Genomic DNA, 265060 nt, shown 5'->3' on the forward strand with positions numbered 1-265060 from the left:
TTTATCCCAAAATGCTTAGCCATGATTATTTTAATATTTGGGGGCTTATGTCAAATCGTGCCATTAACCTGCCACCAGTATGCTTTGAAAAAGAGGGAGATTTTCTGGTATATTATATAAACACACAAAATGTACAAAAAATGTGGTCAAAAAAAAAAATCAACATAATCTAAAAGAAGAGGAAGAAAAAGGAGATAAAATAATGCAGGACTACAGTCTTCAGAGTGGAGGCGAGACAGGCAAGTGAGACAGGAAACAATGGTCGATGAATAAATCTGCCCACTACACTGAGTTGACTGATTGTTAACATAAATGTGGAAACAGTGTAAATGTTGATTCTGTCTGATATCGAGAAGGTCTTGCACCAAGTTGAGTGAGATTTTGAAGCCTCTCTTCACCTGTTTCATCCATTTTCAGCAGCAAACTGAGGTGATGCACGTCAGTCAGTGTTTGCCAGGTACCACGACACGTATACCACAAGTGCAAATATATTTCCGAGCCGGGGCGAGCTGGTCAGCAAGCTAACTTCAGTCGGCATCTCTTTCGCACAACAGCCTACGTAGACATCTTAAACCTGACATCAAAGCTGTTCTGTCCAAACAATATTTTCAACTAAATCCCTGGCAATTGCACCTTTAGCACATCTGTTAAAGCCAGCTTCACCATCACAGCATTACATAAGAGACTAATCCAACATACAGTTCAAGCGTTAAAGCAGCACCGTCTTCAATCTCAGCCCCTGTTTTATAACTCCCAAACTATCTTCCCGCATTAAAAAAAAAGCTCCTTAAACGTGGCCGTGTGATATGAATATGTAATAGAATTGGCTGAACTGGTTCTTTGGTCTTGCCCTCAAACACAGGCTTAGACATCCATGTCACATCTTTGTTTAAAAACATAATTACATATCAGTAGAAGAGGCCTTAATCCCACAAAACACTATAAAAGCCTCTTTAATACATTACAAAACCGAGGAGTCACCACCCCAACCACACACACACACACACACACACCAAAACATACATGGCTACAACACAAAGCACAGAGGGGTTACTGTGGCGTCTCAGAGTGAGAGAGGGGTGTACTGGTTAATGGGAGACTCCCCCCCGCCCGCCTCTGACGCAAATGAAGCGCTAGCCCCTCGTTTACACAGGGCAAGTGCAGTGGGCTAGCATGGAGGCCCGTGTGACAATGAGGGGTTTGTTTGGGGAGGAAGGCCGACAGCTGGGGTAGAAGATTGGGTTGGATGGGGGCCGCGCTCTGGCACACAGAGCCTGGCACTGAGGCCTCAACAGATGGCCGCTGAGCAGCGAGGCTGCAGGGAGACTCTCATAGTACATTCAGAATGGCTGTCAGTCAGAGAGCAGCGAGGGAGGAAAGGGACTGAGAGGAGGAGGACAAGAGGTGGAAGGCGACCAAATACTAGGTACAGTTACAGTGTGCTGCATTGCAGATTTTTGGGAATAGCGCTTCTTCGATTAGTCAATTTTGAAGAAAATTAATCGTCGCCCTTTTTGATAATCAATTCATCGTTTTAGTCATCCAAAAATCTCAAACGTTTGCGGGTTAAAGCTTTATAAATGTAAGGATTTGCTGATTTTAACTGTCAGTCATGAACGAAAATGAGGAGCCTTTGGACTGTTTGGGAAACAATAGCCGATTTCCGTGTCACTCATTCAAGCACTCCAGTATACATTCCCTTACATGCCCTTGATGAGGGCGACTGCGGAAGAAATACGCACCGGCTGCATTGGGATCAAACTATAGGAGCAACCCCTTCGATTAATAGTCGGGCTGCAGGTAATGATTATTTTAATAATCGATTAAACCAACAGTTATTTTCTGGATTAATCGTTTGGTCCATAAAACATCAGAAAACAGTTAAGATCACAGTATCTTTGAGATCAAGGTGACTTCATCAAGTGTGTTGTTTAGTCTGATCGATTAATCAACTTATCGCTACAGCTCTAATTACCAGCCAGCTTCTTTAACTGCCTGCAAATCTAACTACCATTACTTTACTGTAACGGAGAAAGATCAGTGCTCCACTACTGCACATGTCACAACGTCTCGCTATCAAGCTACACACAGGTCACACACCAGCACACACAGATACCATTTCCTTAATGCCACGGTCAAAAGGTAAGTCAGATGAAATCCAAGCATTTTACTAACAGAGCATTTCCGTCCAAGCGCTGCAGACATGCTGACCCTGTCGACTGTGTGGCTGAAAGCGATGAGTTAGTGCTGCATCTGGTTCAAGTAAATCCCCTGACCAGCAGAGAGGAGAAGTGAGAGGGAGGGAAAGCCTGGACTAATCCCTGAGGCCTGCCATAAGGTCCACTGCCAGCCAGCATTACTGTACTCTCACTCCACCGTACGCTGCATTTATACCTCCAACCTTGAGGCGTCTCTGCTTACCTTGTCATCCTTGCTTTTCAACAGTGTGTCCATGTGCTTGGACATCCTGGCATGGCACAGTGTGTGAAGTTAATGAAGACAAAGCATCAGCGCCACACCTGAGCTGCTCCTCGCTGGACATAATGCCCCAAGCGAGAGCACTTATTGCACGTCCTTATCAGCTTAATTCAACAGACTGCTGCTGGGGATCTGGCTAACAAGGTCACACAAACACTGTTTACACCCGTTAGCTGAGGTTAGTTACATGTGGCACTAATAATGCAAACAACTCACCTGGCCAGGGTCTTAACTCTGTGAAAAGCAAACAAGGAAATGCCAAGTGAACGGTTCTTGACACCATTTTCACTTGGATTTGCGAGATCTGTCAGTCTAGTTGCTAGTTTTTTGGTAATGGTATTTTTTAATTAACTTCCTATTGTGTTGCTTCTCTGCTCTCATACAGCTTTGTTGTCCCTTTCCTGATTAAACTAGCACAGCCTCTCCCACATCAACACTGGCAATAATTCTCACAGTGGACATCTCACCGTGTTCGCCTTCAAACTGCTCATCTCTCGTAACAGAAGAGACGCTATCATGGTGTAAACACAAATAAAACACTTTCAAAATTTACATGAGGGCAAAACGGATATATAAATGGCACAATCTCAGCCCAGACACCGCAACTGCTGATCATCTGAAGTTTTAATCCCTCAGATTTAGTGTCTTCTTTACTCTTAATGCTAAATATCTGCCATGAAAGTAAGATTATAAATCACATCCATCACCAAATTCATCAGATTAAAAGGACACACCTGAATATTTGGCTACTATAAAAGACTTTTGGAACCACAGATGAAACAAAGTACAAGCACACTAATGCCAAATATGAAACACATGTTGCTGTAAAAGCCTGTTAACATTTATAGGTTTGAATGATCACTGAAGGGAATAAAGTTTAAACGTACTGCAAGGATTTTTTAAGAGGTTATGAAACAGTCTCAATTTAATACTGATGCCTCTATAGGACAATACAAATATATCATCTGCATAAATCTTGCAAACATCTTCGTTTAAAAAAGTTTAAAAAATATTATTTAAAATATGTTGCGTCTTTCTTTCACTCGCACTCAAAACAAACGTACGCTCTAGACAGATCAAGAACTTTAGACCCGATGAGGTGGTGCTCATACCGCTTTTGTCCACAGGGGGCGCCAAAAACAAAACAATTAAAGTTCCTTATAGCTGCTTTAAAGTAACCACCAACTTTACATATTAAAGTTTGTTTACTGGTCATCGCTGGAATGCAGTATCCCCTGGAGCCACAAAAGGCTTTAAAGTACTTTTTGACATATGCAGTAGAACTCCTCAAAACCTGTAGAAACACACTTTAATGTGTAAAAGTGCCCTTTAAGTTTTGGAAATATGTCAACAAAGAGCGTGTGGAAGAGGATGACCTTCAGTAAGAAAGAGTGAATGAATCAGGGGAACTACTGAATGGCTACACAGATAGACGTTGTGTCTTCCTCTTTTATGTCTAATTAAGTTACAGCCACTAAAATATTCAACAAAAGATAAACTGTTCTTTGGCAACAACCAGAGTTTTTTGGCCAATTTGCAGAGCTGGTTACTCTTTGCTCGTGATTCGCATGATGTTCATGATTAGGAAGATTAGCCGTGTCAGCCTGGGCAACAAAACATATACAGTATGCACCATAGCGTAGACACATTATTATGATTAAATACCGGGTTCAAGACTTAAACATCGGTCTATTTTCAGTGAAAATATAAAGGATATTATGGGCATCGTGAGCACATGTTTTGTAAATAATGCATGAGCATTACACGTGCTCCAAGTACGGACACACTGCTCATAATACTGGACTCAAAAAAGAGCATCTAGTCCAGAAAAAATACAGGACTGAAGATTTCTTTTGCATAGAAACACTTTGACAGAAATGTTCAAAAAGGTGAAGTAAAAGCTTGACCCTTTTTTGTTTGTTGACAGATGCTGACATAAGACCTCACCACGACGATTTTATTAGTGCGTGAAACAATCCTAACCAAAATACTTTTCATGCTCTCTCCACTCCCACTCAACTCAGGAGCTGTGTTTACCCTCTGGTACTCCCATCCCCCCCCTTCCCTCCCTCATGGACGCTCACTCAGGCAACAGGAGCGAGGGAAAGCAAACACTGCACACACACACACACACACACACAGGACGCTGTGTGAGACATTTCACCTTGGTACCGAGGACAACATGAAGGGAAGAGCACACAGGAGAGAGCGAGAGTGGGGTGCAGAAGAGGAGTTCAGTGAGTGTAGCGCATGAGTCAGCAGTATTGAGGAGCTCTATGACAAGAGAAATATTTATCTAATAGAGAAACAGGACTCCCTCCTACACACCACAGGTTACAATTAAAAGATTTTTTAACCAATAGCTGCACAGTTGTGTCGCTTAATCAGAACATATCGCAACTCAATGAGTCCTCACATCCATTAAAACGACTTAAATCAGAAGGCGGTAAACGAGCCGCACGATGAAGTTCATGGGAAAATGCTGAACGTCAGCCAATCAGGAGTCAGGAGTCTTTCCTCACACTGCCCCACTTCATTTGCTTGTTGCCTAGTGGATCCTCGCAGCTGAGCAGCGGGGACTTCTTCCTTCCCTGCTGCTGCACGCTACATCCGACAGTCATACGGACGAGGACACCTGTCCGAAGCAGTAAATCTAACCAGTTCCTCTGCTTTCTGAATATGCTGTGAGCCGTAAACAACACTTGGACACAACATGCCGAGTTGAGCTTTTGTTGAACAGCGTGGAACGAGTGAGGCAAGGATACCTAGTTTTGAAATCAAAACAGTGTCTACTCTAGCTCTTATTAGCATATACGCTGCAGTATTAAAGGATAAGTTCACCCAAAAATGAAAAATCGGTCATTATCTACGGACCCTCAAGCCGATGGAAGCTGGAGCTTTCTCCTAAACAGCTGAAGTAGATTGGGACCTGTTTTATAAAATAAAATCAACGGCTGATAAAAAACATAAAACGGCTCCATGCGTCTCGTCCATTATGAACCACGTCTCTGGAGGCCCAGAGATCCCAAATTGATTTGAAAAGACTTTAATTACTCCTTTTTTAAAGCCTAAATCTTCGCTGTAGCTTCTAAGCTAAGGGCTTTAGCGCACACCCCGTCTGAAGAGGGTGCACAAGCTCGACCTGACGTCAAGAGTCCGAAAATCATCTTTTCAAATGTATTCAGGATCTCTGGGCTTCTGGAGACCTGGATCTTTTTTTCTGTCATTTTTTTTTAAAACAAGTCTCCATCTACTTCAGTTGTTTGGGGAAATGCTGCTTCGCCGTTTTGCTGTGAAGCTCCAGAAATGTTCTGTGGACCCGACTTTCCATCAGCATGAGGGTCAGTAGATAATGATTGATTTTTTGTTTTACATTTTTGTGTGAACTTTTAACCCTTTTTAAACATGTGAGGGGGACTAGCTAGAAGAAAAAAGATCTGATTATGATCACGTATAAAGAGGACAGACAGGCAGGCAGGTTTGTGAACAGCTCAGCTCCACCTCTTTGCTTACGCTTCAAAAGCAAATAAAACATTGACAGAGGAATATACACACCCAGCGTAGGAAACGCTCAGCCTATTACAGATAACAAAATACTGAAAGTGCTGTAAGTCTGAACTCCCAGGCAGCTGTTTCATAGTTTGTTTAGTTACTCAACCTCGTTTGAGTCTGAGACTGAGGCGTGTGCTTCACACAACAGCAACTTTCATGACCTGCTGGTTCGTCTTTAACCGGGTTTCAGGCATTTCAGTCAACAACACTGTCTACATAACAGTATCTCACTCGTGTACGATGGTGAAGAGCATGTTTAACTTCGCAGGTGACTGCAGTGAGGTAAGAGCCAGAAACCACAAAGCACCTGTTGTTGTAGGAAACAAACCTCATTCCTTCAGCACACACATTCAAAACCAGACCTCTTAGAGTAAAAAGTCACAGTTAAAGCTCTTTTTTACCCCCTGTTTTCCACATGGTATATCCCACAAGGAGGCTAGAAATGTTTAATGGAGGAAAGGTGGCCAAACAGGACGGACTAGATCAGCACGATGGACAGACTGAGGAATGAATGGTGTCACTATACAGAGCGTGGGACTGTTTGGACTTTATTACGCTCAAATGGTCAAATCTCTGAGAGGTGACCTTTTTAGGAGATGCTGATCTTTGAGACAGCCTCTGAGAGATGATGCTGACATTTATCCTGAAGTGGCTCATTTTCTAAAAATAAAAACACAGTTTCTGGTGTATACACATGTTTTAAAAACAGGGCATGCACATGTTGCCTTGTGATAAAGCTGGCTGGCTTAAACTGCCTTTTTTTTTTTTGAAGACACTCATTCATTCACATATCAAACAATTAGTCAACTTGGGTTAATTGGAGATGTGGCCTATGCGGTACACTGTGGCCACCGCACACACTCACGGTGCCACGGCAGGCCTGGATAAAGCGCAGGTTGTCTCAGTCCCCACATGCCAAATCATCCCTGCCTTTTATTCATTGTATTTTTTTTTACCTGCTGCTTGTCAAAATGCTCCCTCTCCGCTCCGAGGTTGGCCTCAGTCCGCCTGCTCTTCACCCGTGTGGGCACCTGTCTTATGCTGTTCATCCTCTAGTTTTTCACAATGACTGTTTCGGCAAGAATTAATCCCCCACTCTTAAAAAAAAAAAGAAAGAAGAAAACGTCCAGACGAGAGCAAAAATATCACAGGTTTCTATCTTCTATCCAGACTCGGGACTGTCTCTCTCCTGTGTGTTTCACCGACAGGCATCTCCAAACGGCGGCTTCATTACGCGGTGATGCGTCGCGGCTGAAGGAGGAAGAGCAAATGAGCGTGTTCGCCTCGTATTACGTGCTCGGATCCTCCCCCAAGGTGGAGGAAACCATCATCATCATCATGTCCTCTGCAGCCGACATCCTCCCACACCGCATGACAGCGTTTACCCCAGCTGCATGTATCACACCGAGAGGTATGACGAGTGTTTTTAAATCAGCTTCTCCTTTTTTTTTTCACGCCTCGTTTTCTTCTTCTTCTTCTTCTTCTTCTCTGCTCGGTCTCCTGTCTCAGCTACGCACGGTGACGTCACTTCAGTGAAATCATCAGGATTATTTCAGAGGTTTTTTTTTTCTTTTCGTCTTTTAATCCCGAGATTGCATCTGCTTTAACAATATACCAGCCAAGCACAGTGATGGCATGAACCAGGAAGTGAAGCTCAGAGGATGTGTCTTACATTTGGTTATACTGCTGTGACACAGGGAAATATGAGAGCCAGGCCATTCAGGAGCCTACAACTTTACAACTTTATGTAGGCTACTCATTTATTATTATTGGGTATGTATTAAAGGGGCACTATAAACTATCAGAAATATATTTAATTTTTCCCATAACTTAATAAACAAGCTGCTCAACAAGCTGGAAAGGTGGCAGGCTCTCAAAGATTTTCATGTAAATAAATATCACGTAAGTCACCGAATGAGATAACACAATGATGATTGAGTGTTTTATAGACTATGACTTACTTGACCTGACTTTCCAGCCGCATGGACGGTGAGTACATAATGACTGAATTTGTATTTTTGGGTGAACTGTTCCTTTAAGTTAAATTAGCAGTGTTCAAAATGCGATCGTAGTCTTTTAGGATAGCTCAGTGCGTTGGGTGTCACAGAAACAGGAGAGAGAAAGCTGATCAATGTGCGAAAATGGTAAAACATCGATTTTATAAATCTATAATTTGTTTTCACTTGAAGGAGCTCTGTGGAGTTTCTGCATTGTGCAGGAAGCCGGTCGTTAGTTTATCTGAGTGGACTCCATTTCTAAACTAACGCCAGCAGCTTTTACTGTTAGCTACTGCTGTCTCCCATCTCCTTCACAAAATAAATCCACAGTCCAGCAGCATTAAACAACAAAGGGAGAAGGAGATGGCCTTATTTTTCATGCCACATCACAATCCGCTCACATATGGCCAATGCAAAAAGTGAATACACGTTTTAAAAAAAGTTACATAGAGCCCCTTTAAGTGGCTACAAATGTCCCGTGTACTTTTCTCATAAATTCACTCAGCGACCTTTGACTTACATGAAACTGCAGCAGCTTTAAAAAAAAAGTCATTGATGGATCATCATTGTGATTCATCTGCTGCTGTTTATTTAAATCTTATTAAATCTTATTATTTAAAGACATCAACACATTATAATAGACTTTGCACTCAATTCACTTTATTTCTGTACATCATTAAGTCACCAGCCCCTGATATCCTTCTGTAATGGATCAGGGTTATTTTTACCATGCAGTGTCTCATGCTTTGCCCGACTTGGCCGAAGAACAATATGACCTGAGGTATGTGGACTCACTTGTTTTCTACGTCTCAATCACTTCCTCCCGTCTTTTGTCATCTTAAAACTTTGTTGTCCGTTCGAAAAGTGGTTGTGGTTTGATTTTACTTTATACTCATGGTGTTAAGTCAGGTATCAGCGTTGTTTCTCCTTGTTTTTCTGCAGCTTAGGTGAAGTTCTTCAGCTCCTCACCAAGCAACTGTTTGACAGCAGACCGGGATAAGAAAACTCACACTTCAGTTTTTTTTCTTACATTCATTAGCGTCTGTCTGTGTTTCCGTCCTCTTCAAGGTTGTACGACTGGAATTTCATGTTCGTTGCGCTGGGTGGAGTTTGCAACACATGATGTTTTGTTCCCAAGTATGCAGGTGAAGGAAACAAAAGGGCTGATGGGACAACAGGAGAAGGAAACAAAAGGATGTGTTTGCCCTGCGGGCCAAACTGGCTCTTTCACATTTTTCCACCCGGGTTCAGCACACCACACACATTCTCAACCAGCCTCTCGACTGGCACGGCCCAAGTCACATCCATGGATAACTTTCTGAGTGACAGCACAGACATGTGAAAAGATAATGACTGATGTAGTGACGTGAAGTCATGTGAGAGTGGCTCAGTGCACACTTGCGTAAGTCTATGGATAGAAATCAAAAAGGCAGATATGGAAAGTTTGTCCCCACAGTTGCTTTTGTGTGCAGTCTGTCAGTAGCTGTTGTAACCTTTTCGTATTGTTTCAAGGCTTTTGTGAAGCACCATGAGTGGCTTTTATATGAGAAGGGGCCCCACAAAAAGCTGGCCTGTCATTAAATCCTCTGTAGTGTTGTCCATATGTGTCTCACAGCCTTTTACAAAACACTAAAAGATACAGATATTCTTGTTCACGTCTCTCAGTGACATGTTTACACTCATTTCACGTTAAAATTAGCATCACTCCACAACTTCCCTGATGGTCACATTAAACAGAACGATCAGTCAAAGCTGGTGCTTCACGTGACACAGTTTTCAAAACACGACATAACCAGCATTTTCAAATGTTTTCCACTAGACAGCAGTAGAGGTTCACACACTGACGGTGACTGTGAGCTCCCTCATAAACAGTGGTGGGATGTAACTAGTACATTTCCTCAAGTATGATTTTGAGGTACTTGTAGTTTAATTGAGTATTTCCTTTGTACTTCTGCTCTCCTACATGGATGTGACAGCTTGAGTTACTATTACTTTAAATATTCCAATTACTTAAACAAATATAACCAACTAATACATTATGATGTATAATTATGGACAATGCCTCCCGGCAGCACAGGCTCATGTTAAATCTTTATGATTATTTCAATTAATACATTCCTATGATTTACACAACAGTTCACTTGTTTCATATGGAAAAACTGTATACATCATAATTAAAGGAGTCATTTGCAAGAAATGGGTACAATTCAAAGGCAGCTCCAACACTATAGGGGCAGCATAACCACTTACTGCTGCTATATACGCTGTAGGGATGACGTATTTTTGTAGGCTAATCGAGAAGCTGTATTATAATCTCTGTGGCAAACACAAGTTTGACACGCAGCAAGATAATCTTCACAGACTACTTTTGTGATTTTCAAAGCATAATTTTACATTTAAATTTACATTTGTCTGTCTACAAACAGACAACATTGCGGTTGCACGACTTAAACATCACAACCATATGAACAGATCAGTTTGCGACTCAAGTCCGCCTCAATCACAGTCGTCTTGGGGCGGTGCTAAACCCCAGGGTCAGGTCAGGCCAAATAATGTCAGGGGGCACTTGTCTTGCACATGGGGAGATGAGCCCGGGCATTAAAATGGCTTAATCCTGGCAAAAAAAAAGGTAAGATCTGCCATTAGATGTGACTTGCCATTTTCAGCGTACAGCTTGTAAGCTCGAAGGTTGTTGTTTCCTGTTACCATGACCGGCAACGTGGCTCAGCTCCATCTGACTCGGCTGCCTTCCAGTGAACACAGCTGGACACCGGACCGGGACTGAGCACAGCCTCTGAGACTGACGGAGGTGGGTTTGAAGACAGGGGGGTACGGTATGGATGTGATTTACAGTGACTCTGACCAGGACTTTTCTGAAAGTTTTAAACAAAAATTCTCGCCATATCTTACAAATTGCCTCTTTAAAATACATATCATGACCGTTACTTCTCATCATCTCTTCTTCATGTTCTCATCTTCTTCAAACATCACACTTCACAAACACAGAAAGGACCCAGGTCCACAGGGTCTCGATTTCTAAAATCTTGCTGACTTACATAACATGGTGTAGTTGGTTATCTGTACTGGACATTTGGTTTGCTGTTACTAGAGTTCAAACTGAGAGAATGACCTACGTTCCTCTATGCTTATGTGAACAAGTTATCTGAACAGTCATGCTGAAAATAAAATCTGCTGTGAACAACAGGATGCGATATGATTCTGCATGCGTGTAAAAAGTCACATCTGGTTCCACTGTGAAAGGAGCACAGTGTATAGTTCATATGCCTTACATCAGAGGTTACAAACGGCAACATATGAGCTCAAATAAATCATTAGTTCTCGTGTAGAATTGTGACCACAAACAAACAAAGAGGATAAAAAATAATAATTGTAAACCTTATACATCATCCACCTGCACAGACACTCTGCTTATAAAGACATCCTTGCAAGAAATCTACACATATGCACATGCAGTAAATTCATAGATGTAGTGTCTGTGGAACTTCATTGCTTTAAATGTCAGCGAGTGCAGTTAAAAATAAAATATTAGTTTCATTACTTTGTTTTACATTTGTATCTGCCTCGGCATTGCTGTTTCATAATGACTCCTGATACTGACGCTAGCCTTCCTGTGCAGGTTGTGAGTGATCGAATTCAGTAAAATATTCATGCATCTGACGAAAAGGTTCACTTCACACCTCTGCAGCATTCGTGCCACTGCTGTGTGACATTTCATTCACATATACTGTATCTATTACATATTCTGAGTTTTCAGATCCGTTAAATGTTATACCCACAAAATCAAAGAAACAAACACATTTTCAAAAGTACACTTTTTTTTTTACACAATGAGATAATTGATTGATATATCCAGACCCTTCTTTCAGTGATTTGTAGGATGGATGGAGCATGAGTTTGGACTTGGGCCGATAAATCAGTGACATTAAGAGACCAATGTCTCACTGTTGTATTTAAGGTTGCTCTTTACCGAAGGCTGAGGTGAGGAGCGGTACCTGTTTTTCCATAGTTGTAGCTCTTGTCATGCATCAATGAGATGAGCTTTTTTGTTGACCAGGCCACAGCATCCTGTGGTTTATTGCAGCTGCTGCATTTTCTCACAAGTCGTGGCTAAGAGATGCCAAGTTTCTTTCTCAGTTAATAATAGTTGCGACTGAAACAAGAGGTATAGTCAATCACACATCAAAAAAGAAAAAAAAAAAGTTCCTTGTTCTCAAAATGAGGAAGCTTTCTTCCTACACAATTACAAAAGGTCATTAACTCCCTGGTAATGGTCCTGCACTTGGATGGTGAGTCTTTATTCGATTGAAGCTTAATGAGAACTCATTAGTGTAACATTAACACATGCACAGGTATCGTGCCCCTCTGATAGGAAAGAGAGATATCCAACATCTTTAGGCAATGGTGCTAACTAAATTTCACACTAAAAGCAGAAGTCACATGCTTCTGAGAATACCACAAACCACAACCACTTTTCTCTCTAAAGAATGCACGCAGTCCTCGAGGCGTTATTTCATCGATCTGCAGCCAGCAAGGCAGCACCTAACTCAACATGCAATGCTATTTCAATGGGACTCTGCTGATCAGTGTGCTCCCTCCGCTGCTGGTGACAGAGTTTGTTTTGGGAATCCTTGGAAATGGTTTGGCTATTTGGATCTTCTGCTTCCACATGAAGCCGTGGAAGAGCAGCACGGTGTTACTCTTCAACCTGGCAGTGGCTGACTTTCTGCTCAACATGGCTTTGCCTTTCCGTGCCAGCTACTACATCTCTCAGATCAAGTGGAAGTTTGGAGGCGCTTTCTGCAACATCTGCCTCTTCATGTTGGCAATGAACCGCAGTGGAAGTACCATCTTCTTGATGGCTATCGCTGTGGACAGGTACATGCGTGTGGTGCATCCCCATCATTCCATCAACTTTTTGAGCGTGCCCAAAGCCATGTGTGGAGCACTTGCACTATGGATGCTCACCTTCTCAATGACAGCTCATGTCTTCACTTTGAAACACAACACAACCTACTGCGAGAGCTTCATGGTTGAGACTGAACCCCAACGTAATCTGAGCTGGCATAAGTTTGCGTTTCTCTTTTCCTTCTTTATTCCTCTGGTTGTGATTCTCTACTGCACGATCCACATTATTATGCACCTGAGAGGAAGACAGTTGGCCCAGCATGCAAAGATTAAGAAGGCTCTGTGCTTCATCACAGTAGTTGCGGTGCTCTTTGTCGTTTGCTTCCTCCCGAGCAACTTCATGCAGCTGCTGATTTGGATCAAGACCCAGCGACTAGCCAACAGCCTCCCCCCATCTGAAGTCTGCACTGCCCTGGAAGACCCGACCAACCTATTTTACATCACCATTAGCCTGACCTATCTCAACAGCGCGTTGGATCCTGTGGTCTACTATTTCTCCAGCCCTACCTTCAAGAACTTCTGCAGGAAAGCTCTTCATCTGGCAGTAGAACCTTCTGAAAGTACGGAGAGGAGAGTTCGAGAAACAGGCTCGCAGTCGCTCAGCCAGCTGTGATCACAAAGCAAAATAAAGGAAGTCATTGAGGCAGCGAACAGCTGTCCCAAAACTGTCATGCAAGTGCTACAACCAACATGATGCTATTTTACTTATCTCATATAGTAGTTATCCGCACTTTTCAAAAATTAATTGGGTTTATAAAAATTGTTTTCTTCTATATAAACTGCACTTTTCTCAATATTTCTTTTGCAAAACACATGAAGTAGTAAAAACTACTGATGTTGCTGCTGTGACCTCATATGAGTAAAATACAAAACATAATAACAATGTCTCATAGCTTTCTCAGGGGATATATGATCGTAATGATACATAGTCATATGTTTTTTTCTGTGTTAATTAAATGTCTTTGCTGCTGTAACAAGTAATAAATAGATTTATCCTCAATATGCGTGCTGTGACATCTTGGATTATTTCATTTGACTTCCAGTTGACACTAAGTTGATGCAAGCTCTTCGCAGACTCGGTACACAGAAGTAGCGGCATAAACCAAATACATCAAGAGTTCATATTTAAATACTTGCATCCTGCTAACACTGCATGACAGAAAAGTTTTGGCACTGTAATGTAATACAACATCAGATACAAATGTACAATATGCAGTCTTGGCCTTGTGTCTTACATATCGAATAAAAACCCACGAGTCAGTGAGGATATAAACTCTAAAAAGTGGATGCTTACTTGTTATATATGGACTTATTTAAATTAGTTTATAGTTTCTTCTAGGTAGAGGACAACCACTTGAAAGATTAGCTGTAAAAAAAAAAAAGGAATTCATTACAAACCAACTGAACGAGTGAACAGCAAAACACATAACTGTTTTATTTTTAGGAGTGAAACTTTTAGCAGTTTTAGCAGCTGTGTATGTGTTTGCCATCTAATAATGCCTATGACACAGTTAAAAGCACTCTGGTTTCCCTGAAATGTAGTTCATACCACAAACACCCCCGCCCCCGCTATTTAGGTGGGGCCACAAAAATTATGCAGGCAACCATCAGTTATTTCCTTCAATTACAAGTAAAGGAAACTGGCTTAATGTACATGTAATTACCTCAAGTAAGTAGCGGATAAATACAGACGTACTTAATCATATATCTCTGCTACACATACAAGCAATAGAGGAATAGAGAACACGTCGCAGGTTTTAAAAACACAAGTCTCTGCATAGGCTCTCTCAGACACATTTTGCGTAGATGGAGTGGCATGTTTCAGTAATGGGCATGAATTATATTGCTAAAGTTATACAGAAGCTACGCTGCCAGGTAATGAGCCGAAAATTATTTCCTCAGATAGGATTTTCTAGAAGTTACGCTAACACATCTCAGGCCGTACGATGCAGACATTTATTGATTACTTGCTTTCTAATTTAAAATAAAAAATGGATGCCTATTTTTTCCTTTAGGCTGGATTTTTATGCAGGCATGATGTAAAGTGTGTCAAAATTGCAAAAATTCATGTGAATTTGAAAAGGGAAGTAGGCACAGGCTGGTTTAGTAACGGTGTGGCAATGTCCTTATCTCAAGTGAGATTTCGCCCTTCTCCGTCTGTGAATCAAGCTGAAAACATCCTCTTGATGTATGCACAATGTGTGTGGTTCACCCACTACTCTCTAAGACATTTTCTATCTGTGAAAGAATCACTCAGTGATCATCCTCAACCTCAAATGTGACCAAGTTTTAGTTTCAACAACAAACTGCAGAGATATTTAGAGAGAAGTTAGTTAGTGTGGTTGACGGCTTCCTCGGAGAAATACCATGTGGGTACCTGTTTGACTCCATTAAGGGAAGTCTTCTGTGAGAATTGAAAATGATGTCAAAAAAGTAGCCCTCAGATGTGGTTACCAAATATGCACTCAAAAGGTTGTGATTTGTGGCCAAGCAGGACAAATGTTCTTGCAGCCCACGAACATTTTTATGCACTTTAATACTTAATTCTTCCATTAACTTCTGTGTAAGCACCATAACAATAAACTACCCAAGCATCTGTGAAATACAGTCAAATACGCAACAGCCGTCTAGATACTTCTGACATTAAAGTTATTTTATCTGGCGCACAAATACAGTATGAACACTATCCCGTCCATTCATAAAACCTATTTCTGCAACATGCCAGTAATCAGAAATACATACACATAACCATAAACAAGCCTGGAGGTAATTAAAAATAAAATAGATTAATAAATTGCTGATTATAGAAGTTTTCTTTCCCCCAAGAATTCCTCTACACAATCTATAATGAAAAGCATTTATTCAGATATTACATGAACAGTTTGAAGATAGATGTCAAGTGCAAATGTTGCATCTCAGCCCAGGACAGACCAAGTAAGAATACATAAATATGGCTGAAGAAATAGTGTCAGTTCATCCCGAAACTCCATTTTGCATGTTGAGAAACTCCTGAAAAACAAATTAAAGTAAAATCACAAGTCTGATTATTGATTTTTTTTAAAATACAGATGTCTTTTTCTTTTTAATAGCTTCAGTTACCTTCAGACAGCTTGGTGAAGGTAAGCCATTTGTCAGCGTTCGCCCTCTTTGATGCTCTCTGTGTTTCATGTACTCCAGTGCGAGTGAGTCAGCATCGTCCTGACTGAAGAGCAGATTAAAAAAATCTGATTTAAGAATTCAACTTTCACATTTGAAAAAGGTCAAACACATACGGTGGGCTTTTTGTGCAAGAGTTGAAAAATAAAAACATATCTGAACGTAATATATAAACAGGTAAAGAGCAGTATTGATTAATTAAAAACTCAAAATAGTTTGCCTGTTCCAAAGAAACCCAGGCTCTGCTGTCAGGTGATAAATCTGATGTAAAACTGTGTCCGGGCAAAAGTCTTTTGATTGGCCAACCCAAAGATCTTTCTCTCCAATTGAATACTTCAGCTTCAACAATATTAAATTATGTGGAGAAGGTCAGAGAATTTTAAAAATGTGTCCTGTTTTTGTTTACATGTGGTGTGCACATACCTACATACTGTATTTGTGCTACAGTATATCGACAGTGGACAGCTTAACAACCATTCACACCTGGGCTCACCCAGCCCTAGCAACCCAAATGAAGGCTGGTTGGGTCAACGACACACAAGTGTTCTCCATCTTATCACCAGTAATGGAAGATGAGGATTACAAGAGATATTTCTATCCTCCACATATACCAGTGTCCAGCTCACTGCTATGTCATTTATCAGTGTATTGTTTTTTGGCCTCACTAAAACAAAAAACACTTACCAGTTCTGGCTGATCAGGTAGTCCACCAGGTCTTTCACCTGGTTAGGTTGGCCATTCGACACAATGAGCTGCTTGAGATGCTGGAAGTGTTTGGTCTTCAACAGTTTCTGGTGCTGTCCGTTCTCACTAATAAATGTTAACACAGTCTCCCTGATCTGAGGAAACATGGAGGGAATGTCATTTCATCATTCGATACTGTATCACAGTACAATCAAAAGAAATAGCGAAAAAGTTGCAACAGTGCAGATATGTTTAAATGCACCAGAAAGACGTCCCTGTAGTCTACATTTATGTTTACACTTACAACCTTATCTTTAACACCATCACACTATCAGACCAATTTAACAGCTTCCTGTTTAACAGCTTCGCTGATGCTGAGACTGGCACCCAGACACCAAAAACACCAAAAACAAATTAAGGTCAACACGTTTTAACTACGAATATGTTTCTATAGCAACAGGAATAATTTACTGCAGCAACACTTAAAGAGGCGGAAATAGCAGTTTGAAGGGAAGTGCTGACAGAACATAAAGTTTCAGTTCAGGTGCAAGCACGAATGAGCATGTGAGTCATGAAGGATAAAAAATAGTATAAAGTCACGTCTAACCTGTGATGGTATTCCAGCCAGTTCCCCGGTGTTCATAAGGTCCTCCACCTGCTCGAGGACAGCGACTGGGTTACAGACGGACAGAAAGCCCTGGAAACAGCAAAAAGACAGTGATGGTCACTGACAATGTGATATCATTTAGGCAAAAGAGATGCAAATCTTCCAGACAGTTCCTTCTCACATGTTTTATTGCCATGTATGTACGCACCTGGATCTGCTGAGCCTTTTTATTGGCACATGGGATGAGAAGGAGAGTGCCTAGGGCAAAGGCTGGCAGATTGAACTGTGCGAAACGATTGGCAATTCCTATCAGGTCCAGATTCAACAGGAAAGGGCACCTTGAGAAGAAAGATGAGTGGCAGTAAAAATTAAGCGAATTTGACCTACACTGCCTTTTTTCATAAAGAAATGCCAACATTCAGCAAATAAACCTGGGTGCGTGAAACAGATTAAAAGGAAATGTGAAGATTAAAAAGAAAATGACGTACAATAATATAAAACATATTGATCTTTATTCTATTTTAAGGCCCTTGTGTTGACTTTAGACATAAAGTTTGAGGACATCTTAACACTGTTTGACTGCCAGGCTGCTTGGAAGCACAACAACAGAAAATTAATTTAATGTTAATATTAAAGCTCTTCATAGTACTAGCATGCAGGACAGCTGGCGGTAATTGGTTGAAGACGAGTAAAACGTACTTGAGGAGGAGAACAAAGGTCCTGTAGAGTGTTGCCTGTTGATCAGGACTCAGAGGAACAGAAGCTGTCACCAAGAAAACAGGCACAACAGTCAGGGCAGACTAAATAATAAAAACATGGATTTTAAAGTTGAGACATTTTGTAAAAACACTTTATAATTTTGTGCATTTATTGCAAGCTATGATCTCCATCTTCCCAGTATTAAACATACTTTGTACCTGAGACAAAAGGTGCCAGTATCATACTCCTCCAAGTCCTGGAAAAACTAGAAATCTGGGGAGAAAACAAAAGACGATTAACTTTGCAGCCCTCTCTTTATTACTACTGGTCATATTGTAGCAGTGATGCTTGGAGCTGATGTTATTTTTGGCTCAACACCTGCTCTCATGGGATGTCCGGTGGGTTAGTGGTTTAGTCGCATAACATTTGACAGCAACATGATTTGATGGTTTATACCTCTGCTGTATCTATTAAATAAAGTTAACTGGCCATCTATCTGAGTCATGGCTCTGGTGCAGGTTTATCATATACATTTTACAATACTTCTGAAAATGTACATGTTCTCAAGCAACAGAGGAACAACCACATTATTTTCATTTTGCATTACTTTAAATAAAAGCAATCAACGATATTACCTCCCACAGAGCAGGCACAGCCATGACAGCTTCTAGCACCCTCTGGAGGTGATTGATCTGAGGGGGAAAACACACATGCAAATATAAAACACACGACCAAGCTTTCTTTAATTTATGTATTCACGTGAGTGTGAGTGAGATACTGCTTTCAGCGTTCTCCTTATAGAATATGACTTCTTGAAATTCTGACTGAATAAAAAGATTTTTCTGATGCACGTCCTCTCACCAAGTTGAAGCCCAGCAGCTTCTGAAGCAGACTGTTCCACAGCTGAGGGTCGTACACCTGATACTCCAAGCACAGGTCTGCCACCAACCGCACCGCCTGAAAGGACAAAGGGTGCTTCAGTTTTCCTGCAACATAGTTCACTTAAAATGAAGTAACTAGCTGGAATAGTTTCAGTGTTTTCAGTTAGAAAGTACCTGTGGCTCATGACTGTGGTTCTTCCACAGCCCTTTAACCAAGCCCTCTTTTGGACTATTGAGGAAAGACTGCACTGTGTAAGGGATGTTCAATGCCTCCAGCTGAGACACAAAGATGTAGCACTTCAGGTAGTATCTGCATGGTGATATGAAACACAGAAGCATTTACACATCTTACAAACCCCTTAAACTAACTTTGCAATTACTACGTAAGTACGCAAACAAGGACTACATCAGTTGTCAGTGTATTTCTTGGCCTCTTACTGAATTTTGGTCCTGGGGATCTTTAACTGAGCCTCCAGCGTGGCTGCATCGGCGAGGCGGACGAGGCAAAGCAGCGCTCGAGTCCGATGACAGAAGGTCAGACGAGGGCCAGAAGTGCTGAGGGGCTACAGTGGGAGGTCCAAAAACAGACATCAGACACTTTCTCTGCACAATTTGTCGAATTTTGACGTGCTTCAGTTAATTACTTACCCAAGTTTCAGCAGATAGGATAGGGCGCAGAAGACGGACAGCATCATCCATGGGGCAAGACTGCAGCATGTACACCACCCTGAGAGCATCAAAAAACAACAATCAACATTGCTTTTAAACAGATTTAAAGTGCTGTAGGTGATAACACAACCTTCCTTTTTATTGACAATTAATGCAAAAATGCTGCAAAAAGTGACAGAGATGTCTCTACCTCATTAAGTCCGGGTCTTCCTCGATGTTGCTGACACATTCATAATTACCAATATCCTTTATTAAAGAAATAAATGCTTTGTTAAAATTCTACACATTGGAGTCTTAAATTTGATAAATGTAATTTAAGAATAGGAGACGAACCGAAACTGTGAATAACTATATAAAATAAGTGTAAGCTCAGAGTGACACACACCTTGGTAACAGCAGGGCCTGTTTTGCAGATCCATTTTTCCAACATCATGTTACGGATTTTAAGGAGATCCACGTTGTTTATGGTGGCGATTTCCTTAACCACTGCATGTATGTCTGCTCAGAGGGAAATGATCCAATTACAAAGAACGAACAATGTTGTTTACTTGGCTCCCAGTCGCAAAATATCAAACAATCTTAGCATGCATTGTGAAGGAGGATAGTGCAGTGTAAAGAAGAGGAAAATAATCTTCAGTGTCATGTTAAAGTAGTGGAAAGCAAAATGGAAGATATAACGCACTTATTTAGCAGCCTAAAAATAAAGTTGGTCTTAAAAGAGGAACCATGCCTCACTTTTACAGCAGACTGCTATGTCAAAGTGTGCTCACCAGGATAAGTTTGACCTCCTGTGTCTCTGTAGTGCTGCTCCACACTGCTGTGCTCATACAGGGCCACTACGAGCCTGGCTGGCAGCCCAGTCAGTTTCAGATTCTCTGGGCTGTTCAGCTGGCTTGTTATCAAGGTGTTCTCAGTAGCTGAGCGCTGGAACTGCAGCTTCAGCTTGGACAGAAACATCTCCCCTCTGGCCCGTGCTGCGTCCTGCTCATGAGCAGGAGGAAAGGAGTGAATAAAAAAACAGCATGTTTATGATAAAACTAACCAGATCTGGATGTGTGGAACTTTAAATGTATATTGTATAATTTAAATCACAGAAATACAGACCTCAAGGTTTGGATCCTTCAGCCAGGCCTCTCCAAGAGCCAAGCAGAACCTGAGTGACTGCGCCTTCTCATGGCCTGTAGTGGAGAACAGGAAACAATTCAGTACATGCATACACACACAAACAAGCAGTGTAGTGGCAGTGTCTCTCATCTGTCAGTCAGACCTGGTGGCAGCTCCTGGGTGATCTTGTGGGCTGTGGCAGCAGCCCACTCTGGGCTCTGAATACAGTGGATGAACTTCATCATGGTCTTAGCCACCTTGACAATCTCTTTATTGTAGCCATGACCCTGACCCTTTCTTTTCTGCTCCAACAGTAAAGGTTTCATCTTCTTCTCAAACACATGGTTTGCTGCTGACATGTATAACTTGTCAAGGCTCACCTGGACAGAGACAAAATCAATAACTTGATAAATATCAAACTTTACGGATAAACCTATCATTTTTGTGATTATACAGAGTAAGGCTACTTTTTAGATTAGTGTGCTTTACCTTCATCAGCTTGCTGATCAGAAGAAGTGTAGGGAAGGTCTCCTCGCTGAGCTCAGGAGCTAAACACAGAAATTTGTTTTAGTTTCCTTAGTCTGAACACGTCTCATTAACTCCTAATAACAACTCCTTGATGACAAACACAGCTACAAGTGTTTAAAGTTTCAGTTATCACCTGTCAAGAGAAATTACTTCCTTTTACATTACATCTGATACCAACAGGCAACCACCGCAGATATAATAAAATCAGAGTAGTCTGGGTTTTGTTAGCAGTAATACTGAAGGATGAAAATAAGACAGTGGCACTGGCTAACTTACAGATAATCTTCCAGAAATGTTTGGTCTGCATAAGCAAGTGGAAGGGCAGTCTGCTGTTGGACAGGGGGTGTGGCAGCAGGCTGTTTTCCAAAAGATACGTGTTCTCCACGTCTGAGGCAGGAGACACTCGCTTGTAGGACTTCAGGTGCTGAAGGAGGCCTGTTGCCTGCACAATAAAAGACATTGGTTGCTTCACAATACATTTTGAAGACGAGGAATTATTAAATTATAAACATGCTTTGTGTTTTTTTTCTTTTACCTGACTAGTAGAAAATGTTGTCACATTCTCGTCAGCAGCCTGTATGATCTTCAGCACTACTTCGATCCTCTCATAGTTGTAAGGGCTGAGCTGTATGAGAAAGGCATTTTGAAAGATTTATACCCTAAATCCTACACACTGGCCCTTTAAAGATCAGCTTCTCCTCGTTTGTCCCCCATGCACAAACCTTCACTATGGCAGCGCAGAGACTTTCTGTGAGCTCGCTGGTGCTGTGCAACATCGGGATAACCTGCAGGACTCTCTCCAAAGCATCTGCGTGACACAGAGGCTGCGTCTCTTCCTGACTTGCGCCCAGGTCACCTGCACCTTCCTCGTCCTCTTGGAGCAGCAGCAATGTGGTAATGTACTGGTTGATCACACGGTCACGGTCTAGACCAAAGGTGCTGCAGACGGAAGCAGACGGTGACTTTTAGCACAGGCAGAAAAACACTGTGACGGGCAGAGTCTGAACCCAAATGGAGCCGTATATTCCATATTGAAATAGATTGAAGAGTATGACACTACAGAGTGAGCAGCTAACCTGCAGTACTGGAGGATAATGTCTGGGGTGATCTTCCTGTTTTTCACCAGATCAGGGATCAGACTACTCTTCATCTCAGGTCGCTGACGGAACACTGGTTGGATGGATATCTGGGCCCGAAAATACAAGTAAATGTGAAGTCAGGAGAGACTTGTTTAGTATAATGTGAATATAATTATGAAGTGGTTTTCATCCACATACACACATACACACACACCTCAAGTTTGCTAAGCTTGATGCCCCATTCAGCATCAGTGATGACAGAGAGGAACTTCTCTTGTTCCTCTGCCTCACCATACAAGCAGCATAGATTGGCTCCAATCCTGGCCACAGCCTGAATAAAAAAAATCGAGCTTAGAGTTAGTGGCTGATTATATTTGCTGATGAAAACATGAATGGAAATGTGCAACCACATGTGTGTGAACTTTTCCTTGATCATTTGATGACATAATACCTTTCAAGGCTTCCCATTTCAGATAGATAAGTCAATCAGGTGTAGAGAGATGGTTTAAAATAACTTATTTGCTAAGTTCTGACGTCACAACAACATTAAAATCTACTGAACATGCCACAGAACTGTTTCCATGAGTTTCTAGTACCAGTATTTACCCTTTTGCCTGGATCTTTTTCATTCATTTCTATTTTTAAAACGCTAAAACAGTTTGACAAAGTACAGAAGAGCAGTGATCATATTGCCTACCAAGATTTTGTCATAGTTTTGCCAGGTGTTGTCAATAACCTTCCACAGTACTTTGTAGACTTGTGCTTTGGAGAGGAGTGTACAGAGTCCGATAGCCAGATCACAATCGACCACCCTCCAGTTGAACACCTGAAGTCGATAGAAAATAGAGACACAGTTATTTAGATATATACTAAAATGCAGTAAATGTAATACTACCCTCTCATGACATCAAACTCACCTTGTTCAAAAGAGCCACAGCAACAGCGTTCAGTGTTGAAGTAGTTGACTTTTGAAGATCCGCTAACCATATCTTGTACCTTTGAAGCGCTTGGGTATCATACAGCTGAAAGAAGAGTAAACATTTTACAGACATTTTTTAGTACAAACATTACCAAATGTTTTGCTCAACCTATGATAATTGTACCATTGTCTAATAAGTATACAAGGAAGTGGTACTGATAGCACCACTAGATATGTTGCAGCCATACCTGTACACTGAGCTTCATGTCCATTACATTAGAGGTGATGTGCTGCAGGCAGCTGCCGTATGAGTTGAGCAGCACCCTGAGGGCCAGCTCCAGCTGACTGCACTCCTGTAACATCTGTAACATGTTGGACAGGGGACCCAGGAGGGGCTGCAGGTAGTTTGAACCTGCATTTGGGTCAGGCAAGACACAAGGTAAACTTTCAAAAATTACAACTTCAAGAGGGGGAAAAAAAGAAAGTGATATATAAACTTAAGCACATACCATCTTCAAATGATGAGTGTGAGAGACAGGAGCAGTCAAGTGGGTACAGTTTAATATCTGCAAGATTGGGAATACATTAGCATAACAGCTGAGGGACTCGCTCCAGACCGCCCTAAGGTGATGAAATCCTTAATAGACATTAAATAGATTATAATTTGAGCATCTTACCGTGAGAAACAGGCAGCAAGCAGTTGGTAATTTCATATTGGACTGGAAGCACAGACACTGGGTCCAGAACAATGCAGTCTTCATTAAAGACATCCTGAAAACTCCACTGAGAATATGGATCTTTTTCAGCCTCCAAGGTCAAATCCTGTGACACGATTCAAATACAAATTTTTATTTGATGCATTTGGTTTATTTCACAACTTTGTAAAGGGGAGGTATTAATCAATGTTCATTTCCATCAACTTTTCTTGTTTGTTTCTTAAATGGAGGAATTTTTTTTAAAGTATTATTTTTTGGTTTGCCAATTTTAAAATATTCAAATCCAATAGGAACTGTTTTACTGCAATTGCACAAACTCTTGACTGAAAATGATTTCTTATCTAAATGCTCTTATTTGTAAACATGATGGCTGATTTACAACAGACAAATAACACATTAAGCACAAACTAGAACAAAATAAAGTAAATGTCATTCTATGGAAAAGAAAAGGCAAGATACTAACCTTGGCAATAAAGCCATAGTTGTCTGATAACTGACACTGATGATAGACATCCATAGCTATCCGTGTGCACTTGCAAAGCTCCAAACAATCAAGGAGTAGATCTGTAACAGTTGTTATAATATTGAATTTAAGGATTTAGCAACTTTGAAATTATTTGAAGCAAGAAAGAGCAGTCAGGCTAACTCAGATGTCACACAAAGAAACGTGTCCAATGTGAAATATTACGACGCCTTGAGGCGCTTTCAGATGTACAGTCACAACAAAACCATCATCATTTTTTACTGCAAGATCACAGCAAATTAATGAAGATAAACAGTATCTAGTCTAATGACTGCATTATAAATCTAGCTGTTTTCACAAACATAAAATGTTGTTGAACATCATTGATGTTTGCACGTTCTTCACCTGAATGGCACACAGTAATGGCCTGGCAGGCCAGATCATGGATGACTGCGGGCAAATCCATGTCATCAGGAAGCACCATGGGCACATCTGCCTCCAGCATCTGGCATAACGTCTTTGCAGCAGTGAACAAAACCTTCCCTGTGCTTGTGTTATAGTGGTGTTCATACAGTTCACTGATGACATGAAGGAAAGAGAACAGAGAAATATAAGAGATTTTCCATATGCCCCATCAGTTTCCCACCCCTGGATTCACACATACAGTACGGCACAACATCCAGACATACAAACCTGAGGATTTTGAGGGCCTTGTCCACTTTTCCCACTCGCAGCGCTCGCAGGGCCAAGTCAGACCAGAGCTCCTGTTCGGTGCGCTGCAGTTGCCTTCCTAGACGACGTAAGTCAGCTTCTGTGGAGATCGTCTTGGTCTTGCCATCAGGATCATTCGCCACAACTGGAGTAGTAGTAGCCTTTATCTTAGACGAATGGCGGCCACGTGTGTTTTCATAGGCTGTGATGTGATGCTCCTGGATTTGTTTTCTCATGTTTGGATCCTCATAGTTGGACGGGGTGAAGAAAACATCAAAGTCCTCCTGAAGAAAAGAAAAGAGACAGCAGGTTAAAAATAAAAGCTCAAATACAACTTAAAAACATTCACTGAATTAGACTCACCTGTAGGTGGGCGATCGCCTTGAACATGATGAGATTGTTTTCGCACTCCATGCTTTTAAGAGCATCATCTGCAGAGGGAAATAAAAACTGGTATCACTCTATGATGTTCAAGTGCATGTTTATAATTGTGACAAGTAAATACTTACGTTTTTGAATTATATGTAGGTATTTCAGAGCTTCCACCGACACCTGAGCGATGACCATCTGGTGTTTCTTGTGCTATCGAAGACAGGCCAAAACAAAGTTGAGATATACAAAATGCCAAAATGAATATAAAGTATGCTTACCCTGAGGCTGTTCTGCCATTAATGTTCAGATCTTAGGGGGGTGATAAATTCAAGTTTTATGTATGGTATTCTTTGAGGCTTGTTCTTGATGTTTTAGCTGTGTAGGCATCTAAATATGCAATCACAGGTGCCCGGAGAAAAGCACCCAGGCAGGGGACATTCTGGCATATCAGATCAGATTTCTGTCAGCAGCAGCAGCATCGGATATATCACGATAAAATGGCATCCAGCGCTCAGCAAGAACAAGTACTAATTCTTAAAATGCAGCAACACATGACCTTGGTGGTCTTGAAATTGCATCAAAATTGAGAATTGAATACAAATACATAAAATGACACATGACATCATCTCTCTCCTCACCTCATCAGATATGTGGTCTTTGTCCTGCAGCTGCAGCCTAGCCCAGGATGTGAGACGCTCGATCACACACTCTGCCTCTGCAGAGGACAGCTTCTTCAGGACAGTCATGCACTCCTCAGTCTGAAAGCAGCATGAAAGACTTCCTATCAGTAAATCGTGGATGCATTAAAGGAAACTATTTAAATTTGGTGATTTCATATTTCCACGGAGATGAGCATACCTTGCCTTGGCCAATCAGCTGAATGAGAAACAAGAAGTTTATCTGCGAGGTTGGAAGTTTGTAGGCTTCAGCTAATGTCAGGGAGTCTTCTAAAGACATTGGCAAATCTTGCTTCAGGATGTATCTAATCAGAGTCTGAGGAAGATGCACAGTATATATGAAAAAGGTTAATAGAGAGGCACAGCAGTGTTCATTTGTCACATAATTAACCAAATCCAAATTACCATAGTTTGAGTGGTGTTAGAGAGGTTGAAGTTGCGGATCCCATAGCCCCTCAGAAGTTTTCTGATCTCCATCAGCCGGTAGCTCTCCTTTAAAAGCTCTTGTCTGGGGAAAATATGAGTTTGAAAAAAATGATATAGAAACTGCTAATATGACCAATTATTATTATTATTTTTTTCATTTTTGAAGGAAAAAAAGGATCAGGGTGAGAACACTGTAAACATACTTTGGTCCATCCATCTTTAGGTACTGCTGAACCAGTTTTTCTACCACAATACTCCAGGGTACTACAGCTTTCTGCATGATCTCCAGCACTGCATCCACCATCAGCTGGCAGGAAATACAATAATGTGAGCTTTCACAAATCCTTATACAAACTTAACTATTTTTTTTACCACATTACTGACTGGCTTTACTGCAGCTGTTAAGACAGCTCATAAACCATAAGCATGTTACGAACTGTGTCCAAGTAGTGTTACAGGAACTTACATCGGTATCAGTCATGCAGCCTAACACAGCGACTGCTTTGGCTTCCCATTCTGTGAAAAGTGTTGTGGTCTGAGAACTGCAGCGCTCCAACAGATCCTAGTGAAGATTAGAGTGAGTGGAGAAACACTTCAAGCATTTGGACAATTAAATGTTTGTTTCCAGTGGGCTTGACAGTGGTGGAGATTTACCTTGATATACTGTAGAAGCAGCTCATCAAAAGGAATCTCATGCTCTTCCGCATAAGGCTGGATACTGCTCTCCACCGTGGCCGCAATCAACTCTGGAGCTGGCACTTTGTCTAGCATGAAGAACGCGACACGCCGTACGCTCCCCTTTCAAATTCAGAAGACAGATAACATTAGGAAACAGAAAAAAAACGTACAACCCACTCAAAATGTACCAAAATGTATCATCTTTATAATATATATATAGCAACAACACCATAATGTACCTAAAAGTTTTTTTTTTCTTTTTCATTTTCATAATGAATTAACATCTAAACCATAATATCTACAAAACAGAGCGATCTCTACAGTTCCCTGCTGACATCTACAGGCATAGATAAGCATAACCTCAGCCCCTACATGACATGTTTTTATGCATTTTAATACAATATTTTCTCGAAGCTCAAATGTAATAATATGTCACTAATAAGAGACGAACCTTCTCAAAGACTGAAAGTGAAAGTCTGCAGCTGTATTTCCGGTGCAGGTCCAGGAGCTGACGGAGGTTGGACACTAGGGTCTTGAGGTTCTCCACCTCTTCTGCACCATAATTATCATCCTTAAAAAAAGATGCATATAAATCATGAATCACACAATGTCACGATAATTAAGAAAAAAATGTATGCCTGCAGGTAGATCATGTGAAATAGAAAAATATGGCTAACTTACAGATTTCATCCATGCCCATAGAGAGGGCAGTCCAAGCACTGCCAAGTCCAACCCATTCTGGGGCCAAGCACTCTGAAACAAAATAATATATTTACATTCACTGGTTTAACGACTGTGACTGATACTCTTCGTTTTCCAGACTACTAATTGTGAGCAAGTGATGGAAGTCGCTTTTCCCACATTATCTATTGTTGAGATTTTAGCTTCCAATAGTTTCCTCAAATCATCAAAAACATTCAAAACTTCAGCAGCTGGCTTTACTTAACTTTCTGGTCAAGATAAAATTTTTCCTTTACCTTTTCTGTCAACTCCAGATTCCTTGCCCTCTGCTCGAGCCATCTCGCTAGGATTTTCTACATAAAGACAGAACTTTGACTCATGAAAACATAGCACCATACGGTGGAGATGTCAGTATTTTAAGCTTGAGATAATGTATCCTACCTGTCCTGTTGGAACCACTCTCCTCACAAAAGGTACAAGAACTGTCCTAAACCAAGGACAGAGGTCCTGGGACAGCAGGTCCTCTGGGATGGCTCCAAGCACAGCTTCAAGCTTGCTCTCATCAAACTCTGCTGCAATCTCTCCCTGCCACAAAAACGGAGCAGTAAACAACTTCAGAATTGACACCGACTCACAGAAAGTTTTTTTTGATTCATCATCATCATTTACTAGCACTAAATGCATGTGTGAGAAAATGCCTGCATTACAAGATAAGTTATTGATATATGACAAATGTTGGTTGAGTGCATGAAGCAGTTTCTTTACCTCACATCTGAGCCAAAGGAGTTGTGCACCCTTCATGTCCCCTTCTCTTAGGTGAGTCAGAATATCTCCTAAATTGTCATTGCTGTTCAGAAACTCAATCCAGGCGATCCCACTATGGATGACAGAATAACACACTAGAAAGATCACACATTCGTGAACGTCATGAACAAAACACAATATCGAAAGTTTACTGCACGACATGGGAGACCACTAAGAATTTGAAATTACTTGAAATTATCTGGGCCGTGCAGGCTGCAGAATGTTGCCAGCCTAGCCAAGGCCTCTTGGATCTGTAAGGAGGAGTATCGTGTAGCAGCATGGTTTAGCATCTTCTCTGCTGTCTCAAAGGTCGGCCACGGGGCCTTGAGGCAGTATTCCTCCACATACTGCTCATCCTAGGAAAAACACACAAAAAAGTGCTTCTATTAGAAAGGTGTTAACACTTGATAACAATTTTAATTTGCTAAGACTAACTCAAGAAGTCCAGTTTTAATTTTTGAACTCTAAATTAAAATCAAACTACTCAAAAGACAAAAACAGCATTGCAACACTGACTGTGATCTTTATCAGGTTGGTTTTGGCCTCCTCCACAAGTTCAGACCACGCATCCTGTCCATAGCCGCCAACTGATGCAGAGGCTAACTGTTCCAGAACAAAGTCAAGCTTCACCTTGTAAACAAGCTGAACAAAGAAAGGATGGTTAGTTGTGTATAGCCTCGATCAGAGTAATAATTTATATACAAATAGCAACAACCAAAAAAACCCCCGGCTCAGATAACATCTTTTATTCCACTGCCCACTGATGCCAAAGAACAAAAGTAAAAGAGTCTAGCCTACAACAGTTGCATAAATGTTACTTTTATTTACAAGACAGACGACACACTGACCTCCAAATCCAGCTCAAATGTGATTGCAAACTTTTCAGCCTCTTCAAACATGTGTTTGTGAAGAAGTCTACTAAGTCTGTGAGTGGAGAAAAGTCAAGTAAGTCAAATATTTCTGCCATCATACAGACTACTGTTACACAACCTACAACTATGCAGAAATATATCCAGTTAAAATGAGGTACCTGTTCTCTGGCAAAGCCTCTGTGAAGCACCTGACAACAACAGACGATATAGGCTCTCCTCGACTACTTGATGAAGAACACAGAAAGAGGACCAGGTCATATTTTTAAAAAACATTCAAATACTGGCTGAACTTTATTGTTGTCATACAAAAATATCCCACCTTTCTGGGTTCTCACAAATCCCCTCCACTAGATAAATCGTATCCTGAAATCAGAGGACAGAGGAATTGTTTTCAGAGCAGAGCAATTGACTTGAATGTGCAGATATATGAACATCTAGAAAGAGCTAATTTAATATCCATATAACAATTTAATAAACACTGATTGCTTACCATGTTTATTTTTGTCTGGACAAGACAGGAGACTGAGGAGACATCCAGAGAGTATCCAACAGTCATGGAGGGCAGGAATCGTATTTGCAGTGAGTTGATCTGTAAAACCAGCATATTGAGTTCAGAACAGGACTCTCAGTTATATTATAATAAATGACAGATAATCATCTATTATAGTTTCTTCAAAACTGCTACCTGGCTGTTGTCTTGCTTTGTCAGAGTAATCATCTTCATGCTGCCCTTGTCTTGGCTGTAATGCAAACAGAATAATTTACATTTTAAACATTGTTTCACTGAAGTCCCTCTGCATATTTATTGCTGCAGCAAGTAAAGCATTGATACATACGCCATCATGGAGGCAGAGCCACATTCTGTGGTGAGTTCAAAGTCATGAATGGCAACATCCGGCCAACAGTGAATCATGACAAGGAAATGTAGGTCCCAAAGACTCAGGGTATCCTGAGAAACGCAAAGCAAACCTCAAATACTTTTGATGGGACCTCATGCAATAGTTTATCAAACAACTACAGGTGATTCAACTCAACTCACCTCAGTGTCGAGAATATACAAGAGATTTTCCACCACAACCATCTTCCTCACACCTTTGAAGTAAACATTTAAGAATATATGTTACAGAATTTTAACCTTTTTCTTGTTTTATAAATAGTTCACATTGTGTTTCCATTTCTTATGTTCTCTATTGTTACTGGGTTTTACTATACACTATATTTATTACTACCTATGTCCCATAACGTGAGCACAAATATAAATCACTTGTCCAGCTTTACCTGGAATTAAGCTATTGTTGACAGAGTGAGCGAGGCACATCTTGGCCTGATGAGGGTCCATCGTCCAGTGAGTCACAACATTTTCCTGATCCCCCTGTGAAGATAATAATGTTGTAACAAGTTATACCATGCTTCATATAAAGAGTAACTACCATTCCCAGAAATGTTTTACACAAATATATTTACATATAATTTACATTAAATATTGCTAAATTATACTTTGTGATTTCTTAGCAAGCACTGTGATAGAATAAAAATCAATGAGAAATGAAATTCAGAAAAATGAGACATGCATACAGCATAGCATGAACAAAAAAATGAGCAATTAAAAGTACCACAGCCCATAAGTTGAAGAAAAATGCTTTCATTTGCATGTAACCAATGCATCATAACTGCAGGTGGTAAATAAATAAATTAAGCTTCTCTTGCAGACACTGACCCCAATCAGGAAGTGGATTTCATTGCCCAGGTTGAACATCACTGCTGTACTGCAGCCCTCGTCATGGTAATCCCTGGTGGAGCAGAAGTCTATCTTGATGAGAGACTGGAGCTGAGTAGAGAAAAGGTGTACTTTTATTTCTGCTCTTCTAAAAAATATATTTGGCTTTAGCATGGAAAGAAGAAAGCCTTAATTTACCTCTTTCAAAGCTCCCAAATCCATTTTTTCAATGGCTGTGAAGACAAACGAAGAATGAATGTTTAATAAGTCAACAAAATGGCTCCAACAAAACTTTAAGTATAGCTCATATGATGTTTGATACCTGTCTCGATCTTTGCCAGAGCAAGGTTTGTAATGTGGAAAAAACCATCCTTTACGAGAAGGAACACATGGTACATCCCTGTCAATAAATAAAAAAAGAAATGAACAGGACATCATTCAGAAATCAGATTAAAAAAATTAATCACCTGGAGAACACATTATAAATTGCGCCATGTTTCCAGTACAGATGACTCCCCACATATAGAAATGTTACCTAAGAATGCCTTGTCCTCCTCTGTGATGAGATAGCGGTATGTTTTCTTATCATCTCTGGATGGTTTTTCTACCAAAGCCTTGTAAACACAGAAAATGACACAAGATGTTAATGTACTGTACATAAGTGCAACTCATTTCAGAAAAAAGACACACGGTAATCAGAATTATTACAGCCGGTGCCATCCCCCATGTCCTCTCAAGTGTTGTAGGTGAAATAACACATTAACAGTGTAACATTTCATCAACCCTACACAAGAATACATTATAAAATATAAAAAAACACTTATACCCTGGTGAGAAGGATTCTCTTGTGTGGAACATAGATCAAATGAAGGTTTCCATTTCTTTCACAGACCACCAAAAACTGCCCATCCAGGCATACATCAATGGCATCCACATCAGTTTCTGAAAAATGAATCTTGGTATTAACATACAACAGCAACTGCGAAAGGTCAAACTGCATTGATAGGACACACATGAACTTTGGCATTTGACATCTGGCACGTGACTGAACCTGTACAGTATCTCAAACTGATTTTGCTTCGACTATACGGCCGGCCTTCAGTCATCTTAACAAATGCTTGGGCCGACTGATTAGGGATAAAGTCATATAGTGTAAGCCATCTCAGAGGACACAAGCTGACATCTGATCGATGGTAAATAGAAGATGAATTGACATTAAAAGAGTTGTATACCGAAGTGAAGAAGCAGCAGGATGGTCTGGTAGCTCTGGTCAAACAGGATGACTGTCTTGTCAGCAACAACAATGCTCCAGTTTGAACCACTGGAGGAGGAGAGACAGGGATCTGCCTGCACCTGCAAGAACCAGCATTCCCATCGTATCACTGATCAGTATTGTCACTAGCAGAGAGATAGACCATACTGAAAACATCCACTCCTAATTATTGTATTGTTATTACAAGAAGGAAGGGCCAATATTCATCCAGAGGGCCCAGAATTCCTCCTTGCTCCCCTGGATGTGAGTGTGTACTAAGTAAACTGATAAACAGTGACATAAGAGCATGTTTGGGTTTATATACTCCAAATACTGACATTCATTACCTCATTGGCAGTGGAGATTTTGACCAGTGTATCCACCTGATACAAGCCGCTACCATTTTCCTCCCTTGACACACTGCCGAAACGGACAGTGTTTGTATCTTCGTTGGTGAGAAGTTCAACGTCGCTCCACATCTCAATTCCGTGGTGCTACGTCACATGGAAGAAATAAAACCTTTTATTTATTATTGTTTTTAATCTAAGACTGCTTCAACAACGAGTTGTTTACTTGAAATGGGACACAGCTAGCCAACGTTAAGTTCACCTTAATGTTGTGATGATACTGCTAATGCTAGCTAGTAAGTCAGCTGAGAGTAAGAAGAAGAACAAGATTCAAGATTGAACTGCTGGTATCTATGGACATTGGCAGACTGGCACTTTACAATGTATTTACAGTTGATTGTAACTCACCAGTCTATTAAAATAATCTGACAGCGACAGCACACAGACTCGACATAACTCTGCAGTATTAGCTTTAGATTTGGCGGGTTGTTGTAAACTGACCGAGAAGTCCTGTGAATAATGAGTCTCTCGGTTTTGCCTTCCAGGTACAACTTCCGTTCTGAGGCTTCGTACAAATCACTCCTCCTTCATCAGGACTGGCAGAAATAAACTACAAACAACAGATTGAATTTTACTACTATCCACCTGTAATCCAAATCTGACCATATAAGTGTCAGAGTTTGCTTGGGATGTATACAGCCATGAATTAAGCACTACCTGACAGACTGTATTTAGGGGAAAGCAGCACCACGCTCCAAACAGTGGGGCGGGGCGTTGCAGGAAAGTCCGGAGAGCCTGCTTTGTGTTGCCAGGTTAGATACCTTCCAGTCGATTGCGGGGTCTGCTCAGCTACATTTACTGCAGTGTCTTAAAGATTAGAGGCGCTTTTGTTTTCATTCATCGGTAATGATGTATTTACAGAAGTAGAATCAATTGTAGTAATTAACATGACTTTTTTTTATTTTATTTTTTTACAGCGGGCTAATAAGAAAAAATACCAGCGCAACCCACTTTGGACCCACAGTGGTAAAATTGAATAACACGTATTTCGCGTAATTGCTTTATAACTACATATCATTGAATTGACTTCGTTAAAGCTGAAATACCTTATATACTTTGTACATACTTTTCTTGCTCCTGATCCTTGTTTGGTCCTCCCGGTTAGTGTTCAATAGCTCTGTTTGGGTTTTGGCTGAAAGTAGGGGATTCAAAAGGTAAAACCTGGCAACCTAGAACCAACTGGCTGAGCTAGACAACGGCTGTTCAGCAGCTAGCTACCTCTCCGTGCTCGTTTGCACAGTCAACAAAACAGCCGCGATATATATTACAGTGTGCTTCAGGATTATGTCGGTAAGTACCACTACACGAAGACAGACACGACACACATGGATGCAACAACTTTTAAATGACGTGTAGATAGGTTTACAATTCTATTTGGAAATCATTTTTCTTAAAGATGGCGGCTATTGGTAGCTAGCTTAGCTAAGTCGCTAAGCTAGCGCTAAAATCGCTCTCTGGAAGAATGAATGACGAACGTAGTGGTGATTTAGCCAATGTGGATAGCATATTGGCTAACTGTCTTGTTATTTTGAGTGCTGCCTCCTTAACAAGTATAGATTTGGGTCTAAAAAACGACACTCAAAAATCGATCGAATGTCGTATTAAGGAAGATGGTAATACATAAACATCAGTTGTAGCTATTTAACATTGTGATGACCTGTGAGGTGGGTTTAATTTTATTTAGTGATAAAGCAAGACTATCTCATTGATAGCATTTTCGAAAGCGCTGTTTCAGTATATGGTAACCACTGAACCATTAGCTAACTAACATATAATTATTTTTGCAATTCTTGTGTTTATCCATAACCGTCTGAACTGACTGAACTCTGTTGATTAAACAATCATCCAAGGAGGTCACATGTATACCACAGGATGTTTAGTGAATTAAAAAGTGATGAGTATCACAAGGCTGTGCAAAAGAAATAAAAAAAGATTGTGAGATTTAAATAGAAAGTTTCCATATAGAGAATGTGTGAACAAAAGGTTGTAACAATGCTTTTATAAAGACAAGCTGTATGACAATGGCTGCCAGTATTTAAAAAAAAACAAGGTAAGATATACCTTGTAGTTAAATCACTCTGCTCTCAAATAAGGAGGAGTTGTATTTAAAAACCTCTACATAAATTGAGTGTGTGTGTCTCATTTGCAGTTGTAATACTGAGCAACACGTCAAGCTCACAGTCATACCACTGATACTTAAAAGTCATTGTAACTCTCAGTTATGTCTCATGGTTTCCAATGGTGTATTCAACTAGGATAGGACCACAGGAACCACACAGATATGCCCCTTTGTGTGTTTTACTTCTGATTTCTTTCAGGCAAGTGACAATGACTCCGTCGACTTGACCAGAACAGGTTCTCCAGTTCATCACAGAAAAAAACATAACATGGAGTCGTCCAGATCTCCCAGAAGCTCCAAACACCACCATTCACGGTCAAGGTCACGCTCCAGGGACCGAAAACGTTAGTATTAGTAACAGCACCCAGGCAGTGTTGTATATGCCTGAAGCGTTAGTATAGGGTCATGGAATGACATTTGTTTTCAGTATACACTCATGAAGTGTATCAGTTGAATGTGTTGGAAGAAAACAGACACCCACTGACTTGTACACTAAAATAAATCTAGCTCATTTTCCTTTTTCTTGAGTCTGCTGAAAAGGTGATCTTGAAATGTATGTTTGTCAGCACTGTGCTCTCTGTTGTTTCCAGGTGACAGAAAATACAGACGGAGTCGAAGCAGGAGCAAAGAGGTAAATGAATAAATACATTTCTATGACTAGAAACACATATGATGTGATTTTGAAGGCCTTTAGTTGTAGTCCTTGTTAGTTGTAGGTTGAGGTGAGTATGTTTTATTAGATTAGATAATTTACAGTAACCAAAGTTAAGAGCAAAGACATAGATGGAGATGGCATTACTCACATGGAAAGGGTCCTTTTTTTTTTTTTTTTTTTTTACACTCCCTATATTGACATGTCTCAAAGGAAGCTTTCATCCTTGGATATCTGTCATTGTTTGTAACCATATTAAATGGTGAAGAGTAGCTTTTGTTTCCTTTTATTTTTTTGTTAAAACCTGTGTGTAGATCACATGATAACATTTCTACAATAAATCATACTCAGCGTGCTAATGCACGAAGAGACTGAACAGAAGACCCTGCTGACATAGCAAAATAATATGTCTTCTACTGGGACAGGTAACTATCTGCCATTCAAACTCTATTTGTCTCACAGTATTGGTAGAAAAAATGGAATTAACGTTTGCATCTCTTTCAGCCAGGGATGGGCATAATTAAACAAATTGATCCTGCAATGAACCCAAACAGAATCTCATGGTATTTTTTCATAGCCTATCTAATTATGCAGTTTTCTGTATAAAGAATAACAACTACCGTCCCCCTCTTTAGTGAACAAATTTAGGAATGAAGACCCATTCCAAAGTATGTTTACATGCGATAAACATGATGCGAGTCTGAAATGGGAAAGGTAACCCTGGCAAATAATAATTTTTAGAATTGCATCAATTGTATTCAGGAAGTTTACCCTTGTTTCATGTTAATTTGTCATTGTGTGTTATGTGATTTGGATGACATAAGTAGAGAAGCTGTAAAAAGTAAGTTGGATGCCCATCCCTACTTCCGTCTTTCAGTGGGTTCAAGTTCAAAGCATTTAGGTAACATTGAATTGTTTTTGTGCCTTAACTCACAAACCACATTTATTTCCTTTCCTGAGAATCATATCTAAAGGTTTGCACTATTAAAAGATTTGACAGGTCCCATACAAGCTGATTTGATTAATTCATATAATTATATCGAAATTGGTGCAGTCAAATTGATCTGTATCCCAGAACTGCCCACGCTTGCAATCATGTTCACTGAATGACATTCTGTATATGTTATGAGAGTGGATTTGAAATGACAAGGTTTTTTTTTCAACATTTCAAAATTTAATTAAATACCTTCTGCTCTAAGCCATGGTACTAACTCTTTTTGTTGCACTATTTTCCTGAAAGAGACAACTTCTTCTTAAAACAGGCACGAAAGAGAGATTCTCAGAAGCCATCCAAATCACACAGAAAAACAGATGAGCAGCAAGAGCCAGAGAGACTTTCAGCAGAGCATGGAGAGGAGCGATCCAGACGCAAAGACAGGAGGCCCTCCAAGGGACGGAGCTTGTCCAGGTCACACTCACGAGAGAGGTTAGTCTGGAAGAAAAGGCATAGAGAAATATGTTCAGCACATCATCTAACTTGTTCAATGACAGAGGAAAATTCTGGTTATTAAATACCACTCAGCATTTTTATATAAAGTATATTATCTATTCAAAATTTTTATCAAGAACAAAATTTTGGTTTCACTTTGATTCATGTCACTATTTTCTTTGACTCATGTTGATGGATATTATTTCTTTCAGGCGACATCACAGCAAAAGTAGGGACAAACGGAGATCACGATCGCGCAGCCGGGACAGGAAGAAGAAGGCCAGGTCTCGCTCAGGTTCAAGGACCAAACACCGTCATCATAGCAGAAGTCGCAGTAAAAGCAGGTAGGTTTAACTGAAATGTGAGAACTCTTGTCTTACATGATTGCCATTCTATATGCCATTAACAATTTGAAAACATTTTTTTTGGTTGTTCCATCAGAGATCGAAAGAAAAGGAGTGAGAAAGTGCGCAGAAAGAGTCGAAGCAGGTCTGTTAATCCACCTGCCTTCCGGGGCCGAAACACAGCTATGGATGCACAAGAGGCCCTGGCCAGAAGGCAAGGCAACAGCTTACAGGGCATTTACAGTCTACTGTAGATGGTTGGTCATACTGTTCTGGCCAGTTCTGAGCAATTAGCGGGCACTTATTGCATCTGCATAAGTGCATCTACAAAGCCTTTTATTTCTCATTTTACATACATATTCAACTTGTACTGCTCTATTGATGACATTTTAAGAAGATGATATGGTTAGAAGTTAAGCATAGATGAGTTTGCTGCAATCTGATTTTCTCATTCATGTTGCACTTACCAGAGAGCACTATTGTTCCTATAAGAAAATCACATTGGTAGGAAAGCAAGGAAAGATACAATTTTGATAGGTGGGTTGTACTGGTGGCCCAGATGTCTAAAACACTGACCATGTAATTATAGCATCCATAATTTTTAGTCTGGCCGGGGACCTTTGGTGCATGTTGCTTTTCCTTTTTTTCCACTCATTTAATTTCAAACCTTTACTGGCCCCCCATATAAAGAAAGGTACAAATGCTCAAAATGTACTTGAGGAGTTTTGCTTATAACTCTATTGTCACTTTTAGGTACACAGCAGTGAACATGATATGCTTTTAAACCAAACAGTAACGTGATCCCATTTTCGCTGCAGGCTGGAGAGAGCCAAGAAACTGCAGGAGCAGAAGGAGAAAGAAATGTTTGAGAAACAGCAGCAGCAACAGCAGGAGATAGCTGCAGGTGAAAGGCGCTCATTGTGCCAAGTTTTAAAACGTTGACCATTTGAGTCAGGTTTCAGTTACTTACTTATGCTGGTCTGTGTATTGTTTCCAGTGGCCGCCCCTATCGCTGTAGCTGCCGCTGCTGCTGCAGCAGCCTCCTCGAACCCTGGACTCAATGTGGCAGCCCTCCTGGCCTCTGGGACGCAGGTCACACCTCAGATTGCTATGGCAGCACAGATGGCAGCCCTTCAAGCAAAAACACTGGCAGAAACTGGTATTGCTGTGCCCAGCTACTATAACCCATCATCTGTAAACCCCATGAAGTTTGCGGAGCAGGAGAAAAAGAGGAAAATGCTATGGCAGGGAAAGAAAGATGGAGTAAGACTGGATTTAGATAAAAAATAGATATTGTGATGTTAAATCTTTATACATATTTATCATTACATGATGCTCATCATTTGTTTTCAATTTTTAAGGACAAGTCCCAGACAGCTGAGTTGTGGGAGAAGCTAAACTTTGGAAACAAGGACCAAAATGTTAAATTTCGCAAACTAATGGGTATTAAAGTAAGTATGAATATGGTAATCTGCTTAACGAATATGGGTTTAATTCCTCCAGTAAATCTCGAGTCCACCACATTTTTCTAACCTTTAACTTCCCTGAGTCAAAATTTATCTGGTGTCTTTACAGGGAGATGAAGAGGCCGAAGCTGCCAAACCAATTAACGATGAAGGCATGAAGACTCTTCAAAAGCAGGAGGAGATGTTTAGGAACCTTGATGTTCAGTACGAGATGGCAAGGTCTCAGACACACACCCAGAGGGGAATGGGCCTCGGCTTCTCCTCCTCATTCTCACGTGGAATGGATTCTATCTAGCGCCAAATATTGGCCGTCTTTGCCACTCATCTGATCATGTAGGACCACCAATTCATCGCCAGCCCTCAAGCTTGAGGATGCAGCTTGCATGGATGTTGCTCTGAATCTGTAATTTATTTATAGACAAACATTTTGCATATTGGAACATTACGTTGTAAATAGCCAGATGCTGAGTTTGTCTCAGTGTTGAATCTGTACATCTTCACAAAAAGGATGCATCAGCTTGACTGGTTGATACTGGTTAAAACTAGGTATTCGTTTGAACAATGTGGTAGCTTTTTTTTAAAACTCAAACATTTATTGATATGTAATTGTTTGAACATAAACTGAATATATTGTGGTTCAAGTGAGCACTGTTTACATCAATTTATTGAAAGGCATCTGGAGTCAATGTAGCATTAGAATCCTGTAGTTTTTTTCCCTTGATTGGGAAAAACAAAATGGGATTATAATACATATTGTCTTCAGGATCAAACCATGGATGAAGCTGGGCTTGAGGAGTAATCACACATTTCAAATGTTCTTGAAATAAATTAGTTTTGTGTTGAATATTTTTTTTTTTCACTATCATTTTTATTTTATGTGATATTTGTGTGAGTTATTAGCTCTTGGTTCAATTACAGTTTATGTTTAGGCCGAGCCTTAAGGATTAAATTAACATCAAAATAATCTCCCATGTCAATTTTTTTCAAAATCAAGGCAAAATCATACATGGTCAAATTGATGTGAAGTTAAATTAACTGTTGTACATTACAGCAGAAATCATCTTCACAAAATATCACTTCTTTTGGTATTTTTTAAACACAATCTGCTTGCAATCATTTAAGGGTAACCACTAATTTTACACATTTAAGTGTGTTTACAGGTCTAAGGGTGTACTAATGCATATGTGGAAAAATATCTGATAAATTGCTTCTAGGGATGTCACTCAGTGGCTAAGTTACATAGTGGGTTTTACCGGCAGTGCAATTTAGCCACTGAGTGACATCACTGGAGGCTGTGCACCAGATTACATGCAGCTTCTTCTGGAGCCACAAAAGGCTTTATAGTAATAATTGTTAAAATATGCAGTAGTACTCCGAATTTTGTAAAACCATTACATACATTGCTGTAATAATCCACAGGAAGTTGACAAAGTTGTCAACTGTCACCCAAGCCTAGTTATTACAAAAGTAATCTGTAACAAAAGATAGACTGCTCAAAGGAAGAAAGGACAACTTCACATACAAAAGTACAAATGTATTACAAGACAAGGCAAGTTCAGTTACGTTGCAATGATTTCTGATGATGCCTGGATGGAAATCCACATTTATTTACATATAAGACTTGAGTACAGTACATGAGCCACACCAGTGATGAGGTTGTGGTTGGCAAACTCAAGGATAAGGAGCAGGATTGGGAACTCGCTATGTCTCTTCTCCAGGGTGGACTCGTCACTTAAACCCATCCAATGAAGCAGCAGTGTTTGCATTGCTTCTGGGAACAGCTCCGTGGCCAGATCCTCAGCAGGTGGCAAGTCACTAATTCGCTCAATATGATGAACTTTAAAGCCCTCCACTTTCTGGCTGATGCTGCTGTTGGCTGCATGAAACTGCTGGCCAAGCCAACGTCCTATACAACTAAGCAGGTTACTGGAATACACACAGCCCCAGTCTTTGGCCTTTAGCAGGGCTAATACAGCTTCCGTCACATCCTTTTCTTCTAGATTCCCATTTATGCACTGACCAATGTTCTCCAAAAGTAGCAAGACAGTCTCAAGTTCTGAGCAGCTGAGAGTCTCAGAGGAGAGTTTGTCATCCAAGCTTTGCAATTTCTGTCTTACTGTGGATACCACTAGTTGGTTTTGCTCACTATGCAAGCTCTGCTTGGGAAAAGAACAATAGTCATGATCTGCTGATCTGTCACTGCCATATACATCCACTGATTCTCTGCCAACCTGGCAATGCTGAGGTTGTGATGAGGTTTCATTGCTTGATTCTGTGTCATGCAAACTGCTCGGTATAGCAAAGTCAAGCTGTACACTGAGGCTGTAACTCATTTTCAGAGGGCTGCCATTTATCTGTGATTTCCAGACATCCTGCAAAGGAAAGACAATAATATATGAAAAGATATATAGGGGTATACATACAACAAAACATTGATATCTTGCAGAGACAAGCATAATGTGAACTGCACTCTACCTGGAAGTTCTCAAGCACAGCCAGTTGCTCTTGCTTACTGTACATTTCAAAGGCTACTCGAAAAAGTCCTTGAACGCTGTAGAACCAGAGGCTGTTGTTTACAGTAGGTACCTTCAACCCATGGAACCTAAATGCTGCAACAGGAAGATTGTCAAGCGTCAGTGTTTGTGCACTGATGTAACATAAAGCAGTGTTATGTCTTTTGGTGCTACTCTATCATGCATTTTACCTGAGGAAAAAATTATTTTTGTTGCCAGTCCTTTCTTGGCAAACTTTGCGTGATGTCTGGGATGGTTCTCTGTACGGATGTCGGTGTTGGAGAAGAGATCAGCTCCTAAAAAGAGAGGAACAACTGAACTCTGAAACAGATAAAGAGATGATAGTGTATTAAGGCACCTCCTCTTGATTTTATATGAAAATTGGAATTATAAATACTAATTACTACTATCTATTCTGGGATTGGTTGGCAAAATGTTTTATATATAAACATATATATATATATATATGTTTCATTTTTTGATCAGGCATTCTGATTGGTCACATAACATGGAAACTATTGAAAAGAAATACTGAATTTTCATAATAAATCTTAATATAAAATATAAGAAGCATTAAAATGTAATAACAAACAGCTGTGTCTTATTTGTCCCATTTAGTAATATAATTCGGCCTTGTTTTGGAGTCACTGGGTCACATGACATGGAAGCTATTGAAAAGAAATGCTGAATTTTCAAAATAAATATTCATATAAAATAAAAGAAGCCGTAAAATGTATTAAAAACAGGTGTGTCTTATGTGACCTGTGTAGTAATACAATTCGGCATTGGTTTGGGGTCACTGGGTCACATGAGATGGAAGCTATTAAAAAGAAATGCTGAATTTTCAAAATAAATATTCATATAACATGAAAGAAGCAGTACAATGTAATAAAAAGAGGCTTATCTTAGCATTCTACCTACAAATCTACCACCGTCATCGGAGCTGCTCCTGCAGTGATGTTAACACTCACCTTGTCGGGACAGTCTGTCAGCCTGAACGATGTCTGATTCACCAAGTGAATAAAGCGAAGTTTGCGTGAGCCGCCGTCCCACTGCGGTAAAGTTAACGGGATAGTTAAGCTACCTGCCATTGCTTGAGGCAAATAAAGCTTCCCACTCAGTCACACTTGTGTCCTGTTCTGGAGAAAAATTCAATGTTTTACCAGGAAAAAAACGAAAGCAAGGAACTCACACGGATGCAACAAACCGAGCTCAGGCTCAGCTAAACAGAAACACCACTGAAGTATGATAAGCCCTCAACGCTGTCTTGCAGACTAAGTAAGCCACTATGTATAATATTGGTTTCTTTAGAAACAAAAACAAACAAACAATCAAAGCAATGGCACTTGAGCTAAGCATAATAGCTACTTCAACATTTCAGATTGTGAAGTTTTCGATTAAATCTAAACTTGAGCCTACATGTATAAATGGGTTGATCTTATTCGGGTGGCTCATTTCGTGTGTACAGACTACAGACTCACAGAAAGGTTACAACAGGTTTGTTGTGTGTTTTGTCTAATCCCGTGTTTAATTTCATGTAAGCAGCCCACAATGTGTTCCCTGCATGTAGGATTTATGGAACCCGTAAGACAAAACTGTGGGCCAACAAAACCCCTGCTACTGCTCACACCAAATATGGGTTCGTCCACGTACCACGTGACATAAAGAGGACCAATGAAAGCGAAGAGCAGTTGCTTTGACCTCTGAACTCCCGTCCTGCATCACTGAGCTGGGTAAAAAATGGCTGAAGTTGATTTCGGGGATAGTGAGCTCTTTCAGCAGCTCGATGACTCCGCGCCAACGTTACCAAAGCACATTCGCTTCACAGATGATGAGGAAGACCAGGAGGACACGGGCCAGCTTAGGAGCAGACTGGATGAGTGTGATGCCTACGTTCAGAGACTCACTGAAGAGAATATCCTTGTCGGGGGCGCCCAGTGTGTGCTAGCACAGTGGATGTAGCACTAGCTAACCGCTGCTAGCACAGTCAAACAGAAAACACACAACCCGAAAATGTATTTTTTTTTGCTATTATTTAATGTCTATGTCCTTAACTCATTGATCACATAAAGGTTTGAGAAGAAAACAGAACATCTTGACACGACCAAGGTAATCAGCTGACACTAGGTAATACGCATTTGAAATAAAAACGAAACTGATGAGTGACTAAAGCTAATTTTCCTCTAATTTTATAGCGGCATCACAATTGAAGACGTCAACATGGACGGGCCACTTCTTCAAATCCTTTATGCAAACAACAGTATTTCAAAGTAAGCAATGTTTTTCTTCTAAATCACGTTAAGTACATATACTTGCTCGCTCGCGATTGTATAGTACGTTTTGTCACCTCTGCCTTGGCTGATCCTGTCAGGATGAGCGTGTGATAATATATAAATATATTTTAACCATGTTAATGTTGGTGGTTAAATTACATGAAAGTGCAACATAGTACTCACCATTTAACTGCTGCTGAAACACGGTGTTGTAGCTAATGATAATTGATTAGAATAATAACAATAATAAATGTCTCCCCTTTAGGCAGTGTCGTCAAGAAATTGAAGATTGCATCTGCAGTGTCATTTTGAAGCACCAGGCTCCAAGCAATGAAAAGAAAAAGTCCTCTTTCCACGTGAAACCTCAGGTATTTACCCAAATTGCATTTAATTTTGCATAATATCAATATAGTTATACATTTGCTGGGGGAAAAAACATGTTCTACCTTCTATGAAGAACTCAGCTTTTGCTTTGGATGAAGATCCGCAGAAGTCGTCATCCAGTAGTGTAAGAACAACAACAGAAGCCTTTAAAGTGAGTATTTACTGCTATTAAAGTGATTTGCATATTACACAATTTCTTGCCACCGGGACAACAAAGTGGGATGTTTTCAAACAGTCTGATGTAGTTTTACAAACTATCGTCTTATTTTTCTGTCTTAGGTTGTCGGAAGCGTCTTGTATTTCACTTCTTTTAGTCTTGATAAACTTGGACAGCCTCTGGTGAATGAAAACCCCCAGCTGACAGATGGATGGGATGTTCCAGCGTATCTTTAAGATGGATAAATTCACACATCATCAAAATCAACAGTCTAGTCTGTTAGGTCATTTCTTTTGAACATGTGTTGCACAAGAAGAGGAAATGTAGAGAGCCATGGGATAAGAATTGTGTCTTTCAAGGAATGATGTCCTGATTTTGAATGAGCCAATCTATTTTAAAATACCCAGCATTTAAGTGGAACTTCTGTTAAGGTGTTGAAGAGACAAGATAATGACTTTGTGGATTTTGTTTTGCACCAACATGATAGTATTTCCTGAATTGTTGCAAAGCTATCACCAGGTTTTCAACCAGGTCATTGGCACAGATGGGCAGGAAATAGAAATGAAAGACAAAAGGTATGTCTGGGGTTATTAATTAAGCTTTATTAAGTTTCCAATCTCTTTTTATGACTGGCTTCCCTTTGTTCGCTTGTGGCATATAACTAAATAATGAGTCCATCACTGATCTCGTCATTGTAGACCCAAATCGATGTGTTTCAACTGTGGTTCAGGCGGTCATCAGCTGAGAGACTGTCCCAAGGTAAGAGCAAGTAATCATTATGATGGTATGAGCCCAAGTTAGAAATAAGAATACTCACAACCTGTTTCACCACATTTACAAATTATAACTCCCCCTAGCCTAAAGACATGGCTGCAATTAATGAGAGAAGAAAGGAGTTCAATCAGAGCAACAACCAGGCCATGCAGAGTAACCAGCGATACCATGCTGACGAAGTGGAGGAGCGCTTTGCCAAATACAAGCCTGGAGTCATGAGGCAGGAGACGGACACAAGCATAATTTAATCACATGCAATATCTTTTGTAACAAGTACACGATGGTCATTGAGTTTTTAACACTTTTTGCTTTTAAACAGTGAGGAACTGTTGTCAGCTCTGGGAATTGACAGCAACACCCTCCCTCCTCTGATTTATCGTATGAGGCAGCTAGGCTACCCTCCAGGCTGGCTCAAAGAGGCAGAGATGGAGAACTCTGGCTTAGCACTGTATGATGGAAATGGTATGTTTTCAATGAAATTGAAACCTGTGTAATTCCAGTGATTTTAATCCCCCCCCCCCTTAATATTTTTGAAATGTACAGAGGTTGAGCTGAAACTGTGTTTTTCTGTTTCCTAGTTTCAAACGATGGTAACATAACGGACAGTACCAACTCGCAAAACATCTCTTATGATGTTTCCAAACTGATAGATTTCCCAGGCTTCAATGTACCTGCTCCAAACAAAATGAAAGATGTAAGTCTTACAATATAATCTTTTCAAATGCCGTGCCTGAATATATCACTAGTTATGTGAGTCCAGGTATCTGACTTAGATTTCAGTTATACTAATATTTTGTTGTATTTGCAGCTTTTCTCAAAAATCACATAACATAAAAACTGGAAATCAAAACAATGTTCTGTGATTACTTAATTTTATCCACATTTTTCATTTGTTCCAGAATATTGAATTCTTTAATTTGAATTATATAATTACAGTATGTTTTTCTGTCACAAAATTAAGATGATTGATTTAAGCAAATAATGTAGCATGGAGTCACTGAGATATATTTGTGAATAAAATATTTTGTCGATCTAAAGGAATCGGCATCATAGTGGCAGTACACCGTCTATCAAGTAAAATATTTTGGTGCTTCTTGGTCGCAGGTCACAGTTGCACAGCTCACCTTTCTTTCTTATTTCTGACCTCCAGGAGTTCATGCAGTATGGTTCTGTTCCAATGCAGAGCAGTCACATGAAGCAAAACTATGCAGCCTACTTGTCCAACAACTTTCCTATGGTAATTATCTATCTATTATCTAATTAAGTCCCTCAAGTGTTTGGGTTTTTCCTCTCAAGACATGTAGTCCACACCTGCTGCCTGTAACAGCTTGACGATATGACAGTGTTGCATGCATTTTATTACTGCCAACACTTATGCAAACACCTGGAGTACTATTTATCAGGTCTGTACTGATTTTCCTCTCTGATTGAATTGAATTGAATTCTTAAAGGGGCTCGGTCGAACTTCTGTGTTGTGCTGGAGCCCAACTTGAGTCCTTCACAAAAAAATCCACTGCCCAGCAGCATTAAACAGCTTAAACAAATTGTCCACAGGCTTGTAAAGGCAACCAAGAGAGACATTTTTCATGTCACGTTACAATCTGCTCACATACAGCCAATAAAAAAAGTGATTACTACATGCAAATTACTACTAAGTTTTTACATAAAGCCCCTTTAATTACTTTAATTTCACATTTCATTCTTCCTGGCCAACAGCCTGGTGCCACCTGCAACAAGAGACGACATGAATCTGACTCATCTCCACAGCAAAGAAAAAGGACAAGGGCTAGTCCTGATACAAACTCGGATATGGATATTGAATCGGGTAACTCCTCATCTTATTCACTCTTTTCAGCAGGCACACCATTATACATTTTCAATGTTTGTCACAACTAACTGGTACACAATGTTGTATTTTACAACAAGCTAACAGTCAAAAATGTCAACAGTAATCTGTGATTTTCTTAAACTTGAAATCCAGTCTTTATTCCTATGATTTGATAGCTGAAATGCACAATAATTATACCTAGTAATACTTGAATCAACTGCCTCTTTGTTTGGTTTAAGTGTCACTTTCTAATCTATGAGGGACTTTATTCATGTCCTCCCTCAGACCCAGGAACGCCTTATCATGCACATGGCCCAGGTGACTTTCAGTTCCAACCTCCGCTTCCCCCTGGCTCGCCTTGCTTCAGTTCACCTCCTCCTTTACCCCATGGCACTCCTCCTGCTACACCCACTCCCCCACCTCTCCCTAAAGGTACACCTCCTCTTACACCCACCAACGGCTCTCCAGCTCTGCGAGGGCGTAACTGGGTAGCTGACGAGACTGTGGAGGGAGCAGAGGATGAGCTGACACTGGAGGAACTGGAAGAGCAGCAGAGGCTGATTTGGGCAGCTTTAGAAAATGCTGACACTGCCACTAATAGTGACTGTGAGACACCTGCAATGGGAACACCTGTACCCAGTTCATCAAGTGTGTCCACACCTGTGCATATAGACACAGAAACAGAAGAGGTTGACGAAGCGATGGACACAACGAAACATGCAGAAAGTTTTCATAGCAGTGAAAATCAAAAGGAACCAGGGGTTCAAGAGATTTGCTCTCAGAGCCCTGGACCAATCAAAGTCGAGGATGACAGTCCTCAGAGCCCGGAACCAGTCAAAGCACAAGATAACAGCACTCAGAGTCCTGGTCCAGTCAAAGCCGAAGATGACAGCCCTCAGAGTCCCGGTCCAGTTAAAGCCGAAGACGACAGCCCGCAGAGCCCTGATCCAATCAAGCGCCAGGTAGACATCCCACAGAGCCCCGATGCATTCAAATGCCAGGAAGACAACCCTCAGATCCCAGATGTATTCAAATGCCAGGAAGACAACCCACAGAGCCCAGTTCCAGATATCGGGGGGGCTGGAGATTGTGCTTCTCCTAAGAATGATGAGAAGATATCAGCCGTTCCTCATCGGAGCAACTTTGCAGCCGGCATTGTTCCATTTGAAGACACCCCAGAATACACTGAAGTTGCTGCAGCTACAGGGACGTACCTTAAAATCAGAGACTTGCTTAAAAGTTCCCCTCGAAGTTTGGCAAAGAAAAAATAAAAAATGACCCTCCTGATTTAGAACTGAGGATACATGGATATTTTTTAAACAAAAACTTATATTTTCATTTTCATGACCATCATATCGAGCTTGTTTTTTTTTGTTGTTTTTTTTAGCTTTTTATTGTTTTGTATGAAGTTGAATGTCAATGCTGTATATACATTTGATCTGTAAACATACGATAAGGGCATTGAGGGAATCCGTAACAGCAGTGGTTTGTAGATGTTGACCATTGTCTCAGTTTTTTTGTAGCAGTAGTGTTAATTATGCAATTTATTTTATTGTAATATTTGTAAAATGGTAATTTCCTGACATGTTTTAATTTTAATCTGGGGTTTAAACAGCTTTTTTTTAATTTTTTGCCCTCTTGAATTGTTCTAAATTCTTTAAGTAAACATGCTTTGCTTCAGTGCGTTATTTTGTCTGGTAGTCATGACTAAATGTGGGGTGGATTTCACTATTTTGCATGTTGACAGCACAGATGGCGAAATACGAGCTAACAGTATAAAGTTGAATGTTAGCGATCTTTAGCCGAGTTCCATGAACACATTGACCCTCTGTTGCTATAATCGGCTCCCTTGCTGATTTTGATACTCATTGCAAATGAAATTGCATAAAATTAAAACTGCACTACAACAATTCGCATTTTGTTCTGATGACATTCAAAAGCTTCGTGTATGTGTTCTACATGTTTCCTTTTTTGTACCATTCAAACAGATTCATATTACAGCTGAAATAAAGTTATTTCTCCCCTTTCAAACTGATTCACCAACAAGAACGCATCATAAAATGTTCAAATACAGATTTAACACAAACACGCAGTGTGCTATATTATAGTAATTAGCTCCACACCTAGGTACAATTCAGTCACGCTAGAGTTTAAATAAAATGGTTGCCTGGTGGGTTTTCTTTTCATAGAAAATAGGTTAAAAATACTATTTTTACAATTTCAGAGTACTCTAATGAAATTTGGAGCATGACAACTGTTATTTCTAATAATTTTAGCACTGCAATTGAGAATATGTATAGCAAACTCCTTCCACATTGTTTCAAAGTTAATAAAAGTCGATAGTATTTGTGAACAAAGTTAATGTTATGTCAGTGCACACAAAACACTTTGACTTGTGGATGACTTGCACATACATGCATACAGAATACTAACACACCCACATAGAGTCCATACTTATGCAAATGTACAGACATACAAAGGCTCGTGTATGCTGAGTTTATGTGAAAGACAATTACACAACCCTTGTAAAGCCATGTGAAATTATTCTCATAGGTTTTGTCATAAAGCTGTCACCTTTCAGCCAAAGGCTTTGAATTGAATTATGGATGATATTCTGTCTTTAAATTCAAAAATCAGAAATGTGAGTTAACTTGGAATTTAAACATCCTTTTTATTAGCACGTTTATTTGTATAGCACGATTCAGACACAAGGCAAATCAAAGTGCTTTACAGGGGCATTTAATTACATTTAAAGACAATAAAAATTGAATTTAAAATACATTAAATGCAAGTAGGAAGACATAAAGAAACAAAACATTAAAACAAGTTAAGAAATAGGAAAATAAGCTAAAATAGAATAGGTTTAGAAGAGACAAGACTTAAGAATAAAAGTCACAGTGCAGTTCAAAGCCTTAAAATTGCTCCAATGAAAGCCAGTGGCAAACAAAAGGTACGGAAACTCCTCTTATAGATCTGAGATTGATAAACCTTGTTTCTGACCTGGTCCAATCCTAAACATTGACTACACGCTGTATGGGGCTTATTCTCAGTTGCACCAACGTTACTTTGGCCAATGTGTTTTGCTTGAATAATACCTTCTATACTAACTTGTTTGACAATATCACAACATTTCAACATCATGCCAGCAAAGTAATCAGAGTCTTCTTTGATTTTCCTGATTGCAACGCTACAGTTTGGTGTCTGAAAGTTGTTTTGCGCTCTGAGACGCGAGGGAGTGTTCTATCTCACTGAACATATCATCTTTGGTCGGCACCTACCGTTGACGTTGTTCTCGGCAGTTGGACAGACAGCTCGAGCTCGTGCGCTGGGCTGTGCCTGCCTGTGTGTGATCCGAGCGGCAGTCGTCGTGGTTCTCCTTTTAGCTTGCTAGCTGTGTATTTTTTTTTTCTCCTCAGAAGACGTAGGCTGTACAGAAACATATCAGGTCAGTCTCATTAGCTACCTCACTCCGAGGTCATGTATTTCCGTAAACTTGCTTTTTCCGCTTGCGTCTACTAAACCGGGGAACTAAACGTAAGGTGAAAGTTGTCCAGGTAGTGTAGACGTTAGTTGAGGTGTTAGTTTAGCTAGCTAGCTAACCAGCCCTTCTCTTGGTCCGGACCACCGGTTCGCCCTAAAGCTCGGGCCTCGCCGCTAACGTTACAGAGGAACTAATCACGTCTATTCTTATCGTGATAACAGATTGAGATTCATTTAAGCCGGGGAGGTGACAGTGTCGTCATCTGGTTATTACAACGCCATTATATGGGAAGCTGTCTTTTCAGGTGATCTAATCTGATACAATGTGTTATGTTGACTCTTAACTTGAAGCAGCAGTGTGCCCTGCTGGAGCCACGGTGACATTGCGGAGACTTTTGGACTTGTGGAATTTGCGTCGGTCGTTATGCTGGAGAACAGTGTGTTGGTCGGTCAGTGGGTTATTCGGATGTTTGGACATGTGGATGTTACTATAACTCACGATAAACGGGATATTGTCTCAGCAGAGACGTAGAATTAGCCAGTAAGGTAAGTTAGCTGACATAGTATTTCATTACAGGCTTCACTCTTACCAGATGTGCCACCTCATCGACAGCTCTCAGTCCGTTAGCCATTGACAGAGGTTACAGGGCGAGGTAGGCCAATTGGTTGACCAGATCTCAGGATAACTCGTTTAACGGCACAGTCCAAACGAGTAATATGTCAGTGAAGCATATGTGCACTAGTCAAGTCTCGCATTAGACAATGTTACCGTTTAAAGGTGTGACCTAGGCATTTATGAGTACGCCTTTCTGTTTCAGACAAAAAGCAGTTTAACTTGTTTCGACTGACTGACATGACTAAAGCTTTGATGGGCTGCAGTCTAGGAATTGCAAAGGCAATACCACTTGAAATTCTGACATTGCTGTACTTGTTTTTCGAGCAGTCTTTGAGCTTCCCACTTTCGGATTTAGAGTGGGAGAAGCTTTCATTTGTGGGGAAGTCAGATAATTTAAAAGACTGATTATAAAATTGCTGATTTAGTTAGAGGGGCTCTTTTATTACTGGAAAGTCTGGATTTGACATTGGGCAGCAGTGGAAACCTTTACGCCTCCCCCATATATTTGATAATTTCTGGTCTTGTGTCTGTCAGGGTGCACTTGTAAGTGGACAAATCTGTTTGGGACAGGGCAGTGTTGGTATACACTAGCTGTAAGGCAGGTGTAATGTCCACTTGACTTGTCGACAATGAGGGTTTTAACTTGAAGACAGTTAAAACTGTATTCATTGACACTGAGGATGCAGGATGCTCCTAGCTCCCATTCTCTGCTTATGTCCTGTTAGTGCTTTTACACACCTTCCTCTGTCGGTGCTAGCAGGGCCCACGTAATCATCCCAGCAGATGTTTCCTCAAAAAGGAAGAACCAGAGGGGGTGTGGATTACGTCAGTGAATACACACTTCTGAATACACAAAGTCATACTTTGTTTTGTTGTGTAAATTAGTTTTGAGTTTACTGTATCGTGTATATGAAGAAGACATTGAGAGAGACAGTTGGACTTTCAAAGGGAACCTGATTCAAAATTCTTGATGTCAACCGCTAATATAATAGCTACTGAAAAACCATGTGGAATGAAAGCCCACTGGGTTGTGTAACCAATGACACCCTCCCATCAGTTAATAAACACTTGAGTGGCTGGAATGAATGTTGTTTCTTCTGTTGTAACTCAACTTGTAAGCAGATTCAGCTAACGTCTGTATCATAAGTGGTTTTGCACTCCTGTAGTCAGCAAGATATGCTCAACATAAGTGTGTGGGATGTTCTTACTATACCCTGGACAGTTAACATGTAGCAGTGTCATGAATTATTGTTAAAATTTTGTTTTTATTCTGTGGAAAGTTTTTTCCAACATGCTTTCAATGATTGAGGTCCATACTGTTCATATCCACTGCTTGGACAGACTGAGCTCAGAAACATTAGTCATTATCAATGCGGAAGCTGATTATGTCTAGGCTGTCATTTTGGGAAGTAGAGTGAATCTCAGTTCAGTTTTACAGGCTGCCAGCTACCCCATTTCTATTTGGTTATTTACATCAGAAAAAAATGAACCCAACTGGGATTTACAAATAGTCTAGGACTGAATAAGTCTAATAAATTTAAGAATTATACTTTTTAATACATCAGCATATTAATTCCCTTCAACTTTTGCAAAACATTGGTATTTGGCTTTCTTCCTAGGCACAGATTAGAGTGAGAGTCAGTGGCAAAAGATTAACATTACTGCAGTGGGAAACTCTCCAGACTAAGTGGATCATTTTCAGCTGACTGCTTCAGCGCACCAATCAGAGCTGACCCGCCCCTATAAATGCTCACAAGACTGTCATAGTAATGCCTGGTGGTGTTCTTCTAAGACATCATAATGCATATAATTTCTCTTGTCATATCCCGCAGGCTTATGGGTCAAACAGACTAGATATTGATAAAAGTTGTCCTTTTTATGCTTTGTCCAAAATGAATTACTAAAGATTTAAAAAGTCACATATAGGCTCCTTTTGTGTGACTTTCATTTTCACCATGTAGTTTAGAGCCATTGGTGCTTTCTTTCTCTGGCCTCCTCCTGACCTAAGGGCACTAATCAGTATCATTCAAAGACACAGCAGGAGAAAACTGGAGCGCTGCGTTTGAACTAGGTCGCTGCTTTCCAATGGCCCCATCTATTCTCTGCAGAGAAATATCTAGAAGGGTGTGTGTGACAGGGTTGTTTTGATGCACGCACATACTGTAGCTCTTAGGACCTTGATTGAAAGTTATGTGCGTGACAGTGTTTAACAAGTTCTGTATTACATTTCCTACCCTGTCTGAGGTCAAGCTTCTTGGCTGACTCAAAACTGACCTAAAGTAGTTTGACTTTGCAGGAGAATTGGGAAGGCACTTGGTTGAATGATTTGATATTTGATAGATTAAGGATTTCAGAATTGCCTTCACTTCCAATCATGCAAGGATTTACAAGCAATGATTGTGTTAATGACACAAATAATGAAACCATTCTTCATTCATGTTCTTGTCATTATCTAAGCCATTCTATATACTGCATTCTACTTGGTAGTGGTAGTAGTCATTATAAGCATAAGCTCAGCTTTGATGCATCAACATGCAGTGTGTAACAGAAAATTAATCATTTAACAGTTATAGTCACTCACCCTCATTAGGCCCCCTTATGGTGCTAGTGCAAATTCTAAGTACAGGATTTACACTAGTCCTAAATTTAACTAAAAGAGATGTTGTTCTCTGACAGACAGGTCAGCAGCGCATGGAATCCAATAACAACAATCAATAATATTGAAAAGTTATATATATATTGTCTAAGCTAGGCATATTTCAAACAACTGATTTCCCTGATGTTTAACTAGAAGTTTAAACGCACTTGCACCGTGCATAATGAACATTGCACATATTATTATTAGACAATAGTTGGCGGAGGCTTTGTAACTTCTTGCCTACGTTGTTACCATTAGGAACAGGTGATTTTATAAAGCAACCTTTGACTAGGAAGACATGACATGACAAATTATGTCAGTATGTTATCTAAATTTGTTATTTTACATTAATCAAACAGTATTTCTGGTGCCGTCTACTGAAGGTAGCAATACTTTATTGACTAGTAGAATAAACACCCATTCCTAATATGATTTATTTATTTTTGGTTGTAATAAGACTTCATGACAGAGGCAGGTTTGGACACATACACTTTGCAACAGTTGTGTTATGTTGTTGACAAAGCAGCTCATCCTGTTTTTATTGCTTGTGTGTAGTTCACACACATCGAGCATCAGACTTGGAACCCTCGACTTTCTGTGCACCTGTTCTGCATAGAGCCTGTTGGTAACCCTTCACTGAAATAGGATGAGGTGATCCAGATTTGACAGTAGATTGGCCTGAAACTCAAACCTTGTCAGATTGTTTTGCTCTAGTTTGATTTAATTAATCAAGTGTATTGGTTAGAAATCACGTCGACACTCAGTCATATTGTCAAACTACTTACCATAGGGGGACTGTGTTTGAATAGTACATTCAGCCAATCAGTTTCTGTGGTGAGGTAATCTGACAAACAGGATAATCTGCTGCTGCTGGTGGTCTTGTTTCTACACTAATCCTGTTTTAGAGAAAGCTGCCAGCCAGATTTACACCGTTTTTATTTGCCAGAATGATAGATTGAGTGAGAGACTGTGTTTGTAGTACTGTGCGTTTTGTGGTCAAGGTCACAGATGATGAGCTATTCAGAAGTTCATGAAGCAACATAGACTGCATATCGGCTGGCCTTTGACAGGGTATTTTTAGGTCTAACTGTGACGTGGTGTGTGCTGAGGAGCTGTTGTCATAACAGAAACAAAATGTCTCCATTAACAGAGCAGTTACAAAGTCAATGAACACGCCTGAAGGCATATCTGTACTCATATTTATTAGTTTATTCTAATTATTGCTGTGATTGCCACCCACAACAGAATCAGAGGCAGGAAAAGTCGATATATAGTACAGTTACCCAAATGATTAATGAACTTTACTAAATAATTTAATTCCTTCTTAATTATCTATCTCTGGTACTTTGAGTGGTTAGTAAAAATATAATTGAGCAAGTCAAGTAATGTCTCTTTTTTTGTTTTCTCCCTCCAACAGGGTCCTTTACGTGGGAAGCACTTTCCTCCCTTCTCCCTTTTCCTGTTTTTTCTTTTAGTTTAACAGTTTTTGTTATTTTTACTTTTTGTGAAATTGATTTGGGTGCAGAGAGGACAACTTCGCCATCACAGACCCTGCAAACAGTTGTTTTCATGGTCTGGCGTCAGTCTGTACCCACTGACGGACACAAACCTTGTGGGTGTCAGAGATCACAGGAGGAAACATGAGCACAGCCAAGCCCAGTGGGCTCAAAGTGCCCAGCAAGATAGCTAAGTCTACTGGGACAACAGCCCCCAAGACCAGCCCCAGCACAGGTAAGAATCTTCCCATGTGCAGCTTTTTCAGTACGTGGTGAACATGTGATGGTGCAGTGTTTGCCTTTTGAATGTTTTGTAGGGTTGTCTGCTTGATCAAATTGATGGAACAACTAGATTGTATTTATTTTCTGATTCTTATAGGGCTTGTGAATGTGACATCATGTGACATGTTGTACAGCACTTTCTCCAATTTTGGTGGCAGACCTGTTTAAAATTGTGCGTGGTCGTAGTTTATGCCATGAAGCATCTCAATTGTAGAACCTTGTGGCTATGGTTTGACCGTAATTTAACAGGCCCGTATTGACATTGGAGTAATGAAATCAGATAATGAAGTTTAAGTTTAGAGTAGTTCTACAATGATCTTCAAAAAATGCCAGGGAAACTATAAAGCTTTTTTATCAGTTAGCTTAGCATGGCAGTAATGGGTTTACATCCACATACGTGAGTCAAGTGACTATTTGGTACAGTGCATTGCAGATGGTATTAAGGAGATCTAGCCATCACAGCTTTTACACCAGTATCTTGACAAAAGTAATGAAGACCCTGACAATTGGAAGTCACGTAAGGTAGTAAGAGGACATATTTAAAGTGGCGCTATGTAACAATTTGTAGCAATTTACATGTTTTAATCACTTTGTTATTGGCCCCATGTGAGCAGATTGTAACATGACATGAAAAATGAGTCCTTCCCCCTCTTTCTCAGTTGCTTGTTCAATCCCGTTGACGATTTATTTATTTTTTAAAGTTGTTTAATGCTGCTGGACTATGGGTCCACTAACATAAGCTAATGGCAAACTTCCAGCACAACACAGGAATTCCATAGACTCCCTTATAAAAGAGAGAATAAATTCATACAGTATAATCTGGACATCAAATCAACTGACATTGCAATATTTTAAACAGCATTTTTTTTTTTTTTTGCATTAATCTTTCTCACATAGGTCAGTTAATCGATGGATTTTTAAAAACATCTCTTCTCTTCATTGATTTTTCAGCAGGAACTAAAGTTGCTGCGACAGACAAATCAGCTTCAAGTGCCAGTGGAGGAGATGCCCAGAGCACTGGGGAGAGCTTCCAGATTGGGGACCGAGTATGGGTGAATGGGAATAAACCAGGCTACATACAGTTTTTGGGAGAGACACAGTTTGCCCCAGGACAGTGGGCAGGGATTGTTTTAGATGAGCCAATTGGGAAAAATGACGGATCGGTGGCAGGGGTGCGCTACTTCCAGTGCGATGCTCTGCGAGGAATATTTACACGCCCATCCAAGTTGTCTCTCACAGAAGGGGAGGCTAATGGAACTCAGACGGCACCACCCTCTCGTGCTGCATCACCCACTCCTTCAGTTGGTAGTGTGGCCTCACATACACCCACTACAAAATCAGCTCTGCCTTCAACTACCACGACAGCGAAGAAGGCCGCCTCCACAACGCCAGCAACACCTTCTTCCAACCTTGCACGCACAAACAGTGAATCTGTCTCCAACCTCTCAGAGACTGGATCAGTCAAGAAGGGAGAAAGGGAACTGAAGATGGGTGATCGTGTATTGGTAAAGTTTGTCACATTATCTAAACGAAAAATAACTTTTTTGCCTTGATATTTCAGCAAAGTGACAGAACTCTAATATTCTACATTTGTATCTGAAATTAGCTAAATTAGGATAAACATTAACTTGTTTGGATTCACATGACAAATGTAACCCTTCTCTTCAGTCATTGTCCATGGAGTCCTAGTGCAGTGTTTGTATCTTAATGAGCCCTTTTCTTCCTGCTTAAGTCAGCTGCATGCTTCTTGCCTTGGGCTCAGCAAACATGCAAGCACACCCACAAACCTCCACAATTATGCAATTCTGGCCAACGTGTGGACCCAATGCTTGTTTGGCTAAAGGCGCAAGGCCTGCGTCCATGCAGAGTGTGTGCGGCTTCTTGTTGATAATTGGCCTAAAAATCAGATAACTATCCATATGTATAAAGACCAGACAGATATTTACGCAAGGAGATAATAGCAGATGTATTGCACAGTAGCAACACACAACCACTATATAAGTTATAACAAAGCACTGTCATGACTTTCTCCAACTAAGGAAATAGGCTTACCAATACTAAGTTATGTAAATCTTGCAGCTGTTTTTTTTAAGTAATTGAAAGGAAAAAAAACATGTTCAGTTTTATATGTTCACAGTTTGGCCTCATTCTGTTCAAAGCTGGTACATGTTTCCTTCTGTTGCTTTGATGGAATTATCTCACTCGGGATTTATTACCAGGCAAAGCTGATTACTCTTTAGGCCTCTCTTATCTGTTGAGGAGATTAAATGTTGGCTAATGTTTGGTGTTTTCTTCTCAGGTTGGTGGTACAAAGGCAGGAGTAGTACGTTTCCTTGGAGAAACCGATTTTGCCAAAGGCGAGTGGTGCGGTGTGGAATTGGATGAGCCTTTAGGGAAGAATGATGGAGCAGTGGCAGGCACAAGGTATAAAAGCCACTGATCTGTAAATAACTAAAAGAAAATATCGTACACTCGCTACCCACATGTATACTATAACTTCTATTATCATGATTATATCACATTATCTTTCCCCAGATATTTTCAGTGTCAACCCAAGTATGGCTTATTTGCTCCAGTACACAAAGTCACACGCATTGGCTTCCCTTCCACCACGCCAGCCAAAGCAAAAACAACAGTTCGGAAAGTAGTGGCCACACCATCAGGGCTAAAGCGAAGTCCTAGTGCTTCCTCCATCAGTACCATGAGCTCCGTGGCATCTTCCGTCAGCGCCAAGCCCAGTCGCACAGGCCTGGTTAGACATGGACACATTCCATTACAACAATACAAGTAACTTTTTTTAATGCTGTGCTTACTCATCAGTCAGACCATACTTCTCTCTTTCCACAGCTGACAGAGACATCATCACGGTATAATCGTAAGATTTCAGGCACCACAGCCCTGCAGGAAGCGTTGAAGGAGAAACAGCAGCATATTGAACAGCTTATGGCTGAGAGGGACATGGAGAGAGCTGAGGTTGCAAAGGCCACTGGCCATGTTGGAGAGATGGAGCAAGAAATTAGCCTGCTCAGAGATGATCAAGAGCAGGTCAGCTCAACCAGTGACACACATGTACCTATATTGATCATAAATTACTCCTAGAATTGCTTTAATTGCTTTGTCATCTGTGTTGATTTTTTTTTTTCCAATGAAAACCTTTCTGTTGAAGATGGAGACTAAGATGGACCAGTTACGTGCCTTGGTAGAAGCTGCAGACAAAGAAAAAGTTGATCTGATGAACCAGTTGGAGGAGGAGCGTAGGTAAGGATATTTGTTTTTTTAGTCGCACACTGACGAACTGTTATAAGTGACAGTATGTCATCTATTGGTGTAATATTATGGGGACAGTTTGTTGAGACAAAACATTAGAAAATGGCAGCTAAAATCATAGTGCTTCACTATTACAGTCTTATAAAGTCTTGAGAAAAGATCTGTGCCTGAGTTGGTTTAACCTTGCTCTTGATCATTGCAGTTAAAGGTCATTAGTTCCACAGATATGTTGAGACAACAACAAAGAAGCTCCAATGAGATTTTTTTCTTCTTCTTTTGAATAGGAAGGTGGAGGACCTTCAGTTCCGCGTAGAGGAAGCTTGTATTACCAAAGGAGACCTGGAGGTAACTGCACAACGCAGATCCTCACCAATGCAACCAACACATTTTATTGCATTTGTTTTTGAAAAACAAAACATCAATCATGCAATAATAATTGATACGACTCTAAATCAGACATTTTATTAACTAAAAAATTGCAAGGATATTTAATTCAACATTTATGTCGGTGGTTTAAAATCAAAATTTTAGCAGCAGGTACTTCAGTCACCCTGCATCCTGGTTCCATCACAGGATTCCACTTCACATAAACCTTGATATTTATCCATTAAAATTAAGTGATTTAGATTTTTGTTGACATCAGTGTTTTTCCTTGGGTGCAGGTCCAGTGCAACTTGAGATCACACAAAATTCACTGGTATCCCTATTAACAGAGCTAGAGTTGAGTCCAGACAGAGCATTTGCATTATCTCTTGTTTGAGTTAGCAGTAGAAACTACCCGCTATACAGCTCAGTAGACATGTTTGCATGAACAGTTTGTCACTGCCTTTATCTTACATTAGATGATGTGCTGTAAAATTCATCCAGTGGTGCAGGAAGTCTCTGGCGTTAGAAGACTATAGACTATACCCCAACCAGGAATAAATACATAACCAGGCTATATTAATAGGCATATTAATATTTTTGTACTAGGTTTAGCCTAGTGGAAGACCTAATTGAGAGAAAGACATTAAATGCTCACCTGAAAGGTGCTATTAATCTTTACCTATAATGGAGATATAACTTCTTTTTTTCCCCCTATTTAATTAAGCTAGGGAAATTTTGATGAGAGGTCCTGCATTTCGCTTTTCCCGTCACATGATACTTTAGTCATTTAATGAAATAGGCTCTGATTACTCATTGTCTTTTTCTCAAGTGAGTCATGTTCTCATCCCAATTAATGATATGCAAAGTATTGGGGCCCACTGGTATCTGTGTTCATATCTGATCAAAGGGTTTTTTTTGTATTCATTCCACAGTGCTACACAGGGGACCATCTCAATTACCTTGAAGGCATCCAAGCTCAAAATAGATGTATAAGATGAGGGCTACAGGGTTAGAATACCCCTTTATCTTCTCTTTAAACGTGTATACTAACTTTTTGTTACTTACTCACAGCTGTGGATATTTTAAAAACTTGCATGCAGCTTAAAATACACCAACAAACTCTCTAAATAGGCCAAACTCAAAAATGCTTTGTTGACCTCAAGCTGTTGAAGGTGTACTAATGTTGTGCTATAACCCTCAGTGCCTCCCTGTTCAGTGATGTGACGTTACTGCTTTTTTCCCCTCCCGTCCTCGTCTTTCATGTTGGTCCAGTGCTTAGCATGGAACCACAGGAGATGCTCCCTTGTCATTTCACTCCCCAGTCACAGACCTGCCCACTGCAACTAAGGGGGAATAACATTCAACTTAAGGATTCAAATGTAATGTTTGCTACATTGTAATCTATACCTAATCCACCAACACTGAAGAGTGGTTGCATTATCTTAGTATACTCTAATTTGAGGTCCCCAGAAAATGTCCAGTGAGCCCTGAAATGTATTTGTTAGTCACATTCTTTCTCCCTCATTCATTACATTTGAATGTGGTGTATCAGTTAATTATTTGGCCACGCCAGCTCGTTTTGTCAGATTGTGCCCATGGAAAACCTAATATTGTATGGCCTGGGATAGGCTGCTGGCATACTATTTACAAGTGGTGTTATTCCCCTTTTTAAAATGAAACTTTAGGTTAACATGTAAGATTAGAAGCACAGAATTGTACCAGGAAATGCTTTATTAAGTTGCCATAAAACCCTCATCCCTAGGACACAACTCCAAGAAGTCAAATAGGAATCCTTTCTGTTTTTCGATCCCAACATGCTTCTGTGTTACTGATTGATTTCTGTTAAGTTGGTCACGAATCCTGCACATGGTGGTCTGACTACTGGTGGTTTCTTATACAATACTTACGATAAACGGTGTGGACAATGACCTTATAACCAAAGAGAGAAAGCAGTGTGGGTATTGATAATGCTTCAGGCTTTATGAATTTACCTGAAAAAATGACCTGAAAATACAGTAAATGCAGAAGAATGTCTTTATTGTGACATTTTTAAGTCAATATGGCAATTCTACAACATTAGATATCCTCTGTATGATAAAATGCATTGACTTCATGTTCCAGGCTTAGTATAGGGGTCAGGAAACAACCATAACTGCTTTCTCTCAATGATGTGGTGAAGTCATTTTTACCTAATTTACTTGCTGGCTTGACACACATTATCAAAATTTCTCTGTATCATAACAATCAATGTGCTTTATTCACCAGGTGTCAATTTTGCATGGTTACTTCTAAACTGCCTCCATCAACATACTCATCCTGCACATCCATAACACACGCCCCCCTCTTTGCTGCTCGTCTTGTATTTGCCACAGTTCTTTCACAACACTCCCTGTGTGCAGCTGTCTATGGCACAGCCTGAAAGTTCTGCATGGGGTGTCTTCCCATTTCCACTCACCTACCACTCCCCATCCCCACCCAATACCCTGTCTCCAATCTGATACACAAAGACACATGCATACATACACCATCGACATTATCATTGTTCAAACCCCTCCATCCTCTCTCCTGTCTCCCTCCCTCTCTGTCTGCGTTGGGCTGGCATGTGATGGTGGCACTGGTGTGTTCTCTTCCTCTCCCCCTTGTTTACTAACAGACGCAGACCAGACTGGAGCATGCCCACATTAAGGAGCTTGAACAGAGCCTGCTCTTTGAAAAGACCAAAGCTGAGAAACTCCAAAGAGAGTTAGAAGACACTAGGGTAATGAATTCTGCTCTGCAGTGTGCTGCGCTGGAAAAGAGGGTCTGGGCCGGGGATAGTGGCCTCAAACTTTTCAAGGGGTACAGAGAGGTGCCGAGCAGTAACTGGAGCTTTGCTTTGTATGGACTTTTGGTGAATGTACCCCACAATTGCATTTTTTGGGCTTCACACAAGAAAAATAATACTCCTGTTTTAGAGCAAACAAATCAAATAATAAACTAATACATATATAAGGTTTATTTAAGTGCTTGAAGTAGTCTATTCTTTGTAAAGATAGTTGGGCAAATTCAGGATTCTAATTTGTGCCATCAGCTATAGATTTTATTTGTAACCGTTTTTGAAATATTAACTTCCCTATTCTTTGGATATAATTGATCCACTGAACAAAAACTGTGCTCTCCCATCCTGGTGATTGAAAAGTATAGATTTCTGTTGTAACTGTAAAAACAAACAAACACATTCATCTTTCAGCTGTCATGAGTGACAGCTCTTTTACTTGTACTATTTTTCAATCAGTTAAACAACCTGAACTCACTCTTGCTTTACTAGAATCACTGCTTAACCAGACAGACAAACTTCTCCCTGTCCCAGCTAATCATTTTCTCAGTTATCCTATGTTCTACTTCCCCAGTCCTTCCCAGCATCCATTTGTCCTGCTTATTTGGTGTCCCTGCGTTTTGCTAGTCTGAAACCCGCTCCACCTCCCAGACTATGCATCGCTGTGTTGCCCTAGGGCATTAAAGTCTATCAATACAAATCTAGTTGTATTGTTTTGTAAGGATGAGGGACATATTTTAGCAAGAAGGTGTTAATTTTGATCATTCACCTGTCCTAACTAACCTAATAGATATTAAGTTGAAGCAGCAAGAAGAGATCCATGTTTGAAAACATTGGAATAAATTATAGGTTTGGGACATAGGTGGATGAACACAAACATAATGGAACATGTCAGTGCAACCTAAGGGGTTTTTCTTAATTCATACCTCTCCTCAATCATGGCATCAATAATTCAATTAATTTTAAGTTATGATTTATAGTTAAACGGATGGTGGAAAATGTCAACACACTACTATAGCTCCATACATGCTTTCAGTGTTCACTTCCATTATTTGGACCATACCTTTTGTAGCCACAAGAGGTCAGTATAAGACCTTGTTTTGGAGATCAATGGTTTTTATACTGCCTTCATTAAGCAAGCAAACAATTCTACTATTACCAAGTGCTTTGTTATCTATTATTGCAGTTTAGCAATTGTTTTTTCATTTGTTCAATAACTGAATAGTATGATTTAGTCCCTAACATATTTCAGTTTTTACACAGTGCCTAAGTTTTTGAATGGGACACATTTTTGAATTTAAGATTTCTACTTTTAAAGGTTGCTACTGTCTCGGAAAGATCCCGTATTATGGAGCTTGAGAGGGACCTTTCACTGCGAACAAGAGAGGTAGCTGACCTGCAGCTCCGTCTTGGGGCCCAGCAGGGCTCTGAAGACTCAAACGCTACCCTTTCTCCCCTTCTGGAAGAGATCAACTCTCTGAGGGATCAGTTGGCTTCCCAGGAAGCCAAACAGCAAGAAGAGCTGTTGAAATACAAAGAGAAGCTAGAAGTTCAAGAGAAGACCCACAGTGAGGCAGTTGCCCAGCTTCAGGCTACATCTGTAAGGCTCTCTGGTGACAATGAGCAGATGCAGATGCGCTTAAGCCAGGCAGAGAAAGAGAATGCTGACATAATTGAACTTTGGCGTTCCAAGTTGGAGTCTGCCATTGCCTCACACCAGCAAGCCATGGAGGACCTGAAGGTATCCTTCAGCAAAGGTGCAGGTGCCCAGACAGAAGAACTTGTAGAAACCAAAAGTGCACTCGAAAGGCTAAAGTTGGAGCACAAGTTGGTTCTAGAGGAAGCTGGAGCCAAATATGAAGCTGATGCCAGAGTCTGGACTCGGGAGACACAGGAACTGAAGGAACAGTTGTCGTCTTTGGCTGAGGACAAGGAGCGATTGGAAGAATCACTACGGTCCAGCGTTGAAAAAGCAGAGGAGCAGCACCTTGTGGAAATGGAGGATGTTCTTGGAAAGCTTCATGCTGCTGAAGTTAGGATAAAGGAGCTTGAGGAGAAAGAACCAATCTTGGCACAACAAGCCCAAGACAAGGACAAAGAAACCAAAGAGCAGATGGCAGAAATAGTGGCACTCCGCAGCCAAGTAGCACAAGGCAACCAGGAGCTTGTAACACTGAAGAGTCAGTTAGAGGTGCTTCAGAGCCAAGGAAACGACCAGGGTACCAAGGTGGGTTCTCATTCACCGCCTGTCCATTTAAATGCTCACTTTTAAGTGTGTCTCATGTTTTAACAGAAGTGTCCCAAGGTCAGTGTGGCATTGTCAGACAATGATAGTCATTGTTTTGTTAATGTCATGTTGTGATATTTCTTTGTTGTTTGCCTTTGCCCTTTTGTCCACTGTATTTTTTTACTTGACATGTGCTACAGGTTAGTGAAATGAGCTCTCAGTTGGAGGGCAGACAGCAGGAAGTCCTCTCTTTACAACAGAGTCTGAACACTGTGCAGCAAGATAAGAACTCCTTGGAACAGCAGCTAGGAGGCCTGGTGAGGCTTATAGCTTAATTTTGGATGAAGAAACAGTACCTCATTTCCATCAGGATTGAAGTCACTGGTCTTATGCATGTTCACTGCTCTTTAATAAACAAATTCAAATGCTGTACAAACCAAACATTTTTTGTAAATTTGTCTATAGTAGAAAAATCATATACAAAATATTTGATACAAAAGTATTTTTCCCCACAGAAACAAAAGTTGGCTGAAAACACAGAGGAGCAGACAAAATCAGCAGAAACTATGCAAGGTAAATGATATAAGCAATTGTTCTATTTTCAGATATTTTCCCCGCCACCTTTTTCCCTATCACCTGCTACCATTTGGCCTTTTTTAGTTTACAAAGGTTTTAGGATCTAAAATGTAATATTTTTCTGTTTGCAGAAACACTTGAGAAGCTCAGCAAGAAGGAGGAGCAATGCTCATCCCTGACCACAGAATCAGAGTCTCTTAGAAGTCAACTTGCTGGTGAGGATATCTATACTGCATTATTTAATGTTGAATGTTTTGTAAATAGTATGCGAGTAGTGAACTTAAACCCTACAAACAAACTTGTCTTCACTCAGGGCTGGAGAGGAAGTTGAAGGCTGCAGATGACAGGCTTGAGCAGCTTTCAAAGGACAAAAGCAAGCTGGAAAATGATATTTCAGACATGATGAAGGCTTCTGGTGATAGTTCAGTACAGCTGACCAAAATGAATGAAGACCTCATACATAAAGAAAGGTACCACACTTTATCATTTCCTGCTCCTACAGTACTCCATCGCTCCCCTCAAAACAATCATACCAGAATATTATTTACATATGACATGTAATAATCAATATGTAAATCTTATTTTATTCCATGCTTAAGTTGATACATTGTTCAGTTATCTAATCTGTCACTGAATAGCTTCCTAAAACTTCCTCTTTTTTTGTTATTGTCATCACTCAGGAGGCTTGAGGAGTTGCAGAGTCAAATAGCGGAGGAGAAGGAGAAGGCAGCACACTTGAATGAACAACTTTTGCAGGAACAGTCCCGCAAAGAGCAGGAGCTGAAGGAGACCAGAGATGAACATCAGTCTCAAATAAGTAGCCTTCAAGAGAAGATTGCTAAATTGGTTAGTATGGTACATTGACTGTATAAAACTGAAGCCAAAACATCTTGAATGCCCTCTGGTGGCTGGCTGCGGTATAGATTATAAATCCAGCCTCCTCTGTTTAAGAAGATGGGACATGGGCCAAACTAAAAACTCAAAGTCAAATCAAATACTTGTGTGTTTTTTTAAAGATGGTTTCTGTCAATTTAGGTAGTTCTTATGCTGATGTATGTTCAAGTGTTCATTAACTTTGGCTTCAGTTAGTTATTTAATGCTATATAATTGGGGGGTAAAATGTCATGATTGACAGCTGAGCCCTGATCACAATTGAGTTGGGCAGGTGTATGGGTGGGAACTGATACTGCAACTCCACCATCCAATCACTACTGTGCAGACTCTTGCTCCAGTGCAACATGGCAGTAGTTGTATCTGGGATATTTTGGCTTCATTTTCTTACAGTGGGAGAAAGTACATTTGTAATACCTACTATACCTTGTAAAATATTTAATATCATCCACCAGTTTCTCTTGAGTGAATACTCTACTCACTGGCTGCTTCAAAACAAGTAGATAAATGCTTTAATGTGATAAGTTTTGGTCTTTCTAATTTCCTGTTTTCTAGGAGAAGACTGTTCAACAGGGTGAGACCTTGGTTGTGGAGTTGAAGGCCTCACAAGAGAAGTCCTTGTCTCAGGCCTCAGAGCTCCATGTGAAGGAACTTGAGGTGCTGCAGAGTCAGGTTGACAAGTTGAAACAGGACCTCTCGTCCTCCAAGGACAAATCCCAGGAGCTGGAAAAGTTGGTATCTGAGCTGCAGCCTTACAAGGACCAGGCCCAGGTAAGCACAAACCCTCCAACATACAGACACATTGGTTGAATCACCAAGTTTTTAATGTTCCAGGAACTTGTTTAATATAAAAAAAGGTCCTTAATGTATTATGAATTTTACTAATGTTTGAAATCATCAGGATAAATGTCACTTTTTTGTAGCTGAAAGTTGATATAATCCATCATATCATGATGTTTCAAAATGCATAAGTTTTAAAGCTGAAACAGAATGTGAAGCCTTACAACAAAGTTATGGGAGACCGTGTAAGAACCTCTGTCTTCATTAACATCAGTGATTAATGTATGCACTGTAAATTACATTTTCACTTTCAGTAACCGTCATACAAATTATTTGTAAGAAGTTGCTAATTTCTTCCCCTGAGGCTTAAAACCAATTTTTTCATTGTCATCTCAGCTCCATATCGGCTGGTGCCATTGACTATGTGCTTGCAGGGTTGCACTTAATAGAATTACATCTTGAATTTCTTCTGTAATGTATTTGGTATTTGAGTGCAGTTTATGGTTATTGAAAAAAATCGAAGACATTGTTTGCAGGAAAAAAAGATTTGACAAGTTGGAATTTAGTTGAGCTCAAGTTAAATAACTGTTTACCCATTTTACTGTATGTTTAACCATTGATTTAAAATGTATTTCTGATAAGGTTAGTTTTTTCAATGTAAACTGTAAACTTTTGCTACGTACCCCTGCTAGCATTGTTTGTCAGTCTGATATTTCATATTAGTAGAACATTTTCACTTGCCAACAAAAAATAGTTTTTTGCGTGCATTTTCCACAGTGCATTTTTCATTTTTATTCATTTATAAATAGTAGAATATACAATAATACACATATAAACTACTCATGCGATGTAGATACACATTATAATTAAAAGTAAATGATTGTAGTCGTTACACACTGGCAGCCAGCAGTCACTCCTTGTTTATCCACCTTATTCCTATTACATAATGGATGTGACTTCTGGCACGTCATGTCACTTCACTGGAACTGGTGTTTTCACTGGTAACAGGGTGCTAATTGTCTTTGCGTGATTGATATGGCGTATCATTCAATCCTGAAGACTTGGTAGTATTCAAACGATACCATCGCTAAACTAACACTATGATTGCTTATCTGATGCTTCTAAAGTCTTGAAGGTGCCACAGTTCACAAGGTGAATCTGTTATTATGATACTTTGTTAGTTACGCATGTTTTGACAAGCACTGGAAATATCACCTAAACTCCGTAACCCCCCAGTCACCTTCCCAGGAAACTTGTGGATATGCCAGTTAAATGTGTTGGCATCAGTTTGATTAATACATGTATTCAAATTAAGCAGGGAGTGAAAATGTTCTATCTATATATTTTTGAAAGTCATTGTGGTGTAAGTTGTGGTGTGATCTTTTGCCATTTTGATGCTTCTGCAGCTTAACCTTTCCAAATGCATATCACTTATGTCCATCTGCTTGGTTTATTTTTTGATTCATCTTACTCTTCCCTGTGTATATTCCCCTCCTTTTTTTCTTTCAACTTTATTTTTCCAGTGTCTTTCTGCTGAGCTTGACACCTACAAGCATGATGTTGAACATTTGTCCAAAAAACTGGAAAAGCAGACTCTAGATCTGGAAAATGTGTGTAAGGAAAGAGAGGATGTTAAGGCTGAGAAAGGCAAACTGGAGAAACAACTTTCAGATGTGCAGAGTAAGCTCTCTGCCCTTGAGATTGCTCACCAGGAGGTTTCAGTCCAGAATGAAGAACTGCTAAAAACCAGAGATCACCTTTCAAAAACTAAAGAGGAACTACTTGCCACCAACAAGCATTCGGATGAAGAAAGGATTTCATTGAACAAGGAGTTGGAGAAACTCGGCAATCTTCTTCAGGAAGTACAGACTGAAAACAAAAACCTCAAGCATACTAATAGTGAACACCAGGCCCAAATTGAGGAGCTTCGAAGACAAAATGCAGATAAGAACGACTTGCTCTTGCAGCATCAGCAGGACATCCAGCAAATTGAGACTAAAAAAAAGCAACTACTAGAGGATTATGAAAATGTCTGCAAAGAGAAGAACCAACTTGAAGACGACCTCAATGAAAGCAGGTCAAAGCTCACATGTGAGAAGGACAATCTGATTTTAGAGAGAGATTCTGCTAGGAATGCAAAAAAATCTCTTGATGCTAAGAATGCTGAGTTGCAGGCAAAACTTAAATCCTTGAACTTAGAAAAAGAAGATCTTACAATGAAGAATACCCAGCTGCAGGCCCTCACAGAAACATTGACAAAAGAGAAGGTGGAAATGTCCTCTGAAATCAGTGCTGTTGTGTTGGATAAAAAGAGCCTTGAGACAGTGAAGGAGGAGCTCCAGAATAAGCTCAGTGCTACAAAGAAAGACTTGGAGAGCTCTGTCCGTGAATGTGAAGAACTTAAAGCCTCAAAAATGAGTCTGGCCCAGATGCTGGAAGAGTTTAAGATGAGCAGTCAGGTGACTGATTCTGAGAAGCTTCACCTTCTGCAGGAGAAACAAGACTTACTCGCAATCCAAAGAAAAGACTGTAATGAGAAAGAAGAGCTCCTCAGAGAGATCGAAGAATTAAAGGAGAAGCTTCAAGTCTCAACAGAACAACTGTCTCAGTCCAACAAGAAATTTAAAGAAGCATTATCATCTTTTGAGCAAGAGAGGCAAGCGCTTCGCCTTCAGAATTCTGAAACTGAGATGGCTTTACATGATTTACGAAAAGAAAAGATGAGCCTGGATTCAGCAATAGAGCAGCAAAAAATGGATTATGAGCGTTTGGCAGCGGAGAAGGGAGAATTAGAAGAGAAGCACACAAAAGCCATATCCGAAAAAAATGCTCTGTCTCTAGAGCGTGATAAGCTAGCTAGTGATAGCCGAGCAACTAAGGACCAGTTAGATAGTTACACCAGAGATAATGCTCTCTTGATTCAAGATAAGTGTAATTTAACAACAGTGCTAGCGGACACCAAATGCCAAAAAGACAAGGTTGAAGCAGAGATGACATCATTGAAACTAGAAAAGGCTGACCTACAAAAGGAACAGCAGAAACATAAGTCTGATATTGAAATTCTTGAAAAGGAGAAAACTGAACTTGTTCATGGGCACAGTAAAGTAAAAATGGATATCGAAAAGGATAAATCAGAATATATTCAAAAGATTGATATCCTTACAAACGATTGTCAGCGTCTGCAATCATTGCAGACTGAGGCTGACAAAAAAGTGCAGTACTTGCAGAAGGAGAGTCAGGGGCTGCTTCAGCAGATCCAGGAGTTAAAATGTCAGACCGAGTCAATGTCAGAGGCCAAGAACCTTCTTGAGAGCCAGCTACAGGCTGAATCCAGTGAACGAAGTAAAGCAATATCTGAAAAGGATGATCTTTCCAAACAAATAGAGGAGCTGCAGCAAACATTGTCTAAAGTCGTACAAGAAAATAAAGAGATTTCTTCTAAACTTCAGAATTCTGATGAGGAAAATAAGTCTTCTATCATGGATATGGAGGCTTTGAAAACCCAACTGAAGCAGCAAGAGCAAGAAACTAGCCAGTTGACAGAAGATAAAGAACAGCTTTTATCCAAGCTTGAAGAAATGGGCAAACAAATGGCCCTCCTGACCACAGAGAAGGAAGACGTCTTAGCTTCACAATGTAAATTGGAACAGGACATTTCTTCTCTCCACACAAGCCAAGAAAGTTGGCTGGCAGAGCGGTCAAGACTCCTTGGAGAGTTAGACAAGTTGCACGCTAGCCAGAATCAACTAGAGGTTGATATCAAGAGCCTACAATCTGACAAAGAACTTTTGGAAAATCAATATAAGAAAGCCGTTGAGGATGTTTCAGCTTCCGCCACTGCAAAAGACGAGATTTCCACCAGCATCTCGAACCTAACAGCTCAGAAGGATTCCTTGCAGGTGGAGAGAGATGAAGCCACCCAGCGAGTCAGGCAGCTTGAGTCCCAACTAAAAAATGCCATTTCTAAGCAGCTTGAGGTATTCCTCCTCCAGTAGTAATCACTGTTACACATACTGTAGAGTGGCTGGGGCTTTGTCACCTACTCACTGCATGCTAGCTGGTTTGGTTCCTTTTCCCCTTCCCTTTAATTTTCGTGTCTAACTTTCATCTTCCATTTACTAACCGCTGGTAACTACCCTTTGCTCCCAGCCTTTGCCTGTGGGCTTATAACGTGATCTAACATTTAGGCAAATTCTTATGGGTTACATGATTATGTAGGTCTAAGGTGATCTTTATCCCGCTCACCATCTGATGGTGTGTCATATTTTATTTGATTATATAATTGTTAATAGACAATGAAAAAAGATGGATGTGGAGATTTCTCAACATATTTCTGTGTAATTATCTTTCATCACTTACAGTAATGCAAAAGGGTAACTATTATATTACAGCCCCGATAATCTGCTTGATCTGGCACATTACACGGGTAATGTGTTGTCAGTATCCGTTATGAGGCCACAGGTTGTAGAGTATTTTATACTATTTACTAATTATTTTCCTCCTTAGTGTAATATTCATGTTGTTAATTCTCAACCAGAATGAACTTGAAAATTGGAATGAACTGAGATTTGGATAACTGATGCAAAATCAATAATTAAGATGGCTAACTAATTAAGCATGCAGTTCATTTGTTAAACAGTATTAAAAGGGGATCAAGTCAACCTCAGAAGATGCATTATGTATAGCTTCATCAAATGAGCTACACATTTCTTATTCTGGTTGGTGTTTGGTTGATGTCATTAAGTGTAGATATCAACCAACCATTTTCTGCTCTTGATTTGAAACCATTGTTCTTAACAAATATCCTGATCACACTGTTTAGGCTACAGAGGCCTCTGGCAAGACTGCTGAGGCCCTCGAACAGCTGACGAAAGAGAAAGCCAGTTTGATGCAGGAGAAAAATGAAGCCCAATCTTTGTTGACAGAGCATCAGAGCGCTAAGCAGGAGATGGAGAGTGAGGTAAGAGATGGGTCTTTGCAGAGAAAATGCTAATGTGAGCTTTCAGACGCAATAATAATTATTTTGTTAACATTGTTTTTAGCTCAAAAAATTAAAGAAAGAGAATTCCAAGTACCAAGAAGATCTGAATGTATCCAAAGAGCAGCTTTGCACAGAATCTCAGAAAACTAAGAGTCTGTGCCAGGAAATGTGAGTACATCCTTAATTTTGGCTGTGGATATAGTATGTGTCTATATGAGCTGTCAGAATTTCTTGATGATGTTGCCATTTGTATTTTTTCAGTGAGGAGCTTAAAGAAGCTGATTCTGTGAAGATTAAGTCCCTGCAGATGCTGCAAGATGAGAACAATAAGCTGACTCAGGAGCTTGATAAAAATCACAAAGGCCAGAGTGATCTCTCGAAGGTGAAGCACATAATATCTTTATTTGACAAATTGTGTTTCGGCTGTTGATCTGCTGACCATTGCTGGATGAGAACTATGTTTTTGTTTTATCTTTTTTCCTAGCTCAAGGATGAGAACTCAAAACTCAAAAAGCAGTTCAAAGAGTTGAAGCAAAGGTAAGAGAATACACTATCATTTTATGATCCGGACATTTTCTAAAGCATGTTGCCTAAATGAGCACAAATGCTTTCAACTGTGAATCGTACATCATGCTGTTTTTTCCTCCAAAGCCTGCCGAATAATGCCTTCAGGTACTTCACACCTTTTAATATTATGTGTCATCATCATGTCATAGTAGAAACATTTTAACCACATATTTATTATCTGTAATCAGATAATTAGGAACAAGCAAGGTAACGTCACATGAGGTTTCCGTTCGAATTAAATTTTTTCCACACCCCAAAAAAGTATGTGTTGCCTGTTTCTGATGCGGGTAATAAATAAATATTGATCAGAGAAATCACAAAGTCTCAACAGAGCTTCTCAAATTCCAAACACGGTGCAGCAGTGTGCCTGTGCCAACCAAGCACATCCACTCAGAAAGCTGAACAGAGACGAACTCTGACCTGCAAATCCACCAGAGTCCGCGGGAGAGCGCACCAAAACAGGAAATGCATGCTTGAATTTTGTCTATCATATAGGTTTCAGTTTAAATGAATGGGGAAATATAACAAATAATGTGTTGGAGGGAAGTGTAATGTGACCATGAATTAAGGCAAAGCACTATCCATCCTGAGTTATGATTCAAAAGGTAATTTAACCTACAGCCTCATCCCACCTGCTTAACAGTTTCATATGTGTTGATGAAGGTTCTCAGTCATCCACGTCATGGTAAATCTAGGTGCTGTATCGTAGGCAACTGGACTTCTTTCAGTTTCTTCTGAAAAGGTGAAACGTCTTCAAGAAACTGAAACAAATCCAGTTATCTACGATACAGCATCTAGAGTTTCATATGTGTTTTCACTGCAGATTTTTTTTGTGTACCTCTCCTCAAATTTGTGTCTGTAGTGGCCCTACATCTCAGGTAAAAAGTTTAAAAGGTAAAAATCTGCTAAGAAACAATTTGGTAAATTGGTGCCATTTTCTTCTCTTCCTGGAGTGATTGTGTACTTTACCCCTGACATTTAGTTGGTATTGTATGTGTATTCAATAGTGAGAGCACCTTGAAGGAGCAGTTTGACAAGGAGAAGGCCACCCTCCAACAGTCCATCCATAAAAACAGTGCCTTAATTTCAGAAAAGGACCAGCAGGTGGAAAACCTGAGGAGTGAGGTGAGTATCTAATGCATGATGGTACTCTATTTTCAGTTGGTATGGCAGCTTATTGACTGTTGAGCTTGCAAAAAATTAATTTATTGAGTTTACACAGACAGACTTTGTGATCTTATGTACCCCAAGGTCGAAATCTCCTTACTGATTCCTTCAGCTGTTCCTTTGACAACAGGCTTTAACAGGATATGAATGTTAAAGCCCATGTGTACCTTTTTAAAGTCATTTCCTTTTCACAGTTGGCAAACAAATAAAATATAAGGGGAAAAAAACAATGGACCTTTCAGGGACATTTCTTGTATTGCTGTGTCTAACAGGATGCCATTTCTAGGCCACCTTTCATATTGAGTGTGCATGCAAGTGAGCATACAAACGTTGTCATCTTAAACTGCAACTTTGAAGATTGTGAGAAAATGTGCCCTCTTGGCAGTGACACATTTCTTACATGTTCAAAATATCTGTTATGCTTTAATCCTATTAAAGTATGTTTTGAATGTATAATCTCAAATCTGTACTTGTAAATTGGATAACTGCTCAAAGGAATTTATATTACTGTTAATAATCTGTCACTGAGTGAGTGATTTTGACTGTTGTCATAATATATTTTTAGAGTTTTGAGAAACATATTTGTCCCAATATTGAATAGCATGGGTTGGTCTTCACAGCTGACTGTACTGCGTGGGGAAAGTGCCTCAGTTAAGACACTGCAGGGTACAATTCAGGCCTTGGAGCATGACAAGGCTAATCTACAGGAGCGTGTTCAGAGACTGGAGAAGGATCTGGCTGCAGGCCCTGACACGATCAACAAGTCCTCAGGTAAGAGTGGCCTGAACATATGATCACAGCTAACATTACTGGCAGCACTAAGATCAGTTCTCTGTGAGGTAACCTCCAAACCTGTTGTACCTGTTGTTTCAAGGTGATGCAGTCTTGGACCAACTAAGGGAGGACAAGGAGACGGCAGAGAGTCAGGTATGTGTCTTTCCTCTCTACATTAATACCAATCATAGGCCTGGATGGGTTGAGGGTTCTTGCCATTCATATCTTCAGTGAGAAGATGCTTCCGTACGCTGGCCCATAGACTTTTCTGGTTTGCCAAAAACTAGGTCTCACTAGGCAGTTGTACGGAAGTAGTCTTACTGAATGCTGTTTGCAAAATGACTGTGCTGCTTACTCAGACATTTACTAACAAATACTACTTCTGATGAAGCAGTAGACTCTGAATTTTAAAGTTTATGATTCACTCATGTAGCCGTTACAGTATAATGTTTTAAAGAGGTGAAATGGATGTAAATTCATTTGAAATGATATTGATATTGAGCTTCTGACATAATCTCAGCTCTTTCGGGGGTGATTAACAGGACTGGAAGTGGTGGGATGATAACTTGTGTCATCTTTCTCGGAAACCTCTTACTTCTAAGCTCCAGCCTCTGTTAATTCTAAAATGTTATACTGTATTATTTGTCAGTGATGATTTGAGTGTGTTGTGTGGCAGTAAGTGGGTCCTAATTTGAATCTCAAATTTTTTTCTTTTCTCTTTCTTAAATCCGAACTCCTCTTCTCTGCCCTGTCTCTGATGTTGGCAATACTACACCACCATCAGGCAGCGGTTTGTTAATGTTTTTCATCAGCTTCACTTGTGCATGTTTGTCTGTCACTGTCACTGTGGCTCTTATGTTTCGCACATATGATCACATTATAGTTGGTGTCAAAACTACTAACGGTCTTCCAAAAATTAATCAAGCTTGATTTCTCAATACGTTAGCATTCATTAAGCATTTGATAAAATTCCAAGGGAAAATTACTGTTATCATTTATGCTTAGCAGACATCAGATCTCTTTAGAAACCTTTAACTCAGTAATACACAAATCATCAGTGGGTTTTTTACTGACTCATTCCAAGCTTCGATTTTCTTTGGCTGAAAGCTCACAGTAGTGATTCATCAACAAAGATTAGGTTTATTAGTTTTGGGGGTATGGCGAGGCATAGTTACCGTAATGTAAATAAAACAATGGATACGTTTCACAGGGAGATCCTTTGTCAATTTAAAATAAATATTGAGTAAGAAAATGTGTTGATAGATATTTACCATTCACCAGCAGAAGAACTGATGCCACTGTTGTCAATGTCCTTTACAGATTGAGTTCCTGAATTCGGTCATCGTTGACCTTCAGAGGAAGAATGAGGAACTCAAGGACAAATTGGAGAAAATGGCAGCCGCTGCTCTCAATGGGAATAATCCAAGTGAGCTGGATAATTATGATGGGTAAGTCCATTCATAGCAGACTTCCTCTAAAATAACACCAGCTGTGTGGCTGGATAACTCGGTTTTCTTTTTGCATCACTGGACAGTTAGTCTGACTAACCAGATCTAGACTATGGAACTAACAATGAAAATCTGGATACAACGTTGGAGGCAGAGCCCAGTTCATTCCTATGAAAGCTTCTCCAGTAGCACATGAAGCCAAAAAAGCTTCAAATTCGATCTTCCATCATGATGTAGAGCGTGGACACTTGAAACAGTTTAGCTCCTAGCTAACTTGATTAGGAATAAAAAGATTTAATCATGCAGCTCTTCTAGACTTTCCATATGTTATCAGACTGAATGGCTCAAATTATGGTAGTGAAGTCAATCATTTTGCATGAACTCACTCCTCCAGTTGAAAAACAATTTCCTCCCAACATTGTTTTGCAGGGGCATCTTGCATTGCTGCATACTGGGTTTAGTGCCACCCAAGACAATTATGATTAGTTTAAAGAAGAATAAACAATAAAAAAAAAAAACAATAATAAATAAAAATGTTACATATAAAATTGCTTTCTTTTTCTCTGCAGCCATGACAAGGAACCCATGAAGAAGAAGCCTCCACCAAGGCTGTTCTGTGACATCTGTGATTGCTTCGACCTCCACGACACCGAGGACTGTCCCACACAAATGCAGGCGCCCGACTCACCTCCACACACCACCTACCATGGCAGTAAGGGCGAAGAACGGCCCTACTGCGACATCTGTGAGGTCTTTGGCCACTGGACCGAATCCTGTAATGACGACCAGACCTTTTGAAGCCTATACCACCTTTGTTCGCACAATCACTATATTTGCACATCATGTTAGATTATGCGGTGCTTTTGGGGTTTTGGTTTGTATGTGTGTGCATTTTGTGTGCTTGTTTTTGCCAAGTGTCTTTAATGTCCACGCCAGTCCTTAAGCGCTCTTATAAGAGAATGGTCTCCTCAGAATCTCTTTCCAACAATTCAGATATCCAGAAAAATAATATACAGCAGTTAACAGTTTGTATTTGTAAATGTAAATGATTTTGGAGGAAAAATGTTTGATATCCTGGGTTTGTGTGAGTGAGAAGAAACTTGTTGGATGTGTCATTGTGGGAGAAGCGGTGGTCTTCTTCAGATCATTTAATTTATCAATATCCTAACATTGTTTGCACAGCTTGTTGGGGGATTGCAAAGATCATATAGTATCATAAAAGGTGTTATTTGAAACTGTAAATTACTTGATTGAAAAACAAATGTCAGTTTTCGCAAAAAAAATGGTGAGCTATAGTTTATTTTTTTATGCCTGGAAATAATATGTACTCTTTAAAGGTTTGATAGTATGTGTGTAATTTTGTGGGGGGGGGGGGTAATTATCACAGGGAGAGATTTGCTGCCTGACAGGAGCAGTGAAACCCAGTGCTGTTTGGCTTTAATGGGAACTTTTGTATGCTCTTTATGAAGGAACTGCTGGATGATTGGTAAAAAAAAAAGAGCATTGAAACTTCAAGCACTTCATACTTACTCTAACCCCTCATTTCCAGTAAAAGGGCCTTTCCAAAAAGTTTCTTTGCAATTAAAAGATCAATTATTGTATGAAACAATGAAAGATTTAGGCATTTCTTTGAAAAATGTTTTGAATATCTGTATAAAAATAAATGAAATTTATGTATGAATTGAAAATCAAAGATCTCTGTTGATTATTGTGGAAAGCACTAAGTGCAGTCTCTGTGCATTGTGTGTACCTTGTTGCTTTCTCACTGTATGCTCACTGCATATTGTATGACTAAAGTAATATTTTTCTAGAGCCACAGAAGCCAACACGCATTCCTAATGCCTCTGCCAGGTTTACTGTGTGTCAGTCAGTCAGTCTGTGGTCATTAGAAAAAACGTTACCACAAGAATATGTACAATGTAAGCATAGTGTAAGACTTTTCAGGCAGGACTCATCTTAAACCTCATATAATTTCAGACGATGATCTCTAGTGTTGCATATTTCAATACAGTCCGGTCATGTGACACTGTCTGAACCTAGAGCCATCAGGGCCTCATTCCTTAAGTTGTTGTTTTTTTAAGTAGTCCAGCAAAAGACTTCAAGGCACAGATCACATTAATTCACAATGAAGAAGACTAGAGAGAAATCTGATGTCCACAGCCACAGAGCGACACAGATTAAACAGTAGTATGAAGTAACTAGAGAAGGCAAGTCCTGAAGAACTTGCGGTTGTGAATGCACCCTGTTGAGAAGCTAACGCCAAATGCGGATTGCTGGCGTTGAAAACTTTGAATAATGTCCAGAATATATGAAATATGTTGAATATGTCAAGGTTTTTGAAGAGCTGATGCCAAATGCGGATTGCCGGCGTTGAAAACTTTGAATAATGTCCAGTATATATGAAATATATTGAATATTTTAATGTTTTTGAAGAGCTGACGCCAAATGCGGACTGCTGGCTTTGAAAACTTTGAATAATGTCCAGAATATCTAAAAACTGTGAAATAATTTAGGGTTTGTTGAAAAGCTAAGGCCAAACTGAATTGGTGGCTTGAATTTATTTGAAGTCTCGTCTGAAGACAATGAAGCTTCCTAATAGTTGGGTGAGAATGAAGGATTAAAAATAGAATATAAGCTGTGAGCCAAACAGGAGTATGAAGAGATGTTACAGTGAGAATGGATCAAATACTCTGAATGGGACTGAAAAGTTAAATAAATGTCAATGTGTCAGTGATTGGGAACATTTCAATATTTAGATAGAGATTCTGGCTTGAATGAATGAAAAGATAATAGTTAAATATAGTTGAAATGTTGGGAAATATACTCTGTAATACACTGGGTGTAGTAAACTGACTCATTGATAAATCTGTCTCTCTATCTCGGTTGCCACAGTGACGGTAACCAGGGTGGTCGCGGCAACGGACTGTGAGAGTTGATTTAATAGTGATTTCTGCTGAGGTTCACCTCACATTAACATGCTTCTCCCTCCAAAACAGTAACTGCTATCACTCAAATAATGATATGGTCGAAACTATGAGAGTCTTGTCAACATTTTGTGAAATTTTTGTGTGTGTGTGGTCAAAAATGTGTCTTGTGGAGCAGTTCAGAAAAGTGGATGTGTTTGCCTGCCTCCAGATTTTTTTCCTATCAATTACATGGGACTTGATGCGGCAGTTGGTCGGTATTGCTTTCAGTTAAACGCCCACTGAGCCAAGAGTTTTTGTCCGATTGGCTCAAGAGAACCACTCTAGAGACCGGCACAAATTTTCCTACAAGCTGATGTGGTTATTTTTCTGCTGGAGTGAAAATTGTGGATGCAAGCGCGAGTTGAAGACGAGATTTTCTGAATTTTTTTGAGGTGCTTCCCACTCTGTCAGTTGGCTCCTCCACTCTGGCTCTCAACATTCCACCCCATACACACCAATGCAAAAATCTGAAAGTGCCTGAAAAGTTACCGATGTTTGAACTGCGACTGTGCAAAAAGTATGAATGCTGTGAGAAAGATGAATACAGGCTTGAATGTAGACAAATAGTGGAATATTTCAGAGTTTGAATGGAGTTTCTATCTTGAAGTGTGAATGACTAGATGAGTTTTGAAAATGCTTGAAAAAGTGTGAAATTTGAGATTTTTTGAACATTCCGTAATCTGCTTGAATGGGAAAAAATGGCCGGAAAACGCTGAATATCTCGGAAATTATGAATGATATGAATGAGAAAAATAGACGCGGTCGATTCCCAATTGAGATGAATATTTTGGTTTTTGAATGGAGTGAATACGTTGAAAAATGTTGAAGGAGTTAAGGGCCAAAATTCCTGACCCGGAAGATATAATAATAAAAACTAGAGAAGGCAAGTCCTGAAGAACTTGCGGTTGTGAATGCACCCTGCTGAGAAGCTGACGCCAAATGCGGATTGCTGGTGTTGAAAACTTTGAATAATGTCCAGAATATATGAAATATGTTGAATATTTTAAGGTTTTTGAAGAGCTGACGCCAAATGCGGATTGCTGGCGTTGAAAACTTTGAATAATGTCCAGTATATATGAAATATGTTGAATATTTGAAGGTTTTTGAAGAGCTGAAACCAAATGTGGATTGCCGGCATTGAAAACTTTGAATAATGTCCAGAATATCTAAAAACTGTGAAATAATTTAGGGTTTGTTGAAAAGCTAAGGCCAAACTGAATTGGTGGCTTGAATTTATTTGAAGTCTCGTCTGAAGACAATGAAGCTTCCTAATAGTTGGGTGAGAATGAAGGATTAAAAATAGAATATAAGCTGTGAGCCAAACAGGAGTATGAAGAGATGTTACAGTGAGAATGGATCAAATACTCTGAATGGGACTGAAACGTTAAATAAATGTCAATGTGTCAGTGATTGGGAACATTTCAATATTTAGATGGCGATTCTGGCTTGAAAGAATGAAAAGATAATAGTTAAATATAGTTGAAATGTTGGGAAATATAGTCTGTAATACACTGGGTGTAGTAAACTGACTCATTGATAAATCTGTCTCTCTATCTCGGTTGCCACAGTGACGGTAACCAGGGTGGTCGCGGCAACGGACTGTGGGAGTTGATTTAATAGTGATTTCTGCTGAGGTTTACCTCACATTAACATGCTTCTCCCTCCAAAACAGTAACTGCTATCACTCAAATAATGATATGGTCGAAACTATGAGAGTCTTGTCAACATTTAGTGAAATTTTTGTGTGTGTGTGGTCAAAAATGTGTCTTGTGGAGCAGTTCAGAAAAGTGGATGTGTTTGCCTGCCTCCAGATATTTTTCCTATCAATTACATGGGACTTGATGCGGCAGTTGGTCGGTGTTGCTTTCAGTTAAACGCCCACTGAGCCAAGAGTTTTTGTCCGATTGGCTCCAGAGAACCACTCTAGCGACCGGCACGAATTTTCCTACAAGCTGATGTGGTTATTTTTCTGCTGGAGTGAAAATTGTGGATGCAAGCGCGAGTTGAAGACGAGATTTTCTGAATTTTTTTGAGGTGCTCCCCACTCTGTCAGTTGGCTCCTCCACTCTGGCTCTCAACATTCCACCCCATACACACCAATGCAAAAATCTGAAAGTGCCTGAAAAGTTACCGATGTTTGAACTGCGACTGTGCAAAAAGTATGAATGCTGTGAGAAAGATGAATACAGGCTTGAATGTAGACACATAGTTGAATATTTCAAAGTTTGAATGGAGTTTCTATCTGGAAGTGTGAATGATTAGCTGAGCTTTGAAAATGCTTGAAAAAGTGTGATCCACCCAATACACACCAATGCAAAAATCTGAAACGTTACCGATGTTTGAACTGCGACTGTGCAAAAAGTATGAATGCTGTGAGAAAGATGAATACAAGATTGAAAGTAGACAAATAGTGGAATATTTCAGAGTTTGAATGGAGTTTCTATCTTGAAGTGTGAATGACTAGATGAGTTTTGAAAATGCTTGAAAAAGTGTGAAATTTGAGATTTTTTGAACATTCCGTAATCTGCTTGAATGGGAAAAAATGGCCGGAAAACGCTGAATATCTCGGAAATTATGAATGATATGAATGAGAAAAATAGACGCGGTCGATTCCCAATTGAGATGAATATTTTGGTTTTTGAATGGAGTGAATACGTTGAAAAATGTTGAAGGAGTTAAGGGCCAAACTTTCTGACCCGGAAGATATAATAATAAAAAAAATAAAAATAAAAATAAAGAATTCCGTGCGTAGAAGAACATATGTTGTGAATGCCTCCTGCATTCACAACCAATAAAAAACTAGAGAAGGCAAGTCCTGAAGAACTTGCGGTTGTGAATGCACCCTGCTGAGAAGCTGACGCCAAATGCGGATTGCTGGCGTTGAAAACTTTGAATAATGTCCAGAATATATGAAATATGTTGAATATGTCAAGGTTTTTGAAGAGCTGACGCCAAATGCGCAATGGTGACGTTGAAAACTTTGAATAATGTCCAGAATATATGAAATATGTTGAATATTTTAAGGTTTTTGAAGAGCTGACGCCAAATGCGGATTGCTGGCTGTGAAAACTTTGAATAATGTCCAGAATATCTAAAAACTGTGAAATAATTTAGGGTTTGTTGAAAAGCTAAGGCCAAACTGAATTGGTGGCTTGAATTTATTTGAAGTCTCGTCTGAAGACAATGAAGCTTCCTAATAGTTGGGTGAGAATGAAGGATTAAAAATAGAATATAAGCTGTGAGCCAAACAGGAGTATGAAGAGATGTTACAGTGAGAATGGATCAAATACTCTGAATGGGACTGAAAAGTTAAATAAATGTCAATGTGTCAGTGATTGGGAACATTTCAATATTTAGATGGAGATTCTGGCTTGAATGAATGAAAAGATAATAGTTAAATATAGTTGAAATGTTGGGAAATATAGTCTGTAATACACTGGGTGTAGTAAACTGACTCATTGATAAATCTGTCTCTCTATCTCGGTTGCCACAGTGACGGTAACCAGGGTGGTCGCGGCAACGGACTGTGGGAGTTGATTTAATAGTGATTTCTGCTGAGGTTCACCTCACATTAACATGCTTCTCCCTCCAAAACAGTAACTGCTATCACTCAAATAATGATATGGTCGAAACTATGAGAGTCTTGTCAACATTTAGTGAAATTTTTGTGTGTGTGTGGTCAAAAATGTGTCTTGTGGAGCAGTTCAGAAAAGTGGATGTGTTTGCCTGCCTCCAGATATTTTTCCTATCAATTACATGGGACTTGATGCGGCAGTTGGTCGGTGTTGCTTTCAGTTAAACGCCCACTGAGCCAAGAGTTTTTGTCCGATTGGCTCCAGAGAACCACTCTAGCGACCGGCACGAATTTTCCTACAAGCTGATGTGGTTATTTTTCTGCTGGAGTGAAAATTGTGGATGCAAGCGCGAGTTGAAGACGAGATTTTCTGAATTTTTTTGAGGTGCTCCCCACTCTGTCAGTTGGCTCCTCCACTCTGGCTCTCAACATTCCACCCCATACACACCAATGCAAAAATCTGAAACTGCCTGAAAAGTTACCGATGTTTGAACTGCGACTGTGCAAAAAGTATGAATGCTGTGAGAAAGATGAATACAGGCTTGAATGTAGACACATAGTTGAATATTTCAAAGTTTGAATGGAGTTTCTATCTGGAAGTGTGAATGATTAGCTGAGCTTTGAAAATGCTTGAAAAAGTGTGATCCACCCAATACACACCAATGCAAAAATCTGAAACGTTACCGATGTTTGAACTGCGACTGTGCAAAAAGTATGAATGCTGTGAGAAAGATGAATACAAGATTGAAAGTAGACAAATAGTGAAATATTTCAGAGTTTGAATGGAGTTTCTATCTTGAAGTGTGAATGACTAGATGAGTTTTGAAAATGCTTGAAAAAGTGTGAAATTTGAGATTTTTTGAACATTCCGTAATCTGCTTGAATGGGAAAAAATGGCCGGAAAACGCTGAATATCTCGGAAATTATGAATGATATGAATGAGAAAAATAGACGCGGTCGATTCCCAATTGAGATGAATATTTTGGTTTTTGAATGGAGTGAATACGTTGAAAAATGTTGAAGGAGTTAAGGGCCAAACTTTCTGACCCGGAAGATATAATAATAAAAATAAAAAAAATAAAAATAAAGAATTCCGTGCGTAGAAGAACATATGTTGTGAATGCCTCCTGCATTCACAACCAACTAGAGAAGGCAAGTCCTGAAGAACTTGCGGTTGTGAATGCACCCTGTTGAGAAGCAAACGCCAAATGCGCAATGGTGACGTTGAAAACTTTGAATAATGTCCAGAATATATGAAATATGTTGAATATTTGAAGGTTTTTGAAGAGCTGACGCCAAATGCGCAATGGTGACGTTGAAAACTTTGAATAATGTCCAGAATATATGAAATATGTTGAATATTTTAAGGTTTTTGAAGAGCTGACGCCAAATGCGGACTGCTGGCTTTGAAAACTTTGAATAATGTCCAGAATATCTAAAAACTGTGAAATAATTTAGGGTTTGTTGAAAAGCTAAGGCCAAACTGAATTGGTGGCTTGAATTTATTTGAAGTCTCTTCTGAAGACAATGAAGCTTCCTAATAGTTGGGTGAGAATGAAGGATTAAAAATAGAATATAAGCTGTGAGCCAAACAGGAGTATGAAGAGATGTTACAGTGAGAATGGATCAAATACTCTGAATGGGACTGAAACGTTAAATAAATGTCAATGTGTCAGTGATTGGGAACATTTCAATATTTAGATGGAGATTCTGGCTTGAATTAATGAAAAGATAATAGTTAAATATAGTTGAAATGTTGGGAAATATACTCTGTAATACACTGGGTGTAGTAAACTGACTCATTGATAAATCTGTCTCTCTATCTCGGTTGCCACAGTGACGGTAACCAGGGTGGTCGCGGCAACGGACTGTGGGAGTTGATTTAATAGTGATTTCTGCTGAGGTTTACCTCACATTAACATGCTTCTCCCTCCAAAACAGTAACTGCTATCACTCAAATAATGATATGGTCAAAACTATGAGAGTCTTGTCAACATTTTGTGAAATTTTTGTGTGTGTGTGGTCAAAAATGTGTCTTCTGGAGCAGTTCAGAAAAGTGGATGTGTTTGCCTGCCTCCAGATTTTTTTCCTATCAATTACATGGGACTTGATGCGGCAGTTGGTCGGTGTTGCTTTCAGTTAAACGCCCACTGAGCCAAGAGTTTTTGTCCGATTGGCTCCAGAGAACCACTCTAGCGACCGGCATGAATTTTCCTACAAGCTGATGTGGTTATTTTTCTGCTGGAGTGAAAATTGTGGATGCAAGCGCGAGTTGAAGACGAGATTTTCTGAATTTTTTTGAGGTGCTTCCCACTCTGTCAGTTGGCTCCTCCACTCTGGCTCTCAACATTCCACCCCATACACACCAATGCAAAAATCTGAAAGTGCCTGAAAAGTTACCGATGTTTGAACTGCGACTGTGCAAAAAGTATGAATGCTGTGAGAAAGATGAATACAGGCTTGAATGTAGACAAATAGTTGAATATTTCAAAGTTTGAATGGAGTTTCTATCTGGAAGTGTGAATGATTAGCTGAGCTTTGAAAATGCTTGAAAAAGTGTGATCCACCCAATACACACCAATGCAAAAATCTGAAACGTTACCGATGTTTGAACTGCGACTGTGCAAAAAGTATGAATGCTGTGAGAAAGATGAATACAGGCTTGAATGTAGACAAATAGTGGAATATTTCAGAGTTTGAATGGAGTTTCTATCTTGAAGTGTGAATGACTAGATGAGTTTTGAAAATGCTTGAAAAAGTGTGAAATGTGGGATTTTTTGAACATTCCGTAATCTGCTTGAATGGGAAAAAATGGCCGGAAAACGCTGAATATCTCGGAAACTATGAATGATATGAATGAGAAAAATAGACGCGGTCGATTCCCAATTGAGATGAATATTTTGGTTTTTGAATGGAGTGAATACGTTGAAAAATGTTGAAGGAGTTAAGGGCCAAACTTTCTGACCCGGAAGATATAATAATAAAAAAAATAAAAATAAAGAATTCCGTGCGTAGAAGAACATATGTTGTGAATGCCTCCTGCATTCACAACCAATAAACAATGTCCTAAATAAAGCCATAAAGGTTTGGTTGATAGCATGCTTTGGACTAATTGTGAGCACATTTACAAGTAGATCTCCATGTTTCTTCAACTTACTGCAGTTCTCTCCTTATTGTTGGATCATCTTTTTTTTATTTTTTTTTTATAACTTTTATTTATCAATTGTCAGGCATGAAATACATAGGTACATACAAATAGTATTATTTCTTTTTCTTTTTTCTTTTTTACATTCAAGAACATAAATGAACATAAATGAACAATCCCTTAATTTAATCTTCTCCAACTTCAGGAGACCTAAAATGTCATGTAACCAGACTTTGATTGATGGTGGCTGAGGTGATTTCCATAGCAGCAGAATTCTTTTGCGGGCGATAAGAGAGGCAAAAGCAATAACGTTGTTTTGGATACCTGTGGTACGAAGGTTGTCTGGAGGTTTGCCAAATATAGCAATATGTGGAGTCGGAGTTAGATTTATGTCTAGTATATCTGAAATTGTTTTGAAAAATCGTAGCCAAAATTCAGACAACCTGGGGCATGCCCAGAACATATGGGTAAGGTTGCATGGAGTCTGAGAGCATCTGTTACATTTGTCATCAAATTTGTCCGGGTAAAGTTTTGACAATTTTTCTTTACTGTAGTGTAGTCTGTGAAATACTTTAAATTGTATTAATGAAAGTCTGGCACAGCTGGATGACGAATTAACGGCCCCTATAGCTCCCTCCCAGAAAGTCTCAGAGAAGCTCAGCTGGAGTTCTGACTCCCAGTTCATCTTAGTCTTATGTGAAAGGGATTCGCTGGATGGAGATAGTAAGTTATAAAAGTAGGAGATGTGGCCCTTTAGCAGGGCCTTGGCTTTAAGAGCCAAGTCCATTCCGTTGGGAGTCGGTATCTGTGGAAATGAAGTTGTGTGCGTCTTCGCAAAGTGACGCATTTGAAAGTACCGGAAAAAATCTGATTTATTAAGATTAAAGTTAGAAATTAATTGATTAAAACTTGCAAAAATACCATTGATGTATAAGTCGCCCAGACTACGAAGTCCCTTGTTTTCTAAGACAGAGAATCTTGGATCAGTCTCTGCTGGGATAAACAAATGATTGTTGCAAATCGGGGATGCCAAAGGGAGGGTGAGCCATCCAAAGTGGCGTCTTATTTGCGACCAAATTTTTAATGTTCCAATAACAACTGGGTTAGAAGAAAGACTAGACGGGGAAGACTGCAAGGCACTACATGCTACGGCGCGTAGCTATTGTTGGATCATCTTTAACTGGGTTTAGTCCCCTCTATAAATGTATCTCAATCATATGTGCAGAACATGAACTTGCAGAGTAGATTATAAGAACGGGAAAAATCTTGCATAACAGTGCATCAATATGGCATAGTCTAGGAATTACGAAAATACTTGGCATAAAATGCACAACAATGTTGAGCACACAAGTAGCAATTATACTTTTTGTACACCCTAAACTGAAGGCCACAGGTTATGCAATCCTAGAAAAGTACAGCCATTAAAAGTGATGGGGCCTGAAGCCTTCGTCAAATTGTATAACATGAATATGCAATTCAACTCTACAGTATGTTTACAGTCAGCAGTAACAAGGGAATGCAGGGAGGAACTTATAAGTTGTAAGATTTTTATTATTATTTTTGATGACTTTTTTTTTATTTTTATTGTTTTTTCTTTTTTAAAACTAACCTGGCCAACACTAGTTTAGAGGGATAACTTTCATTTGGTCAAACTGAAAAATAAAAATCCTGATTCTAAAATGTAAGCCGGGTTAAGGTGCTCAGATAAAACAGGTTATTTGCTTTAGGAGTTTTGGTGTGGGGGCAGAAGCTGACGAGCTTCAGATGCAGACTGCCATCTCTCCAGCTCCACCCTCAGCTCCACAGAGTTGACTGTGAGGACGTTCATCTCGAATTTCTTCCTTCCATCTTCTTTGCCTACAGAGGACAACATCAACCAGCATTCAGGATTTTAAGCAGACTGAAAATATTTTTTCATTTACATTGGACGCTGAATGCCACACATACTTTGCAGGCCAGCACATTGTGGACGTAAGTAACTCTAGAGTTATGTATTTATGTCAAAACCATTTTAAAAATAAAATGGCACTCAGCAGAGGGCATACCTCTAACGTGGTCCACCAGTCCCCTTTAATTTAACCAGGCGACCTACGTATAAAAATATATATCAAACTCTATAGCCCTGTATTTTTCTAAATTTGAAACCATATGCTTAACCAGAATTCAAGCTCACCACATCAGCATCAAATTGTACTCACTCACAGCCACATAAATTTTTGTCTTTCTCTGAGAAGTAAACGAAAATATAGAAAACCGCCCTATCTGATAATGTTAAAGAAAGTGAGAGAGAATTCCTGGATCCGTCCCTTTATTTGGATCCAAACCCAAACCTAAAGTTAATGGGTCCATTCTGTGCAGAGACTGATGACAAACAACCAACAAACAAACAAACGGACGAGAGTAAAACCTCCTGGATGAATAATCCCTGTACTCAATTGGACAGCTGAAAACATTATCTGATGCTGTGATCCAGACAATTAAACTAACCTTCTGAAGCTGCGGTATTCTTTTGCCCCGTACCACTGCCTCCTCTGCGCTTTGGTTGCTTGTCCTCCTTCTTCTTGTCCTCTTTGATTTTCTTTCTCAGAAAAAAACACATATAAACATGTAAGTTTGACAGTAAAGTCTGATTGGCTGTCCTTTCTGTTTCTTTTATACTCCGTATCACTCCTTTGGGCATTATAAATCTTGCCTCACTGTTTCCCAAGCCATTCCCTAATAACTCCAGTGAAGTGGACCAGATAAAGATTAATGATGGATGATCTTCATGAAGGGAGCTGGATCTTTATGGCTCTGTTCCTTTCTGAGAGCCGTTTAAAAGAATAGCAGGCAGGAGGGTGGCAGGCAGTGAAATTTGGGCACAACTACAAAGGGAACATCAGGTACGACTCCCTTTTCCTGCCTTCATACCAAAGAGCGATGGGAAAGAAATGGATTTGTCCTTAATATAACATTACTAATAATGATCATACTGTTTCAGCAGAGTGCTGGCTGTGTAAACACCTGTTCAGCATGTAAATGTACCTTGTCAAGTGTTTGCGTAGCCTCCACCTCAGACTCTACATGCAGGCTACCAAGGTCACAGAGGACATCGACCTTTTGACCTCCTTTGATGAGGCTTTGCAGGGGTACGTGGACTGCGCCAAGGAGTCTTCTGATGGGTGTGTCCTGTACCAGCTCGGGTACAGATTTCTTCTTTTTGTCTTTAGACTTGTCTTTGGTGGAACCAGATTTGACTGGAGACTGAGGAAAATACCAAGGACATGAAATAATTGAATTAAATTATTGTGGCGGTGAGGTACGACCTCCCCGGGGTGTTTAATGTTTCTGTTGAACTGTTCAGGAGAAAAAAAACTGCAACACCCTCGTCACAAAATGTCAAAATAATATAACATTATTAAATTCGTATCAGTCATTGACTCATCTGTGCCACCTGACTAAGGGGTGTGTATAGTCTGTGTTCCAGTGGGAATTAAAAGATAACCTCACCTCTTTCCTGCCTTTCTTTTCTTTAACAGTTTGGCTGGTTTTGGCCATTGTGACGTCTTCGGAAACTGCAGGCCATGACAGGACCTAAAATGTCAAGTGACAGAATATGAGCCCTCACACATTTTGCAAATGAAATTTTGCCCCCTCAAGCCTTAATTTTGGTACCTTTTCCTCCTCTATCCTCAGGTAAAATCCTTGATTGAGGACTCTCTTTAAGCCTCTGAGATCACTAATAATGTAGGTTTGTGTGTCGCTGAAGTCCATGCACTCTGACCATGACAGCTTTGAAGTGCTGTGTCTTGATACTGTAGAAAAGGAAATGACAAAAATACACAAGCGAAAGTTTAGCACACGGTGAATACTGCAGTGTTGTAAAAAGTACTCAAAAGTCATACCTAGTAAAACACAAGATATCGGACTAAAATAATACTTTGCCAAAAGTGACAGTCACCAATTCAAATAATGCTTGAGCAAAAGTCTAAAGGTATCTGATTTTAGATTCAGTTAAGTATAAAAAAAAGTAATAGTCAGGTAATAAATGTACTTAAGTATAAAAAGTAAAAGTAAAAGTAAAAATATGCATATATTTTTATGTCGACCGATTATCGGCCTGGCCGATTATTGGATCCGATGTTCAGCATTTTTCTGATTAGTGGAACCAGTGCTTTCTTTAATCCGATTTCCGATATGATGAATTAATTTAGAAAGGTGCCGCAAAGTACATGCAAAGTAATTCATAACTCAAGTTATCAAATAAAAGTATAATAAAAAGAAACAAGCCCGGCTTTCAGCAAGTCAGAGGCACAGTGGATAAGAAGAATGTATACAAACAAACTGATGTTGCTGAGCTGTATGTTAAGTGTACCATATAATAATAGTTGATAAATTATCAGCCTTATCATCTAGTTTCAGGGTGTGTTCAACCCTCCTCTGGCAGCTCTGACTGTACGCTTCTCGTCTGTGTAAATTCCAGAGAAACTGATAAGAAAAGTCAGACAGGATACGTTGCTAAGTTAAATCAATCAAAATTTCCAGACGCCTTGATACCACTGCACTGAAAGTCACGCACACGCAAGTTTATTATTGTTAGTATCTCTCTGTGCAGGTGAAATGATGGAAGTGTGATTACCATCATGGCAGCTTCCCTCTGTATACTCCTTCAAGTCACATGTGTCTGGTTTGACAAGTTCACAAGTTTTGTTTGATGTTAGGTCAGCATCACTGGAGCAGCCCTCTGTCACATGTGCTGTAGCTGCTGCGTCACTGTCGCATTTCTGTGAACAGCACCACAAAAAAAAAGAAAAGGCAAAAGTGCAGATTTAAACGATAGTGAAAGTCTCTTTTTTTCTGTGCAGTTCGTAATATATTCCATAATGTTCTTTTATGATTACCTTACAAAAACAGATCCTGTCTCTCCTTTCAGGTATGGAGATGCTTGGTTTTGACCACATTTTAACAATTATTGGATTTTGGTGATCTGCTCTTTATGAATGTACCAGACAAGTGCCTATTGAAGTTGGACACTGGCTATAATTGCTACTGCTAAATGGCCATCCCTGTATGTCTGCAGACGTTCACATTTCACATATTTTCACATATGAATCACCCCTGTAGCTGATTCCTCCTGTGTAAAAACCTAAATCAATATGGCCTGCACCCTTAAATATCGGGGCATTAACCTGGTTAAATAAAGAATCTATACAAAACAAGGCACATGTAAAACTGATGTATATTAGACTATAAGACTGTTGTGTGCATTGAACAAACAGAAGTTATTTAATAACCCTCCCCCATGAAAGATTACAGGTGGTCTTAAAAGGAAAAGATGAGCTGTTCCTGAAAGTTAGGTCACTTTTGCTAGATTATTTATCTGCAGGCGTGAAAAACCTACTTCTAAAGGGTACGCACTTCTCTGCGTTGAAGACCACTCTCGCGATATGAAGTGTGGATCGCTGAACTGATTGATTAGGGTGCTGATGAATGGCTACCTCTAAACTCTTAAATACACATAATGGGCTGGAAACAATACTTTATTTTATGAATAATTAACATACTTCCTGTTATCTGCACAGGTCAGGTCAGTGATTTTTTGTCATTTTTAATTTCAATTTTTTACTTGTTGTTGTGCACTTGTTTGTTTTTTTTAAATAAATATTAATCAATTTATTTTATCCAAGTATTTTTCTGTGTTTTTGTTTTTTGTCTTTTAGATTCTTACATGTGATACAAATATTTTCAGCACTTGGGAATAATTTATTAATTTAGCGTTTATAAAATTAACCTGAAAGCTGTCATAAGTTGTCAGAATACAATGGAAAGAAATCCCATTTTAAAGTCAAAATATGCCCCAAACCCATTTGCTTTAAATTCAGTTTTCACATGTGACAGTCTGGACAGTGTTAACCTGACAGAGATCTGAAGAGACTGAAAGGTGAGGGGAGGATACATTACTAGGTTAACAGGTGTTTGATGACTGAGGAACTCGTATGTGATGAAATATCTGTAGGTGACAACAGGGAAGTCTGGAGTGCTGTCATCAACACTCATCATGGGGTCGGGGATTCCCCTCATCTTGCCCACCCTCACTGTGGCCGAAGCCTGGTCCACTATCAGATCTGTACGAAAGAAACGGCTCTGAGTTACAAACTTTAATCACCCTCTAGATATGAATGAAATGACAGAGCTGCATAGGAAATTTGAAAGAAGCAAGAGCCCACATTCAGATGACTCTGATATACTAACTGACGGCTGTCCATAGTCTCACCACTCATCTTGGCCAAGCCCCTAAAACAATGTCTTTCCTCAGGGGAGATCCATGAGCCGTCCAGGTAGGAGAGCTGTGGGAGACTGTCCACAGTGAAGCCCGGGTAGCAGGATGCAAGAGTGAAGGGGTTTCCCTCCAGCACCAGCGTCCTGAGGCGGGGGAGCGTGCTCAAGGCGTTCAGCAGGGCCTGCTGGTCCTGAAACTCACAGTCACTCAGGTCCAGACACACTAGCTGTGGCCTAAAGTCATCCATAGAGTTCTGTTAAACCCTCCATTATTTTGGATATTTGAATGTTGTGTTGTTTAATTTATTCAACTGGTCATAAGATTTTGTAATTCTGATGGCAAAAGTTTTTTTTATTTTTTATTCAAAGTTTGGAAAGCTCCTCCACAGGATGTGAACTCATCATGATGAATAAACTGAACTTCACACGTAAAACTGATGTTTTTGGATATCTGCTATTCTTTTTAACTGATGATGATGTAGGACAGCTTAGGAAAGTCATTTTCCCCCATGGCTTACTAATATGATAACCATGTGAGATATAGTAAGCTGATAGTGACAGTGTTTCAAAGTATTTGTCTCCTGAAGTTTATCAGGAAATACAAGTAATTTTGTCGACACTAAAATAACAAATAAGTCTAAATTTAGTAGATTTGATTCTGTTAGGTTGGCTCAGCAAATTTTCTACCTAACAACCTCAAAAGCAGACAAGATGTCATTAAATACAAATCTGAAATCTGAAAAAACGTACAATGAAACACCAAAAACAACAGGATTACTTGAGTCTTTGGTTTGATCGTGCTTTGGTTTACCTCTTTAAAAACCAGCCCACTTCCTGTGTCTGTGTGTGTGCGTGTTTGTGGGTATTTGTGTTAGCTAACCAGTGTCTTCCTGTCAGATGAGAGATGTCTTCATGGGAACCAAGGCTGTTTGAACCAAGGCTGAGGTAGCGTAGGTGAGGAGGAGGTTGGCTGGTGAGTCTGTTTAGAGCAGACAGCTGATTGGCACGTAGCTCCAAAATCTTTCAAAGAGAGATATGTACAACCAAACAGTTAATCATCACCACATCTGTTACACAGAAAAAACTGTTGGGTAGTATGTCGCAAGCTGGTGATGTCACAGCAGGTTCTTCATCTTTGATGTAATGGAAGGAAAAGCAACATTTTTCTAGTCTGTATGATTCAATAATTAATCACCCTTAAATGGCAAACTTTTGCACAGATAACCGGCAAAATTTCACAATCTGAAAAGCTGAAGAGCAGGTGGTGCCGGACTGACTCACCTCCAAAGTGCTGGGAAGATTTTCTGCAGGGATTTCAGAGATTTTGTTAGCACTCAGCACTAATTCCTCCAGCTTTGAGAACTTCAACAGGCCGCTGTCGATGACTGACACCTGAACACAACAGAACAGAACACGCACAACTTTTCACAATCATGCAAAAGCATCAAGCATTAACTGACTTTGTTCTTTGTGCTTTAAACAAGGTCAGCTGCAGGGCTGTACAAAGGGGTGACATACTGGTTACTCAGAGCCCCTCAGCCATCAGAGGACCTCCAGACAAATTGAAAATGTGATTATGAATTCTGGGGGTGATATAACAAACTTTAAAAGGACAGTTCATCCTAAAATAAAAAAAACCCAACATATTTTGCATCTCACCTCTAGTGCTATTTATCCATCTAGATTGTTTTGGTGTTAGTTGCAGAGTTTTTGAGATATCGACCATAGAGATGCCTGAATTTTCTTGAATATAATGGAGCTAGATAGCACTCAACAGCGATGTCTCTTTCTGGAAATCATGACCCAGTTACTCAAGATAATCTACTGACATTTTTGAAAGAAGATTGATGTTGGAACTTTTTTCTCTCTACAGAATAACATCCGTCAACTGCTTCAGTACGGATACGGTTGGTTAGTTAGTTGGTTAGTTATACTCAAGAGAAGGTAGACATTTCTACCACGGACATCTCCAAAACTCTCATCAAAACAATCTAGACGGATAAACAGTACTACAGGTACGAGGAAAAATACTGTATGTATTTTGGAGTTTGGCTGATTATTGGGACGGCCTGACAAGTTTTGGGATTATACCAGATACCATATTGTAGCGTAGCTGCAATGGAAAGGTTAACAAACACCAGCTTTATTTTGTTCTGTTGTGTCTCCACCATTCCTCCAAATAATCTGTCGTTATTTCAGTAGTGAGATACCAAACCGTGAGTGTTGTAGATTTGGTAATGCGCCTACAGTAAGAAGTCATGAGGAGTCTCTTGTTTTGCTGATATAATAATAGACAATTTTGAAACCGGAAGCCTTTAATTACCGATTTCTAGCTTGCCATAAGGTTTTGGGGCCATTACATCAAATCATGGATTTGGGGCAGCTAAATGAATGTCAGGGATTTTATATAATATGTAATAGTAAACGTAATAATATGCTTTTTTTCCTGTACAAAACAGATCTTTATGTTCTACCAATTTGATCAAATCCAGTCAAAAGGCTTGTGGGCCTGGTCAGGTGAGAAACGGTGAGTGGCTTGAATCACATTTTAAAAACAACATTTGGGTGTATAGCAACAAAAAATCCTTACACTTACATCTTTGTCCACAATACGAAGTGTTGTAAAGTAACTGTAAAGGAAGGCACTGTGCAGGCGTTCAGGTGCGAGCACAGCCAGCTGTCTCAGGGCGGCAGCTTGAGGGCTCCATGATTCATCGTACATCCATGGAGAGTGAGGGCAGCTCAGCAGATCCAGAAGGGCATCTGTGTCCTCTGTCTCTGCTCCCTCTGTATTGTCCTTTGCCTTTCTCTGTGAACATAATCACGGTGCTTGTTGGTATCCTATACAAAAAGCATGCCACTGTATGCAGTGTTGAGAGTGCTTTAAATCAGAAAATAGAAATGATTGTATTTTACCATAATCTAGGAAGCGCTGCAATCAAGTTGCAACTGAAAAAAAGAAAAACTCACCCAGCTGCCATTTCCACAAGGAAAGTCATTCAGACATAGGCGGCGAATCTGCTTCTCTATCACAGCAGAAAGTGTTTTTGAGCTCATGTCTGCCAACAGTAGTCACTGCGTGACGTGTATAACATAGAAGAGAAAGTAGCTACAGCATGCACGTGTGGTCAGTCTATCGTTGGTCAGTCTACAGGGAAAAGGACCTTTGTGTTCATTGTTTACAAATGGTTGTCGGTTGCCTGGCAACAGCTGGGGCTCACTCCAGGACAAACACTGCATCAAGTCAGGAGCTCAGTGTCTGTGTAGGTGAAACAGTACATTGATTCAGCTCACCTGCTCAATGGTCTGTTTACCCAACTGCGGCCATCTAAGTGGCCCTCACTCACTGGCACCCTCTCATACTACAACACCAAATACACCACCGTCCCAAATGCTCCTGCTGTGCAGAGTAATTGTTACAACCTTTAAATAGTTTTCATCACCCCACTTATAGTAGCCTAAGTCCCTAGTCCCAGATCCTAAACTCTCAGTTTTGTGTTCCTGAACAAGTCATAATGCACTTTTCATCATATACACTGCCTGGCAAGAAGAAAAGAAAAAAGTCACCCCCCAGTTTTAGCTAAGCTAAATAGGTAAGACCCTTCCATTGGATCATTACTGCAGTTATTAATATGTTTCAGCTGGTAACAAGTTATTTAACTCGAACTGATGCATTGAGTAGCTTCTCAGTTCTTAAACAACCATGTCGGAAGACATATCTTGTTGTCGTGGAAAAGATGTTTCTCTGTTTCAGAAAGGTCAAACTATTGCCCTGCGTCAAGCAAAGAAAACAACCAAGGAGATTGCTGAAACTACTAAAACTGGATTAAGAACTGTTGAAGTAACCCATCAGTGAGGCTTGTCTGGGAAGAAAAGGCTTCAATTTGCTAGGGAGCATAAAGATTGGACTCTGGAGCAATTGAAAAGGTCATGTGGTCTGATGGGTCCAGATTTACCCTGGTCCAGAGTGATAGGTGCATCAGGGTCAGAAAAGAGGCGGGTCAAAAAATTAGGTCAGCTGACTACCTGAATATGCTGAATGACCAGGTTTTTCCATCAACGGATTTTTTCTTCCCTGATGGCACGGGCATATTGTGAAAGAGTGGTTCAGGGAACATGAGACATCATTTTCACACATGGATTGGCCACCACAGAGTCCACAGAATGTCATTTTTATAATATCAACCTCATTGTGGTACTAGAGTAAACGTAAAAGATCACCAAAGTCAGTAAGCCTCATGCATCAACGTCTGTAGATCTTGAGCAATTTATCCATTTATCTATTGCTATCTCAGCTTGCCATTAATCACGATACCTCACGGTGAAACAGAACAAACATCTTGCATATTAAGATGCTAACATCATGCTGTGCGTTATCCACAGTAAGTGTATCTCAAGGTAAAATATTCGTTTATTTATCATTGTACAGCCAAGGGTTGCATGACGAAATGTTAGTTGTTGTCCCTTCATGTCACTCACAAAGCAAAAAATGATAGAAAAGGTTGAAATAATAACAATACATAAAGTATTTTATAGTTGAGTGCAGAGAGTGAATTGAGGAGTCTCACGGCCCAAAGATAAGAAAATAAGCTGCTTTGTAATCTGGTGACATGGCAGTAGAAACCTCTGTACTGCTTGCAAGATGACAGCAACACCAACTGTAGGTGGGGTGGGTATTGACATGACTTTTAATTGAGCAGTGTACATCTACATGTACATCATTCTCTGAAAAACAATGACGTTTAATGATTTAGACAGGGTTGTGTGTCTGTGCCTGCTTTTCTCTAAAACCAACAATCAGCTCCTTGGTCTTGTAGACATTGAGATTTTTCTCTGTACAATACTCTGCAAGATTGTCCATTTCCTTCTAACATGAGTTATCGTTATTTGAAATCTGGCCGCAGGCGGTGTCGTCGTCCACAAAGTTCACGACAGAGTTCTCTCCATCGTCTAGGATTGCTGTATCAGAGGAAGGACTCGTGTTTCTTGGAAATCCCTTATCAAATAATGTATTTTCAATTTTTTTGCGTCATGGTAAAAACGTTGGTTACATCAATATGACTCAATAGATCAAATTCGAACATCCGTAATGTTGTCACAGATCTGTGGAAACAGGAATGCAATACTTGTGAGATATTCCACAAATAATAGAGTTAAAATTGGGTGAGTACATGAATTAGGCCAGGCTGCAGCCATACATTTAATTCTCCATAGATCCAATTAAATGTTGCATTCTCTTAAGATTTGATCAAAATTTCTAGAATACCTCTATACCTCTACAGTCTGTCAGGTCTGTGACAAAATGACAGTTGGAGCTTTACAGACAGCAGAGTTAACCCATTTCTTTTCATTCAATTGATAAACATCAGAGGCCTCCCCACATTAAACATCTGTGGTGAGCATTGCCCTAGAATTGCAAAATAGAAAGATTTACTACAAGATTTCTCTGGGCGATAATGCGTCAAAAGGCGTCACCAACGATTGGTAGCATGCAACAAAAAAAATCCCAAGTTTCGCTATAAAAGCACAGCGTGTGCCAGTTTAGGGGCATTCAGTCAACAGCGAAAAATCTAAGTACCAACATGTCTCTCTGTAAAGGTAAGCTGATTTTAAATTACAGTCGCTGGACTTTTCTGCTATTGCTATTGTGAAGGGAACATCTCTGAAGAGGCCAAAACTTCAGCAACAGCTGTAGCAAAAAGAATATTTAATTTAATTTGGTTGGCCCGTATGAAAGCTGGAGCGCACTGGCCTGACAGTAACTGTGTTTTTCACACCACAGTTGTTGCTGGACTTTTGACCTCATCAGTCTATTTTCCTCTCTCAGTAAAATCTTCAGTTTTGTCTTTCAGTGTAGATTCTCCTCAGACTTGAACAAGCGTCTGGTTGACTTGATATGCAGATGACAACATCATATTTTTTTGTGTATTACTTCCTGCAGAGCTCCTGCTTTCCTGCATTGTGATGATGCACATCTCCTTTATGGCTTCCCGACCAATTGAGCTAAATAACCTTCGGCGAAACCTGCAGACAATTTTGTGGCCTTGCCAGGATCTGAAGAGAGCAGAGAATAATTACGTAAGTAAACACATTGTTACTCATTATACAGTGCATCTGAAGTGACACTGAAGAACATAGTCTTGCTTTCACAACTTTTTCCGTATTTTTACAATCATTATCAATTCATTTTATTTGAGATGTATCCAGTGGTAAAAGCCTACATTTAACAGAACATCAAGGCACTACATATTCACGTTGCCTCTTCGCTGTAGATTGAGGGACCTTTTAAAACCGTAATTACCCTCCAGGCTCTGACTGTGCTCCATCATTGACTCTGTCATTATGACTCTCACCTCCTCTCTAGATCAAGAGCATGTTCCCTGAACAGCTACCACGTGGATTCAATTTTTCCATTAAGGGAATAACTATGGGAAACACCACCGAAGAAATCAACACCTCCATCTGTGCTATCAGCAAGTACCTCAACAACCACATAAGGAAAATCGTCAGTGATATTCCCGTCAGGGACACCAAGGAACAGATCCTCAATGCCACTAAGATGTTCACAATACAGTTTGAAGCAGCAGTTAAAGTCACCACAACACAGTGCAACATCACTGGACCTGGACTAGACGATTTCCAGAAGAAAATAACTGGCTGCAAAATCTTTTCCTCCATCAGACAATGGATGGAGCATTTCGCACACTACAAATGTGATATTTGAAAACACTGTGGACAACTTGTTTGTGTACTTATTTATCTATTTATGTACATATTTACTTATTTATATGGTTATTTATTTATTTATTTATTTATTTATTAGTGTGTTATGAAAGGTTTTCCATATTGATTTATAGCTACCAATATTTATTTTATTTATATGGAATGATGTTTTTCATAATGTCTGTCAGCCTTGTATTACTCCATTCTGACTGGATACTGTACTAAATTACTTTTTTCAAATGTAAATTGGCTAAAAAAAACAAAAAACACCTTTATTTATTAAAATATTCAATTCAAACCACTTGTACTTTTCTTAGACGACAATTTATGGGTTCATCCTCATCATCATCAACATCATCATCATCATCATCATCATCCTAAATCATGTTTCTATCACAGAGTACATTTGTGGTGTAACCCATCCTTCGGCAGGAAACGTAGACTAATGTGAAAGTAAAAGAACACACACACACACACACACGCACGCACGCACACACACACACACACACACAAACACACACACACACACACACACACACACACACACACAGACACACACACACACACACACAAAAAAAAAAAAACATGTAAACAGTTTTCTTTATTGTTAGCTAGTTCTATAATTTCCTAAAATGAAAGTTCAAGTACCTAATAAGCAGAAATAGCCCTCTGCAGAGTAACCACGGTGTGAAAATATGAATAAATGCTCATTGAGGCCTATTAATAACCTAAACTAGACTTTTTTTTGGCTGTGTTACCTTCATTACAAGGCTCAAAAATGTTTTGTTGCTCCAAATAGATTTTTTTTGGCAAGGGTGGGGGGCCAGAATGGTTCTTGTAATAGTAAATGTTGCAGATCCCTACCCCAGCCCCTAAGCCTAACCCCAACCATCCCTCATACCTGATCTCAATCTTACCTTCATTCAATCTATTCTCCCTCTAATACCCATGAGACCAGTGATGGAAGAAGTACTCAGATCCTTAAATGAAAATACTAATAACACGCTGTCAAGATACTCTACAAGTCCTGCATTCAAATGTGTTATCAGCAAAATGTACTTACTAAATTACTCATTCAGAAAAAAAAGTCCCTGTCTGTGTTTTGCTATTACTATATATGATGTTGTTGGATTAATATTACTGGTAGATTAATGTGTAGGTTTAGGGGGGTTAATCCATTGAGGAACACTAGTTGCATCCCACCACTGCATGGGGCCTGCGAGCAGAGCAGGGCTGAGCCTGAACGCATCGTCGAGGGGTGAACAGAATAATCACATAATGAATAGGAGAGGCTGCGGTCCTTGCTTAATTCCCTCACCACTATAAGCTTAATTATCTTATAAGTTCACCTGTGCCAGTGCACCTCGACCTTTAAACCACCTCCTTTTAAACCTAATTTTAACCTTAAAACCAAGTTTTAAATTGGCCCTTGCGAGGATTGAAACGCAATCATTTATGTTTTCAAAACATTTTACACTTTTAGGCCTACTTTTGTATTTTCATGAGTAATTAAAAACAGATAGAATAAATGAAGAAAGCAGTGTGGGGTTGTAGCAGCACAAACACACTCTGCTGGCAGCAGAGGGGCTCTTGAGGCCCTTAGTATAAAGTACATATGAGGTGTGATGAGCCAGTTTTTTAAAGCTCATCTGAAAATTCAAACACGCAGGGTCAAAAATGTAATATCAACTTTACAGGGGACAACTACATGACATTTTCCTGAAAGCAAATTCTGCAAGGGGGAGACACCAATATGCTCACTAACACTTTGCCTTCAGGAAAACTACATTATACATTTGCTGTAGTGCCAACACTGGTTATTGTCCTGTGGCTTGCAAACACACAACAGATCAGGTAAGCGCTGGTTTAGCCTATGTGCTTTACTCACAGGTGTTTGATTTGCCCAAGATATAAAGCGTACATTGCGCCACTTGCTATAACATTACTTAAGAGATAAGACAGGAGCCTCTCCTCCTCCTCCTCCTCTCCGCTTTTCACCTCTCCGCCGCAGTCTTTCTTTATTTCTGGAGCGGTGGTGCGCTGCTGCAAGGAGCATACAAGGGGAAACACCGAGAAACAATATTGTTGATTTTTAATGATGTAATCAGACATTTGGCTGACTGTAAGTTTTTACTAAGCCAGTCATTCCTGAGAAACCCCCAAAATGAATCCTGAACTTTTGACTGACTTTTTCTGTGACAGCAGCTAAAACGCTGGGGAAAATTTCAAGATGCTGATCTTTATCTAAGGAGTCTTAATAAAAGTGATCCTCGAAAGTCGAATCAGAGAAAGTGTCACATCAGAGAGCCCGCTGCTGACTAAAAAACCTCTTGGCGTCATGGATTCCCGCGTTGGTAAGCATCTCGGCGTGCGGTTCAGAGTCCCGCATGTGTCTGCTTCTGATCCAGGCAGTCCCACATCTTCAGCTTGTGCGAGCAAATATTACACAACGCTGAAACTCTGGTGGTGATTGCAAACCGTGCATCTGAGCGTGCATGTGCATGTGTGCGTGTATTCAAATCTAATGAATCTGCACTGTGTGCTTTTTTTTTTATGTCACACTTGCAGCCCTGCTGTTCCTGTGTGTGCTCATTGCACAAGCTGGCTGCGCATCCGTTCAAACCTGGGCCTTGAACGCAACCACTCGGATGATGAGGGAGGATATACGGACCGCTCTGGGCAACCTTGTAAGATTTTTTGTGTTTAATTAATTCTGTTTACTATTAAAAACAGCTCATGTGCTTATTTTAATCATGTCGGTGAATAGTTGTGGACTCCACTGTCCTTACTGAACCTTTTCCAATACATTAAGTGCTTTTAACAAGTATGTTGCTTTTATTTTCGATTAAGTGGCGTCAGCAGTGTTTGGGGTGTAATCATTATTAGTGATCAGTAATAATACAACATCACATTTGTATTATTACTGACATTATTACTGGGGATTACTCAAGTGGTGTGGGCACTTTACTCATCGAGTCCGTCTCTTGCAGACTGAAGCCGGAGTGACCCACGACATCTCCTGCGACTCCCTGAAAATCACGGAGCACGTGGGGTCGGAGCAGCAGCCCCTCACCGCTGACCACCTCTCCTACTTCCGCTGCTTCATTGAGAAGATGACCGGCCTGATCCCGGCGCTGCAGTCTCAGCTGACGAACATCAGTCAGTTAAGTGTGAGTATGGAGGACGTGATGCGCGGCGAGGCAGTGGATCAGAACTGCACCCTCCCCACTCCTGAACACGACATGGACCGCTACGTGCATGCCAGATGTGTGCTGGAGCTTCTGGACCAGAGAGTCAGCAAATTTGATTTTGTTGTCACTGCCTAGTGCGAATGTCATTGGATATTTATTTTTTAACAGCTTTAAATTATTAAAAAAAAGAAAAACAAGCTTTTGTAAACATTCTTATGAGAAAGTGAACTTTTTCTGGAAAGTTATTCAACTAATTATCAGTATCTGATAATGAAGTATCCTGATATTTATACACAACGAAGTGATATTTATTGAAAATAAAGTAATAAGTCATGATTTTCATTTGTGTTGCTTTTATTGTGATTTCCAATCATTTAAGGCATCTTAAAACTTTTTGCATGAAGACTTTTGGGAACTTTGGAAGAGAACAAAGAACACTCGGATGCAGCAGACGAAAATATCTTAAAACAAATTAAATACAATATTAAATGTGGGAGGGAATCAACTAAGGCATATCCTGTTTGCAATGATATATTGTACATAATCCAGTACAAAAATCCCCTCACAGAAACAAAGAAAGCAAACAAAAGTTGGAAATCCAACCCGGTATGACAAATATTTTGAAATCATAGGATGAGAGGAAAAAAAATAAAAATAAAATAAAATCACCACACAAATGCCAAGCTGCAGTGGAACATTGGGGCTTTCTGTCATAAGTTAAATCATATTTTAAGTCTAAAATTGAAAAGGGAAAAAAAACGAAAGCCAAAATCATGACACCCATAGCTGCATTTTCATTTTCTTACAGTAGTGCTAAATAAAACAAAATGTTACACTCGTTTAAAAAATAAGCATGTTTGTTTTTGCTGTAAAAAGGCTTCACTGCACACTGTAAAAGTGTGGAACTTTGCTACCAGGTAAAATGGTTTCCATCTTGTAAAAGAGTAACGTCTCTCATTAAAAAAATGTTTGCAATCCACAATAACAGACTGCAATGAAAAGCTGCACCATCGGCAAACTCAGTGGTGTGTTTTGCGATCGTAATAGTCAAGAGTAAACAAAGTTGTTACACAGAAAGAAAGTAAAAACACAAGTCTCAATGTCTGCCTGAGGAGTGCTAAACCACAAATCAAAAGAAAAAAACAAAAAAATCAACCTTAAGAGATCTTTATTTGACCTTCAGGCTGATGCACGTCAGACATGTTGTACTCTGTCAAACATGTTGCCAAAAACAGAGAAAAATGAATTGAACGGACGGTTGAAATACTCTTTTAAGGCTTTTGGTCTGTTTCTGTGTGCTTTGTCTTTTACCATAGCAGACCGATTGTTTTCTCCTGTGTCTGTCAATAGGACACGTTAGAAATTAGTGCAACTAAGTGCCGAAAAAAAAAAAAAACCCATCATAAAAATCAATCAAATCATAAATCAAATCATGTGATGCACCTGTACCCTTACAGATCTCATGTATTCCTGCTTGAGAGAGTTCAGACTTGCTTTGTTCATAGCAATGCAGCCCTGAGTGACCAACAAAGAAAAGACTGTATTAAGATTGTGTAACACTGTACATTTGAATGTTGTATATATATGATCTGTACTACTATTTTAGTTATGCTCCCTATGAGGGCTGTAAGTATTATTGCTCCATATTACTTTGACCTGCCCAGTAGAAATGCATGTATGTAACATACTGTATCTAAGATGACTGCTTTCAGGTCAAATTTGCAGTTGAACTGAATGGAAATAGGCACAGCAAGCAAGGTATGAAGGCAGATGTTCAGCATGGATGGAAAACCAACAGGAAACCACTATTGGTAACTGGCTAACTAACATTCACCTGAGTAAATGAGGGATGGGAAAATATGATAAAGCTCTTATCTTTCTTGTACTAATTACGCACAGACCAGCCCAAGAATGGTCAACTTGAACATATTTCAAGCAACCCCCTACATTCTGGTGTGAAGTCCTCCTCGGAGGTTTTTAGAGCCTCCAAAAAACAAAAACTATACTGCTAGCTAGTCCGACAAAAGTCCCATATTCATCTCATCTCCTTGTGAAAAAAGCATCATATCCATACACTTTATACATCTGAGAGAGAAAACATAAATGAACAATCACTCAATATTTCCCTTTTTAACACAACATTGTGTTTTTACACTATAAAAGTCATTTCAATTTAAATATTGTTATTCAGAAAGCAAACCACACGTACCACCTTCCAATAAAGTATTTAGAAGATCTTCACCTAAAATAGGTGAAGGCAGCAGTAGTTTCTGTCATTTAAATACAATACAATAAAAGCCATTTTTTGCACAATTGTTATAAATGTAATATCAAAAGGTTGGGCTCCCTCTGTGCCCATCCCCATGAATCAATGTACAACACAACAAATATGTGACCAATCGTCCATCATTTCAAATACCTTCCAAGAAAGTCGTGGCTCTGTGGAAGACCTTGCTGAATGGCTGTAAGGTTAACTAGTAACTGTCCTTTTTGATGATTGCTGTTAAGTTCAGGTGGCTTTTGGGTCATCTCATCTGTGAAATCAAGGCTACACATCTGCATGTGTGACGGCATTGATGGCTTCTTCAGGCAGCAGGGATGGATCGCTAAGAATGGACGTGGTCGTGCTCAGCTGGCGAAGGGTCCCCAGCACCACTGAAAAACATTAAACCGCAACTTAATAACCATAACCCGACTGTAAAACACAGCATTTTGAAGCTAACTGTCCTGGTATATATCCTTACAGAGTGCTGCATAGTGGGTGTGTACTTAAATTTACAATTTGAAACTTGCTATTAAAATAAAGTTATTATTATCATAAAGTTGATTGTGATTTAGCTGCTCAACTCCAATTTGAAACTAGATTTACACTCAGTAGAGCGGATACCTCTGCCTAATCCAATATTAAATAAAACAAATTTAAATCCCCCAGATCCGGATTTTTATTTGGATCCCCATCAAAACTCATTCATAGATAACAGCACCATAAATACCCCTGATTGTTTTTACATTAAGATCAATGCACTATTCCCTGAGAAATGAAATAGTTCAATAACACCCTACATCGCATAGTTAAAGAAAGTGAGGAAAACACTCCTGGATGAGAGAAGTCCTATAGAAATATGCTCACAAGTTTTTGTGCAATGCAGTAAAAACACCAACAAACAAACGGACAAGGGTAAAAACTTTAAAAACGTTAGGACACGCAGATAGCAGAAGAAAGAAGGGAATGACGGGCTTTATACCTACAGTCTACATTCAGTGAGCCAGACTAGTTACAAGGGCTTGTTACTACAAGCAAGGGCGGGGTGAGGTTCACCATTTTGTGAAAGTCATGATTACCTGTATATAAAAGGATATTACTAAATGGGCTCATTTTGTAAAACAGCTGCCAGCGAATACAGTTCTTTGCAAATGATTGCTTTCTGTATTATTACTGGGGCAGTGTTTGTAATAACTGGGCTGGAGGTGAGGCTTGGGGTCTAATGTAAAAAAAACTTTTTTGGGAAAGTGTTGATGTGCAACAAAATTCAATGTTCAGTGTTTTCCAGGACACGGTTGGCAAATGTGTCATTTACCAGGACTTTTTCGTGACAGCTGCATCAAACATGCATAAAAAAAACCCTGTGTGTCATGGTGAAGTCAGTGACTCAGGATCATCTGGCAACTAATGATTTGTTTGTAGGATCGATTCTTATCATTAATTGTACAAAAAAAAAAAAAAAAAGAGGGGACAACTCTACGCATGGAAAAAAAACCTACACATGGAATAAAAAGATGAGTCCGCAACAAAAGCGTAGTATTTCCATCAAGTGGGCGGAGAAAAAAATACTACCGGAAAGTGTGATCATCGCTCAATGAGATGCGGCGTTTCCTGTAATGTCATGGCTGATTGATAACAGAGGAAAAGGCAGGAAGAACCAAACAGAGATAACGACAGATAAAGAGTATAAAATCTTGCGTTAGTGAATTACATACAATGCATGCAGGTGAAAGGAAGTTGTCTCTGTGCTGCAAATGATCCACAACTTCTGATCCTTTCTGTTGCAGCTCTATAGGCTAGGTACCTTGATGAGGTTTGTGTCTTTTACTTACTGGGTCTGAGCACTGGCAGGGAGCAGTAACGATCGAGCCATTGCAAAGTAGTCTGATACAACTCTGCTTTGCTTGTAGTTGACACCATCCCATTGAATGACTCAAAGAGAGGCTTGATGATGATGCTGAACTAGAATGAATGATGGTCAAGGATCAAGTTTACTACAGAGCGAAACAATCATTTTTCTGCCTGATAGACTGTTTAAGCTCCAGACTAATGTGCATGTCTGTTGCTTTTGTTTTACCAAGTTGTGCTTAAAGGGTAACTCCACCAATTTCACACATTAAAGTGTGTTTAGATGACTTGGGGAGTACTACTTAATATGTAAAAAAACAAAAAAAAACAAAGTATAAACCCTTTTGCAGTGCCACAGGAAGCATGTAATCTGATAAATTGCCTCCGGTGATGTCACTAAGTTGCGTTGAGGGTAATGTGGGAACCAGGTTTGAAAAGCTTTCCACTGGTCTATAGCATTGCACTCCTATGACATGGTTGACTTTAAAAAAACGAATGATCACAATCACTACGGCAGAACCAGAGATTTCACCTTTTCTATTCAACACATTCGTTCTTAAAAACCTGGTGCCTACATTACCCACAATGCAACTTGGCCACTGAGTGACATCACTGGAAGCAATTGTTCAGTTTCCATGCAGCTTCATGCAGCAGAAAAGGCTTTATCACAGTTTTTTTTTTTAAATGCAGTGTCTGCATTGTTTTGCTATGGTGGGTTTACTACACACTGTATGTATCGCTAAAACATTAGGAGCTCTATTTGAGATCACAAATACATGGCATCTGAATCACTGGTGATTGCTGGATTTGCTCTTGGAGCGGCACAGTGTGTAGACCAGCTACGACTAGCGATTATTTTCAATATTTTTCATGATTAATCGCTTGATCATTTAGTCTAATATGTGTAAAAGAAATTGTGAAAAATGCTAATCACAATTTCCCGGAGCCCAAAGTGACATCTTCAAATTGTCCCTTTTGTCCAACCAACAATCAACAACCCAAAGACTCGTCGTTGAGTTATAGAGTTGGTAGATGATAAACAATGCAACTCGCCTTCTAAAAAACAGTATGACTTGAGTAGTTTGGCTTTCTTCAAGAGAAAGAGGAGCATTTTAAAAAGCTTAACAGATGTATGACCTTTACTTTCTATTAATTCTCCCTCTGATGTGAGTGGAACAGGATATGACCATTCAGTTATTTATCAGTCTGATCTGAAAGAGGAGCCTCTCAAGACACAAAAGCATTTCAGATCAAAATCATAATGCTGACACATTACTTTGTGTTATGACTAAGCAGCAAACAGTCAGTATAAGCTCTTTCATTAAAAGATACAATCCAAAACTTCCAGTTCTGAAGAGTGCGGTTCTTTACGTATTCGTTGAACTCTTGCATGTGGTCGAAGCGATGTCGCCTGACGGGGACCCCTGTGACGGGCAGCTGTTCCTGACACATGCTGTCGTTCAGCGGTGACAGGAAGGAAGAAAACAGTTGGGAGTTAATGTGTGATGTGTCTGTGCAACATTTTTTTTAATATCTCATGAAAGGTGTTATATATTCAGTGTTTTGACATACTTAATGGAGGCATTGAGCTCCTCTATCTCCTCTCGTAGCCTCCTGACCTCGTCCTGCATCTGCTGCCTCTCCTGCTGGAGTTTCCCAATGTGCTCCACTGTCTTCTGCAATGTGACTGCATTACTGGTCTAAATGCATGAAGTGTATGTATATGACAGGAAGGGAGAAAGCAAATTAAATATTTAGAACAGCAAATACTGGGCACAAACATGATCAAACATAGTGATGCCCTGAAATTATTATGGATGTTTTATGAAGACACAGATAGGAAGACTTACATTTAATTGTGACTTGAGCGTGGGAACCAGGTCACAGAGTGTTTTGAAGCCATTCTTTATGTTTGATCTCCTCTTTTGCTCAGCAGATATGTGTACTGTCCTCCGGCACTGTCAGACAACAGCAGTGGAAACATTACACAGAGGATTACTGAGAAAGTGTGTTATACATTACAGAGCAAAAGGCAATGTGCTACTGTTGTTATGAACAGGGTTGACATTTGTTAGGTCATTATATCCAGTCTGTGTTAATTCAGTTTTCCAAAATTGCCCACAAACACGGAGAAGAACAATTTATGTTGGAAAAACATGAAAGGCACACAAACACAAACCTGATTTTGTTCATTCTTGACCAAAAGTGCACTGCTGCTACTAATCAGTGACTGGGGACTTGGGACTTGATCTAAGCCACATGGTGAGCCTTGACCTGATCCTGGCTGACTGTGAACTGGAAAGAAAAAACAAACAAACTTGTAACAAGTGGTAGACTCTGAGTTATGATGCGCTTTCTGGGAAAAATGAGTTCTCACCAACAGTAGAAGAGGCTTTCTGGTTTTTGCGGCTGGAAGAATAAGACTTCTCCTTGGGGGCAATCGGCTGGTGAGACTTCTGTGTCTGAGACACAACATGAAATCCAGAGGCCTGAGATACATGAAAGGAGAAAAAATAGAAATCAAAAGGCAGATAACCGCAACGATGAAACATGATCTTTCTTAGCTTCCATCGCTCAAGCTCAAGCCACTGTGGTGTAAGAACAAAATGAGAAACTGACACTGACACTGACAGAACTGAAAACATACCCCTCCCAGGTGAGAAGGAGCAATGACCACTCCAGCATTAGGGACCACATCTGCTTTCAAAGGTGTTGGTGTAACAATCACAGCATTAGTATGACCTGGGAAAGGGGCTGAGAAGATGAACATTGACAGTAAGTATGTGCATTCATATGCGAGTCTCCATGAATGGTATGGTTTTTCCATTTATGCAGAAAATAAGCTAATAAGCTCTGTGGCTAATGTAAATTAACAGGTTTCATAATTTTGAACAGAATTCAGGCCCAAAAATGATTAATTTCATATCTTGAAAGACAAAGTGCTCTATTATCTTGCTCAAAATAAAATTTTAGAAAGATTATTTCCTTAATTTATCCAAATATCAAAACAGTTCCAGATATTTTCTTCTGTGCTTGCCAAAACAGTTTTCAGCAGTACAAGCTACAGTGACTCAGATATGCATACACAACTTTACATCACCATTGTTTTTAATCAACACGGCTGGATAAAAACAGCTTGAGCGCTATCTTGTGGTTATTAAATGACACAGCTCCATTGCCAGATCAACAATACTGAATGCACAACTTCTCCAAATGCAAAATTAATATACTGATCTTGAGAACAGACCTGTGAGGATGAGGTGGGAAGAGGGGAGAGTGTTAGCAAGAGCAATCCTTTGCACAGGGCGGTTTTTGTTGGCACTGGAGGACTGAAAGGGGCGAGGCAGGGCAAAAGTCTGAGGGTGCTGCACAGAAGTGGCAGGCAATGAAGCCAAGGGTTGGAGTTGAGATGAAGGAGGTGGAGGTTGTGTGGATATGGAGCTATAGTCTGAGCTGTGGCTGAAGGTGGTGGCTGCGTCGTTGGGGGTGACAGTAGAGGAGGCTGTGTGTGTAATCACAGTTGACGCTACAGTTTCCCCCAGCGCTGAAGTGTTGTCCAAGGGTGAGGGAACCATGGGTGCTGCTGAGGCCATGTCCTGACCTGAGAGGCACTGTCCCAGAGGATCATGGGATAATGGTTGAGAAACTGAGGAAACTACTGCTTGATCACTGGGTGCCACCTGCCCAGGAAACAGAGGCATGTAGTTTTGTACATAGGCAGCACCACCACCACCACCACCACCAGTTCCCCTGGTTTGATTGGCCATGGGAGAGGGGATGGGCAGGGGGCCAGGAGGGGAGATGTGGTTGGTTGTGAGCTGCATGGAGGACATTAACTGGGCCTGGCAAGAGATGACAAAGGAAAAGGGAACAAACACACTAAGTCCTTTCTTCTAGTGCAATATGATGAAGAGGAGACACAGTTCATGTATACATGCATATAATGTACATAATCCATCCACACCGTGTACGCATATTTATCCAGTATTTCTTTGCACCACTTTTATTCCTTCTTTGTTTACAACATATAGAACAGCTGACTTGTATACAGACTTTTATGGTGTCGGCCATGGTGTTTTTAAAATACTGTACACACAACTGACCATTCACCATTCTTTATTATTTATCATTCATTCCTTATTTGTTCAATTTTTGCTGTCTTTGTTCCTCGCTCTATGTCTGTTCTTGTGTAGAGCAATGTAAACCGAAGTCAGATACCTTGTTTGTGCACACTTACTTGGCCAATAAAGCTGATTGGGAATTTAGCTGGAAATATTCTATTTCGTTCTGGTCAAGATTGTGACAGTAAAAAGGCAGTCTTACTACATATTATAAATCTTTAACATGGTTTATCTATTTGTCAGCAATGAAAATGTCATAGGTGGAAGAATTATTCCCTCAAATATCAATTAACAATTGACATGGTTTGTACATCTTTTAAAAGTAAAATTCAGACACTTTTCAAGCACTTTCAAGGTACCTAAATCAACATTTTCAAGACTCTCAAAGCCTTTATTGTCACATCTAAATTGTTACTATAAATGCAATCGCAAAATATAATGATACAGAATTGCTTCACACCTGGAGCAACCGATGCATATTGTCACTTGGTTTGTTTTGCCAGCTGTTCATATTAACGTTGATTATATGCTATATTGATCTTGATTAATTAATTCTTGCTAATTTCAATGCCAGGAGACAATAAATTAATAAGAAGACAGATGTTTCATTCAAATATCAGACGTTTACATGATGAAACATACATTGTTTGCAAGTAACTGTGTGGATGAAACGACACATTTCGTTATAAATCATGCAGTTTTCAATGATTTCAAGACAACGTTGACTGCAACAGATTTTAACTTTCCAAATCTGACTCTTTAACGAGAGAGGAGGGTAGAGACGGGAGAATTGTGGACACATCTTTATCAAATAAGCTACATTTATATCTGTCTTTCTATTAACCCTGTTCAGGCAGATACATAATGCATATTTATTTCCCTATATTGTACCTATATTCAAAAGGCTTCAAAAAAGAAAAAAGACGCTGTTAAGATTGGAGCAAATAAAAGTGGCCACATCGCTCCTTTTTTTAAGGTCACTCCACTCCCTTCTTGCACATTGAATAAGAGTTTTAAGATACTTTTACCTGTTTAAAAACTGTACACGAACATGACCTTAACTACACTGACATGCTGCAGAAATGTGTCTTTGGCATGCCTCTCAGATACAGTTACTATTATCTTTTTGTAACTAGATGTCAGACAACAACCTATGGGAAAGCTGCATTTATAGAACCAATGGAAAATAGGAAATGTACTTTCACAAAAATATGGCTAAATAGATTAAATAGATAAATAGATAATAGATATTTAGCCATATTTATAGTGATTCTCACAAGAATATAAATTTAATGTTAAGCAGTTTGAGCAGCAAGTCATGTATGAAGAGTGCTTTGTAAATAAAGTTTAGTAATATTATTATGTTACATAGATTTTTTTGTGTGTAACTACAGTAAGACAGAAATGTGGTAGAAGATGTGGTGGAAACCTTTGCAAGTTGACTAAAAAGACTAAATGTCTTCAATCTAGGAAAAGTAACAGTCCTTGCACAAACTCTCAACATGATGGTGTGTGTTAGGGACTGTGCCTGGGGTTGGTGTTTACCTGTGACTGAGAGCTGCTGCTGGGTAGAGGGGTGACAGATGATGCAGTGGGGGAAACAGAGGGGAAGGTGGACTGACGGAGGCTGTGAAATAAGTCTGGAACAAGAGTCTCTATGTTAGCTCGATGTTAGTAAAACCACACTACTTTTTGTGTTAGGCTAAGCAAACTGCTATAGCAGAGTTACAAGAACATGTGCGCATGATTACTGTAAAATGTATAAAATTAGTCTGTGTGTGCAATACTACTGCAGATATGGGTGGTGCCCAACGGCTACCTTGTAGTGGATCAAAGGAGTCCATGAAGTCGAGGTTGGGTTGTAAGGGGATGAGTCCCGGTTGGATCATGTCTGCATTGCCTGCGTGAGCTGTGGAAGGCAAAGAGGCAGAGGTCAGGAAGACAATCCAGCCCCGAGCAGAGCTCATGTTCAGATGGTACATAATTTAGAGAAGTTTGTTAACCATCTCAAATGTAGTGAAAACAATCAACAGAGGACAAAAGTTGGAGTTTAGCTAAATGTTTTATTATAAAGGTCCAGTGTGTAGGATTTATAGAGGTTTATCAGAATAAATGGAATATGTATTCATAATTTTGTTTTCATTAGCATATAATCATCTGAAATAGGGCTGGACAATACATTGATAGTATATCACTATCATGATATGAGACTTGGATATCGTTATAACCAATATACGGCATCATAAATGTTGTCTTTTCCTGCTTTTAAAGGCTGCATTACGTTAAATGTATCGAACCTATTGACTGTTCTACTTGTTCTAAGTTGCCTTTACCCATTTAGTCGTTATATCCACATTACTTATAATCACTCATCAAAAATCAGTGTGTTAATATTTTGTTGAAGTACCAATAGTCATCTCTTACATCACTTGTATTAATGAAGAGCTTTTGAGGAGATTCAAGGTCATATCACTCAGCCCCAACCTGAAGAGGGGAATTGTTGTGTTTTTGTTACCTTATGATGAGCCTTTTATATCTACTGAGGGAGCGGAGCGGGGAAACCAAACACTGGCTCTGCAGAGGGCCTTTCACAATTTTAGCATTCTTAATGGAGGCTGAGATTAGGGGTGATTAGTTGGTTGAAATCTGCAACCAAACCACTAGATGCCATTACAGTATATCCTACGCGCTAGTTCTTTAAATCAAAGATACTAAAGATGCTACCAATATAATTATGATATCTCTGCTGATTTAATGAAACAGACAACTAATGATTTTCTCACCAATCTCCCTCGGATTGGGCCAGGCTATGGGCTGGTGCGAGGCCAACGTAGAGAACAACGTGTCTGAAAACTCAGACATCAGAACATCCATGTCAAAGAGGGGGTCCATCTCCATAGGGGCAGGTGTTTCAATATGCTTACGAGTCACACGGCGTGCTGCAGTCTCTTCATCCTGATAAAAGGAGACACGGAGCATGTCTGGAGAGACTTCCCCAAACAGCGAGAACTGCTCCTCTGGGCCCTTTGAATATTCAAAATGCAACCACCAAGCCAGTTAATGACACACAAGCATGCAGTGTTGAGTACAGCCAACATGGGATGATTTCCTTCCACAGTTCATGCACTAAGCTTAAAAAATAATTCAACTTACTTATAGTGTATATATATATGTTGTGCAATTAGAAGCTACATTAGGTGCAAGCAGTCAAAAGCACTTTGCATAGTCAAAGATGCAAAGTAAAAAGTATATGTGAGCGTGACTTGGCGGATTAATGGATTAATTTCATCAGTGTCAACAAGTGTTTGAACAGATGCTGATAGTGATGTCCATTTTGATTATATCAGCACTTTGGTGAGTTGAGCATGATGCAAATTCTGCATACCTTTAGCAAGCTTGAGAGGTCCTCGTCTTTGTGCTTCTGTAACTATAAAAAAGGTAGTGAGTGCCACATTAAACAAATATCAATGTTTTCTATCAAATCAAACAAACAGGATACATCAACAAAATGTCCAGTCAAAAACTAAAGTATTAAACGTAAAAAAAAAATTAACATTACAATACCCTTTTCTTAAAGTATGTTCTCCACTTGTGGTATTCTCTAATGACAATTTCAATTCTTCTTTTCCAGCATTTCCCCTCTGTGGCAGCGCCCTGCAGAGGAAAGACGGAGATGGAAAATAAAAACAAAGTCCACCAGCACAAAGAGGAAGTAACAAAGGAAACATAAAACTATATGACGTGTTTAAAAGACCGAACATAAAATGATTCATGGGAGGATTTCAGTACATTATGTGCTATTCGTACGCCACATGATGATCATATTTTTTTGTCTTACATCAGCAGGACGATGAATGTCCAAGTCCATACTTCCATCCAGGGGAGTCACAAAATGACAAACGGGATTATCCCTTCTCTCCACATCTGGGGGTAGAAAAACAACCTCAAGGTCAACCCTCAGCTGTAATAGACAGTCCCTCTTTACCTACCAATGAATCCTATTTACAATATAATAAAAACATAAATCAGCATCTTATAGCACTAATTGCTTAACCGTATGAAGTTATCAATAGTGATTAAAGAGACATTTCACTTTTGCTGCACTTTATAAGCATGCAAACATCCTCACCATCCAGGCTTTATTGTTTTGTTGCTTATTTTGTGTCATAAACATAAAAGTGGGTGTACAGGACACCCTACAAGTGTCCCAAAAGATCTTTACACAACATAAAATAATGTAGATTATTACATAGAAACTCTATATTGTAAAATATCTACGTCCAACATCTGACTTTTTTCCCTGGTAAGTTTTCACTGACATCTCCAAATACTTTCCTACTATGAGAAATCCTGTTTTCTTACATCATGTTTGCAGACTACAACTTCACAAGGTCATGCCAACACGAGCAGCTTCAGGTGGAAGGTCATCGCTCAGCTCATAGCTCATGAAAAGGTTGACCTAGTTTGTGTTTATTTTTGAAACATGAATGAGAGTTGCTGTTTGTCACTGTCACTAAACTGCTCATGGCATGTAAACAAACTGTTACTACTGCAGGTTGTTGCAAAGACCGTGCCAATGTTTATCTTGAAATAAAAAACATTTTAAAAAATGCGCAACATGCTGCAGCTTCATGTAAGAAGTGTTAAAGTTACTTTAAGCTAAACACTCAACAATACGGTCTACACTCTATTGATACAACATGAAAGGGACGGTGCAGGACTCTTACACTGCATATACCAGGCTCTCCATATGGCGTTGTTGAGGCGGATCTTGTCTCTCCAAAGCAGCTTTAGACCTTTGAAGTTCTTCCATTTGGGGGATACCAACTTACCACTGAAAAGACAATAAAATTAACAGTTAAGTAATTATAAGGAGATGAGAAACACGAGACAGTCTATGCAACACATATGGTGGCTTAACATAGGTAGAAAGAGATCATAGTTTGTTGTGTTATCAGCAGAACAGGATCAAAACTGAATTCCACAAAGTGCCAGCTCTTTCTTCTACCCCACAATAACACAACACGGGACCAGTTTGTCTTATCATGAATCTATACTGTAATACATGTTGTCTCTGTTAGACGCTTTTAAAACGTTACCTGACAAACCTGATTTTGACATTAATACTGATGCTTGACCCCAATCCTTCATACCTAAGAGTGATGCTTGCTCACTGTCACACTGTGCTCGCATCCTTCGATCAGTAAGTTTAAGGTGCGAATACACCATGTGGTGACAGGAGCTACATGTCTGATGAATGACTGTTTCACTAAGGGATTAGCCTAAAGTTGACTCCTAATGCCAACGCAGGCTCTGGAACAATGTGTTTATTTTAAAAATGACAGAAAGGGTAAATTGTCTCTTGCCACAGGAACAGAAAGAAAAACTCAACCCCGAGAATCCAAGTGGAAAAATGTTTAAAAAGACAAAAAGGTACGGGTCAACTTGACCACTGTACTGAAAAGACCTCAAGAAATAAAGCAAGCGAAACAAACGAGCAGGAATCTGCCAAGGTCAAGCTCAAGTTAGAGTGACGATTACAACTGTGATATGGAGACAGGGAGCCAAACAAACCAAGAGGAAACAACACGTGTGCACTACAAAACAAAAACGTATCGATCGATGTACGATCCATTTAATCACAATCACAATGCACAATGTACATTTTAATATTTTTCTCCATTTTGAAATGCCCTCTAGACTTTTTCTGTAGTTTCCACCATTACAACACAACACTTCATTAAAGATAGTTCTAGTTCCTCATCCGACGTGCCGCCTGCTATAACTCATGTTGCATTATTTACAATATGTCACCCGAGGAAGAGCCACTTAAAGTCATTCGTTCAGTCAACACAGCTATCTAGTTGGCCACGTCTCTCTATTGGTATGTATATGCACCGACTTGGTCAAATGTTTTTTAAAAGGTCAAATGGCACAAGAGAAGTTTGTGTTTTATTTAACAGAACAGTTGTGACGATGAGCGATCTGTCTCTGCGTTGACTCAAAAATGCTGATCGTCAACCAACCAGGTTGAACTCAAAGTTTCTCTCTTTCCTTCCTTCCTGTCCACTCTCCTTTTTCCTGTTTTTTTTGTGCTTGCTTTCCATATGAGGCCTTTGGAGTAGAAAAGGCTGTTTCAGTTAATAGACAGGTCCAGCTTGGTGCCATAAAGAAAGACGAGGGAGTCGTATTAAAAAGGAGAACTTTGCAGATCCACTAACACTCTTGTTGTAGGTAAAAGCCCTCTCATGCATATAAATACTCATCACTTCTCCCTTTCAGATGAATGACAACAGCAGAACAGTAACTTGGAGTGGTGCTTTCCTGATCTATAAATAGTCTTCCCAATGAATCCATGTCAGTGCCATTTGCAAACTGAGAGGGAATCCTCCGAGCAGCTGGCTCTGCACCAGCACTACAGTAGCACTACAGATGTTAACGGAGGACCACGGGTAACGTGAGCCCAGCATTTTTATTCACAAACTCACTCATTTGACGTGTTGGGAATGAGACTCAAGAAACAACTTTTCTTACAAATAGAAGTGTTATGATATTAGGTGGTGGACCCAGCATAGTTTAATGATCATGCAGCCAGGCCAGTTAAAAAAAGCACATGTGGGATTTGTAATGACTGACTGCTCCCTTTCTCCGAAGAAGAACTTGGACTGATGACAGAAACAATTGTGACTGAAATGCCACTAAACAGGATTAATCTGTTCTCACCAATCACTTTCAACCACAGGTGATGTCAGCTCATATCCAGCATTACAAACAACTCCTTCACACTGACACTCACTGAAAGGTCTCGTACATTAACACCATTTGTCAGAGGATTCTGGTCCAATTTTCCCCTTTATGCAAACACATCAGAGTAATTTGGCGTTCACCGTCTTGCTCAAAGACAACAAGATAAGGCCAGAATCAAACCACCGACTCTACCACCTGACCCACAGCCGCTCAGCAAGAACATCATGTAATCCATATGTCACTACGACTATTTTATTTAAAAATAACTGAACAAGTCTGGAGCTGTGTCTCCCCGTGTTCCCTCTCATCGAATAAACAATGGTGACAGATCCGTCTAATACAATTTAAGACTTGCATAGCCAGTGGCAACTCAGGCAAGACGCGGCGAAGCACTCCTTATTTTTGGCCCAGTACCGTTGAAGGATTACAGCTTGTTGCTGGTTGCCTGTTTCCACCGTTCCTCCCCGAGTTAAAACAAAGACCTTTCTTTCAAGAGCAACGAGAGCGGGATCTGAGTTGATCAGCTCCTGTCCTCAAAACTCATGTCTCAACAGAGTCTAAACCAGTGATGGAAAATTTAGTTTAAGTGTTGCTCACTACATTTTGTGCTACTTTATACGTCTAATCTACTATATTTCAGAGCGACGGTGCGGCAGGGCCGTGCTGGGAGTCCTATCGTCATCGCTCAGATTTTAGGGCCCTAAGCTCTGTATTTAAAAGTGGTGACTGATGCAGGTGAAACTGTCACGGCTGGAGGAGAACCGGGCATGTACCTGAGACAACAAAAGTCACACACGTGATAAAAGAAAGTGTTTTAGCCGTTAACGTCCACATTGCACGTCACACATTTCAAAACTTTAAATGAGAGAGTTCCCCTGAATTCAGCTGAATCGGGGTCGGGGTCCGAGCCTGATGGGGCCGGGAGCCACACTGCTGAAGATCACTGAGTTGGTGTAAATCTGAACAAGGGGTGACCTGAATTTTGGACCCGTTAACTAACTAGTTTGACTGATAACAAAAAAAAGAAAAGAAAAAAGAATATATAAAAGATTTTACAACAAAATCATGTGATGCACTAATAAAAATACAGAGCATTATTTATTATTACACCAGTGGTTTCCAACATTTTTGGCTTGGTACCCCAGCCAAATGATTTTTTTTAGCATTTCTAGTAGAAATTTCAGTCCAAAAATGTATTAATAATAACAATGTGATAATGTTTTAATGCATTAGTCACACAGGGGGTATTACTTCTGCAGATTATGCTGATAATATCTCTAAAGAGAGTAGAAATTTGAATATAGACATATTTTAATATGTGGTATTGTTACTCCTATTGAAGTAAAGAGACTTCTTTGTTCAACATTGCACTAAAAATGACGACAATGAGCGGCCAAGCAGGAAGTTACATAAAAATAGAGGACTCGTGACTCCGATTTGACACCAGAGAAAGGACCGGAGAGAAGCTCAACATGGACTGTGTGAGGGGCTTCAGTGAAAACCAACGATGAGAAGGTGTGTCGCCACTTACCTGTAGGCAAGAGTCATGCACTCAAATAGTTTGGTAAGGGAAGCGTCTATGGACAGGTGAGACATGCTCGCCTTGCCAAAGTGATACGTCTGACAGGTTTGTTTGTTGACAGTGTCGAAGTCGTAGCCTTTCTTCGGGGGGTGCTCGCTGTGGGGCGAGGACACCATGAAGTGTCCACTGTGGATGATCTGAGACTCCAGCCCGTCCGATCTCCTCAGACCCAGGTGAGTCTCCTCAGCGTCCGAGTCGTCCTCCTGCTCCTGCTTTACGCTCGCCTGCGGACCACGGCACTTCTGCCTTAAAGACATCTTTGTAGTAGTCATGTCGGTGCCACACCACACAAATAGCTAACGTTAGCCAACAAGCTAGGACAATAAAACTCCCTTTCATGAGGCTTGCGAGCAGCGGTGGTAAGACACGGTTAAGGTTGTCGGTTGAAGTTTGTCAACTCGGTGCCGTCCAGTCCAACTTCCTCGGTTCGCTCATGTTTTAAGCCTGCCGTTGGTAATTAACGGTCCAAGTGAACTTGTTGTTGTCTTGTGAGATAGTTGACGTAAAGTCGGAGCGACCAGCTGACAAAAAACAGCTCGTAGGCTCCTCTCTGTCCGAAGCAGGAAGTTCCTGTGCAGCCGCGTCTCTGATTGGTCGAGGTCAGAGCCCCACCCACCGAGCCTCTCAAAATAAACCTGCAGCGCTGGTGCAGACATCAGCCCTCTTTGTGGACTAATTAATAAAACAAACTGTCCTAGATGTGTGTCAACATCATCTTCACCTCACAGACTAGTGAACATTAATGTTTAAGTGTTATTTAGTTTAGTTCAGTATCAACACCACAAAAAAAACACTGATTTTTGAAAGATCTTTCTCACTTCCTGTCAAAATGTTTCTATTACTCCTCTTAAAAAATTCAGTAGGAAAAATGATAAGCTGATGCAGCATGTTCCCATCCTTTATTTGAGCAATACCACAACATACTTGCTTACAAGTTAAAGTTCTGCATACTAAATTTCACTTAAGTGAAAAGAAGTTTTCCTCAAATGTCAAACAGAAAATACAGTTCAATTGGTTCATCTGTAATTTTTTTCTGACAAAATACAGTGTATTTTTAAGTAGTTTGTGACAAAGTTGAACATGAAAATCTAACTTAATATTCATATTTATTCATCATTTTAAAAAATCCAGCCTCTCCGTTCGGGACGCAGGCTGAGAGCGGCTGTGCTTGCAATTATTTTTTTAATGCCATTATCTTGAGATCAAGACAATTATTTCATTATCTCTAAAAAAAAAAATGCATGCTTTGTAATCTCGACAAAACAAAAGGCTGTTTCCTCTTCTTACGTATGTTTATTAGAGACCAGCAGTGCCATACAAGCATGTGAAGATGGTGTACTTACAAGTGCAGCAACTGATTTAAGGTGAAAACATCCAATAAAGGAGTACCAATTATTGATCAATGCATCAGACTCTACCTCAGTCTTATTAATCTCGATCTCGAGAAATCTTAACAAAATAATTAACTTTGTGATAAAGGCATTAAAAAAATCATTGATGAGGCTCTTCATCAACACAACTTCTCCTAGACTAGCAGACAGTTTATTGCTTTTATCACTCCGGAGGTGAGGACCTGCCACTCTGCTCTGCTGAGGACGGGAAGCCCAGGATGTAACCTGTAAACGTCTCCATCGATATCTCAGCTGGGATCGTGAACTCCAGTGAATATTTTGAATTTCCACCTGGATAAAAACACACATCGAAAATTGGTGATGTTTTCAGCTGTTATGTAAATTTAAGTTGTGGTTTGTGAGTGAGATTTTCTTTCACATACTGTCAGATTTAGAAATGTCCTGCTCAGAACGCTCTCCTCCTCCTCTTGCTCCTTCTTCTTCTTCTTCTTCCTCTTCATTGAGGCCTAAAAGTATTGTGAAACACTCTGCCACATCCTCCTCTGTCATGTGTTCTCCTGTCACAGACAATATAAAAAAACGCACATGTTGGCGAGTGTGTCACGTTGACAATGTAACATAAACATTTTTTGTCGAAACTGGAACAGAGAATCAAGATTTTTTTAAGAAATGTGACAGTAATAAATCTAAAAACGGCCAAAATGAAATGATCATTTTCTGACTGAATGGCCGGCAGTGTACCTCGAGCCTGTAGAAGTTCTAGCAGCTCATGTTTCTGCAGAACAAGCTGTCCTGTACTATCACGTCCACCAAGGACATGAAAAGTTCGAGCAAGCTCATCACTAGAGATGCCGAAGGCAGGTCGATGGTTGACATACAGTTTGATAAACTCCTCCAGGTCGATGTCCGTCACATAGTTTCCTGTTTCGGCATACTTGCTGAACTTGACCTCGTTATGCATGTCTTCTATCTGGTAAAAAAATAATAAAGTAAATTGTAAATAGGTCTGAGATAGATTTTTTAAGATTGCAGTCCCCCGTTCAAAGAAATCAAAATGTTGCTTCATTTACACATATTATACCTCTTGCTCAGTAGGGAAGTAGGCCAAAGCCCTCATTAGAGAGGGTACGTCTGACAGGTGGATTTTGGTCGACGTTTGTCGTTTCTCCATGGAGTCAGTACCTTGACTGCGGATTACGCAGTAATAGAAAAAGTCCTCCATCTCCTAAAGACAAAAGAGCTCAGAAAACTGAGAATCTATGGTTAAAATGGTAGCAGAAAGGTCTACAACTCCCGACTGGAGGAGGAATGAAAAGTAAAAAATTGGTATCATAATCTTGTGGCTTTCAAGTTTTCAAGCTAAGTCAATCAGCATGCAAAATATTATAATGCATAAAGATGCTCAGTTTCTGAGTGCAACACCACTGTGGTAAATACAAAGTGATATAATGTTGCTTTCATGGATTAACACTCAGTGGCTGTAGGGAAGCAACAACAACAACAATTAACTCACTCTGTAGAACTTTCCATCTCTTCCTCCCTCCAGAAGATTGTAAAAGGGTACCATGTCCTTCCCTCCCAAGGCAGCTGCTGCCTCCAATGCGCTGCATTCGCAACAAGAGGGAGGATTAACTCCTGAATACATAATTGCGCTGCTCATGCATTCCCTCTGGTTTTCAGGTTGGAACTATCAAACCTTACTTTGTGCTTATCTCCCAGGACATGACAGTGCAGTCAGATCCCCCTGCAGTGAAAACAAATCGACCGTCGTGGGAGCAGGCTAAAGCAGACACCCCTGTCGGATGGCAGATCAAAGCATTGGACTTGTAGGGGTTCCCATCCAGAGGCAAAATCTGCAGACCCACCTGGAAATACAATACTCTCAATGGTTATATAAATAATGGTAATCACTGTTTCTTTTTACAAAAACACAACAGAGATAAAAAAAAAAAAACAAACTAAATTTAGATGTGGTTGAAAAGCCCATGGGTCTGTCTCACAAAGCAGGATAACATATTCATATGATAAGTTTGTAAGTTAGGTTTCAGATGATTTCAGATGAAAACGTCTTCAAGAAACTTAGAAACTAAAGTAAAGCAGATTACTTAACAAAATACTGCAGAGATAAATCCGGCACTGACCTTGTCCTCTGTGATGTATGCTAGGTAACGTGAGGTCGTCCCGGGTTCAACCGACATGGGTAGTACCACTACTTTCTTGATGGGAGAGCCATATGTTGGACCGAGGACAGTCTTTCTGTAACACATGTATACTGTTTTCCAGTATTTGCACTGACATATGATATGTGACATATAAATAGTATAATAGAGTATCATAAATACTCTTGTTACAGTATTTCAGACCTGCACATCTTGGTAGTGCTGTTGAAAAGCTTCATCTTGTATTGGTCCGAGGCAACAAGAAGAAACTGCTCTGCACTGAAGGGAGGATACCAAGTCATGCACAGTGGCACGGCACTTTGCTCGATGCGCTCTGAGCTCAAAATGAGAAGCTTATCCACGTCACTGTTTTCCAGGTCATACTCCACCTATTAATCAGTCGCACACAAGCACAAAGAGGGGTGTGTGCTAAACATTTGGCATAAAAAAAAGTATCATAAAACACCAAACTAGTCCACAGTCCTGAGACTTTGATAAAGCTGACTAACCAGTCGATGGTCCATTCCCAGAGAGAGCAGTCTGGGTTGGGTGCTGTCCAGGTGAATCCCAAAAAGAAGGTCTTTGATGGGCTTGTAGTGGGAGTGGTACCTGCCCATAAACGTCCAACGAGGCACAGAGCCGTTACTGGTCTGCAAGCGAAACACCGTCACTGCTTTTCCAGCATCCTAACAGTGAACAAGGAAATAAAACCTACACGTCACACAAGAATGTTAAAGCATAGAGGTATACATTTACCATCAGGAATCATAACCACAGACTTCCTCTCCTTTATAATCACAGTTTCAACAAAACGACACCATTCTTTTGTAAATTCGAGTCCAGAAACACTTTTGCTAATAACTAAGTTCAGACATATTACTGCTCACCGCAGTGGCAAGATACTTTGAGTCTGAGGAGAAAGTGATGTGTTGAATGCTGTCATTAGTGTAATGGAAACACTCCTCCGGATCGCTTTGCAAAGTGCTGGGATTCAGGATGTGAACAGCTCCACTGCCGAAGCCAACCGCCAGGTATAATCCTGTTCAGAGACAAAAAGGCAGCTCTTTAAGTCACAGCATGTAATGACAAATTGAATATTCCCGCAGCAGCTGGGTATAAATGCAACATAACATACCATACAAAGACAATGACTGACACAGACAAAGTCAGTAAGCATGTTGGCTTACCTTGAGGGTCAAAAGTGACACACTGAATCTGCTTCTCCGTCTCAAAGACCCTGCTGCTGATAATCACTTTGTTGTCACAGTCCCACACTTTTAACATCCCCCTTTGGTTTCCCATGGCCACAGCAGGCTGTCTGGGGTGGCAGGCCACTGCATGTACAGGCTCACAATCCTCATGTAGGAGGATTTGAGAGGTGCCCTTCTGTGCATTCACATGCACTATTGAACTGACTGTGGACACAACAAAGTTCCTGCAGAAAAAGAGACCAGAAAGAGACCAGCTTGGCTAAAATCCACATAACAGTTTAGACTGAAGACATAATAGATCGTATTTCCTCTACCTGATGATTAAGGGTTTTGCCTCCGGACTGCAGTCCTCCTGATATCCCTCAGTACACTCTTTGGAAAAGGAAATGGAAAGAATAGCGTCCAGATTGAATTTACTGTACAAGGTGAGAAACAGGAATTCTCCATCGTAAAAACGAATTTGGCCTCGAGTGTCACCAGTCACGATACAGCTGTGATATCAAATGACACACAAACAAAGAGAGATTAGAGACCAACAAAAACATGCCGCGTTTATAAAACAATAACGATAAATACTTCTGCTGCTGGCTACCTGTCAGTTACAGCGAGAGCCGTGATTGGGTCTTCCTGAACGCTAATGAGCTTGATTCTGTATTCGGGGAGGCTTTGGTTCGCAGCAAAGTCTTCCATCACATTCCACACCACGAGGCTGCCTGCTGTAGTCGCTGTTACGATCTGAGGCTTTCTCCAGTGAAACACAGACTGGCTGAATGACCCGCCAGCCAGTTCGGACTGTAGACAGTTTCACAAGTGTCAGGAGAGGGCTGAGTTAATACAACAGCATAAATATTTACCAACAATGCCATAAAAGACAGAAATATTTCTGACAATGTCTCTATGATTATCTTTACCTCCCTAAGCTTCAGGGCAAAGTATTGCAGACTTCCCAGGGCCTGAAAAAAGCAGCTGTTGCAATAAAAAATACACATCACAGCTGTATTATGTATTCAAATGAAAAGCAAAGTTGGACTCACCCTGCTGTAAATCAACACATGTTTTTCACTGGTGCTGAGCAGCTGAGTGCTATCATTTGGATTAAAAATGATGTTATCCTGAAAATCAATTCAACACGTGAACATTGATGTCCTGAATGCCATATCCATAAAGTTAGGTGACATTTAAATATCAAAAGGTTTACTTACGTGAAAACCATGTTTAGGACTGAGTTCAGTAAACCACAAAGGCTTTTCTGTTTCATTTGTCCAATCCCAAATACACACACACTGTGAAAAGATGGTGGTTAGATTGTAAATGGCATTTTTACTCTATAAATTACTGTTTCATACTGCCTGATCCAGTATGAATCAGTAATGACCCGAGTGCTGTTCTGAGATATTGATCAATTAATAAGAAGTCACACGCTTTATATTCTTTACATTTTTTTAACGTAAAGTGGTTGTGAGGTAAAAATACTCTCTACAGTCTGGATTTATTAAAAGAAATGTTTCATTCAATCTTTCTACCATGCTGTCATACTCACTTGAACCTCCGCAGCCCCGAGGGTAACCAGATATTTTGTGTCTCCTGAAAAGGCCATTGCAGTGACAACCCCTTCAGAGTGGCAATCGAACAATGTTTGAACAGGAATGCTGGAACATTTAACATGTATGTAGTTACAATGAGGGGCAAAGGTTGATACATGAAAATGCATTAGTACAAGGAGAATCAAGGGCTACCCGGAGTAGGAGTCCCATATCATCACCGTGCTGGTCGGCCCCTGGTCAGCTGTTGCAATCCAGCGTCTGTCTTCGCTCACACACATACATGAGATGGGGCGGCAGTGACCCTGCAGGATGGAGGTTGTACTGTAGGCTTTGTAAACTGACACTGCACCCTGCATGTTACTGACATCAAAAGATACCTGTAGCTAAACAGTTTATTCATACCACTCATTTAGTCTGCAGGACTCTGTCTCATCTTCTTTTTTATTACAGAGCTCTCAACAAGTCGAAAACCTAGAACTGTTTTTTTACTAGGGGTGTAACGATACATCGATCCCGATCAATGTATCGATTCAATGATCAACGGTCCAATAGCATCGATGCAAAGTGAACTGATTCATATCGCTGCCATCGTTAAGACACGCCTTCATTTTGAAATTCCCATGGCACGTCTGTGTCACTGTTTAGAAAGGACAACGCCTTTCTAAACAGTGCTAGACAGCACCTGGAGGAAAAAGGCGAGCAGCCAAGAAAAAGACAATGAGGATAATATTAACTCACCTCTCAGCAGCAGTCATAAATGTTCATAATTGAAAGGTCAACAAGGGCTCTTTAAGTTAACTGAAACATTTGCATTTAAGAAATGTGGCACTTCATAGTAAACAGAAGATCTATTATTTTTCTTTTTTATTAAAAAGAATATTGTTTTCCATTTAAATGTCTTTGTCTAAATTGTGTTAAATGGGCATATGATATCGTCTCATACCAATCGCAGGCCCCTGTATCGAATAAAATCGTATCGTGGCAGACTCTGTGATATCGGCAAATATCGTATCGTTGTCCAAAGAATCGATATAATATCGTGATGAAACTTGCGATTTACAGCCCTAGTCTTTACCTGAAGTATGTGCTGGGAATTTGTGGTGTGATTGTATATGATCCCAACGTGCGCTCCAGCATAGAGGACCACCAGCTGGTCGTGGTCTTGCAGACTGAAGGCAGGAAGAGCAGGATTCATCCCAAACACCCATTCTAGTGCCTGAACAAAGAGCACAGTTACAGTATTGTTATGAGCCAGAGACATCCCTCGTTTGAGGGGAATATTTTACTTGAAACTTTCTTTAATACAAGAAAATAGTACACATTTTGTAAAAAATATAAAAAATAAAATACATTTAAAAAAACCTTCCACAAGACACAGATACTCACTAATGGATGTGCTCCAGTCTGAGGTATCTGATTTGAGAAAAGTGTGTCTCTGGTTGCAGAGTAGACTTGAGACTCTGTTTCTCCTCTAGGTCCTGCACTCTTCCTGCAGTCATCCTCAGCTCCAGCCGCTGACATTATATCTGACCACGCTTCACGTATTTAAAGATTATTCTCTCTTTTAACCACTTCATGGAGCCTTTTCCCCTCCTCTTGTCGAGATGATGCCGCTACCCCTCAGTCTCTGCTAACGGCAAACGTGCTTAACCGTCATGCTAAGTTAGCCGAAGAGCAACGTTAACGTGAGGCTGTGAACGAAATTATATTAACCGAAAGAAAAAATGTGTCTAAACTACTGTCAGTTCTTGTCCAATTTGCCGTATTCAAATATTTAAAGCTGTATGTTAAAAAAAGTTGTATTTAGCCTTTGCTAGCCTTCTACATCAAAACATTTCTAAACGTTAGCTCCTGTGAAGCGTCTCGTTGCTTAGTTACCGCTGAGAGGAGGGTGAGTAAAGCGTGTCAAGACAAAATACAGACATTCCGGTCATACATTTCAAATTAAAAGCACGATGAAGCATATAAAAAACCCGAATCAGCTTTGTTTGCCAAGTATGGAATTTGACTCCGGTCAAGTTTGCCCTCAATGTACAGGGAAAAGTTTTTCAAATATTAAATAAGAAAATAAATAATAAAAAAATAAGACTAATGTGTACAAGGTAGTGCAGTTGTAAGGAGTGCAGGATTTCAGCAGTATTCATATAGTAAAAAACAGTGGCAGAATTTCCAAGAGTATTTACATAAGAAAAAAAAAAACAGTGTGCAAAGATGCATGGAGATCAGGGGTTGTTGCACTGTTTATGTTTAGTTTTACAAGATTATCAAGTGAGCATACTTGACCACTGCCACAGGGCCCAGATGATCTGGAGCCCAGGTGTCCTCAGGTTATCTATGTGGCATGTAGTTTGTACACAATCCATTTCACATGCATTCAGTATACTGATGTACTACATCAGCTAAAGTAGAGTAAAGAAGTCCCACTCCAGTGTGTTTTGGCATTTTTATAATATTTCATATTTTGAGTGCTTTCCAGACAATGTTGATATATTATGATATATTTTTTAGCAATTAATTTCATTTTGTGCTCAAAGTTAAGAAATTTAAGCAATTGCTAGAATCGAACAATGACGTGTGACTGCAGTGAAATCTGTGGTTCATTCATCAAAGCTGTACCATTAACTATGGAGAGCTCTAAGGCAGAAAACTGACCTTGATTCAGGGAGTTTTATCTGGTGAATATTTCTAGAAGTGAAAGGCACATTTTAAGACTGTGTCGTTATATTTTGGAAATGGGATAACAGAAGCAATGTCTGTTAGATTTTGTATGTCTTTATTAACACTGTTAACTACTTCTATAAATGGATAGGCAGAATATTATATTTTTGAGAACTTTTTTCTGTCCCAACAAGTACACATTCACTGCACTGAGAAAAGGTCATCAAAGTTGCAGACATAAAAAACAAACAACTCTTTTTATTTTAGGTTTTATCTTTGCCTTAAAATGATCTCCATAACGGGGGTCACTACCTGCTCATACTGCTCACTGAATACCTGTGATTTTCGGCCAGCTATTCTTAAATTTGTCATATCTGTCGAATCTGTCTGTTTTCTTTTCTTTCTTTTTTTCCCCTTTGCTTATTACATTGTGCCTTATTTTGAAAGTACCTATAGGAAGTTCTGGTATACCTATATGGCACAATTGACGGCACTTGACGAATCAAACTTTTGTTGCAGTTCCTCAGAGTGACCACTGGAGGGCAGCAAAACCCTGCGATTCTGACCCATTTTAACAAATGTTGTGCTGCAGGGAAATGACGAAAGCGCGTTTGAATACTTGAATACTTGTTATTTGGGCAAATTTAAACTATACGGAATTATTCTCAGCCAAAGAAAATCAACCTTCACACAATCATTTACGATAATATGAATGTATTAAGCAAAAAACACGTAAAATAAGGCATTGGCCTATGTTTTAGTGGAAAGACTGAAAGAGACCAGCTGAGATTAAAGGATAAGTACCGTTTTTTACAACCTGGACCTTATTTCTGGCAAAAGATATGGTCATTTACTCACCCAGATAACTTTGGTGTCATTCGGCGTCGTTCGGACGAAATTAGATCCAGTGTAGCGGCGATATATCCATATAATGGGAGTAACGGGGCATCGACACACAGCCTCTATATAACACATTATCTGCCACGAAACTAGTTCATTTCATCAATATTTTGTTACGATATGCTAGCGCTATTAGCCTCTGAGTCCGGGCTCGTCTATTGTCAACATCCGGGGTCTGTAGGCTGATCTACTACCTCTGACCTGGAAGATGTCGTCTCTGAGCTGCGCGCGCACCCGCGACAGCGCGCCTTGTTTACCTGTAGCTGCTGCTGCTAGTTTGACCCCGGATGTTGATAACGGACGAGCCCGGACTCAGAGGCTAATAGCGCTAGCATATCGTAACAAAATATTGATGAAATGAACTAGTTTCGTGGCAGATAATGCATTATATAGAGGCTGTGTGTCGATGCCCCGTTACTCCCATTATATGGATATATCGCCGCTACACTGGATCTAATTTCGTCCGAACGACGCCGAATGACACCAAAGTTATCTGGGTGAGTAAATGACCATATCTTTTGCCAGAAATAAGGTCCAGGTTGTAAAAAACGGTACTTATCCTTTAACTGATATCTATCTGAACAGATGACATGAAGACAACAGAAATAGAAGAACACAACAGTCAGCAGGAGTCCAGTGGACATCACCAATCATTTTGTAGTGAAAACCCCCAAAAGGAACAAATATGCTGGAGAAAATGGCAGTTTAATAACAAAGTGCGCAATAAACAGACACTTACTAATAACATGACAATGATATAAACGAAGGTTGTGTAGTCTCAATCTGTGAACACACCATTTCAAGATTTTCCTTTGGGAATAGTTCATTTTATTTGATTAGACAACAGTTTGCATGAGGATTAAAAGTTTTACGAGTTCGAAATTTTTCAGTTTAGTCACTTTATTTTGATATTATTCACCGGAAGTATTGCCGTGTCTTCATTGCCGTTAACTTAATGAACAAGTGTGTTGCAGTTCTTCACTTTGACCACTGGATGGCAGCAGATGCTCATTATTTTAATGCATTTTTAGCAAAATGCTAACTGTGCTTTATCTAAATCACAGAAATAGTTGAAAACTTGAGTTTCGGGGTGGAGCGGGAGGGCACGACAAGACTGAATTATAGAGGAAATTGAGACAATATTTTTCAAAAATATTATCAGCAAAATTAATAGCTGAGACATATTTTTTGACTTTGGGAAAGTAGTTGTGATATTTACATACTAAATTCATCATATCAAAAATTACTTTAAAGATTATTTTCGTTGTGAACAACAATGACTTGTGTAAACTATTAATACAGATACAGATTATTAACTTGTACGAGCATGATCATGACAAAACGTACTGATACCTTCAAATCATATTGACAATAATGGTTGCTTCTGCCCTCTTGTGGTCACAGTGAGTAAGTACAACTGGGCGCCTATAGCATCAAGTTAGAATCAATATTAAAGACATACTTCCGGTATCAACATTCAAAATAAAACTTGTATAACTGTGACCACTGTATGGTCATGTTTTGTATACAGTGTTCGGGGTCACGCGTTACAAAAGCAACGCTTTGCAGTAATGCATTACTACGAGTAATGTAACGCGTTAAAGGGATTTTTGTCTTATCACGTCATTATAGGCTACAATATAGAAGGTATAGGTGTTTCATATGACTGAGCCTACAATTAAAAATATTTATTCCTATCTCATAATATGAGTAGAAGCCTAACTAAAAAGCAGTGCAATGAGTAATTTAGACAGTAATATTGTAACGTACTAAATTACCTTAATATGACGGTAGGCTAACTACTAGTAATGTGTAATTTATTGCATTTTAAAAGTAACTTGCCCAACAATGATTATATACCATGACTATATGTCACGGGACTCTCACGACGATGATGAAAAATATGAACACTTAAAATAAAACTTTTTAAATGTCGCTCGTGTTGTGCACGTGATTCTGACATGTTGGATACAGCGGGTAGATGGTACATCTCGCCACGATGCTTTTACTTTGAAAGTTGACACCGTGTCGACACGTCACTTGTTTCCGGACCGTTTTTCCTGTTGCACAGGTTTGAAAGCAGCTGACTTTTAATCTGCTCGTCGTGCTCTAAACTTTTCTTTTGGGGTACTGTTTCATACTTTTTGAACAATATCTCGTTGATCGAGGTCTGACGGATTATCATTGTCGTTGAAGAAGTTATTATGAGTTTGTGACGGTTAATAAAACATCAGAGGGTGAAAAAAACACCCACTCCGACGAGGAAGCGGCTAGTTATGATTTCACCAGTTGACAGGTGAGGAGGCATTTTAATAATTGGGACTTTATCATTGTGGATATTTGCTTTTTTTTTTAACTGAGAGACAAGTTAAACTAGTCGAAACATTTTACGGAATTATGTCAGTGAGTTAGCTGTGAGCTTTAGCCACTCGGTGCTAGCTAACATTAGCCGTTGGTTCTTATCTCCAATCCCCTCAGCTGACAGTCAGCCGAGCTTTTAACCTGTTAGCTAACAACATTAGCCAGCACACAACTCTCATTAACTGGCTGCCTTAATAACTTTAAGCTGAGGTTCAACAGTAAACTGTAGTCCAGCTTCTTTTAGGCTATTTGCTCTTTGCTGTAACTTTAGATTTTGTGTGTTAAAAGAGCTTAAACGGTCATTAGCCAGTCACATGCAGGGCTAACGACTATGTTAGAAAATAAAGTGGGTGTTAACATTTTCCACTTGTTTGTCATTTTCATTATTTTATTTTAAGTTAGTTGTTTTCTCTATCTTGTATTTCCAAACATGAACGTCTAAACACTATAATGCTGTTTCAAAATCTTCATTTATTGCCCTTAAAGTAGTCACATTTAAATGTATAGTGTCTACTTATAGTGTCATCAGAATACAAATCACGTGTACATTTTTAGTTGTTAATATAATCTCTGCACAGGTTGCCAACACCACAAATTCCCAGAATAGTCCACACCGAAAAGTAGTCAAATATGTACACATTGAGTCTAAAATCATGTAATGAAGTACCCATCAGATGCAAGCTTTTAACTGATCCTTGGACAGCATTTTCTTGAAAAAAATTCAACTGTGTGCATAAACAGGGCTCAAATGAAGGATCCTGCGGTTAAGTGCCATGTTTAGCACAGTCGGGCTGTAGTGAACACTAAGCTTGTAAGATTTAAGCCCTTGCGGTGGAGAGCACAGGACTCACTCACAGTTTTCCTCTAAATGTGTTAATTTAAGAGTATATTGAAAAAGTTTTTTGTGTTTGAAGTATTTATGTCATGTCCAATAGGTGGGAGTAGTATTTGAGAGAGCTCAACCATGTGGACAGATAAGCAAAGAGGAATCAGAGTTTCTCAGGAGGAGCTGCTCTGCAAGAACGCCTGCGGGTATTATGGAAACCCCGCGTGGCAAGGCTTCTGCTCCAAGTGCTGGAGAGAGCGAGCACGTGCAGCTGGAGCCCAGAGACAAGACACAAGGTGAACACACCGCTGATAACAACCACACAGACTCAAGGGAGCACTTAGATCTGAACATTTTTGTCAGCTGTAATGTCACTGGTACGACATCATCACGGCGGTGTGCAGATGGATTTAATGTTTTAGCATCTTGAAAAGCAACAAATGATAGAAACCTTAAAAGTTGCACCATTGATGATTACCTGAATAGACACTGGGGGACACATTTGTATGAATGCTTCGTTAATGTAACAGTTTTGTGACTATCAGCTTGAGGCAACTTAAGTGCTTTTGGTGTCAACAGGGTTTTGTTTGGATGTTTAATGTTGTCGTTCCTCGCAGGCCGAGCAATGATGGCACTCCTCTCACCTTCTCCAAATTTGAGGAGAAGAAAAACACGGAGAAAGGTCGTCGGATTAACACAATGAGGAGACTCTTCTGGGGCAGCCCATCGCCTCCAAAACGACAAGGTAGTAATGTTTAGTGTTGCAACTTCCAGCAAGTCAAAAAACATATTTCCAAAAATGTTTGAAATGTTTGGTCTTGTTGGCTCCATTTGCTGCTTCACCACATTGTAGACACCAAACTAGTGCCTAAGAATCTGAATGAAAAAGTTGTTGAACAGCGGCAACAAAAGCCCTAAAATCATGAAATTATTATAATGTTGCAGCTCTTTATCTATTTATGTGGAATAACGTCCACTTGTGTCCCCTTAGAGTCTTCTGAAAGCTACACAAATGTGTTAAGAGCCTACCAGAGCCTTGAGCCCGGGGACTTCACTGGCTTCCTAAAGCTACTTCGGAGCCCTTCCTCCCAGCGTTTGCAGTCCAGATGTACAGCTTTCCTCAACACAATGGAGGCTTACCATGTAATTATATTTTCACACATTTAACATTACACTTCTTATACAGTAGCCTCCCTTTGGTATGTCAGAGCTGAACGTAGATTCTCCTCATCTTTACAGGATCTACCGGTACAGAAGCAGTCGGATCTTGTGCAAGATTTCTACCAGTCTTTTGCTGAATATTTCAGCAGTGAGTAAAGATCAGTTCAACACCATCTGGGCTGTTTATTCTGAAAACATGACAATAATAAATTACTTTGAGTTGTTGTTTTGATTTTCAGGTTTTCCTGAGGCTCAGGTCACTCAGATAATGGAGCATGTGGAGAAGTTAATAATGACACGTTTGCACAAGTGGGTTTTCTGCCACGACAGCTGTGATGATGAACAGAAGGACCTGGCACTCCAGAGAAGAATACGGTAACCTTTATATACTGTACAAGTCGCTTATGTTGTCTTTAATCAAAACCTCCAAACTAAAACCTTGTTTGACACTAATGTTTTTACATTGCAGCTCCTTAAACTGGGTTACTCCACAGATGCTGAGCGTACCTTTTCCTGATAAAAAGACTGCAGTCACAGCCGACCCCTTTCTGCCTGCTATAACAGGTGATTCACAGCTTCAGTACGGAAATGAATAGTTTGTCTTTTTGGGAAATGTGCTTATTTGCCTTCTGGAAAAGAGTTTGATGACAAAATCAATATTACTCTCAAGTCTCACTGTTGAATATAAGGCTACATAATCCACCGTAAAGATGTGCATTACAGTCTTAATGAGGTGCTAGTAGACAGCTTTTGAACAAAGCTAGGCTAGCTTTATCCTGTCTTTAGCTAACTGGCTGCTAGCTGTAGCCTTATATTTAATGGACATACATGAGAGTGGTTTTGGTCGTCTCATCTTACTCTCAACATTATATTTCCCTTAAAAGGTATTAAATGTTAGTCGTTTACATTTTGTCCTACCCTCTGTTTTTTTTTGACAGCCATAATTGAGATGGATGCCAAACGGGCACCTCAGGACAAACTTACATGTGTGTCCAAATGCAGTCAGCATGTCTTTGAGGCGCTCTCCAGCTCGAACAGTGAGCCCGCTAATGCCGACGACTTCCTGTCAGGCCTCATTTATGTGGTGCTGAAGGCCAACCCACCTCGCCTTCACTCCAACATGCAGTATGTGATTCGATTTGGTCTCCCTCACAGTCTGATGGCAGGAGAGAGCGGCTACTATTTCACAAATTTAGTAAGTTAATCGGCGTCTGCCGTACACCACAGAATACTGTGCAACGAGGTCGGCTCATCACTCATTGCCTTTGTCCCTGTCCCCTGTTTTAGTCTTGTGCAGTGGCCTTCATTGAAAAACTGGATGGACCAGCACTCAACCTCAGTCCAGATGAGTTTGAGGGCTACATGCTGCGTCAGCGTGCTCCTGCTGCAGGAAACAAGAGGCGTCAGGTTGCCAGAGACACACAACACCTGTTAGAGGAGCTTAAAGGCCGACAGGAGAAACTGGACCAAGGGATGGATGCTCTCAACGTGGAGCTTAATAAATGGGTCCAGGCAGTTAATTCACAGCTGGATGAGGCAACGAGCCAGTTTTCTCTGGTACAGAAGGAGATAACAGCTCAGGTTGAGTTCTCACAGGTTTCTTCAACCTCATCTCCTGATGCATCACTACAAGGGGATGACAAAGACCAGTCAGTGCAGGTGCTTACAGATCAACACGCAGCTCCAGAAGATACAGACTGTTAGCTATATTAACAAAACACCTTATCTGGTACTTGACCCTTTTTAATGATCATCACTAATTTATGTAGGTTTCAAAACAAACACTGATTTATATTCCAATGCCACATTTGCACAAGTTCCAACCACAGAAATCTGGGATTTGTGAGCCAGTTGAACATGAAGGAAAACTTTGTGAAGGAAACTTTTTGCATTGTGTATCACAGGGCACTAGGAGGTATTTTATAACAACTTTGTTAAAAAATTATTTGCACTTGTATCCTGTTTGAAGATGAAGGCCACTAGAAATACATTAATAGTAACAGATGTTATCCAAATTAACATTTAAGCACTCAGGGGAAACACAGCACTTAGAGATTTCACCTAACACTTTAAGAGTGCTTATTTAATATTCACTTTTGTAAAAGTAAATACCGTTGTGCCTTAATGTAGACAACTGTGAAATATACTACAGGAGAAAATGTTAGTGACAGTTAACCACTACAAGTCACACCATGTTTTCTAGAGTTTTGTGACTGTTCTCAACAAGCTGCCTAACTGTCTGTACGAAGATGAATTACCTGGTGTAAAACAATTAATAACATGCGAGTGTACAGAAGGTACATGTCATTTAATACTGTTGAATGTTTCTGAAGAATATAGAGGGTTTTATGTTATGTTACATGATTGTACTCATTATATTAAAGTTGGCTTTTACGATGCAAAATGTGTTTTTGTGTTTTCACTTTTTACATTTTTAAGCAGGAAATTTACTGTACATTTGATGTAAATTTAATTACTGAAAGGAAAAACTTAAGAATAAACTTTATTTTGAACATTCTTTGAAGGACTAATGGTTAAAGAAAATGTTTGTATTACATGTTATTTATGCAACGCAGGAGATGAATACTTTGAACATAGCCTACTATATATTAATAATGTGACAAATAAAAGCAGTAATATATATATTATCTGTCAAATTTATACAATTTTTCTTTAACAACAATATTTTTTTAGTTAATGAAGGGTTGTGAATTATTTCTTGTTTCATCGACCAGTTGGGGGCAGTAAAGCACCCACACTGAATATACATGAATATATCAGAGAGAAGAAGAAGAAGAAGGCGTAATGCGATGTTGATTGATTGTAAAATTTTAAAAAATTTTGTATCCCCTATACAACATATACTGTATATCTTAAATTCTTAAATAAAAAATAAATACATTTTAAAAAAGTAGAAGAAGAAGAAGAAGAAGAAGAAGGAGGCCCTTTTTTTATACGTCACACAGAACATGCTGCGTCACGGCCTTACACCGGAAGTGCCATCCTTGTGTTGTCGGTGTTGCAGCCATGAAGACGACAGGGGAAAACTACTCTGGAGAGTCAGAAATAACAATGGCGGATGTACAGAACCTTGTTAAAAAGAAAGATGAAATTGAAGAGCAGATTAAAGCTTATTACGACGTTTTGGATGACGTAAGTTTGTCAGATAATCAGTTAGCTAGACATACATCCAGCTTCAAGCTAACCACAGCGTTGTTGACATTAGCTAAAGGTGCCCGTCTGTCTTTATTCTGTTTTCAGCAAGGTGTCGGAGTTGAAGAGCCCTTGATTGACGAAGAGGGCTACCCGCGATCAGATGTTAATTTATACCAGATCAGGACAGCGAGACACAGCATTTCATGTAAGCAGCAGGGTGTTTGTTGTTGTTGTTGACGTTTGGGTGACTTCGTCTGTGAGCCACTGTTTGACGTGAAGCAACACAACTTCTAGTAATCCACCTGTTAACTAAATGTGAAAGTCTGTCAAGGTAATTCAGGAAGTGTATCTAAATGTAAATATTTGTCAGGACATACTGCCAGTAAAATAAATGACATAACCTCAGCTCCACACCTGGCCAGAGACTGGCAGCTTATAATACTGGTGCAACTTTTTGAAGATGACACGAACTGATACTTATAAGCATTAGGACTGCATGATATATATCGGCTGGATATTGGTAAATTTATAATATTTGCTATTTATCAGTATTGGTTAAATTCTAGCTGATAAATAAAGCCGATAATATGAAGCCAAATTGCTTCCATTGACATTGAATCTATTGTTATTTTAAGGGTAATGCTTTGATCTTTTCTGTCAGGCCTGCAGAACGATCACAAGGCCATCATGGTGGAGATAGAAGAAGCCCTGCACAAGCTGCATGCTCGAGAGAAAGCGAAGCGGGAACAGGATGAGACAGAGGCCCAGGAGGAGGCGATGGAGCAGCAGGTCACTCTTCCTCCTCCATTTGCACGAGTGGATGCTGTGACACAAGGCTCACCTGCCTGTGGAGCTGTGAGTAATGTGAACTATACTTTTGTGTCTGGCTGTAGATTTTGATAAATAATCACTATTCTTTGAAGTAAAGATGTAAAAAAAGTAGCTGTTTTTGTTCCTGTGATTGTAGTCATTGGATGTTTCTTTCCAAAGGGGCTCAGAGTCGGTGATGAACTTATTGAGTTTGGTTCTGTGAACACGGGGAACTTTCAGAACCTCCAGAATATTGCCTCTGTGGTACAACACAGTGAAGGGGTAAGATACTAACTTAATGCACAGCTGCTTTTTTGGTTCAGTAAAACTTATTTTAGTGTTTGTCATTCGGCACCATAATTATGTTGTGATAATTGTTTAATTTTAATGCAGTTTGATCTATCATTAGGTCTAAATTAGCACTGGAAAGATAATAATACTAAAGCAGAATTAGGATTTATTAAATCCCAGAAATGGCAGCTTAAATTTTTTTAAGTTTAATTATCAGATCTTTTGTTGGCATTAGAAAAAAAGTCTACTAGTTATCACAGCTTTTTCTTTCCAAACCAAAGGGTACATTTTGCTGAATGCAGGTAATATCTGGAGTGTAAACAGCAATGTTATGTCCTTTTACAGAAACCATTACGTGTCACAGTCATCCGGGATGGCCAGAAAGCTCAGATGAGCCTGACTCCACAGCGATGGTCAGGCAGAGGTCTGCTGGGGTGAGTGCTACAGACACAGATCCATGTATTTGGATTGTCACAGATTTATCATTTGAGTGTCCAGTAGAGCAACTGATCCTCAGAAGCAAAGAAAGCTTTGAAGCTCACAGGAACAAAGCTGCTGAAAAGAGTAGTGAGCAGAGCAATTATGTTGATCTTACTGCATGTTTTAAATTGACAAAATACTCTTAAAAACATCCACCGAGATGTATGATTAATGATTTTAATAGCGGTTTGTTGGTATTAGCGGGTATAACGCTGTTCATATGAGTCACTGGCCTGTCTTTTTTCTCTTTTTCAGATGCAACATTGTTCCAATCCATCGATGATCACCTTGACTTTGTGCAGAATTTAAATTGTGAAATCCTTTCCTCATCTTATGATACCCCTGGGTGGATTCAAATGGACTTTGTACACACTGCAGACACTTCCTCTTTCACTTCTCCTTTAGAGAAGTCATGTTGAGTTTGCTGAACGATAGCTAAAAAACATCACTACCTTACAATGCTCTGATTAGAATCCTACATGTTCAAACAACTGACTGTTTCAATTAAAAGTTGAGAGTTACTCATGGGAACAAAGATGCATGTAGCAAATGGCATTGCAATTGTTTTATTGATCTAGATCTAGTGTGCAAGTAGTAATGTTGGTGTAAGACTACCACTAAAAAAATAATAGGATTAACCAAGGGTATCCATTACACAAGTCTATGTAAATCTGGAGTAGCTTTTGAGATATCTTCTACTAATCTGAAATGATGAACAGACACTAAAAAGCAAAAACTGGCGACTTTGAAAAATAATTGATTTCCTTTACTGCCATCATTAATAAAAGACATATTTCAACTCTTTGGGAAGAGATGACCCATCAAATGTTCTGCAACAGCAAATTGAATCTTGTTAAGGTGATGAATCATTACAGAAATGTTTATTCCACATGTAATTAAAGATTTTATTTTGAGTGAACTTTTATTTTGGTTGAATATACCTTCTTCACCTGTTTGAAGCTGCACACTGTTCTCATTAAGTAAATTATTTCCAGCTCTACACCTCATGATTGTTTCAGCAAAACAGTGGAAGTCTGAACAATTAAGTCAACATAATAATGAAAAAAGGCTTTGACAAACATTTTTATTATAAAAAAAAGTTTTTTTTCCAAAAGCAGTTACCACATTTAGTGGATTAAGCTTTCCCAACACAAAGAACTGCTAAAAGCTGTTGTGTGCCAATTGTTTATATCAATATGAACAGACCAATCATGATGAAATTAAGACTTGTGTGAACAAAATACATAGGACACATGTTTGAATGCCTATTTTATATGTAAAATATTTGCATCTATACTTAACCCAAATTTGTCAGGAAACAATTGTTTCTACAAAGAGGATATATTTGGGAGGATTGGAGTTGGGGTGAACATGAAACTCTCGAGATGGGACTGGAATTATTAAGTATTATTTTGAGAAATGCTGAGTCATTATGTTCATATGGCCTTAACTGCCTCCAAGACATTTCTAGGATATCACTGATGTTTGTTACAAAACTATACCAAACAAAATGGTATATTTAAATATCAAAAAGGAAACTAACTATATATACCACATTAGTACAAAAATCACGTAGACTGCTTGAGTTTCTTCTTTTTGGGCTTGACCATCTGTGGCAGTTGGATTTTGAAGGCAGTCCTAAAAAAATAATAAGATTTTAGATTATAGATGATTTTAGATTATTGACAGTGTTGAGTGAAGGTGAAATCACATTACAGAATTTCAGAAATTCAGATGAAATAGGTATTGCTGCAGCTTCAAGATATTGCTTAATTAAAAAACTGAAAAAAGACTCACTCGCAAGTTGTACAGATGGGGCTGAAGTTGCAGAATACTTAAAAAGAAGACAAAGGAAAGCATTAACGTGGAAACACTAACTGTGGCTTATGCCAGATATATAAAACCTGTTGCCGTGCAATTTTAACCGGGAATCGAACTTACTTGACAGACAAACTGAGCACACATAACCGATCTCAATGAGATTACGGTGGCAGAAACATGCAGCTCTGTAGTCCACATGTGCAGGCGGCGGCAGCACCAGCTGTGCACGCTGCTCAGAGTCTGGCAGGAACACCCACTGTTCACAAAACATTATCATCAACACAAAGCAGGTCTTTCTATAAATGGATGAGACTTTTACAAATGTGGAAATCTGTACTGCACACTCACCAAAAGGTATTGTGCCAGGGCAATTTTCTGTGGTATCTTGAGGTACAATCCTCCAGTTATATCACAAGCCTACAAAATAAATGAATAAATAATAAATATCTGAAGGTAAAAAAATGGGTATCTATACAATATATAGTTTATGTTACGACAGCAAAAATATAGTCAAAGTATTACAACACCAAACTCTGGGTAAATCTTATGCTGATGATATTCATATAAAATATAACTTATATTGTTTTAAGTGTTATATTATATAACACTTAAAACAATATAAACAAGACAAAGTGATGTGAGAGCAACTCGCCTTGATTGTTTGTTTTACTATAACTGTTCCACAAACTATTTAATATCAATGCATGACAAGCTTGCTTTTCTCAGGATAGGTTTTGGATTGTACTTGACATCATGATACAGGTTGTAGTGCTGACATAGTAACAGTTTTTGGGTTTTTTTGCAGTTTACCTTTACCCAGCCTACATTTTTAAAACAAATACAATGACTATCTGAATCCCTATATTGAAAACTGAATACCAACCCAACAAATGAATATCCTTATAGTCAAATATTTGGCATCCGCCCTACCGTCAATATCCTTACAAATCCAGAAAAACGTACCTGCTGAAGGAGACCTGAGTCAGAGTCCAACACACAGGCATCTATCAGGATGTTCTGTTTTAAAATACAAAACAAATCAAGTTTTTTATTTAAATAAATATACAAGTTACAAGACATAAACAGAAGGCATAAGTAAACTCAATGTTTTACCTGCTTCTGGGCTGCAAAAATAACATTCATGAAGTTCATGTACTGCCGGGCACAGTCCTCGGCTGCTTTTATCACCTATCAAATAAGTTACAGAAGCTTTGTTCAAGGTCAAGGAAAATAAAACAAAAGAACTCAAAAGAAATAATTGGACCATTTAGGGCTTACCAATATTCTTGATTTTACCTCCTGTCCAACTAAAAAAAGAAAAGGCAACATTAATAAGTATCGAAAAGAAAAACAGTGACTATTAGAGAGCATTATCAAGCTTGATAATAAAAACTTTTGACTACCTTCCACATCTTTGGAGACCCTGTGAATATCTGAATATCAAAAGATTAGGAAATACACAGTGTAGAGGAAGAAAGTTTAAAAAACAAACAAAAAAATGTGTTATAAAAACAATAACCTTACAACAAAAACAGTATGAGAACAGAAACTTTAAGAATAGAGGGTGTTGCATGCTGTATACATTGTTAATACCCTTAACTCAAAATTTTAAAAGTGAAAGGATACAGCAGAGAGCTTTGGCAAGGGATCCAGCCAACAGCGTATCAGTTGAATTTCCCCTCACTTCAGCTGCAATAACACAAGACACGTAGTAAATTTTATCAAGTCACCGACACTGTAGAACGTTTTTAAAAACATGAAAATAAAGCTGTAAATAACCACAGTAACCATTTTCTTTTTTGCTTTTAGTATGTTGAGAAAGCCTGGCTACTTAAATCTGCTGTATATATTTCAAAGTTCATTTTACTCACACAGAAACAGGCTTGTACTTACTTTTTGTCATAACATTCCTGATCTCTTCGGCAATAAGGTTGTTGGCAACTGACAGGAGTTCATATTTTCCATCCCCGCTGGAGGACGCATCATCTCCACCGTTGTCCCCACCTCTCCAGTTCTTGCCTGGATACAGGAAGTGACTGAAATAAAATAAGCAGGAAACATTTGAATACGTTAAGCAGCAACAAATGCAAAAAATATTACAGTCACCAAGACAGTAGTCCACCCTCAATCCTGGAAACTATTATTGAAGTATAAGCATAGGCACCACCATGTAAAAATACAAGTAAAGGTCCTGCATTTAAACCTTTCTTCCCCCGCCCCACCCCACCCCCAAGTATTTTTTTTTGGCCTTTATGGCTTCATTTTTACAGGACAGCTCAGAGAGGTGACAGGAAATGGGATGAGAGAGAGAGGGGACTCGAACCCTGGACCACTCCAGTGAGGACAGGACCTCAGAAGTGTTTGCAGTAAATTGTACTTTTGCTGCAAATACTTCTGTACTTTTGCTGCTTTTGCACAACAAAGGCCTGTGTGGGTGATTTATAATTATATGACATTTTTAGATTGTTAAAACTGTTGCATTCAGTGGTAGGTAGCATTTAAATTAGCTTTATTAACTATTTCAAATACTCATGACATCTGAAATGTGGCAAGGGGACCTAAATACTTTTTTTGCAGGGGTCACTAGCCAAAAACAAGAGGAAGTGAAAAAGTCAGGTTGCTAGGGAAGTAACTAGGAAATATTGCTGTGAAATAAAAGTAGTTGAGTAAAATACAGAACATTTCCCTCTGAGCTGTAGCTGAACTGAAGTATAAAATATGTACTTAAGTATAACCTTTCAGTAAAGGTACATTGGAAATGGTTACACATAGTTACCTGTCTTGACAGTGACTAGCGATGATAGCCAGCTTGTTTGTCCTGGTCATGGCCATGTGGGAGTTCCCTAACACCATGGCTGCATCCAGACACTTTGACAGGGTGAACTGGGCAGATACAAGAACACGGATGTGTTTTACAGCCTAAGCAACATTTAATTCACAAGTCAAAATAATATCCGACTTATGACTTATTATACTACCTCTGGTTCACGTTGAGCTTGCTGTCCCCACCATATCGGATTCACATCCACGACGATGACCAGCAGGTTGATTTCATCCTCTGAGGAAAATTAGGCAATAAATTAATAACCGCGAACAACATGACCTGAATTATCTGTACCAGTCAGGCTAAGCAAGACATACCTGAAGCCATCACGGCAAAATATTTGTTTGAAACGAAAGAGAGACCAGAAAGTGATGGCTTCACTGTTATTGTCCTGGAGCTTTATCTTCTGTTAGCGGCCATGTTTGATCTGAAACTTCACACAATAGACACAAAACTGAGTGAGTTTTAAATCTGGGTAGTCCTACAATGTTTAGTTAAGTAGAAACTGTGCCAATTATGAAAATACAGCCAGTTTCGCTTCTTGTGTTACCCACAATATCTGTGCGAGCACCATATTGTGGCGTCTCTGACGTCATCAGGCTGCGACCCGATATACTTTTCGACCACACGGCGCGCTGCTGCCACCTAGCGTCTGTTTTGAACAGCCACGTGATTGTTATATGACAGGCCTACTATCTGCTAGTTATTATTCATGATGCAGTTGAAAAATCTTGATCATCAAAGTAATTTGTATACATAGACATAAAGGGGTAAATTACAAATTGCATTGTCCCTCTGAAATATAGGGGCGTACAAGTATTAAGTAACAGGAAGGCCTGCGTCCTTCATAATAATACTTAACTGAATTTACTGTGTAGGCATGTACAAACTGTGCTTGATTAGCATCCATTCAGGTCTCTTGTTAGTCCTCCAACAATTTAAAATACTTTAATGGGGCTGCATCTAAGTATTATTTAAATGATCATGTAGTATCTGTCAATTTTTTTTATTTTTTTTTTACTGATCAATCGATAATGAGTTGGTCTATAAAAGGTCAGAAATTAAACAAAACTCACAATCACAATTTCCCCATACCAAGACTGATGTCTTCGAATTAATTGTTTTTTGACCAACAGCCTCAAACTCAAATGTATTTTAATTTTAAAATGATATAAAACAGAGGAAAGCTGCAAATCCTCACATTTCAGAAGCTGAAACCAGTTAATGTTAATAATGGCAAAAATATTTGATCAATTATCATAATACTTGTCGATTAGTTATCTGTCAGTCAACTAATGAACCTAATCTCAACCGTGTAATTTCACTGCAAAACACATCGGTGGAATTTAAGTTACAGTTAAAGCCTCAACAATCCTTCTGAATGTGAAAATTTGCAGCTAAATGTAATAAAATCTGATCAGATCTTTATTTCCATAGAGGATCTTCAAATTCAACTTTATTTGTCCCTGAAGGGAAATTGGTTTTGCAGCAAGGCATAAAAACAGGAAACAGATAAACAAACAAAATCTAAAATGTACCAAAAGTCACAAGAATCTTTTGTTGTTTTTAAGTATTTTTGTATTGTTCTTGACTTGTGTTGAATTATGTTCAGAAGAATTTAGCTGTGTGTAAATTGACAAATGACACAAATGACTGCTAATAATATTCTGCACATCATTTACCATGACAATGGGACACAAAAATAATTTCATAAATGCTAAATACATCATATACATCATACCCGTAGGGCATTACAGCTGAGCCCAGTGTCTGCAGTAGTGCCCTGTTTCTGTCCTAACTGTCTCCATCAGACCAAGAGCAAATTACTGAAAGTGTATGCTAAGCAAATAAAACTCAATATTTCTCTGGAGCCAGACAAAAATACACTGCAACGACACACATCCTGCAACTACAGGATAAATGTCATTCATTTTACCTTGATTGACTCATAGAAGTCTTACAGGCTTTCTGGCTTACACACGAATCAACAGTTTTTTGATAATAATTATTATTATTGTGACAGACAGATTCTGAAAGCTTTTGATATACTTTCTAGTGGAAGACAACAAAACATCCCAAACAGTCCCAAACAACTGTAAGAAATCCTTGAGCTATTTGTTGGTCTTGGGTTTTGGCTGGGCATTGAGTAAGGCAGTCCTATATCTCTCAGTTTGGTAGACATCTGAATCAACAGCCTCGCTGGAGTCGTTCAGTGTTACGTATACATCCGTGTTGACCTCGGTGACCTTGTGAATCCTCTGTTTGACACCCTTGGAGCGCCAGTATGTTCTCAGGGGTTTGGCTGTAGGGTCCTCCACAGCTTGGTAAAGCCCTTCCCCCTCTGCGAGTGTGATCTTGTACTTGTGCCATGGACACACGATGCACATCTGCCCATTAAACTCCTGATGTTGACGCAGCATGAAGGCGATTAGAGAGACCAGATAGTAGCAGCTTTAATGGCAGTCTTACAAGAAAACACACAGGGAAGCTTGGGCAAGAGATTTGCAATGAACTGACCAAAAAATAAATGGTCTTAAATATTAGAATTATGCTCAACATACCTCGATGTCTCCGTACTGTAATGCACCGCCTGAATCTGTGAGTGGAAAAACAAGTGTCATTACAGACAGCAGTGTCAAGTCCACGCTTCAAAAACAGGATGTCATGAAGATGATGAATGTTGTCTTGGCTATTTGTAGTCTTCATTATTTTATCTTTATCTTAACTTTCTTCTTCTTATAATCATATCATATGGACAATATGAGACTTCTTTGCGCCTTGAGTCGACTCGTTGGCAACACCAACAGTAAAATAAATGTGTTGCTTTACTGTCCACTCATTTTTACTCATTTGAACACAAGGGTAGGCTTTGGAAGCTGCACAGGACGACCACAGATCCACACAAGTCCACTTAAAAACCCTGTCACTGTTCTCTACAAAATTATACCATACAACTAAATAAAAAAACACTTTTTGCCAGTTCCAAGTGGTGCTTACAAATGTAAACATATTTATAAATGTTTCAACAGGAAAACAAAAAACTACAGGTGAGGACAGCCTTTACAATTACAGCATTATGCATTATTTTAACAAAAAAAAACGACATCCACACACAAAGAGCTTACGGTAGCAGCGCATGTCCATTGCATGAAGCTGCCCCTGGTGGTGCAGGACCAGTACATCTCTGCATCCATTCACAAGCTTGGTCACTCGCCCAGCCTTGACAATGTCCTCCTTCTTCCCGACGAAATGGGAGGCAGGGGGAGGAGAGGAGCAGGAGGAGGAGGGAGGAGGAGAAGAGGAAGAAGAGGATGTCTGAGAAGTCTCCTCCTCAGATGACATGTTGATCACTTCTTACAGCAGATTTCCTGGTATGAATAAGAATATGGTTTACATAATGTAAGTTTCAAGGACATGAGTAATAACAAAATAGATTCACAATAATGAATTTTGTTTTTAGGCAGATCTATTAGATAGAGCCTGACTGATATATTGGTAGGCCAATATTATTGGCATATATCGGCCTATCATAGATACTGAGATCGACTTATATGTTACCCTTTCGATATGAAAACTCATTATATATAATTATTATAATACAAAAAATATGCTCAGAGGGGATGTTAATGATTAATGGTTAATTGATTAATTGCTGTTAAGCGTTTAAATGACTAAAAATGTATTAAAAGATGTGAGATGGGCAAAAATGGGCAAAAATACATCTAAAAGTATTTTGTTACAAATAACAAATACTAAAAATAAAATAAAATACAGAATACTGATATGAGAAAATACATTCAATGAAAGTAATTAAAGGTTAGTAATTTGTCGTTCACAAAAATACAAAAAGATGAACTGTGTAAAAAATGTGTAAATCAAACAAACAATGGGGTAATTTATTGATGGTCCCTAAGTCAGCGGTTCTGGGAGGCGAGCTAACCGTCCTCCTGCTGCCAACACTGGGGGGAACTGAGGAAGAGGCTCCGCTGGAGTCTCCGGAGTGAATGTCTGTCCAATATCCAACCTAAAACTAACTTCACCTCGGTGTCAAACAACAGGGCTCAGTCCTGTGAGTCTACAGTACAGTGCTGCAGTGAGTCAGAGAGAATAAGATGCTGCTGCAAGATGTTCCAGATGTTTTGAACATATTTACTTTCATAGACCTTTAAAAAGAGGAACAGATGACAAGCTGCATGAATAAAAAGTCAAACATTTAGAGTGGTAGTTCCTCTTTAATTCAGCTCGTAGATGTTTATTATTTATTAAGCCAACTCACCTTTTGTGTCTCCAGTTCACATCTCTGACACTGAGCGTCACCTTTAAGTTGTGCAGTTTGTTGCCATGGCAGTCTTTCTCACAGATGGTCTGGCAACTGCTCACTGCTGATGCTACTTTGGGTCCATGTGGGCGGAACGTTTCATTTTATCTCCCGAACATTACACGCACGGATGTTCTGGTGCTTTATCTGCATCACACAGACCGGCTGTATTTATTTGGACTCGTGTCAAATCATAAAAATGGAAGATAAACCCTCGTTAGCGTTTCAAGACAACCGTAGATGCGGCGGGTTTGAGGAAGAGCCAATGTTGTGTGTTACATCAAATGTCGTCCCCAGTGAAACACGGGCAGATGAACGAGATTGCATGGCTTCTTTCACCTTTATGGTTTAAAGATTGTTTCCCCATAATGTCTTAACATTTATAAACTAAATTGCAAACAGAGGATGTGCCAAGTATACCTAAAGTACGCATGCATGTATTAGCTGTTGTTGTATATATAATATGAAGTGTAAAGGATTATGGCAGAGACTTGTGAGGGTAAAATAATCATAATAAAAATAATAGAAATATCACAAGTGTCATTATAAAATAAAATAAAAGCACACATTTAATATTTTAGTTAGTTTTTTTATATTTTCACATCATGTTTTTCTATAACCTTGGAAAATGTCACATCATGTTTTTGTTTTATCTGTTTTCTTTTTATTTGTTTTCTTTTTATTTTCCCGAGTCGGATCCTACATTGTACAACATAAGGGGGTAAACATAATTACCACTTTATAATTATGCTTCACTGTAGAATAGAGCATAGGTTGGTTATGTTATCTATAACCATGCTCTCTCTGCAATATATTAGCTATAGCTTGTGTAATTTTTCTAGTTATAACACTAATAATAATGTGTTTTATCATTATTAATATCAGAAAATACATCTATCAATACATCTTCTCAGCTCTGCTTGTAACTCTTGTGGGGCAAATGTTTCAGTGGTTTAGTCTGAGAAGGCTTTTTGTCTTAGCAGGTTTGTTGGTGGGCATTAAGCCCTCTGAGGGATTATCTGTCTCTATCATGCTGAACTGAGCGTAATTTGACCGGCTGTCTTTCTGCGTTTACGTTTGATAACATGTCTAATAATTTCTGCCCCCTGCGGACCTGACTGCCCGTCCAGGAGCTGCTCCTCTCACCCACAGCGGGGACACGAAGCGCCCTCCCCTGAAACCGTTTTCGTCGTTATGGAGACCCACTCTGTGTACGGAAATAGTGATACTGCTCAAGCGGGCAAGTTTGTGAAAAATTAATGCATTCAGTTTGTTCCTTCAAATAAACCGTCGTGTTCACTCATTTGTCTATCGATGCTGAAAAGTCTGGAGTGAGGTGAGTTTCTGTTTGTTCAAACTTCACAGCCTTACAGTTAACCATCTCATAGATCTCATGTCCTGCAAGGGACAGATGTCACTTTACCCTTAATCTATGCTCTACAGTCAGAGAGGGAATGTATAAGTGAATACATTTACTCAAGCACTGTACTTAAGTGAAGTCTTGATACATACTTTGGTACTTGTACTTCACTTGTGTACCATTTTCTGCTACTTTATACCTCCACTCTACTATATTTGGAGGCAAATATTGTACTTTTTATCCACTACATTAATTCAATGACTTTTATTACTTTGCGGATTAAATGTTGCATCAGAGCCAAAGTTGCACATTTTAAATTAATTGATTTTATCGGCAGTCTGATTAACAAAGACCCACTGATCCTGATAATCGGAACAATGCTGAATATCAGATCCGATAATCCGCCAGACTGATATTTGGTTGACCCAGAGTGTACACAGTAAAAACACCCATGTTTTATAAACTTTCACTTTTGATACTTAAGTATATTTAATATCAGATACTTTAAGACTGTTACTCAGGTACTACTCGTATGCTATTTGTGATTTTTTTACTTTTACCACAGTAATACTTTAACATGATATCTTCACTTTTTACTCAAGCATGACTTTTGGGTACATTTTGCAACACTATCTATTGCTAAATTGGCCATATATATAATTTAAACTGCAATCTTTGCAGGATTAACAATAGCTGACACTTAAATCCAGACATGTGTGTACTGTAGGCACTGTAGCTCAGCCTAAGGGGAAATATGGACCTCAGTTGAAGCAGTGTACTGTTTCATAAACACAGTAATGAACAGCACTCTCAGCACCTTATGCACGCATATGAGGATGGTGTCACTCGAGTGCCACACAGCAGGACTATAGCAGCTGTCAGCTAATCTACTGTAGAAGTCAAGGAAGCAACAGTTGCATGCCTGTGTCTGCTATATTTATCATATTTGCTATGTTACAGAAATGTGTGACATGACTGCACCGTGCTGCCCCGGCTCCATCCTGACCAAGTGTCAAGTTTCAGCATCATACAGAGTCCTGTGCTTTGCTTGCCACCATAACAGTGCAGTGTGGTAGTAAAGACACAGTGACCGAGCAGACCATTGGCCATCAGTCTCAATGCAATTCAAGTTTGTAGTTGTTCTGAGTTATTTTCTGCACAAGTTTAGCCTGTTGTCATAGAGTTACTCTTGTTGTACAGTAAGGTCTTGTAGGATTTGCATTGTGTGATGGAGAGACTGAAGCGTCATGTTTGCCACTCGCAGGGCAGGTGGAGTGAAGTAAAAGAAAAAGAGAGAGAAAAGAAGGAAATGACACTTTGCTTGTACGAGTGTCTGAAAGCGGCTGGGCTGCAGCGTCACTATGCCAGGTAAGCTTACTCACTCACAGCACATCCAAATTCACATTTTGCTGTTTCCTCTCCTCCTCTGACCATCTGCCTCCTGTTATTCAGGTTTACCTCAGTGGGTGTTCATCGTGCAGTGCACCTTTCAGGGCTGACCATGGAGGACTATCCCATCTTGGGAATCCGCTCTATGGAGGACAGGACTCAACTCTTTCATCTGGTCCAAATGCTCAAAACTCTTGACCTCGAAAGCCCAGAATATTTAGATCTTGATGATTATGAAACGGATGGTGCTGATGAGGGCTATGCTGTGGTGGACAGTAGCAGTACTAATGATGTTTGTGGAGATCCTGATGAAGATGTATATGAGGATGAGGATGAGATGGATGCTGCTGTGAGTAAGCTGAATGCAGCCAGTTTTTCCAAACCATCATGTGTTCGCAGACGGCTTGATTTCAGTTGTGAAACCATCGATCATCATCAGAAGCTGTTTTCTCATCCAGTAGGCAGTGAAAGTTATAATAGACATAGTGAGCCAGGCCAAGGAAAAGGATCAGCCATACCTGTGCAGCATGGCAATGGAAGTGCTGTGGTATGTGGCTGCAAAGGAAACAACAACCACAAGCTGGAGGTCCATAGTCATCAATCTGATCATCACATAGGAGCAAACGCCAAACAAGACATTATGGAGGAACTTTCCATTAACAACTCTCACACCAGATTTTCACCAAAGTGTTCCTTGTCCCACAAACTAAAACCCAGGCCTGCAACAGTGGCATCGAGGAAGTTCAACGACAAACCAGTTGGGTGCAAAGATAGAAAAGGAATATCAAGGAAGGAAATGAGCAGCAACATTGCTTCTGAACACATGTCCAAGGCAACACCTGTTTATGAATCAAAGAGAGCAGCTGGCTACAACTACGGACTACCACTGAGTTCCCCGCTTGCCCAAAACAAAAAGTGAGTGCTGGTGGTTTGTATTTTCCTCACTGCTTCCTCCTTGCAAATTAATATCTTTGTGAAGACAGCTACAGTGTGCGAAATACATTTATTGAACATCGCAGACATTCAGAAAGTAATATACCCAAATAGCTTCAACACTTGTATCAAGGGAAGGTTTCCTATGCATGCACAACCTTTGTGATTGTGTCTCTTCAAAATCATGTGCATTATTTCCTTTGGACAGGATCATCCTGATTTTCATTGTCTGCCGTCCATGATGGGTGTGTGTGTTTGTGTGTGCGTGTTGCAGGCAACCTGGGGGCCAGCGGATCAGTGTGTGTGTGAGGAAAAGACCTCTGACACGCACAGAGCGCAGGACTGGAGAGACAGATGTTGTGACGACTCTGAGTGGAGAGTGTGTGATCGTTCATGAAAACAAAGAGGCTGTGGATCTCACAGATTACATACTACAGGTAGATAAAATGTCTAGAGAGGGGACAGTGACAAATCAAAGGTTTGTCGTGTATCTTTACTGTCGGTACGACTAAAGATACAAATGGCAGTGTCTCCAAATAAACAAACTTAGTATCAACCTGTGATGATGTTACATAAAGAATTTTTGTCAGATCAATGTGCTGTTGTTCCTGTTTGTTTTGTTTATTGAATGCTTTGCCCCGTGCTCTTTTGTCCCTGCAGCACAGGTTCTACTTTGACCAGGTTTTCGGGGAGGAAAGCTCCAATGAGGAAGTGTATAGAAGAACAGCATATCCTCTGGTGCAGCACATGCTCAATGGGTAGGATAGCACTGATGTATGGAGGTGTGCATATTGTCACTGTCGCATATTTTCCATCGGAGTCCAAATGAATCAGCTTTGAGGCTTGAAGTACACAGTTGTAGGTGTTTAGGCTCTATTCTGTTTCTGTGAATCAGTGCTTCCTAACTCTCAATGTTGTTGTGTGTGTGTCAATAGAGGCAAGGCGACCTGCTTTGCATATGGCCAGACAGGTGCTGGGAAGACTCACACCATGTTGGGATCATCTCCTGGGAGACCGGGGTTGTATGCACTGGCTGTCCGGGACATTTTTGCTCACCTCTCCACCACACACACGCACACACCCTCGCTGGTGTACGTCAGTTTCTTTGAAATCTACTGTGGTCAGCTGTATGACCTGTTGGACCACAGAAAAAGGTGTGTTTGCATCAGTGTTTTGTTGTGTTAAAAGAGGCTAAGAATGTTTGAGGTGGAGCTTGCACTAGATGAACAATAAGAAGTTGATCATATAGCAGTTGATCAAAAATAGATGAATAATGTATTTTGCAGGCACTTGGTGTAAAATGTGAAAATATTTGTCAAATAATCAATTGCATATTTGTGTTACATAGTCACTCAATTCTATAGAATAAATATGATTTTTTAATTACATCATTGTCAAAGTGAACCAGGATACTTGCATTTATGATAAACCTTGATTTTCTTAATCTCATTTTAATAAATGTACTTTTATTCATTCTTTTATTAGGTTATTTGCCAGGGAAGATGGACAGAAGGTGGTTCACATCGCTGGGCTGCGTGATGTCAGAGTGGACTCAGTCAGCTCACTGCTGGAGGTTTGCCCTATTCTTTAAAGAAAAGCCTCGTCCATACTGTGCTGTCCAGAGCTGGTGTTCTGATTAGCACCCCATTTGTTAGAATATTTTAGATAGAGGCTTGGATGCCAAAATGACATTGTACAATCTCTTTCAACATGTCTTGTCTTTTTCTTTCTCTTATGCATCTCCTCCTAATATCTTTGCAACAGGTGATTTCACAGGGTACAGAGGAGCGCACACAGGGGATGAGTGGAGTAAATCCACTCTCCTCTCGTTCCCATGCCTTGCTTCAGATTCAGCTAAGAAGTCTAAACCAGCAGACAGCTGGTAGGTGAGTTATAGCAAGTTTTATTTTATTCTTTTTCAAACAGTTTTGTCCTTTCGAGGATTCAAAGGCTTTGCTGTCATATGTGGAAATAACCAAGTTATCAGTGCAATTAAATTCTTAGTCAAAGGTTTGCACCTACTGTAAAGCACTAGGGCTGTTATGTTGTGCGTCAAGTAAGACACTTTGTATTGTTTGAATGCAATTTAATTAATTAACTCAGATGGGTGTGTGCGTTTGTGTGTCTGTGCCAGCAGAATGTGGTTTGTGGACCTGGCAGGAAGTGAGAGGGCATCAGATACCAAAGAACCAGACAGGCAGAGTCGTATGGAGGGAGCAGAGATCAATCAGAGTCTGTTGGCCGTAAGCTACACACACCACGCTCACACACACTCAGAGATTGTACTTAAAGTCGAAGACATTTTTGCAGATATGGATATTGTTCCTCATGTATAAGTTTGTGTTTTCTTTTTCTCAGCTTAAAGAATGTATCCGGTCTCTTGATCAAGAGCAGTCGCACACACCTTTCAGACAGAGCAAACTTACTCAGGTACAAAAACTTTGTAACTTGATTGTGTGTATTTGTGATACAAGTGTGCATAAATGTCATGGCTTATTTTTATTCCAGTTTGATCAGTAAACTGTCCTGTGCTTTGGATTACATTGTTCTTGTTCTAGGTTTTGAAAGACTCATTTGTTGGGGACTCAATGACATGCATGATTGCCAACATTTCACCTGGTCACTTGGCAACTGAACACACACTTAATACACTGAGATACGCAGACCGGTAAGTGTGTGTGTGTCTTTGTGTGTGTGTGTGTGTGTGTGTGTGTGTGTATGTGTGTGTGTGTTTGTATACAATATATGTGAGATATTTAATATGGGATATTTGTGTCTAGAAAGATTTTTTTTTTCTTAAAGCCCGATTTCATAATAACATATTTTTAATTTTAAAGAAGTGTCAGGGGCTGTAGAGGCAATGATTAGTGGCTATTTGCAATGACATCACATTTATCTGACTTTTCATAGGGTGAAGGAGTTGAGGGGACAGGGAGGACTAAGAGGAGGAAGAAGAGGCAAGACAATACCCTCTCCAAAACGTAACCTGTCCAACGGCAACAGCTGCAGCGGAGCAAGCAGTACTGGCGCTCGAGGAAAAAGTCCCCCTAAAAAGCCAAAGTTAGGGAGACCAAGAGAGGCTTTTGGCCCCTCCACACCTACCTCGAGGGTGGCCACAGGGGGCTCAATTCTCTGCTCCACACCCAAGAACAGCAGATGGGGAGAAGAAACAAGTGCAAGAGGAAGAAAGGAGATTGGACTTGAACAAATTACACCAATCAGGGGTATGCTGGGAACAGCTGAAAAAAGGGAGAGGAGGGAGAAATCATGTGGGAGGGTAGGTAGAAGAGAAACATATGGAGGTCCTGACAGTGCAGATCATGCAAATGGTGACCAAAACATCGGGGCAGGGCTGGTCCTGGGACGAGCAACTGATGAGCAGCTTCACTTATGGGAGGCACAAAGGGAATCTGTATTCTACCACAGAGAAAAAGAGACCCAGCAAAGCACTTTGCAAGGAGGGAGAGAAGGAGAAAGAAGATCGATAGAACGGAGAAGACAAGTGGAAAGCAGTAGAGACACATGTAGTGAAGTAGAAAGGCAAAGGGAAAGAGATTTAGAAAAGGTTGATGAAAGGGATACGGAGAGAGGGAGGCATTTGAGACAGTATCACCAGCAGCTACAGCAGTTTATGCCCTCATCTGCTTCATCTGCTTCATCTTCCTCCAACCAGGCCTCTCTCTCTTCCTCTGTCTCCCCATCATCCTGTTCCTGTTCCAGGGTTGAGGTTAGGACTGTTGGTAACAGAGAACAGAAATTACTTTCCTTCCCCAGTACGGAGAATTTCTTACAAACCAAGACCTCTCCAAGCTACAGTAAAAATAAGGGTGAGGTGGGTCATGGTGACTTGAGCGAAGTTTGGAGGGTATCTTTGGAAGGAACAGGATCAGGATTTGGGCAAGGAAGAGGTAAAAGTGAGAAAAGGAGGTCACCGAAGGCAACAGGTGAAGGAGAGGTCAGCGTAAGAAGGGAGGACTTGAGGCCAGCTGGGGTGGAAAGAGGAGGAGAGAGGAAGTGGGCTTGGGTCGCAACAACAGGGACAGAGCAGACAGGCAGGAGGACAGGTGCAGAGGCAGCTGATTTAGAGGCACTAGGGTCTCACAACTGTGATTCAGAAGTGGGCGAGGAAGGATTAGATGCCTCAAATGACTCAGCCACTGGAGTTTGGAGTAATGAGGAGCGAGAAGGAGCTGATGGCTACAGTTTAGCATTCACCCACAGCAGCAATGGCAGCAACAGCCTCTTTAATCACCCCTCTGTTGATTCACCCCATCAGAGAGCTCCAGCAGAACGACCCCTCTCCCCAGCCTGCGAGCATAGCAACACACTCCTGACCCCTGATAAACTCAGTGATCTCTCCCTTAAATTAAAACATACCAGATACACCTCAAACACCATGCCTCTACCGTGGCAAAATGCCCAACAGGGAGTGCCCTCAAGCAGCTGTAGACAGACAGAACCATTGTTTGCTGCTAATGCCAATAGAAGAGAGCTTTCAAATGCTGAATCACCCACACTACCTCACACCACCCCCATAACACAGAATGGATGTAAATTAACTTACGATCCTCTGAACATAATATCTGAAAATACAGCTCACACTCAGGTACACAACCATGTGGAGGTCAAAGCCAAAACGTCTCTATTAGCTCAAGGAGTGACTTCTACTGATTCTCTCAGCTATACCATGGACCCCCTCAGCATATCCTTGCTTCAAGTGGACCAGCAGGTCACCACAGCATCGTTTCTCCGAGGGGAACAGAACAACATCCGTCCGCTTGAGAACGAAAGGGGAGAACATAAGGGAAGGGAAGATGAAGAAGAGTGCCTCACATGTGCGAAGATAGCAGGGAAAGTTGTCGAGGACGAGGACGCAGAATTTCACCTGTCTCTTTTGGAGCTTCCCCATGCAAACACCCACTGCCCTCCCACCCCTGACACTGCGACAGCTGCTAATCACTCTGAGCAGAGAAAAGACATGTGTTTTGCCACATACAAACATCGTGGAATAGGTAAGTGTGAGTTCTTTATGTGTGTGTACTAACTATTTCATAAAAAATGGGTATGTGAACATTTTTTTGGTGTTTTCCAGGTATGATGAAGCGTCCTATCCCGGAGGTTATGTTGAGCTCTCTCCGGGACCCAGAGTACAATCAGAAACCCCAAACCACACCAGCTGTTGATGTCGTGAACAACAAAGACCCTGCAACCCACCTTAAATCCTCTACGTGTGCTTCTGTGGAAACTTCTCTCATGCAGTCCATCTCATCCTTGGTCCAGCACTCTAGGAAAACTGGCTCACAAAATCTAATGACACCCAAAATGCCACCAGAGTATGCACATAAAATGCACAACAAACTTGCTTTTCCCATTTCAACACCGCAGTCACTCCAACCAAATGCTCCCACAGAATCAAATAGTGAAAAGAAAACCAGCAATCTGCAAATTAGACCCATAGTCCATCTGTCTACCTTGGAAGATGTATATCACAGCCAGTAAGTCCCAGTAATCTCAGAAATTTTGCTTCCACAACCATCCAAAATGAATGTTACAGCCCCTGTTCATAAGAGATCTCTGCACTATAACAAGACTCAACCATTATGAGACTCATATATTACTGTTTTTCTTTAGGTGGCATGTTGTCCAGGCCCACTGGGAGCAGCTAGAAGAGATGGAAACTTTATGCCGTAAAGATGGAAGGCTTCTGGGCCAGCAGCCTGATATGGTCAGAATAACTCAAAATCACGTGTTCACTCCTTCCTTTTTGTAAATTTTACAATGATTATGCACTTTTGTCTGTCTTCACTCTATGTTCCTATTTGAACAGGCATTTGGGGAGTATGTCCACAAGCTGGGGGAGATCATGGAGAGAAAGGCTCGGTGTGTCCACAGCATGATAGCTCAGCTGCAGCCGTACCTAAAGACCAATCATTCTAACCAACCACGCAACCAAGGAGAGGATAATGATGATCAAATTACTTGAATGAGCTAAAAAACTGAAGTTCATAATCACTGTTTTTCTCATTTATAAGAGTAGCCTGTACACTGAAGATATGTCAAAATGTCAAAAACCGTGTGCACTAAATACAGTACATGTTGATATTAGTATTTCTAGATTTTTCTGTAAATGTTTAAGTGGCTTTAAGAGTTAAGAGGACATTGGACAAATATCACTTGATATGTGTGACATGATATTTCTTTGGGGTAACTCACCAAGACAATGAAAATCACAGCATATGATCATTTTGGGACATGACTTTAATATAGGTTTGATCTTGGCTTTCAGTTTCCCTTGTTTTAATGTGTGCTTTATCTGCACCACCACCAGACTGTCTGGACAAAGACCAGTACCAGCCTGATTCGGGTTTGGCAATGGTCCTGACTAAAATTCTGACTCTGGAATAATGAGACACTGAACCAAGGATACACTGATTCCAACTTTTGCTCAGTTCGTCTACTGAGTTGTTTACTTGGCGCTAAAGTATTTTCGAATGCTACATTTTATTTATTTATTTATTAGCATAAACTGTGTTTTTGTTTGTTTGTTTTGTTTGTGATACTTCCATTTCATTTTCAGGCATTGAGGCCACTTATTAAATTAAATTTGCTTGATGATCAGATGATGGTTTCTGTGTTTTTTAGGCAGCAAGTAATTTGTTTCTTATTTATGGGATAGTGTGCAGATGTGTTGTTTGTTTTCCCAGCCTGCTTGCAAAATCCTTTTTACTGTGAAAATATTCCACAGAGAGTTGAGGGTGAGAGGGTTAACTAGCAGAGAAGAATCCAGTCTATAAGCTGCACTTTTTAGAGGTTCGCCTCAGCTTGTTTTTCAACATCATCATAAAAACTTGCAAAACCTGTTGTGGGTCAAGAAAAAAACGCAGATTTTTTTTTTCTTTTTTTAACTCTAACGTGGACACAAAAAAATAAAGCATAACCCATGACATTGACATCTGCTCTTGGTTTGGAAGTCATATATGTGCTGACACTGGCTAGATAGGGGGAAGAAATCACTTCATAAAGTCTTTGTACAGAACTTTTCCCCGATATCTGGCCCCTGAAACATACAGCGAAGCGCGCTCCCACGCAGACGGGAGCGCGTACGTCAGGGCACGCTGTTAAACCACCTGACCGGCTCGGCGGGTTTCGGTTGGCAGGTTCGGCTTCACAACGTTGAACAACGGCGCGGTGGGTCACGTGACAGCATCTGCTGCTGCTGGCTGAGCGAAGCGTGTTAGCAGGTAAAAGAAAGAATAAACATTTATTACCTTAATGTTACCTTTTTTAAAGTCGTTTGAACTACTTTAGCGTCTGATCGTACAAGTATTTGAATACGTTTGAGAAAAAGCGATCGACCGATCCAGAGGAACCGTTTGTTCCGTTCGGTGGTTCGCTAACTAACTAGCTAGCTAGCTAGCTAACAACCCAGCGCTGTAGTGCTGCATTGTATGCGGACGGGCCGTTCACATGCCGGGGCAGCTAGCCTGCTGCTCTTATTTGTCGTAGCTGAACATTAACATGCCACGCGTTTTTCGACAACTTTTCTCCCCCTCACATCCGTTCTCCCTTCCTAGTACTAAAGTATTGGACAGAGACGGTTGTTAACGTTCGGGTAACATGCGGTGTTTTCCCTTTTAGTTTCAGTTATGTTATCATGCTGCTAACGTTAGCTAAGTCTGCCACTGGTGTTAGTTAGCCATAAAGTGACTTACGTTAGCTTTTCTCTTGGTTTACACAAAAGGGTACATCTTCGTAGTTTACATTTGTTTATCTTTTTTGTTCCTGATTCGGTGGGGCAATACGAACAGCAATAACACAGGCGGAAAGATTAAATAATAGTATGGTCGATCTGCTCATATCTTTCCACTTGAATGTGGCATTTTCATCGGCAGGGATCGAATTTGTATCGCACACGGAACAAAGACGAGCGGTTAGCCAGGCTAACCGCTAGCGCGAGCTAGACGACCTAACGCTAATGTGAACGCTAGCCAGTGCGGCTCATATTTCCGTCGAGCTTCTTTTAACATGCTATATAAGATCATGATCAGTCATCACTTACGTTAGGTACGGGTGACTAAAAACACGATAACAGTAGACAACTATATTAAACAGCTATCGTCAACATTGCCTTGCTGTCTGTTTTTCTGGCAGCCAACATGTTCAGACAATAGTAACATTAGGATTCCTGCCGGTGGATCTCTTTTGTTATGTCCCCCACGACTGTGTGTCAGCTCGTAGTATTATTAGCTAACAACCAGTTACTATATGTAATATAATCCACCCCAAGGTAGTCCTATGCCTTCGATTTCCTTTGACGCTGCTCAGCTTGACGTAAAGCCCAGGCTTCGTTATGGTTACTTAATGCGTACTATAAAATGTCAAGTGCCATTTGCCGTCGTTGATGAGGAAAAGTGTTATAATTCATACTACCCATTACATATGCTGGTGCATACTCATGTTTTTCTGTGTGTGAGACTGAGTAAATTGACACCAGGACAGCCCCCTCTTGGCTGGCTAAATTTAACCTGGGAGGCGGGGGGCGACAGATGGGGTTATAGTCTTACATGGTATACTTAACCGTGAGTCTAAGTCTGTTTATAATCCGTATATCATACTATATCATTTCACTGTGCCCTTATCTCCAATGTTTTCTTCTTTCTCCCCCAGATTTTTCTATTTTGTACATACATTGTTTTGTATATACTGTATATGATGACTTCAGTGGTCAGCAATCAGGCCCGAGGGACTCGGGACAGAACGCTGCCCAGCACCACACAAACAACACAGCCACAGAAACAGATACAGGTGGGTTTTTACCACTTCACATAACAACTTTCACACAAACCAAATCCAGCTCAATTGTATTATAGTCTAATTTTTATTTGTTCAGTACCAAATAATATCATGCTGATATAAAAAGAAAATATACAATGAATGTAAAATGTAATTTTACGGTCTTAAAGATTTTCTAGGCAACTGTGTCCAACATGGTGTTTTTCACCAGCACTGTAAAAGTGAATATAATCAAGTATCTTGCGCTACAGGTGCGGCTGCTTCGATAACTTTGATAACTATGTTTTGGGCAGAACCGTATGGTGCATCTGTGAAGCAGGGCCGCATGCGCAACCGGGCAATCATGTTTAATTTATAGAAAAAAATGCGACCTGCCTTGCACTGAAAAGTTAAATATATGTCAACTTATTTCATTAGATAATTTCAATGTTTTTAACTGAAAAATGAGACACATGGCAGCCTTACCATGGGAAAACAATGGTTTTCCTGGCAACACTTGTCTAGCAACATGCCTCGGTGTGATCAGCCTTTTAATATATTATATGAATACGAAAATGAGGCCAGGTACTGTGTTCCTGTTGTAATGTTTCTTACTTAACTCTGTTTGTTCCCCAGGCCACAGCAGAACAGATTCGTTTAGCCCAAGTGATCTATGACAAAAATGATGCTGACTTTGAAGACAAGGTCAAACAGGTAATGTGTTTTGTGCATATACACTTGTATAGACAAATTATATTCAGGAAGACCAACATACCTTCCTGGGTTCTTGGACACGAGGACCCTCATTGCGTAACATGATGATTGAATTTAATGCCCTGTGTTTCTGGCATGCTCACAGCTGATTGAGGTAACTGGGAAGACTCAAGATGAGTGCATGGTAGCCCTCCATGACTGCAACGAAGATGTAAACAGAGCCATTAATTTCCTGCTGGAGAGCACCTCTGACACAGTAAGTCTATATACACATGCACAACCCATATTCATATGCACATTGTATGGCAATTCCTCTTGGCTTTTGCAAAATTTTAATCACAATGTAGATTTGATATTGGTCATATAGTCAACCTTGTTTTTTGATTACCTCAGAACTCCTGGGAGACTGTGGGGAAAAAGCGGAGCCTTGGGAAAGAAGGAGGACCCTCGGAGATAAAGGAAAGCAGGGAGAAGAAAGGAGGAGAGAGGGAGGCCAGTCGTGGACGTGGAGGGTCCAACAGGAGGGGCAGAGGCATCAGCAGAGGGCGTGAAGGTAAGAAAGGGGTGCACGTTGTTTGTCCTGTCTAAGGCCAGAATCGGACGTTGCGACATTTAGCAGCAGGGTTGTGTGGCAGTGTCATTCCATTGTCCGTTTTGCATTTTGTATACATGCATCCATGGACACAGTATAGTGAGAGAGGGAGTCGCCCCTCTTTCTCTCTTGAGAGTGAGAGGCAATCAAACTGTCTAAACTAGGAACTATAAACCAAGATTCTGTTATTATACTGCTTATTTCATGCCTAAAATGCTTTTAGAAACATATTTAAGCTTACTGTTTAGCTGCAGTTGAGAAAAACCATGAACCAGAAGAAATCAGAAACATTTTCGTGAACAGTTTAGATACAATATTGTTTGTTACTAGATGACTGCCTTACTATTTCCTTTTTTAAGACGGACTGAGCCAAAACTAAGCACTGCCCAACTCGCAGTATGTCGCCCATTAGTGGGTTATTTCAGTTTTGGCCTATTAGATATAATCAATATTTATATATTTATTGTAGGATTAAAATTGTATTGAATATACCTTTGTGCACCACCCTTAAAGAATGGAAGACAATAACTATTTAATTTACTCACTTATATATAAGATAAGAGTATAAGATAAGATCTTATACTCTTATATATAAGATAAGAGTATAAGATAAGATCTTATACTAAGATATACATTTTGAAGTGTGATTAATGAATAGATTATTAGCTACAACCAACCATTTAACAGATAATATACCACAAGCTAGTAAAATTCGAATTTCTGGTACCTTTCTGTATTTTGTCGTGATGTACTCAAGTTGAGAGTTTTGCACACAGTCCAACCGATCACCAGTAATAAGTTGGTGCTGCTTGTGTTTTCTACGTGCTACAATACCTTACTACAAAGCCTATATTTGATCCCGTTCCATTCGTCCTGTTAAAGTTACTGCATTACTCTGTTAATACAAACTCAACACTTCATGTATCTGTTGGAAATTAAAGCCTGTTCAGCAATTAAGTGGACAATAACCCATCATATCTTGAAAAGGCTTTTATCATGAAAAATTTATACGGCTGACTTGTCTTAATTGACCTGCAAAGTTTCCATATGCATTTGAAATGTAGCTATCTTTTCTCAAGCTGCACAAGGCTGAATCTTATTTTAATCAGTCTTTCAATGTTAAACTTTAGAAGAAAGTTTAAGCTGAATGGTTGTTCTGAGAAATAAAAACGCGATCCTTGGCATGTTGCTTTGTTCGCTGGCGATCTTTCAATTATGGATTTCCATGGGGCAGGTCAGAGGAAAACCGGTTGCTCCTTTTGTTCACCTTGCCAAGTTACCGGCTTTGCATGGACCTGTTTTTGTTGCTTGTAAAGTTAGCTGGCAGACTTTGTAGCACAGTTGCTGGACCTAACTAAACATGTTAACACCCGGATTAGCAGTGTCTACTTAACTAACCAGGATTGTTAGGCAGGCTCTCACATTGCTGCTGTAGAAAAGAGTTGAATGTGTCTGTACTGGGCAGACCCCACAGAGGTCAGAGAGCCATCTAAGGGGATCTGTCGTTTTGTTTACCTGGTCGGAGATGATATCCAGGGATATCAGGTTACAGTTGAAGGAGGTGGTTGGAGGAGAGGTGCAACTATATATACATAAATTATGGGCATTATAAAAGTTCAGTTTCAGTTTAACATGGAAAGACTTGATCCATGGGATTTCCATTTTACCTATAATTGTTAGTCTGTTAAAATGCTGTTTTAAACAATGTTTGATGCATCTTTGACATTGACTTTTTATTATTAGTCTTCTGTTGCTAAAAGAACAGAGTGTATGGAGCTATCAACTTTGCTCTGATTTGTTTAGCTTTTATTTCTCCAAGATAAGTATTAATGAAGATTTTTAATGTCTTAATTTCCTTGTCCTTTTGTTTCTTGTTGGATTCCAGGTCGGTTAGAGGAGAATGGGTTTGAGGTGACTCCTGGAGAGAGAGGGGGAGACCGTGGACGCAGGGGGCGAGGTAGAGGTGAGTGATACAGAAACTATATTTTAATATACCTTCAATAATACAGTTGGCATTTTGAAAGTAAACATGAAGCTCATCTGATAAACCAAAACTTTTTAAGGCAAATCAGGTTTACATATTACTCTGGTAGAAATTTAAGGACCCTTGCTCTATAGGTTTCATACTTGGATTTCTATTTTGGGCAATCCTACAGTCCCCTATTAGCACAAAGATGTCCATGAATTTAGGCAAATTATAATATCCTGTTTTTTTTTAACTGGGATCTTTAGCTATAGACTTTGCTCAGATGTTATTGTACATGTTTTGGTGATGTAGCTGGCAGCATATCTATTTATGTCTGCAGGCATTTAGAATATTATAGCACTCAGCGTGTGGGGAATGTGCTCAGTCCCTGCAGCTGCGCGTGTGTGTGTGTGTTTGTGTGGTGAGCAGGGGGGTCGTCGATAAAAGGTAGAAAGTGGCTGAATCTGACTGGACTTGAAGGCTTTCTTTATAACAACAGATGATCTAAGAATGGTGTGGTGAAATAGGAGCCTGATTCAGAAGAAACTGATTCAAATTCCCGGTTATAATTAAACAGCAGAGAAATGCATGTGTTCTCCTGGCTGTTTACCTGTTAAATGTCTTAAGTTTAAAACCTTGAACCAAAAATAAAACTTCACTACAATGGTCTACGATAGTCTTTGGCCAAAAAAAGGCCTGAGGTTATTTAGACTTAAGACATGCCCATGTTTTTATTTTTTTACTTTAAACTAAAATGGTTTGATATTATTCCTATGACAGTCTGCCATTCGTCTGAAAAACAATGAGAGATTCAATGCAACGTATGGTTTTAATCTAGAGAAAATTAAAATATTGTCCCATTTCTGACAAAGATCAGTGAATGTAATGGTCACTGTGCGCAGCAGTTTGATGTGTCTTTTAAGAAAGCTTAATGAAGTGTTGAGGTTGAAAAGGACCAGTCAGCAGAGGTCATCTGTTGTTTTGTGTGTCCCCCCCCAGGGGTAGGAGGTCGTGGTAGAGGAAGAGCAGCTGCTGGCAACAGGTTCTCCTCCCAGGGAATGGGGTAAGAACATGTGTTTAGTTTAATCTTGGATGAGGAAGTAGTGTTAACTTAAAGTAGACACAAGAACTTGAAAACAATATATGACAAAACATATCTCAATCTCCCCGTTCTGTAGCATTAACAGAAGCAATTAGTTGCAACAATAGATCAGACAGTTTTCTCTTCAATTTCCTTTATTGGCTCACCTTCCCAACCTTTTTTCTTTCTACTCATCTTCTTTTCAGCACCTTTAATCCTGCTGACTACACAGCCAACTCTGGAACTCGCCAGGAGGCGTGGGAAGGGGACGGCAACGAACCTGCTGAGGGAACTGGTAAGGAAATTGATAGAACATAAGGTGTCAAGCAGTTTCATACCTTTCTATGGACTGGCTTAATTCAACTGGCTAATTGTATTCAGTTTAAAGGTATCCTCGTCTAGAGTTCACTTGCCCTAAATTGAGTAGTTCCAATTTCTGGCTACTAGGTGCCTAATAAAAGCAGAAACAAGCACAAATGTAAAAAAATAATCAGTCACTTGTACATTTAGTGTTGAATTAAAGCATTCATTATTTTTTTTTATGTATATCTTTTAGGACCTTGGGGAGGCAATCTGGAAGACTGGACTGCAGAAGAGTGGAATGAAGATGTAAGGCAGCACTTTTTTAATGACCTGAAAGGGATTTGCAATGCTTCAGTTTGAGGGCTTATAGAAAGTTTATGTACACTGTTGTAAATCTGCACTGGCCCGCCTAATGTCTAGTATCATTGGCTACTGCCGTTTAGTCAGTAAAATACCAATGGTCAAGATTCAGTGATTTTTATGTGGTGTAACAATATTAATGTGACTCTGGCTGGTTGTTAATTTTCGGTACAGCTCATATTCTTATATTAATCTGATGGATGACTGTTTTTACTTCCTGTTCTTTCTCACAGTTGTCTGAGACCAAAGTATTCACTGCCTCCTCTGCTCCAGCAAACCACAAGTAAGCCATTCTACCAGTCGAGTCATCATAAAACACCACAGAGAGGCCCTATTTTGGAGAATACATTTTAGTTAATCTTTACAGATATCTTGTCCTTGTCGAACGTCTGTCCGAAACGTTCCTCTCTTCACCCCTACCACTCTTTTCTCTTTCTTCTCCTTAGTGTGGACCTGGCTGGCCTACTGCCTAAGGCTGGAGTGGCTGTAGGGGGTTCTATGGAGACTGACTTGGGGGCGATAGTCGATGGCCCCTCAGCCGAGGACTTAGGCCAAAGCCTGGTGTTTACCAATTCTCACCACAATGGACGCACTGCAACACACAGTTACGCACACGCCACAGCCAACAGCTATGCTCATGCCGCCTCTGCTGGTACCATCTACGCGCATGCTGCACTGGTACAGACAGCCACACGTGCAAGCACCTACATATGTCTTTATGTAACTTCACCCTGATATCTGGCATGAGTGTATTTAGTTCTTGTTTTGCTTCTCTAATCCTTGCAGTCCTCAGTTCTGGGTTCTGGTTTTGGGTCCCTGAATGCACCTAAGCAGACACCTGCCTCTGACATGAGGACACCAGAGCAGCTTAACGGGCCTCGGCTTGGTCAGAGAGCAAGTCAGACGTTGGCCACCACCAGCAACAGTAATGTTTCCAAAGATGCAGGGCCATCTCCAATACAGAACCCTGCTCCTGCCTCCTCTCCTTCTGTAGAGGTCAAGGCTCAGAGAGTTGAGAATGGCCCTCTTACTGCCCAACACTGTAAGTCTATCTCAAAGTAAAGCTAAAAATCCAACCGAGAAATTTAACACGACTATTACATTTTAGTAGTTCCTCTTGATGACAACCATAGAAAAGTTAGAGTGCACTGAAGTACAATAGCTGAATGAATATGTATATATTTATCCCCATTCTCTTCAGTGGAGATGAAGCTTCAGCCAGAGCCATCAGCAGTGCTCAGCCAGCTTGCTCAGAGACAACAGTCCTCCATCCTCCCCACCACAGAGCCTCTGGGCCTGTCTCAGTTGCATGCTCCACAGGTCCCTACACCGCCAGGTAGGACTGCAGAACGGTATCATACTATGCCACTAGAGGTTTGGAAGTCTGCATAGTTGACAATACCTTGAGCTGTTTAATATCCACAATGGCAGGAATGCAAGCAAATCCTAAAATGTGCTTCTGCCTTGGCTGTGGACTGGTGAGCAATCAAAACCTTATCTTGTGACTGAGACTGCTTCTTTCAATCTTCTTCAGGTCATGAATCCTCTGTCCCTCCTGTGAGAGATGGAGCTTCTCCAGGAGTGAAGCTACAAGGCATTGAGCCTCCCAACACAGAAGCCCCTCAGCGGCAGCTAAAGATACAAAGACGCAGAGTCCCACCTCCCTCAAAGGTAAGCTCTTCAGATATCTGAACCTTTTATCACACAAAGTGTACAACTCCATGTTAACATTACAAAAGAGCAGTACTACTTGCAAGGCTGGATAGAAACTGAAAGTCTTACCAATCATTTATTTGCTTTCATGGTTGACATGACAAGCCAGCTGGCTGATTGGCTATGTGGTAGGGACAGACTGAATGAAGTATCAGAAAGCTGAAAACCCCCCACTTTTGTGACTTTACCTGCTATAATCATCCATAAAATCTTGTTAAACAAACGCAGATGATGTAGATAGGTATACAGTCCTTTTTCGGTATATCTGCTGTACCTTATACAAGTGTTTGTTACCAGAGCCTGCTCTTCTGCTGCAGAATTTATGGCAGTTTATACTCCACCACATTCAAGTAGCAATTCACATGAATGTCTTGACTAAACACATTTCGTTTTTGACCAAAAATAACTTATTTCTGCATATTTTAAATTGAAACCTGTATTTTGAATATTTAACAAAGTACGGAAATACACTACAAGTAATCAAATTGACCCATGCATCGGCCCTCTTTTACTCAATTCACTCTTTGTTTACTCAGATCCCGTCATCAGCAGTGGAGATGCCAGGCTCAGCAGATATATCTGGCTTGAATGTTCAGTTTGGAGCTCTTGATTTTGGGTCTGAGGCTGGTAGTGGAGCGGTAGACATGGCACAAACAGAGTTGGCCAGTGAGCAAGCCCCAGCTCAGGCTCCAGCTCCGGCACCCTTGACTGTCCCTACAGCTGTTCCCACACAGCAGCCACAGAGCAGCCTGTTCTCCAAGCCTGGATCTATGAGGTGGGTATATGTGTGAGTTATGAGTTGGTATGAGGCACATGTTGGTCTGTTTCTGTGATAAATGTCTTTTTCTTTTTAAATTATGTTGTACATGTTTTTATTAGTGCAATGCAAAGAGTAGAACTTTCATAGAAGCCATGGGCACAACATATTATCAATGCACTAAAAAGGGTTTAGAGATCATGTCTTCATTTTAGCTCAGTTACAGCTAGGAACGCCTCTTCTGGCATATTCTTGGAGTGTTTATTTTATGTTTATCTTTGCCCATCTTTTTCTCTGTCCTTCGAACAGTGAACACATGAGCAGCATACCCACCTTACCCTCAGCCGTGTCGGATCCCAGCTTCCCCTCACCATCACTGGGCTTACCCAGTGCCACGCCCTCCCCCTCCCTGGGTCTTCCCAGTGCAGCCACTCCACCCTCTTCTACAGCCCCTACTGCAGTCAGCCGTGTGGAGAGCAGTGGGCAAAGGTCCCTGCCACCTCACCTGGGCTTCTCTCAGAGCAAAGATGTCCCCTCACCTGCTGCTCTCACGGTGAGGAGAAACCATTTTCTTTGTGTATGTATTGGGGACAAAAGGATTAGGACCACTACTGAGTTTACTGTTTGTGAAAGCTATGTCTGACACCAAAACAAGTAAAATGATAATACTAAGACTTCCATCATTTCTTTTCATAGAATGGCTACAGCAGCATGAAGATGCAGAGCACACAGGACAGTAAGTACTCTCAGCATCGTCAGTTCAAGTGAACTGCACTGGAGTGGCCAATGAAATACAGTATAATGAATATTGATTGCTAAATGCATCTAATAGGGGAAGTGAAAGGGAGTCCTTACAGTGAAAGTAGAGGAGAATTGATAAAGACCAGGATATACCCAACCCATCAATCTTATTCAACGTACTTTAATTTATTCAATAAATATGTTCAGTCACTTTTATTCCTCCTCACAATCAGTTTGTAACATCAACACACAAAAATGACATTGAAATCTCTCATTCTTCTTTTAAACCAGCCACGTCATCATCTAGAACAGTGAAAACTGAGTCTCCTATTATGACGAGTGACAGTGGGCCTAGCCACCATATTCCTTCTCCTGCAGTTACACCCTCCCACTCGACACCCATCCCCTCGCTCAGCAGGTAAGGCGTGGTTAATTTTATAGTGCACATTATTTCTGGTGTGTGTGTGTTTCTTTGTTTGTCTGTGTGTTTGTTGGGAGATAATGATGGATTTAAGCACATATCTCAATACTAAATGTAGAGAAAACGTTGTCTGAATCTCCCATCCTTCTGCTCATGCTTCCTGGGTGAAGTATTTTTGTTGCTTCATCAGATTTAAGCAGGCTGACTGATTCATTCATTCTCTTTTTCTAGTCATGTGACCAATACGCACTCTTCTGGATCAGCCCTTGCCACAAGCTCATCCCTCACTGTAAGTTTGTAGTGTATTTGCTGACACTTAATGTGCAGTTTTTTTTATTTTCTGTCCAAAGCTGAGACTTTTAGAAAAACATGGTTTTACTTACAAGGACATCCATGCCTTGACTTTAGACAGTCTGTGGTTCTCGCCTCACACATCTTCTCCTCTCTTGTCCTGTTCCATCAGATAAATAATGAGGACAGCAGCAGTAGTGGCAACCTCCATGCCTATTCATCGTCGTCATCCAGCCAAGCTGTCAATCCCAGTCCTTCAGTTCCCATGGCTGTCAGCAGCTCAACCACAAATGGCCTGCACCAATCTGGAGCGCCTGGTTTAACTCCTAATGGCACAAACACCACACTCTCAGCTGCAGGCAGCCGCGTGGCTCCCCTGCTTACCAACACCTCCGGTAGGCTCATAGGTTTACACAAGAATCATGCCGCCGTCCCATGCAACTACTTTACAAAAGGTTCTTAAAATGAAAAAAGTGTAATCTTCTTCAAATACAATTGTTTACTACCTTCATTGGCTATCTGTTTTGACACTGAACGAGGGTAGTAAAACTGTACACATGTATCTGAATTATGTACAAATATAAATCACTTTACTTTATTAAAAATTTAGTTACTCTTGCACCTTTTTAAAGTCGGTTCAAAAACTCCTTGCATTTCTCTTTGCCAGGTAAAGCTCCTCCCAACTTGGCCCAAGGAGTGCCACCTCTCCTGGCCAACCAGTACATCATGGGCCCTGGTGGCTTGCTCCCTGCTTACCCGGTAACAATATGCTGTCATAATCATTTATTTACTTCTTTGTGTATTAATTAGTCCCCTGGGGTTTTTTTTGTTTTTTTTAAAGGGCAAGAACGGTTGTTTCATTAAAATTAGATACATGACTGTTAGTTGGGAGATAATGATGGATTTAAGCACATATCTCAATACTAAATGTAGAGAAAACATTGTCTGAATCTCCCATCCTTCTGCTCATGCATAGATAGGTGTTGGTGTCTTTCTTAAGGAACTAACCTACACAGACCTGTTTAGCGTCTTCATTCTGTCATCAATCTATTTAAGTTTCATGTCAGAGAGCCCTGCAATTTACCGTGAGTGGTACATTGCATTGACCAGTTATAGCAGTGAGCTTACTCCACAGTTTATGGAGTTTTTCAATGTTGGTGAGGATGTTTTTAGAAGGTTCTGATCAAAAATGACATGGATTGCAGCCAACAATGAGATTTTGTAGTCTTAAAATGGTATTAAATAATCACCTTTCCTTCCCTCCATGATCTTTATTTCAACAGCAAATCTATGGATATGAAGACTTGCAAATGCTGCAGTCTCGCCTTCCTATGGTGAGTCCCTTGTTGTTTTCTCTGTCATGTACTCTTTGGCATATTACTTGGTTCTAGATTTTTTTTAATCAGAAATTGGTTCTTTAGATGTGTTTTCCTGTGTATTTAAATCTTGCTAGCCTTAGAAAAGTAAAGACATTGCATGTCAGTACCACCAAATTTTCAAAGTAGCAGTCTGAGACGTACAGATAGAAAAGAGAAAAAAAATAGGGAGGACTATGTTTCACATTTTAATTATGGTATTATTCTTTTTTCACAGGACTATTATGGTGTAACATTCCCTGGTACAACAGCTGCAATGCCTGGAAGAGATGCCCTGGCCAATAATCTATATTCTGGTGAGTGAAATTTTATGTTGAACTGGTTTGTGAGTCTGTGCTGATCTTGTAATGTTTCTAGCTAAGTTAACTTGCACTGACACAGAACACTTGACACAATTAACCCAATTTCATATAACTACATATGTCTGTTCATACCACATTTCAGTTATAGTGATTTTTGTGCTTGAGCATATTAAGTTGATTGGTTTACATCAACATGGTGATTTTGATTTATTAGCAACTGAGGTGAAGTACTTTGATTTCTTAATTTGATGCCTTTGCTAATTCATGTATCTGTTTAACAGACCGGCAAAAGAATTTTATATTTTGTCAACTTCAATTTTGTCTTTCAATATTTTTCTGTCTAGGTGAAGCGACAAAGTTTGGCAGGAATGACTCTTCATCTCCAGCTCCCCCAACCAGCCTGTCTACAGCAGGGGTACAGTCACAGCCCCAGCAGGCTCCACAGGCAGGAACACAGGGACAGGGCCAGGGACAGAGCCAGGGTCAGCAAACACAGAACCAGGCCTTCCTCAACCCCCCTCTGCCCCCTGGCTACGGATACACTGGTAAAGCAAAATTATTTTTTAAGTTTAATTATGTCGATTGTATAGCAATTTGCATTATTTTTCTAACTAACCATCTTACAGGTCTGCCGTACTATGCTGGTGTGCCTGGGGTTCCCTCAGCCTTCCAGTACGGCCCCACCGTCTTTGTGCCTCCTGCTTCGGCCAAGCAACCTACAATGGGCCTGGCTAACCCCTCCAATCAGTACCACCAACAGCATCAGCCCAGCTATGGACAGCATGCATATGGCACAGGTGAGACCAGGACAGAAGAAGGAGGATCTGGCTGATGTTGTTTCTACGATAAACAAAGCACATTGTTTTAGAGACCTTTTTGAAGACTTTGTCCAGCAGTTTGAATTCAGCTTTTGAATTCATATAAATTACTTAAACTTGTGCTTGTTTGAACTATGACAGCACAGGTTTAGCTTAGATTATATGTAATTAATTATTACAGTACCACAATCTGTCAATGCCACAAAAAAATAGTTAAGAGGATTACTAGATCAACTTTAACAGTTGGACTGGGTTATCTGGCTACTTACTTCTGTCTCTGTTTTTATGCTCAAAAGTACACAAGCCTACTCTCTTGTCTTACAGCACTATGTAACTGTCAGACAATTTTTGGTGTCATGTATAGTAACAGTTTGGTACAGCTGTATTTACGATTACAAGTATTGTGACAGAATGTGTGTTTAAAGAGACCTTGGCATAATTAGGTGTGTAGAGAAAAGGCAAAAGAAAATTCAGTTTCCAAGCTTTTATACATGTACACCAAATGCTGCATGTGCGTGTGGAATTGGGCCTGTGGGTGTGTTTTTTGCTTGTGCTGCATGCATAGCTTAAACCCCCTGCTGAAGTTGGACACGGCTCAATGTAGACACCGCTGCCATTCTAGTCAGGTTACCTTACTGCCTCTCTCTCCCCCGCCCCCCTCACCTCTCTTCCCATCTTTTTTCTTCCTCTTTCCTTCTCTTCACTTCATCTGTTCCCCTTCTCCTTTCTCTTCCTACCTCCTCCCTCTCTTCTGCTCGCTCTGCCTCCTGTCTTCTTCTGAACTCCTCCTCATCCTCCTTCAGCCTTTGATGACCTGTCTCAAGCCCACGGGGAGTACAGTAAGGGAGGGTACGGAGGCTCGGCCCAGTCACAGGCCAAGTCAGCGGGCAGCGGCCCAGGGAAAGGTACACACACAAAACATGTGCGCACACTCTAACAACAGACACAAAGTCAGTGGGCATTTTCCTGTGGGAAAAATGGATGTACTCACAATTACAGATGATTCTGCAGTCAAGAGTGTTCTGGAGAAAGGTGTGTATATGCACGTGTGTGATTGCACTTTGATGTGCACATTAATGGATACCCGCAAAGGGGTGAAAAAAAGTGAGAAACATGCCTCTGCACTTCCTCAGTTAATATGCTTCTTCCTACTGGCTGCCCCCTCCTACTAACAGTGGAAATGAACATTCAGTGCTTAATATTCACTCATCAGTGAAGTGACACAGTTGTTCTTCAGCCCACTTAACCCCTTGATTTCCCCTCTCTTCTTTATTGTTCCCTTCTTCCCTTTCTTTCCTCCCTTCCCTCTTGAATTCCAATCTTTTTCTTTATCCCTTTCCTTCGCACTCTTTTCCTCCTTCTCTCAGCACCAGGACTGTCGGGGTCAGGTACCAGTGGAGGAGTACCTGATATGGGAGGTTCAATCTACAGCAAAACTCAGGTGAGTGACTTGCTTGACCTGTTCTGCAAATAATTTTCTTGATTACAACCAGAAAATGTGCAGCACATTATCTTGAATGACCTATTAACTAAAGTTGTAAAATAAGCAAGGATACAGAAATGTCTGTATGGACGAGTTATTTTTAGAAGGCTAGATAAATTGTGCATGATGTGCATTTAATTTATTATTAAACCTTTTATACATACATGCATGTGCTTAATCAATTTGGCCTGTATATGCGCTTTTAAACCTCTTCTTTCTTCTCTGTTCCCTTTAGTCATTTGACAAGCAGGGCTTCCACACAGGGACACCTCCACCCTTCAGCCTGCCTTCGGCACTGGGGGGAACAGGGCCCCTGAACCCTGGTGGTGCTCCTGGTTACGCTCCTGCTCCCTTCCTGCACATCCTGCCACCACATCAACAGCCCCACTCCCAGCTGCTGCACCATCACCTCACACAGGACGGACAGGTAAACTGAAATTTCTATACACATGTCACATTTTTGCCCAGCCAGAATTTCACAAAAGTTTGCATCACAGTATGTTTTAATCTAGGTGTTAATTTATTATTTTGTCCATTGTGTTAAGACAACCAAGTTTCCTGAATAGTTTTGTATGGTATTGAGTTAGCTGTCAGAGGTGAGCAACCAAACAAGACTGCTCCTTTGTGCATTAACCTGCATCTCTGCAGTTTTCAGTTTTCAGCAACTTAATAGACCTTTTTGATCAAATAGTCCCAGGATAATTTTTGCCCAAGAACTAAAAAGTCAGGCAATAAATCCTGGATCTATAGGTTCCTTCTGGTTGCGCTATTGAAGTGTCCATTTAAAAGTTCCCGATGATGTTCCTTTAGCTAGAAGAGGCCAGTGATCCACGTGGGAAATTAAATAAACCTTTTAAGTAGTTACTTGGTCTGAAACATGGTTGACTGAATTGAATTGTTCTTGCAGGGTGGTGCTGGTCAGCGCAGTCAGTCCAGCAGCATGCAGCAGAAGACCCAAGGCAGCAAGTCCAGCTACGGCAGCTCCCCCTACTGGGCCAACTGAGGAATGCTTCCAACTCCCCTCCTCCCCAAAAGGCTGTGTGTGTGCGCGAGCGAGTTTGTGTAAAGCTAAACAAAAAATAGCAAACAGAAAGACACACTACCCTCACAATGAGCAACCTTGGGCTCCCTTGCCCTGCTCCCCCCACCTCCACAGGTCCTCATAAGTCTTTTGGGTTCTCTCTTTCCCCCCCTTTTCAAAATTGGTTGTACATGTAAGATATTTATGTATGTATTTATATATATATACTGTATATGTAATAGTAGAACATGAAATGTGGTTGCTGCATTTTATTTTTGAAGGACTTTTGTTTACTTTTTTCAAAACTGCAGGAAAAAGATGTTACATTAAGACAGAATGAGAAGATGATTATGATGGTGAGAGCGAGTGGAAAAGATGATCTAAAACTTCCTGTAAGAAACCAGAAAAAGGAAATGGAGAGAGCTATAGCACTGATTGCATATGAGGACATTTCAGATGGGGGTGGGGTTTATAATAACTAACTGCATCTGTCTCGTCTTTTTCTTTTTTTTATACATAACTTCCTGAATGACCAGGCTCATTCCCCAAACTTCATTTTGTAGCTTCCTGTCTTTCCCCTCCTGCCTCTCGACCTTCTTTTGGAGAGCTGCCTACTCTCCTCGTGTCAACACCTTCCCTTTAAAGACAGACCTGTCCATCTAAATTTTATATTTTAATTTAATTTTAACCCTGATTTCCCTCGAAATAAAAGTTCTGAGCAGTTGGAACTCTGACTTGTCTGAGTCTTTTTTTACTTGTGTTTTTCATATGGGTGTTTCTTGAGTTCAAACTTGAGTTTTCTGATTTAATTGTGCTGTGATAGAGATGACAACTATTTACACAAATGTACAGCTAATTCTGTATCATAGAAAGGCCCTTGCCAGATGTTTTCACATTCAGTCCTCTGTGTAAAAAAGTTTGAAACAAAAAACCTGGTAACACGCAGAAGGCAGAAGATGTCATTTATATTAAATAAAATAATCACTACAGACACCTGAGGTGATATAAAACTGATGAAGCATTTAATTTATAGTTATTTTAGACAGTTTGGGTACACATGGGTCAATGACTTTGTACAGAGTCAGATTGAGTTTTTGTTTAAAATTTAGGTAAAAATAAAAAATGGAGAACACACTCAGCCCAAATCTGTAAATGAAGGCAAAATAGAACAGCAATTTGTTTGTTCATTTTCATTTAATGAAAAATGTACCTTCTGTTGTTTTGACCTGTAGAAAATTGCTCTATTTAATGCAAAATTGCGTGAAATGAATCAAACAACCTATTTCAAAAACCAAAATTAACATTTTCTGTCACCTGGTTGCCGTAACTGTGTTATCTCGAATAGTATTTTAAGCCGGTTGGCCATATGGTGGCCCAGCTTGAGCGAGACACAGGTGGCTCTGATTACAGTGAATCCATCATAAGACACCTCCTTTTCCCATGAAATGCATATTCTATGATGCTATTAATAAACAAAAAGGTACCACAGAAACAAAGGAAGGAGCCTGAAATTAATTAGTATTTTGCATTAACTTGTTCCTTGGCTCATGACTCTGCACAGCACAAACTTTTTAGTTTAAATATGAAAAGAAGAAACGGGACAACTGAAAAATGTGAATGTGCTGAATTTCCTGCCATTATTCAATTTATAATCAGACACTGTTCACCTGTTTACCCAACATCACCTGTGTTTGTGATTGGTGGTCAAATTTGAAGCTGGGGATCAAGGCCTCTTCTGAATAAACACTAGCTGTTGAATTGACAGATAAACACAACATAATCTGTTAACCAGTCAAAACAAAAAAACTGGACCATGACTTCCTCCTGATTTTACACACCTATCTGAGAACATCACATGCATTCCCAGTTATACTAATGCATTATGGGTGTTCTTTACATGATGTTTGATTTATCTCAAGGATGTTTGAAGGTCCATAAAGGGGGAAGAATGTTTCTGTCAATACTGTGCAATAAGATCTTCTATACTAAATACAGTGGTGATACCAATTATGAATGGGTTGAAGAGTTGGGCAAAGTTTTGGTTACTTTGATTTGAAATGCAATCCAGTAAAGGCTAAAAACAGTGACCCTCTTAGCTTAGCTTTTAAATTGCTTTTATATTTGATGTGTTTAGTGTCTTATCTTTCTCATTTTTGCTGTATTTTTTAATAATGTCAAGCACATTGAATTGCTTTGATGTATAAAATGTGCTATACAAATAAAATTGCTTTGCCTAATTCTCCTCCACCTGGGTGAGAAAAGGTACATGAACGTGAAAATATTGACAGAGTTCAACTTCAATCCATCTATGTATGGTCTTACCATTTACCACCAGATGGCAACATAGCTATGTCTTCTATAGCCAATTCCTTGAGCCACAGGAGTGCAGTTTTTGACACAGGTGGCCAGACCAGGTGGGTCACAGCTCACTGGACCACCGCAAAAAAAAGATCCTCTGATTTAGAAGATATCCTTCCATATTTAAACTGCATAACAATGACCTGGGCACTGGTGAAATGCATAGTTGGGTGTCATATTTGGGACACAAGATGAAAACACAGGAAATTAATACATAAATGAAAAGAAATCAGGCAAAGTAATCAAATAAATATGTGTTGACCTCTGAGTGAGATTGCCTGTTCTCACATTACTTGTTTTGATCTCTGTGTTTTAATTGATAACCCCTTACCATACCGACAGATACCATCAAGACTAAAATTATCATTCCTCATGGATGCAGGACACCAACGTTTCGCTTTTCTATAGCACGCTCTGTGTCTCCCCCTTCTTCCACCTCTCTCCACTGAATGTAAAGAGTGTGTGTGTGCTCTGAGAATAGCCTATATAGCCCTGGTATGTGCCTGACAAAGGAAAGAGGGAAGAGAAGAAGGGAAGGGTGGTGATGGGAGGGTGGGATGCAGAGCAGAGAGGATGGAAAGTTGGTGAGTGGCAGGTGCTATTGTGGCCTAAGTGCAGGAGCCCACAACAACAAGGTCAAAGGTCAAAGTGAAGTTGAAAGGTCAGCCTGAACTCCCAGGAAGCCCACCCAGTGAGAGATATAGATAAGGGGGGTCAGAGAGTGCAATGGGCTCCAGGATATATATCTGACAGAAAGAAGGTACATAAAGAGGATTAAAAACAAGACGTAGGTCAAATGAATAATAAAAACCCCATTCAGGTGACCCAAAAAAAGAATGGATGAAGATCCGTTAGAGACAGATGATGCAGACTAAAAAGGAGAACATCTGGAAAGGAAAATCAAAGCAAATGATGGAACAGGAAGGAAAGGCCATGATGGGTGAAGATGAAGACGTGAGAGGTATAGAGAAGCAGTGGTATGTGGCTAATTGCACGATGCATTTGAATGCAAGAGAGTCGCACACGTTTGATAACGCCCCGAGAAAATCATGTGGGAGGTTCCCTCCTGTAGATGTTGGACTTGATACTGAATGAACAAATTAGCTGTGTCTTTGGTGAATAAAGCTTGTTGGCCAAAGTTTCCTGTTGGGGCCTTCCATTGTGTTGTGTGTGGAGCTTTTTTTTTTTTTAAAGTTGTGTTTGGCTGAAACACACGATGCACCATGTTATTTCATTGAAGAGGCACAGGAATGCACACAGGAATGCCCCTCAGAGTGTTTGTTGACACGCATGATCATGGCCCTCAGATGTTGACAAAGACGTTTTGTTGGGGTTCACTCGGTTCACTCCCCGGAGACACTCGGGTAGCTGTGAGGCTGTCGCGCAGGATATCGCGACATTTTAGATCTGAATGTAAATCGGGGGCCCTGGTGCTCAAGGTGGCTTCGTGACCTGGGTACTTGATTGGGATCTTCAAATCAATTTCTGCTGTGTTTCGTCTCCTCTCCTTTTTTTTTCCTTTAAATTACAAGCCCTTCCATCTGGCTGAATGGAGAACGATCACTGGGTGTTTTTTTTTCCCCCTCTATTCCCTTTCATCTCCATCTGGGGGACCATGAGATGTTCTTGTCCCCTCGCTTGTTGTGAGATGTGACAGCGGGGTCCATTCAGAGAGAAATTGGCTGCAATTAGTGCAATTATGCTGATTTTCACTTGTGTCCCATGCAGAACAGAGTTTTCGCTGTGCACAGAGACATCCCCGGAAAACTGCTGCAAAACAAAAACCCATCAATCAACAAAGGCCTTGAATGAAAGGCTCAACTGCAGATAATACCGGGCACATTCCATAATGACAGCGTTTAGTCAGCTGTGACCTGTGCTGCGATGGGGGGCATGACATGTAGAGCTTCACTGATTAAGGGGAAATATGCAGGAGAGCCAAGGGCAGAAGGCCTACATGGCAGCGGTGGACATGTAACTCAGTCATACAGTAAGGTTATCTGGGAAGTACTGTTACAGTATGACATTGTTAACACACCTGAGTTCAGCTCGTTTCCAGAGATTTGTTATCAAATTACCGGCATTTTAACGTAAGATATATTCTAAGCAATCCACGCTATTCAAACAAAATCATGACAATCAAAACAACAAAAGGATCGCTGATAAACGGATAAAGTGTAAAGAAGGTTGGGTGCTTTATGTTATTTTTCTGAATATATAATCATTTTTTTTTATGTCTGTGGCTGTTTTCCATTGGATGATGACTGAGGTGGAGGTCATAGTTTACCCAACTTTACATTGGTATGTCTATGTCAATACTGCCCAGGAGACTGACAAGGCTTGCATTCAACAGCAGATTTCAAGGTGTAGGAAGGGGGAGCAGTATCCAAAATGTATTGCATCCATTTGTTAACTGGTGGACTTTTTAAAGGTAAATCCAAAACACAACGTAAACACCGCTGGCATTCATCTACCGCTGTTTGTATCAGCTATTAAAGCACGACACACTCGCAAACACTGAAATCAGTGTCCCTCACTGAAAAGTTGCACAATTGCCGACAGTTAGAAAACTGCTGTCTCAGTTAAAAAAAAAAAGGAAAAAGAAAGACTCCTCCTGAAGGCAATATAGACCCAACTCCTCTGGCATTGTCTCATGGCCTACAAACAAAATGAAGACGTGCTCTAATCATCTAAATTCTCGACACATTTTCAAGATGTTTCAAAGCAAACGACACATTCTTAAAAGTGCAGCATGTTACACGAGGTTAAACCAAATATTTCATCGTCTCAACGTGTTAAAAAGAGAAAAAGAAGATGCCTGGCTGCTCTATGTGACACAATGCAGTCAAAAAATTGTGTGGAGTGCACTTGGAAAACGGGAAAAGATTACCAGAGGCTATCCAGGCACTCCAAACGAGAAAAAGTATCAAAAGGAAGGAAATATTTCTCGTTTTGATACTTTTTTCTTTTTTGGAGAGCCTGGATTGCCTCTGGTCATTATTATTTATGATAAAAAATGTGTTTGATCTTGACTGTGTTCTCTTCCTTGTACTTGTTATATCTCATATCTCATATCTGGGGTTATGAATAATGTTGAGGTTAAACAGGGTCAGGGTGAAACATGCGGTCTGGATTATAGACTCAGTGGTGTTGTAACTTTTGAGTTCAGTTATTTCCTAAAGCTTAATTTGCTGTGAAAGTAGCCACACAGAACTATTGAATACAGGCAACACACTGTCCATCTCTTTTGTAAATTGAGAATTATGACAATGAAAATAAATAATAATTCTTAAATATTGTGTCAGTAGGATAACTTAGAGCTAGTTTCCCTTGTCAGTATATATCATTCTTCATGTAACCCAAGGGGCCCTCCTGGAGGAAGCCCTTGAAGGTGGCCCCTGCGTGGCTCCCTGGCCGCCAGTTTGACCCCCCCCTCGTGCTGTGTCTGGCGTCCGGGCGGTCAGCGGTGGATCCGAGAAAGAGTGTCTTTAAGACCCAGCGGAGCTCGGCAGGGAAACCCCGCGGCTTTAGTTGTTTCTACTCTCCAGAGTGTCAGCTAGTTATTTGTGGGGAGGCGCTGTAGCCATTTCGCCACATGAAAGCCCGATGAGCTGAACGACCGACATCCGAGTTGCTCGTGGAGAAGAGGAATCAGCTTTGAGGAGCTCCGCGCGCACACAGGCGTACACGAACTCGCGCGCAAAGACGCACGGCGCGCAGACACGTACACTTCCTCCTCCTCCTCCGCGGTGGAAAAAAGAGAGAGAGAGGAACAGGGAGAGGGCACACGAAACGCAAACTTCCAACTCTCCCATGTGGAAAGCAGAGGTTTGAGGATAAGGTATATATTTACCCCTTCGGAGCTCCGTTCCTTCCCCCCTCTCTCCCTCTCTTTCTCTCCCTCTCTCAGTGTTTTTGCCGGGATAGTTGTGTTTCTATGAGAGTCTTGCTCCGCGACAAGAGAAGTTTGGTTGTTTGCCTGTCGGCTGAGGAGGAGGAGGAGGAGAAGAGTCGGGTTAAAAGTGGGGGAAGATGGTCCGCAACGCCGCTTGGAGAAGAAGCTTGCTGTGCGTCCTGGCGCTCAGTCTCGGCTTTGCGTCCCCGCCGTGCAACGCTCGGATTTACACCAACCACTGGGCAGTCAGGATAGGCGGTGGACCCGATGTGGCCGAGCGGATAGCGGAAAAATATGGCTATAGGAACATGGGACAGGTAGGTCACTCATTGCTCTCTCAAAAGTTGCCTCTCATTGTTTTGTCTCCTTTGTCGTCTTGTTTTAGTCAACTCTTAAAAGTGAGCCGTGCCACGGTGGTTAATATTCCGTTACCACTAGACAAACGATACGGGGTCAAACGCCAAAGGTTTGAAGTCCAAACCCAAGCCATGAACCTTCTCTGGGGAGCTCAGTCCTTCTTCCTGTAGCTCGCTGTCAAGGAGAAAGAAGTGTGATGTACAGGGAACAAAATAAAGAAGAGCAAAGCAGGATGGCACAACAGGTGCCTGCTCGCTGGGTTTCCGCGGATCATGTTCAGTCTGCAGGCTGGAGCCACAGGGAGCTCACTATCAGCCTCACAGCCTCAGCAGTCTCATGTGCTTTGGTCCATTTGACACACAAGTGAGACAGTTAGTGCTGTTTGGTTTATGGTCTTGGGACTGACATCAAAAGGTCCACAGTCAAACTGATTCTCATGTAGTATTTGTGTCATTTAAAAGGATTATTTTAAGTCAGAACCTCCCCTGTACGTCCCTAGTTTACTCGACAACATGAACATTTTCACTGAAAAACTTGCCAACATTTTTTTAACATTACATGTAGTGAGAGTCGGAGATTTGAGTCTTGCACCAAAGCGAAGTATTCCCAGTGAGTGCAATCTGGACTCAGTTCCCGAGTAGGTCAACTGCTATAAAACACTGCTGCTGAGCTCTGTTTACATGTGCCAGGAAGTCTTGAGGGGATGCTCCCATAGTTTTTGTCAGTGTTGTCAAGGGGTAAATCTGTGTTTCTGCAGGGTAATGATGAAGCACAGCTACCAGAGGAGATGTAAAAAGGAAGCATGTCATAACTCACCAGAAAAATCCGAGCCATTATTTTACAGCGTGCATTTTTAAATCCGGAAGCATAAATACCAGCTTCTACAGTGTAAGACCCCAGAATTTTCATTAGAGCTGGTACTTAGCAAGGTCTAGAATAAATCCCAAACCACAGCTGTGAAAGGTATACATAAGGAGGAGGTTTGAGATTTGTCTGACTCTTCACATGATGTCATTCTGATGATCAACACAAGTCTGCACAGGTCCAGGAGGACGGCTTTAATTGGTCACTTGAAGATGTGTTTTGACAATGTTTAAAGAGAAATCCTGTGTCCTTCGCGGACAAAAGAAATACGCCACACAAACGTGGACCCCACACATACTCCAGGGTATCGTGACCGAAATACGTGGGCAGTTCAAGTCTACACTTGCCAGCACTCAACGTGAAGACGGCGTGGAACAGAGGGGGGCATTCTGACAGGTTGTTGTGGGGTAGCCTAGTCAACAGCTATTGAACCCCCCCCCCCTCCTCCCTCCTCGCCTTATCCAGCCCGCCCACCCACTATACTCCCCAGAGAGCAGGCCTTAATGGCCTCGTTTATCCCCTCTCTTTGACGGGAACTAATGCGTGGAGTCCTCCCCCCCTTTCCATACCAGCCCCCAATAGGAATTCCCCTGTGGAGTGCAGTGTCGCCCCCAACCCCCACCATTCGCCCTAATTTCCATCTCAATATGGAGCGTTCATTGGACTTTGACACCTCATAGACAAGAGTTTTACTTCACTTCCTGGTTTTGGGGTCAGCTGAAAGCCTCTCCCATGGGAGCGATAACAGCACACTCTGATTTCCTAATGTGAACTTTGACATCCCCCCATCATCAACCCCCTGCCTTTGATATCAGTGCAACACTTATGTATCTGGAGAATTAAACTAAACTCATCAAGTGAGATGACCTAACGACATTTTTTGGCGGTTTGATGATGCTGTAGATTGCCAAGAGTTACAGTACAAGTGTTTTTAATTAAATGTACGTAGACTTTTCAGGAGAATTTGACTGTGATTAATTATTTGGGGATATGACGGCTAAACGGGAAGAGGTTTTAAGTTGTGAAAGGAAGCAAAGTAGTTAAAGAGAGAAAAGGGGGGATGGGTAGGGGAAACATGTGACAGAGAGACAATATAGTCTTCCTGACAGGGGTGGAAAGAGGAGTACAGACAAAGATAACTGCACACTGGGAGATGGAAGCAGGACGGAGCGAGAGAAGGGACGATAGATGGACGGATGGATGAAAAGAGTTGGCATGGAGTGAGAGAGCACCTCGTTGGGGAATTCTGGGTAATCCTCTTAACCATGGAGCCCCCTTCCCAGACTAAGACACTGGTCCAAATTGAGTCAAAATCAGCTGACAAGGTCCTAGATGGGGATATCTGTTCAAACTGGTGTTTCTGAAGAGATGGGGGAGGATTTGGAGAGGGAGGGTTATGATCGGAAGCCAGACGGTAACAAGTTATGAGCAGGTTGTACTGATGCATCAGTCCCTTAAGGCATCAGGCAAACAGGGTGTTGTTGTTGGAAGTGTTTTGCATGCTTAAGTAAGCCAACAAGAGTTACATTCATACTTCACAGATACCTTCCCCGATGCTGATAATGTTCATCAGAGGCAGTCATCCAAAAGCTGGATGAATAACGGATTGTTGTAATCGCATCGCAGAGACTTACTTTCTTGATTATGCCGGAGTTAATAATTTTAATTCTTATTCTGGTCCACTTGCTGTAAGGGTTATGAGGTTAGGGGGATATGGATGAATGTGAATGTTGATTATTCTGTGGCGTGACACTGCTGAACATTGTAGAACAGAATACAGAAAATCACCTGCACATATCTATCCACGTTTGCCTGCAAATGAAAACAAGTGAAATAAATCTCAGCATTATTCTTGATGTAACATCAAAAATGTGGCTGTAATATGACGACAGATTGTGCACCACGTAGAAAGAAGTTTGAAAACATGTATTTTGTCATCCTCTTCACTCTTCTGGAGACGCACGGGATTTTTATTTTGCGATGGCAGAAATCTGCTGTGCGTGAGAGCGCTCATCTTTTTACGTGAAGCCAGTTGTCCGTTGTTAAATGTCGACAGCAAACATGTATATGAACCACACGTATTTAGCTTATGTCAGCTATGACACACTCGGAATAATTTCTATGGCAAAGGTCTTATCGCCTTTTAGCAAAAACAGAAAGTCTGTGGTGCAAGACTTCATGAATCACTGAAGTGAGTGTGGTTTCGCTTCACAAATATGTTTCGACATATTTCCCAGTAACTGTAGGTTATGTCGAAGTTGTGATTCTCTATGCGGGTTATTTAATCACAACAGTACACAAGAAACAGGTTAACAAATTGCATATCGAATGTGAGAGTACCAGCTGAAGAGTGTTAAAGGTATGATAAAGGTTGTGAATTTGAAAAAGTCACACTGAAATGTGTGATTTTTGAAAAAAGGCAGACTCTAGATGGATTCAAACATTGCAGTGCAGCAGAAGTTTAGACCCGGGCTTCAGTTTTTTTTTTTTTAATTCTCTGTGTGTAGAGCTTTTCCAGCAGCTCCCCTTTTTCAGACACTCCTAGAGGGAAGGTTGGCCTGCTTAATGGCAGTGCAGATGTTGGGTAGATTAAATAGGCAGTGGAAGCACGATATGTTCAGACCTGTTTACACTATGAGAAGCATCCAAAGTGGTAGCCGCCTATAATGGAAGCGCATTTCGTTAGTATGTAGAATGCTTTTTAATCTGGTTACCCAAGACCTCTGATGTGTGCTGCGTGTTGAGCTAATGTTTAGTGTTTGCTGAAAGATGATCCAGCTAGGGCTATTGGCACTGTCTTGTTTCTTATCCTATCAGTCTGGGAGTTGCAGAATGTGTGTATATGCATGAGCATTGAGCTGAAAGCTGATCTAATGGGCTCTGTGGTGGTGGAGCTCAGCCATGGATCAGTGACGCACCATAGGACCCTTGGCAGCCATGACAGTCATCTGAGGGATTGTATGGTCTTTATCAATTATTAAAACTAATCACCGTCCAGCAGCTTGCCGTCTGTCTGTCATTGTCTGTGTGTGGATCCTCTGGCCTCCCCATCTCTCATCACTCAAAGTCATTGTCTGTTTGTGCGTGTCTGTACATTTGTCTGACTTTCAGCCTGTCTCTTTTTGTCTTTCTGTTTCTCTCCTTGTCTACCTGACTCATCTACCCATCTCACCTTTTAGTCCATGTCCCTTTCTCTTTTTCTCTGAGCGTTGTAAAGTGTTCAACAAAACTTTTGACATTAACGTAACAGTGTAGAAAAGTTGTCACTTTACTGCTTTAAAGAACAAAATGTAACTTTTATAACTACACAAATGAGTTATGGTGAGATAGAAAGAGTTATGGAATGAATTAATACTTTCTTAAGTCTGTATTTGTGTTTTGCAGATTGGGGATCTCAAAGACCACTATCACTTCTTCCATAGTCGGACCATCAAGAGGTCGACTTTGTCCAGCCGTGGTCGCCATAGTTTCATCTCCATGGAGCCCAAAGTAAGCCTGTTGTACTGTTTTGTAAATTTAGTCCACGTTTCTTCTGCATTTAAATGATACTGAACACAGTTTAACAAAACAAGCGTAACTCACACATATTAGCTTTTCCTGGGTACCATCAATGGATACATTTTGCTCCGTTGTCATCACTTGACCTACATGTGGAGCTCCATCTCTTGATGAGGGGTATGTGAGAGTCCTGGAAAAAGCGAGCTAGTGCACCTCGAGTTACGCTTATTTTGTCAAACTACTATTTCCATGGTATAAAATGAACTTAAACACATATAGAAGACAAGCTGGGTATTTCTGACAATATGCTGTTTTCAGGCCTGAACAATGTGTGAAATACACTTGTCACACCAACTTAGTTAACTCTGCTCTCTTGCCCTTGTTGTTGCCGACAAGACCTGCACACAAATGGGTTTATTGCAGTGATAGTGTTTATGAGTAGGAAAACTACTACAGTTCAGGGAAATCTCAGTTTTTCTATCATTTCATGCCGTACTGATCACAGTCCTGAACAATGCATTGTGATAAATGAGGCCTCATTGTGCTACTTTTCTATTCCCCAAACCCAGCAACTTCAGGTTTGATGGATGAATGGATATATGTTTGAGATAAAGCATTGTTTGTATATACTTTTCCTTAAAAAAGGGCAAAAATCAGCCCTGCCAACAACTTCTAACTGCTGCTTTGTTTCACTGCACAATCCCAAAGAGTTGCACAAAACAAATATAGTGTTGAATTAGCTGTTTTTGCTGGTGTGTTTCTTCTTCATTGATTTTTGTAACCATCATTGTGGGTCTACCTGACTGCCTTTATCGTGCCAGAGAGGTGCAAGGTACACAAGGCCGCTTGGTGGACAGGGTAGCGTCCCAGAAATCAGGACTTTACCAGTTTATAGAATCAACCAAATGGAATTCTGGGAAATCCCAGATTCCCGATTCCAAGTACACGGGTCACAGATAAGCCCTGTCCTCCCATGGCAGCTGATTCCCTGAAAATAACCTGCCTTATGGCCGGTTAACCTGTTTTAACCAAAGGCACCAGGCTGTGTTTCAGAATTAAACTCTCAACCAGGGCTGGGCAGGACTAGTGCCACAGCCTTTCTACCAGAATGATCCAGAATACACTTTCCACAGCATTTGTTCATCATATTATACTACAGCCACAAGTCAGAGCATGTGAGAAAGATTTATTTATTTGTTTCTACTTCACCAAAGGCATCACTGCCCTCTTAAATATAAAATACAGCTTTGCAAATCTTCTTTGTCCACTTACCAATATGTTTTTTGTCAGTTTGAGTGACCTGGCCCATCCAACAAGTGTTTGACCTAAGGTACACCCTGCTTCCTCCCTGGTCACTTCTCCTCCCATTACTGCACCAGGTCACTAAACCCTGGCTGGGTTATTAATGAAGCCTGAACTTCACACCAGTTTCAGAACAAGTTGCTAAATCAATCTTTGGGAGCACATGGTGGAGCCTTTTTCCTTTACTGATGCACTGGATAGCTTCAAATGGGGTTCAAGGACAGGACCGTTTGTGGAAACGTCTCATTCTTGACATGCGAAAATGTTTTGCCCCTAGAAGTTTTTTTTTTTTCCTCATATTGTATCTGGTACAAACTGTACTTGTTGAGGTGGGTCACTTTATCAAACAGACAAGACAAAACTCCACAGATCCGGTGAAACTTAACATTTTCCGTTCATGTCAGTTTTGAAAAATGTAGACTCTTTGGAGATTCAAAGTGTTTCATCCAGCAGCAATGGCTTTGTTTGTATGTGTGTGTGCATGTGAGTGTGTGTTTTGAACCGTGGATTCAAGAGCATGTAAGATTTTACATGAAGTTTGTTTGTGTCTGTGCATGCACATGAATGCGTGCAGACCGCTGAGGAATGATATTGATTTACATCAGTGATAACTAGTGATTATAAAAAGATTGAAATAGGAAGAAGGAATCGTGAGCGAAACATAAAGAAAATAGAAGACAGTGACTTTCACCTTCCATTATCCACTTATCTTGTTGTCTACTATCTCTTTTTACAATTTATTGTCCTCTCTGTACTTGTTTTTGGTCCACTCAGCTTGTTCCGTCCACCTACTGTCCTTACCTGTCATCCCTTTTCTTTCCCCCTCCCCGGCGTCCCTCTCCTTCCTCCTTTTATCACTGTAGCTTTCAGCATACTCATCTCCCTCCCTCCATCTTTGGTTCTCTTCCTCTCTCGGGCCTGACACTGTGCCATGGTGGAAGAAGGTTTGTGTCCTGATGCCAGCTGGCTGAGAGACTGAGATTTTAGAAGACTAGATCAGAGAGGAGAGGTTAAGGACAGAAAAAGGAAAAGGAGCTATTACAACAGAAGGAGAGTGAAGAGGAGCTGGAAAGAAGGGAAGAGGGGAAAGATGGATTAGAGAATCCAAATAAAGGAAAAGCGGAGTGGAGAGGAATGGAGCTGTCAGTGTTTTCCCCAGACTGGCTTTGGTTTCAGCGTAATCTGCGGACCTGTCTGTGGGTTTGGGATCCACATGACAACTACTTTGGCACCAGCACAGTCTGGCATACTGCTAATGATGTTTTGCAATCAGGTTTTGTAATAATGACAGCCGTGTGTGTTTGTGTGTGAGTGAGTCAGATGGGTGTAGCGGTGCCATGAAAGGCGCACCCTGCCATCCACAGTACTCATTGGCACGCATGTTACCATGGTGATGCAGTACAGCACAGATTACCGCTTTATGGCATCTGCCTAACTGCAGTGTCACTTGCCTCTCAGGTCAAAGACCACTTATTCTTCGAGGCTGTTAAATGACTCATCCAAGGCCATTGGCCTAGAGAGAACGTGTCTTCACGATGGCTGCACGTCTCGAACTGTCTGAGTAGACGGTGAAGGTCAAACTATTTTTATAGTCTTAAGATAATAAATGAAGTTGTAATTTATCATTTAAACTAATAATCTTCACATTCCAGGATAGATATCCAATAATTATTCTCTTTAGGTATGTGATGTAACTAAAAAAACAATTAAATCTTAAATGTACATTTGCAGTTTGTGTTTCGCTTTCCCTTTGTGTATCACAATCATTCTTAAACAGTTTGAGATAGACAAAGTGATGAAATATGCTGTGGCGGCAATTAAAACGGCATATAAAAACCTGTTTGTTACGATAGCTTCTCTTTGTGTCTTATGCAGCATTCAGCTTGCACCTTGCACAGCTATGCTGACGTACGCCCATGACTCATTCATACTGGGAGTTCCAGGAGAATTTGGACAGCCGCAGACTTTTTTGTTGTAGCTCCCGCACTGTTATTCGTTTTTGGTGTGAAATGAGTTCAAGTACACTAAGTCTGAAATCTATTTCCAGCAATTCCAAGTTTACTGTAAACAACAATTACAGTACTACAGTGGTTGCTTCTCTTTTCTTTTTTATGATGTCCTTTTGAAGTCTTTGCTAGTAGAGAGAAACAACTTCTGAACGCCTCCGTGGCTGTCTGTCCGCGGTGCTCTGTTGCAGAAGCATGGAGTTTCCAGCCGGATTCACTTATCGAGACTCTTGTTTACTTCAAGTCATTTATCCAGACATGCAGGGAAACTAAGAGCCAGGTGTGGTCTGCAGCTGAATTCTCACTGGGATACACTGAAATGCAAAATGGCTGTGACGACAAAATTAAATTACCGTGTTTTTTGGTATTTATGAGTTGCAGGCTTCTAGAAGTAATCCCACATAGGGGATATATTTGACCAGAGAGTAAATCTATTTCAATGAGCTCATACACAATTATTAGAAAGTTAAAACAGTTGAAGTCTGCTCAGTATATATTCATTACGACTCATGGTTTTATTTTTTTAAAATCCAACTGCCTTTAGAGCTCACTGTATTCATGAACATGTGTGGATGACAAGGACACTCGCAGCATCAAGGTGGCAACGCAGACGGAGCTTGTGTACCTGTGGGGACCTTTGAGGGAATTTGCATACGCACAGATATTGTGAGACTCCACAGTGTCCCATGTACAGATTTCCATAAAGTCAGGATGCTTGTGTGACAGTCTGCCATAGAATTTGTTTTTGCCTTGAATTTGTTTAACAGATGAACCATTAGTCGACGCCCTGAGACGAACACCTACAGCTGGCCAGCACAGCACCACAGGGCTCAAACCATCTGTGAAAAGTTGTGCGACTGTGTGCTGTGTTTGGGCCGAGGCTCTGAATTGCACTTAAGAGAGCAGCAGAACTGGCTTCTTGTCCAAAGGTTGTTATGGGTGTTCTGCTACGCTAGCCTTTGACCTTTTTTAAAACTCGCAGCTTCAGTTCTTTTGCCTGAAACTCGACGGCGTCGCTAAAAAAAACAGCAGTGAAAGTGGATCAATTTGTTCCCATTTGTTCTATTGAAGTGAACTCTTCCCCAGTTTCCCCTGGTTACTGACCCAGCCAGCAAGAGCCACCTGCAAACCCTTACACAGAGAGCAAATGAGAGAGAGAGGGAGGAAGGGGGTTGGAGTGGGAACGAGAGAGAAAGACAGCTGATCTCAGAGAAAAATGGGCATCTGCAGAGAGAGAGGAAGACCTGAAATGCAACGAAAGAGAGGAAGAAGCAGAAGAGGGAGAGAGACAGGAAAAATATCAGAGTGGGAAAGGAGAGGGAGTCGGAGAAAAGGACTAAAGGAGGGTGACAGAGGTACAGGTGCTGATCAGCAGATCATTCCTCTGCTCCACCAAGCTGGAGTTAAATGAATGGAGCAGATCCAAATCGTCATGCCTCAGAGCCCGGCAGCGAATTGGCATTGAAACAAAGGCAGTGATACATGGGCAAGTTTTAGAGGCAATAATAGAGGGCAATATTGTCTTTGTTGGGAAAGGGACTGGCAGACGTGACACAATTGATGTGGATAACTGAAAGCTGTTACCAGTGAGTGATTTTTAGCAGGGACAACAAAGGCTGGCATTGCCCTTGATAGCTTTAGAAAAAGCTGTTGAAATTTCATTTACCTGCCTCGGGTCATCTTTCAAATGGAGGACAAAAGTGTACTTTTTGTAAAGGATGGAATGCAAAGCCTCCTGTGTAAGCAGTAGCAGTATGAAGATAAAAGGTACTGAACCAATTTAAATGCAAAAAGAAATGACTTTTTCAGGCTATTAATAATGCAAGTGCAAAACACCTGTTTGGATCATTCAACAGGTAAACAGGTTAATTGGTAACAGGTGATAGTATCGGGATTGGATATGAAAAGAGCATCCTCCAGGCTCAGTAGTTCACAAGCAAGGATGAGGCGAAATAAAAGGATATTACTCGGACTGCACGGGCTCGGGAACACTTCATAAAACACAGCTGGTTTGCAAATGATTTCATTCTGTTTTTATTTACGTTTCAGACAGCGTCTCAATTCTTTTGGATGCTGGTTTGTATTATTATTTGACTATGCTCTTTTTGAACACGATCTACTGTGTGTTGCTAGAAAAATCAATAAAAGTAAATTATCAGCCCCTCTGAGAGCAGAGGCTGAGTTGTTTATATATATAAACACCAGCAGAGTTGTTTGGACAGCGTGATATTAATGTCAGCACTGCAGCATCGCCCACATTCCCAGTGAAACCTCTGACATAGGCCTATTTATTTTTCCTTTACCTTTATATTCATATTGATATTATTGGTCAGTGGTTTTAATAATTTTCTTTTGCCTGAAGAAGTTTTCCTCTCCTCTTCTGAAACAGAAAATGTGCAGTTGTGAGAACGAGAGATGTGGAAATGAGGACATTGATGGTCAAACTACTTTAGATGTAGCCTGAAGACGGCATCTTTCTGGTCTACAGATTTAAAATCTAACTTTTTATTAATGGGACTCAGAATAGTTTTCAGTCCGTAGACCTTTGAAAGTAATCAGATGTAAAACCTGAAAAAAAGAATAATTTTTTGGTTGAACAATGAGTGAGATCAGGCAGAACACCGTCATCTGGACTAAACTGCATGAGGTAGATAAACTCTGTAACGTTTCTGCTGCAGATAAAACAAATGCATTTCAAGTGCTTTATGACCCTTTTTTATAACACCAAATCATTATGTAGGATATGAAGTATACAGCAATAATAAAACCTGACGATCCAGTCATCCAAATCTGTTCACTAGGGCTGACCCAAATGCCAGTTGTAGTGGGTGTTGGACTGCGCCAGAGTTGTCACTTGTCTCCGATCCTGTTTGTGATATTCATTGACAAATCTCAAGGCGCAGCGGCGGTGAGGAGAGTGTCTAGTTTGGGAACCTCAGAATTGCGTGTCAGCTTTTTGCCGATGACATGGTTACCCTGGCTTCTTCTGTCGGTGACTTCCAGCAGGCACTGGGGCGGTTTGCAGCTGAGTGTGAAGCGGTTGGGGTGACAGTCAGCACCTCCAAGTCTGAGGCCATGGTCCCCTGCCGGAAAATGGTAGATTGCCCGCCTCGGTTTGAGGGGAGAGCTCCTGCCCCAAACACAGGAGATGAAGTATCTCGGGATCTTGTCCACGAGTGACAGGAAATTAGTGTGTGAGATGGAATAGCGGTGGAGTGACAGTTAGTATTGCAGGCAAGTCGGAAAGTGAAGCTTTCGATTTACCAGTTGATCTACGTTCCAACCCTGGACGAGCCCCCAATTATGATACGAACCCACCCCCTTTAAGTGAGGTCCAACACAAGATAAACCAACAAGTTGTAGTTTAAAGAAAGATAAATGTATTAAATAATCAGCAAACAAACAAATTAACTGATGGGCCGGCCAAAATAAACAAAAGAAGGGCAGCCACCCAGACCAACCCACCAGGGCTGTCAGATCTGGGGGCTAACCCTCTACCCTACAAAAGGATCAACTAAACCTACTTGAAATAAAGCTGCGAAAACTAGACTGCCGTACCCATCAGATAAACAAACAAGAGGCTGACTGACTGCATCCCTCGTCAGCATCAGGTGGAATGAAGTAAGAGCATGAGCAAGCGAGACCAGAGCCTAGTGCCCTACCCCCTCTTATTGGATTTTACCAATCAGCCAGACTGCTATCACCTGACAAGTCAAGAGGTCAATCACCAGCCACAGTGACACATCCTGGCCACAGAGAGGGAGCATGTAACAAACCCTCACCCTGGTCATGAGCTTTGCGTAGTTATCAAACCTTGAGGCTCATAGGTTGATGTCCTTTTGTTCATTAGGCAAGTTCAGCAAAGTGTTCTGAAATCCTTTAAATTCGTGGGTCTTGTCAGAGACATCTGAGGTGAACTACACTCTAATTGGAATCCAGCTTAGGCAAAAAGTTTCTTTTTTTGCTATCCGTAAAGTCTTTGCTCTATCTTGTCAGCTTGTAGAAGCGTTAATGGTTGAGAGGATCGGTGGCGAGATGAGAGTCAGTGATGCATTCATCGTCAGACTCTAGGAATTACCAAGTTAAGGACGAGAGCAGTTAAGAGTTACACTGCTGATCAAGATTGCAGTTGAAGCTATGCTAATGTATGCAAATTGCAATGATACACCAGTGGTTTTGCACAGACACACGCATGCACAATTCCTGATGACAGTGTTGTTTTGAGGCTAATGGCGTGTGTAAACGGTTGCTTTGAAGTTGATGGTCCTGACAGAACTTGGAGTGAAATGAGCTGAGACCTCAGCAGACGGAGGAGCACCAGGCTAAAACAAAATATCTCACATGGATTTTTACCCTTTACCATTTGCCGTTTCTCTTTCTCCCATATCTTGCTGTCTTAAAAGTGAGGTCTACGCTCTTGAGTTATTAAATTACGTCACCTGCAAAATCATTTTTTTCCTCTCCCTCCTTTCGCGATCTATAAAGAGCTGCATACTTGAGTTATTAAATCAATGTTATTTATAAAATCAATCTTCCTATCCTCAGTTGCTGTCTTTTAGTCTCAGTCTCTGTTTGTTTTCATTTCTCTCCTCTTGCAGCTCAGTCTTTTTTTATTGACTCTCCTGGGACTTGTTCTCTTCAGCTCTTTATCACCTCCCCTTCTCTCGTCTTATCTTGTCTCGTTGCCTCCCTCTCCAACTCTCTGGAGAGCCTGGCAGATTGTTTCAGTGCATGAGACCAGATAATCACTCTGCAGTCATTTTCTGTCAGCTTTTCTCTCTTCTCCTCTCCTCTCTGTCTGCTGTAGCCTGTATTGATGTGAAGAAACGCTTCGTCTTTGCAGTTGGAGTGGACATTGTTCACCAAAGCCTCAGACTTCTTGATCCAGCAAACCGAGCAACAAAACAAAAACACTTATTCTGTGTGAAATTATTCTATTGATTATCTGTTATGCACAGAGTGTCTTTGTCTGTACATCGTGCATACAGCTCGACACTTTTAGTTCACAGTAAGATGGTTTGGCGATCATTTCAGGAGGATTGCACACTTTGCAAAAATAAGCAGTAGCTCCACAACATTTCATCTGTACATGCTCTATTCCTAGAGTAAATTAAAAGGATCTTTATGTAGTCTGTGTAAGCTACAATTAATAAAAATGCTACATGTTAATATATTACAGAAATATTTACATCTCTGAATCTCTCTGCCAGTTGTATTTCAGTTTTGTGTTGTCATCACTGCTGGTACGTGAAAACTTCTTATGGAGTCTTTTCAGACAGATGAAGTCTGCGGGGCTTCAGCTAGACTAAACACAAGATTTCAGGGTTGTAAAAAGAGGTGACCAGGGCCAAGCAAGTGGGTCCAGCCCTCCCAATTCAGATCCAACAATGCTGATTTTGAAATCGGAAAAATTCCGTCTGAAAGTGGAGTGAGACTCCTGCCAAGGAATGCCTCGCGCCTTGAAGCAAGCCCATAACATTTGAGAGATTGATGTTACCTGAGAGACATTTATGTCTTTGCAGCATATGTGTGTGTATTAGTCTGTCCATTTTGCAGACAGGGAGAAATGAACTGATGGAGAGAAAAAAAATTGTGTCTACTGTAAAAACTCTTATAGGCCAACACTAAAATGATTAGAACATGCAACTTTTAGGTGGCTAAGCGGATACTTAATGTCTTTTAAAAAATGTAGTTGCCTTATTTTGTTTAACTTTGCCACATTTAAACGAGGGGCTGCAACTATTGTCGTTTACATCTTAGATTAATCTGCTGATCTATCTCTATAAATGTCTATAAATGTCCAAAAATTGTGACAAAAGCTTATTACAAGTGCCCAGAGCTCAAAGTGACGTCTTCAAATAGCTTCTTTGTTGATTCAACTGTCAACTTCATTTGCTGTCATAAATAACTAGAACCAGCAAACGTTTGATGTTTTTGTTTGAAAAAATCTTTGAAACGATTAAGCGATGATAAAAAATAGTTTGCGATGAATTTTCTTTCAATCAGTTAATCAACTAATCACTGCGGCTCTAATTTAAAATGGGGAGACTTCAAGAAAAAAAGTGCTGACGTTCTTCACAGATTATCCGTATCACTGAAATGACTTCACGGCTGCAAAGTTTAAAAATGTCATCCGGGCTCATGGGCTTACCCACAGCATCAATTCAGTTCTCCTCTGCTGCTTTCTATTTTCTTGTCTGTCTGTGATGGTCAGGCGTGATGGTATACAAACTATTTATATTTTCCCGAGGTGGTCTGTATTCATGCGTGAGAGAGTTCATCACTTAAGGCACAGAAGAGGAATTTTAAAGGGTGAAATTCCACCTGTTGACTGATTGTACTATGAGTGAAGCAATATTACTACTGTGTGATATTATTGGATCCCTTACTCAGTTTCTGCTATCTCCTGTCTGTGCTTGTGTGTTTCAGGTGGAGTGGATACAGCAGCAGGTGGTGAAGAGGAGGATCAAGAGGGATTACAAGCCAGACCTGCCCCTTTCTCTGTCAAGCCCCGCCCAAAGCAGCCCTGCCCAGAACAACATATTCTATAATGACGCCAAGTGGAGCAGTATGTGGTACATTGTGAGTACACTGTATATCCAGACCAGAACATCTTTCTCTGTTTCACCACGAGTTCCCAGAGCAATAGAGCCCAATATAGTATATGTAGTTTAGTCTCATCTATGCTGTGTTCATCTATTCTTCTCAGAGAGTTGTGCACTGTGTTATTTGCCCAGATTTATCCAGTTTGTGGGTCAAAGGTCAGCCGAGGTTGTGGCATGATCCTGATTACTGCAGGGTCAGTGGAGCTGAGGGATTTGTGTGTGTGTGTTTTTACTGAATGAAAGAATAGAAGAGCCATAGTGATGAAATCTTTGCCTTTCCTCAATTTGCAAAAAGATCATTTAGGGTCAAGGTAACAAGACATTTCTACATTTATTCAGAAACAGGAAAGTCCACAGAGGTAGAAATACACAACTTTGCGTTCCTGTATTTCGAAATCGTTTCTCTGTGATGGGCAGTGTCCTGCATGCACTCGTCCTAGCGCGCGCGCACACACACACATACACACACACACACACACACACACACACACAGTCACAGTGCACTCAAATGCGCATTGCAGAGATTTGCATGCTTATCACAAGTGTTTGCTTTCTCTCTCAGATCATTGCTCTTTTAGTTATGTATTTGCGTGTGTGCGTGTGTGTGTGTGGTTGAATGTCCTCAGCTCTGTCAATTGTTAACTTTGTATAGATAACTCCTAGTACTTTGACCAGAGGCTTTAAACGTATTTTTCTAGCTTTAGGACAGAACTCTCTGAACTTGATGTGTGTGTTTCATGTCCAAGAGAAGGAAAAGTTTCCTCTGGTCATCAAGTCACCTGACATAGCCTTACAGTTTGAACATTTCGTTATTGACATGTTTTTGTCAGGTTGTCCATTTGTATACTATTTGTATGTAACGATGATTCGACGGGCTTATTTTAGTACTAATGCCAAGGAAGTTATGTTTTCATCCTTATCCATTTTGTGGTTGGTTGGTTTGTCAGCAGGATTACACAAAAACTCCTGAACAAATGTCCATGAAACTTAATTTCTCAGAGAATAATTCATTCAGATCAAATCAGGTGTATTTAGGTGGCTGGTGTCTATGAGTGAGTACACTTTGATGCGGATCCTGGTGAGCTTAAGTTATGATGAAGCAGTTATGAGTGGTTTAAAATTTAATGATACAGTTTGATATTGGATTAGGGCTCGGTTGAATTAAAGGGGGCTGTTGGGCCTTGGCGGAGGTATGCAGAGTTACTCAGACATGAATTTGACACACTGAAGGTCCATACAGATTGTCAGATACAACTTGGATTGTAGAGATTTATGAGTTTGATTCTGTAGTAAAGAGACTCAAAAATCAAATTCATTATATTTGAGGTGGATGGCTGTGTATCTAAATGTCTGTCTGGCATGCAAACCAACAGTTTGATGCACATACAAAGCATTTGAAAAGCATTCATAGTTAAAGATATTGGATTGCCAACACTCGGCTTAAGAACATGTAAAGATAGATCAGCTGTAGCACAAGTACTCCATTTTTGTAGGGAACGTTTACACATCTTGTGACTGGTTGAGAGCCAGCTGAGTAAAAGTTGGCTCCTTTGGTTATGGACCAGTGAAGGGGAACCTGGGACAATTTGAAAAGGATTAAATTAAAGAAACTAATTTGTTGTTTCCTCTCTCTGATCGCAGATGTTGATGAGATTTTCATTAAGCTCATTAAGTGTGTCCAATTTTGTTGAACAATTAAACAGACTTATGGATTTCATATCTAACGATTCATTTTTTTCCAACATGGGCTCTATATTTGCACGGGTACATATGAAAGCTGTCTGAGATCTCACTTTTTTAAACACCTTGAGACTTGTCTTTAACTTGTTTGGACTGGTTTATGTCTGACTGTTCCCTCAGACTTGCTGTAAGTTAAGTGGAAATTTTGACACGCTCATTGAGTTTAAGATTTTGCATCTGGGAGACCCTGATGAATTTTGTTTTTTGTTTGTTTTGTTCTCCTCATCATATCTCCTCATCTCCTGTCACAATCTCTCCAGCACTGCAACGACGACGTCCATAACTGCCAGTCCGACATGAACATCATGGGGGCCTGGAAGATGGGTTACACGGGTAAAGACGTGGTGGTGACCATATTGGATGACGGCATTGAGAGGAACCACCCAGACCTCATTCAGAACTACGTGAGTGTGTATGTATGCGCATGTAGGGCGGCTATGAGCGGCTGTGTGTGTGTGTGGGTTAGGGTTAGAGTTAAAGGATATATAGGGAAATAGGGATATTTCACCCAAAATCAAGATAAGTTTCTCGAGATAAACCACATATCTTGTTGTGAGCCCTTTCATGTTGGAACTGAAGGATCTCACGGCACACAAGCAAAGATGCATCTACTCATGGCTGGCAAGCTACGTCCCACACTGTCACGTACACAAGCTTCCATGAATAGATGCATGTTTCCTTCTGAGCGGTGAAATGGAAAAAACATTAAACTGCATCAAACTGTACACAACAAGGTCTGTGGATTACCTCGAGTAACCAGGTCATGATTTCTGGAAAGAGACATTGCTGCTGAGCTTATCAAATGTACTAAAAAGCAGAGTGCCATCGAGTCAACTCAACAAAACAATCCAGATGGATGAATGGCGCTACAGATGTGAGGGAAAATATGTATGTTTTATTATGATGTGAACTGTTCCTTTTTAAAAGTCATGTTACAGAAAGAAAGCAACAACTTAATGTAAACTGTGATACTGTACTTTGGATCAGATGATCATGAGTCATGAATTACATCCCAGAGGGAAGCTTCCCTCTGGAATGTGCAGGTATGCTGTGTGTGTACGTGTTTACTTGTCTATATTGACGAGCTTGATGTGCATGCCAAGGTATGTCTACCACAGACCAAGGCCAGATAGTTAGAGCATCTTCTTGCCCCGAGGCAGCAGGTACGGCCATCTATCAACTGTGCAGATAAAGTGATTCACACCCTGTTTGACAGCGCCTGCATTGCTGTTATTAGCTACTCTTAATGCTCTGGATTTGTTTATGCCGAAGGGTGAGAAGTGCAGCAGATTGAGTTAGCTCTGATTGCATTCGATTTACAAAACTGTTGTGAGTGACGCTAATGTGAACTGTTTGATTGGGCTAGAGACGTTTTTTGGCATTATATGGGTCTATTAACACACACACCTGCACACGGGTAGTGTTGGACCTACTTTCCAAATGAATTTAACCTGCTGGATGTTTTCTCTGCACTGATCATTATTACAACTTTCATTTTGGTTTTTGATGTGCCTGCTTTGACCTCCGTGTCTCCTCCAGGACGCTCAAGCTAGCTTTGATGTCAACGGCAACGATATGGATCCCATGCCTCGATATGACGCGACCAACGAGAACAAGTAAGACAAAAAAATCTATTCCACATCTAATGAGAGAATGAAATGTAACACTAGAGTTCAGGTAATAATAATAAAAAGAAGAAGAAGAAGTAAGAATAATTGCTTTGATTGTGGAAAATGGGGACCTGGGGAAATTCGTCTTTTGACTCTGATTAATAATTTGTACACATGCACAGGTCTGAGCACACATACAAACCATATAAACAAGCAATTGAAGTGGAGAGATGTCAAAGTGATGTATCCGCACGTAGCACAGCACCCAGAGGGGTCAGGGGATAGATGCCTTGCTCAAGGACACCTTGTCAGGGCACCAGAGGTGAACTGGCACCTCTCCAGCTACCAGTCCACCTCTGTGTTGACTGGTCCACGCTGGACTCTGAACTGCCACCCTCCAGTCCCAAAATCCTTGAGCAAATAACTGAGCAAATTAGGATGTGGCTTCAGTGTTTTGGGCTCACAATCAGCCAAACACTCCTCTGTGCGTCAGTGGGTTTCTGATTGATTTTTACCAGAAGCTCTGTGCCTCAAGATGTTTGTATTTGCTGAGCCCTGACCTTGTTGTGGGTGCGATGAGTTACATTAGTGTACTTGATTGTGACATTTGTGGGTGGGTTGTGGTTTCTCTGTTGGTAAGAGTTGGTGTTTATATGTGTATGTGTGTAAGAGGAAAAAAGGGGGACTCGCTTGTCCAGGCACTTGTCTTGTGCCAGTTTGGCTTAGTGAGTGATTTTTGGTGTGTGTATGTGTGTTTGGCTGCAGCAGCCCAAGTGTCTTGGCAGTGGTTCAGTCCCTGCTGGTAATGCATTGTCTTAAAGAGACATGAGGCCTACAGATGCAGCTTAATGAGCTGGTTTCCTTTTAAGGCTGAACTCATAGTTGACTATGATGTCAACAGAAAGTGTTGATTGAAAAAACGTCGTTGCCATCTTTGACTTTTCATATTACCACTCACATTATTGCTTTCTATATATACTACAACAAATTCTCATATGGGATTTGCAAACTAGAGATCATTGTAGTCTAATCAAAACGCAACAGTAACGTCTCCCGATTAGCTGATTAGATATGAAAGCTTGTTGTGATGTGGTCGGCAAGTTAAAACCACAGTCTGTCAAATTTCTCAGGAATAACGCTAACTTTAGCTACATCTGGCAAACTGCAGAGTGTTGTCAAACTTTGTTGTATAGCAACGAGAGTGACGTAATGGTCGTGGATTTTAAACTGCTGTTGTCAATGTGTACACGCAGCACTAACAGCTGTGCTTCGAATGTGAGCAAGAGAAAGAAAGCAATAACCTTATCACTGCATCAATCTCCCATACAGCTTTCTGAAGTACGCATATGGATGAACCAGCATCTGTTGTTCTACTTAATGAAGTTCTTTGTGTCTGCTGACTTTCAAATGTAGTCCACAGATGATCCGTCACACCTAACACAGGTTTAAAAGGACAATATTTTGTAATCTAGTGCTCGTGTTTTTGGATTTTTGTGTTTCTCTATTTGTTATTTGAATCCAGCAGAACTACTAGCACATATACAGATGTTATAGAACAAATCTTAATGTTTGCTTGGCATAACTTGCAGATAGAAAACCCCAGCAGTTACTCCGAGATAATGCTGTGGTTAGATATCAAAAGCAAAGCAAAACAGTACATGAAATAAGCACAGCAGAAACCTCAGATAAGTCATATCATCGTTTTTTACTATATATTTTTTAAATATTACATTTACGGCTGAAAATGACAACAGAAATGAACAACCTTGCCAGATTGTCATATCTCTGAAATGCAAATTAACTGTCAGTTGTCTACCTATAAGTGACTGTTGTTGTTAGTCACAGTGATTGGGACCATAGATGGATCTAAAAAATCTGAAATTGTTGTATGCCTGATTCCCAATGAACCAATAAATATACGATTTTGACTATGCTTGTTAAAGCAGGATCCAAACACACAGCTAAAACAAATCAGATGTCTATCACAGAGATTTTAATTATGAGTATAAGTGGCTGTATCCTTTGAACGTTTCAGAAAGTTAATTGTATGTGTTTGCATTTGAATAATTACTGTGTTTGTGAGTGCGTTTTCTTCCCACTGACAATTATCCATAGCACAAACGTTATACAGTTTTGGTTGAAACGCAGAGATGCCTGAGTGACTGTGACAGAGAAGTGTAGAAAATGGATAATACAGGTAAGCACAAAGACTGGAAAGACGCCAGACAGACGATTTTATGGATTAGTGGAGTGAAATGAACTGAGTGCAGACTGTTGAAGCGTTTTGAAAGAGGGAGCCAGCAGTTTGGCTCATTAATTGTCACTAAGGGGCCTATCACTGATTTGTAGCCATTTAATATGTTTAACTTTAACCCACACAGTTAGATTTGTGTTAACTTTTCTGTAAACTTGTGAGGTCATTTCAGCTCTACAGAGGACAAAACAAAGGTTCCCACAACTCTACTAACTGTGTATACGTCTAATGTGTAGAATGTATTTGAATTTTAAATAAATGTAAAGATCGTTGTTGAGTACGTTCAGCCTATCTTAGAAATGTGAACACAGTTGTTAATTAAAGGGAATAGTTCAAAAATAGTATTCAAAGTACACCAAATGGCGTATTTTGTGCATTTTACTGTGCTTTTGTTGAGTATTTCGCCTAAGTGAGAGATAAAAAATAACTACTTATGAGCACGTTTTAAATAGTAGCAGAAAAAGATGCGACGGATGGCCATTTTCGATGAAGTTGAAGCATGGATGTTGCAGTATACACCTCGGATATGTGAGAAAAGTGATGCCTCAGTACTTTTTTTGAAGCCTTTGATCGTGTTGTTCAATAAGTGTTAATCTGAAATCATCAGGTTTGTGTGAAACAGATTTTCCTCACTCTGAGTGCTTCCCTGGACTTATAAAAAGTCTCCATGTCTTCCCTCGGGGTTTCGATAGCTAGATGCTGGGTTTCCATGGCAGCGGTCAGAGCCGTTTCCGGGGGGTGTTGTGATGCAGATGTTCTCTGCAGGAGGTGCGTGCGTGTGTGTGTGTGTGTGTTTGTGCCGATCCAGAAAGTGGTGTTTCTGAGGAGGCGGCGGACGTAAACACACTATGTTTGTTTACGCTGGTCGCTGACCCAGGCCGATTGTCACCACTGCAGTTACTGGTGGAATGTTACCCTGTTGTGTGTGCGTGTGTGTTTCTAGTTGTTAGAGTTGTGCGAGTAGTCGTACTTATCACTGATGTTGGAGGTTGTTTTAGCTATTATTGTTTTTTTGTGTGTGTCTATGTGGGCTTGGGGAGTACAGTGCACTTTGCTTGCTGCACTCAGAAATTGTCAAAAGGGTCCAACCTGTGCCTCTGTTTGTGTGTGTTTGTACGTTCGGGGATCATTGGCCTCGGGGAACTCCAAACACATTTGTCCTTAGGGCATGACAAATGTTAAACAACCTCTCCCTCATTATCTAACAAGCCCGATGAGGAAAAAGCAAGTAAACTGTTGAAATATTTATAGTGTGTGTGCTTCATTTGTAACACTTACTACACTTTAAATAATTTTGTTTAGGATTGCTTCAACAGCTATACACACATTTATCTGTGAAAATGTGTGTTTACATGTCAGTGTCCTTGCTCTCCACTTCAAAAGCTGCATGTTTATCTGGTAGTTTGTGTGCGCTCTCCTGCCTGTGTATACACATGTGTTCTATTTCGTGTTATAAACTGATCTTTCCCGCTCGTTCCTCAGACACGGGACACGGTGTGCGGGCGAAGTTGCTGCAACCGCAAACAACTCCGACTGCATTGTGGGAATTGCCTACAATGCCAGAATAGGAGGTGAGTGATTGATCGTATTCGTCTGGTATTTATCACAGTTTTTGCCATGATTCAATTTATTCAGCAGAGGTATAGAAGTATGTGTTTGTAAGTGTAATTAAGGCTTGATGAACATCCATTTATGGCATTTAAAACGACTCTGAAAGAGAATTAATTAAAAAAAAAGCTGGAGGGACCTTGCTGCAAAAATGAGCATATTAGAATGCAGAAAAAAAGAGATTTAACAATGTCAGGTTTTAATAAAAACGTATTACAGCAATTTAATACCCTCAGGTTCACATAAGCTACATGAAAGGAACTTCTTTTTAAATTTGAAAATATAAAATTATAGGATATCTTATCAGTATTGGCCATGAGAAACGGGTAGTAATTGCTTTCGGCGGAAATAAATCCATATCGTCATCCCTATCTTCAGACAACCAGGTACTCAGTGAGACAAGCATACTGACATGGTAATACTTGCTCAATAATTTATTGATTAGCCTAATGAATGACTTGAGTTGCCTTTGGTTATTCTGTGTAAATAAAAAGGAGATGGATTTCAACTTTCCCTTGTGCATTTATTATTTCTGTGTTTGTGTATCAGGTGTGCGAATGCTGGATGGCGATGTAACGGATATGGTGGAGGCCAAGTCTCTGAGCCTCCAGCCGCAGCACATTGACATCTACAGTGCCAGCTGGGGACCTGACGACGATGGAAAGACTGTGGATGGACCAGCGTCTCTGGCCAGGCAGGCCTTTGAGAATGGCATCCGCATGGTAGGCACATGCATGCATGCATACACATTTACACACAGAGACGTGTACAAATGAACATGTGCTTTATTGTGTAGCCAAGACTTTGACATTGGTATTCAAATGGTGAGAAAAGATATAAACACATACTTCAAGCAGATGTGTGTATGTGTGTGTTCCACGCTCATATACTCATATCCCAAAGTCCTGCCTGGCTATCTCTACCTGTGAAGCTCCTCCAGACATTAGAGAGCAGCCCTGGCCTATTAGCATATATTCATTTACATATTCATAGCTTATTTTGCATAACGACAAGCTGGTGCTGTGTTGTGGAGTGAAAAAGCTATAACCGAGGTTAAGAGGGGTGAAGTCATTTACTGGTCTCGTCTCAAACACAAATACATTCACACGTTCACAAAGTTTGCCACAGCTGGCTTTCTGCCATTCAGTTAAGCAGATGTAGACCTTTGAGGAGGTGAGACAGAAAACTGAAAACTTGACTGGGAGGATGAGGACGTGTTTAAAAAAAGAGAAAAGAGAGGGGAAAAAAAAAATAGGGACGGACAGGTAGGGAGTGTGGGTAAAGGAGAGTCTTTGTCGCTCCTGACAGGCTGGCCTTTTAAGATGACAGAGGTGAGGGAGATATCTGTCCAGCTAGTGCAAGCTATGTGTATGTGCTGGCATGCCCCCCTGCTGTTGTGTGTGTGTGTGTGTGTGTGTGTGTGTGGGTGTTGGTGAAGCTGAGTGGAGATGGCATGCTTGTGATTATAACATGTACCTATGTGACACTCTGAAGAGACAGTTTATCATGGAGAGCTGAGGTGTTAGAGATACCACTGACAGCTGTGGAGAGTGTTGTAGTCTGGCTTGTGTAGCTGTGTCTATGAATGAGTCGAATACGTATCTCCGTGTCTGTCATGTTTTTTTTTTTCCGTTTCCTGGCTATATTTTGTGCTACTTACAAAATATGAAAGAAAAAGAGACATTTGTCTATCTTTATTATGTGTGCACAACATTTTTCCTCTAAGTGTTTTTTAAATGGCTCTCAGTCATATTAGAAACGTCCATCAACATATTTCTTAACTTAAATCTGACTTTCAGTGAGTTTTTGTTGTTTTTAAATTACAACTAAGGATTCTATTCATCATTTATTAATCGATGTTTCTATTCCTGTTCAAGCACTCGGCAAAATCTCAGACTTGAGAAGCTTAAAATCTGTGAATAGTTTTAGACAAATTTTCTGACAGTCATCGAGTTCATTCATTGCCAATTCGTTTTGAACAATAAATAATTTTTCCTTTTTTTTTTTTCTTCTCTCTCTTTCAGTAACTTGATGATGAATGTCTGTCCATCAGTTTCACATTGTGTTTCACCTCTCTCCCATCATCTTCTCTGCCCTCTGTTTCCTCTCCCTCTCCGTCTTGGTCCTCTCCCTTGTTTTGCTAACTGCTCTTCAAAGGGCTCTCCATCACTCTCATCTGTCAGCGTTTGCTGTTGTCTGATCCCCCTCTCACTCAGAGGGGCTCCACTCGCTTATCGCTGCCTGACAGAAGCCCCCTTTTGAAGAACTCCATTCCACCTTTTATTCCTTTATATCCGTGTGTGTGTGTATGTGTGCTTCTGCGTGTGTGCACAAGCGTTATGAGTGTGTGTCTTGACAAACAGCATGAACTGCAGTGTCAGTCAGTTTGTCAGATGACTTTCTCTCTGACTCCTGGCTGAACTTTGCCTTAATAACTCTGTTGGTCATCTGCAGCACCGTAACTCCTTCAGTGTGTCTCCACCATGCCTGGGTTTAGATCTTTTTCAGCTTGGCCAATTCTGGAAATACAATGTCTAATTAAAAAGTAAAAGGCGTGAGATGGCTTCAGAGGGTTTCCAATGAAAAATAATCGATGTATTAGTAAATTAATTGGTGTCTTCTTTTACACTTTGAGTTCATGTGAAGCTCACACTTTGAATGTCTCAATTAGCGAGATCCTCTGAATACATTTGGGATGTTTTTTTTTTAAGAAAGCACTGTGTAAGCTCTTTTCGAACTTAGATTTGGATATTAAACTGCTGCCTCGCTGCACATGTAGTGGGCGTCAGTCATTTGCGCATACACTCACATAAAATCACTCCTAAAACTACATAAAAGTACAAAGAAATGATTTGCTACCTGCATATATTGTGGAAAACAGACTCTTGTCTTGACGGGCATGTTTGTGACTTTATTGCTTTGCTTTCTTTCATTTTCCTGTACAATCACATCAGTTCTAATGTGGGTATTTTGTGGTCGTTTGATGCTTTGCTGTCACGCTTAAAATACAGATAATACAATTGTTTACATAACATCTTCAAAATAAAGTTACAAAATTAAAAGGGTTGAGCAAAACAGCCACACAGACACGTAAACGCAATGTCCCCACCACAAGGATGTAACAAAAATACAATATTGAATGAAAAAAACAGAACTGACTTGTTGTCGGACAGCAATAATAGCACAATATAATGATAAATAAACAAATAACAGGCAAAGATGAGAAAGTGTCCTCACAGTAAGAATAAATTTCAAGATTATGCAGCCATCTCCTTTCAACAATTAAAATAAATAAAAGGATCATCAAATGTTATGCAATGAAATGTACCATTTACAAAAACAAACATCTTTATCAGAAATGTCCTTTATCTGACTTGTTACTTATTATTTTGACAGTAGTGATTCTGGTAATACATTAAATCTGGTGTCAGTCACTAAATGAACTCTCCTCTGCAGCATGGGAAAAACTCACTAACACAGCGTGGTACTCGGCTATGCCAACTTTTAAAAAGAAGAAAAAAAAATACTACTTTTGCCCAGTTGAAACATAATGATTGCTGAAGTTGGATCAAATCACATCAGATCTTTTGCCAGACACTAACAGGACTGCTGAAGACTTGCACTGTCTCTGCAGTCTGCTGATCTTTTCCAATTCTTTTCATGCTGCTAGTGTTGATCTTTTCTTCCTTTTGCAGTGATTTCTGTTTCAGAGCCTGTTACTCCCCTCCGGTCAGCCATTAAAAGAACATTTAAAACATTTAAGCCAAAACAAAGTCTGGTGAGCAGTAATTACCCGTGAAGTATTAAGACAAATCTGCAAGCTCTTAATATATCCTCTCTGCTTCTTCTCTTGTCAGGGGAGGAAGGGACGCGGCTCCATCTTCGTGTGGGCTTCGGGCAACGGTGGGCGCAGCAGAGACCACTGCTCCTGCGACGGCTACACCAACTCCATATACACCATCTCCATCTCGAGCACAGCTGAGAGTGGACGCAAGCCGTGGTACCTGGAGGAATGCTCGTCCACACTGACCACCACCTACAGCAGCGGGGAGAACTATGACCGAAAGATTGTAAGGATTGAAGTGTGTGTGTGTGTGTGTGTGTGTGTGTGTGGTAGATTTTACGAAGTGCTGCTGAACGTGCACACACATAAGCGCATTAGTTCTTGAAAGGAGCCCGAGTGCCCGTGGCCTAATTTTACTGCATGGCCAGAATGCTTGTTACTTCCTTCCTGGTGTAGAAGTTGTATCTGTGGCGCTTTAAGTGGAGACACTACACTTGAATACGGTAAAAATAGACGTCACTATAAAACTATCCCATTTGATTACTAACATTAGGATTAGTGCTGCTCAATTAATCGCTAAATAATTGAAAACGCAGTATGACTAAGTGCAATATCCAAATTGCACGAACTGCAATTATTTTATAAAGGCAAAATGTGCCACAGGACAGCGCTTTAATTAAATTGTGTAGTGCTGCAGAGATGCTCTGGCTTACAAAGCTTTTTTCTCCAGATGTAATAAACATGTTTGTTTGGCAGAGACCAGGAAAAATGCAATGGCAAAATAATCGCATTATCGCTTTTTGACTATATCATGCAGCACTAATTAGGAGAATCACTTATTTGTATTTCTGATATTTTATCTTTAAAATATACACACAAGGTTATCTGATTTGGTATGTGCTAGTTTTCTGACATTTCCAGAACAGGAATCTGGACCGACATAAAGACCTAAATGTGTACTTTGGACATTTTCTTTTAACCAGTCTGAAAAACAGCATGTTGGCGACCAGTACGTGAGAAAACAATGTCATTTTACCTGTAATGTCTCTCCTTAAATGTGTGACTTGAATCTAAGAAAACCCCTAAGGTGCGTCTACCTTCCTAGACAACCATTAATTTCCATGGACTGCTGTGCATATTTTGATTTGGGCATTTAAAAATGAAAAGAATTGAAAACAATTAGTACACCATGATGCAATTTGGCATTAGCTTGACTTTGTGTGTACTGTATGTGCTCGTGGGACCAGTAGTGTGGCCTGGTTTGACCCAAGTTGGCCAAATCACTCCTATGATCCACTCAGATGGACAGTGACAGTTGTCCACTGTGAGCTCGCTTGTCTGGCAGGGTCTTGCTACATTCCTCGTACTGATGCCACTCACACACAACACAGAGATACACACACACACGCACACGCACATGGACGCACACACACACACATACACATGTGCACATCCTTCACAGTTTCCCTCCGGCTTTGTACACTTACAGTAGAACCTCATTTATCTGAATGTCAGTCTAATCTACTCGAGCAGACACTGTCCTGTCTACTTAAACAGTACTGGACCACTTTTACTTCTTACTAAACCATTTAAGATTCTGTGTGTGTGTGTGTGTGTGTCTTCGGATAATCCCTAAAACTTTTTGGTCCAGGAAAGGTCCTTTGATGAGGAATCGGACTGGAAGTTGGCCAAGCTTTTCTTGGCTGACTCACTGTTAGCTGACTGACTGTTTGGCTGTCTAAAGTCCATACAATCAGCACGGACATACAGAGCTTAAACAACATGTTTTCCACTTTTTTTTGTCTTTTTTAATTCCGTCTTATTCTTTATCCTTTGTTTCTCCTTGGGCATTGAATTGATTTCCTTAAATTCTTGGGGAAACTGGTGATTTGTGTACTCGTGTGTGTTATCTATAGTGAGGCAGTGTATCAAAGCTGGAATGTGAGTTTCAGGAGTTTCAGGTGTGTCTAAATCCTCCTGATCCTCATGACTTCAATCCCTCTCTGTCTGTCTGTCTGTCTGTCTGTCTGTTTGGCTTTCTCTCTCCTCACCTTCCCATCACTGTCACAATTTTCTCTGGTCTTCCTCTAACTGTAATGTTCGTCTCTTCATCTCCATCTGTTTTACTTTTCACTTAATTTTTTTCAATTTGCCTCTTTTTCCCCTTTCCATCTCCTCTTTGCCCTTTTTCTCTTTCTTCATTCCTATAATTCCTCTTCATCTCTCTTTCATCCCCCTCTGACTCTGCCCTCACTCCTCTTCTCTCCTCCTCTGTTTACAGATCACAACAGACCTGAGACATCGGTGTACAGACAGTCACACAGGGACATCGGCCTCGGCTCCCATGGCTGCTGCCATTATTGCTCTGGCCCTGGAGGCAAAGTAAGATCCACTTAACCTCATCCCTTCACTTCATCCTTTTGCCCCTTGCTCACCCTCTAATGCTCTCTTGTCCTCTGGCCTCGGTGATCTATAAGGCTAACACGTGAAGCATTTTCTCACAGACTCATCTCTGTCAAGTCAGCGGTGGGGATGCATTTAACTATTTTAAAAGCTATCTTCTTTTTAGTCAGTTAATCCCAGCAGCATTTTAACAGAGACGTACCAGAGACGTACATGGCTTCAAGGCATTCTGGAAAACTGGACACTCCTGCAGGACATACATGCTTACTATCAGTTGGAGCAGCAAGCAAGTGTTAATGTAATGCAGAATAATGGGCTTGAGATTGTAAGGGTTACAACAAGTTTTCTCTCTTCAGTACAATGGACACCTGCATCTGGTCAGTTCAGAGTTTCAGATTTTACATGCAATTGACCTGCAGCCACGTAGTCATGTATTCACATTTACTGCTATTTCATCCGCAGCTCAGTACACATACCTTGTCTTGAAGGTCTGTATACATACAGGACTCCTTCTAGTTCCTAAAAGCAGGTTTAAGTGTCACAAAAACCGTTTTAACAGCTGAATGCCAGTGTGGATGGTAAAATTGAAATGGATGGAGAAACTTTGATGAATTCTGGCCCCCAGGGCAACTTTTGAGATCGTTTTAGGCAAGTTTGGGTCCCTTTAGGTGTGTAAATGCACTATGCTGAGACCTTTTTCAGTAAATGATGAAGTGTATATGTACTCTACTTTAGTAGTCAGTGCTCGACAGGTGTGCACTCCTTCAAAGGTGAACTGTGCCTGAACTCCGGTTACAACCTTATGCAGCGTCAAATGTGTACATACTGTATCCACTGGGATATACGATTTTATACCACAATACATTTCATTAACATCTCTTCTCAAACCTTCACACAATGTTGCCTTGGGCCCTTGAGACAGGTTTGTGTGGTCTGAGAGGGATAAGTTATGTACTTTGGTGCAAAGCGTTTCATCTCAGCTGTCTATGAAACTGAAGGCTCTTAAATAAAATTAAATAAAATAAAATTACAAAATAGATATTCTACAAAAATTTACGTAGAATATGACCAATTACTACAAGTTTTTTGTTTCAGTTTTAAGGGTATGTTTTCATCTTCGTTAACACAAAAATTGTATTGTGTTGCAGAGGCTTTAGACGTCTAAAGTATATATTTTATAACAAACTCCCGATCAATGTCAGGACAGCAGAATCACTCGCCATCTTCCGCAAAAGACTGCTAAATGTAAATGTTATTGCAGAATCACCTATGTTGTGATGGCCCCGTTATTGTGCGCAAAATATTGGCTATTGATTTCAAACCCAGTGTTGCCCTATTTTGTTTCTTTTAGCCATTGAAACTATTTAGACGTCCTTGTTGGCAGAATTTCATGCTGTCTGCAACACAGACATTTTGGGGCCAGGTGCTTTCAGGCCAAACATTTCTGCTAGAAGGGACGAGAGTGCCAATTTCAAAGTTGGCACTTTCAAAGATAAGAAACAGATTTTTAAAGCATTTCACTTTCAGTTGGTTTCAATGTTCTGTCTGGCTCGTATTCCCTCCAGTGCCCCGGTTGCTCTGTGTGTGAGATGTTTGCACTTTCCCTCTTCAAAACCTGTTGATCTGCTTATTTGTGATTTAACTCATAAATTGGAAAGAGTGCAGTGCAGGTGCTGAGACTTTGAATTGGGCATTACCCCATCATCACATGTTGAGCGGCTCAGTTAGCTGAGGTCACTTCATTTAACCTGGATAATCCAATCCAAATCCTCACAGTAGAAAATATTCTCGGTTTCCAGGCAGTGCTGGGCACATAAGCCTGTTTCCTCAACAAGATTATCACACACTGCCTCTTGCCTGCATGGTTTCTTCTCTTCGGCTAGCTTTCACCTCCTCTCTGCCGTGCTCGCTGTGCCTGTACCGCTGTCACGATGGCCCTTTTTTCTCCAAGGCAAACGCTCTGTCTCTCCTTCTGTCCATTCATTCAGTTTCTCACATGGATAAACTTGCAGGCATGCACATGCAGGCAACGGGTGAGGATGAAAGGGAGACGGGGGGAAAAAGTTTAGACAAACTCTGCGCAATACCGATTGTATCTGCCCTTATCTGATGAATGAAAGCAAGCAAACATTCTGTGATAAACATGTCAAGACGCCATTACGCTCGACTTCACTAAACTCTCTCTGTTGTGAGGTCTTTTCCCTGGGTATGGAACATGTTACATCAGAAAACTGTCCCTTGCTCTTTTCTCTGTAGATTTTGCCAAGTTTAATATGTTTAACGTCTGCACATGATTTACCTCTTTATGAGCTAGACTCTAGCACGGCAAGCAGCAATGTTTCAGGGCTTCAGGAACTTTTATTCCTTTTGTCCTTGGAAGTGAAGAAATGGAAAAGTGAGTGAACATGGAGACAGGAGACTTGAGTGAGGAAATTAAGAGGGATAAAAAAGAAATGAGGTAGGATAACCATAAGAACCTCATCTACTGGGAGGTTTAAAGAAACCAAAGCAGGGACAGATGGGCGAAAAGAAAACTCTTTGCCTTCCTCATTTGTCTGCTTTAAAATTCAAGCATGAGCGGCAGATTTTAGAGTGAAAAATTATGATTATAGTTTACACCTTTTAGACAAGGTGAGATGGAGATTGACTGTTGATATGTTTTGACTTTTTGGCCCCTGAATATCCGCTTTCACTTCCTACTTTGCTTCACCCTGCAGATTACCCATGTGTGTTTTCATCCATAATTACACTTGAGCGAAACACCAAGAAACCTATATTAGACATACTGACGTGCTGCTGGTTTTCCCCAGTATGTGAGCTACTCCATTAATTAGTATTGGCTTGTTTATGGGGAGGCTGTCGTGGCCTAGATAATGATGCCAAAGTCACTTTTAATTAATGACCATAAAACATTTATGGAACCATAATTACACAGTGGCAGCTAAGCCTATTAATATTGATCTGAACATTAATTATTCTGACTCTTCATGTTACTTATCTGTGCTACCATCCTTTAATTATTTTTTACGTGATATTTTATTTTCAGCTATTTAGTCTATTTTTTATTTATCTGGATATGATAGACGGGCTCAGTGTGGGCATTAGTGAATTATGTGTTAAAGTCTTGACTGCACAATACAAAGATGAAATCCTCTTTCCATCTAAAATGTCTAATCCTGATCTCATCCCTAACATCAGAAAGCAGTTTGTCTTGAATTGAACCCTGATAAGTGCAGAAAGGCTGAAGTCAAGTCAAATTGATTACTTCTTTTCGAAGCCAAGGAATGATGAACAGCTGATGCGAAAATGTTTGCTCTTTTCCTGGCTCTTAGTTCTGTGAGAGATTGATGGCTTGCTTTAAGCTTAGTTGAATTTTTTGTGGTCTTAATGTATGTGAAGCCAGGAGCACACAATTGAAATACAGACTATGATTCTGATGTCTTTATGATGACAGATTTTAAAAATGGATTGTAGGCACACCTTTTCTTCGTTTGCAAAGGTTTAGGAATCAAGATTTCTTCTAACCATGTGCAACCCACAAGAACAAATCAAGGGGTGAGTGAAAAATTAGCTAAATACAGGATCTGAGTGCTCTAAGGAATATTCATTTTTTTGTTTTCAAAAAAGTATATTGTAATCTGCATATTAATGAAGTTTTAATATTAAAGATTTAATCTCATAAACAACTTCAGGACAAAGTATGACCTTTTTTTTGGTTTTGGCTTGCTTGTAAAGTTGGTTAGATGTCGCTTATGCCCCTCAGATTCTCATCCCTCAAAATGTTTTTTCATAGCAGATTTCATTACAGCAAATGCAATTAAATTCACATTAAAGCAACAAAATGTCTAACATAATTGCTGCATTAAACACCAGGATAAATACAAGACAGAAAATACAACAAAATGAAACCGCAGCAGTGATGAACCCTGAATCCCATCCCAGTAGCACAACAAGATAAAAGACAAAATTCACAGAGCACTTATGGAATAAAGTGCATCGCAAATGTGAAGAAGACTTTTAACTATAATGTTTGAAAGGCAGCGGCTGAATGTGTGGTGCTGAGACTTTTCCCAGATGTTAAGGATTTTAAAAGTCCTCTAGTGCGTTTCTGTTTTTAAAAGATCACAGGAAGTTGTGAAAGAACCTGCTCTAATGCCAGAAGCTCAGCAGGCAAAGGCACAGTGTGTTCAGGTCAGACTCATTTTGCTGCAGGTTGCTCTGTGCCTCCCTCTCACATCACTTCTGTGCATCTTCTTAGTATTTAAAATCCGAATGTTGGCTTGTAAACCTTTTTTGAATATTAGTTTTAGGTCAACTGATCCAGAGGGGTGCAGATCTCGGAGGTCTCAGATGGTGAGGGAGTGACACGAGGGGAGGGAACGGAGCATCTGGCCGGCATATGAGATGGAAGGGAATCCCAGGAAACGAAGTGACCCACTTCTCCCTGGTTTTTCTCTTTTTAATGTAGCGTTTGGACATCAAAGACGTTGAGACACATGGCTGCCATCTCGTAATGGATCTCACGTGAGATCTGAGAAACTAGGGAAGCATGAACAGGCATCCATGCTCTCCGTCTATGCCTCTCTGTAATTTTTCCTCTCAGTAATCTTCCACCTACTCTATATTACTATGTTTTCCTAACTTTTTTTTGCATCTCATCTTCCTCTCTTCCTCCTTGTGCTTTTTTTAAACTTCCTTTCCCTTTTATCCTAAACTTTTAATGTTCCTCTTTCATCCACCCATCTGCCCAGATGCCATTATCTGAATTTACTCCAATAAGGGAGATATGTCTCTTGTCTCCTGTTTTCCTCATTCTTAAGTTATTCCTGTATTTACATCATCAGTGCTGCCTGACTTTGTCATTTATTTACGTGTGTGTGTTTATATTTACACATTTCAAAATGTAAGTATATATCTGTAGCAAGTATGTGCATAGGAAGGCAGGTCTTTACGTCAATCCTGTCTTTACTTAGTTCCCGCTCGGTTATGTTTTCCTCCTCAGTCTGAATCTCTTTACGTTACGATGAAAAATTAATGTAATTGTTTGTTTGTGTTTGTTCTCTTCTGCTAGTCCTGTTCTATCATGGAGAGATGTTCAGCACATCATTGTGAAGACCTCTAAACCCGGACATCTCAGCGCTCCCGACTGGAAGACTAATGCTGCTGGTTACAATGGTACACACACACACACGCACACGCATTTCTACACAACACTATCTTTAAATCAGTCAAAAGTTTGCTGCAACTCATTTGATTAACGGACACTGCAGAGCTCACCTGTCCCTTATGGTTATGAATAAAAACTTGTTCTGATCACTCTTTTCTATCTATTTAATTTAACCTTATTAAAACGTCTCTTACCTTAAGATGTCTGATGCATTAGTTACTTTTGTTTGATATTTCTTTAGGGCTTTTGATTCACGACATTCCTCCCAGAAGAAACAAAACAAACAAACAAAAAACAGGACACAGGATAGAGCTTTTGAGGCTTTATTATAAAGCATCCCACAGTATCCTAGTTTTGGGTTGTGTTTCTGTACATTGTGAAGCTGACAGTGACTCATGAGCAGTGATCAAAGAAAGTGTTTTCTTTCTGATAACCTCAGACCAGTTTGAATGCGGGAACATGTCGGGGAAAATGCTGTGGGTTGTAGCTTTTCTTTCCAGCAGCCATTGTCTCAACTCCTCAATTAGGCAACAGTTGCATTTATGATTCATAGTGGGATATAGAGTGTGGTTGAAAGAAAAACAAACATGCGTTAATTTGACTCCTGAATTATTTCTTGTCCAATCAGAAGAGAGTTGACGAGCAGTTTCCAAAAATGTTCCTTCTTGCTTAACTACTCTGCCGCCAGCTGCCATCTGTCAGGGTCCATGTAGTGGTTGCTGTTTTGTAACTTTGTGGTGCGTGATTCAGTGTCTACGCATACCTGTGTGTGTGTGTGTGTGTGTGTGTGTGTGTGTGTGTGTGTGTGTGTGTGTGTGTGTGTGTGTGTGTGTGTGTGTGTGTGTGTGTGTGTGTGTGTGTGTGTGTGTGTGTGTGTGTGTGTGTGTGTTTGAGGGAGAGGAACCAAGAGAGTGAGAACTAGGGGTCAGCCAGGCTGCAGGCCCAGTGTGCCTGGAGATTTTCCAAGTGACTGTTTTTTCAAAGAGGAACTAAAGAGAAACAGAACAGGGGAGGAGGGGTGGGGGGTGCGAGAAGTATGGAAGGAATTCATATTTGAGCTGCTGTACCAATAAGTTGAGCTGTTTCCAAACTTTCTTTTTAATTTTTTAGAAAAAAACTACCATATATGTCTGCAGTATTTCCATCATTTATTAGAGAAAACCTGCTCTGGATTTTTGCTTTTTTGGACAAATTTGGACTGCATAACAGTCTTTTCTAGGGATCTAAAAATGGGACATACATACTATTATATGGTGGTTGCATGGTTTCAAGATGGGGGGGGAAAAATCACAACATCTTCCTTGTGATTAGTTAAAACACTAAACCATTATTTTTAGATTATCACTGGTACGAGAAACGGTAAGAGTTAGCATTGTAGCGGTGTGATCAGCTGTGACTTTTCACTGTTCTCTACAGTCAGCCACCTGTACGGCTTTGGTCTGATGGACGCTGAGGCGATGGTAAAGGAAGCAGAGAAATGGAAGCAAGTCCCCTCTCAGCACGTCTGTGTTGAGAGCGCAGACCGACAAATTAGGTAGAACACACACACACACACACACACACACACACACACACACACACACACACACACACACAAACACAAACACACACACACACACACACACACCTTTCTGTCTGTTTTAGCATTTCAAGAAACACTACATGGCAAAAGTATGCCGACATGGAGGCGTTACGCCATGTCGTTGATAAACCGCTCGTTCCAAATCCTCGGGAATTCCTGGGAAGGATTTCCACAACATTTTAGAGCCAGGTTGCAGTGATTTGGTCCCATTCAACCACAAGCACATTGATGACGTCAGCCACTCATTTTGGGTAATGAGACCTGGCTTGTAGTTGGTGCTCCACTTCATCCCAAAGGTGTTCGAAGGAGCTGAAATCAGAACTCTGTACAGACAGGTCAAGTTCGTCCACAAAATCTTTGAAAACCGTTTCTTAGCGCTCCTCACTTTACGGAAGATCCTTCCCTAGTGCACAAGCTTTTACTCCAAAGTCATCTAAAATAGCGTTGTATGCTGCAGCGCTCAGACATAATATAATTACAGAAATCAACTGCTGCTCCACAACAATAGATAACCACTCTGTAGTTCAACAAGTTTATAAATTGTAGTAGGCTGACATTCTGGCTGACATTAAGAAATCTGATACTATCTTGTGTTCATACTGTGCAAAGTTAAAACGAAATGCCAGATATGTCATCTTTTCTTAAATTTTTTTTTCTTTCCCTGGTGTTTTATGCACCGGCATGTGTTCGAGAGTGTGGTTGTGCAAGCTGTACCTTGATAGGGGCCAAGCATTAGTTCTGGCAGGGTGGTTCTCACATAAGACCTTTACTACGCACACTCTCCCTCCCTCTCTCTCCCTCACACACACACACACACACACACACACACACACACACACACACACACACACACACACACACACACACACGGAGAGAGCCAAGGCTTCACAGCTTGTTATTCTTGATGCAGCTGGAAGCCTGAGCACTGTTCTGTGTTAGGCTGGCTGGCTGGCTGGATGAACTTGGGCCCTGAACTGGTTTGCTTTCAGTTGAAGGCTCGGTGGCCAGCGACTGCTGCATTATCAGTGTCATTCTGTCTGTTCTGCTCCAGTGCACAAGTCAGTCCATATGAGGCTTATGTAAAGTCCAGCTTGTGTCAGAGGCAGTCATGCTCGGGCCTCCGTACTCATGTAATGTGTGTTGGCTTATGGAGAGATTTCCACTGTTGTGCGTGAAAGAAATAAAAGCAACCCTGTCATTTTAGCCTCCTGTTTTCCATGTGCAGTGCATTTATGAGTAGCCTCAGAGATGTGTGAAATGGTCAGTCACACATTGGTCCGGTTACTGGGAGCTTGGGCCGTGTTTATAAACAGAATTACCCTATGTTCATCCAGCCAAATGACAGGCTTGCAAAGAAGTAGGTAATCACCAGAAAACAAAAGGCTCTGTTTTGTTTTGTCTTGGGAATGAAGGCAAAGAAGTCATGAAAGTTTTATGTGTAACACAGTTAAAAGCTGAATTTTCAGTTTGCCCCAAATAGTCTGAAACAGTCTTTTCCCTTCACAAACAACTTTGTTGAGATAATTTTGTGTATAAATGTCTCTCGGCCCATGAACGTGTCAATGTGCCGGTGTTTTTTTCATGAAGCATAATCTATACGAGACTCTTCATTTGCTCTTACGTCTTCAGATACGTGTGCGTATACGGCATGTGTGTGTGTTCTGTGCTTCAGCCGTCACCTCACTGCTGTGTTCCCACACACCCTCTGGCTGGCCTCTCTGACTGCGTTTGGTAATGTCTGTCTGCTATCGCTCGCCTCACTCCACTTGGAGCACACACCAGGAAAACTGCCTGATCTGTTTGCAATCAGGCTGGTAGTAATCAGCTGTTCATCTGCTCTGCTTGGTCCCATGCGTGTGGTTCAGTTATCTGTGTTGTGTCATGGAGAAGCCAGAGCTGTGATATCAGCCCTAGACTCCCCAGCCATTACTGTTGTCTGTTGTCCAAACTGTCATCGAGGACTTATGAAAAAGACAATCCGTTTTTTTTTCCTCTCTGTAATTTATTACATCATGTCTTCTTGAGCTCATATGAATGTCCTTGTGCAATTCTCTGGTTTCATCAGTTTTTATGTGAATTGTTAATATTGGCTGTTAGGCCCGTAGGATCAAAAATGGAGTTGGACAAAAGGGGAAATTGTCAGATGGATTGTGTACCTGTGTTTATTCTGGAACGACAATTCCTATCACACTGCTTTAAATAAAAATAAACCACTTTCACTTTTTGCAGACGAGTTGGTTAAACTATTCGGTATGAGAGAGGTGAATTTGTTTTAGCCAATTTCACAAGACTAAAATGCAATTCTCGACTGAAGTCATCAAATTAATCTTGATGACACGTTTTGGCCTTTCTCAAACAAATTGGTATTTTAAGCAGTAATTAGTAATCAATGGAGTGAGGATATGTTGTTCCAAGTTAAAAGGTTCATCTTCTTCACACAGCTAAATACGATCTTCGCTAGCTGATAATTGCCGTGAGGTAATTTTCCTCTTAATGATAAACATCTGTGCTATAACACTTAAATGTCACCGTCGTGTTTGTAACCCTGACAACAGGGAATCCAATCTAATAATAAAACACTTTCTTACACGGGATCAAACAGCACATGTCACTCGTTATAATTGTCTTTTAACCCTCCACCCTGCAATAATAATGATAATAATCCTTTTATATGTTGTTTTGCCAGCAAGTTTAGTCCAACAGCTCTGCTTTAGTTTCCAGCTCACTGCAGTGCGTTAAATAAAATGTAATGGTAACTGGCTGTATTTATATCGCGCTTTTAGTCAAAGTACTAGACAATTTTCCTCTCATTCACCCGTTCACACACATAATCCAGATCGATGGGCATGAGCTACCAAACTTCCCTAAAGCCACTTTGACAGAACGAGAGGAGGAGGAGGAGATGGGGATCAACCCTGTGGTCAGTGGACGACCCGCTCTACCCTCTGAGCCACAGCTGCCCCTGTTATGTGTTGGATCTGTTTACTCTTTATCCAAAGCATTGTTTGGGAAAGATGGTATTCATTGTCCCCTGCACTGGACCTGTCTATGTTTTTACTGTTTTTGTTATTATATTGCTTTTATATTCGATCATATCACAGATGTTATTCAGGGGATTATTAGATGTTTGCGTTGGCTGTTAGGTGATCTCCTTTGCTGCTGAGCTGTGCATAGCAGACAGAACAAATAACGATCATTGTCTTTCTTATCAAGCTCGTGGTTCTTGGTTTCTTTGGCTGGTGGAGGTTTAGGAAATGGAAAACCTTAATATGGACTTGTATGCATGCTCTTTGGTTTCTGGAGGAGGTTAAATCAAAAAGAAATACATGTGATTGCTTTTTGGGGGTGCCCTGGGGGTATTGAGTCTTGATATTGAATGTTATGTCAGTCACTAACAGAATTTTTGGCTACAGTTCACTGAGCAGAACGTTTCGGTGTAGGGAGACGGCCACAGTCTCCAACCTCACTCCCCAAAAGAACAGACAGACTGCAGGTACAGCTATGTTATGTCTGAGGGCACACAGAGTGACTTTCAGCAGCTAAATCCTGTGTTTGACAATGATGGCCAGTTTTAATTAACCTTCAAGCTGCTTGGTTCCAATATTGGTCTACAAAATCTGTATTACATCTTTGCAGCGAGGCAAATATACCCAATCCTGATACTATCACCCGTTTGCAAATAACCATTTTACCTTTCCCAGTCTTTTGTTGACCCTGTCCCAACATGTTTGAGATGTGTTGCTGGCATCAAATTTGGAATATGCATATATTAACAAGAAAGTATGAGGTATGAGGTATTTCCTAGTATTTCCAAGTAGGGATGTCACAATATATGCCAATATTGGCGATAATTGTGATATTTAAAAATGAAATACTGCTACTTTTCTATAGATAGTGGCTTAATCTCGGGATTGCTGTGTATTACTGGAAGGAAACCTTGAGCGATGGTTGTTATTTTTCCCACTGCACAACACTGACTCAATATTGTATTTGCTCGAGGCATCAACTTATCAGTGCTCCCAGAAATAACAAACTGTAGATATCTCTGTTTTACTGTACATTTTCTCATGTCTACCTTTTTGATCGGTTCCTCTAGAACTATCCGTCCAGAGCATGTTGTCCGTTCGGTCTACAAGGCAACAGGATGCACTGACAACCACAACCACCATGTGATCTTCCTGGAGCATGTGGTTGTACGTATTACAATCACGCACCCTCGTCGTGGGGACCTGTCAATCAACCTGACCTCGCCCTCAGGGACCAAGTCTCAGCTGCTTGCCAACAGGTAAAAACAACAAGATGAGAGATGTTATCTCTATTGGGTTAAATATTTACAGTAGCTACATTTAATTAAATTGTTACAACAATCATTTTTAATACTGGCTGAAACAGCACTAAATGTTGCAACCTCCAGGGGATTGGATACTGAATGGAGTGTAAGTGCTGTATGTGCCTAGTCTACTTTCACCTCAAATAAACCACAGTCCTGTACAAAGTTTATACATAGTTCATTAGAGACTTTGATTGGACTTGGATGAGTGGTTGCGTTTGTTTGTACTGGTATTTGCAATACTTGAGTCGTTTCCTTATCTGATATCTTTGTGTGATTTGTGTGTGTGCGTGCTTGTATGTGTGTTTGTGTGTGCGTGTGTGTGCAGGTTGTTTGATCACTCCATGGAGGGTTTTAAGAACTGGGAGTTTATGACCACCCACTGCTGGGGAGAGAAGGCAGCAGGCGACTGGGTCCTAGAGATCTACGACTCACCTTCTCAACTCCGCAGCCAGAAAGTACCGGGTATGACAGTATTAATCATTTCTTTAATCAAACAAAGACTCATTAATCTATGAAATATTTTGTATTTTGTTTTTTTAGTCTGAAACAGTAAAAATAGAAGACGTAGGGGAAAGTTTTGCCTGGATTCGGTGCAGGACCAGCAGGAGCACACATGTTGCTCTGGAGGCAGTGAACTTAACTGCTCAAATGACCCACTAATTTAACAGCATAATAAAGTCTCAGATGGAGAGTAGCAGCTCCTAAGAAGCTGTTGCGTCGATTACCATAATCCCATGTAACTTGTGCCTGGTTTTCTCATGTGTATCATTAAGCGTCTAATGTAATATAATCTCTTTATGGGAGCTGAAATGTAGCGTCGTTTAGATTATGCGGTTGTTGTTTTAGTAGTGAAAGATGGTTGAACTGCTTTCTGTGGATCTGTGTATACGATGAGTTATGCATTGCGTTTGTTTCCTCAGGCAAGCTGAAGGAGTGGTCGCTGGTGCTGTACGGCACCACTGAGCACCCGTACCTTCCGATACACAAGCCCCGCTCCACTGAGGAGTTCACAGAGGAGTACAACGGTAAGTGATAAATCCAGAGCAGACAGGTTAACCACAGTAGCAGCATTGGACATTAGCATAATTCCTCAGCAGCTGCTATTGTTCTTGCCCCATTACAATGACAGTAAGTACTCCGAGATTAGACGATAAAGCGCATTCCTGTGATCGTCACTTCTTCACTCTGCTGCTTCTGTGTGTCCCCAGGCCCCTGTGACTCTGAATGCAATGAAAATGGATGTGAAGGTCCTGGACCCCATCACTGCAACAACTGCCTCCACTACTTCCTCAAGTTCAAGAACAACACAAAGTCAGACACCATAAGAAATTAGTATTAACCAATTAATCATCAGTCATATCAAAATGTATTTATATAGCACCTTTCAAACACATAAAAATGCAACTTAAAGTGCCTTAGAAGTGATTAGAAAAAAACAACAACATATTATGAAAAACTACTCTTAAAAATTGATTTTAAAAAAGTTAATTAAATAAAATAGAATATATTAATAATCATGATAAACAGTAAAATGTCTGAAATGAAGGAGTATCAATATTTCCAGCTCCTCTCAGATCGCTGGGAAGGCTGCTCCAACAGCTCGGAGCGTAGTGGAAATTAGAAATTAGTATTAAGTAGAATATTGGCCTTGTGTTGGATCACAGCAAAGAATTACTACTTCAGCTTCGTGCTGAAGTGTCTTGGATGCATGTGAAGATCTTTTGAATGTACTTGCCAATGGGCAGAAAGTATTTTGTCTCTTGAATCATCTTATTATGTACCTATTGTACATATTTTTATGGAAAGCAAAGCAAAGGTGATGTAATTACATTTGGGAATATAATGATTCATTCCACTCAGTGTCACTGACTTTTCTCACTTTTTTAGACACTTCATAGATTCTCAAAGTACGCGTTGGGGATCTAAAAGTGATTGTTCTGTCAACTCCACCAGAACCAATTTGTTTTTTCTCCCCTCATAATCTAAAAAGTGCATTTAGAAAGCACGTCTTGCTCGTATGTGATTTCAACCACATCTGATTTTGTTAAAGAGCTTGAAGTCTTCTGAGAGTCCAGAGACAGACCAATAAAGAGAGGGATCAATAGTAGCTGAGAGGGTCTCAATCAGAATGTTTTGCGAAGGTAAAGTGCATGTTGGTGCATACCAATCCACAGATAACTAGGTTTGATCAGCTTGAGGCAATATTTCAATTCTGTTTACAGGCCTCAAATAAACATTTATACCCGTTTGTTTCAGTCCAGTTTAAATTAATTTAATAGTCAGCATTACAGCAGGAATTTAATGTCCTTGTTTTTTGCATGTATCAAGTATGTGTCTTACATAAGGCTCAAATGTATCAGAAGTGACGATGCACCGCACAGCAAAAGCCAGAAATGAGACATTAAGCAGAGACGCGATATAAAAGTAATGACAGAGTTTAAGTGAGTGGCTCTTGAGCTGCTTTGTAAAGGTTTCAACAGTAGAAGCCACAACTTCCAAAGCACATTGACAGTACACAGATGCTGTTTCGTTTGCTTTTTAGTTTTTATGACTAAACTACATAATCTCTTGCTTTTTGTTGTATTCTGACCCTGAGTCATATCTTAGTTTAATTTTCTTCAGAATTTCAAAAGGTTACATTTTGATTTCTTGGCATTGAACCGCTTAAATGCTCTCGGCTGTATTCATTTGAAATTCAACACATTTCCTTTTTTCCGCTATTTAAGGTCACAGGTCAACTGTGTTATTCCGTGAGCTTAATATAAATACAGTGAAGGAACAGTGCAGGTGTTGTCCTGATTAGTTTAAGCTTGTCAGTTTTATAACAGAGATGCTGTTTCCTGTCGACCACATCATGTTCGGTCTCTCTCTTCCTCCTGTTTAAAGTGTGTGCACGCTTGTGAGTGTGAGTGACTTTGAAGGTGTGTGCGTGCATGCACATTTGTGTGTGCCCTCAGGATCCCATTAGGATCAAAGTCTGTTGTAATTGCCTTTGTGTCAGCGGGTCTCTGCACTAATAAAAGACAAACCAATGCAGGTGCATGAGAATGTGCAAGCTTAGGCGCTGCCTTATCATTAGCCCACTTTAGAGGTGTGCTGCCCTTTTCTGCCACCACAGGGAGCAATTGATGAATGAAGATTGGGGGGAGTGGTGGGAGGAAGGATGGCGGTGGTGTCGAATGTTCAGATAATTACATCCCTACATATGTGTTTGATGGTCTAGACTCACCAAAAGGTGTGTGTGGTGCTTTGAAACTTTGTCGGTAGCACTTCTATGTGTATCAGCACATATGTGTGTACATTGTATACAGGGTTATAGAGAGAATTTTAGAAATACTCTGGTCATGGTGGGAAAAAAACCCTTTTCCTTTAAATTGCTTGTACTGCACTTTCATGTCCATAGGATTTAAATCGCTGACATCTGCTTGCACTGACCGTGTGGTCGGGACTATGCGGTTTTGAAATTTTAACACATTCTGTGGTGTCCTTGGGGTAGGCGTTACATTATAGTGTTTATATAATCTTTAGTGGTTAAATAATCATTTTAGCCGAGGAATGGTATTGCAGTCGGAGGACATAGGTATGGCAGTGAGTATGTGCACACGTGGATTATGTGTTTCACACGTGCCATATGTGTTTCTTGGCAGAAAACTCTGTAGTGTGTGAATAAGGCTTAAGCTGTGTGTGTGTGTGTGTGTGTGTGTGTGTGTGTGTGTGTGTGTGTGTGTGTGTGTGTGTGTGTGTGTGTGTGTGTGTGTGTGTGTGTGTGTGTGTGTGTGTGTGTGTGTGTGTGTGTGTGTGTGTGTGTGTGTGTTGTGCTCTTGAGGATTTTGGAGATCTTTTTCACCTTAGGAACGGAGCCTCAGGGTGAAATGAGGGGGTGACAGAGAGCTGTGAAGTTATCCAGCAGATGTTGCACCTGTTCACTATATAGCGCCTGCACGCACACACACTCGGCCCCTCTACATCTGTTTGTCCCAATTTTATTACATGCAATCGATACATGAAAAATAGGTTTACATTTACAACGAGTAATTATGAAAAACTTTTTCTGCTTTAGTCCTATAAAATTACATTTTTCTTGAGCTCATATTTATGATTGGACCGGTTGTATTATGCCCATAATACTCTTTCACAAGCGGCATATGTTTTTAGTCAGACATGTGTTTTACATTTTGAGCCTGTTAACATTACACTGAGATACAGAGGTTGTTAATCACGGCACAATGAGGTCTATTTTGTCTTTGTTATGTTACACGTCTGAAACCTGAATATGTCTGTAAGAAATATAAATGGTCCCTTCTTTGTGTTCCACTTTTGCCATTTCTGACGTTCTCTTTCACCTTATGTATCTCTTTTTTTCTCTCTTTATTCGCCTCTCTCTCCAGGATGTGCGTGTCAGAGTGCCCCAGTGGCTTTTTCCGTGACGATAGGAAGCGCTGCAAGAAGTGCTCCTCGTTGTGCGAGACCTGCGTTGGTAGCCGGAGTGACCAGTGCACCACATGCAGGACTGGTTTCCATCTTAACGAGGGCTCCAACACGTGTGTCGCCAACTGTGCCGACAACTTCTACCTCGACCGTGGTACGTTTCACTGCTGGCCGAGCTGGCTTTAAAATGTACATGAATGACTACACACATGATGGCACAACATGCTGTCAAAAATGTGTTTCAAAACGATTAATTTTAGTTTTCTCTGGCCACAGCTTTGGTTTTTAAAGTCGTGTGAGTTCTCCTAAACAGCATTTAAAAGTTAATTGAACAGTTCTAGTGATGCTGCAGCAAAATGCCTCCAACAACACAAAATCAGCCTCACCTCGTGATTGGTACACGCCCCCGCAGGGTCAATGATCTGTCTTTCCAAGATCAATGTCGCCTTTCTGTCCACTGATGAAAGTCTCCAAGTGTGAAGTTCCTAAGATTAAAGAATAGCCCTCAGTGGGGAAGGTAATCCACATGAAAAAAAACTGCTTTCGTCCACTACCTCAGAATGATGCAGTTGTATCCTTGATGTAACGTCTAGCCGGTCATTTATTTTCATGCACTTGCTGAACTGAACAGGACTGGAAAGTTTGTGCTAAAAGTAGAATTTTTCATCAGTGTAACATGGAGTAAAACATGAAATAAAACAGCTCTGCAGGAGGATCGTCTATGGATTATGTTAATGAGAAGTCGGCTTATTTTATTTCTGTCGACCTCTGCTACAGTGTTAACATACCGTTTTTGCTGTATGTATATACTTAAGATGTATACCAGCCTGGATGAAAGTAAAGCAGAAATGAGAGACTGAATCTATGTATGTCTTATAATTATGTCTATATATTGGTTTGCAGCCAACGCAAAGTCCTGGCAGCTCTGAGAGTCTCTGGCAGCAGATCTGATGTGATCTGATCCAGGTTCAATCATAACATTTCAACAGGCCAAGATGTAGTGGATACTTTTTCTTTTCAAAATGTTGGCACCGCTGAGTATTGTGTTGTGTTAAATGAGCGAGAGTTTATTTTCTCTGTGTCAGTCTGACGGCCAGCCAAGATGAATTCCTGCCTTTATTAACACATGGACACGTTCATGTGATGGTTGCATTACTGGTCAAGAATCACATTTCAAGCATATTTTTTGTAATATTTAATTTACAATCATTCTTTAGGGACAGAAAAGTCAATATGTAGAAAATTCTTCTCTTCACATCACTTGTTTTGTTTAAATAGCCATCTGAAATTGAAAGTTACTTTATTTACTAAGATATAAAACAGAAAAGCAGAAAATCTTCATTTTTGAGAAGCTGGAACAGTGAAATGTTGTACAGCACTGCTTGATAAATGACTTTGGACCCAGAATTTCCAACTAAAATGGGAAAGTTACACTAGTGAGACAACATAAAAGTGCATTTTCTTCTATGTAAATCTTTCCGTGACCTGTCCATATCCTGCATACACCCTGTAATGATTTTCAGATTCCTGAAAATCTAACCAGCAATCCTCACTTACTCTCAGTCTCCTCCTCTGAGCTCTGACCATGTGACTTCCCAGACAAAACCATAGAGGTTGTGTCATACATAAGCAACATTTTTGGATATGTAGACATAATGGTTTTGATTAATAGCTGTAGTCCACTCTATGGTTTCCGAGGAATAATAAAACGTGTTGTTCCCATCACTTTTTGGCAATCCTCGTCACTGCTGAAGAAACAAGTGTCCATGTGTATTGTGTCAAAGCGTGTCATTGCTTTTAGTCTGGCTTTTGAAATATTCATCTACATTCCCATCCTCCCTCACCAACACTACAATCTTTTCTTTTTCATCCCCACAGCTTTAGCCTTCTGATATTTCACTTCTTCCCCTCTCTTGCCATCTCCTCCTGCTGCCTTTTGTCCTGTTTTGTTCATCTGCCCCTTTTCCCACTCAGTCTCTCACCTTTTCTCTCCCACTTTTCTTACTGGTCTTCAACTTCTCGCCTCCTTCTTCCTTCTCTCCTCCTCTCCCTTTCTTCATTTCAAATGCAACCAGACTTCTGGATCCTATTAGCCACTGTGTATGACTGGCTCTCCCTGTGTCTTGCAGATTCCAACATTTGCAGGAGATGTCCAGAGAACTGTAAGAGATGCACCGCCTCCATTATCTGCACAGAATGTAAACCTGGGATGAGGTAAGCTGGGAGCCATGCTGAGCAATGCCTAACCAGCGACTGAACAGTGACAATTTTTCTGTCTTGAAAGCAAGTTATTTCAGTTATGCTGTGACCATTTTTACCACAATAATGGTACCCTAGGAATGTCTGCGAACACATTAAAGTAAATTTCCTCTAAACTGCTGCAGAACCCGTTTAAGGGATTTGTCTGAACGCTTAACCGCTGTTACTCTGAAGGTGTTAGAAATGAGGCTGGCGTTGTCCGAGAACTTTTGTAACTTTACGAAATCAACAATCCAACATTATTTTTTTATTATTATGTTGTCCATGTGACTGTGGGCCTCTGTGTTTTATTAAAAACGTTAATATAACTAATTACAGACCTGCTGGTAGTAATTACAGCTTGATATGTAGATTGACAATTAAAGTTAGTCCTTTTTTCATATGAGTCCAAATAGCTAAAGTATTGTCTTTTTGCTCCAGTTTGGCTTTAGTGTCAGTGTAAAAACCTTTTGTTTTCACGCACTTTAATGCTGCAGGAACACAGTGCTGCTAATTTAGACCAGCACTTTGTGTTACACTGTGGTTTGGGTTCGCAGCATGAACCAGTGAAATCAGGGCTTCCCAACCGTTTTCCACTTGGGACCAGAATTGAATAAACAGAGTTTCACCCTGTGACCCAGGCTTATTAAAGCCCACACATACTCATGCGGAGACCCACAAGAAGTGGAGCTGTTGCCAAATTTTGAGTTGTGATCCTTACTTTAAAGAACCTCTGTTCAAAATCATTTAGGTATCTATGTAGACATGTTCCAGGTCATTTTCTGGCCACTTCCACAGCAGTTTCTTCAAACCCCCCCAACTGCACTTGACCTAGACGATAGGGCATTTCAAAGTACTAAAATTCCTGGAAGGTCATGAAGGAAACACTTGCGAAGCATTTAAAACGCATTGCGGTCTTGAACCCAGCTTTAAGTGTTCAGTATAGCCAGAGGTGGAGGTGGGGACACTTGTAAGCCATAATTTCCTTTGAATGCCAGCAAGACCACAGTTAGACACATGCTAACATGCTCACACACACACACACACACACACACACACACACACACACGCACACAGTCTTCTCGCTCTCATTCAGTTCACCATTCATGGTCGGTTAGGAAGGAGGAGGAAGAGAGGACCAGACGAGATTGTTTCTGGGAAACGTTAGCTAACACAAACCAGCTGTTTTTCAGCTTAGCATAGCAACCGTAGCAAGCTCACCAACCTGTCCTCAGTGTGACTTCACATAATTGACTTTATAACCTTCAAACCTACTTCCTAACTTACCTCCGCCCCTAGATCAGGCTTTTGCAAAATAAAAATATAAAATATATCGAAAAAAAGATTTTTCTTCCTAAATATTGGCCCAGAAAAAAACTAATTGTAACACAGTTAAAGCCTTTTAAAAGCCAGCTGCTACTTTTTTTTTTCTTCATTTCTTTCCTGGCTGATATGATGATATTAATGTTAATCTCTTTCTATTTCTCTCTCCAGTCTTCAAGCAAACAAGTGTCAGATGACCTGTGACCCGGGTACTTATTACAATGGTCACAGAAGAACTTGCGAGCCCTGTCATCGGGCCTGTGCCACCTGCGCAGGTAAGAAGCCATAAGACACAAGAACAAACACTATTAAAAGACGTTTATTTTGTAGGTCAGTGTATTTGTTGTTTATCATCTGATTTTTAATGCCCTGAAAACATCCCTCAAGTGTGCGTCTGCATGTTTTCCAGGCACAGGAGTAGAGGCGTGCACTAAGTGTGCAGATGGCTACTTACTTGAGGACTGGCGGTGTGTGTCAACATGCAGCACTGGCTACTACCTGTCAGAGCAGACCTCAGACAACGGGCAGGTGCAGAGGTCCTGTAAGAAGTGAGTCATCACACCTGCCAACACCTCGACACACAGTAAAAGTGAAAAACCTTTAGACCTCCAGTCTACAGAGATAAAGACAGACATCTAGAGCTTCAGCAAGTCTAGTGAAGTGACAGGAAGATTCCTTCTTTTTCCAACTCCAGTTTAGCCTTTACTGCTGCTGTGCAAGCACTACTTGTTCTCTCTGCAATGCTATGTGAGCAGAAGTGTATTACCAGCACTTCATTTTTCTGTAGTAAAATCTTACACATACAGTCTAACCATGTATGTGTATGCGTAGCGCGTTATGTGTCATCTTTATGTCCTCACACTCAGCACTTGTCTGTACTTTCTCTGCATACGGCATTTGTTTTTGTCTCCTAACGTCCTCAAGTTGAGAGAACATCGAGATTCTTTTTTCAAGGAAATAAAAAACACACAGGATTTACAGGCAAGAAACTGCCAGGCAGCGTAAAGGCCACCTTAAATTCTTTAATTCATTTAGAGTTTACTGTAAAACCATGAGAGTGGTACCTCCTCACTTAAGCCCTTAGGTCTGCTCTTTGGAGGAGTCATTGTTTTTATCTTAAAGCTGTTGGCAGTTTTCCCACAAACCGTTCAGTTGCCTCACTCTTCACTCACATTAACCTGACTGAGGAGAAGAAGGAGGATTCCTGTTTCCCAGACAGTTTGATGACTACTTTGTCTCCTATCACACCCACTGTCGACTTCCTCCACAGAGTCAGACATTTTGTCTGCGTGCCTTATCGTTCCTTGAGGTGTACTCGCCTCCCTGTTGTTTTTCTGTCCCACCTTGAATTATTTATCACTCACTCGACCCCTTACCTTACTTGATTTCTTAATTCTCTGTCAGCTCCCTCCTGGTCGGATCATTTCCGATAAAGGTCTTGGCCCCTTTTCTCACTGGCAGGATTATAAATGGGATAACTGTTTTCCTCTTTTGTCCTTTGCTCTGGAAGGATTATTTCAAATATTTTTTATATGGTTTTTGTTGTGACTGTGTTCAAAACTTAAAAAGTTTTCAGTCCTTTGCCCACGCTGCTCTTCAACAGACACTGAAGAGCCCAAGGCAGTGAAGTTACAAAATAATTTAGAGCAGATAGCTTGAAGTGTTGTGCTAAGGCCGATCATTTTCATTTTTAATATTTTCTTGGGTCCACTCTTTTGTCCCCGGTTTACACACTTGCACACAAGGGCATAAATTCAGTATCAAGTATCAAGTCATGTATATTTTAAAGTCTCACAAAGGTCTTTGTTACTGTTGCTACATTTGACAGATTCCTTATCATTCAGTGGTTTGAACATATATTAAGCTCAACCACTGAAAGATAGCCAAATTATCCTTGAAGAGCAGTTCCAACTTTCAAAAGGAGACCTGAGCACAGTATAGCGTTGCATAGTATCTAACCCTTCACGCAACCTTCGACAGGTGTGACCATAGCTGCTACGAGTGCTTGGGGCCCGGTGAAAGAAACTGCAGCAGCTGTGTCAGTGGTTACAATCTGGAGTCAGGAGCCTGCGTGGTCAGCACCATCTGCAAAGATGGTGAGTTGTCAGCTTTCTTATCTCCAAGATGGCCCAATGTGATTATTTTATACTTGTTGCGTTGCCTCTCACAGGAAATAGTCATTATGCATACTAGTATGGTCTGCAGTGACATTTCTGTAAAGTCTAGACCAGCTAGAGCATTGAATTGACAGGGTCACAAAAGAAAATTATAGTTTATAATGTATTTGATTCAAAACAATATTCTTAAAAAAATTAAAAGGCAAATGTTCACAAATTGTGGCCAAAACAATCTCAGCTAATCAAAGAGCCAAAGGCGTCAGAGGTGCTGATTTACATCCCAACTCTCTCTGAGACTATTTTGCTTCTCCAGATGAATTAAATTGTGTTATATCCCACAGGGTATGATAAATGAAAGCACAAGATAGCTTTTTTTAAAGTGGCCTTCTTTTTTTTATTTTTGAGCTTTGCACTAACTTCTTGAATCAAGCTGTTCAGTGTTGAAGCTTTACAGCAGAGAGGCGGCCTGTCCTTGCTTTAGCCTTTTGTGTCCTTTATGAAAGGTCTCATTCATGTTCTGCATATTATTAATATAAAATCTCTCTGGGACTAGACACTCACACATTGTAGTTGCTTTTTTAACACGAACTCACCTTTTTCTTGGTTACTCTTATTGTACTTTGTCACACTGCACAGGCTGAAAGGTTTCTTGAAGCATCTGCCCACTCTTTATCCCTTTTCTAACTTTTCAAGTGTTTCGCATAATCTCATCGTCTGCAACACTTACCTCTTGTCTTTACTTGCACGATTTTCTCGATCTCTTTGCTGTGCTTTATGGTGTTGTCTTTCTGGATTGCGCATGTTTAACTTATGGATCTTTTAGTGTAAATATTCCTGTTTTTCTCTAACCGGCTGTTTGATTATGAGGCTTCAACTGCAGCCTGTGATTCGCTGCTCTAGCCACGACCTTCTCGTTAGAATAAACCCACGGCCGAAAGACTTTTTTAAGAGATAAAGTTCTGAAGAGAAAAATTTTCTATACTGTGTGAACTTTCTGTTGATGATGAATTCCTTTCTTAAAGTGCACACCAGTCTGCTTCCAACCTTCAAACACCAAACATAACTGGTTTCATAATAATGACATTTTGATCGGCAGCGGAAAAAAATTGTTGCGTATAAATGAAAGAATCGGCTTATTTACAGACTGGTGGGCCACTTTAAGTTTTCTGTGTTGTTAAATGACACCAAGTTGTGAATTTCTTCAATTTGCTAATTGTGTGATGTTTGTTTTTTCTCTCTCTCTCTGTTTTTTTTTCTCCCAAATCTGTTTTCCCTCTCTCCTGACACGGATCCAATCACTCCACTGGACTACAATCATTTTCCGCCTCGATGAACATCACCTGTGATTGGATCAAAAAACTCTTCCTGTCATCTGAACTCTCCTGACCAATCACATGGCTCTGCCTGCCATTCAACCATTTCTAATGGTTCTGCCTCTGTGTGTGTGTGTGTGTGTGTGTGTGTGTGTGTTTCCACATGTATTTGTGTGTGTGTGTGTGTGTGTGTGTGTGTTCGTTCATGCCCCCCTCTCCTTCCCTCCTTCCACCCCCACCCCCCATGTATTTCTTCTTCCTGGTCTGTGGAAAGCAAATGAAGAATCTTGGGCGGAAGGCAGTTTCTGCGTGCTCGTTAAAAAGAACAATCTTTGCCAGAGGAAAGTGCTGCAGCAACTGTGCTGCAGAACGTGCTCGCAAAAGGGTTGATGGGACGTACTCACTGGGCGTAAAGGGAGTGCGGGGGGGGTGGATGTTGGGGCACAGGGAGCACCCCTCCTTCTCAAACCCCCCCTGCCCACTCATTCACAGTCACATAATTTATAAGAGAATCTGTGCCTCTTTAAAGGGACTGCATCGGAGGTGCGATGGCAGGACTACAACAAACCTACCTTTTTTCTGTACTGGGACACACACACGTGGTCAGGGTGTAAAATGACTGGGACTTATTTCAAGAACAAATGAGCAAATGAAACAAAAGTGAAAACAAAAAAAAAAAAGAATAAAAGTGTCGGTATTTTGTGACCAAAGCATCGATGCCAAAATAATTGAATCTTTTTTTGTTGCCAGTGTAGGAAGCATAGCTTAAAACAGGAGCCACTCAGCCTGCGAGCTGTGTGCATTTTTATTCTGGCTCCTCTTCCTCCTCTTCCTTTCCAGTGGTAACGATAAACAGATGGAAAGTGAACATACAGTAGGAAAGGCCCTGGTTTTCTGCCTGTAAATATACGTCAAAGGAAAAAAAAAAAAAAGAAGCTCACTCAGTAATGTGAAAATAATGTCTGTCTGGGCTGACTCTGGGAGGGAAGACAAATTCACACACACGTACAAAGACAAAGATATATATATATATATATATACCACACGCATACTCTTATAAACATGAACTCTGACATATGAATTAGCCACCACTTGAAGTTAGATGCTACAGTGTCAACATATCCCAAGAACAATGCACGATACAGACCAAAATCACCTCATTTCATTTATTTAAAAACATAACTCTGCCCGCTGAATAGGTGTGTGTGTTTGTCTTTATTGGGTTGTGTCTAGGAGAATGCCATTAATTCTTAATGTAAGCCCAGACAGCATTGATTCATTCCAGAGGTACTACAAGATGAGTCGATAGTCATTCCTTCTGGAGCTTTCTGCAGGGAAGGAAACGCTGCAGTGAGTTGTAATGAATTTGTGGTACTGGGGATGCACCGATGCCCATTTTTCACGATGCAGATTCTGGATACTAAACTTTAGCCCAAAACTGAGCATTGATTCCATCCATTACTGTGACTGAGCAATTTAAAGTCGCCACTGGATAAAATAATTGAAATATAAGTCACATTTGTTCCAGGGAACTGCATTTTCTTCTTTGTGTTGGTTTGGATTTTCCACATGCCATATGTAACCCCCATAAAGGGAATTTTGTCTAATAATTATATTTTATCCGTTTCGGTGCATCCCTTCATGTTACTGTTCTCAAATAAAATAGAGTTTTAGAAGTTTCTTCTCTCTGTCATTCCAATGTAACGGCAATGCATATCAACTGAAGTATTGCTCTACACTTCCAACACAGAAGGTCAATGATCAGTATAGAAACTGTTCTGTCGTTATCATGTTTCATTTGCAGGTAAAGGTCTCTGACAGGCAGACTGCTATGGTGCAAATCAGAGCTGTGACGTTTTGCTTTCAGTTATTTCAGAAAAGGGATTTTGTTTTAGACATAGAAAACACATTTGGCATTAAAATCTGAAAAACAAACAAAACGAGGCAATCATTTTTTTTTTTTTCTCTCTATATACATTGTTATTGTTACACCTGAAAGTGACCCGACAGCATCACTGCAGAACCAGGACTGCGTTTGTAATCATTTTGAGCCAAAACTGTGTTAAGGCTGACAGACTTCATATGTCTGGTTTCTCCTCCTCATGACTGTCTTTAAACCTTACCTGGTGAAACTCAAAGGTTATTCTGGTGGTGCTGGCTTCTAATAAAAGAACAGCAAATATAATGTTTAAAAATTCTTATTCTATTTGTGCGGGTTTTCAAACCTGCAGCTTGAGCATTTACAGTATTAGATGAATTGTTGTACTGTCGACTGGTTATGGTTCTTGATGATTTGTAATAAAGATTGATGACTCCCCTGTTTTGGTTAACAAAAACTTATTCTTGGTCATTGTTTAAGATGACTTGAATTGACTTTAGATAGTGTGGTGGTAGTAGACGCACACACACACCCCTCGTATAAAAGCTGTTTTTATTGTGTACCTGTGACATATCTGTGACAATGCATTATTAATGTTACTCAAAGTCCTAGTTTTGAAAATCTTTTTTTTTTACTTAAGTGTTCTTATTAAAATGTTTAATCTGTTCATGTTTTTGTTTTCTTTTCCGCTCTCATTAATACTTATATATTATTTTCTCCCATCGGTTTCTCACTTTCTTTCCAAAACATTCGGTTTTTCACTCTCCATTGAGTTTTCTTTTTCTTTCTACAAATTCATGAAAGGAAAAAAAACATCATTGTAATTCAGATCATCGCTTTCAGAGAGTTTTTCAGCACTCGATCAGATTGATTAAATGAAAGTTTCACATGCCCCGGGCAGAGCACTTAAAGGGAGACATGTGCACTCAATGACAATTAGGTGAAAGTTAAAAGCGGGTCAGCGTCTTCATAACAGGTGCAAACTTCAGTGTCTTATGTGGATTTAGCCACGACCGTTTTATATTCATGAGAGGAATAAGATGAGCCAGAATATTGAACTAATTTTCGAGTTACTCTTTTTCATTATTCTCTCTCTTTTCTTGCCATACAACAGAAATTAATATTGTAGCAGTAGATCTCAACAAATCCAGGGCTATAATTCAAATCATGTCATCAAATACTTCTCCAGTTCCTTTTCAGGAGGGAGCAGATAACACATTTTCCAGCTTGTGAGCGGTTGTATTTTAACAGATGAGATATTTATTGTTAGATATTGTGCAAGTGTTTGTAAGTAACTGGCCACACTCCCTGTCACCCCCATACAAGTGTTTTTTTGTTCCTTTCCAGGTTGTGCAACTGCTTTAACATTGTGTTTCAGCACTAATTTAATTGTGGATTCGAGAGCTCATTGTTGCTGTTAAGGTTACCCTGTCGAAATTAATTTATTTCTCATTTAAGCAGGGAAAAACTTGTTTTAGCAACTGGTGTAAGTGAGTCAGCATGGTTTAACTTGTAGGTTATACAGTTAAAGCTCCTCTGTGTCAGATTTAGGGCAATTAAGGAGTATCCACTGGGTCCTCGTCCACCGATTCGCCATGTTGCACCATCATGTTTCTACAGTAGCCTCAAATGGACAAACTAAACTCTAGCCCTGGAGACGGCCTTTAAGGTTTTTAGCCGCCACATAGGGGAGCGTGAGATGGGGTATTTAGTCTGTTGCCATTTGCATCCTCCCCACTAAAAGCCATTAAATCCCACAAAGTGGTGCTTTAATTCACTTGCATTCACAGGTGTTGAGACTCATTGACAACTGTGAACAGTACTTGCATTGATACACAAACTGCACGATAGAGCGTGTGTGAGAACAACATAATGCAGTATGATTCAGATCTATTTCTGCTCATAAATGAATGCTACACAACTTTCTGGGAGTCCTTCTGGGAAGTCTATAGAAACCAAACAGTCATTATGGGCTTATTCATTCAAAACAATAAAATAAAAGTAAGCATCTTGCACGTAATTACTGATTTCGGTCCTCACCAAATTCCCAACAGATTTCTGCTAAATGCACCTCACGTCATGACCTGAGCGCTATCCACTGCTGATTCTGGCCATAATTAACATGATCCTTCCAATTTTGCCATTGGCTGGCGTTCAGTCATGTTGGGAGCCATTACAAATCTTAGTTTATCTTGTTATAATTCATGGGTGGGCAGCACTGTGGCTTAGCGGTTGTCAGCATGTTTTTTTTTGTCTTTAGGAGCTTCACGGTACAAATGACGTGCATATTAGGTAGTAATCCTGACACTGCCCTTGAACAAGGAATTGTCCAACTAGTCACATGGACAGATTTCCCTGCACGGATTAATAATGTATAACCTAACTCAGGTCAGGAAGCAGGAACGCATCTCTGTGGTAATATATGCATAAAATTAGATAAACAATGCTGTTGATATTCTCTTGACCACCTGCGGGGTGAAGCCAATATAAGTTGTTTTTCTACTTTCTTGGACCAACTATGTGGAGGTATCAGGAGGTGGAAGGGCTGGGGAATTTGGATTCAGGGCCAGGTGTGTTGGATGTCAGTGTGATATCAGCCAACAGGGCTCTCGCTCCTAACAGAGCAGACTGTCAATGTCCTCACAAGGTCAGCCGAGTCCATAACAGAGGAAAAGTTTTACTCCCCTGAGTGACAGGCTCTCTTTCTTCTCCGCTCCATTCTTCTCCCGTCTGGCAGTGGGAGTCCAAAGTGTCTGCTTTTGCTGAGCAGAGTTGTGCGGCTCTCCGTCCCTTGAGAACTTGGCTCCCCGTTTGTTTGTGTGCGTGAGTGAGGGGGAGACAAACAGAAAGACAGGGAGACAATTTGTATGTGTGTGTGTGTGTGTGGTTTAGGGAGAGTGACGGCGTTTATTCGGGGGCTGTTTGAATGGTTTCAGCAGAGCTCTACTGAATGGGAAGCCACCGCCTGTTGTGTTTGTACACAAAGAAGCTCTTTTGTTTTGAAAGGAACAATTGAGCTTTTCACAGAAAGCCAGAGAGCACAGACAACCTCGCCGCTGCCTTGAAGGATGCTCACAGACACACACATACACACACACACACTGATCCATCCTTATGCCTGAGCCAGTGTGTGTCACCTTTGTCTAATACAAAGGTGGGGTAGGAGACAATGTTTATGCCTCTTTTGTTATGGCTCTTTTCAGTGTTGCCAAGTATAAAGCTGAAGGTTGATGGGTTTTTGGAAGTTCTCTCTCAATCCTTGCAACTTTGGATACAATAGCTTACTGTATGTGTGTCCTTGCTGAATATGGCCAATGTGTACCTAACACTCAATCATGTGGTGGAAGAAAAGATTATTTGGAAAATATGATTTGTATATAATGTTACAAGTGCAGTAAGTATGATTTCTAGTGCTGCATATTGCAGAATGACAATCATATGCACCTGGAGTGAGATAATGCTTTTGATCATCGTCAGTGACTCAACAATTGCTTCGCCAGGTGTTGAGATTTCTGGCACCAAATGACCAATTTCCAGCCTGCACCCGTCTTTTAACAAAAACTTTCCGACTTCCCAAATCCTACGCACATTTTCAGCATTTTCAACAGTGGAGGATGAGGCCATGAGGCCTTGAGGCTGTTGTAACAGACACTTTATCCTCGTTGGTATTATGACAGACTGTTGCAGTACCATATTTTAGCTGATTCTGTTGCATCTCTGCTCTAATCACCGCTCTAATGCGTCATATAGCTGAGCCAAAGACCTGCTGATGTTGTCATTACCTGGTCAGTAGCAGGTCATTAAAAGTATTGCTCATGGAATGAGTCTTACACCCAAAAATACGTTTTTTTTCCAACCATCCTCTCAGTTTGTCCTATTCAAGATCTTAGAAAAGCTCCAGAGTGCACCACTCGTGTAACTGTATGCCCATGAACTGTGGCAGGAATCCACATGAACATAAAGAAAACGTACTTCAAATGCTTTGTGTTGCAGCAGTGCTACAAACGTTTTACTGTGGTTGTATAGTGAATGAAATGGCACTTTCAGGTCAGATAAAACATTTTCATTAGTCTCTGCTGTCCTCAAATGATGTATTTATATCCAATAACAGTGGTGTATGAAGAGTAGACACGTTTATGGCTCTTCTTGGCTATCTAGTCCAAACAACAGATTTGCAGCATAGCAAGAAACTGAGATACTCAGATGTCTTGTGATCTGTAGTCTGAACATCCTCACATGCTTGGCAGAGTAGGTTAAAGGCAGTTTACTTTTTAAAGTAGATATACTGTATGTTTCTGTTATCTTGTACCTTGTTTTCAAGCTCATAAGCAGGCAAAAACACCTAAACCCAGTCTTCATTTATTGTAAAAACACTCACAAAGAATTGTCCTTTTCAAACTGTGCAATGTTTTGTTTCAAACCTGTGAAGAGTATTTGCACATAATATAAAAACATGACAAAGAGAGAAGCTGTTCTGGTGCAGGAGGTGTCAGAAGCTTGAGGATAATGAGCTGGACCTTCAATGAAGTGAAAACAAAAACAACTGGCTGTTGATAATTGGCGCAACTAGGACACATCACAGCGACAACTCAAGTCACTCAAGTAAAGAAGAAAGAAAGAGTACAAACAACGCTGATAAACAAATAAAAACAGAAGGCGTTGGAGGAAGCAAAGTATGTCATTTTGAAATTAGTTTTTCGGGGTAAAACACATGTTGTTTACTGTTGCTCTCCGTCTACAGGACAGTACATGAGTCATAAAAAGTGCCACCTGTGTGATGTGACCTGTCAGCAGTGCACAGGCCCGGAGAGAGAGGACTGCACCACCTGCCCTACGACACGGTAACAATCACTGACATACAAACATCTACATTCAAATGATTCAAAGTAATACTGATGAGGTGGGACATTTGCTGCACTCCAACACAACAAACCCACATATTATAAAACATGAGGAACTAACAGCTGATTCAACCTGACCAAAAACTGTCAGGAGTTCAGATTATACTGTTTCAGTCTTGTATGTGCAGTCTGTCATGTACTGAACACTACAGACACTGTGTTTCTCACTAGTTGGGGTGATGTTACACATTGTGAACAACCTCGGATACAGATGTAGACATAAGATTATTATTAGGACTCTTGTTACTGTCTATTGTAAAAAGTGATTCTGCTTGATGACGCTGATTTTTGCATGATCGTTGTGAACCACGTCCTCGCCTGCAGGTTCTTTGATGATGGACGCTGCGAAATCCGCTGTCAGAGGGGGCGTTATGCCATGGGGAGGCAGTGCCATCTCTGTCACCACACCTGCCATGAATGTACCGACGAGGGACCTGACAACTGCACCAGCTGTGACAGAGGTGCACTAACGATTTGATAATGAAATCAACGTTCAACTAAAAGAATCTGTGTATTTGTAAATCAAAACTGTCTTAACGGACAGGGTAAAGCTGCACCAGCTATAGCAGAACAATTTCACATGTCAGCAACTTCTTCAGCAGTTTTTTCCTCGCTGCCTCATAAAACCTGCACGCTCGTAGCCTTCGGAGTGACACAGGTGGCTTTTTGCAGAGGTGCACTGGTGTTGACTCAAAACCCCATCTATCTAGCTGTGACTGGAATGTAAGTGAAATCGTGCTTTTTCGTAACATCACATGGATCAAGCCAAGGCTCATTTGTGCCAGACTCCACCGATCAATCCTCTAAAAGTAAATGAATCTAATTAAAGCAGTAATTCAGCCAGGGCCTGCTGATGGATGTGTTAAAAGGGGGAATCAGTCATTTGTTCGTTGCATCCCCGTGAAGAGGTCACCGCACAGCTCTCAGATTTTGAGCTCAGTTAAAGAGCAAGCTGTGTCAGGATTGTGCTTCCTTTAAAGATCTCACCTTCTGGTAAATTTTATGATCTCCGCATCCGGTGCAGCCAAACCAAAGTCCATAAAAAAAACCTTTTTTTTCATCAGTGTGAAAACAATCGTTATGATAAAACCCGGACTTCATTAGAGGCTCACAGCTGAAGCAATATCAGCTTGAAGAGGTGGTGGTAGTAATAACTGTGTTTATCACAGTGTCACAGACAGTATTATGGCTGTCAGAGTGAGTGTATTTACACTGGGGAGATTCTGTTACACACACACCCACCTAGACACACACACGCACTCTAAGATAGCAGACAGCCAAGGAGAAGATTAACACCAGATTTGCCCTTCACACACACACACACACACACACACACACACACACACACACACACACACACACACACATACTCTCTCTCCCTCTCTCTCTCTCACCTCATGTGTGTGCGCGTGCTCACTCACTCACACACACACACACACACACACACACACACACACACACACACACACACACACACACACACACTCAATTAGCCGGCAAGTTTGTCAGACTGTGTTTGCAAATGTGGTTCCATTTAATTGCAGGTCTGTCTGAAGCTCAATGAGACATAACAATAATAACATGAAGAGACCCTCCATCTGTCTCTCCCCATGTCTTTCCTCTCTCAAAACAACCTCTCTTCTCTTGGCCAGTCACACAACCACACACACACACACACACACACACACACACACACACACACGCACACTCAGAATTGCATACTAGTACATACTGAGCAGACGATTCTTGACACTAACCTTTGATTGTAATGTGGAGTTTTACGCCCCTGCTGTCTCTAGAGAGTAAAAAAAAGAGAAAGAACTGCAGAAGACACACACACACACACACACACACACACACACACACACACACACACACACACACACACAAGCTCTTTCTGTGTACATATGAGTCCCTGTCCTAGTGTGTCTGCATACCTGTTCTGTGCATCAGCAACTTTTGTTTTTCACTTGTCCCTCAAAGCAGTTCCTTTTCTTCTCTTGCTCCATAGATAAGTTTGGGGAAGCCAGGTACCTCTTTCAGACTCAGTGTCGGGACACCTGTCCAGAGGGGTTCTTCCACTCTGCGAGGAAACGGTGTGAACCCTGCCCTGCGGACTGCATCATCTGCACAGCAGCAGATCACTGCCTCCGCTGCAGCCCAGGACACAAGCTCAGAAATGGCCAGTGCGTGCCGTTGGAGTGCAGTGCAGGTGAGAGGTTTTGGTAGCGCCTCGTGACACTTGATTACATGCTCATTTACTGAGGTCACTTTAAAAAGCAGGAATGCTCTGTTGGTGGATGACTTCTGCAGAGGTTGTGTTGTATGAGAGAAATAAAAGCGTGAATAAAGAAATATCTCATCTACATTTCACCGTTGTTGAATAAATAAAGAGTGAGTGAAGGATTTTGAAATAGCTGCCAGTCTTGCTCAGCACCACTGTCAGAGAGAGGGGCTGAATTTGGCAAACGTCACCTCAGGGAGCGCACATGTAGCACAGTGACCTCATTTTAAAGCCCGTATTAAAATTCAAATACAAAATATGCCAAAAGAAAGTATGCCAACACAGGGCTCTGAGCCACGTGCAAAGATTGACCGAAGAATTGGAAACTACTCTTTGGACTGACTTCTTTGAACTACTACTCTGTGGTACTAATAGTATTACGATTACAGTGTTATGTGTAAACAATGAGCAGTCAGGAGGAGGAATTTTAAGCTTCTGAAGATATGAGACATTAATAAAGAAGTTATTCAGCTCATTTTCTGTGGCACCTTTGAAAGTTAAGTAATGGAGGAATCTGAATGCTATGGCCATGAAAGTCTTTTAAACAAAAGATGAAATACTCAACAAATACAGTCACACTGTTTGTGTTCTGGTATTACATTAATTCTGTTGGTTTAGCGAAATACTGAATAACACAGAGAACGAAAAGAAACAAAAATGCCCCACAAGACAAATTCAGTCGATGATTTGTCTTAACTTTGTTCCTCGTCGAGGTCTGACTGATGCTGACGTGTTCTTGCATCTACTTTCTGTTCGCAATCTGTTCAACATTTGCTGAATTTACCTTAATCCACAGAGAGATTTGTCAAAGATCAACACATTGCGCTCAAGTGTGAATGCCAGCCAAAGGAGGATTGAGAAACAGCTGAAATATTTTGAGCGAGATGTTGTTGTTTTTTTAAGATAAGAAGGACAGGTTGAGGTGGGCAGCTACAACTTCACTACACTGAATGTAAGACAGAGGTGAAGACTAATGTTGACAGTCTGTATGTGAGGATATAAAGAGTATGAGTGGGAGGATGAGACCAAATTCTTATCATATGACACAGGCAGGTCTCAACAGGCTCCACAGACAGCTTGAACTTTGGAGTAAACAAAACTTTAGCTGCTGTGGACGGACGGTGGTGGGATTTATCAGTTGTGCCCGTCTGACTAGCTTGTAAGTAATTTGGCAGTTTTTAATGTAGGCGTTATGTTTTTGGGTTGTGTATCCATCTGTCCAATTCTCGTGAATGTGAAATTTCATCACATCTGGCACAAACATCCACTTGAACTCAAGGATGACGGATGAGGCTTTGGTGGTCAAAAGTAACTTCACAAAATACATTTTGTTTGTTGTTTGTAAGTTTTAATAACGGAAGGTGGATCTGTAGGAAAGCAAACGATGTATATGCATGGAAATGATCTGGAAAATAAAGGCCTGTATACCTGTATGAAGAACCTCCAGGTACTAAGAGATACCAGAACATTATGGTGATAAATCACAATCTCCAGCCAGAGCTCTGAGGAAATGTCTCCAAAAATGATAAACATGAATATTTATTCCTGTTGCCTTAGTTATGGAAGAGCATTAACTCATGAACCGATACACTTGGCTTAATACATTTCATTAAATTCCTTCATTGTCTTCACTACATATAATGTATGAGTGTGGACACATGGATGTAAACAGCAACTTTAATTGTGTAGTGATCATTCTAGTCCTCTCGTCTCGTCTCGTCTCCTCTCCTCTCCTCTCCTCTCCTCTCCTCTCCTCTCCTCTTCTCGACCTTTGTCTAATTTTGGTCAAAAGGTCAAACGACGGCTTATTATAAAGAGACAAGCACTGTTAAAGCGATTGATTGATGACCAAAAATAGTGATGCAGGTTGTAATTTGCTTGCTGAGTCTGTATATGTACTGCAATCCATTTGAAACATCTCTGACTAACAAAAAATGTGCAGGCTTGAAATCTGCTTTATAACCTTATTTTAAACAACTGTGCGATGCAGTTTTAAGCAGCCAACATTCTTTCACAAACATTTTGAATTTCAAGTTACTTTGCTTGAGTCTTTTTTCATCTTCTGTGTGACATTTCATCACCATGTTCTTCTGTCTCTCTCTCTTTTTTTGAATCCACCGTCTCAGATGAGGTTGCAGATGCAGAGAATGGGGACTGCCTCCCCTGTGACGAGGGCTGCGAGCAATGCAAACGCAGTAAGTAGACAACATCTTTTACTCTTCACTTTCTCTTTCCTACCTCGTTCACCATCTGGTTGATTAAATTGTGGAAATAAAACCGAGTGCACCTAGCTTCAGCAGCAGCAGGAAGAGTGACTTGTACTGCTCAAGTTTTATTGCTTCGAAGACTTTTATCATTTCATTGCTCAGGTGTGATTTGTGGGGAATGCTTGTAAGAAAAACATGATAAAGGTCAATTCCCTGTTGGTGCCACTGATGGTTCATCCACGTTGTAGGCTTTCTACTACTGCATATACATCATTAGATTAACTTGAAATGAGCCCTGACAACAGAGCACAAGTTGTTAGAATAAATGTAAGGTGTTCTGCAATTAATGAACATTTAGTTTTTTTTAAAAACGCCTCATTCATTAACTGCACTTAACTGCAGAGTTCCTTAATTGTCAGGCACTTTACCCCATTAGAAGATGCCAAATGAGTATTTGGACTCATGTCGGTGCAGAATATCTGATATTTTTCACTTTCTGCATGACTGATGTTGAATATTTTCAAACATTAGTCCACATGAAAACTTCCTGAAAATCTCATTTATGTCAGAGGCAGACATTATCTATCTCACAAATGGTTGGAAAATTGATTTTTCAACCCTGGGAAAATTCTGGCATTAACAATTTGTCCTTCTGCTGCTGATTCCCTCCACAGTTTGTAAATATCAAAAATCAACACAACGTTTAATTCAGCAGTACAGGATGTTAAAACTCTCTTTTTCTGAACGGCGTTTTGAATGAGATTTGTCGTTGACGTAAAGACTGAACCATGCAGTGTGAGTCCTCCATAAATCTCATTCCATGTGCTCTTACACCTCACCCTGTCAGTGCAAGCCACATAAAAACAAGAGCACATCCTTTATGCAGAGATGGTTACCAACATGCCATAGAAAGTTGTTATTGTGCTGAACTAGTCTGAGGTGGAGAGACGGGCTGTTATTATGTCATTATGCATTCTGGGTGGAATATCTCTCTTCACTCTCACCCCCACCACAACCTCCCTGCCACCCACCTGCTCTTAGTAATCACACTTCTGCAAGCTAAACAAGTCAGTAAGATTAGAGATCTGCAGTGATTGGCCCTGTGACGCGATGCTATGCGCTTGTGTCTGAGACTGGTATCTGCTGTGAGGAAGTTTTGGTCGCCTCACACTTTTTTCTGGGGCTACTTTGGGGTTAGGATTTGGGTGTAGTTTTTAAAATTAAAATTAGGATAAGATAAAGGTAAGAATCAAGCCATGCAGTATTATGTATTAAAAGGAAAAGTTCACCCAAAATTGGTATAATTATGTGTTTTAGGCTGTTTACTGTCCACAAAAAGGCACCAAACTATTTCACAGTTCAAGGCAGTTTAATCACTTTATTTGCAGAGGCAAGTAGGCAACAGTTAACAAGTAACAAAATAGAGGAAACATTTTCTAAAATTGGTACACAACACATTATATGCAGTGCAGTGATATGGCATACCATACAAAATAATATTACAGCGTAGCAGTCACAGTATATGTACTGATGAATAGTTCTGTAATCTACAGGTGCAGGTGTTCGCACTTGAGGTTTAGTTTAATTTTGCTTGAATTTCACACTAAAGATTAAAGTTTGTAAATGAGCTGTGTGTGTGTGTGTGTGTGTGTGTGTGTGGTGTTATGTGAGATCTATCAGTGAGCTCAGCAGCCTGACAGTGTGTGATAAGATGCAGCAGCCCTTAACTCAGTCCTATCTCCCTCCATCAAATTACTTCAGTACTTCTTTTTAACTCTCCTCATCAGTTTTATACCCATTAATCCTCTCTGCGTACTATACTCCTTAATCGAGGAATAATGGTTGGAAATTATTTTATAATTGGATTAGTCATGTCTTGGCTTTGTGTTAACGAAATGGCAGTGATGCACAGGTCCTGTGTAGCTCAAAGATAAGAGCTCTCTCAGGCTAAATCACCAGAAGATGTATTTTACCTTGGACGAAAAAATCTTCATTATTTTGTCCTTCCTTGGCAAGCGGCCTCCTCCTGTCCCTGACACATCTCTAATCAGTCTGTGTTGCTTTAACTTTCTCTCTGAACATCAGCAGTCCTCCTCCCTGGGTGATCTGTGCCTTTTCTTCTTTCTCAACATGATTTTCATTTCATTGATGAGGTTGCTAAACACCTTTTTTAATCATCATTGTTCACGATTTACACAGCGAATGCACCGTTCCACCTCTCCTGCTGCTCAGACGCTGCCAGCACGCTGAAACTCATCTCACCTCCAGTGTTAAGCTGTAGTAAAGCTGCGCAGCACCTTCCCATGCTTGAAAAAAAGCTGCCTTTCTCATGAATGCTCTGCTTTATTATACTCTCACGTCTGTTCTCTTTTTCACTATCAGCAAATCCACTCCTAAAGCATGTCTTGATAAGCAGTGTGTCAGTTTCTCCCACTGAAGTGATGATTTGAGCTGATGTGTGATTGAGTGCATATGCATGTTTTTCATATGTGTGTAAAAGCTTCTGTAATATGTCAAGTTTAATATGTGTGTATGAGAGCTTGCACATTCCACAAGTGCATACTTCAGGATGTGTATGCCAGTTTAAATTCTGTTGAAATCCCCCATCCCCTGGCTTGCACGGTTAATATTTATGCGGGCGCTATTTTCTCTCCTCGCATAGACACAGCCCGAAGGCATGATTTCCGGCTCCTCTGTCCCTCCCACCTTTCCTTTCTCCCAGTCTCTCTCTGTATGAGTAATTACTTTCACAGGTAGCGGCTTGTCGACCGCATTGAAGTGCAAACCAGTGCAGTGTTAAGTTGTGGGTGCTGGAAGGAAGAGAGGAATGGGGTGTGGGGGTCGTTGGAGACTTTTCTGGAGAGGATGAATGTCCCAAGGGAAAGTCTGCAGAAGGTGCTTTTTTAAGTAGTTATTTCCATCTCTTTCTCTCCCCCCACTAACTCTCCTTTACTCTCTCTCTCTCTCTATCTTTCTGCTTCCTGTCTGATCCTTTCTTTCTCCTTCTCTTGCCCCGCTTCTCGCTCCCTCTGTCCTGGGAGATACCTTGACATCATTGGACTAAGGGATGACAGCGAGGCTCTTCCTCAGTTACCAGTTGGATAGTTTTGATTGACAGCAGGAATTAATTAGTTTGGAATCAAAATTAACTTTCTCAGTTGGTGTATGTACAAAAACAGTCTCTCTCTCTCACACACACACCTGAATTACTTATTAATAACCCCTGCATGAGTCCCCCTGTCTCCAATAACAAAACACAACCTGTCACTCATGTTATGCTTGTTGTTGTGTTGTTCAGCAAAAGTACACCTGCAGTGCAAGATGAACAGAAACACCCTCACGACACCTGCTACACAATGCAGCAGAGCAGCAGCAGCAGCATCTGATTTCCCGATGATTAGAGAAACTAACAGACATGAACTAAATGCCTGTAGAGAGTATTTGACTTTTTCATTTGTTTGAAGAGTTAGATATGCTTGCTAGTTCTACATTGATCACACTCAGCTGGTGATTGATCTCAGAGGGCCAATCTACAGTGAACTGAACACATTTATTGTGTGTTGTCAGAGTGCCCCCTGCTGGCGTTAAAGGGAACTGTTCAGAGAAATCACAGTGCTGCCTTTGTGTGCACAAAAAGACTAGATGGGATTTTACCACATTTTAATTGCATGACTAGCCAACCACTTACACCTACCACCATGGTAATACCTTTATATTTGGTTATTTTTCACCTTTTTTTCAGCAAATAAAGCAAAACACACACTTGGCTCTATCTTATGACCTGTAACATATAAAGAGGACACCATAACCGAGAGCAAGTTTGCAAAAAAAAAAAGTATTTACAAATAATACCAAGTCTGGGTCAGCCACACAGTGCCAGTAGGTCCCATAACTTCCCTCCCTAAACTAAGAGAAACAGCCTAAACTAAACTCCTTCTCCTCCAGCCTTCCTTGGATATGAGGCAGGGCCTAATCACCCGATCAGAAACACCTGAGAGGGAAGAGTGTAGAGAAGAGGAGGAGAGAAAACACAGAAGGGGGAAGGCATGACACCCAGTATGGGTGGTTGTGAAATTGTGATGAAATTTAATCCAAAGGATTTGTGTCTAAATGTTCAAGATGAAATGTTGTCAGTTTTTCACAAACTGATTTTATTTACATACAAATTAAATCAGAATCTTTTCCAAACCTTCATCAAACTGAATCCTACAGATCAAATTTTATGACCGTTTCACAAACTGAATATATGTTTCTCTAACCTCAATCAGGGTGCCTAACCACAGACTGGATGCAAACCCTGGACATTGATGTTTCTTTCACCGGAGATAGTCGTGCTGAGAGTCATGAAAACAATTAGAAAATATATGAAAAGTGCCTGAAATGTTGTGATGATCAGTAAAACAAAGACTGCTTACCGAGCCAGTTTACCAAGTTCCACATTTAACAATATGCCTGATCTGTTGTTAATGTTTCGTTGTAATTTCTGCTCTTCACCACAGAAGATTCAGGAGACCAGACGCAGGAAACTGTTTGCCTCAAATGTGAAGATGGTTACTACCGGTAAGTTTCTTAGATTAAGAGTTTTATGGCGTGACAATCCCCATATTCATATGTCCTCGCATTGATTCTGTCCATCTGTCTGTCAGGTTAGGTACAGACTGTCATCGGTCCTGTCCAGATCGGACCTACAGTGTGAACGACACGATGGTGTGTGATCCATGTAAAGACAAGAACTGTATGATCTGTGACCCGTCCCAGTGCTACTTTTGTAAAGACGGATTATACGTCTTTGGTAAGAACTGAACCATTTATAATTTTTTGGCATGGTGTGAATATCAGCTGACAAACTTCTGTGACCACAATGAGACAGGGTTGGGCACTGTACCCTGAGGAGCTGACACCAGGAATAATAGTTTCAGTGTCACCGTACTGTTTTTAAGAATCTTGCCGGGGAAACTGTGATCTGCATCTGATTTTGATATAAAATGGTGTAAATTGGTAGTTATCCCAGATAATCTTCTTTAAATGTGCCATGTATTTGTGTGTCCAGATGGAGAGTGTGTGGATCACTGTAAGGAAGGATTCTTTGTGGATGAGGAGAGCCAGGAATGTGAGCCTTGTCACCGCGCCTGTCGCACCTGTGGAGGGCCACAATATGACGACTGTGACTCCTGCGAGGAGGGATTCACGCTGAAGAACGGGGAGTGTTTCGAGGGCAGTCTGCTCACTCTCTGCTCTGAGAAACACTTCAGAAACAGTACGGCAAATGTTAATTTTACCTCAGTACTAAAATTCCTTCAGCTAGTGTGACATTTTATGAGGGTCGTCCCCTCCCATTTCTTCCTCTGTTCTAAATCGTTCACCTTTACATGGATTTCCTCTGTTCACCATCAGCCCAGGACGATTGTGAGCTGTGTCACTCATCTTGTAAGACTTGCTCTGCTGAAGGAAAGGAGGACTGCACCAGCTGCATCTCAGGTAAACGTGCTGCAAATTAGATGTTTGACAAAGGATGATATGGACTCTACTTTAAATTCAAATAAGTTGTTGACCACTGACAGCCTTTGTGTCCTTCATTCTTTTCCCTCTATCAGTGGTGTGATTTTTCTGTCCGTCTTCAGGTCGTTTTTTGACCGCTCAACAGGCCTGCGTGCCGCGCTGTCCATCTGGTACCTTTGCCAACAAGACATCCAGTCGTTGTGAAGACTGCTCCAAGGGATGTGTCATGTGTCTGGATGCCCAGCAGTGCCAGCGCTGTCGCAACGGGCTTTACGTGCACAATGGAGTGTGTGTGGAGGATTGTCAGAGGTTATTTTCCTGTTTTCTCATTTCTTGACTTGCAGATGAACATGCATCATCATAACATGCCAGCAATGCCTCATTCTTTCCTCTTTCTGCCTCTGTCCCAGAGGGTTTCCTAAAGATGGCGTATGCCAGCCATGTGCCCCAGAGTGTACATCCTGCAAGGGAAATTCCTCTTATTGTCTGAGCTGTGAGACAGACTACCTGCTGCTGGACCGTTCCTGCAGGTCTCACTGTCTACAGGGCTACTACGCCACAGAGAATCAATGTCTTCACTGTCCAGCTCACTGTAAAGATTGCAATCAAGAAGGCTTGTGTAAGAGTAAGTATGCTGGGTGAAGGTGTGAGAAGTTGAGAAATTTGGAGATGTGGAGAGGAGGTTTAAAGACAGGTCTTGTTGTGAAAGGTAACTGTTGAAGTAGCAGTATAGAGGAGCAGGAAGAAGTGATGCAGACAGGAGAAAAACAGGAAATGCAGAAAGCTCCTTCTCTGCTCACTAGACTGCAAATGGTTTAGCAATGACGGCTGAATGTAAGAGTTGGAAGGGGTAAAGGAAATAAAGACCAGATGAAAATTAGATGACAAGAGAGGAAAACATCAGAGAGGAGATGGGGGAAGGTAAACCAACATTTGTCAGGGTCAGAGTAGTTTCAGTACCTTCTTAAGGAAGTCACTTGACATTGCATAAATGTTCAGGTTTTCTTTGACTGTGTTAGCAGTAGTTTAGGATGAAAGTGAGGGCTGAATGAGGGTCAAATGTGCACCACAAAGACTTGAGAGTTGTATTTTCAGTGTATAAATCCATGCTTTCATTTCGGAAACCACAACTAGTCATGTGATTGGGGTGCATGAGGAAAGAAATTGGCACTTAGTGCAAAAAATGACACAAAATTGGAACGCAAAGGCTATTTTCTAGAATGTAAACAGTTAAGTCTGTTGAATAACATTTACCATGAAACTGGTAAACTAATTCATTCTCTGGCCAAAATGTCAGGGTTTTCTTTAAGCACTGTAAACAGCTGTTCCTCTCTTGCATCTCCCAGAGTGTGACCAGTATTACTTCCTTCATGAGGGTGACTGTGCGGATGATTGTCCTGATGGCTACTTTGCCAGCGAGCAGCAACAGGAGTGTGTGCGCTGCCATGCCGATTGTGCCTTGTGTGACGGCCCTGACTCTGATGACTGTAATGTGTGTCGCAACCCGAAAGCTGTCCGTTTCAATGGAGAGTGTCTGGCCGAGTGTCCCACTGACACTTACTATGATAAGACTACTAATGAATGCAGAGGTAGGGGAGGTGGAAGTTTGTTTTGATCGTGCAAAATACGACAAAATAAAAAGTTCTACATCGTCATCACAGGCTGTGTTATTTGACTGTGTCTTGATTTTTCGCAGACTGTGACAAGTCATGTCTGACCTGCTCAGGCCATGAGCCCTCATCCTGCCGCAGCTGCGGTACCGACAGGCTTCTGGATGCCAGCGGACACTGCGTGTGGTACAGTGAATGCTCTCTGCGCTCATACAAGGACAAGAATGGGGAGTGCCAACAGTGTCACAAAATCTGCCACCGCTGTTTGGGGCCGGACAAAGACCAGTGCCTTAGCTGCAATGAGCCTTACTTCCTCCTGAGTATGTTATTGACATAATAAATTAGAAAGTCAGAAAATATTTTTGATCAATCTGTAGTGACTGTAACACAAAAAACAAAAATGTGCGAGTAAGGAATAAATCAGGAACAACTGAGCAGACTGGAAGATACTACACTAATGAATCATTAGATAATGATTAGTTCATAAATATCTGTGAATCTACTTACTGAACACTTAACTAACTGACTGGCACAAACTAATGACGACTCACTAATTGCATAATCATTAGTTACTCTTTTTGTGTCCCTTCAAGTAAAGTGAAACATAATACTGAGTAGTTACCCAATACCTACCATATTTCCTGATTCATTCCTTACTCACTCCTCAGTAGCTGCTCACATTTTTGTGTACCTTATTGTAAATTGTTACCGTTAAGCTTCTTATCCACCAGTTGTGCCTGTGTATCTTTGTCCATCAGACAACACGTGTATGTCGAAGTGTCCTGTAAGTTACTACGTAGGGGACAAGGACGAACGTGTGTGTGAGCGCTGTCACTTCAGCTGTCAGTCCTGTGTCGGCCATCACAGCGTGCAGTGTGTCACCTGTAAACCTGGATACTTCAAGCAGGGAATCAGCTGCGTCAAAGTCTGTTCAGAGAGGTTCGAAGAGCTCACAAAGTCCCCTCTTGTTAATCATCAAAGAACAGCACAAACTAAACCTCCCTACTCCTTTTCAGTTACTTTGCCAACACCTCCACCATGGTTTGCGAGCGATGTGACCCCTCTTGCAGCCAGTGTTGGGGTCAGGGAAACAGAAACTGTCTAAGCTGTCGGGCGGACTTCGTCTACCTGAGGCAGTGGGGGCAGTGCCTGCGGAGCTGTCCTCCAGGCTTCGTCAAAGACAGACGGTCCAAGATCTGTCACATGTGTCACCCCACCTGCAAGACCTGCAGCGGTAAAGGAAGCCTGTGATGGCTTATTTGGGCTGTGTTTTTGTGTGTGTGTGTTGTGTTTTTTTTTTCAGTGACAAAGAATCAGAATACATTTTAAGAGTCAACATAATTTCTTCATTTAAGTGTTAATATTACATTTTCATGAGTCATAAAATTAATTTATCCTTGATGGGTCTGATGATACTGTGAAAATGGGGAATGTGGCTTGCGGCAGATTTGTCACAAGTGAACATTGTAGTTCACGATATTGATGTCAAATAAGACGAAGAAGCATAATTTCCTAACAGATCACCTCTTCGTTAAGTGTTTTATTAAATTGTAACAAGAATAAATGACATCTATTGTAGTGATACATTGTTGGGAATGCATTATTCATTGCATGACTAGGCTAAGAAGGCTACACACCAAATAATGTCTCAGTACTGTAATGATAAATGCCAAGCCATGATGAACTTCTGCTCTTCCTTCTGATATGCTTTTCATTTGGAAACTCCACTTCAGTCATGTGCGGACCTTTAACACTGTTTCCTATAATGTGAGTTCTCGCTCTTCTTCCAGATGAGGGCGCTCTGGTCTGTGAGTCCTGTTATGAAGGCTACAAGTTCATGAGTGGCATCTGTGAGTCGGAGTGTCTCATAGGTTTCTATGCTGCTTCACAGGTGACAGACAGCTTCTGTGTTGCTTTACAAAGTTTGTCTTCAAAAAACTTTTCACTGTTGCCTCATGAAAATATGAATGACAAGTGTGGCAAGGCTGCTCTGTAAGTCATGAAGCAGTTGCCGTGTTTACAATCTCTTCTGTTGCTCCAGGGCTCAGACCCCAAAAATGATGTGCCAGTCTGCAAGGCATGTGATCCGTCCTGCGTGGACTGCCGAGGACCCAGCATTCACAACTGCACAGTGTGCCCTGCACTCGAGATCCTGTCTGATGATGGCCGCTGCTTGACCTGCTGTGGAAATGAGACACGCCGCGATAATAAACCGATATCCAGGGAGTGCTGTGACTGCACAGCCTCACGAGGTAAACAAGAACCCACACAGACTTCCAGCAAAACCCCCACACACAGATTACTGTATTGAGACATGTTCCTTTAAAAGAGTGTGTGTGTATGTGTGTGTGAGTCATCAGGGCATCCTTAATTTGTGGTTGCCCTGTATAATCAATTGCTTTTACACCAGACACGAGTTACATCTTCCACGAGTTTCCAGTATTTGAGAAAGATAATAATATGTTCCTGTTACAGATGATTGTTACAAGCTTTCATGACTAGGTGTGCCACAATAACCAAATTCAACCTGGCAAACTTAAGGCACATAAGAGCATATCTAACAGCAGAGGCAGCCAACATCTTTATGTGCTATCATCTCTTCACACATAACATACTGTTTTACAAACTGATCACAAGTAAGCATGACAACCCTGAAACCAATTGAGTCTCTCTGCAAACAGACACTAAAACCACTTAAAATGTCTTACATGTCTTACACAGCCCCACCAGGGCTGGAATAAGAAGTATGTGGTGCTTGATCCAGATGTTGGTGGTACTGACGGGCAGTTGTTAATGTAAAGGATAAATTCACCCAGAAATGAGAAGCTGCGTGAAGTTTCGTATTTAACAAAACATTTCTTAAGTTTCACTGCAAAACAGCATTGCAGCTTTCCCCTAAAAAACAGAAGTAGATGGGGACTTGTTTTAAAAGGCAAAAAAAAAATCTTAAGAAATGAAAGAATACATAAAATGTTTCCACACAGCTTGTCCAGTGTAATCCAAGTCACTGGATCTTGGGACTTCCAGTGACTTGGATGATTACACTAGACTAGCTGTATGAGGACATTTTATAATAATCTTTTTTTTTTTTTTATAAACTTGAATGATAAACTTTAGAGTATGCATATTGAAACATTTTATTTGGATGATACTCGTAAAAGTGCGTTATGAATGTTACGTTACTGATGAAAATTAGCTCATTACCTAACTTACTCTGGCATGAAATGAAACAGACAAAACACTTTTATTTAAACAACAGTCTTGTAATACAAGACAGGGAGTCATCAGAGAGGACTCCACTATACTGATTACTTTTTTCTATGTAACCTAATGATCTGCTCCATCTCCTTCTTCTCAGACGAGTGCATCCTGGGTGTCAATTTTGTGATGAGGAAATTTGAGGACCAAAGCAGCACTTCTAAAGTCGTTGTCACTGCCTGTGTTCTACTTGCCCTCTCTGTGGGCGTAGTGATCTTCATCTTCCTTAATACTCGGCCTAAATCACTCGCCAGCGGACCCAAAACCAAAGCTGGAGGTTATAAGCAGCTCGACACCAATGGAGAGATTGCCTCAAAAGCCACCAACTCTCCATACGGGGAGTTCAGCGACAGAATCCTCGGATGTGAGGAAGATGTGGAAGACGAAGAGGATGATATCGTGTACATGTCACAAGATGGGACGGTGTATCGGAAGTTCAAATATGGACTCTTGGATGACGATGAGATTGAGCTAGAGTATGATGATGAAAGCTACTCGTACACATGAAAAGAGAGTACAAAAGACCTGACTGGAGAGAAGTAGCTCTTCCTTACGCATCACTTTAGTCCTGTTGTGAAAATTGTTTCTTGTTTGAGAAAGTGCTTGAACCAGAGGGGGGACTGACTCTTCAGACACCTGATGTCTATTTACTTCTTCACAAAAAATTTAGGATCTCTTCAGGTTTTCTTGGCACAATCAGCAGGTGGAGCAGGGGTTAGGGTTTTGAGATACATACAAACCTGAGAACAAACAATATTTTACATACTGTGTGTAAATCTATTACAGAAATACAATTAATCATATTACTAGTGGTAGTGTTGAGTTAGTCAGTAGACCTGCTTTTTTTGATTGTTAAATTGCTACAAGGTTGAATGTTGACTTCTTTTCTGGTGTAATTTTTTCAACATCAGTCATTTTGGTTTACTGTCAGATTATGTAACCTATTCCTTTGATTGAGCTTTTCAAATACAGGCATACAGTAGTACAAATAATTTTCTTTGTTGAGTCACTGACAATCCTATTAATGTGTTTGTTTACATTTTCAAGAATAAAACATATCATTTAAAGAAAATTTTGTATGTTTACAACAAAAAACGATCGTCGTCTGTTTCTGCATCATCTGGTTTAAAGCACTTATTAATCACTGTAATATCACTGTCAGTATTTGCTGTTATACCTTTTTTTTTGTTTCATTTGTAAAATGGACTGTGTATCACGCTGCAGGAGTCAGCTCAAAATTCAAAGCAATATTTACACTGACGCACCGTCTCACCTGCAACACTGTGTGGAACTGTTTGGATCTTATCAGGTTAGTTTACACAGCGAGGAACAGTTTTTCTCAGGGTTTCATCTTGTTCAGGCCAGTGAAATACTGGCATCTGCACATCTGGGCATGTGTCCAGTTCTGTGCTCTTGACACAGCAGAAAGATGCAGCAGAAGTGATTCATCAGGACTGTGTGAATAGCAAATCATTCGAATTTTTCTCTGTTGAGGTGAACTGTGTGCTCGTTTCATAATAAAATTGGATTTTGATCCTTGACGTAAGTGTGCAAGCTTGTTTAAAGTTTGTGTTATGAATTAACCTGCAGACGTGCTGTTGTACAGAGATGAGTTAGGGAGGATTTGGGGAAGGACTGCATACAAATCAACACACAGGTGACTGTTGTTAGCTGTTACACAAACTCATAATGAAGGGCCACTCGAGAACAATCAAACTTCTACCCAGTTTTAAGATTCCTTATGTCAAATTATTTTCATGATATATAAAACTCATGAAATACCAATGTAAATTTAGTGCTTTTCAATATAACATTTAACCTGAGTTGCTATCAGAGCAGGCTGAGTCCAGTCTCTAATCTCATACTAAACTCAACAAATAGACACAACATCGACTCTGGGACATCTGTCACTGAACATCCTTCACACATGTTGACATTGGGGACCTTCCTGTGCCTTCACAGTTAAAATGAACTCTTTGGACTTCAGCTTTTTATTCTTGCAGTTACACTGATATTCAGAGCAGATGCATTATCAGACTTGTTATGAAATTACAGGAAAATCTGGTTTATTCTCAATGCCCACTTTCCCTATGCATGTGCTGAAAATGAATTTGAACCTTATAACTGCACATTTTGTAAGGGTGCTTGTAAAGCAATTTAAAGATGATTTGTTTAACTTTTAGTACTTGAAGAATTATTTTTAAAGACATTACCGAAATATAACAAAGTCTTTGTATCATCGCATATTTACTGATGTTAGGAAAATGACATCCAGGCAGCTTTACAACGATGCAAGAGTCCCAAAAAGATTCCTCAGCTGCAAAAACAAAAATCAAAAGATCTTGATCAAACTATTTATTTGATAAAATTACATATAACACAAGAATGAAAACATAAAAGATGTGCGGAAGATGTAATTATACATGCAGTAACCCTGGTCCCTGTGTAAACTAAAACAAATAATTGCAACACATTTGACCTTACTGCAGTGAGGTCAAGCGTACTCCTCCTGAAACTGTTTGACAGATTTGAAGCAGCAGCACAGTTGAAAGTTACAGTGACATTCCTTCTGTACATGAAGTGCTTTAGAAGATGACCGTGATGGATAATGTAGTATTCAACATGAAAGAAAAGCTTTACATAGCAAAGTGAAGTACTGCTTATTCGGTTGGCTTTTTCATTATCTTATAGGCCTCAAGCTCTTATAATCTTTCCTTTTCAGAAAAGAAAGTAAACTGTATAAAATGAAATTGCAGTCATACCTTTTACTCCAGATAACACTTTAACAAACCAAATTACTACACAGACTTCAAATCCAGTAGCACATTGCTGGACTCATATACTTCATTCATTTAAAACAAGTATTTACAGGGGTTCAAAGAACTTTACACACTTTGTATGTTAAAAAGTTTCATGTCATTTTCTTTCCTAAACAGGTCCGCACACAAACGGTACAGAGGTACTCCTCTTACATGGTTTTGTCAACAATTTGTGAATGATTGCTTGAATTTTAAAAAGACCCCATGAACTAAAAAAGGAACTGTCATATAAATAAAGAATATTATGTTTATGGTAGGGTTTTCTGTTCCAACTTCTCCATCATCATTTTTATGGTATAAGTTTGTGTTTATACACTTCAAAGAATGTTGCCCAGACCATAGGTCTGAACATCAGGCAAGTTGCAGTGGGAAAAAACTCCCCAAAACACTTAAACTTAACCGAGATGCATAAGAACTCGGCTATTCAACCTTAGCGATAGTTCACCATTAATCTAAAATAACTTTCCATCAACCTAACAGGCCGGCAGTGGAAAGACAGTACCACTCAAATCCAGAGGGCGATTGTTTCTAAATAATTTTCAACCCTTCAAGCCTCTGTGTAAAACATGTTTTTGTACACAGTTTGTTCAATGAATAACCATGCTGCTGGTTATTAAATAATTCTTGTACAGAAAGAAATAACAATCACAAATCCCATCATGGGTTTGATGTGTGAGGGTCATTGATTTTTAGGACAGTGTTAAACAGGGCTTGTGTCACAAAAACAAGGTAACAGACACTTTCTCGAGAGGAAAATGAAATAAGGAAGCAAGGATACTTTAATACCACTGATGCATAAAGTCATCCAGTGTTTCTGTCACAGATAATAATGCCCAGACTCTAACCATCTAACGCAGACACAAAACGCAACAACAGAGAAGAGATATAGTGTTGTATTTTTTACCTTGGCTACAAAGTATTCAGAGTTGAGTTTATGGTCTATTTGTGTCATTTCTCATATACAGTTGGTTACAAATCTGCCTCTATTTTGTGGCGAGCCATATCCTAAAATCTATATTTTAAAAAGGTACCTTCTCACGTGAAAGGTTCCAGATTATACAGGAGGACTACTGAGATTCAAGAGCTTCATACACCGTTGCGCTGTTCGATTAGGCAACTGGTCTAAATATACACATATCCATATCTTCTATGAAGTGGTTGGATGTCTGCAACAAACCCGTACAGGAAGTTGAACAGCTCTTTAAACACAGACAAATCAACAAAGTACAAGAAAAAAAAAAAAGATCGGCTGTTTATGGTTTAAGGTCCATGTGCAGCCATGATGACAGCGAATAAATCTCAGAACAAGGGTGTGGATTTTAATGAGTACATACACACACACACACACACCTGTGTGTATATAGAAACTTCTGGTTCCTCTGGTGTGTGCGTGTGCACAAAGTGCTGCAGTCACAGCCAGCTGTCAGTGACCATTCATAATAGTCTGTGACGTGGATGCGGTGGTGGGGGGCACAGCTGAAGACGAGGTACGAGCACTGGTGAAGAAGTTGTCTTCTCTCAGTTTGAGATGCTCTGGGAGCTCCAGCTTGGCCTTGGCCTCCTCAATGTCATTGTTGATGGCAGTAATAAGGGCTTCTATTACAAACAGAGACAAGACAGAGATGAGGACAAGCAGGAAAGAAGTCAGACAAGACAGAGTGAGTGTGTACGAGAGGTGCAAAGAAATAAAGTAATAATATGTATAAGGAAGGGGGAGTCATGGCAGGACAAGGTGAAGAACAGTAAGATCAAATCTGTAGGCACGGGAAACCTCAGATATTTGAGATAGGCACACGAAGATGGAAGCTTGTGTGTGCAAGTGAATGTGTGTAAGACAAATGTGTCTTACCAAGTGAGTCGTAACTTCTCTCTGGACGGATGTAGCCCACCATGACAACACTGAGAATCTCGCCATAAAAGTCTTCTTTGAACGTGTGAATCACGTGGGTCTCCTAGAACCAAAAAAAACCAAACATACTTTTTACTTTTCAACTGTCGAAATATAACATGCTGCCTTTCTCTCGTTGTGTTATTAAATCAGAAAGTATTAGAATGGCTTGCACACAGCCCTGCACCTGAAATTAATAAAACTTTTTCACTCAATAGATTATAATGTTCATCGTCACACTGTTGTAACTGTATATATAACATATGTATATATAACATACAGTGGTTTAACTCAGAGGACATGAAGTGGACTTTCCCAGATCATCACACTCTACGATGGGTAAAACACAAAAATGTCTATTCTCAATAGTTTACGGGATTTTCCAACCACATTGATCAGCTGAATGTTGCCGAGCTAAAGTGTGGTTAAGTACTTCCCCGGAGTCATAACTAACTAAAACTTAATTTAATTTGTTTCAACATTTTTCTCCCTGTTTCACCCCACAGGGGCAGTACAAACAAGTATTGAAATATTGAAAAGATCAATTCAGTCCAACATCCAGATTCATGGAAATGTTAGCAAAATTGGTCTTAATGTAAAATATTATCAAATTAGTGTTTAAATACAATTAGTCCTACTTGTATAAGATGCAATAGATGACCTCTGCCATTTGATCTATTTTTCTTGAATCATGATGGAACAAACAACAAAAAAGGAAAGCCTTGTAACCTGTTAAATCTTCCTGAAAACTGAGGTAAACTGAGGTAAACCATGTCTCTCCCAGTACTGGATTGTATTGTGAAGAGAATTGTGCAGAAATGTCTCTTTCCAGTAAAATATACTATCAAATGAGACAAACCACAAACAAGTCTCAGTGTTTCTAACACTCTGGAACCAGCATTCATGTGCAACCATGAATGAAACCACGTTGACTGTTCAGTTATACTTCAATGAATGTATGCATTACTTATAAAAAGACGTTTACTTTCTTTATATTTGTGCAGCCCTATAGAACACAGCCTCAATGAGCAGTTATTCCTTCCTTTTCAATACAAATGTTCTTTGTCTCACTGCGGGAAATTTGATTTCCAGCCGAAAGTGGACTTGTGACCATACTATCACTGCCCAGGATTGTTAAAGACTACTTATAATTTTATAAATAGATTTCTCAGTAAAACACCAAACAGTTTGCGATGAACGCTGATTTCCTACTAACCATGGACTTCTTAGTATTTTTGTAGTAAGGGTTCCAGCCAATGCTCATGACCATTTTGTAGACATCTCCATTACCAACGCAGGCCCAGCCATAGTAGATCCCTGTACTGATATCTGCTGGAAGATTGTCCACCACAGGGTCTGGAAAGTTGGCTGGAGATGGCAAAGAAAAAGGGAGGAAGGGTCAGAAGAAGGAGAGACAAAGGTTAGCAGATAAAGAACTGCTCCTCCTGAAACCAAGTTGGTGTTTTACAGGAGGGCATTTCATCAAAGCAGATGAAAGACGTTTTTTAACCAGAGATTTGGTTTAGATAACCTCAGCTAGAAAATTCTCTTTAGAAAATGTTCCATTACATTGGTGGAAATTAATGTGTTACTTTTGGCAAGTGAAGCTCTGTATGGTTAGACAAAAGCCTCCTCCGTAACAGCTGACATTATTTTTTTAATAATTTACTTACATGTTCTCTATATCAAATTAACTTTAGTGTTGTTTTGAGTTTGGCCAATTTATTATATAGTTTGAGAATTATTTTGGAACTACATATTTTTGGATCTTGTGCCCTTATGATGCTTATTAATGTTCTTTATGCTTACTTATGTCCTTTCTGAGAGTAAATGTCAGGGTAATATAGAGAACAACTACAGTACAACATATATTACTACAAATTTTAGATTTTCTTCTCAAAAAGATTTGATATTCTTTAGATGACAACTTTTTCAATGTATTCAATATTTATGTTCGTCTGTTTAATTAAGACACGACGTTCCCACACATTTCTGGAAATGCTATCATTACATAATAGCTATGGTTTCGGTCAGATGACATTATCATCATCTGTGAAGATCTCTTTTTCCAAGTACTCAACTCACTCAACTCATTGACTGCAGCAGCAAAAAGGACGCACGGCCGTTGCGTAAAAACGTGTCGTCATACATGATATTCACCTGGTAACTACAAACGAACATGAATGGGCAGTAATCGGCCACATCATCTGACAAAGGCTGGCAGAAATTCAGGAAGACGACAATAGAAAACCACATTCTGGCAACGTTATCTTAATTACCAAACTGTACTCTCTGTTCTCTGGCCGCGCGTTCATAAAATACACGATTCAGACAGTCCTGACGTTATCTAAAAATAGGCTATGGATTAATAACAGATTAATAACTCACCTGTGGGAATCCCCAGTTCTTTGCTTCCTCTCCCAAAGCCCCGAATGACCTCTCCACGGCAGAAGTACGGGAGGCTCTTCATGATTAATTTCACGGCAGTAGCTGGCTCTCTTAGATGGACGGGTACGGAATGACCTCGAACGACACAAGGAAGTCCGACTGGCTAATCAGCAACTACTACTCCGTTGGCTAGCACCTCTGAGCAGCTAACACAACAGATTTCTCACCCTTGTAGAGTTCAAAGTCCGTCCTTGTGTTTAGCTGTAGCTTCACCTGCCTGGCTAGCTCGACCGACTTGGGTAAAGTTGAACGTTACTCAATCAGCAGCGGTGGTAAAGTTCATCGGCGATGCTAGCTAAGCTAACTGCTGTTAGCTTCATCGGAGGCACCTTGTTCCTCAAACGGTTGCATCCAGAGGTGTTTGGTTGTACAGTAGTCAGTCGGGAGATGACAGCCCTGCTTCCGCCGAAGGTCCACTCGTGGTATGACGGTGAAATGAAGCGGTGGTGCTCGTAGAAAGCCGGCTGTTACATGTGTTGTACACATCTGCGTACGTAACGCTCCTGCTGATGTCATTGACCGCGTGACCAAAGCAGGCAGACGTCACATGTCGCCTTCAAGTGTTGTAGGAAAAAGCGTTTACATGTGAGGCGTTCAATGACCCATCTGGGGAATTACAATATCAACTGCAGTGTTGCCCCAGAGCGGTGGGAGCTGATGACAAGTCTGCAAAGGAGTGTTAAGTGTATAAAGGTTTCACACAAAGATATATTGAATACATACAAATGTAAGAGGGACATGTTGTGATGTTATCGAAATAAAGCTCATTTAAAATGCTATCAAGTGCCAAGGTGTGTCTCTTTTGTCTGCAGTGTTCCTTGTTTCACTTGGAAACTGACTTGGTGAAGGACTACCACACACCTCGTCTTCCATTTTGTTGCAAAAGTGCATATTATTTTGTCCAATAAAAATCTGGGTGCAACTTCGGCAGGTTTTTCTACAAAACCAGCATGAGCCTACATCACAGCACGGCAATTCACTGCATTATTACAACCAACACCTGCCACAGGTGATTCCTGCCTCTCACACACATCTTTGACCTCTGACATTTTGGTTTAATCTTCATAACAATAGGGTGCCTTTGATAAAGCAGCTCCCTCTGACTACTTGTCTGCCTGATACAAGCCACGTTATATCTTGTTTATTTTCTAAAGATTATTCATTTACTTTACTAAAGATGTTTTTAAAAGACTACGTACAGCAAGGGAAACAGATTTGTCTGAACTTTTGTTGGGGATAACACCATACAAGTTATTACATTTACAGTAAGCTATATATTTTCACCAAATCAATATATATATCCACATCGACTCTCACCTGATGCATTTATTATTTTTATTTTACAGAGAACCATCTTTACTATACTAAGGTCTATAATAACTAGACCTTCTTATTTTTTTATTTTTTATTTTTTTATTTCTTTATTATTATTTTTTTTAAATGTATTTATTTATTTATTTAACTCTTTTTTACTTTTGTGTAGAAAGTTTATTTGGTGATTCCCTTTTTAAAGTTGACTGCAATTTAATTTATTTTCGTTACTGTATGTTCTTAAATTGGGGAAAAAATTGCAGGGAAAAACAATTTAGATTTTAAAAAAGTATTTATTGTTAAAAATCTGATTTTATAATTGTTGATTAGTTGTTTTCTTGAGAGTGCGTATGTTATTACTCTTACTGCCAGAGGGGGGAGACAATCATCCGCACTGCAGGTTAAAAACTGTGATCGTGTGTTTCAGAAGTATTACTATACGAAGAGCTGAACTGATGTGAGAAAGTCCCAAGTTCTGTGAATGTTTTAAAGTTTGAATGGAGCATCGAGGTCAAAGTTTGAATGAGTAGATGACAGTTGAAGATTCTTGAGAGTGTGAAAATTAAGTCAATAAAGTAATTTATTGCCAGTTGAAGCTCATCAGAGTCTTATTCTTATGACACCCGGATCTTCAGCCATTCTCCTCACCCATCAGCACAACCACCTGTGTCTAGATTCCAATAAAAACATTATTCAGTAAAGTCTCTCCATATTGAAATCCAATTTTCTGTATTTGTATCTGGTCATTTTTACCCCATCTCATACACTTTTTGATCTGCTTGACCATTTTCCACATGAAGATCTGTAAAATGGACAAGCATTTCATTGGTTAAATGTTTCCTTGTGCACACCAAAAATTCAACATTCAACAGAAAACATCCATAATCCTCAGGTAACACGGTCCATGTGTAGGGAAGCCTTCCAAAAATGTTTAACGAAAAGAAAAACTTAAAACTAAAAAGTTCCTCCTCTGCCTGCCTGCCTGCAGTTTAAGGACTATCACTGACATGACCTTTGTTTTATGGTCCCGTACGTTAGGTCATATAGCTATCTGGCCGGAGAACAGATGTCTTCTGATTACCTTACCTTTCTTATATATGGTTTCCAGATGCCAGATAGCGACAGAGTCATCAGTGACTCTATAAAAGTCATATAAAGTCTAAGTGCAGTAGCAGCTGGACTGCATACAGAACTCACCTTATAAAAGCATCTTAGTTGAGGTCCTCTTCTCAAGAGATGAAGCTACTGAAACGAGGCTGGCTGCAGTGGTTGCTGAGGCTCATTGTTGTCCTGGGGTCACTATGGATGCTTACTCTACTCAGTCACACCCAAACAAGCTGGAATCCTACCTACAGTCTCAGGTACAGCTGGTTGGAGTACACTGAGCTTGATGGGGATCCAGAGAAAATGTAAGACTGTTCAGGAATCCTGCGGGGAGAGAGTGAGGCATTGGAGCAGGCCAAATTACTGACCATCACTAGGACATTCAAGAACAGCACTCAGATCCCTGACGAGTACTACATCAATGCAACAAAAGACTGCAGGTGTGTTGCTTTAAACTACAAGTTGCACTTATAGTATAACTCCAAGTAAATGCTTAGGTGTGGTAATTATTTAATGTTATGTATTTACAGGAAATTTAAGATGAGCAGGAAATACGTATCATTCCCGTTGAGCCAGGAAGAAAAGGACTTCCCTCTGGCTTATTCTATGGTTGTCCATCATAAGGTATGTAAATTTTAAATCCTGAATGAAAGACAGCATTGTGGTCTAAACAATTCACTTTAATCATTAGGGGCACTCCACCGATTTTACACATAAAGTTCTGTTTAAATGTAACAAGGAGTAAGTCTGTAGAAACATCTGTGTAATGTCTTCTGTTCCTCTGGAGGAAGCTTTCCAAAGTTTGAAAAAAAAAAATATTCCCTGATGTAGTAATCAGATTATCTCAGTTTGGCCTCCAGATTTATTTATCAGAAAGCATGTGTTTCAAACTGTGAGGCGTTGAATTTGATGAAAGCATTTTGGAGGCAGGCGGTCTAATAAACTTTGCATCATGGGTTACCCGTCATTTTTGGAACTCACCACTCAGGACTAAAAGTCAGGATATCTCAGTTTCTGCTGCTTCAATTTTTATATTTCTGGTTTTATGGAAGAGCAATATTGAATTGCTGGAGGGCTCCTTTAAATATACCAAAAATTTATTGTTTTTTTCATATACTCTAGGTGCAGATGTTTGAGCGACTGCTTCGAGCCATCTATGCACCTCAAAATATTTATTGTGTCCATGTGGACAAAAAATCCGACATCTCAGTCTTCTCTGCCATCATGGCCATTACTTCCTGTTTTCTCGAATGTCTTCATGGTCAGCAAGTCTGTGGACGTGGTCTATGCTGCCTGGCCACGTGTCCAGGCTGACCTTAACTGTATGGCTGATCTTTATAACGCCAGCACAACATGGAAATACTTCATCAACCTTTGTGGTCAGGATTTCCCACTGAAAACCAACTTGGAGATTGTACGGATGTTGCGTTCACTGAGGGGCGGTAACAGCTTGGAGTCAGAACAAATAGGAGGAAAGAGATGGAGGGTGACAAATGCTCTGCAGATAGTTGATGGGCGAATCCAGGTACTTCTTTTGGAGATTCTTATAATTTGCTAAATTTGCACAGTAATTTTGTCATTGCAAAAACCTTGTTTTGAGATTGATATCAATGTCTGTCACCATCATATTAATTTTTTTTTTTCAACTGTCTCAGGCGGTAGGAAAGGTGAAGGACCCACCTCCATTCAACCTGCCTATTATGTCTGGAAATGCCTACATTGTGGTTAACAGAGGCTACGTCCGCAGCGTGTTGGAGGACAACCGAATACAGGCTCTAATCGAGTGGGCCAAAGATACCTACAGTCCTGATGAGTTCCTCTGGGCAACCATTCAACGAATCCCTGGTGTTCCTGGATCAACTTGGCCCAACTCCAAATATGACATGACAGACATCAATGCTATTGCACGGCTGGTGAAGTGGCAGTGGCATGAGGGGTCATAGGGGTCACTGGAGGCAGTGTACCCAGAGTGTCACGGCAACCATGTCAGGGCAATATGTGTGTATGGTGCTGGAGATCTACAGTGGCTGCTTAAGCAACATCACCTCTTTGCCAATAAGTTTGACACAGAGACAGATCCCATTGCTGTCTACTGCTTGGAGAAGTACCTGAGACAAAAGGCACTGGCTGACTTACATTAGATGTATGATTTATCTGCTTAAAATGCATAAAATAATTTAGATGTTTCTATGTATGCAGTATTTCACTGTTATGCATATTTGCAGTGTAATGAAAGTCTATTGCTGCTAATCCAGCAGTACATCTTGTTATTTCATTGCTGTTTATCAGTTAGTCAATGTAATCAATCTGCTAAAAAGCTATGCTCCTTTGAGCATTTCCTGTGAAAATGGCTCCTTGTCAGCTGTCTTCAGGTTTTTGCAAAATCCAGGGAAAGCATGCAGCACAACCCACTGCAGTGAGCAGAAGAACTGTGAAGATATTCGACCCCAAACATGAAGCCAAAAACACAGGAATGACTTCAAAACATCACTGTCAGTCACACGAACCATTCTGCAAAAACCCATGTGGGAGGAGGGCTTACGGCAGTTGATACTGTGCTTTTATATGTGATTATATTGTATTTACCTTGACATCAAAAGTTGGTGTCTTTTATGAGTGATCAGTGTAAACAAAACAAAAAAAAAAAAAAAAAGATTCCACAACTGGTAGTGTGCAACATGTGCATCCTGGTGTGGGGTCATAAAAAATATCATCCTAATCATAGCGGATGCATGCAGGTGAGTGAAATTAAAATGACCGAGTGCAGCCTCTCTAATCATCCAAGCAGAGTAGCACTTTAAGTACATGCCATTAATACCTATTAATTAATTTGAGCAGATTACCAGTGGTGCGAAGTTTAGATGTGTGGTAACAGACAGATGAGACGCTATCATTCCAGTCAGATCTGCTGCTTGTAAAGTCACAGGAAGGAGGAAATCTTTACATGTTCTGTTAACCAGAGTTAAAAATTAAGTTTATGTATCATTATTAGATTTTTGCCTAAATATTGTTGATTAAATTGCTAGATTTGTCTTGACTCAAGCGAAGTAATTTAAGTATCTTGTGATCTTGACATTAAAACAGAGCGTGACATGGAGAGGCAGATGAGGGCGGTGTACCAGGACGTTGTGGTGAAGTCGGTGTTGGAGCTATTTGTTTGTTGTTAGTTTAACATTTAGCAGACGCTTTTGTCCAAAGCGACTTCTGGTTGTTATTTTTGCTAATAACAAGTAGTATTTTTTGTTTGACTATTCTAGATGTTTGCTTCATTTAGATTAAAGTTTGATAGCATTTTCTTTTGCTAGTTACCTGTTTAGTCTATTTATTTCCTTCTTTAGAATGCTTAGTTTTGTCTAGTTAGTATTTTGTTGGAATTTATTTTCTTTTGCCTGCATACATTACAAGCCCATGGTGCAACACACACACACACACACACACACACACACACACACACACACACACACACACACACACACACACACACACACACACACACACAAACCTAGCAAACCCCATGGGAACCACACCTGTTGGCAATTCTCACAAACAATCTCAACATTGTTTCAATAGTATATAGACCAACCTTTGGTCTACCAACGTTTGGTTCAGATATGCTGTTCAGCAGCAGTGAAATGCAGTGCCTCAAAATTATTCAAATCCTATTTTTTTTTCCGTCAGACTGACCCATAAACTCTTTCCTTTATTCAAAAATGATATTGTCTGGTAACAGACCCAGAACTCATGAATTAATTTAATTTAATCAGCTGGAGAGAAGTGACCTCCTCCCAAAGGTGCCCGTTTTTCCCCATAGAAATGTAACATGAACAAGAGTACCAGCTTATTTCTCATGTCTCCAGCAGGTGTCACTATTCCTCAAGTTTTAGTTTGGCCAATTAACTTAAGGTCAAATTGCTATAAATTAAGAATGTGCTTCACATTTTCCAAGAGCCAACTAATTTTTTTCATCTTTCTTCTGCAATGTTTTCAAACACATCTGTCTCCCAACTTTGTCTCAAACCTTCCAATCATAGTTGTAGCTGTACATCTCTGGTAATAGAGGCTATAGGGTAAGATATGGACTATCTTTTAGGTGAGTGCTCGTCCAAGTTTCTTGGACAAAACACAATATTGGGCCCTTAAACCCTGATACCAAAATTGTTGAGGCCCCAGATCTGGTCTACACCAGACACGTCCCTGTGGAATGATGGCACTTAGGCGGTTCACTCCTGTTTGCCAGAAGCAGGCCATAGTATACACAAAACAACACTGAGACTCTTTTTTTTCAAACATGCTGCTATCTCAATCTTCTGGTGCAATAATGATTCCTGACTTTCATACTTTGTTAATATTATATTTCATATGTTGTTTTTTGTTTTTGTACTGTTTTTATACATCTATATCCTGTGATGTTGCACCAAATAGAGTTGTACTCTTAATTTCGTTGTATGCTGAGTTTAACATGACAATAAAGGCATTCTGCATTCTGTAATATGGCCACATGTCAGCCAAAGAATTCTCACTTGCCCCTCAGGGCTTTCGTACTCCCTCATTACCTAATTGATTGATTGAAATCTTTATTTCGAACATGTACTTCTTTTTGTTATGTTTTTAATCAATAAACAAACAAACCAACAAAACAATAGTGCATATGAATTCATTCTAATTACATGTTCGAAAAGGAAATGTGAATTTATCTAATCCCACCCCCTCGTCATTAGTCTTTGGCTAATAATTCAGCATAGGCTTCCTTATCTTATCATAACTTATGCATATGTATACATAAAAAATACATTTGTAATTCATATATATAGAGTCATATATATACATACATTTATATAAACATATAAACCTATATTTGTAATTTATCACCAAACATGTCCTGCAAAATATAATTTATCAACCATTATCTTATGTATTATAGCTAATATATTGATTTCTTTTGTCTTCTATAATAATTTAAGTAAGTATGTATTCTCCAGCACCCACTTATCCCTCACCATAATATGTAGTTGAAATTAT

At 40.3% G+C, this 265060-nt stretch overlaps 19 protein-coding genes and 1 pseudogene across 41 annotated transcripts in view; 11 read left to right on the top strand and 9 right to left on the bottom strand.

The window, feature by feature from the left end:
* The window catches only part of hip1rb (huntingtin interacting protein 1 related b), a 22719-nt gene extending 15221 nt beyond the window's left edge, over positions 1-7498 (bottom strand). The window contains exon 1 of the mRNA XM_084360330.1: positions 6987-7498. Within this exon, the coding sequence (XP_084216456.1) occupies positions 6987-7079 (93 nt within the window). The 5' untranslated portion in view covers positions 7080-7498. The remainder of the gene's footprint in view (positions 1-6986) is intronic.
* A 5099-nt stretch (positions 7499-12597) lies between these two features.
* Positions 12598-13870, top strand: LOC311261094 (hydroxycarboxylic acid receptor 2-like; the record flags this gene model as incomplete). The annotated part of the gene is made up of 1 exon (XM_084359487.1): positions 12598-13870. The coding sequence occupies one exon, from the start codon at positions 12598-12600 to the stop codon at positions 13564-13566; it is 969 nt and encodes a 322-aa protein (XP_084215613.1). The 3' UTR covers positions 13567-13870.
* A 1926-nt stretch (positions 13871-15796) lies between these two features.
* On the bottom strand, positions 15797-33633 carry kntc1 (kinetochore associated 1). Of its 2 annotated transcripts, none has more exons than XM_084359999.1 (62): positions 33404-33633; positions 32996-33142; positions 32629-32749; positions 32223-32338; positions 31932-32010; positions 31719-31796; positions 31595-31629; positions 31397-31507; positions 30958-31051; positions 30719-30771; positions 30516-30628; positions 30365-30419; positions 30170-30268; positions 29999-30042; positions 29838-29900; positions 29656-29731; positions 29324-29449; positions 28997-29163; positions 28769-28880; positions 28445-28588; positions 28300-28356; positions 28004-28075; positions 27774-27893; positions 27299-27442; positions 27111-27206; positions 26848-26951; positions 26624-26726; positions 26400-26534; positions 26180-26299; positions 25679-25751; positions 25533-25600; positions 25152-25453; positions 24864-25036; positions 24459-24559; positions 23957-24101; positions 23789-23845; positions 23528-23691; positions 23278-23382; positions 23058-23186; positions 22575-22691; positions 22358-22467; positions 22004-22220; positions 21817-21906; positions 21558-21723; positions 21243-21301; positions 20917-21133; positions 20754-20827; positions 20420-20630; positions 20035-20147; positions 19840-19895; positions 19629-19707; positions 19419-19543; positions 19155-19290; positions 18961-19056; positions 18735-18791; positions 18318-18372; positions 18100-18163; positions 17609-17738; positions 17401-17490; positions 16794-16948; positions 16053-16155; positions 15797-15962 (listed from the first exon to the last, which is right to left on the bottom strand). In XM_084359999.1, exons 2-62 carry the CDS (start codon positions 33125-33127, stop codon positions 15927-15929), a joined length of 6642 nt encoding a protein of 2213 aa, XP_084216125.1. In that variant the 5' UTR covers positions 33128-33142; positions 33404-33633; the 3' UTR covers positions 15797-15926. The 2 variants fall into 2 exon arrangements, with proteins under 2 accessions (XP_084216125.1, XP_084216124.1); XM_084359998.1 differs by having other exon boundaries at positions 29838-29903.
* A 552-nt stretch (positions 33634-34185) lies between these two features.
* Positions 34186-39909, top strand: rsrc2 (arginine/serine-rich coiled-coil 2). Of its 2 annotated transcripts, none has more exons than XM_084359029.1 (10): positions 34186-34345; positions 35374-35518; positions 35765-35805; positions 37089-37252; positions 37468-37599; positions 37697-37744; positions 38418-38503; positions 38597-38862; positions 38961-39050; positions 39175-39909. In XM_084359029.1, exons 1-10 carry the CDS (start codon positions 34340-34342, stop codon positions 39358-39360), a joined length of 1164 nt encoding a protein of 387 aa, XP_084215155.1. In that variant the 5' UTR covers positions 34186-34339; the 3' UTR covers positions 39361-39909. The 2 variants fall into 2 exon arrangements, with proteins under 2 accessions (XP_084215155.1, XP_084215154.1); XM_084359028.1 differs by having other exon boundaries at positions 34187-34345; positions 37697-37813.
* A 103-nt stretch (positions 39910-40012) lies between these two features.
* LOC311260809 (uncharacterized protein) lies at positions 40013-42800 on the bottom strand. The gene is made up of 4 exons (XM_084359030.1): positions 42550-42800; positions 41770-41899; positions 41541-41674; positions 40013-41437 (listed from the first exon to the last, which is right to left on the bottom strand). Exons 1-4 carry the CDS (start codon positions 42667-42669, stop codon positions 40670-40672), a joined length of 1152 nt encoding a protein of 383 aa, XP_084215156.1. The 5' UTR covers positions 42670-42800; the 3' UTR covers positions 40013-40669.
* A 493-nt stretch (positions 42801-43293) lies between these two features.
* On the top strand, positions 43294-49152 carry zcchc8 (zinc finger, CCHC domain containing 8). Its single transcript, XM_084360643.1, has 14 exons — positions 43294-43493; positions 43645-43687; positions 43774-43848; positions 44117-44219; positions 44309-44386; positions 44515-44618; positions 44902-44967; positions 45091-45151; positions 45250-45386; positions 45486-45628; positions 45745-45860; positions 46317-46403; positions 46883-46991; positions 47280-49152. The coding sequence occupies exons 1-14, from the start codon at positions 43319-43321 to the stop codon at positions 48263-48265; spliced, it is 2283 nt and encodes a 760-aa protein (XP_084216769.1). The 5' UTR covers positions 43294-43318; the 3' UTR covers positions 48266-49152.
* Positions 49153-50301: 1149 nt separating this feature from the next.
* On the top strand, positions 50302-77058 carry clip1a (CAP-GLY domain containing linker protein 1a). 6 transcript variants are annotated; one of them, XM_084361040.1, is made up of 27 exons: positions 50302-50439; positions 55146-55459; positions 56458-57011; positions 57806-57930; positions 58042-58258; positions 58354-58551; positions 58673-58764; positions 59058-59118; positions 61793-61897; positions 63273-64181; positions 64382-64498; positions 64697-64754; positions 64889-64972; positions 65071-65227; positions 65438-65603; positions 66204-66419; positions 67952-70405; positions 71251-71388; positions 71471-71577; positions 71671-71791; positions 71894-71946; positions 72061-72081; positions 72984-73101; positions 73764-73914; positions 74018-74070; positions 75238-75365; positions 75935-77058. In XM_084361040.1, exons 2-27 carry the CDS (start codon positions 55369-55371, stop codon positions 76161-76163), a joined length of 6723 nt encoding a protein of 2240 aa, XP_084217166.1. In that variant the 5' UTR covers positions 50302-50439; positions 55146-55368; the 3' UTR covers positions 76164-77058. The 6 variants fall into 6 exon arrangements, with proteins under 6 accessions (XP_084217166.1, XP_084217167.1, XP_084217168.1 ...); XM_084361041.1 differs by having other exon boundaries at positions 56461-57011; XM_084361042.1 differs by lacking the exon at positions 72061-72081.
* A 9541-nt stretch (positions 77059-86599) lies between these two features.
* On the bottom strand, positions 86600-94477 carry LOC311261069 (leucine-rich repeat-containing protein 43-like). 3 transcript variants are annotated; one of them, XM_084359456.1, is made up of 12 exons: positions 94279-94477; positions 93899-94117; positions 92590-92700; positions 92189-92328; positions 91304-91542; positions 90991-91154; positions 89669-89813; positions 88705-88844; positions 88540-88623; positions 88075-88293; positions 87538-87632; positions 86600-86907 (listed from the first exon to the last, which is right to left on the bottom strand). In XM_084359456.1, the coding sequence occupies exons 1-12, from the start codon at positions 94363-94365 to the stop codon at positions 86811-86813; spliced, it is 1740 nt and encodes a 579-aa protein (XP_084215582.1). In that variant the 5' UTR covers positions 94366-94477; the 3' UTR covers positions 86600-86810. The 3 variants fall into 3 exon arrangements, with proteins under 3 accessions (XP_084215582.1, XP_084215581.1, XP_084215580.1); XM_084359455.1 differs by having other exon boundaries at positions 86601-86907; positions 87538-87628; positions 93905-94117; XM_084359454.1 differs by having other exon boundaries at positions 86601-86907; positions 87538-87628.
* Positions 94478-96801: 2324 nt separating this feature from the next.
* On the top strand, positions 96802-98032 carry LOC311261868 (uncharacterized protein; the record flags this gene model as incomplete). Its single annotated transcript, XM_084360881.1, has 3 exons — positions 96802-96906; positions 97250-97386; positions 97673-98032. The coding sequence occupies exons 1-3, from the start codon at positions 96891-96893 to the stop codon at positions 98030-98032; spliced, it is 513 nt and encodes a 170-aa protein (XP_084217007.1). The 5' UTR covers positions 96802-96890.
* Positions 98033-101555: 3523 nt separating this feature from the next.
* Positions 101556-118312, bottom strand: mlxip (MLX interacting protein). 5 transcript variants are annotated; one of them, XM_084360796.1, is made up of 17 exons: positions 117733-118312; positions 114182-114288; positions 113293-113378; positions 113019-113108; positions 112840-112875; positions 112238-112409; positions 111274-111363; positions 111000-111094; positions 108581-109175; positions 107981-108087; positions 107711-107822; positions 107513-107628; positions 107184-107291; positions 106906-107033; positions 106666-106786; positions 105318-105447; positions 101556-103877 (listed from the first exon to the last, which is right to left on the bottom strand). In XM_084360796.1, exons 1-17 carry the CDS (start codon positions 118053-118055, stop codon positions 103771-103773), a joined length of 2523 nt encoding a protein of 840 aa, XP_084216922.1. In that variant the 5' UTR covers positions 118056-118312; the 3' UTR covers positions 101556-103770. The 5 variants fall into 5 exon arrangements, with proteins under 5 accessions (XP_084216922.1, XP_084216920.1, XP_084216921.1 ...); XM_084360794.1 differs by having other exon boundaries at positions 112238-112478; XM_084360795.1 differs by having other exon boundaries at positions 112840-112881.
* Positions 118313-118665: 353 nt separating this feature from the next.
* Positions 118666-125923, bottom strand: cfap251 (cilia and flagella associated protein 251). The gene is made up of 20 exons (XM_084360660.1): positions 125436-125923; positions 125125-125265; positions 124242-124351; positions 124046-124154; positions 123708-123788; positions 123540-123617; positions 123417-123458; positions 123098-123297; positions 122820-122996; positions 122482-122729; positions 122182-122333; positions 121804-121980; positions 121499-121683; positions 121277-121391; positions 120837-121000; positions 120649-120739; positions 120217-120360; positions 119877-120105; positions 119558-119692; positions 118666-119465 (listed from the first exon to the last, which is right to left on the bottom strand). Exons 1-20 carry the CDS (start codon positions 125568-125570, stop codon positions 119338-119340), a joined length of 2841 nt encoding a protein of 946 aa, XP_084216786.1. The 5' UTR covers positions 125571-125923; the 3' UTR covers positions 118666-119337.
* Positions 125924-129642: 3719 nt separating this feature from the next.
* LOC311260744 (rab5 GDP/GTP exchange factor-like) lies at positions 129643-134359 on the top strand. The gene is made up of 9 exons (XM_084358917.1): positions 129643-129903; positions 130904-131090; positions 131412-131539; positions 131786-131937; positions 132034-132103; positions 132195-132330; positions 132425-132519; positions 132894-133150; positions 133243-134359. Exons 2-9 carry the CDS (start codon positions 130933-130935, stop codon positions 133657-133659), a joined length of 1413 nt encoding a protein of 470 aa, XP_084215043.1. The 5' UTR covers positions 129643-129903; positions 130904-130932; the 3' UTR covers positions 133660-134359.
* Positions 134360-134941: 582 nt separating this feature from the next.
* psmd9 (proteasome 26S subunit, non-ATPase 9) lies at positions 134942-137611 on the top strand. The gene is made up of 6 exons (XM_084358964.1): positions 134942-135108; positions 135217-135316; positions 135773-135966; positions 136102-136203; positions 136558-136646; positions 136948-137611. Exons 1-6 carry the CDS (start codon positions 134983-134985, stop codon positions 136973-136975), a joined length of 639 nt encoding a protein of 212 aa, XP_084215090.1. The 5' UTR covers positions 134942-134982; the 3' UTR covers positions 136976-137611.
* A 146-nt stretch (positions 137612-137757) lies between these two features.
* On the bottom strand, positions 137758-141972 carry gtf2h3 (general transcription factor IIH, polypeptide 3). 3 transcript variants are annotated; one of them, XM_084358961.1, is made up of 14 exons: positions 141892-141972; positions 141655-141770; positions 141492-141571; positions 141290-141396; positions 140407-140549; positions 140140-140202; positions 139917-139946; positions 139792-139820; positions 139627-139701; positions 139477-139530; positions 138862-138930; positions 138634-138769; positions 138490-138526; positions 137758-138330 (listed from the first exon to the last, which is right to left on the bottom strand). In XM_084358961.1, the coding sequence occupies exons 2-14, from the start codon at positions 141662-141664 to the stop codon at positions 138261-138263; spliced, it is 903 nt and encodes a 300-aa protein (XP_084215087.1). In that variant the 5' UTR covers positions 141665-141770; positions 141892-141972; the 3' UTR covers positions 137758-138260. The 3 variants fall into 3 exon arrangements, with proteins under 3 accessions (XP_084215087.1, XP_084215089.1, XP_084215088.1); XM_084358963.1 differs by having other exon boundaries at positions 141655-141764; positions 141892-141934; XM_084358962.1 differs by lacking the exon at positions 141892-141972 and having other exon boundaries at positions 141655-141884.
* An 801-nt stretch (positions 141973-142773) lies between these two features.
* LOC311260761 (Rieske domain-containing protein-like) lies at positions 142774-145929 on the bottom strand. 2 transcript variants are annotated; one of them, XM_084358966.1, is made up of 5 exons: positions 145614-145929; positions 145278-145500; positions 144463-144705; positions 143899-143933; positions 142774-143739 (listed from the first exon to the last, which is right to left on the bottom strand). In XM_084358966.1, the coding sequence occupies exons 3-5, from the start codon at positions 144677-144679 to the stop codon at positions 143449-143451; spliced, it is 543 nt and encodes a 180-aa protein (XP_084215092.1). In that variant the 5' UTR covers positions 144680-144705; positions 145278-145500; positions 145614-145929; the 3' UTR covers positions 142774-143448. The 2 variants fall into 2 exon arrangements, with proteins under 2 accessions (XP_084215092.1, XP_084215091.1); XM_084358965.1 differs by lacking the exon at positions 145278-145500.
* An 858-nt stretch (positions 145930-146787) lies between these two features.
* Positions 146788-155916, top strand: LOC311261652 (uncharacterized protein). Of its 2 annotated transcripts, XM_084360482.1 has the most exons (15): positions 146788-146991; positions 148280-148383; positions 148468-149319; positions 149612-149774; positions 149998-150095; positions 150273-150491; positions 150823-150910; positions 151102-151223; positions 151475-151580; positions 151696-151767; positions 151896-152005; positions 152248-154349; positions 154430-154832; positions 154969-155062; positions 155165-155916. In XM_084360482.1, exons 2-15 carry the CDS (start codon positions 148325-148327, stop codon positions 155318-155320), a joined length of 4644 nt encoding a protein of 1547 aa, XP_084216608.1. In that variant the 5' UTR covers positions 146788-146991; positions 148280-148324; the 3' UTR covers positions 155321-155916. The 2 variants fall into 2 exon arrangements, with proteins under 2 accessions (XP_084216608.1, XP_084216607.1); XM_084360481.1 differs by lacking the exon at positions 146788-146991 and having other exon boundaries at positions 147979-148383.
* A 552-nt stretch (positions 155917-156468) lies between these two features.
* Positions 156469-172776, top strand: LOC311261479 (ubiquitin-associated protein 2-like). 3 transcript variants are annotated; one of them, XM_084360164.1, is made up of 30 exons: positions 156469-156578; positions 158005-158142; positions 158746-158823; positions 158969-159079; positions 159217-159376; positions 161301-161378; positions 162381-162444; positions 162669-162757; positions 163019-163071; positions 163359-163408; positions 163572-163803; positions 163912-164167; positions 164327-164461; positions 164660-164796; positions 165375-165613; positions 165905-166148; positions 166292-166331; positions 166628-166754; positions 166989-167046; positions 167221-167443; positions 167716-167807; positions 168332-168382; positions 168642-168720; positions 169071-169271; positions 169353-169523; positions 170348-170449; positions 170544-170576; positions 170912-170985; positions 171263-171454; positions 171935-172776. In XM_084360164.1, exons 2-30 carry the CDS (start codon positions 158047-158049, stop codon positions 172028-172030), a joined length of 3561 nt encoding a protein of 1186 aa, XP_084216290.1. In that variant the 5' UTR covers positions 156469-156578; positions 158005-158046; the 3' UTR covers positions 172031-172776. The 3 variants fall into 3 exon arrangements, with proteins under 3 accessions (XP_084216290.1, XP_084216291.1, XP_084216292.1); XM_084360165.1 differs by lacking the exon at positions 170544-170576; XM_084360166.1 differs by lacking the exons at positions 170348-170449; positions 170544-170576.
* A 5225-nt stretch (positions 172777-178001) lies between these two features.
* Positions 178002-231379, top strand: pcsk5b (proprotein convertase subtilisin/kexin type 5b). Of its 3 annotated transcripts, none has more exons than XM_084360622.1 (21): positions 178002-178618; positions 182907-183011; positions 192758-192910; positions 194934-195077; positions 196213-196289; positions 200020-200108; positions 200695-200867; positions 204003-204215; positions 206211-206311; positions 211404-211507; positions 212916-213033; positions 217178-217366; positions 217740-217876; positions 218335-218439; positions 218623-218725; positions 221803-221996; positions 223972-224056; positions 225575-225678; positions 225813-225951; positions 227384-227499; positions 229117-231379. In XM_084360622.1, the coding sequence occupies exons 1-21, from the start codon at positions 178439-178441 to the stop codon at positions 229221-229223; spliced, it is 2736 nt and encodes a 911-aa protein (XP_084216748.1). In that variant the 5' UTR covers positions 178002-178438; the 3' UTR covers positions 229224-231379. The 3 variants fall into 3 exon arrangements, with proteins under 3 accessions (XP_084216748.1, XP_084216749.1, XP_084216747.1); XM_084360621.1 differs by having other exon boundaries at positions 178003-178618; positions 229108-231379; XM_084360623.1 differs by lacking the exon at positions 227384-227499 and having other exon boundaries at positions 229108-229181.
* Positions 231380-252811: 21432 nt separating this feature from the next.
* Positions 252812-258161, bottom strand: rfk (riboflavin kinase). The gene is made up of 4 exons (XM_084360038.1): positions 257567-258161; positions 256395-256546; positions 255140-255242; positions 252812-254886 (listed from the first exon to the last, which is right to left on the bottom strand). The coding sequence occupies exons 1-4, from the start codon at positions 257646-257648 to the stop codon at positions 254714-254716; spliced, it is 510 nt and encodes a 169-aa protein (XP_084216164.1). The 5' UTR covers positions 257649-258161; the 3' UTR covers positions 252812-254713.
* A 2012-nt stretch (positions 258162-260173) lies between these two features.
* LOC311260999 (beta-1,3-galactosyl-O-glycosyl-glycoprotein beta-1,6-N-acetylglucosaminyltransferase-like) lies at positions 260174-262182 on the top strand (annotated as a pseudogene). The gene is made up of 4 exons: positions 260174-260481; positions 260572-260665; positions 261164-261566; positions 261697-262182. The product of its transcript is annotated as a beta-1,3-galactosyl-O-glycosyl-glycoprotein beta-1,6-N-acetylglucosaminyltransferase-like (transcript).
* The last annotated feature ends 2878 nt before the right edge of the window (positions 262183-265060 follow it).

Source organism: Pagrus pagrus, assembly GCF_965226575.1.
Source record: "Pagrus pagrus genome assembly, chromosome: 8".
Taxonomy (NCBI): Eukaryota; Metazoa; Chordata; class Actinopteri; order Spariformes; family Sparidae; genus Pagrus; species Pagrus pagrus.

Excerpts from the sequence above, each read along its gene's own strand:
- kntc1 (XM_084359998.1), bottom strand. The coding sequence starts at position 33,127 with ATGTGGAGCGACGTTGAACTTCTCACCAACGAAGATACAAACACTGTC. Across the intron at positions 32,339-32,628 it reads CCTGCTGCTTCTTCACTTCG|AAACTGATGTGGATGCCATT; the intron begins GTATACAACTCT and ends TTCATTTTTCAG. Across the intron at positions 22,468-22,574 it reads TCAAGCTTAGCAAACTTGAG|ATATCCATCCAACCAGTGTT; the intron begins GTGTGTGTGTAT and ends TTTCGGGCCCAG.
- rsrc2 (XM_084359028.1), top strand. Across the intron at positions 35,806-37,088 it reads GTCGAAGCAGGAGCAAAGAG|GCACGAAAGAGAGATTCTCA; the intron begins GTAAATGAATAA and ends TTCTTAAAACAG. Across the intron at positions 38,504-38,596 it reads ACAGCAGGAGATAGCTGCAG|TGGCCGCCCCTATCGCTGTA; the intron begins GTGAAAGGCGCT and ends TATTGTTTCCAG.
- LOC311260809 (XM_084359030.1), bottom strand. The coding sequence starts at position 42,669 with ATGGCAGGTAGCTTAACTATCCCGTTAACTTTACCGCAGTGGGACGGC. Across the intron at positions 41,900-42,549 it reads TGACAGACTGTCCCGACAAG|AGTTCAGTTGTTCCTCTCTT; the intron begins GTGAGTGTTAAC and ends TATCTGTTTCAG. Across the intron at positions 41,675-41,769 it reads AAAAATAATTTTTTCCTCAG|CATTTAGGTTCCATGGGTTG; the intron begins GTAAAATGCATG and ends TTCCTGTTGCAG.
- zcchc8 (XM_084360643.1), top strand. The coding sequence starts at position 43,319 with ATGGCTGAAGTTGATTTCGGGGATAGTGAGCTCTTTCAGCAGCTCGAT. Across the intron at positions 43,494-43,644 it reads TCAGAGACTCACTGAAGAGA|ATAAAGGTTTGAGAAGAAAA; the intron begins ATATCCTTGTCG and ends CTCATTGATCAC. Across the intron at positions 45,861-46,316 it reads CTCCAAACAAAATGAAAGAT|GAGTTCATGCAGTATGGTTC; the intron begins GTAAGTCTTACA and ends TCTGACCTCCAG.
- clip1a (XM_084361040.1), top strand. The coding sequence starts at position 55,369 with ATGAGCACAGCCAAGCCCAGTGGGCTCAAAGTGCCCAGCAAGATAGCT. Across the intron at positions 71,578-71,670 it reads AAGAGTCTGTGCCAGGAAAT|TGAGGAGCTTAAAGAAGCTG; the intron begins GTGAGTACATCC and ends GTATTTTTTCAG. Across the intron at positions 71,947-72,060 it reads TTCAAAGAGTTGAAGCAAAG|CCTGCCGAATAATGCCTTCA; the intron begins GTAAGAGAATAC and ends TTTCCTCCAAAG.
- LOC311261069 (XM_084359454.1), bottom strand. The coding sequence starts at position 94,365 with ATGAGCTCAAAAACACTTTCTGCTGTGATAGAGAAGCAGATTCGCCGC. Across the intron at positions 91,155-91,303 it reads GGGCTTGGCCAAGATGAGTG|ATCTGATAGTGGACCAGGCT; the intron begins GTGAGACTATGG and ends TCTTTCGTACAG. Across the intron at positions 88,845-89,668 it reads AGAGGGAAGCTGCCATGATG|TATCAAGACACAGCACTTCA; the intron begins GTAATCACACTT and ends CCTTTTCTACAG.
- mlxip (XM_084360793.1), bottom strand. The coding sequence starts at position 118,055 with ATGACTACTACAAAGATGTCTTTAAGGCAGAAGTGCCGTGGTCCGCAG. Across the intron at positions 109,176-110,999 it reads GCAGCAGCTCTCAGTCACAG|GCCCAGTTAATGTCCTCCAT; the intron begins GTAAACACCAAC and ends ATCTCTTGCCAG. Across the intron at positions 107,292-107,512 it reads TCAAGAATGAACAAAATCAG|TGCCGGAGGACAGTACACAT; the intron begins GTTTGTGTTTGT and ends GTTGTCTGACAG.
- cfap251 (XM_084360660.1), bottom strand. The coding sequence starts at position 125,570 with ATGTCAGCGGCTGGAGCTGAGGATGACTGCAGGAAGAGTGCAGGACCT. Across the intron at positions 124,155-124,241 it reads ATATGGGACTCCTACTCCGG|CATTCCTGTTCAAACATTGT; the intron begins GTAGCCCTTGAT and ends TAAATGTTCCAG. Across the intron at positions 120,740-120,836 it reads TCCTGGGAGATAAGCACAAA|CGCATTGGAGGCAGCAGCTG; the intron begins GTAAGGTTTGAT and ends TTGCGAATGCAG.
- LOC311260744 (XM_084358917.1), top strand. The coding sequence starts at position 130,933 with ATGTGGACAGATAAGCAAAGAGGAATCAGAGTTTCTCAGGAGGAGCTG. Across the intron at positions 132,104-132,194 it reads TTTTGCTGAATATTTCAGCA|GTTTTCCTGAGGCTCAGGTC; the intron begins GTGAGTAAAGAT and ends TTTGATTTTCAG. Across the intron at positions 132,520-132,893 it reads CTTTCTGCCTGCTATAACAG|CCATAATTGAGATGGATGCC; the intron begins GTGATTCACAGC and ends TTTTTTTGACAG.
- psmd9 (XM_084358964.1), top strand. The coding sequence starts at position 134,983 with ATGAAGACGACAGGGGAAAACTACTCTGGAGAGTCAGAAATAACAATG. Across the intron at positions 135,317-135,772 it reads AGCGAGACACAGCATTTCAT|GCCTGCAGAACGATCACAAG; the intron begins GTAAGCAGCAGG and ends CTTTTCTGTCAG. Across the intron at positions 135,967-136,101 it reads GCTCACCTGCCTGTGGAGCT|GGGCTCAGAGTCGGTGATGA; the intron begins GTGAGTAATGTG and ends TTCTTTCCAAAG.
- gtf2h3 (XM_084358961.1), bottom strand. Across the intron at positions 141,397-141,491 it reads AAGCTCAACGTGAACCAGAG|TTCACCCTGTCAAAGTGTCT; the intron begins GTAGTATAATAA and ends GTATCTGCCCAG. Across the intron at positions 138,931-139,476 it reads ACTCAGGTCTCCTTCAGCAG|GCTTGTGATATAACTGGAGG; the intron begins GTACGTTTTTCT and ends TTTATTTTGTAG.
- LOC311260761 (XM_084358965.1), bottom strand. The coding sequence starts at position 144,679 with ATGTCATCTGAGGAGGAGACTTCTCAGACATCCTCTTCTTCCTCTTCT. Across the intron at positions 143,934-144,462 it reads AATGGACATGCGCTGCTACC|ATTCAGGCGGTGCATTACAG; the intron begins GTAAGCTCTTTG and ends TTCCACTCACAG. Across the intron at positions 143,740-143,898 it reads TACAGTACGGAGACATCGAG|GAGTTTAATGGGCAGATGTG; the intron begins GTATGTTGAGCA and ends CGTCAACATCAG.
- LOC311261652 (XM_084360481.1), top strand. The coding sequence starts at position 148,244 with ATGGAGAGACTGAAGCGTCATGTTTGCCACTCGCAGGGCAGGTGGAGT. Across the intron at positions 150,911-151,101 it reads CAGTCAGCTCACTGCTGGAG|GTGATTTCACAGGGTACAGA; the intron begins GTTTGCCCTATT and ends TCTTTGCAACAG. Across the intron at positions 151,581-151,695 it reads TCAATCAGAGTCTGTTGGCC|CTTAAAGAATGTATCCGGTC; the intron begins GTAAGCTACACA and ends TCTTTTTCTCAG.
- LOC311261479 (XM_084360164.1), top strand. The coding sequence starts at position 158,047 with ATGATGACTTCAGTGGTCAGCAATCAGGCCCGAGGGACTCGGGACAGA. Across the intron at positions 163,072-163,358 it reads CAGAAGAGTGGAATGAAGAT|TTGTCTGAGACCAAAGTATT; the intron begins GTAAGGCAGCAC and ends TCTTTCTCACAG. Across the intron at positions 166,332-166,627 it reads GATGCAGAGCACACAGGACA|CCACGTCATCATCTAGAACA; the intron begins GTAAGTACTCTC and ends CTTTTAAACCAG.
- pcsk5b (XM_084360621.1), top strand. The coding sequence starts at position 178,439 with ATGGTCCGCAACGCCGCTTGGAGAAGAAGCTTGCTGTGCGTCCTGGCG. Across the intron at positions 206,312-211,403 it reads GCTCTGGCCCTGGAGGCAAA|TCCTGTTCTATCATGGAGAG; the intron begins GTAAGATCCACT and ends CTCTTCTGCTAG. Across the intron at positions 211,508-212,915 it reads TAATGCTGCTGGTTACAATG|TCAGCCACCTGTACGGCTTT; the intron begins GTACACACACAC and ends TGTTCTCTACAG.
- rfk (XM_084360038.1), bottom strand. The coding sequence starts at position 257,648 with ATGAAGAGCCTCCCGTACTTCTGCCGTGGAGAGGTCATTCGGGGCTTT. Across the intron at positions 255,243-256,394 it reads AAAATACTAAGAAGTCCATG|GAGACCCACGTGATTCACAC; the intron begins GTTAGTAGGAAA and ends TTTTGGTTCTAG. Across the intron at positions 254,887-255,139 it reads GAGAAGTTACGACTCACTTG|AAGCCCTTATTACTGCCATC; the intron begins GTAAGACACATT and ends TGTTTGTAATAG.